At 51.8% G+C, this 276,778-nt stretch overlaps 16 protein-coding genes and 2 long non-coding RNA genes across 43 annotated transcripts; 8 read left to right on the top strand and 10 right to left on the bottom strand.

Annotated features, from left to right (window-relative positions):
* Window positions 1-23,746: 23,746 nt before the first annotated feature.
* camkmt (calmodulin-lysine N-methyltransferase) lies at window positions 23,747-68,670 on the bottom strand. 2 transcript variants are annotated; one of them, XM_086122316.1, is made up of 12 exons: window positions 68,528-68,670; window positions 67,211-67,380; window positions 67,069-67,133; window positions 36,427-36,487; window positions 35,637-35,688; window positions 33,953-34,016; window positions 31,895-31,961; window positions 31,222-31,296; window positions 29,513-29,576; window positions 28,664-28,795; window positions 24,150-24,281; window positions 23,747-23,936 (listed from the first exon to the last, which is right to left on the bottom strand). In XM_086122316.1, exons 1-11 carry the CDS (start codon window positions 68,609-68,611, stop codon window positions 24,198-24,200), a joined length of 918 nt encoding a protein of 305 aa, XP_085978442.1. In that variant the 5' UTR covers window positions 68,612-68,670; the 3' UTR covers window positions 23,747-23,936; window positions 24,150-24,197. The 2 variants fall into 2 exon arrangements, with proteins under 2 accessions (XP_085978442.1, XP_085978441.1); XM_086122315.1 differs by having other exon boundaries at window positions 23,747-24,281.
* Window positions 68,671-68,942: 272 nt separating this feature from the next.
* Window positions 68,943-75,826, top strand: prepl (prolyl endopeptidase like). The gene is made up of 15 exons (XM_086122301.1): window positions 68,943-69,084; window positions 69,190-69,309; window positions 69,404-69,470; window positions 69,725-69,872; window positions 69,956-70,017; window positions 70,103-70,229; window positions 70,713-70,929; window positions 71,445-71,636; window positions 71,720-71,938; window positions 72,305-72,474; window positions 72,546-72,762; window positions 72,995-73,144; window positions 73,800-73,902; window positions 74,484-74,566; window positions 75,001-75,826. The coding sequence occupies exons 1-15, from the start codon at window positions 68,977-68,979 to the stop codon at window positions 75,076-75,078; spliced, it is 2,061 nt and encodes a 686-aa protein (XP_085978427.1). The 5' UTR covers window positions 68,943-68,976; the 3' UTR covers window positions 75,079-75,826.
* Window positions 75,117-81,433, bottom strand: slc3a1 (solute carrier family 3 member 1). The gene is made up of 11 exons (XM_086122302.1): window positions 81,286-81,433; window positions 80,417-80,926; window positions 80,128-80,307; window positions 79,899-80,044; window positions 79,553-79,678; window positions 78,721-78,840; window positions 77,459-77,583; window positions 77,170-77,371; window positions 76,922-77,104; window positions 75,671-75,796; window positions 75,117-75,588 (listed from the first exon to the last, which is right to left on the bottom strand). Exons 2-11 carry the CDS (start codon window positions 80,787-80,789, stop codon window positions 75,157-75,159), a joined length of 2,013 nt encoding a protein of 670 aa, XP_085978428.1. The 5' UTR covers window positions 80,790-80,926; window positions 81,286-81,433; the 3' UTR covers window positions 75,117-75,156.
* ppm1ba (protein phosphatase, Mg2+/Mn2+ dependent, 1Ba) lies at window positions 81,392-91,072 on the bottom strand. 11 transcript variants are annotated; one of them, XM_086122314.1, is made up of 8 exons: window positions 90,721-91,072; window positions 87,668-88,589; window positions 87,465-87,582; window positions 86,891-87,005; window positions 85,932-85,989; window positions 84,397-84,413; window positions 83,400-83,903; window positions 81,817-82,626 (listed from the first exon to the last, which is right to left on the bottom strand). In XM_086122314.1, coding segments are annotated over exons 2-7 (1,197 nt in total). In that variant the 5' UTR covers window positions 88,556-88,589; window positions 90,721-91,072; the 3' UTR covers window positions 81,817-82,626; window positions 83,400-83,902. The 11 variants fall into 11 exon arrangements, with proteins under 11 accessions (XP_085978437.1, XP_085978440.1, XP_085978435.1 ...); XM_086122311.1 differs by lacking the exons at window positions 81,817-82,626; window positions 83,400-83,903; window positions 84,397-84,413 and adding exons at window positions 81,392-81,541; window positions 81,632-81,773; XM_086122309.1 differs by lacking the exon at window positions 84,397-84,413.
* A 12,897-nt stretch (window positions 91,073-103,969) lies between these two features.
* On the top strand, window positions 103,970-105,894 carry znhit2 (zinc finger, HIT-type containing 2). The gene is made up of 2 exons (XM_086122118.1): window positions 103,970-104,027; window positions 104,217-105,894. The coding sequence occupies exon 2, from the start codon at window positions 104,271-104,273 to the stop codon at window positions 105,807-105,809; it is 1,539 nt and encodes a 512-aa protein (XP_085978244.1). The 5' UTR covers window positions 103,970-104,027; window positions 104,217-104,270; the 3' UTR covers window positions 105,810-105,894.
* A 462-nt stretch (window positions 105,895-106,356) lies between these two features.
* Window positions 106,357-153,129, top strand: lrpprc (leucine-rich pentatricopeptide repeat containing). Its single transcript, XM_086122228.1, has 38 exons — window positions 106,357-106,544; window positions 107,656-107,858; window positions 108,002-108,124; window positions 108,754-108,875; window positions 109,031-109,089; window positions 109,571-109,657; window positions 109,930-110,056; window positions 110,133-110,277; window positions 110,374-110,531; window positions 111,109-111,214; window positions 111,294-111,401; window positions 116,640-116,758; window positions 117,219-117,309; window positions 118,332-118,401; window positions 120,310-120,337; window positions 120,812-120,869; window positions 121,518-121,624; window positions 122,873-122,950; window positions 123,415-123,465; window positions 123,558-123,671; window positions 124,441-124,571; window positions 124,837-124,922; window positions 128,912-129,119; window positions 134,014-134,138; window positions 135,089-135,195; window positions 138,301-138,369; window positions 138,448-138,538; window positions 138,885-139,027; window positions 141,944-142,067; window positions 142,690-142,816; window positions 145,178-145,266; window positions 145,351-145,555; window positions 146,667-146,794; window positions 146,868-146,983; window positions 148,634-148,708; window positions 149,344-149,428; window positions 150,693-150,835; window positions 152,263-153,129. Exons 1-38 carry the CDS (start codon window positions 106,366-106,368, stop codon window positions 152,329-152,331), a joined length of 4,254 nt encoding a protein of 1,417 aa, XP_085978354.1. The 5' UTR covers window positions 106,357-106,365; the 3' UTR covers window positions 152,332-153,129.
* Window positions 153,130-153,618: 489 nt separating this feature from the next.
* abcg8 (ATP-binding cassette, sub-family G (WHITE), member 8) lies at window positions 153,619-160,037 on the bottom strand. The gene is made up of 13 exons (XM_086121908.1): window positions 159,898-160,037; window positions 159,246-159,350; window positions 159,009-159,156; window positions 158,231-158,469; window positions 157,058-157,190; window positions 156,711-156,980; window positions 156,486-156,636; window positions 155,588-155,689; window positions 155,247-155,446; window positions 154,855-154,931; window positions 154,071-154,338; window positions 153,864-153,991; window positions 153,619-153,768 (listed from the first exon to the last, which is right to left on the bottom strand). The coding sequence occupies exons 1-13, from the start codon at window positions 159,940-159,942 to the stop codon at window positions 153,631-153,633; spliced, it is 2,004 nt and encodes a 667-aa protein (XP_085978034.1). The 5' UTR covers window positions 159,943-160,037; the 3' UTR covers window positions 153,619-153,630.
* abcg5 (ATP-binding cassette, sub-family G (WHITE), member 5) lies at window positions 154,216-166,480 on the top strand. 3 transcript variants are annotated; one of them, XM_086121906.1, is made up of 14 exons: window positions 154,216-154,362; window positions 160,190-160,378; window positions 160,746-160,867; window positions 161,013-161,149; window positions 162,518-162,616; window positions 162,986-163,118; window positions 163,465-163,604; window positions 164,024-164,153; window positions 164,222-164,435; window positions 164,563-164,768; window positions 165,208-165,346; window positions 165,414-165,487; window positions 165,552-165,663; window positions 165,913-166,480. In XM_086121906.1, the coding sequence occupies exons 2-14, from the start codon at window positions 160,230-160,232 to the stop codon at window positions 166,334-166,336; spliced, it is 2,079 nt and encodes a 692-aa protein (XP_085978032.1). In that variant the 5' UTR covers window positions 154,216-154,362; window positions 160,190-160,229; the 3' UTR covers window positions 166,337-166,480. The 3 variants fall into 3 exon arrangements, with proteins under 3 accessions (XP_085978032.1, XP_085978031.1, XP_085978033.1); XM_086121905.1 differs by lacking the exon at window positions 154,216-154,362 and having other exon boundaries at window positions 160,230-160,378; window positions 165,913-166,025; window positions 166,102-166,480; XM_086121907.1 differs by lacking the exons at window positions 154,216-154,362; window positions 160,190-160,378; window positions 160,746-160,867; window positions 161,013-161,149 and adding an exon at window positions 162,134-162,445.
* Window positions 166,481-166,708: 228 nt separating this feature from the next.
* Window positions 166,709-171,325, bottom strand: dync2li1 (dynein, cytoplasmic 2, light intermediate chain 1). Of its 2 annotated transcripts, none has more exons than XM_086121909.1 (13): window positions 171,216-171,325; window positions 170,983-171,115; window positions 170,843-170,877; window positions 170,695-170,764; window positions 170,408-170,496; window positions 170,139-170,337; window positions 169,988-170,056; window positions 169,804-169,881; window positions 169,635-169,714; window positions 167,644-167,714; window positions 167,447-167,544; window positions 167,288-167,380; window positions 166,709-166,831 (listed from the first exon to the last, which is right to left on the bottom strand). In XM_086121909.1, the coding sequence occupies exons 1-13, from the start codon at window positions 171,230-171,232 to the stop codon at window positions 166,769-166,771; spliced, it is 1,095 nt and encodes a 364-aa protein (XP_085978035.1). In that variant the 5' UTR covers window positions 171,233-171,325; the 3' UTR covers window positions 166,709-166,768. The 2 variants fall into 2 exon arrangements, with proteins under 2 accessions (XP_085978035.1, XP_085978036.1); XM_086121910.1 differs by having other exon boundaries at window positions 170,983-171,112; window positions 171,216-171,324.
* Window positions 171,326-177,133: 5,808 nt separating this feature from the next.
* lyrm7 (LYR motif containing 7) lies at window positions 177,134-178,362 on the bottom strand. Its single transcript, XM_086122171.1, has 5 exons — window positions 178,308-178,362; window positions 178,118-178,190; window positions 177,640-177,710; window positions 177,482-177,563; window positions 177,134-177,379 (listed from the first exon to the last, which is right to left on the bottom strand). The coding sequence occupies exons 1-5, from the start codon at window positions 178,323-178,325 to the stop codon at window positions 177,309-177,311; spliced, it is 315 nt and encodes a 104-aa protein (XP_085978297.1). The 5' UTR covers window positions 178,326-178,362; the 3' UTR covers window positions 177,134-177,308.
* A 4,618-nt stretch (window positions 178,363-182,980) lies between these two features.
* LOC147198743 (uncharacterized) lies at window positions 182,981-185,901 on the bottom strand. Its single transcript, XR_015101954.1, has 4 exons — window positions 185,838-185,901; window positions 184,906-184,988; window positions 183,452-183,593; window positions 182,981-183,282 (listed from the first exon to the last, which is right to left on the bottom strand). It is a non-coding gene; the product is annotated as an uncharacterized LOC147198743 (long non-coding RNA).
* An 852-nt stretch (window positions 185,902-186,753) lies between these two features.
* On the top strand, window positions 186,754-187,997 carry hint1 (histidine triad nucleotide binding protein 1). The gene is made up of 3 exons (XM_086121796.1): window positions 186,754-186,921; window positions 187,553-187,657; window positions 187,749-187,997. The coding sequence occupies exons 1-3, from the start codon at window positions 186,811-186,813 to the stop codon at window positions 187,911-187,913; spliced, it is 381 nt and encodes a 126-aa protein (XP_085977922.1). The 5' UTR covers window positions 186,754-186,810; the 3' UTR covers window positions 187,914-187,997.
* A 563-nt stretch (window positions 187,998-188,560) lies between these two features.
* cep170aa (centrosomal protein 170Aa) lies at window positions 188,561-211,493 on the bottom strand. Of its 4 annotated transcripts, none has more exons than XM_086121792.1 (22): window positions 211,408-211,493; window positions 205,022-205,159; window positions 203,494-203,583; window positions 202,477-202,555; window positions 202,323-202,381; window positions 202,036-202,243; window positions 201,387-201,545; window positions 200,599-200,745; window positions 200,139-200,438; window positions 198,842-199,180; window positions 197,367-197,647; window positions 197,136-197,216; window positions 196,442-196,547; window positions 194,213-195,625; window positions 193,101-193,371; window positions 191,774-191,984; window positions 191,414-191,581; window positions 191,252-191,340; window positions 191,070-191,163; window positions 190,929-190,980; window positions 190,023-190,260; window positions 188,561-189,913 (listed from the first exon to the last, which is right to left on the bottom strand). In XM_086121792.1, the coding sequence occupies exons 2-22, from the start codon at window positions 205,124-205,126 to the stop codon at window positions 189,904-189,906; spliced, it is 4,500 nt and encodes a 1,499-aa protein (XP_085977918.1). In that variant the 5' UTR covers window positions 205,127-205,159; window positions 211,408-211,493; the 3' UTR covers window positions 188,561-189,903. The 4 variants fall into 4 exon arrangements, with proteins under 4 accessions (XP_085977918.1, XP_085977919.1, XP_085977921.1 ...); XM_086121793.1 differs by having other exon boundaries at window positions 201,387-201,509; XM_086121795.1 differs by adding an exon at window positions 194,006-194,096 and having other exon boundaries at window positions 188,561-190,260; window positions 193,101-193,364; window positions 201,387-201,509; window positions 211,408-211,425.
* Window positions 211,494-212,553: 1,060 nt separating this feature from the next.
* LOC147198740 (rhotekin-2-like) lies at window positions 212,554-217,480 on the top strand. 7 transcript variants are annotated; one of them, XM_086121570.1, is made up of 12 exons: window positions 212,554-212,702; window positions 213,262-213,461; window positions 213,674-213,720; window positions 213,804-213,857; window positions 213,956-214,073; window positions 214,483-214,671; window positions 214,915-215,009; window positions 215,311-215,417; window positions 215,625-215,753; window positions 215,981-216,149; window positions 216,225-216,332; window positions 216,397-217,480. In XM_086121570.1, the coding sequence occupies exons 1-12, from the start codon at window positions 212,625-212,627 to the stop codon at window positions 216,966-216,968; spliced, it is 1,866 nt and encodes a 621-aa protein (XP_085977696.1). In that variant the 5' UTR covers window positions 212,554-212,624; the 3' UTR covers window positions 216,969-217,480. The 7 variants fall into 7 exon arrangements, with proteins under 7 accessions (XP_085977696.1, XP_085977695.1, XP_085977693.1 ...); XM_086121569.1 differs by having other exon boundaries at window positions 215,981-216,332; XM_086121567.1 differs by having other exon boundaries at window positions 214,483-215,009.
* Window positions 217,481-221,029: 3,549 nt separating this feature from the next.
* Window positions 221,030-253,931, bottom strand: arid5b (AT-rich interaction domain 5B). 2 transcript variants are annotated; one of them, XM_086121564.1, is made up of 11 exons: window positions 253,687-253,931; window positions 253,317-253,408; window positions 252,762-253,019; window positions 243,645-243,879; window positions 232,688-232,918; window positions 227,770-227,891; window positions 227,366-227,687; window positions 226,485-226,537; window positions 225,802-225,899; window positions 223,560-223,731; window positions 221,030-222,857 (listed from the first exon to the last, which is right to left on the bottom strand). In XM_086121564.1, exons 2-11 carry the CDS (start codon window positions 253,335-253,337, stop codon window positions 221,172-221,174), a joined length of 3,198 nt encoding a protein of 1,065 aa, XP_085977690.1. In that variant the 5' UTR covers window positions 253,338-253,408; window positions 253,687-253,931; the 3' UTR covers window positions 221,030-221,171. The 2 variants fall into 2 exon arrangements, with proteins under 2 accessions (XP_085977690.1, XP_085977691.1); XM_086121565.1 differs by lacking the exons at window positions 252,762-253,019; window positions 253,317-253,408; window positions 253,687-253,931 and adding an exon at window positions 252,430-252,672.
* Window positions 253,932-258,654: 4,723 nt separating this feature from the next.
* LOC147198737 (uncharacterized) lies at window positions 258,655-266,463 on the bottom strand. The gene is made up of 2 exons (XR_015101990.1): window positions 266,269-266,463; window positions 258,655-259,375 (listed from the first exon to the last, which is right to left on the bottom strand). It is a non-coding gene; the product is annotated as an uncharacterized LOC147198737 (long non-coding RNA).
* LOC147198738 (transmembrane protein 26-like) lies at window positions 259,211-264,841 on the top strand. Of its 2 annotated transcripts, XM_086121574.1 has the most exons (7): window positions 259,211-259,407; window positions 260,822-260,918; window positions 261,191-261,283; window positions 263,083-263,282; window positions 263,411-263,490; window positions 263,576-263,613; window positions 263,746-264,841. In XM_086121574.1, exons 1-7 carry the CDS (start codon window positions 259,211-259,213, stop codon window positions 263,875-263,877), a joined length of 837 nt encoding a protein of 278 aa, XP_085977700.1. In that variant the 3' UTR covers window positions 263,878-264,841. The 2 variants fall into 2 exon arrangements, with proteins under 2 accessions (XP_085977700.1, XP_085977699.1); XM_086121573.1 differs by having other exon boundaries at window positions 263,576-264,841.
* Window positions 266,464-266,636: 173 nt separating the features above from the next.
* On the top strand, window positions 266,637-272,701 carry perp (p53 apoptosis effector related to pmp22). Its single transcript, XM_086121576.1, has 3 exons — window positions 266,637-266,969; window positions 269,019-269,159; window positions 270,820-272,701. The coding sequence occupies exons 1-3, from the start codon at window positions 266,765-266,767 to the stop codon at window positions 271,029-271,031; spliced, it is 558 nt and encodes a 185-aa protein (XP_085977702.1). The 5' UTR covers window positions 266,637-266,764; the 3' UTR covers window positions 271,032-272,701.
* The last annotated feature ends 4,077 nt before the right edge of the window (window positions 272,702-276,778 follow it).

The raw sequence follows: 276,778 nt of genomic DNA, 5'->3' as shown, positions 1-276,778 counted from the left end.
TGACGCAGTCAAGTCTCTTTGGCGTGCGATGTGTTCAATGACACTTCGTAAATGAGAGCGAACGTGTTCCTTTTCTCTTTTACAGTATATAGTTGCGAAAATGGATGACCGGGATTCGTCACGATTGTACGCTTTTGGTTTCTCTACTCGTTAGTGGTGAATTCAGAGAGGCGCATTTTGGGGCTTTTGACCCCCCCCCCCCCGTTCGAAAGATGCGTTGCTGTGGCGGCATCGCTCTCTACGCTGAGGCTTCACTCAAGTGGCGTTGCTACAAATGCTGCCGAACTGAATTAGATTGATTATTTACGGATGTTATTTAATTTTTTTTTTCAGAATGAAATGGTGCAATGAGCTGTCCAAAAATGATTACAGTTTAAACACTTCAAATCGTTTCTGGGACAGACCAACGTTAATAAAGTTATTCTTTACTGTCAGGTGAACTAGATTTTGTTAATAAGGATACAATGTAATGCAGATTTGATAGATAAACGATATTTATAGTGGCAGGAGAGAGCGGGGAATTATTTTCTTCTTGTTGGGAGTAGCGGGAAATAATTGGCAAACACTGGCCTCGGTGAATAGATTTCAAAAGAATCTGAAAAAGTACTGTGGCTGATTTCTTGTCATTTATTCAAGACCGGGATGCATCGGACGAGAGGGGGCACACACCCACACCCACATGCCCACTCCCAAGTGGCGCGGGTGAGTGAGACCGCCGCACTCTCAGGGAGGCGGCGGTGGTTAATTTAGTTGGTCATAACTAATGGCGGCTAATCTGTGGCCGGGAGTCTGCTGAGGATATTGGACGGTGTCGAGGTTAATCGCGGCCTGCCCGGTTTAGCCCAGCCAGACAAGAGGAGGAAGAAGAAGAAGAGGAGGGGGAGGAGGAAGAGGAGGGCTTAATTCCACCGAAGGCAAATGGCATGCTGCTTTTTATCTGGACCCCTGATAAGGCGGCGCTAATACACCGAGGAGAATGGATGCTCAAGGGCCGGGTTCTCCTTATCGGAAAACTTTACAACAGGAGCTCCGGACTAACGCCCCCCCCCCCTCCCTCCTGCCCCCCCACCCCTCCATCCTCTAATACCCGGCAGCCCCTCACCACGCGCACACACAATAAGCACCTCATTTCACCTCTCGAGCAGAACTATCACAACACCACCACCTTGCACCCGCCCTCGCCACTTCACTTTTCCTCGCTTGCCATCAAGCCACAAAAACACATTTAGCACGTGAGCGCGCGCACACACACACACACACACACACACACACGGGTGGAGGTGTTGTGAGCGCAGGGCTAATTGGAAGATCACTCCAATGCATTAAGAGATAAAATAGTTTGGCTGCGGGCCTGCGGGCCGGATCAGGACCAATACTGTGGAGCAAGCTATCTGGGCCCGTGACACACACACACACACACACACACACACAGCTCCGCGCAGCTCTGTTGGCACTACAACACACTCCCCGCCAGTACGACAGCCCCAGGAAAGGAGGCGTGTGTTTGTCTCGGGCGGGTGCGAGACCAAGGCCAAGCAAGGGAGGAAATTGGCTTAGTGTTGTTTGATTGCTTATTTGTTTTCTGGGTGGCGGGGGGGGGGGGCGTCGAGAAGAGTAGGGTTCTGCAAGGGTGGCCTTGGGTGCATCACTGAGTGAGAAAGCGGCACACACACACACACACACGCTCGCCCTCTAAGACAAAAGACATCTGCTTGCTTACACTATGTCTGAGTTGCGTTTCACATGCTAATCACTTGTTTACTATCACAGTCAGTGGGAGGTGGAGTGTGTGTGTGTGTGTGTGTGTGTGTGTGGCGCGGTGTCACCATTTCCAGCTTTGTTGACACTTGTCATCATTTGCTGTTGAATTTGGCCCGTTGCGCAAGGCTTAAAATGAAGCCCGACAGTAGTGGCAGCAATTCATAATCCGTCAAATGAACCCCGCCCCCCCACCCAAAAGGGTACAGTATATTCATAAATATATTGCCTCCATTTTTGAAGACTAATACGATTGTTACCACAATTGATTATTTTTCAATTGTTCGGTGATTCCAATTATATTGATTGATTGATTTATTGAAACACCCCCTCCCCCCCCCTCTTCGTTGAAAGACATCACATCATTTGAAACATCCCATCGCAGACGATGCCCAAAACATACAAACGGTGAATATGATTTATTCGCCAGTTTGATCCGCGAAACCTTTGAGTGTTTGCAAATGAAGAAAAATTGCCGTCGGTCCGCTTTAAAGCGTGTGAGGGAAAAGTGGTTAGGATTGCGCGACTGTCCGCGTTTGATGTTACGTGTCGCGTCTATTATCTTACTTGATGTTAGCCGTTTTGTTAAGCGCCGTGTTACAGCTGCGGCTGTTGTGAAATATAAATATACTGTAAATCAGCATGTATTGTATTGTACGGATGGAGGACGACCAAAATCGGAGAAGACTTCCGGTGGAGAGACTGAAAGGCAAAGTCTCGGAAGAAAAAAATCGTCGACAGTTCATTTGCCGGCCCAATCGTTGCCGATTCATTATCGTTCTATTTTATTGACGCCGCCCATCGCCGTATGAACGTCCAAAAATGGCAATTAGAAGTTGTAAATATATTTGGAATCTTGCAATGTGTGTTAATTGGCCATTAAATGGGAAATGGCGCTGCTCACGAGCTGAAACGTGCTTGAAAACACAGCAACCGCTCTGGCAAAGGATGACTTTGGGGCACCTGTAGCAGGCCACCGCAGCGGGCAAACGCAATTCCATCAAAACGACTTTTAATTCTCGACTTAAATGGGGTCCGAGCGAAACCGGCGCCGACGACAAAATGAAAACGTGCCTCCAAAGCCGACCCCGCGCTTTCATTCAAAACAATCAAATCTCGTTGGCATCTGTCGGCGCGCCGCAACAAGTCGTCGCGCCGGCGGCTAAACGCGAGCTTGGCGGCCCTCGTTCCGGATGTCGCTACCCCCCCCGCCCCCTTTGCCCCCCACTAAACGGATAACAAGTCACGGCTGCTAATAGAAGGCGCTTACAGTCACAGCGATTTCATACCTTGCTCGAGATGAGGCGCTTTATAGGCGGCACACTCGCGTCGCCCGTGTGGGTCCTCGCTTGAGGGAGGGCCAGACCTGCGCTATTGTTGTCCACGATTTGCCGTAAAATCCAATTTAGTTGGGCCGCGGCAAGGCGCGTCTTCTGATCCTCCCATCACCCCCACAACCCCCCGCTTCATCGCCCGCGCTTTTCCCACCGGCCCGCTGACACAGCCGGCGAAAGGCCGGCACCGGCTGGAGTTTGGCCGTTTTCAACGTCAAACGGGAAGTCGTCGGATGTCGGATGCATGCCGCATCGGGCCCGTCTCCATTCGGGTTCCGTTGCCTTTGGGTTTCTTGGATTCTAATTCATCCATTCGACAGCTGCATCTTTAGATCGTTCACTTTTTTAGAAAAAAAGTCAACATCCGATATTTGTTCAACAGTTCCGGCAAATGTCGCCGCAATGAAGACTTTTGCACCAGGCCGAAATGATCCAGTGATCAGGTCGACCGATTCAATCAGAACAGAACCAAGGCTACACTCAAAATGACATCATTGCCGTTAGATGAGCGCTCTGCGTCGGTGACACTTTTTGATGTTTTTTATTGTCAATTATTATTATTAGGCGCCCGATAAAAAGCTGCCGAATATCACAACGTCATACATCACACAACACCGTTGAACAAAACTCCCAATCCAACGCACACTCACACACACACACACACATCTTATTAACATGTCAAGCAAAAAATACTGAGGGGCGAGGTCACGTGCGTGCGCGTGTTGCTGACCCCCCCTGCGGCGCTCTCTGCTAATTGCTCGGGCAGATCTGTGGCGACTCATTTCAGCGGGGATAAACAAAAGCCGCGTAGGTGCGGAGGAGACGCTCGGCTGGCGGCTTGCGGGGGCCGCCGGCCCGTAAATATGCAAAGATTGCCATTTGCAAAGGGGGCCCCGCAACGCGGTGGCCGGGCCCGGATCGGGGAGCCTCTCGGACTTGCCGAAGGAAGGACTTTGCCACTCTGCTTCGTTTGATTTCAGGTTTCATTTTGCGGACTTTAGGCTTTTTTTCCCGCCTCTCTCATTGTGGCAAGTTACCGATATGAAAAATTCCCGTTGACGTCACCTGCTCCGAGGGCACTTTGACGTCGATTCCGGCGGACGGCAGATGGCGCTATCGGGCAATTAGGAGGACGACGGATGGATGAAAGCGCTCGGTCCTTCTTCCGCCGGGGCGAGATTTATCGCAGTCGCGTGTCGAGACGAGCGGGCGGCGCAAAGCGACACGTTATCGCGAGGAAACATGTTGGCCACGCGTTCTCCCAAAACGCGCTCGCGACATTTCGAGCCACGCGTGCGGGGCAGACGTCACAAATCAATAGCGACTAGCGCGGCGACACCGAGGCCAAGTGTCTCATTTGTCCGCCTCCTTCTACCTGTCTCCTTCTCATTGTCTCACCTGCACTCGTCTCCTCCTCAGCCGCGGCCGCCGACTCTTCCTCCTCCTCCTCCTCCTCGCCGCAGTGAGACAATTGGCAGATGTAACATTTAATTAGGGCGCTATCTCTCGGGGCGCCGTCGAGGCAGAGCCGCGCCGTGACGCCGCTCGGAGCAAAAAGGAGGAGTTTCATGACAATTGGCAGTCAAGTGATTTATTCGCACAACAGCGAGAGAGCGATGATGGAGGAGGAGGAGGAGGAGGGCCGACACGGGAGCTAATTTCTCGGCGCCCGCCGCAAAAAGGTCAAATGCTTTTTAATGACTGTGTTTTCCGATAATACGGGCTGGAGAGCGGCGGCGGCGGCGGCGGCGAATAATAAAGTTGCGGATTGCTATCACGCGGCGACGTTTTAATGGAGTCTCGCCGCCGCCCCCGACTTCATCTGGCGCTGTCACCGGGTGTCACGCCGCCATCGCTGGCGGTCGGCGATGCTGTACGTGCCGCGATTGTTTGTGCCGACGCTCGAGCTGCGAACGTAGCATTGTACGCGGCGCCAACTTGAATACCGAGCTGCAGTTGTTCGAGGGCTTCCGTTTGCCCTCCCGGCTATGCTCATTTCTGTTGGCCTGTCCGATCGTGTTAGACCAGGGGTGGGCAATTATTTTGCCGGGGGGGGGGGGGCAAAATGAGAAGCAGAAAATATTGTGGAGGGCCGGGCCAAAAGTTAGAAATAGAAATAGAAAATAAAGAAGATAGCACAATGTCTTGTATGCCAGTAACAATGTAACATTCTCCTCCACCATCACACTCAGCACCGGTTCTCCTCAAGGCTGTGTACTGAGCACCCTGTTGTTCACGCTCTACACATTTGACTGCTCTCCAACCCTTATTAGCGGTCCAGTTTGCGGAAAGTTTTTAACATGAGAACAATCAAACCATTCTAGGAAATGTTCATTTACTCGAGCCACAAGCAATTCACTCTGAGCGTGGAAATCGCCAGAATCGGACTGAGTAAGAATCGCTTCCTTGTTTTTCAAAGTCTCGTAGATTTGAGTCTTTCCGACTCCAGGCGTCTCCTGAATGTTTCGTACTTTGTTACCCGCTTCGTTTAATCAAATACATACACGAGGCATCGATCCCCCCCCCCCCCCCGTCCAGTTGACGACTGCTTTTCGAGACTTTTGATTCTTTCCTGCATCGACGCTGTCGAAAAGCGTGAAAGGGAAAAAAACCCCCAAAAAGAGTGAACTCCAAATTTCTCAGTGACAAACATTTTGTTGGGCAACTCAACAAAATGTTTAAAGTGTTGCTCATGTGAAATTTGGCTTTCCTGCCTGATGAAAAAAAGGGCATCTTTTTTATTTGATTTCAGCGTGCATGTTTCACTAAATGGACTCGTATCTATCCGACTCCCCCGGGTGGCTTTTTGAATGTTCCCCTGGCCCATTGCGGGAAAGAGGGGTGGGGGTGGGGGGCAAGTGTGGCTGATCTTTCAACTGTGAGCCCGCGAAAGCCTTTGAGACTCTTTTGCGCGTGATTAAATGCTGGACAAAAAAAACCTCGGCTCCATTTAACGACTCTCCGAGCGTAAACATCAACGACTGAAACGGCCATTTTGGCCATCGGTATTCACCGCGCTGCCGCACGGCCCCTTTTTTTTGTGAAGCGTCGCACACCGGAGCCGTCTTTTTGGAACGAGCGGCGCTCGCGGGGAAAATAACAAGCGCCTGGCTGCCCGGCGCGCTTATTATCACATCACATCACGCCGGCGGCTCTCGGCCATTTGATCACCGCGTTAACTTCTAACCCGCGTTCGATACGCCGCTGTCACCGCCGCCGCCCCCCGAGCAACATTATCGGCGGCGCTCCGTAACCTCGTGTAATGGCGCCCTTCAATCACGGGAGGATTGCACGAGAATTCATAATGGCGGCGGAATCCGCTCTAGTAGGAAGAGGGGGTCAAGGGGGGGCGGGGGGGGGGGGGCAAAACGGAAGCAGCGCATGCATTGTACCTATAAATTGAGTCTATTAATGAGTCGTTTCTGTCGAGGACAAAGAATATATGCCTGCGGGTGTGGTTATATTGTCCGTCTACACTTAAAGTGGACCTGGTCGGGTCCAAATAATCGATGGCGTACCGAGTTTTAACACCGATGCTAATTCCAGACGCTCCATATGGCGTTCTGGATTGTGTGTTAGCAGACAAAATTATGCAGGGTTGGCGCACCTCTAAAAAAAAAAAAATTACCGTCAACCCCCCCCCCCCCACCTTCCCCGCACACACCCACACGCTAGACATGGCTGCCAAATAAAGATAGTTGCGTAATCCGCTGACACAATGACTTTCCCATTATTACGTTGGGCCTCTAATCCTCGCTTCCCACAAGAGGTCAATCTCCCAAATTCTTCGGTTGTGGGCCTTCCCGACCCCCCCCCCTCAGCCCCAATCTCCTTTCCGCCGGCGCCAATGATTGATACCTTATACAGGCGATGGCTTTCATTTGTGTTTCATTCACGGCCGAGGGGAGAGGAAACGCGTCAAGAGAGCGGACTTTGTGGGGAAGCAGCCATGTGGGGAGCCCGCTCATCAGAGTAATTAAAAGACTGTTCAAATATCAATGTCCCCCAGAGGAAAACGGGGCCGCCCGCATTCGGCGTGGATGAGACGCTTTTATAAAAATGATTTTAAAAAAAGAGAGGAGTCACCTGTGTGACTTCAAGTCTTGCATACGCCCCGATTGCTGCGGTCCGCCTGCCTTGTCGTGAGTTGCGGCAAAGTGACTTCCAAAAAAAACGCGAATCAAATATAGCGTTTTACGATGTGGCTTTGCTCTCAGGAGGGTCACGGGGGGGGGGGGGGTGTCTTGGGGCAGGAGGCAGGGGACACCCTGAACTGGTTGCCAGACAATCGCAGGGCACGCACAGACAAACAACCATTCACAATTTGGAGTGTTCAATCAACCTGCCGTGCATGTTTTGGGGAATGTGGGAGGAAAGCGGAGTACCCGGAGAAAAGCCACGCAGGCCCCGGGGAGAACATGCAAACTCCACACGCGGAGGCCGGAGCTGGAATTGAACCCGGTACCTCTGCACTGTGAGGCCGACGCGCTCACCGCTGTGTTTTTTTTTTTTTTTCCCCTTATATGCCAAATCCATTTGAATAGCGTCACGAAGACGTGCCCGTCCGCACCCCCCCGCCCGAGCCGGCACGCTCTCATTAGCTTGTTTAATTTGGTGGCTGCGTGACCGGGGCTGATCCGGTATCGGTAGCCGGCAGCTTTGCGGGGCGGCCAGACACGCCGCCGCATTCCTTTTAATGAGGCTACAGCACTCACACCATTAATGTTGCATTGTTCCTCTCATCAGCTCCTAGGTTACACCCCGCATGCATTTTCCATTGCCATAATCCTTAATTATTTTCATGCACTCTTAATCTTTCATATGGATTTGCCGTTTTCGCTTCAATATTTAACGCTGCGGCGTGCGCGTGCGCACCGGAGCGCCTCCTCTTCTAATACGAGCCTTCTCCGGCTCGACTCGGCCTCCGGTGGAGACGCCGTTTTAATTCGCGGCAACGCTGACCTCATTCGCCATAATCCTCTCCCGCTTAATCGCTCGTGCCGCAAAATATTTCTTGCCGTTCGCCGGCAAGTCAAAGCGGACGAGGCCCCGGAACCGCAAAGAATGAAGAGGACGAAGGAGTTCAATGACGGAAGGGGGAAAAATACGGGGGGGGGGGGCTTTTCGTTGGTTAAGTATGAGGACGCCAGAAATGTTTTTGCCCGCTGTCTGGTTGCCACGCGTTAGCTTTGACGCTCGCGCTCATTTCTCGGGTCAACGTCGGAGCGGCGGACGGGCGCGACCGTCGCCGGCCGGCGGCTTCCGAAAGACGCACCTGTCGATGGCGCTGCGCCGAGCTTCATTTGGCCCTGCGTAATCCCGTCGAGCGATATGATTGGAAGCCAGATGGCATATCGCGGCGCCGGCGCACGCGTGCCTTGACCGCCGTTGCGTAATCCGGTTAGCGCCCGACGATTGACCGGGAAGATGAAACGATTAAGAGACGGCGATAGATGGCATGAAAGGAGTTTTTCCTTCTCAGTGCCTCACTTCTTTATTGTGAAAATAAGCAACGGGATGTCAAATGATTCTGAGGGTATTCGCTGGGGCTTCCCCGCTGAAGCCGTCGCCCTCGCCACCCGCCACCCGCGCCACGATAAGCGGCACAAAATGGCCGAATGCCACATTGACGAAGACAGACAGGAAAAGTCCAAATGTAAAGAGAGCAAGAACACAGCCATCAAAATGGCTGCTGTGGTCGTTCTCTCGCATTTCAGCGCATTTACGACACGCCAATGATCAGGAGAGATTTGTGTTTTGTTTTGTTTTTTGGGGGGGGGGGGTATTTTGGATTTATTTCTTTTTGTGGCTCTTGTCAGGGTCACCCAGAAGTGCGGCAATGTTTGCATCGGGCAAGCGGAGGCCTGCCTTCATCCGTGGATCCCCCGAGACGCATCTGAAGGGCCCTTCTTTTGGGGGTCCCCCTTTTCTGAGCGGACGGGACGTCAAGGCAAAAAATCCTCGAGAAAAACGGGAGTGAAGGACTCATCGGTGCTAATTAGCCACCTAGCACGAGGATTTTTTTTTTTGGGGCTAGCGACTCTTATGTTACGTGTGTTTGTGTGAGTGTAGGTGGTGGTGGTGGTGGGGTGGGAGTGGGGGGGGGGGGCGTGCAACATCCCCCTGGGTAATTGGAGCCTCGTAACTCCGGAGAGAACGGGCAATTTCGTAGGAAGTGCTAACAGGACCTTTGTGTGCCATGTTTCCCTTTTCCAGGGAGCCGGCGGGGCCCGAGTGGGAACAGAGCCGCCATACCTGAGTGGGGCCAGCCGCGGCCGTAATGAACCTCTTCACATGGCCGCTCAGCCAAAAGCAAAAGAGGCGCATAAAGAAGGGGGGGCGGCGGGCGCAGAATAGCAGGCTGGGACAAAAGGTCCGGCTCAAGGAGGCGCGAGGGCTCGGTTCGGGTGGGGTACGCCGGTGGGTTATGTTGAGGGGGGGGGTGCTTTATGAGTCGTATTCTCTTGGCCCATTTGCGGCATCTCTCGGCCAGGCAATGAAGCACTTATCACAAGTGTGCCTGTCCCGTTCGCCGAGAGAAAGAAGCACAACACTATCCCTCAATGTTTACCATGAAGGATGTGGCGTTTGCAGATCTGCCATATGTGGCAGATGAATGGGCACCCCCCGCCCCCCATCACACACACACACTCGGAGCGGAACGCACCTAGCACAAAGTCGCCGTTCTCCTGGGAGAGGGCGAGCATGCCGCAGGGAATGGAAGCAGGCGTTGAAATGAACGCATTCAGCAAACCGCCGCCGCACATCTTCGCCTTTTGTCACCAAACGGGGGCAAAATCGTCTTTTGGGTGCAAAACGGTCCACAAAGCGCAAGCGCGGCTTCTATTCAGGAAACGGATTTACTCAAGTGTCCTCCACCCGAACAACACTTTCTCCAAACATGTCCGCTCGTCTTTTTCGAGCGGCTCGGACGCAGGAACTCAAGAGGCTGTTTGCGCAACGATAACAAAATAAATGAATCAAAATGGCCACTTTGCTTCCACGTCGAGAGCTTGATGGAGTCCATGAACGTAAACATTTCTGCTTCTCCGGTCACAGCCCCGCCTCGACATGGCATACGGTGCGTCAAAGACGTCTGGGATTGAGGCAACAACTTGGGACCGCGACGACTGAGGGACGAACGCGACGCCGCCCAAACAAATCACGCTTGAGTAAAACCGCAGGAAAAAAAACACCAAAAACCGTTCAAGGGTACATAACAGCTGGAATCTTTTCTCGTGAAAGTGCAAAAACAAGAGTTCACCTTGCAGATGAGCGACCACCCGCATTCGCAGTGGCGGGCCGTGCATTTCAACCTTAGGCCTTCAGTGACGTCACATACATGAACACTATAGGCCGGTCAGGCAGCACTTCATTTCAGGAGCATTTAAAACCAAGTCTGCATTCACAATTCAGAGCAGGAAACTAAATTTACAGATATTATCTAAAAGAAAAAGATTTAAAAAATACTAAATAAAATACCACCCAAATGACGCTGTGTGATCATAAACAAGTCTGTCCAATAAATTGCGCAATGTCGTAGTATCATTTAAGACACCAAACACACAATAACAAAACAAACTATTCTTTGAAAATAAAATGAACAGATCATTTGCATTTTGAGAATAGGCTATACAACAGCAAATAACCGAAAATGTTGAGCAGCTGAGATGGAACGAATTGTAGTGCACGAAGCTGACTACAATGCGCCATTATAAATTGCAGGTGAGCTGATTTATTTGCTACATTTTTGTATCTTTGTCTTTTTATTTCGTGACCATTAATACTCACGAAATAAAATAACAAGAAGAAACGTAAAATAAACTTCATTTACTCACCAATGTTGTGCCTGTTCACTGAGCTGCAGATCTACGCGAGTGTCCCCAAACGTTTTTAAACGCACCGTGGCTTGTAAGTGCCCAGCCGTGCTCTGATGTTTCCTTGCTGCCTTGGTAAAACAACTTCAATTGGTAAATCCGGTGGAAGGGACGTCTTGAAAATTGTTTGGAAAGTAGTCCAGCAACCAGATCAACGTCTTCTCCTTCGGCCATTTTGGGTCAAAATGCAGCAACAGCTCCCTCTAGCAGGCGCTCATCCGATCACCGAACGCGCACGTCCAGCGCCGACGTAAGGCCGGGGCAGACTCGGGATCTGATTGGCTATTGCAAGCTGACTGTGGCCGTTCATTGACAGCGCACAGGGGCCTGCTCTGTTTCATCTGAAGGTCCCGAGCAAGTTTAGTTTACCTGGCAACACAAGCTATCTGAAATATGATTGGTTAAAAACTCTACCACAATAAATAGGTTATTTAGCGAGTGGCTTTCGATGTTATTTAAAATAAGCCACTCGACTAAGTGGAAATAATACGACGTAAAGAATACAGAGAATAATTTTGTTGACATATTTATGAAAATAAAATAACATCAATTAAATTTATGTTATTCTCAGAAAAGTAAATTGATTAAATTCTCATGGGTTCTCCCCCATGTCGGAGACAAAAAGGGCGAGCCGGCGATCGGGGAAGGCGGCGGGGAGGTAATGAGCGCGAGAGGCCAGACTTCCCAGAAGTTAGCCCTCATTTCCGTCCTTGCTTTTGTGCCGCGACGGCCTCCCTCGGGTCGGCCATTGTCGCCGCGCGACGAGCCTGGAGGAGGGGAGGCCAGGCGGGAGACGGGAGGGGAGAGAAGGCCGAGCCCCCCCCCCCCAAATATATTTTTGGATTGCATTCAACTGAAAAAAAAAAAAGCATGTTGGATTTTCAGGTGGGTCGGTGTTAGGAATATGAGAAAAAATGCCAAGTGTCAAAAAGTGAACACAATTATTTATTAGTCTTGTTTTTTATATATACACAGCTCTGGCGGTGGACGCCCGCATACGATTTTTTTTCCCCTCTCCCCCACAAATGGCAGGGCTTCACTCTATAGTTTGAAGTGAACTAGATGGAAAACATGTCTTCGTGGCGCTTGCACTTGGCCTTACGTTGTCCTGTACTTCAACATGAGCGGAAAGGATTTGGAATGACATGCAGGACGAACATAGCAGCTAAACAATCTTGAAATGTCCCGATTTTGTGTGAAAAGAAGACACCAAATGACCTCTTGCCCTTCTTGTTTGTTTGCTGTTCAACATCCTTGAATGGTCGTTTTTATTCTTGGCAGCTCTTTGCAACTGGGGGGCGGGGGGGGGGGGGGATCATAGTACGCGTTTAATTTTTGGATTGAATCTTTTATAGATGCACTGAGAAATGCATACCCAAAATGAAACAGATGAAGATACTGCGACGTACATCGTTTCAGACATCTGCATGTCTTGTGCTCATGCTAAAAATGGCCTCGTCATTACGTCTGGTTAGGAAGTACAACGTTTCTCACTAGTGGAGGATGAGGCTGGAGTCTGTGTATGTGTGTGTGTGGGGGGGGGGGAGGCATGTTATTGTTGCATATGTCACTTACGGCAGGTGGGCGGACACAATGGGACATAACGGAGAAATGTCACAACGATTAAGCTCCCGTGAAATGGGTGAGAAAAAAAACCCCCTCATTTGCCAGCACATGAGACTGCACGCAGGAAGATCGGAGAAGAGATTGGCAGGGAGTCGCGGCGCAACAACGACAATGGCAATCGCTGCGGCGGGAAACCTCCACCGAGGCACAACAACCGAACGCCGCGTCCCGCAGACACGGGAATGTTTCTCATTCCGATTCGCGCATTTAAGGGCACGTCTGACCGAGCGGAACACGCAGAGAATGTCTCGAGGAGCGGACGGCGGGCCCGGAAACCCCGGCGCAAATCGGCCATTTTGCTTTGGGGGCCGGTTTCAACGTCGAAACAAAAACTCGCAACAATAGTACCGATCGCCGTTTTGGTTCCGACGCGCCGTTTGCCGCTCACGGCGGCGTCAGGGGGGAGGGCTCGTCTCATGGGGACTAATGCATTCTTTTTTTTTTTTATCGTTCCCACATACGCTAAAGGCACAATTGAAACGGAATCTCTTTTCAGAACGCCGGAGAATTCATTTTTGGGAAGCAACAATGCTTCCTTCCGTCTTCTGCTCGGTGCCAAGGTCCAAACTGCGGCCAAATCGCCAGCGCGATGGCCAAGGAGCAGCTTTGCGAGCGCTCATCTTACGGCAGATTGCCCCGGTCTTGGTCCCGCCTGGGAGAGATGGGCTGCGGTACAGATAATTGCTTGTATTGTAAAAATACAGGTATTGCTTCTGGAGAAGTTACAGCAAATTGTTGTTGTTTTTTTCCCTCCGGCATATATCCCGGGTGAGACTACGGCCTGGGGGACATTTTTCAGCAACCCGTGACATGACCCCCACCTGCAAACAAATAATAATAGATACTTAAAAACTGAGTTGGATCTACGCCGCGAGCTCGAGAGGGCTGTTGGCCACCCACCCCGAAAATGTTTTTCTTCACACCTCCGCCACACAAAAGCGGATGAAATGAACTCGACAATTCAAACAATCTACGACGGCTTTCTTGACCGACTTTAGCATGTTTCCAAAAAGCGGACGCATTTGAAAGCGGTTCTTCCGTTTTTTCAAACGAAAAAGTTTGGACACCCCTGGCAGGTATGGAATTGGAAGCCATTCTTTCTTTTTGCCATCAGCTTTTGCTTGTCTGGGGCCGGTGGCAAAAGAAAAGCACGTCTTTCAAAATAAGATTCTGGATGTAAACATGAACCGCAACTTGCCTGTGTCACGTTACGTGGTGGCGGTGGACCCCAAAAAAGCAGGCAGGAGGGAGGAGCAGTTGGATTGATCAAAACACAGAAAACTAAAACCGAAACAAACAAAGTCCTAAGAACAAAAAGAATCCCGAGGTATCAAACAAAAACCACGGCTGAAGCTAAAAAACTAACAGTGACCGAAACACGGCAGGAGCAAACAGACAACGAGCGGTCGGGCGGGAGTCCTTTTATACGACTAATGACGTAATGAGCAACAGGTGTGCCGCCGCAGGTGGAGCCCTGCGCTGCCACCTGTTGGCAACAAACAGAACCGTGACAGCCTGATCGGCAAAACACGCATTGGACATTGATAGGGCAATCCTCAACGGATCGGGGGCGTCCTCATTTCCAAGATTCGCTGTTGGAAAAAAAAAAAAAAAATCCACATAAGCGGCCGCTTTGGTTTGTTCCGCCTCCCACCGGATCGGGATGCGTTGCGATACTTTTGCTCGTCGTCGGGCGCGTGCCCGCCGACCTCTCGGGATATCACGACCCATCGGCAAAAGCGGCCCCCGGCCAGGAAGGAGAAGCCGGGCCGGCGCGGCGTCCGGTCGCCAGCCGACGGACGGCGCCGGCTCTTGACTGACAGCCGCGCTGGCGCAGGCGTGTTCCCGCGACAGTGGAAGCTGTCAGTCGTCCCGTCGGCGGCGTGACAAGAAGCCTTTCGCCGCAACGGGCTGAGAAGAAAGCTTGTCATCCCTGTCCCTTTTCTTTTTTCCCCGCGCCGCTCTCGGCGACGTCGATAAAAGCGAGCGGCGCTCGGGAACAATGTCAACGACAGAAGAAGAACAAGATGGGGGGGCGGGGGGGGGGGGGGAGAGGACCGAGGAGGAAGAGGAAGAGATGGGCGAGCGAGTGGGGTGGAGGGGGGGGGGGGGTTCTTTGACATGTGAATTGCGTTCCCATCGCCTCGACAACATGGGACAGAAAGGAAGAGAACGAAAGGGGGGGGGTGAGGGGGGGCTTGATGTTTATTTTAACTTCACCGCTATTTGTCTGACGTCAAAAAAAAAAAAAAGCCACCGGGAAGGAGAAAGAAAGTGACAAATTGAGAAGTCAAGTCGTCACAGGCAAGGAGGGGGGGGGGGGGGGCGGCAGCCACACATGAGGCCGCGTGACAAATATGACAGCAGATTAGAAAGGCTGCCACTCACACACGCGGCTGACGCTACCTGCGCAAGGCTCCGCTTCTCCTTCTTTTGCTTGCTCTCAGACCGCCCCCCCCCCCCCCCCCCCCGTCACGGCGGCTGCGTTCTCGACCGCCCCCGTCGCAAGCGAAATCCGGGATGTCGAAATCCCATCTGGAAAGACTCCCCGGATACGTTTTTCGAGCCTTCACGGCACTCTTTAAACCAGGGGTGCCCAGGTCTCCCTCCTCCTCCTCCTCCCCCCCCCCCCCCCCCCAAATTCAAATGATCAGCTCGCTGATCCGACCCGATAAAGATCATTTCAAGACATCTTTTGATACGCTGAAGGAAACCGGCCCCGCTCTTTTTTGGGGACACTTTCTTTTCCGCTTTTGTTCTGCCTCCTTTGAGGTGCAGTTTCACTGTGGGCCAGTGGATGGCGGCACTGTTTGCTTTGACACTGTGACGCTGGAAGAAGAAGAATGAAAACAGAAAGCGTTTCATCTTTTTGGGCATTTTGTATTTCACTTTAAGCTTTTTTTTTTTTCTGGAGATGCCCGTCGGCCTGATTCTTGATGGACAGCGTGTGAGGATACGTTTAGTTTGGAAAACAAAAAAGGAGGAGTACGTTGTTACACGCTTTTGTTGGATATTTTTGATCCATTGTTCTTTCCTATTATTATGTCTTTAAATGTGGTTTTGTGGCCGAGCCCCCTGCGCCCCCCTCCCTCTCGCAGAAAAGATGATTTTTTTTTTAAATGACGCGCTATGCTATGACATGCTAAAGGAGGATGAAACGGGGGGGGGGGGTGCCGTTGAAATTGCGGAGGTGCTCGTGAAGGCTACTTTTGCGATGGAGTGGGCTCGACCGTATTGGAAGCGGGGGTGGGGGGGGGGGGAGGGGGCCAAAGCCGAAGCGCCACATGGCGGGAGAATACGGCGTAGCTATCCCGAACGCCGTCTTTTAACTCGTCGGCGCCCGCATGCGCAGGACGGAACTTGCGTGCGCGCGCATGCCAAAGAGCGTACGTGTGACGGCCGCCCCCCCCGCCCCACCCCGTAACCTCATTAGAGCCTTTCGGGCCCCGCTGTGCGAACGTCCACACAGCCACCCTGCTTTGATTGCGCAAAGTCTAAAGATGTCAGTCACCTGCCACCGCCGCCGAGGCCGACTTGGGAATGGCACCGTGGCGGTCCCCCCCCCCCCCACCCCCACCCCCACCCGCCGCACTATTTGAGAGTCATTTCATGTGCCAGCGTTGCGCATAATACACTTTTAATGGACAACTAATTCTCTGCCATTACTTCGTCAACATGATTACGGGATCTGCCGCTCGCAATCCCGAGGAGTTGGGCCCGGGCTTTTTAAATATACACAAGACATTAATGTGTCTCTATTCAGCTTTACATCAGAGGATGTCAGCCATTTACATAATGCCGCCATTGAGGTCCGTGACAGGCTCGCCGCTCCCTCTCTCCCCGCTCTATTTTTCGACATGATTTCTCTCCACAAAAGGGCCCGGCGGCGCTGCCTTTCCCCTCCCGCGAATGCCGGCACTCCGCGCTAATGTCGGCGGCGGCGGAGAGAGGCGGGACCGGCCGCTGCGGGCGGGGGTGGGGGCCGTGAGCTGAAATGAATGGGCAAACTTTCCATTCCATCACCTGTGCGCAGACAGACAGGATGGATGGGGGGGAAAGGGGGGGGGGGCGATGGAGGATACAAAGGGATGAGTGCATAATTTGACCACTTAAACGACGAGTTCATTAAGCCTGTCAGGAAAGCGGCGCCGCGGATGTCGGGAGGCGGGCCACGTATGCAAATGCGCTTCCGCGCCGATGCCGGGATGGAGCCGCTCGCCCTGTCCTTGTATCAATCCGACGGCAGGAGACGCCCTTTCCCCATGACGGAATGTTAACGTCTGCGCTACGACGCGCGTCGGACCGCTTGCAGCGCCCCGTCTCGTCTTGGGAGTGGCCCGAGCCGGGAAAGGAAGTCGAGCGCCGCAGCGAGTCGTTCCAGACCGTCTGAAGTCTGAACATAAAAAGAGCGGCCCATCCGGATTGGGACGGCCTTTGCGTGCGCTGTTTGCACCGCCGGGGTTGTTATTGTCTGGGGGGGGGGGGGCGCTTCCACATCGGGCCGCCGTTTGATGCGAGACAGCTTTCGTCGGCCATCGGCACGCCGAGGGGGGGCGAAATACAGGAAGTTGTCTTTCATGTCGCCGGACGGCCATTTTGGCAGGTCACGGCTGGTTTACGAGTCTCTCGGGAGTTGGCGCGGAAGCGCCGGCACACTTGAGGCCGCAAATATCGGGAACGGCGCTCAGCGTGACACAGTGCAAGCTACTTTCTACAAGCCCCAAAATAAAGTGGGTCCAAAAAATGTCATCCATCAAAAAAATCCACCGAGCGGCTTGATCGGGTCATTTCATGAAATGCGTAGGCCGTGGTCAAAATGGAGCACGGCGATGGTACTCGTTTCCATTCTTCATTTTTTTTTTGTACACAAACACTTTACATGACAACAGTTGTATAGAGATTTTGGGAGTCATCACGACAAGAAAATGGTCGCTTTCAATCAAAACAGGCGCCTGTCCGCCGCCGCGTGGGCCAAAGGCGCGAAGAAAGAAGGACGCGGCGAACGCAATTCTCCGCCGTGTGTCGTCACGGCTAAAAAAAGATCGGGCGACTTGGTTTCTCGGTATCCGCAAAGTGAGCCGACTCTTTGACCAAAAGTGCTAAAACTGCGCGCGGATGTTGGCGCAGACGCTGGAGACTGAGCGGTAATTGCTCCTAATGGGAAGGCCTATAATAGCGGGCGAGGAGGAAGGCCAGATACCGCTTGAAGAGCGAGAGTCCTTTTCTTTAGAAAATGGATGAAAAGCCTCAACTGGGGGGGGGGGGGGGTGTAACAGGGATGTCCAAAGCAAAGTGTTGCGTGTGTACGATCGCCACGGAAGTCAAAGTCGAATTTGCAAGAGACGGCCCCGTTAAAAGAAGAAAAAGAAAAAAAAAATGGCTTCATTTGATTTCGTCAAAGCAGGATCGTCTGGATTGCAGCTACATTTTTTTCCCAACTTGCTCATTCCAATGAAGTCGGGATGTCATGTTGAACACCACATTAAAAAAAAAAAAAAACAGTCAATCATGTGAAAAGCTCACTTCTAAATGTGTGAGCCTGCGTTAAACAAAAGGGAAAAAAAAGAGAGCCTTTTGTACCATACTTTGGCTAGAAAACAACAAGTTCGCTCTCAACTGTCCTTGAAAAGTTCTTCCGGCCGATTCTTTTTCCGTTCTTTCCATTCCGTGACAATTGCGACTCATGTCGGCGCTGAAAAGGCGGTCGCGCCTCGGCGCGAGGGGCCGCAATATTGTTTTTGGTCCTCGCGCGCGTCGCGTCGCCGGCGACGGCGGCTGTTACGGGTGACAGCCGACATTTCCATGAATAGCTGAGTGGTGCCATTAGCGAGGTGATGCAGATGCAGAGCGGTAATAGGAAGATGATATTGCTATTACCGCCCGGTCCTGGCAGATTGCATTTCCATTTGCGCGCGCCCGAAGGCGCCGCTCTCGGCCACAAGCGCCGCCGACGCAAACGGAAAACCAACGGGAATAATCTGCCGAGATTGCCAAACACGAGGAGCATCTTTAATGCGCGACGCACCTCGGGTGGCAAAAAGTCCTCACGCTCCAGTCGAGGTACTGATACGTGTGTTTGGAAAAAAAAAAAAGGACTGATTTCAAGCTCTTCAGCGGACGCGACGGGAAAAAAACGGGCGTACGTACCGAATGGTTTCCCTCGTCTCCACGGGGGCTCTCTTCTCGCGAGCGGCGGTGATCCTGCGCGCCGAGCGGCGCAGCGGAGCCGACTTTGATCGCGGCCCATCCGAGTGGCCGTTCTCATTCCCTTGAAAGCCGCCGAGCGGACGCTTGCAGCCCGACTTGCAGACAGCCCGACCCGCGATCGCGATCGTTTGACCGATCGGACCGAATGAAGCTGCGCCGGCCAACGTGACCCGGAGGAAGGTTTCCATCCACTTCCTGCCACTGAGTCGTCGCCGCGCCGAGCCCGCTCGGCTCGCTCTGAGAAGAATCGGCGGTCCGCCGCAATCGTTGCCATGACACAAAGTCGCTCTTTGTGAAAAAGAAAGGAAAGCAAATCACGGTACAGGTCCTATGATGTTTTCTTGCTAGCGCTCGCTTCGCTAACATTGAGAAGCGTGTTAAAAACAAACCCCGCCGACAATCACAACTCGAAATGAGCCCAGCGGAACGACTGAAAACTTGAGACTTTTTTTCCCATTAGACTGCAATTTTTTTCAAAGGCCAGAAGCTGAGGAGTTTTCGCCAATTCGACAGGGGGGGCTGCATTCGGAAAATATTTTGCTTCTTCCAATCAGTTCCGATCACGGTCAGTGCTATCCGCTTTGCGCACGTCGCCCCTCCCCTGTTTGATTTTGTTCTTGTAAGACCTCAATCAATCAATCAATCAAGAGCCCAAATGCAGTTGATTTGACCTCTCGCTAGTTTTTTTTTTTTTACCTAGTTTTGTCATCAGATTGAAAAAAAGGAACCGGCCTGTTTTAAAAAACAAAAAGGTCTAAAGTGCGGCTAACATGAAGCCGCGAAAGGCAGCAGCCCATCAGCGGTCGCGCTTTGTTGTTTCCGGCCAAAAGGAGCCTCGTGCCGCTACGATTGTCACGCTTCGCGTCCGCCCGCTTTTCACCCGGCTTGAATGACTCCCCCCCCCCCCCCCCCCCCCCCCCCCCCGCCCCGTGTTTGTGTTCGCGCCTTCGTCAATGGCAACGGCAACGGCGTTATCAATTAGCGCAGCAGCGGGAGCCCAATTAACAGCATCAAACGGCTAATTAATGGAGCCGCGCGAGCCGTGAGAAACGCGCCGCGGCACGCCGCCGCAAGCTAGCTCGACAGCTTGGCGGATAGCAAGAGCGTTCGTATCATCCGCACGCGAGCAAAGCGAGCGTTTGTGGTCAAACCAGCCGCGGTTTGGCAAACTGTTTGCACAAACAGCGCGCCCTCTCGTCCGCCGCGTCGAGAGGCGGCTTTGACGGCGGACATTTTATCCGTCGGGACCCATTAGGACCGCCGAAGGCGGAACCAATCAAGAAGCCGGAACAGACGGCGCCGGGGCGCTTTCACAACAGCAATCGGATTCCTCATGAACAAAAGGGAGTGCGCTCTTACGACACGGCGACGCTACCGACAACTGCCCAGTGGATGGATGGGGAGTAAACAAGTAGTGGGGGGGGTTCCGAGGTTATTAAGTTCACAAGTAGCCAAGGCAAACGATGGCCGTCTCGCTCAGGGCAAACGCACTCAGACGGATTTAAAGGACAACCGGAGACGGGGGGGGGGGAGTAGGCCCTCTCCTTCGCTCAACATTTCACACACACACACAAACACACACACACACACACTCACAAGGCTGCGCTTGTGGCTTAGGGAACACTCGGGCTCTATTCAATCAGGCTACGAGGACTAAATCAGCTAAAGGTTAATTGCACCAGAGTCCTTGTGCACATACGGACGGGAAATGCGCCGGCGTGCGTGTTTGCGGGGGACGAGTGGATCCGCCCACACACTCGCTCATTGAGGCAAAATGCCTTTTTGTCACACAAGGATTAGCGTGGACGGAAGCGATGCACGTTTGCCCCCTCGGAAGACACGCAAGAGGCAAGTGGGGGATCTGACCAGTGACCCCCCCCCCCCCCCCCCCCCCGGTCCCCATCGCACTCGTCCGGAGAGACGGACTCCGTTTTTGGGGAAGGAGGGCCATAGGAATCAATGTGACTCGACAACGTCGTTCTCGCGTGGGCCGGCCGTTTCTGAACGAGTTTTGGTGGGTGGCGATGTCACAGCCTGAGCTCGTAGACTTTCCACCGTTTCTTGACCGAGGGCCACATTTTCCCAGCGGCGCTCGCCGGACTGCGCCGAAGCGCTGGCGCGAGCGTCCGAGCCGAAGGTCGGGCGGAGCTGCCGCGTCGTTGGACGCGCAGATCGGCATTCGCTGAGCGTTCTCGGCCTGGCTGTTGCCGTCAAACGTTTGGAGAATCAATTCATCGCGCGTCAGGATACATTACCCCCCCCCCCCCCCAATTACTGTTCTTCTTGATTTGGCAAAAAACGACAACAACGATTGAGCGATTGAACTGGCGATGATCACGCCGCTTTCATGACGAGCTCCGGAAACCGCAGCAGAATCACCGTCGAGAGGCCGAGCGTTCGCTCAGAGCGTTCAAACCATTTTGACTTCGACGATGGCGCATTTCTGCCCGACGGGACACCGCATACGTCAAAGGTACGAGCGAGGACGTCCGATACATTAGCGACAATCGTCTTCATATCGGAGTGAGCTTAAGACCGCAGCGAATGGCACACCGAGCGGGACGGATTTTTTTTGATGATCGGGTGCGAGGGCCGCGGCAAAAGCAAAAGTCGGCGAGCGAGAGCGGCGGGCGCCGGCCTCGTTGACCTTCGAAGCGCAGACGAGGGCCCTCTCCATCCCGCCGGCGGCAGGAAGAGAGGCTCGTTGAGCGACCCTTAATGGCCCGCGGCAAACGTGGGTCGCCGGGCCTCAGCCGTTGCCCCGGCGACCGCAGCGACAAAGTCAAAATGCCGCACCGCAACTTGGGAAACACATTCGGTAAAGTTGAGTGGGGTGATGGGGGGCTTTTTTTTTGTTTTTTCCAAAGAGCAGACTGAAGGGGGGAAAAAAACCTCCAGACAAACACTTTTGGCCGTCTCAAGAGCCAGGACTTGATCAACAATCAAACGAAAGCTGCTTCGTTAGCGGCCTGTTGCCTCAAGCCCTCGCGGAAAAGCACAAAGCCGAAAGTACGCCTGCACAAGCTCCGCCCTCTGACGGACACGCCTCTCTCCGTGTTTTTCATCCTCCCGCGGCTGTCGCTTCGAGTTCGGCGTTTCCACCACGGACGACAAAGGTCCATATTTCCCCGCGGGTGACATGAGGTGCGGGCGTCGGAGGGGCGGCGTACCGCAGGGCTCAAACACAAGTCCCCAGGCAGAGCTTGCGGGCCTGGCTTCGGTTAAATGAGTGCCTTTGTGAAAAAGTTTCTATTTGACAAAAGAAACTTTTTGCCCTCTCGGTGAGCTCTGCCGACGAAGAAACAGAAGCGTCGGCCAGCTGATTTTTCTTTTATGTCCCGTAAAAGCATCTCGAAGCTGCACGGGCGGGGGGGGGGGGGGCTGTTTGTTTGTTTAAAACAGATCATAATCAACACAATCAAAGTGGCGCTTTTCCCGGCAGTGGACCGCCACCACCCCGTTCCATTACTGCATTAATACCACTGAATTTCACCTCCACTTACTCCGCAAATACGGCCTCTGTAATGGAAAACATTATTGTCATCAAGGCCAATCTTGTAGGCCATGTTACAGTGTGTGTGTGTGTGTGTGTGTGTAGGTGGGGGGTTTGCTGGAGCAACACACAGTGGATGGCCTTTCGCATTAAAAAAAAAGAAAGAAAGAAAAGGAAAAATGCTTTCAGGGACATTTCGGCATTCCACTCCATGAGCACAAACAAACGGAACCAAAAAGCGGGGGGGGGGGGGGGGGGGGGCTGCGGAGGGCAGATAAGAGGAAGTAGGCAAGCAGACCTGACCAAGTGTCAGTTGGAAGCCCGAAAAGGTTGAAACGGTTGAAACGGTGCTTCTTTCATGCTTTGGCTTGATTTCTTTCACCTTTTCCTTTGAGGAAAAGGATTTCTGATGTGTCAACTTTTTGAAAGCAATTCCGGATCGTTATGAATTGTCAAGCAAATAGTTCAGCATTTTTTTTTGGGGGGGGGGGGGGGTCTAAATTTGCCTCGTGAGCAGATGGACCCAATCAAGGTTCCCATCGGCGTCCACGTCACTCGAGGACGCAAAATCTGAAGCTTCTCTTTGACTTTGGTCTTCTCTTCTCTCTCTCTGCCCCCCCCCCCCCGCCCGCACTCCCTCCATCTTGACACGCACTGAGCCTAATCGCGGATAATTGGGTGGGCGTGGCGATGGGCCGGCCGTGCCTTTGTGCGCAAAGGGCAAGTGGTCAAGTTAATGGGGCCCTTGTGTCGAGTCGGGGAGCGCTCTGTCTCCCTTTTCTCCCCCCCCCCCCCCCTCCCGCGTTCGATCACTCACTCGGCCACTCCATCACTGGCTTTTCGCTTGCATTTATTGACTTGCGTTTCTTACTACTCGCACTCGGTCTGGCCATTTCGGGGTTCTCTCCGCTCGTTCGGGTCCGGAGGGAGGAGAGTGCGCGCGGAGCTCTTTCAAATGTTAAAAGACGGATCAGGAGGCCTCGCTGTAGCTCCTCCCCCCCCCCCCCGACAACTCGCCCTCCTCCTCCTCACTGATAAACACAAGAGTGAGGCTGCAGGATTAGCTGCACTCCCTCCCTTCTTGATCCCTCTCTCTTTTATTCCCGCCGAGTGGAAGATGGTTGACTGGGCTGGATACGTGCGTGCGTGCGTGCGTGCGTGTGTGTTAGCTTGTCTGGCACCAGCTTAGCCAGCAGGAGGCCATTGTGTTGGAAAGGCGGGCCGCAGCCAATCGGGGGGCCCGACGAAACTTTATTACATCTGTAAGCATTTAACGCCTTAATTCTTGACAAAAAGAACACACGCGAGGTGCCGACACGGCGCTTTTGCCACTAGAACGGCGCCGCACAATTACCAACGCTCGCTCTTTTACTGGAAGTAAATGTGAGAATTGCGGGGGGGGGGGCGACGAACCAAAAAAGAAAAAAAAAAAGACCACAATGCTCTGAGAATGTGTTGCGAGTTGTTTTTATTAAGTGACAAAATGAGATTGCGCCGATGGTCAAGAGTGAACGCGAGGTCAGAGCGAGCCGCACGGGGGCCAAACTCAAGTCCAGATGCAAAAACTGCACACGGAGACGTGAGAAAAGGCGCATGGACGATGCGGGGTTCCACATGAACGCTCGTTTGAGGTTCAAACGCCTTCAAGAAACGGCATGAAAACAAGGAGCTCTTGCAATGGTGCAAGAAATACAACATGGAACAAATTGGCACATGGCAAGTTTCCACCCGACACGATTCTGCCGCTTTACGTTGCTGCCGGGCTAAAATGGCCGCGCAGGTTCTGGTGCCGGGTGGAATCTTTTCCGCGTGCGAAAAGAAGGAGGACGCGCGACGAGACGGATCTTCACTTGCCTGGCGATAGAGTCGAACCGAGGCTCGGCGGCGGGCGGGCGTCTTTCGCTAAGCTTGAGCTCCTTTGCTCAAGGTGACGAGCAGAGGGTAGTGCAGGTTCTCGTCGTAGGCCTCTTTGCCTTCTTGCAGCATCTGAGCGCCGACACAAGACAGAAGCGGCGGCGTCAGGCCACAAGACGGCCTCTTTTTCACTCGCGGTTCTTTGCTTCGGCTACTTTTGTTTGGGGTCGCCTTCCCCGCCGCCCCCCGTTATTTGGGGGCCTGAAAATTGCGGTCGCCCGTTCGTTATTCCGAGAGGCGTTTTGCAGCTTGTGTGCCTTTACCAGGAGTAATTGCCAATTGTTTTATTTTGGGAGAGGATGACATCAATCTTTTTTTTTTGGGGGGGGGGGGAGGGGGGGGGGGTCGCTACTTGCTGTAAAGTTGTTGAATGTCCTTCTCAGAAGTGCCCTGTGAGTTTGCCGCGCGGCTACTTTTGGGCGCTCGGCTAGCTTGCGGGCGACCTGCTCAACCACTTGCTTGGCTCAATTCTTGCAGGCCACACCCAAGCCTCCCGCCGCCTTGGCGTTATCTCCCCTCCGGGGGTTGAACCAGTGACCCCCCCCCCCCCTACACCCTTATATAGAGAGAAGAAGGGAACAGGGGGGGGGGGGGGAGAGCCTTCAGCCACAAGGGCTAATGGGCGTGGAAGGGCAGCTGCCTGTGTAACCCCCGCCCTCGCCCCGCCGGAAGAGCACTGTGTTGAGCAGCTTTCACATTAAATGCCGGCGGGCGGAAGGAGCCAAGGGGGAGGAAGGGAAGGAAAACAGGTGAGGGAGGGGGGCGAGGACGGCTGAGAGCTGGCAGAGGTGAAAAGTTTAACAAGCAAAGCTGTTCCTCCTGATCGCGGGCTGCCTAATCAGCGTCATGGGTGGCTGCCCAAATCGCCTCCCCGACCCCCCCCCCCCTTTTCTCTCCGTCAACCTCGCTTTTTTGCCCCCCCTCTGCAAGGTGCGAGTCATTTCTTTCAGTGCCACTTCTGTGCCCCCTCCCGCTCTCTTGTACGGCCTCTTCATTTCGACGTCTCCTCTCGGCACAGCGGGGGGGGAAGCGGAAAAGGCGGGACTACGGAAGGGGGTGGGGGGGGGGCGGGGGGTGTCTCTATTCAAGCAAAAGTCATGTTTCGACCCAACGGTACCACTCGGTTCAATGGGGCACGCGGCCGTTACCGCTGCACGTTTGCTACGCCGAGAGAAGGTTGCTCCATTTTTGCCCCCCCCCCTCCCCCCTCCCCACTTCTCTGTAACTTTTCCTTCTTGGATCACTTGCTATTTTGGTCTCTAACCCGCCAGTCCATTTCAGTACCAGGTTACCTTCGTAAGCAGTTATGGTGGTCCCTCAATGCTCAAGTTTCGGGGGGGGGGGGGGGACCTAGCTCCCGGCACACTTTCCGTATCATGGCGCCGAGCTATTTCGGGAGGCAGTTCTTCTGGTGTCCAACTCATGATAGTGCCTGGCTCCTTTGGTACCTGTTTACTTGGATCCCATTTTGGAAAGCGGGTATTCTGGTGCCCGCTTCCTTTTCAAACCCGGATGCGCTGCCGGCGGCTCTTAATGAGCTTCGCATTCTGCTATCCGGTCTCTGTTATTTTTGCGCTGGCGATTTCTGCCCAAGTATTACGGGTCACACCTTTGGTCCATATTTGGGTTCTTCCTCCGTGCCCGGTTCACTCTGGCCGCCGGACCCTTTCACTTCCGGTTCTTTTTGCGCCTTTCGCGTTGTGTCTTTTCCTTATTTCGGAGGCCTAATTGAGTCGTGTGGTCGGTTATTCCGGGACCCAAATGCGGAGTGACACGGAGAGTCCCTTTCCCACCGCAGCCACGCCGGTCGGGAGCAACTCGAGAGTTATCGGCCGGCTCCCGAGGGCGCGCTTCCTTTCGAAACCGAGGCGTGAGCCAAAACGGGGCCTGCGACGGAATGATACGGATGCAAAAACGCGTCGCCGTGAATCAACAAGTGCGCCGGGGGAAACGGCGGCCCGAGTTTGGCGGCGGCGGCAACTACTCCTGCAAAAGATGGGAAGGGGAGGGGAGGGGGGGGGGTGGGGGGGGGGGGGGGAACAGGCGCTCCTGCGCCGCCCGCGAGAGCGAGAAATTAAAATTCATGACTCTCTCTTCACAAGCATTGCAGTAACAAGATTAAGATGGCGGCTCGGAAAATAGCGGCGGCATTATCAGGCCGCTTGCAGTCCCCTGCAGCTGCTTGCCTCTCTGGTCCGCGAGCGCGGGGATAAGAGGATAAGGCGCCGGGCCCGCTCGCCGCCTGTCGCGCACGCACCAGCACACACGCGCTCGCGCTTACAATTCGGAGGCTTACTTTTGCGACGAACAACGCAAGCTCGCGGGCCGCCGCCGTCGTCACAAAACGCGCACGCGCGTTCAAAAATTACAAAAAAAAACACACCAAGATAAGGCCATTAGGAATTTCCCAGGAGGGATGAAAATGTGCGCGTTCAAGAAGAGCCGCGACGTTGGGGAAGGTGAAGCAAAGTGAGCCGACGGCACACGCTTTGGGGCTGCCGCTCTAACTTGTTCGGGCTTTTTGGTTTGACTTCTTCCACAGAATCAAGCTTTTGCGTTTGGTTCTTTCTTCGAAGCCGACGTGACGTGCAAATCCCACAGCGTGCGTGTGTGTGTGTGTATTCCGCTGCAGGTTGTGATATTGTCCCGTTTTGTTTCTTGGCCCTCCCACTGCAAGTAAACACGTCTCGTCAAGGAAAGCTAATCTGAAGCGCAAATGAGGAGCAGCTGCTCATTGGCGCGCGCGCGCGCGCGCGCGCGCGCGTGTGTTTTACCGGCGTATGTTTGGGTGTGATATCATCGCGTGGCACGTTTGCGTGTCATGTCTGGCCAATACGCCTTCGAAGTGATGTCTGGTCTGTGCGAGCTGGTGATATCACTTTTTTTTTTTTTTTTTTCTGTCGCCGTGTGTCCAAGTGTGTAGGGATGGTCAGTCGCACGCACACACACACACGCGCCCGCGCGCGCACGATTGGATGATATATGTGTCCACCGCGCACACATTCTTTCAGTGTGTTTATCACAAGATAGGCAAAGGAGACTTCATCGCCTTCAGATGGGAAGGGGGACACTCCAAGCTGTCCTCATTTTTGTACGCGCCACCTCACCTCCCAGTGTGTGTGTGTGCGTGTGTGCGTGAACACGTGCGCACGCTTTGACGTAATCCCGAGCAATTCATTCCAAAGTATTTCCAAACGCTTGTAGTTGCACGAAAAGGTCCGCTTCAACCATTTTAATCATTAGCGACCATATTGCGAAAAACAAACAAAAACGACTTCGGACCCGCCTGCAATCGAGGGACGAGATCAGGGGTGGGCAAACTTTTTGGCTCGGGGGCCGCATTGACTTTTAAAATTTGACAGAAGGGCCAGGTCAGCACGAGCTATGGTACATTAAAAAAAAACTGCATTTGTTGACAGTCCATATCAAACATCAACAGAACAAAAGCATGAACGTACGTTATTAATATACTTTTTTTAAATGACAAAAGTGTTGTTGATGACCTATTTTAGCCTGTGCATCGCTGCAGATGGGTTGTGATCAGACCAGTAGAAGTAGAGCGATACAGAGGTACTAGGTGGTCGAAAAGATTGCCCCGCCCCCCCCCCGTGTTCTGCAACTTCAAGTCGATGCGCCACCTGGCGGTGAAATGCCTGTCATTACACGTCCAATTGAAATGAATGCAATCATTCACATCGAACCTTAATTGTGGACCGACCTTCGGCGGGCCGGATTAAAAAGACCAACGGGCCGGATTCGGCCCGCGGGCCGTAGTTTGCCCACCCCTGGACTAGATGATTTTTTTTTTTTACATCACCTCAATGAATCGTGTGTAAACAGACTTTTCGCAAGGATAAAATACTATCATTTTTGAAAATACGATGGTAACGTCTGTGCCTTTAAGAGGAGGAGCCCGGCGGGTGTCACGTGACACCCGCACACCCGGAAGGCGCAATTGAGCTGCGGTGTCGGCGCCAATTGCGCCGGCGGACCGCCGGCCGTCCGGCGGTCGCCGCGCCGCGCGGCGCGATGGCGCGTGAATGGAGAGCGCAGCGGGACGCCGCTTCTTTTGAACCGGGGCGCTTTCCGCGGCAGGTTTCGGCGGCGGGCGCGCCATCCGATGCTGGATTGAAAGACTTATTGACAACGGAGATGAATGGCACAAGGCGTCGATTGGCTTCCAAATGCCGCTTGAAAATCAAAGACCCTCGCACGGCTCATCTCGCTCGCTCGGTTGTTTTTTTTTTTGTTTGTTTTTGCAGCCCGACCATTCCATCGGCACCGAGCGGCTGGATCGGTTGCGCTGGTGGCGGTCGCTTGTTTTGATTTGTTGCTCGAGCGCTGTCGATTCCTCCGCCGGCGATCGAACGAATCACCGCGACGCGCCACCGGTGCTTTTTTTTGGTTTGTTTTTCACTCATTGGCGGAAAGCATAAAAAGGACGGCGGTCGTACCTTGAGATGCACGTCCCACACCTGCGCATCGTACTGCCGGCGCTGATCCACCAGGAGGCCCGCCCGCCCGGCCAGCCGACAGAAGCTGGCGAGGGTGTGGCCTCGCCGCGGGGCCAGCACCAAGGCCACGCCCTGGACGGGAAGAAGAGCGTCAACGGCGAGTTCGCCTCAGAAAGCCGCGCGGCCTTTTCATTTCCTCAAGGCGGCAAATGCGAGCTCCCGAAAGCACGTGGCCCGCGGCGGGATGAGAATCCACGTGCTTTTCGGACGAGCGAGCGCTCGCGCGGCGAAACCGTGACAACGATTTGTGGCTAATTGAAGCCTTCCTGTCACCGAAAGGCTTGAAAGGAAACGTCTTTGCGTGTGATCTTTCCTCCGGTCGCTCTTCAACTTTCAAGTGTAATTGGCGCGCCGTTTTCCGGCCGCGGCCTCGCCTTCCTTCCTTCCTTCTCCTTGCGGCGTTTGTATTTGAATATCTCCTTTTCTCCAACTTCCCTGCGCCGTTTCTGTACTTGAAACGTGAGGCGCTCGCCTCAGATGAAGAGAAATCTCAAGCGTATCTCTTGCGACCTTTTGCTTCCATTGCCACCAGAACATGCCGGTGCCCCCCCCCCCGTAGAGCGCGGTCTTATCGCGGGGCGAAACGGGAGAAGTCACTGTTGGGTTGCTAGCATGAAGGGGAGCCGGGAGGCGGAGCCGCGCAGATCAGAGCGCCGCCCGAGCATGAAAGCGCGACACGATATGAAGCCCGTCGCATTATTAATATGCGCCGAGGCCTAATTATGACTGAGGAGAGCGCAGAGCTGATTTAGAGGAATAAGCACAGACAGCAGACGCGGGCGCACTTACGTTGGGGCGCAGTAATCTCCTTATGGCACCCACCAGGCTGCTTCGGTATTGGTCCAGAAACAAACTGGGAGAGAGAGCGAGGTTAGCGCGCATTGTCGTCATGGCGGCTGCTGATAATTCTTTTCATTTCGTAAACAAATCCACTGGCAGGATGACACAGCCCCCCCCCCCCCACAAGAATAATCCAAAAATGGACATATACAACAAGTTGCCCGAGTTGAGCAGCAAGGTGCGCATTACGTGCGCGTACGTTCACCAAAAAAAGCGCGTGTGGAGGTGAAACAGGAAAAGAAACCTGCAAGTCGCCCCGTAGAGGACAAGGAACCCGATTTGCTATTTGGCCGATCAAAGCGGATGCCGCACTGTCAAAAACGTTCAGTTTTGTCATTTACAAAACTCAAATTGAAAGTAAAAAGGTCTCATCATGGAAGGAAACTCGATGAGTGCAGCATAAAAAAAGATATTTGTTGAATTTCTTTCCGAGGTGCACTCTGATCCTCCAAGCATGCTGCCATTTTTTTCCCTCATGCTTCCTGGACACATGGAAAACCCGCGCCAACCATCTGAAAGTCAAATCTCAAGTCCACGGAAATGTTCTGCGGATGAAACGTTGCACTTGAAGCGCACGATTGCAGCGGCCATCGAAAAACACAAAATCAAGTCCGCGTGTGTGTGTCATAACGCGCACTCCATTGAAATCATGTCTACATTTAAAAAAAAAACGCCCCCACCCCCACCCCCACCCCTAAAAAAAAACCTAACCATCATCTAGCCAGATGCAGTCTGATCAATGTGACTAAAGTGCAACAATACAGATTTGGCATAATTCGGCACATCCCACTGCAGGATGCCACTGCAATCTGGACCCCCCCCGCCCACCCGTCCGATACCTTTGGTCGAAACGTTACTCCAAAGTGCATCACGTGTTTGCGGGCGGGACAGCGACGCGGCGCGAATAGCGAAACCAGGATGTGCGCACGCCGAGTTTATTATTGTTGCCGGGGCGGACGGGGGGGGGGGGGGCGCGGCGGCTTGAGCTCGATTCGCCTTGAGAGGGGACAAGTTTGCGTTTGCTTTAGTTTGCCGCGCCGATCCACTCGCAGAGGAAGAGCGGGCGGCGAACAACAACAAGGAAGCGAGCTTGCTCGGGCGGAGGCGCCGCCGCCTCTGATACGCACGCACGCTAAAGTGCAAGGGAAGGACAGCGGGTCACTGGGGGGCCACCGGATAAAATGAGTCACTATCGCCGTTTACAAAAAAAAAAAAAAAAACCACAGTGTTGGGGAGGGAAGAAGCAAAACGAGATTTGTCACATGGCCTCAAGAAGCGGGCGTTGTCAAACGGAGCGGCCCCGCCCCTTGAAGACCACCCTATTGTCTCCCGAGCGGGACACGCGGACACCGGGCGGTCCCGGTCAAAGTGCACGGCCGGCTATCTTTGTCGCCCTCCGGCCGGAGGAAACCGGTGACATCATCGGTTGATCCGAAAGGGAGCTCCGCCTTCGGACCAACCGGAAGAGAAGCGTCGGGAGGGGGGGGGGGGGGGGGGGGGGGGGCGGGACCGGGCCCCCGCAAAAGACAAAACGGACGCTCGCCAAAAGCCGTCGCGTCGACGATTTCGCCCCACTTGGCGACCACCCGAGAGGGCGGCAAGTTCAAAAACTTGCGTGAAAACGTAGCAATTTGGTGTCAAACGGAGGCGGCACCTACCAGTCGGCGCAGATGACCACGTCGAAACGGCCTTGGAACGCCGCCACGTGCGGCTCCCGCTCCCACCTCAGCACCCTGCGACACAACCGGGGCAAAGTTCAACAGCGGTGCGATCCCGTCTGCCTTGCAAACGGACACTTTCGGCCTCCTTTCAATGTCAATTTGTCAAACGCCATTCCATTTCATCAGCCGCGTGCATTTCTATCGAGGGACCCCCGTCGCCGCGCGGGTGTTTTTATTCGATTTGTTTTCAAGTGTAGATTGAAGCTGTTGTCGTTGTTGTTCGCCGACGTCACAAAGAGAGAACGCGCTCGTCTTTGGAGGCTGAGAAGTGCTTTTTGATGAGCCTTTTTTTCTCACTCGCGCTGTCCGATCGCCGGGATTATTAACTCATTCACTCCCAAAGACGTTTTTAAACGTCTTTTCAGACTCGGTCTAGAATTGGCTGCTACTGAATGAGTTAATTGGGCATTCTTAACACTCCGTCAACAAAATCCCGGATCGCAACAGGGGGTCGCCCCCCCACTCCCGCTCCTTCCGTCTTCCACTCGCGGGAAAAGGCGCGGGAGGGCAAAAGTGTCTCGCGATGAGAGCGCCGCAGTCATTTGGGTCGGTACCGGGAAACGCGCGCCACCCCCCGGATGGCTCATCTCTCTCTCCAAACTCGCCTCACCTGGTAGAGACGCGCGTCGAGCCAAACTTGCCCACTCGCTGGTTTCTCTCGACGATCCCTCGCACATCTGACGGGCAGCGGTCAAGGACGCTTTGGAAACAGGGGGGGGCAAACCACGTCGACATCCGATGCTCGCTTCAATGGAGCGCTCTCCTTCCAAACGTTCATTTTCGAGCCTGTGGAATCGCCGCCGTTGTTGAAGTCGCGTACTAGCGGGCGTACTTGTCCATCTCGTTCGGAAGACTCTCCAGCTTGCGACTCAACCAGCGCGACGATGCAAAACAACGCCAGTCGGGCACGTGATGCGCGACATATGTCACGCGAGGAAGAAACGAGAAGACGTTCGCCAGAGTTTTTTCGTGCGGTCGTTGGAATGACACCAAGCGGAACACAATTTCACGTTGTGCGATGCGAAACACGAACCCCCCCCCCCCCCCCCCCGCAGGAACAGGTTTCATGACAGACAAATCGCCGCGGCAAAAAAGCCATCGGTCGCATCTCGCCGGGACACCTCGGAAAGCGGAACCGCTCGCGGCCTAAACTCGTTTCCGCGTGTTCGTTTTGGCTCCGCCCCATCACGCGGCTCCGCGGCCGACGCCGACGGGGAGGCCAAAGCGGCGCCCCGGCCCCCCCATCGCCGGATCAATCGAAAAGCTTTTAACCCGCACGTGCGCGCGGGCGCCGAGGCGGGCCGATGGATGCGGACTTGCCTATAAATCCACCGGCTTGTGGAGCGGCGCCGCCATTCAATTAGGATTTGCTTGTCTTTAAAGCCCGCAAAGGGACAAATCCGATCGACGAAGATGCCGCGCGACGAAATGAGAGCCACACAAAGGTGTCGAGACAGCATCGTAAAGAAAAGGAAAGGAAAAGATGAAAGGAGGCCTTCTCAGAAAGGGAGCCCACAGCTTCCGAATGCCACGCCTTCCCTTGCCTTCAAATCGGGCTTCCTAGCGGACAAGAACGAAGCGCTTTGCTAACGTCTCATCTTCTCATTTTCTCTCGCGCGCGCCAAAATATCTCGGGAATGAAAATACGGGCGTAAAAATTTCAAACCGATCCGGCCGTCTGGAATGAGGGCGGGGCGGTTGCGAGTTACGGCTCGACCGTACGGCCCCGGGGGGGCCGGGCTGGCCTTTGAAAGACTGGCGCCCCACCTGCGCGTCGGCGTGTTGTGCGCCGCCATGACAGCGGCTTACTGTAATCCCATCACCGGCGCACCACTGGGGGGGGGGGGGGGGGGAGGTCGGCGCGCGCGCACCCGCACCCGCACCCGCACACACACACAACCCAAAGTGAAAGAGAAGCTTTTCTTTTGGCGTTTTTGGGGGGGGGGGGGGGGGGGGGGGTAGCGGGTTTGCGACATCACCACAAAGACCTTTCCCGCTCTACGGTGCCACGTTGCGACGCCCTGTTCGCTCACCGATGGCGACCGCTCGCGATCGGGCAACACGTGCGGCCATCTTTTCAGAGCCGCTACGAGTGAGGTCAAAGATAGATGAAGCTCCTCACATCTGCTCCCCTCGCGGCCTCAAACGGCGGCCGTTCGCCTCCTGACGATTTCTGGGTGTGTTTTTGTTCTGCTGAAACAAAGCGGGCGGGTCAATGGTGCATTGTTGCCGCAAGCGCGTGTGCGTGCGTTATTGTTTTGTTCTTATTGTGATTGTTGCCGGCCGAGACACGGAAAGATATTGTAAGCGCGGCTAAATCTGGAAGGGCCGTACGGGTGAAAATGCGCATTTTTTGCACATTTCCTGCTTTTGTGGCGGCAAAAGTGTCTTTGCTTGTTTGTGTAGCTCCGGCGAAACGCGAGGGCCAGAGCGGAAAGGCAACAGGAATGACGACGACGACGGCGGCCGGCCTGCTCGCGGTTGCTGGGAAAGGTCGCCGAGACGGACGGACGGACGGACCTCCGAGTCGGGACGAACCGGCAAGTGCAGAACTTATGCGCGATGTGGCGGCAACTCCCCCCCCCCCCTCCACCCCCCCAAAAATGAGTCCAGATTGGAATCAAAAGAGCAGCGGCAGCAGAAGCTGGCCAGCGGGAGCAAAGGATACTGTCGACGCACTGCTCGTTGCCGTCCGACAGCAGCACTTCCTTGGCGTCGGCACACGCGGCCACCTGAAATAACGAGGGCAACGTCGGAGCACCGCATGGGCGCCAGACACCCTGCGACGCCCCCCCCCCCCCCCCACCGCCCCCTCATCTTTCCCCACTTCTATCTTCAGCCCATTTCTATGTCTGCATTATTTTAATCATTCAATCAAATCAGTCAATACTTTTATCATGGCGGCTAGCGGTGGGGGCCGCTATCTTGCTATCATTCTGTTCCGTAATTGCATTGTGACAGGGGAGGGGAGGAGGGGGGGCTGGGGGGTGGGAGATGATGGCAAGCGCTGAGCCTTTTCATTTGACGGCGGCTGTTTATCGGGCCGAGCCATCGCTCCCGCTCGCCGCTGTCACTCTGCGCTCGGCTCGCCGGGCCTGCCTGATGCCCTTCACGTAACTTTGCGGCGGCGGCGAGAGGCGTCGGAGGAGGGAGATGACAAAAAAAATAAAAAATGGAAGGGAGGCGAGGCGGAGAGTGGATAGTGCGTGCGCACGTGTGTGTGTGTGTGAGACAGATGTAGATAAAGAGGTGTGCGCTTAACTATAAGCCCTTTTGGCGTTCTCTCTCCCGCTTTCTGAATACATCACTCACTTTTTGTGTCAGGCTGTCACTTTGGCCGCGCGCGTTTTGCTTTGCATGCATACAAAGCCGAGGCGGCGTTATCTGTCAGCGCTGGCACGCGGACAAGAAAGAAAAGTCATATGTGAAGCATGCGGGGAGACACACGCGCACACGCGCGCACGCACACACATGTTCACGGCCCGCAAATTTTCCCCTCAATGACTCAAGTCCCGATTTTAAAGGCTGGCCCGGGTCACATTTGTTTGAGGATCTTTAGGAGTCTTCCGATCTGGGGTCGATGCTGCCGATTGCGATAGCGATCACCCGGACTCGGCGCGCATTTGGCAATCTTCCGATTGCTCACTCACGAATAATCGTGGACTCATCCGTCGAGTATTTCCCATCGGTGAACCGACAAATTCAATTCGGAGGAACAAAACGCTCCAAATTTGCCACGGGGTGTTACGGAGACTAGGGGGGCACGCGGGCTGCAAGGAGCAAGCTGCGGGGCGATCGTACATCGCGATCAGCTAGCGAAGGCATCGAGCGACATATGCCGATCGCATCCTTTTCCATGGAAATCGGCTGAAAAGGATCGGCGGACGATCAACCGGCCGGGCGAGCGCGCCCGATAAACAATCGGCGATTGGCGGCGGGCTGTGCGGTTGGCCCTGATCGACCGCCCCCAGGGCAGCGCGGCCCTCCCTCTGTGACCGACGTCGGGGGTTTGAAGAGCCACGCGTTGCGCGGGAGTCATGCCGCCCAACCGGATTGGAGCGAAATGGATCACATGACCCGTGGAAAGAAATCAAACTAACGATTGCCGTGTCGCGCGCACACACACACACACACACACAGGAGGGCCACGGAAAGGGAGACGCCCGAACGACGGATTCCATCTCCGGCCGGCAATGTCAAAAGACGGACGGCCGTATTGACTGGCGAGTGATGAAAAGCTGCTTTTTGCGCACGCGCCCGGTGTCCGTCCCGAGGCCCCTCGTTTTGCGAGGGCCCATTTCATTGGCCACCCCCCCCCCCTGCCGACGGGTGCCCGCCCGCGCGGGTCTTACCATGAGTCCAGCCAGACAGGTCATGCCTCCTCCTAACTCGCAAACGGCGCCCCTGAGAGGACAGAGAGGGGAAGACAGTCACTTTTTGTTGACAAGGCGACTTTGGCAGCTTGATGGACGGCCTTTCATCCGCCCCCCCCCCCCCCTCCACCATCTCAGGCCTTGTCCGCTTTCATCCCGGCCACCTTCATCGCTGCCTCCCTTTTTTTTTTTTCTCACTTTCTGTCTCAATGACCTTCACTTCGCCGCCCGATAATCAATAGCCGTCTTTTCCGTGAGCCCCCCCCCCCCTGCCCTCAGCCCAGCATCTGCAAAAACAGGAGATCAAAGGGTGACGTTCCACCTGCCGTCATCTGTCATAAGTCATATGAAAGTTAGGTGCTCAAGGGCCACTTCGGATTTGATTTATCGGCAAAAATCTTCAGGGAGAAAACCTTTTTTTTTTCTTTTTGCTATTTACCATAAAGCAGCAAAGCAATCAGTTTGTGAGATAGCTGAATTGAAAACAACAAAGGGCATTTTGATGATGTCATTTTAGCAAAGCATATTAGCATATTAGCATTTACACGCCTTCCTTCCTGTCGTACAATGACTTGGCCGGTAAATGGTGGAAATAAAATCCGTGAGATTGGACCAAGGGCTAAAAAAGGAATAACTTGAGATTTAGACGGGGCAAAAAAAAAAAAAGTCGCCGTTTATTTGAGGTGAGGTGATTTCTTTTTTCAGTACACCGGTCCATTCATTCATGCATTCATCCAATCATTGTGCGACATATTGGTGGCAAACTTACGTGAACATGTGGCGGTTGCGCAGGCAGTAATGAGCCATGGCCTCCTCGGATGGCCACACACCTGGGAACACACACACACACACACACACACACACGCACCAAGAGTCAGCCAAAGCAACCGACGACGGATTCCAATAAGACGTAAACCGACAGGATGCATCGTTTGTTTTCCAGCGCGCTTTTCCTGCCGGCTTCCGCTTTGCCTCGTCATCCAAGTCTTATTCTTTTGCACGTCTGTCTGTCTGTCTGTCCTAAATCCATGCGACTCATTGTGCACGTGTGTGTGTGTGTGTGTGTGTGTGTGTGTGTGAGACAGGAGGTCCACTGGGTGATAATCACAGCATGCAGGCCTATCTGGCTTATCACCGAGCTTCAGCCCTTCTCCTTCTGCTGTGCACGTAACACACACTTGGAGGCTCCGCTCAGACCCGCCATGTCAGTTACTCTCACGTGTGCACACACACACACACACACACACACACACACACACACACACACACACACACACACACACACACACACACACACACACACACACACACACTCATACCTTGGCACTAGAAGAAGCAAACATTCATTTGAATAAAAATTTAGCTTTCTGGCTTCGAAGGAGTCGCTTTGGCTTCGGTACATCGGTGCATCGGCGTCTTTGTGTGTGTGTGTGTGTGTGTGTGTGAGAAGTAGCGCGAGAGGAGAACAAGACGGGAACGCTTGCTGCCGCTTGAAAAGTGAGCGAATGAAGAAGAGGAGAGCAAAAAGCAGCAAGGGAGGGCGGAGAGGGGAGCCGCTCAATATAATAAGCGGCTTATGAACGCTTGCATCTTCAAGTCATGGGCCGGACAGCGGTGAGCGCGCGGGGGGGGGGGGGGGGGGGGGGCATCATCCTCGCACGCCTGCTTGCCAAGATGAGCCGGAGCAAGCGGGATTTAATAACGCCTATTGATAAAGTGTCCGAACGTGAGAGCGAAAGCAGACGTGTCAAGATACGTCCGAACAGCTCGAACGCGCTGACATTTGGAAAGGCGCCGGCGCCTTTCTGGCCTTCGGCCGGCGGCGCCGCCGGCCGACGACCGGCGCATCGATCGGCGCGCAAATGTGTCGCCGCTCTCGGCGTTGATATGCAAAGGCCACTCAAATCAAGTCATCGCAAAGCTTTTTCTTTTGGCTTCCCATTTTTCAAAGATGGAGACTTCTTTTTTTTAGCTTGACCCGGTGACCCAGACATCCTCTCGGGTGAGGGAATTAGCCGCTAAGCGAAGGGGATGCGGGGATCCCGCCGCAATTGGAGGGACTCCCGCCGGAAATACTAACTCGGCAGCTAAGCCGCGTGAAGCCGCCGCCGCTTAGGACGCAGGTAACGCGCCCCCCCCCATAAGTGTCGGCGGCTTGTTTCGAGACCTCATATCGGTACTCGCCCATCGCTCCATTAAGTATTAAAATAGTCATGATACGACATTTTACAATTAATCGAATCCAAATCTAATCAGAGCGACTGTCGTCATTTTAAAATCGGTCAAAAAAGGAAACGGTACGGAATGAAATAAGCAAGATATTCAATGACAAAAACTAAATTAAAAATGTGAATCAAAGATACCGTGAATTGAAAAATCAAACGATGACAACAGGAAACGATGAAACGGCTGCATCGTTGTTTCAAGACATTCGACGGGAAAGGGGAACGAGCGGGGCCGTTCCAAAAGGTAGACAAGGGCCCGTCGCGGGCGAGATGGTGTCAAGATGGGGGTTAAGTGTTGCTTAGCGCGCGCGCACTTTCATGTGCTTGGTCTCCGTCTCGGGGCCGTGCGACTCCCCGCCGCTCATCCGACCGCACATTAAGCGAGGCCTCAGATAATTCCTAAGCCTCCTCGGCGGCCGATCCAATAAGGGATAAGGCTCCGGGCTGGACATGATCAACTGACAATCTGTCCTCTCACACGGCTACTTTAGTTGCAGGCCGGGATTACCCCCGGGGGGGGGGGGGGGGGGGGGGCGCTTCACGAGATGGCCAAGTGTGTGCCGAGGCGTCAAAAGAAACACCTTGGTGCTCTCCCCAAGGTTTGAACGAGCCAGGAGCAAAAGGGAATTTCCGATGAGCGGACCGTTGGACTCGGGTGCGTTGGGAGACGTGGAAAAGCAGGGCTGGCTAGGGGGGGGGGGGGCTCTTGACAAGCGGCGCCCCTTGATGTAGCCATTGAAAATGGAGGGGCACCTCGCATCGCGTATCCCATGAACCTTTTTGGCGACGGCGTGCTAAGTGCAGTGTGAAAAGGCCCTTGACATCCACGGGGCAGGGGGGGGGGGGGTGTTCCGCTGCCATGTCAGGTTTGCGGCCCTTTACGTGGTCGCGTTAAGACTCATCCAATTTGACGCCACGGGCTAATACGACTGGCACGAGGGCGGCGGTGTTTTTCTTTGCTGATGTCAGAAGGCCAAAGGAGAGCCGGGGGGGCTCTGGGATCTGCATCTTAAGCCCACCACCGCAAACAATCTTGGCATGCGCGCGCGTGTGTGTGTGTGTGTTGTATTCATAAGTAAGGAGGTGGGGGGAGGCTCTGCCTTCAGGCCGCCCGTTTCCCCGGAGAGGTGCTGATTGGGGGGGGATATGAGGGCAAGCATCCTCGGGTGCTTTGGAGCTTTATCGGAGCCGAAATGACTTTTAGCGCTCCGTTTTGGAGCGCAAAGCTGGCAGCCATGTCTCCCGACGCGCCGTCACCTTCCTGGGCCTTAATCCCTCCTCTTGCTCCCCCCGCCTCCTTCCGTTGTCACTTCGAAAGCCACTTTGGTCTGACCGTTCGCAACTGCTGGCTTGGGATGCGCGGCCGTTTCGCAGACAAACTTGCACGTTTTCTTGTGGTTTGTTTTTCGGGACGGTGAAGCGGCGGAGGGCCAAAGTACCCGCGTGGAATCAAGTCGGAACGGGGCAAGAAGTGCGACTTCCTCGCGCTCCGGCGCCTCGTTTACTCAACTTGGATTCCCCCCTCACTCCTCCAACAAAACGCAACGGCGTTCCCCCACGCGAGTGTGTTGACAATCATCCCGGTTCCGAGTCTGCGGCGCGTCTCTGCGGGCGATCTCGTTCTTGACGAGCAAACAATGGCGCGTCGGAAGTAGGACGTGCCCGGGTAGCCTCGGGACACGCACGTTCTCACGCCGGCGGGATCCCCGCTTTCCACAAAGCCCGCGGGCCGATCGGCCGTTCCCGGGCCGCCGCCGGCCGCCGTCGGCCCGTTCAGCGATTGTGTGAGCGCGGCTAGCGCGCGGCCCCGTTTCCTCATCGCCCCCCCCGCGCCTCTTCTCAATCGGCCGGGCGGGGAGGAGCTTCGCCGGGGAGACGGACGCTCGACTTTTGTTCCCCAAAAACGTCACGGTGGAAAATGGTGACTTAAGGGGGCAAGTGGTGAGGAAAGCATTTTTTTTTTTTGCCACGGCGCGACGCCACATTCCCGCTCCTGCCCAACAGGAAGCGTTCCCTGGCTAAAAGGTGAATTTGCATTTGTTCGATGGGCGAAGGAGATCCAAGAAACATTTGTCAACAAGACATTTGGGCCAATGATGTCACTCCCGAGGCGCTGCGGCGGGCTGGGACAAAAGACGGACAATAGACAGCTGGCGGAGCCTCGAGATGTGTGGGCGGGGGCTACACACACACACGCACACGCAGAGGGTCGGTAATTGAGCGGGAGGAAGAGCGGCTCTCTCTTTCCGTTCGGGCGCTCCTCCCTCGCCATCAGCGGCCGGCCGGCCGCCTTTCCCTCCCGCTTAAGCGCATCGGCCTGCAAAACGAGGCCAATTTGTTGCCACCGGTGACCGGCGGGCGCCCCCGCGCAAAGTCAGCTGTCAATCAGAGCCGGCGGGGGTCTGCGATCGGTGCGGTCGGCGGTCGGCAAGAAGATCACGATTTGTTCGGAGACAATAGGGGTGGGACAAAAGATGGATACGCATCAAATACGGAGATTGCGGCTGCGTGATCGTCGTCGTGCAATCAACGCCAAAACAAAAGGAATCGACATTTCATGACGCCCCCCCCCCCAACGGTGATCGCAAAATGACAAATTACAGTTATGTATCTCCATGTGTGGAGGTTTCGCTTTTTTTGGGTGGTTTTTGATTTGATGATCTTCATGTTGTGTTGTGTTATTTTTGTTATTTTGACTTCAAAATGGCGCCGCGTGAGTGGCCGCCTTTCCAGCAGCTCCTAGATTTTGTTTTTCTACTTCTTCCTTTCATAACTTTGCTGCTGTGAATCTGGAATTTCTCCTTTGCAAGACTAATAAAGGTTTTCTTATCTTATCTTAAATTTGGTCAGAATATCAAACCGCCCTGCGCTTTTTGTTTTTTTTTTTAAATACGGGCAATCTCCAAATTGATGATCGGGGCTTCTTTGCTGTCGTGTGAAAATGTTGAATTGAGATTTGATCTGCTCATTTCAACTTGAGATGTTTTGGGGCGACGGATGCACAATAAGCCCCTGTTTCTAAAATCGAGTGACGCTCCGCGATGGGGTCCGTAAAGCGGGCACGTCCGGCCGCGGGCCCCGCCCCGCCCGTTTTGCTTCAAATCACCCGCACGTCTTCTCATGTCGCTCGGGCGCCGGCCAAAGAGCTGATCATCAGAAGACATGCGACGCAGGCTTCGCATGTCGAAGCGTCCGCGTGGATGTTTGTGCCCCCCCCCCACCACCATTTAAAAAACAGCAAATTCAGTCCTACTGAGTTGTCAAAAGTCATCCAAAATCTCCCTTTTGTCACCCCCCCCCCCCCCCCGTTCTGGCGCGCCGCCTCGAGCCGCGGGGCTTCAGAGAGACACTTTCAGTCCGAAACGGCAGAGAAAGCTGCACAATTTCTAGCCAAAGGCTCCCTTCCTTAAAAAGAGATTGAGAGTGAAAATGTCTTGCAGGTGCGCAGGCCACGCAGTGAGATTAGGCATCGCGGGTGCCGGGGAAGAGAAAGGGCCGCGTGAATAGCCGGCGGCCAGATATCATCCATTCATTTGAAAGAGTGCGCGTGTGTGTTTGCGTTGCGGCCCTCGCCGACACTTGGACGCAAAATAAACACGGCTCCATCTCCCGGCCCGCGATTGCCGAGCCGGTGTCAAGATAAGTCGCGGCGGGCCGGTTGGCGGGCGAGCGCCAGCACAATGAAGGAAGAAATGAAGACGTGGCAGATCGGCGGCAGGCGCACTTTGCGCCGCCTCGCGACTGGATTCTGAGCAGTCGGTGGCAAATTGAACACGGTGTTTATGACTTTTGAAAACAGGACCACTTTTTGCTCTGAATGTGGACATTTGACAGGATTACGATTCAAACTCATCTTGAATTTGATCCATTTCCCTTAGCGCCGAATAGAGATAGATCGATAGATGTGGACCCTCAAGCTTCCTGGCCTCTGGTAGAGGACCCGAGCTGAATGTGGGACGGACGCCACCCGCAGGGGTGAGACCAGGAATTTATAGATACACGCGCGCACACGCACTGCCTGTCCAACCATCCATTGATCCCCCGCATCCACCGCATCGCTCCGTCTCCCGTCTTCACGTACCGTTTGTTTCCACGGCGCACGCTGACAAACGCATTGGAGGAAACCCGCAAAAACGTCACCATACCTGTCAACTTTTCGGAGCGCCAACCTGTATAAACTACCAAAAAAAATCCTTATAAAGAGCAAAAAATCCTTATAAGATACCAAAGCATTTTATATGTCAAAATAACGGCAGAAAAAAACCCCACGAAATTTTCAATGATATTTCTCGTAGATCTCCGTAATACAATGTCTGGTATTCCCGCGTTACTACACCAACTCCAAATCATTTGGAGTTGGTGAAAAAAAAAAAAACGGAAATTTTCAGAATCCGTATGATTTGTGCGATACGGCCAAATACGTAAGATTGACCACAAAATCCGTACGAACGATGGCTAAACCGTATGAGTTGACAGGTATGCATCGGGCGTGACGTCGGCATGTAAGCGGGCCGGGGGGGCTCGATCGGCCGGCGGATCTGTTGGGCTCTTAACCCGCGGCGACGGGTCCTTCGCGCGCCGCGCGGACAGAGCCGTAACAGATGCCCGGCTAAGTGCCTGATTAAAACTTAATGTGCAGAACGAGCCACGCAGAAGCGCGCGCGCGTGTGGCACAAGAGGAGATGGGCGCCAGCCCCTCCAGCGAGCGAGGGGCCGTGCCAGCTGCTTCCCCTCCCCAGAGACGGAGCCCCGGAGCTGGGCAGCGAGGCGGAGCATCGTCGGCGGAGCACTCCGCGAGGGTGCCGCCACGCGCTCGCAACATCCAAGCCTTTTTCCATTTTCTTTGCCTTTTTCTGTTACGCGCCGTCCCCCCATCCAAAAGGTTTCGCGTCTCGAGACTCGCTCGCTAAAGCGCTTCTGCGGGTCAACGAGCCGACCGGGCCGAAAAGGTGGAAGATCTCGTCCGCCGCCTCCTCGCGCCGCACGGGTCGGCGGCGTCCGACATCGGCGGGAGCGTTCCGCCGAGGCCGATTATGCCGTCGGTGCGCGGGCGGACGAGAAGAGCGGACGATCGACCGGGCCGGATCGATATCGGCTAATAAGCATGTCGGCGGAGAGGAGAAAAGAGCAAGCCATCGACCCGGCCGAGGGACGCGGGCGGACGAGGCGAGGGGGGACGGGGAGCTCTGATCCAATTGGGTTGGCGGCGGCGCGCGGGTGTAAGTGGCGTGATTGCCGCGTTATTGCCGGTTTAATGTTGGGCAATCAGAAGCCTAGTGGTGGAGATATCAACAAACATCCATCAAATTGCCCCTTCTTCATCTTGATACCACCTCCTCCGCCCGACCCCGACAAACAATGCGACGCCACAAAGACGGCGCCGTGGGAGCCAGAAAGAGAGAAGAAACAAAAAGAAAGAAATACAAAGAGCCCGGATGAGCGGGCCCGGTTGCATTCGCGGCACGAGCCGACGCAAATCGCGCTCCCTTCGCTCCTTTGGCTTTTGTTTGTGTCGCCGAGAGAACAGAAGGCAGCGTTTCGCGCCACGACCCCCCCCCCCCCCCCCCCGCCAGACGAGCACGCCGTTGTTGATGCTGATATAATAACGGAGGCGGGTGTCGCCGCGCCGATTCGCTGCCATTTGGAATTTTGCGTAAATCACCGTGTATTGTTCTTTTCTTTCCTTTCCTTTCCACGCACCTTTCTCGTCGCCGCCGCTCCACTTTCCTCCTGGAACTCCCGGAGGTGTCATTTTCTCTCGCTCAAATTACCCCCCGCCCCCCCGTGGCCCCCGAAGCGCCACGATTGCCGGTGTCGTACGGATGGCGGCGGCAACTTTTGGAGCGTCAACAACGCGGCGCCAGACGGTCCAAATGACAGAGCGACCGGAAGATGAAGCGGCCGCGACAAGCGCTTTGAGCGTCAATTCCGTTTGTTTCTTTCTCAAACGGGGGCAGCGCCGCGTGCGTTCCTGTGAGCGGGTTTGGAGCCTCTGGCGTTTCGGAGCTCGCGCGGGGACTTACGGGTACGACCCTCCGCCCGCGTTCCGCAAATACGAAGCCAAAGCCATATCGCGGACGAAATTCAATCCCTTCACGATAACGCCGAGAGTAAAAGTGTCAAAGCCTTAACGAGTGGATGGATTCCCATCCAGACTCGCTCAAAAAAGATATTTAGTGGAAAATAAATGAATGACAGGCGGCTTCAATGGCATTTTCGAGCAATGTGAGCAAGGCACTGTCGAGTCAACCTCCAAATATTCACATCGCGGAAATTGCAAATTCACTTACTGATTAATTTGGGCAATCTATTCTCCGTTTTATAGATCTCTACTGTATATATACGCACATATACCCCCACCACCACCACACATGCACACACACAAACTTTGGTGAAAGCAAGCTGTGCTTATCTGGTGGGAGAAACAGGTTGGTGTGTCATGAGCAAAAGGATCGTACGTCATGCAATGTGTGTGTGTGTGTGTGTGTGTGTGTGTGTGTGTGTGTCGGGTCCAAGCCAAAGTGCTTCCAGACAGCGGAGAGAGTTAACTCCCCAAAAGCCACCGTAGCATGCGCCGCCATATGTCCAACACGCACAGCCGAGCATGCCTAACGCGTTCTTTCCATGTTGATGAAATGGCAACCTGTTACCAAGGCAACGGGGATGATGGACAAGCGAGGGGAGAGGTTGGCCGAAAAGGAAAAGGGGGAAACAAGTGCGGCAAATGCATCTGGTGAAACCCAGCGCCCGCACAACAGTAGATGGAGGACAACAATTCTCCTTGCATACGGCCGGGGGGGGGGCGGGGGCTTTGGAAGCTTTGGAAGACTAAAAACAAACACACAAACAGAGAAATGACTTGCGGCGGAAAGGTGGCGATGACATCCGAGCCCTGACCTCTGCTGTCAAGAAGCGGCGGACCGCCACGTGCCCACCTGCGGTCTCCAGCGCGTTGGGGTTGGGCTTTTTTTTTTCACTTTGACAAGCTCGCCAAACATCCGTCCGTCTTTAACCATTTTACGAAAGGTGAAACGAGAGTAACCCGGTGAGAAAACAAATGTTTAATGTTGTGAGTCCTCAAAATTGGATTTATTGGTTTACGCACGCACACAATGCACATGCGTATGAGGAAGAGCGAGGAGCTCATCCGTTGACGTGCCGACGCTGGAAGTGTAAACAGTACCCGGGGAAAAAACAGCCGCGTGATTGGCGCCGACGGGAGATAAGGCCCGCGTCGTCCCGATTGCGTCGTCCCGACTCCCGGACTTTGTTTGCCTTTGATTCCGCGCGCAAATTGGACTAATGTGCTGATGAATCGCTCCGGAGAAGCGGGCGTCGTCGGCGGCGCCCGACGGGGGTTACGAGTACCGCGCGACCAAACAGAATGCTCCGAGCGGGCGGGCCCTAAATCAACACCTCGCAACCGCTCCGTCGTCGGTATGAGACCGAGCGGCGCGTTTCGTCGAGCGTGCGGTTCCGAGAGCAAAATTAACTCTGTTGTCAACAAAACCGTCAGCATTTGAACGCTGACGGCAGTTCGCCGGTGGTGGTGGACGCGCACGCGTGGGCGCTTGGTGTTTGTCTGCTATTTTTGGGGCACTCCAGAGCGCTCCACATCCGAGGTCGCCCGAGTCGAACAAATCGGGTCACGCCGGCGCACGACGTAACCGCCGCCGAAACAACAAGGCTATTCATGCTAATGCGGTTTGCGCGTCGACTCGACGGGAAAACAAAGAGCGGACTTTGAAACCACGGAAGCGCCCGCGCCCGCGCACGTGCGTTCTCACGAGTCGGCCGCGGGCGACCTTTTAATCCGTGTGCAGACAGTAAACGGCTTGATGCAATCGTGAGAGGCTCCGCGGGCAAAGCGGGGGGCCGAAGGGGGCCGGCGTCAATAAGGGACGGACGGCGCGGCCAAAGGCTTGGAAATGCTACTCGAGTGAGATTTCACCTTGGTGTCCGCGCGCAGTTTCCTCAAGCCAAAAAGGAACGAGCGTGATGTAAAAAGTCGCGTTTGGACCCCAAAATGCAGTCTTTTCGCTCCAGATTGTTATCTCGACACGAGCCAACACACACACACACACACATCGACTGGAATCCCTTCTTCTCCTTCGGAGAGGCGAGCTCGACGACTCTGGCCTCATCGGTCAGGCAGCAACAGGAGTCGTTCTTTGCAGATGATAAACAACATCCCAGCGGTATCTGCGCTCACTTTCGATCTGCTGCGTCAACATCGATGCTATCAAGCGTTCGCGCAGCCGCCGTGAGTCGAGTTCACCGCCTTATACGAGTCAAGCAAAAAAAAATAATAATAATAATTCCGAAATCCACTCAGTCGCTGGTGTCACAAGGCGGATTGTCTCATCTGCAATTTCCGCCGTACTTTCTTCTCTCGACTCGACGACGACTTCTCAGTCAAGCGCGTGACTTTCAACTCTTGCTGCAGAGCGAAGCGTTGGCTTCGCCCGTAGCTGGCCGACCGACGGTCGGGAAGGCGCTCGATTAGCCGCGCTTTCACGGTAGCGTCTTTTCGCCATCACAAGACGCGCGCAAAAGGCTTCCGTTGTCTCCAAAATGGACGCCGTCGCGCCGAGTGGCGAAATCTGCCAATGCCGTCGTGCGACTCGGACGGCCGATGACCCCGGCGTCCCGACGCGAATGGCGACAACCTCGGCGAAAGCGAAGCAAAGCCGCGCCGCTCGGGCCTCAATCGCGAGTCACGGAAGACATATTTGGCGACGTTTGCGCAGGACGTGCGGTTCAGCGGCCTCCGGCGCAAACAAACGCGGCGAGGCACCGCGGGGCGCCGGCGCAATGTTTCTCCCCGGCCGCTTGCGCCGGGCCACTTATCTGCCTACCGCGGAGAAAATCGAGACAGATAGCGGCGCGCAGATGAGCCCCGCCGCCCGAGCGCACGGCCGTGTATCCCGACGGTGCACGTGCGCGCTTTCCCGTGTGTGTTTGCCTCTCTTTTTCCACTTATCTTCACACGCAACCCCCCCCCCCCTCCCGCACCCCCGTCCCCGAGTGCGAAGGCGTGAGATGCGAGGAGCGGCGTCCGACGGCGAGGAAGATGTGCGAGCGGCGGCAATATTCCGCCTTTGGCGTGGCGCCCGCTCTCGACCCGGCCCGCCATTGACGACGCGGCGTCGATCCGGATATGGCACGCGTCATCGTCAACGCGCTTCACGCTGCCGGCTCGTGCGAGTTCCGAGCTTTCCGCGCCGTGGCCGCTGGAAGAGAAGACGCCCATCCTCGCAACATTTGTTTCTTGTTCTTAAAAGGGGCCCGAATTTAAGCTAAGCTAGCGTGAGCCGTTCTACAGGATGACACATGACCTCGATCCAGTTTTTTTTGTCTTTTATGAAAGAGGAGCTCACTCAAACCCCGCCCCTCACACGCGACATTGTCCGAAAGTCGGTCGCCGTGCGCGCCGCCCGGCAAACGGCCAAGAAGCTGCGGTTATCGCGAGGCGGATTGGACAAGGGCCCGCCGCCTTCCCATTTGCAGCCGGCACGTACATGATTGCTTATTCCGCCCGAAGCGGAGCAACTCGTCTTTTCGTGGGACAAAAAGCGCAAAGCGCCGTCGTGCCGGACGAGCGCACCTGGGAGAAAAAAAAAAAGCGGGAGCGGCTGCGGGTCAGCCGTCCACCTGTCCGGTCAACGCTCGGTCGGCGGCGTCAGAATAGCCCCATCGAGTCGGGCCAATGGGCGGCGGCCCCGCGCAAAACCGGCGCCGGCGACTCGGCCGGAGCCCATTACGCCGGCTGAATAGGCGCGCGGAGGCGCGAATGGCTGGAGAGGGAGACGGCAAAACGGGAGAGGATAAGCGCGGGTGGAGGTGATCTTGCAATGGAGGGAGAGAAAGAAGCCATTGTGCAATATTATCTGGCCAACGGCGCGCTCGCGCGCGCCTCGCTAAACCACGTCCGATTGAAGGTCTCTCGGGCATCGCGCCGCCGCAAAACAACAACGTCGGCGACGACGAGCTCGGTTCCCGGCAGCCCCGCCCGGATGCGCCAGTCAATCGGAACACAGCGGGGGCCTTTCACGCCCGCATTCAAATTGGGCCTTCCTTGAGGCGTCTCGATTCAAGTCGCCGCCCCATTTGTGTGATGGCACCGCAGCAGAAGCGCACGTGCGACATTTTTGGGAGCGTTGGGGCCAACTCCGCTCAACTCCTCAAACGTGACGCCGTCTATTCTTGTCCGCTTCCGAGCCGACCGTCATCAGAAGACAAGGCGCCATGTAAAGCGGGCTACCGACGTTCATTAGCGTTAGCATTAAGCTAGTGGACGGAAAGCCTTCCTCGGGTCGGTGTTTGAATGGCACAAAGAGTCATTCTCTTTGTCGGATGTCGACCGCGACGGCCGACTTCAACTGGGAGCAGCTTCCAACAGCCTGAAGAAATGTTCACCGTTTGCCAAAGCGTTCCTTCTAGCAAGCATACGCCGCTTGCTTCTCAAGTCTGCTCTCGCATGTAGAAGCAAAACAAGTTTGCACCGGGGGGGGGGGGGGGGGGGGGGGGGGTGACTCGCTACACATCAGTGGCCACGGTGCAAACTTTTCGCCCGCTCACATAAACACGCCGGCGGGCCTGTATAAATACAAACGGACATTCTGGTATAAATGAAGCCCAGAGTTATTAAAGACTCTTCAGTTGACTTCAAAATAAACTTCCCTTCTCTCGCTGTTAACGCTTCACGTCTCCCCTCGTTTGCCTGGCCGCCTCGGGGCTACTAAACTCTTCATCTCTTGTCATTTTTCCTTTTATTTATTTATTTATTTTTGCCTCTCCCGCTACCACCCCGCGCTGCCTCGCCCCACCGCGGGGCCACTCCAGTCTAAATGGAGAGATTAGTCTAAAGTGGGTGCTGTCACGGAGATCATCCCGAGACGGAGTCCGATCCGGAGCGACCCGAGCCGACAGCGGACCGGCTCGGCGCGAGGGATGCTATTAAATGGAATATTTCTGACAGCTGGCTCGCGGCGGCGGCGGACCGCGGCCGCGCCACCGCCGCCGCCTCTTGCGCGCGGCTCCCCCGCGCGGGCCCGGAGTTGAAGCGAGGCGAAGCCGAGTAACAGCCGGCGCTTTAACCCAATAAATCGGCACATATGATCGCGAATAAATACGGCGGCTTAGGCGAGGAGGCTTCGGAGTCCCCCACCTGTCTGCGGCACGCGCGTACAGGAAACGGGACGACGGCAAAAAAGGCCCGCGGAGGGGCAGCGGCGGCCGGCTGACAAAAGCCATTTCATCACACGTTCACCTCATTCGCACGTTAATCGACCACAATAGCTCCCTAATCGCGTAATCCGAAGAAATGATGCACCTTTAAATTGTGATTGCACAGCTGCAACGGGAGGGCGGTCGCATTTGGGCTTTCGGCATTAGCGCCAACGCTGCTAAACGTAAACGCAAGTAAGCCTTTTATCCCACTTTCACAATTCTAATGATGATTAACAGCTAGCAAGTGCGGCATCGTAGCGACGTTTACGTGGAAACGCTTGGGGGAAAATTCACTGTGTGGGAAATGTTTTGGACATATATGAATATGAAAACACGTCGACGTCAATCTTAGCCAAACAGCGGAGCGGCCAAAATGTTTTGGATGACAAACGGACGGATTCATCGTCTTCAGTGTTTCCACAAAGGCAATATCAATCGGAATCTTGTCCTTTGACTACGAGGGCCGCATGAGACATCTGATTTGGAAAGAACTTTTTTTTTTGTTGTTGCCCTTTTACATCTGGGAACCGAAGCTCAGAGAGGAAATGCTAGCCTAGCATACACAAGCCACGTGTTGACGCGCACCGTCGACGCCGAGCGCTCCATCCGTCACGGCCGCGCTGATTTTTGCACGTATTGTTTGTGGAGTGATGGGAGCACTCGACCGGCGTGCCGTGGGATGTTGCATTGTGTGGAAAGCGCAGCAAAACAAAAACCTGGGCTCCTGTTTACACCTCTTTGCAAATGAAAGTGACTCCTCCCCACTCGAGCGGCACTAATAACGCGGCTGAAACGGCTTCACGCGTGCGACGCGCGCCTCAACGCCGCCGCCGCCGCAACATGAATAACTCGAGTGTTTTGTTATACAGAACGCCACCTCGCATTAAGGTCGCGTTACAAACAGCAATTGACCTCGGAGTGCTCGCGCGCACGCGCGCGTTCGCGCCTGCAACCAGACCCTTCAGTTGGACGAGGTGGGATTAAAAGCGCCGAGAGAGACGCTTCAGAGAACCCATCACGTATGCATTGGAAAGAAGAAGGGGGGCGGGGGGGAGAAAAGAAAAAAAAATCCTCCTCACTGCAATTATTCAAGAGCGGCTGTCGGGCAGGAAGCAGCGAAGAGCCGAGCGGGAGGAGGATTAAGGCCGGGTTGGGCCGCCGCCAATGAATAAGAACGGCTCGCCGCGCGTTCGGAAAGGACGGCGTCACGCGCGATAGCGCGCGCAAAAGGCTCCGGCAGAAAAACAAGCCGTCGGGGAATCAAAACGATGCGAGGGCACCGAAGACGCCGAGTGTGCGCTCGCCAAAAAAATTAATAAATAAAAACATCGCACGCTTCTTTCACAACAAGTCCGACAAACATGTTTGCACTTGCTCGGCCTCGGCGGAGGTCTGCGTTTCCCTCGCGCGCCGTTCTCCTCGCCGCTGAGAGGGGCGAAATGGAGCGCAAGTCAACGGAGGATGCGGTTGTCCGCATGCCGACAATGCGGCAAAGACCTTGGATGCACACGAGGCATTCAGACGCGCGCGCCCGGCCTCGGCGGGGGGGGCGTGTCGGAAGTGGGAGAAGAAGTCGAAGAAAGGGACAAAGGTTTCATATCAGAAAATCCACAATGAGACGGCGTTTCGTCGAGATGCGCCACCTTTCACGATCAACCGTTTGCCGGGAGCCAAAAGATTTGATTGGCAGCTTTTCGAGCGCCGTCTTTCAAAGAGCCGATGACTATTATCCGGCGAGGTTCAAGGCGGGCCGACGCCGGCGAGTTCCACGCGGATTCATTGTCGCGAGCGGATTGGCGGCGCATTGTCGTCGACGGTGAGAGGGAATATTGTGCGCGGCGGTCACAGGTCGGCCATACAAAAGCGCGTGCGGCAACGCGCGTCTCCGCCCGCGCAAACATCCTCAGCGCTTTTGATAAAAATGCGCACCGGGTCACGGGTGATTTCCAGACAGTTCCCTTCTTTCAGCGTGGGGACAAATACGAGACGGAAGGCTAAAAAAAAAAAAAACCACGACCGGTGGAGTCTCGCTCGCTCGGCGGCAAATCCGACCGGTTGCGTACGGCGCGCCGGAGCTTTCGGAAGCGTGACGCTCGGATCCGCGCTCCATCTCGCGCCGAATTGAAAAATATTCACCGGATCGGTGATGGGGGAGAAAAGATGACGGAAAACGCGGCTTCACACAAAAATGGCCGGCGCGCGCGATGAGCTAGCTTGCGCGGCGGCGTGAGATTACGCCGTCACGTGGTAAAGAAAGGCCCAAATGGTCCAAATGGGAATCTTTTCCTTCTTTTCTCGTTAACGGGATTGCGCTCGCTGCGGGCCTCGCCTCCGAACGTGTGTGGGGGGGGGGCCCACGGCCGCGCCGAGGCTAAAAGCCTGACTTAGTCCTCGTGAATATTGCATGGCGCTAATGTTTCGCAGCATGGCGCAGATTGGCAACATCTCGTCTCCCGGGCGGGCTGCGGGAGCGGAGACGAGGACGGCGGGGGAAGAAGAGCGACGAGATCGGGTCGTCCGTTTGCCGACGTTCCGCGGAGCCCTTGAAAGCAGACGCAAAGCCGCCGGCACTTCGGATCAAGGACGCGATGGAACGTACGGCGTCGCCCCACGACGTTGCACTTGTCGGTCGGCCGTGTCGAGGCAATCGTGCGGTCAGCGTCGCCTCGCGCGATACGAAGAAAGGCAACGAGTCGAAGTGGTTCGGGGAGTCCCAAAAAAAAAAAAAAAAAGGGATCCACGGCACATATGAAAAAAGGCGCAGTGCGGTATTACAGTACTCCCCCCCCCCCCTTCGCGGGGCCGACCGCCCTCGCCATGACTTGGATCCTGCCTCGACGTGCCGTTGTAGCATCGATGGAGGTCTTCGCACAGACTTAACACCGACACATCAGATAGCCAGTGAGAGAACGCGAGCCACGGATAAGACGAGAAATATTAGGCGGTGTACCCGCCCCCCTCCTCCATGTTTTTCCCGTTTTTTGCCAAACGGACAAATGCCCAAAGATGCGCCTTCGACATCCGGCACTCTTCGGCAAAGGGCGGCATCCCTTCTCTCCGCCGTGTGGAAACGCAAATGACGAAGTGCGCAAAGCCGCCCCCCCCCCCCCCCCCCCCATTTCTTCCAATGCGCCGAGTGACGCGCGCGCGTGCTCCGGCGCGTCAACCAAAACAGTTTGCCGTTGTCGAAATCGGACGGCGGGAACTTGACAACGTTGATTTGCCCGAATCAAGCGCATGCGCGCACGCACAGCAGGGGGCGGGGGGGGGAAGGTCCTCATCAGTGCAAGGTGCGTTTGTTTTACCCACACAAATCACCTCAAGTGATTAGATGGCGGCAAGTCCCCGCGGCGACACCTTTGGGGGGGACGCCAAAACAAGACGATAACGCGGGGAGATTCCGTCGGCGAATCACACAAAAGGCACTCGGGCAAATCACGTATGCACAAATGCAAGCGTGCGGGGGTCTCAATCACACACACACACACGCACACAAAGGCAGAGGGACGCCAGCGGGAAATCAGCAACCAATCAGAATAATTTGACTGGGATGATGACAGGTCTGTCCACAGGACAATCTGAAGCCGCTGTCACCCAGAGAGCAGCTTTATCAGCCCCCCCCCCCTCAAACACACACACACATATGCAATCTCACACACATTACCGCGTCTATGCGTCCTCACTTGTCACCTTCCCGGCGAGCGTGCGCTCGCAGTTGCTCAATTTCCTCGTTTCGATATCGAATCCAACGAGGCGTCAGTCATACGGGCAAACGCGTCGGTCTCCGCGGCCGCTGGAAAGTGACGTTACCGCGAGACGAGAGTGGACTCCGGCGGACGCCGGCACTCGCGCGCCAACGGCTTCGTTGTGCGTTTTTCCACGCGAGCCGTTTCGCAAAAACAAAACATTGATGATGATGATGAAATGATGATCATATTTTGAAAAAGGACGCGTACTCCCGGAAGCAGAAGCAAACAAACCGAAGCGGCGTTTATTTGCGACGAGGGCCGGACGCGTTCTTGTCTCACCGAGCGATTCTCTGGTCTGTGATTTTCGGATGGTTTTTGGAACGTCCTCATATTTTGCTTTGGATGTTTCAATGGGGAGCCTTTGGAATTGACAACGAAACTGGGCCAGGCCTGGAAAGTGAGAAGAGAAGATGTCGGGAAAAGCCAATCGCGGTTGTCCATTTCATCAAGAAATCAATTGGATTGATGTCTTGAAACGCGCGATATCGCGGTTCCATTTGCGCCGACTTCTGATAGCCGCCGCGGTTAAAACATAATCCGAGTGCAGGGGCGAGGGAACGGCCGCCGTTTTGGGCGGCGGCCGAAGGGGCTTAACGCTTCGCTCCCGGAGCACTTTGAAGCGACGCTAAGATGTTGTCGAGCCGGAAAGTTATTGACGTTTCTACGGCAACCCGGCGGCTCGAGCGGAGGATTATGTCGCCGCGCGAGGACGGGAGAGCGGCCGCGGACGACGACGACGATGGTGGCGGAATGGAAGGAAAAGGGTTTTTTCCTCTTGAAATGCTCCTCAATGGAAGGGGGGGGGGGGCACTCCTCAGCCCCAAGGTGAGAGCCACTGGAGCGCAACGGTCTCCAAAATCGGGCTCAAAAGTTTTCCAGGAAAAGAAACACTTTCTTTTCCTTCCCTCCTTTGCCGGAAGATGGCGACAAAGGACAACTTGTGTCCAAATGAAGCACCTCACTTCACTTGAATAGCGCAACACGGAACAAAGACGCCGCGTGATGGAGTCCTTTTGTTGCTTCAGCTTGATCTTGTCCAAAACAAAACAAAAAAAAAGCTGCTTGGTCAATTTTTCGTCGAATAACAGAATATCGTTCCGAAAAAAATCAGTGAATTGCGAGTAGCCAGGTACGGACCCTGGAATTGCTGTGATTTTTTTTTTCTTTCCTCAAATGTGCCCGACTAAAACAGACAGAACCCCAACCCCCCCCCCCCAAACCCCCCGTCCAGGTGCACGAACTGAGTGAGTTTTGGGGCTCGTTGAGGCCTCCCGAAAGACAAGTCGTACGTGAATTTTTCGGCGGCCAAGTGTTCACACAAAGCTCGTCCTTTCAAATGTTTGCTAGCCCGGTGAGTCTCTCTCACCCGCCAGCAAGGGGGGGGGGGGACTAAAAATAGGCACGCGTTCTGGGCTTGCCTCGCTCGCTGTCCCGCATCAATCAAATCTACTCCCCAAATGATCATCTGTTTAAGGCAGATTATCTGAGGGAAAGCAATCTATCGAATTACAATAGCACCACTTTATCCACCTCGCCAGGCATCATCCCCCCCCCCCACCCCCGCGCATGCGCGCGACTTCCACAGAACAATGTCCGGCGCATGTTTTTGGCCGGCGCGCACAAGGACAGAGGAAGCAAAGCCTCGTCTCTCGTCAAAAGCGGGAGCCAAATCGTTTGCAGTTGATTTTTGAGTGGGCCTTTCGATAATTGCATGCTATCAGTGCGGTTGTGCTCTGGTGCAAAGAGGGGGGGGGGGGGGGGGGGGCAACAAACAAGAAATAAAATAGCTCTCAAAGAAGCACCCAGAACATACTTGTGAAATGCAACAACAAGAAAAAAAAAAATCCCTGATGTCATCCATTTGTTGTTAAATACAACAATGACAAAATACATCCTCATTATTTTGGAAAATTCTCATTATCATGTCATTTTTGTGAAACGACTTTCACGATGCTCATCACATTGATATAGCGCGAGCCTCGCAGCGCAATGGTTTGAACTGACCGTTGCAATATCAATATCAAACAGCAATGCCCCCCCCCTCCCTCAAAACAGCACTTTTCTTCTTTTCAGAAAAATACTACACTTGATGTTTCACGCAGCATTGCGCCGTCAGTGTATTATTTTGCGCGTTTGTACACCGTATTAGATGACCTACAGTATATATGCATCAGCTCATTTTTTTTCCAACTTGATTTCTACACTCCGCATCCGGACGCAAAGTTTTCTATATTTATTGATTTGTCACGTTGTTTTTGACGCCGGCACCGTTTGATTGCGAGGTCCCTTTTTCGTTTTCTCTTTCTACGCGTTTGGCCGCGCCGTCCGACGAACGCCGAGCCGAGATGCCGAAAGGCCCTCCCCTGCCCCCTCACCCGGTCACGACCCGGCGCGCGTACGAGAGGCGACCCGTCGGCGTCGGCCGCGCAAACGCGCAACGCGCACCGAAGCGGCGATCGCGGGGGGGTGACGAGCCGCGCGACGCTGACGACCGCTCTCAAAATGGCTTCGTGCGGCGGAGGTCCTTGCGGGAAAACCCCGCGGCTAATCTCGCCTGCGACAACAAGACGTGGAAAGCGAGATTAGCCGCGCCGAGACGTTAAGTCGCGCGGGAGTGCGCCCGCCTGCGTGCGTGCGTGCGCGCGCGCCCGCTCGCCTGGCTCGCGCAGACACCGACTTCTTCTGACGAGTAATTAAAAGAATTTCCGCCGCCGTTGCCAACTCCACTTAATAATACAAATGCAGTGCTGTCCGTGTGTGTGTGTGTACTCCTCAGCCGCGGGGGCCTGCCATGTGCTGCAGGCACTCTCGCTGAACAATCAAAACAGCTCAATTTAGGCTTTATCTGCAGCTCAAGCATGCAAATAACCACACACACACACACACACACACACACAAACAGGAATGAGACAAAAAGGACAAAGTGGCGAGAGGAGGAGGAGAAGAGCGGCATCAGCAGCGTGTGCGCGTGGCTGATGATGCCAGCAGTTTGGAAGGACGGGTAAACTCGGCCACACGGCTGCACATGATCAATATCTTCCGCCTCTTAAATGGCCCCTCTCTCTCTCACACACACACACACATGCGCTTTGCCACCTAGGAATTCGAAGGCTTGGAGGTATCGACTGGGGCGGGGGTGCGGTAGCCGAGCGAGAGGCAATCCATAACGAGGGGTCAATCAATTAAGAGCGCGCATCACAAGGCGAACGCATCGAGGGCGACCATGTGTAATCAAGTGTCCTTTTTTTTTTTGAAGTCACTTCATGGACATTACATTCATTAGAGGAGAAGTGAACGGATCCCAAAATGGAGGACAGGTGACGACGGATAAACACTGCAACGCGCAGATAACGAAGTCGACTGTTCAACGGTATTAACGTGCTGCCGGCGTCGGAAGCCCAAGCGAGCGTTCTTCTTCCTCGACGGACGCGGGGCGGTCAAACGGCAGCCTCCGCCGCCACCCGGAGGCCGCGCGCGGCACCGCGGAGTCAAAAGTGCAGCCGCCTCGGGGCCGCGGCGGGCCCCTCGCCGTTTCTCCACACATTTGTTGATGAATGTGGCGGAAGCGCGGCGGATCCGCCGTGAGCATGTCGTGTCTCGCGGTTCGGAGGTCACGGGTTAGCGCAGGGGTGGGCAATTATTTTTTGCATAGGGCCACATGACAACCAGAAAATATTTTGGAGGGCCGGATCAAAAGGGTGAACTAAATTCGACATAATATTAATTGGATTTCTTTATTTAAAAAGCAGTATTTTGCATTTTTTGGCACGTTTTTCAGACTTTAAGGGTACATTATTCCGTCATATCGAACGGGATTTGCTTGATTTGGCGCTACCGCGGGCTTCCGTATCGTCTCCCCCTTCCTCCCTACAACTTCAAGTAACTGTCCAAATGAAATGAATGCAGTCGTTAACATCGAACCTTAATTGCGTACCGACCTTCGGCGGGCCGAATTAAAAAGACCAACGGGCCGGATTCGGCCCGCGGGCCGTAGTTTGCCCACCTCTGGGTTAGCGTCTCACTTTGGCATGCTTTGCCCCGACGTGCGCGCTTCGCTTTCCCTCCCGCGTTACAAAACGAGCATGTTGGCTTTCATGGCAGAAGACAAACTAGGCAGACGCTTTTGGCTTTAAATTTGCTGAGCACGTCACGGGCTTGCAATCCCCCCCCCCCCCCCCCCGCGAGAGCCACCGCCGTTTCCTCACTCTCAGTTGATGCGGCCTTCCTCTGCCATCTAGTGTCACGACGGCTTCAACCGCTCCTGCACAATCCGCTTTTTGACGGTCCCAAACGAAACGGGGGCGGTACCCCTGCGGGCCGCCAGTTCCATCAAGCGACAGAAAGTTGGAAGTGAGTCAAAGGCCCGCCGAGCGCTCGGCGCCGGGGCGTCCGCGCAAAGGACCGCGCCAACGAGCGACGGACGCAACGGCAAAGACAACCGAGGCCGCAGGCCAGTTTGAAAAAGGGCAGCGCGCGCTCCGATCGACAAAAATAAAGAAAGAAATAACAACGGTAATCATGGTATTCGCCAAGCCGATCGACTATCGAGGCCGGAAAAGACGGCGGCCGCGCGTGCGCCTCTCGTGTAAATTGCAATTTGCGGAGTCGATTCTCTTCCGGAGGCGGCCGCAATCTTTTGTCAAGCCAATGTTCTCCATAGCCCGCCTGGCGGCGCGCGGCGCTCCCAATTTCGTCAGCGCAGCTGGAGTCTTTTCAAGCAGACTGTTGACGGCGAATAGCGTCGCCGACAACTGGGAGAGCGCAGTTAAAACCAAAAAGAAAAAAACCCCGCCACTTTTCACTTCGGCAACGGCAGCTCGCCGCCAAGGCCTTCCCTCCCGCGCTGCTCTCGACGAGCGGCGGCGCCGGCGCGTGTTCGGGCCAGCCGGCGGCGAGCCATCGGCTGTCTTTGACTTCCTCGGAATCTTCAATGGGTCGGCGTTCGATTTGGAGAAAATCGAGTGTCGCCTTGTTTCCGAGAAGCGCCGACAATCGTTGCCATTCACCTCGAGTAAATGGCAACGATTGGCAATGACATAAGATCAGAGGCGCTGTGAGCAAATGTGTTCTTTCAGACGGGTGGAGCAAATCGCTAGCTCTGCACCCTGCGCACTAGCCAAGAAGTCGCTGCCAGTTTTGCAGGGCGGTGCGGGGGGGGGCGACCAAGTGGCAGACTAGCGCCACCAACTTTCCGAGGCCACAAAGAACGGCATCCCGACAGCGTTTGTCCACCAGATGGCGCCCCGACTGCATTCAATCCACACGCTCAGCCGCTTTCCCGAGTCTTTTTCTCACCGCCGGCCAGAGGGAGGACCGCGCATCACGTTTTCCCTTCAACGCATCGTCAAGAACCGAAGAAGGTTTCGTCACGGCAGACAAAGACGGCTGAACAGACAAACAAAGCCCGTCACCCCAACAACAAAAGACGCTGAGGCGTAACCCCCCCAGGCTTTGCTTCCGTCCAAACGCCAACCGCGGCTTTGTTAGCGACACGTTCCTTCCTGTTATTGTCTTCCTATTGTTTGGCTGCACTCTGGGGCCTTTGTTTTTTGTTTTTTTGGAACGCAATAAAGCCGGTCCAACAAAGACGGCCGGCCTTGTGTCTGTAATTCGCCGTCTAATGGGGGAAAAAAAAAAAATCACCGAAAATAAGGGAGGGGGGAGCTTTATTTCACCTTTCGAATAGTTTGTGAAGCTTGAATTGAATGGCTACTCGGGTTTACGTCGGGGTCGGCAAAGCAAGACAACGGAACCGCTGCAGTTTCCTCCCGTCACCTTGACATAACGATCGGCAGTTTGCCAACGAACCGAATCCAGGGGGGGATTGATTGAGTTGAAAGATTGCCATTGCGCACCGTCAATCGGTTTGGTTTTTTTAAACCCCCCCGACCCCCACTCGCGCACCCGCAATGATGTGATCTGCATTTCCGCGACGATGTCAAACCGCATCGTCACCGTATCGACATGAAACATGCACTTTCTGACAAATAAATATGGAGAAGAAATACAACCCCGTTGGATCAAGAAATACGCTTCATACGATAGAAGGCTTGATGCCTTGCTCAGTTTGGAAGACGAAAAAGTTGGAGTCAAGGGAGGCTCTCCAGTCAACACCGGGCACCGAAAACAGCGAGCGAGATTACGAAAGACGACGGTAGCGGCAAAGAGAGCGGCTGTGGACGCAACGCTCGTCGGTCAACTGGAATTATTTGAATCGCAATCGGGGCCGAGCCACACCGCAAAGCTCCTTTTGGCCGACCGGAAGCTTCGGTTCATCAAAAGCGCTTCAACCTATTTGATATCAAACAAAGCGACGCTCGTTTACTTGGACTAATAGTGCGTGCGGCGTGCAAATGCTCGTTTCCGACGCTCTCTGGACATTGCGTCTGCGCGTGTGTGTGTGTGTGTGTGTGTGTGTGCGTGTGCGTGTGCGTGTGCGTGTGCGTGTGCGGCTAATGGTCCCTGGAGGCAGGCCAAGGTCCATCAGCAGACAGCAGGCATTAGTGCCCAGCCCGAGTATTGATGGTGCTCAACGGCGGCCCCTCCCCTACTGCCACCGAGCGGGAGGGGCACATGCGCAATAGCTCTGCATGCGTGTGTGCGCGTGCGCGCGCGTCCTCGTGAGTGGGAAATGTGCACCAAAGTGGCGAGTACAGTCCGACCTGGTGGGACGTCACCGATCTGCGTGTGATAACCGTTGTACCCGTTTCCAATAAAATGGCCGCCAACTACCACGTCCACACTGCCTCCCGTGGACATTTATGGACGGAAAAAACACAAACGCGTCGTAGAATATAAACGTGTCCATTCCAAATACGCGGATACAATCTGCTAATCTTGACGATTCGTCGTTGCGACCGAGCGTCGGACGATTTCGGCCTTCCGGCAAGATTTGCTTGCGTTCACCGGACGTGATTTCAGAGCACGCGCGGCGTGCCTCCGGAAGTGCACCGAAGGTGCGAACCGGCTCAATCGCTAGGGGAAGCCTAGCAAAGTCCTCCTAAGCAAAGTCGCGGCGGCGGTTGACGTCCCGCTGTTCCACGTCACCGAGGACTTTTCATTATTTGCTGGGGAAAAATCTGCTCGTGATCATGAAATTCAAGTTGTCGAGGCGTTCGTTGTCAGCACAACGGGCACACGGAAAATGAAAGACGTGAAATTGGGACCGTGTGAAATGTCGTAAACAGGCTACGCTGCAAAGAGCTCCCCCAAAATGCGGCAGAGTATCGGAGTTCGGTTTGAGAGACGGATGCCTTTCTGTTACCTCTCAACCCGGGGCCATATAGCTGTGCGTGTGTGTGTGTGTGTGTGTGTGTGTGCGCGCGCCTGTGTGAAGGATAGCACATCTGACATTGATCTCACACACACCAGGCTAGCACTTAACACTTGGACTGTAGCAACTAATATACTCACCCCCGCTATTACAGCCCCACTGGAGGCACAGCATGAGCGTGTGTGTGTGTGTGTGTGTGTGTGTGCGCGCCGGCGACTCCCAAAGCCATCCCGCTGCAGCTCAGACAGACAGACAGACAGACAGACAAGCTAACGCAGCTAAAAGTGTCATGATAACTGTCCTCTGCAAGATTTGTGCACTTTTGAATGCGCTAAGCGCTAGTTCGGCGGCAGAATGCGCCAGCGGCTCGCCAACTGCTGGTTTGGCGGCAGATGTCTGTCATTGCGGTGTGCCGGCAACACGCGCTTCGCACGCCGCCTCGATTGACCACCGCGGCTTCATTTGGACTCCTATTTGGGAGTGTCTCACTTTCGAGTTTCAAAGATGGATGTCGACAAATAAATAGCAGCTACTCGGAGTCATTTACACCTGCTTGCTTGCTTGCTCGTGGGGCATTTTGCCTCCAGTTTTGGCGCGTAAATTGCGACTTTTCCGCTGGATTATCGTTTTGGAAAACTTGACTGTTGAAAACTTGAGGGAGCTCTTCATCGGTTGGCGGTTTTCGCCCCGTGTGGCTTCTCCACGACACGCGGGCGCACGCAGATGCGTGTTTACATCGCAGCTCGGAGGATGCCGATACCTTTTATGGTCATCGTCGCGCCGTCACGCCGTGAGATTTGCATCCGAGCACGGGAGGTGCGAAGGCCGGGTGAGGCTCTCGCACGCGCCGCGGCCAAATGTACACCCCCCCCCCCCCCCGTGCCCCCGCCCCCACGCGCACACTCAATGAAAGAGGTGCAATTAGAGCATCCCACTCCAATTAAGCAGCTCTCTAAACAAATCCGCATTAGGCCCTCCATTGTGGCCGCGCTCAAAAACAGCCACTTGGGAAAACAGCATAAAAGCTTCAAAAGTGTTTCTTCTCCGGGAGTTGCGCGCGCGCCTGCGCGTTCGTACACCGGCACAGAATCCGTGATTGTCGCGGCGACGGCAGCCACCGGTGAGCGGTGGAGCGGCCCCGCCGCAAGAGGGCAACGGGAGGCGGCCGGCGGCGGAATGACGCCGCAAATAAAGCCCATGATCATTTGTCGCCGTTTTGCCCCAGCGCGCTTACTTTGGCAATTCGTCAGACGGCGCGCTCATTGTTTGACTGAGACAAAGCGTCCCAGCGTGGCTGTGAACGCAAGCCAGAGAAAAAAGCAAAACGCCGAGTGATATGCTGTCTGCGGTGATACTGTCCCGTATGCCAGTGGCGGCCCACTCTCTGGGGGGGGGGGTTAACTGCCTATGAACAGCAGATGCTAAAATCCTCAAATTAGAGAGTCGGGTGTTCCGTCGCGACTTCTTTTTGGGGATTCGCTCAAATGATGACTTCCATTTGTGAACTACGCGATTTGCAGTTGCAGCTGGCTATTTGGCCACCTTTTCGGACGATTTTCCTCCCTCGGTCGGACCGGTCAAAAAATGCAGAGGCATACTTTTTTGGAACAAAAATGCGGGGTGGAAAACTGGTAGATACGACTTATATGCTTTGGATCTTTGAACCGTATACGTTTTTTGACTTTATCCATTTGCAGACATCATATTCACCCTTGAACAAAAATAATCAACTCCTTCATATGTGTGTGTGTGTGTGTGTGTGTGTGTAAAATGGTGATTCAATAATAATGACAACAACTTCTCTTAATGTCCTCACTGCTACTTCATGAATGTTGCGGTTATTCAACGCTCCCATTGCGTACTACAGCTTGCATAGCCGCCATCCAAATGCGCCCCCCGCAGGCCGAGCGCTAGTTAGCACTTAGCGGGCCCTCTCGGGGGGGGGGGGGGGGGGGGGGCTATTTGAGAAGTCAGTTAGCTTCCCGACGGCGCCTGCTGTGGCACAAGCGGCCACCGCGGCCTCTAACCACCTCGCGACGAGGTACGGTACGTATCGAGAGATATGGAGGCATGAGTGTGAATGTATCCGATACGACTTCCGCTCGCTGCACTTGGGTCCTCCGCGCTCCACGATGCGAACCTCAAACCCCGACATGCCCTTTCCTCAATCTAAAAAAAATATGTATGTATTTGAAATCAGTAAATCTGTTTCTGTTCATCCAAAAACGTGAACAGTTTGTTTTGCATTTGGTTGCCTTCGTGTAGCCGAAGCGAACGGAGCCACCGACTTCAATCCGAGTAAGCCACCGAGCCATTTGGCGCAGCGCTAATACGCCTCGCACCACAAACAAGTTGAATGCTGAAGGATCATGGACACGTCAACTATTTATCGAGGCTTAGTCCGCGTACTGCGCGCATAACAAATATTTGCTCTCGTTCAAAAGCAACAGGAAGGCGATTAAGCGGGGCTAATGTCGGGGTTGGCTGACTTAAACGGAGAAAAATCCAATCGTCGTAGCCGTCCGGAGGGAGGGAGGGGCCGGCTTTGCTTTTAAGGGAGGTGGGAAGGACCTCTTCTTATTACTCTTGCTTTTCCCCGACACCTAATTCCACGCTGAGCGGATTTTCTAAGGGGTCTGAGAAAAGGAAGGAGACATGCTTGCCGTTCAAGTATGTCCTTGTAATTAGCCGAGTATTAGTGGCGCTCACAATACAACGGCACTGAGAAGGGAAGCCCCCCCCCCCCCTTTAACGCTCGACTCATTTCCTGAGCCCGCTCCCCGCTGCTTGCTGGTGGTAGCGCACGCACGCGCGCGCGCACGCACGCACGCACGCACGCGCGCGCGCGCGCACGCACGCACGCACGCCCATAGACAAGCTCAACTTGTGTATCCCATCAACTCTAATGGGGGGAGGTGGGGGGGTAGGGGGGGGCGGCTCCGGGGCAAAGCTACGCCCAAGAGCTCCCCTTCGATCCCTGTTGTGCTTAAAGCTGCATGGTGGTCTACTGCAGGGACTTTTTCAGTGGGGGGGGGGGGGGGGGGGGGGGCATTATCAGGGCGTCAGGTTGCATTCAGCGCTAAAACATCCCAGAGTGCACGAGGACGACACGGCGACGACAGGCGAATCCTTGCCCCTCGTCGCTTTGGCCTCCGGAGAAAAATCAATTACTTTCAATTAAGTCAAGCGGCCCGACTCTTTCTCAACGTGCCCCCGAGCCTTCGACACCGCCGCACTCGAGAGCTTCACTTCAAGCGCGCGATGCCGCGCTCGGCGACGTGCGCGTGCGGCAAAGTCGTTTGATTCTCGGATGACGAATTACCCCCTTTGGACCCTCGCGCGAGGCTCGTCTTGGTCATCGTCGAACGGGCTCGCGCAGGCTCGGACGATGTTCGGTCGATTCCCAGGTGAAGTCAACTGGGGCATTTTGGAAATAGCCTCTTCCTGATGCCAAACTTGGAAAGCTCTCACATTTAAGCGTGAACGAAAGTTTAAACCGCCCTCGTTAGCTCCTTGCCAACGGGAATCAGAATGAACGGCGGCGGCCGTTGAGACCTTCCGCGTGGGAGGACCAGACTGCACGAGCACGACCGCATCCGTGAATTCCAACCCGGTCACGGTCAGGCATGTGATCTTTGACTCGAGTCACCCCAAAGGCCCGCCGCGGTCCTCTTAGCCAAAAGCCTCGCAAAGTCAACATCGGCTCACCGCCTCAAACAGTCGCGCAAAAATTAAAAACAAACACCCACACGGGGTGTATTCTTAGTGGTCCGAACCCTCGGGGGAAGACCGACACGTCGGCCCCCGGTCCGAGTGCGCGGGCAGGGGTGGGGGAAGGCGTGGAATCTCCTACCCTGAGATCAAAAGCACGGGGGCCTCCGTTCACCAAACGTCAAAGTGAGATGAGCGGCTCCAAAACGCACGTCGATGGCGCCGCGGCGGAATCGAGCCGTCGCGCTCTCCGTCGCGCGCCGTTCACGCCAGTCAAACCGTCCATTGCGGCCTATTGTCGGCTAAGACGTCACGTATTGTTCGCGTACGCGCTCGGCGGCGGCGCAAACACAAAAGCGCAGAGGGGAGAGAAAGAGAGCGACGGGGTCGTGTCGGCGGGGGGGGTAGCAATTTAAAAGCCGAGTCGGCGTTTTAGGGCCGGCGGGCCTAATCCGGACGGCCTTTGGAGTCCGCTATTGAACGGGACACCGGGACCCCGAAGGATCCGGGCTCGTCCGCACCTCAGGGGTGACGGATTAGCGGGACGGCGAGGGGAAGGCGGCCGAGGTACGCCAGATGCGTCGGTGCGGGCGGCGGCGCGTCAGTGGCCCCCGTGTGGACGTGGAAGGGCTCCTCTCCCGTTTCCAGCAGGAACGCAAGCGTACCCCGGGGGCTGCGACGGGGTCACCTCTGCTCCTTTCAGAGCCTCCTCTCAACCAGCTCTAATTGATCTCACGCATTGCTAGTCCCAAACATGGGATGGAGAGCGGGGGAGTGTGGGGCGGCTCATTGTCTGAGGAACTTGCTCTCCTCCACGCAAATGCACACTCGGGCGGTGAGGTGTGAGCGGCGTCCTAAGCGCGGTGCGGTTGCGCCCCGGCGGAGACGGACGGCTCCGCACTTCTGTCGATCGGATCTCAAAAGGCGTCATTGTGTTCCAATGGCAAGAAACGGGAGACGGCAACAAAGCTTGGCAATTTGGGCTCAGGTAGACGAATGGGGCCCCGTTTGGGCGACCTGACGAGCCCAAGTGGATGGCGCTACATAGGCTGCGCTTCCCGTCGCCGCCCTCTTCGGGCTGACTCCTCATCAGAAATCGACTCTTTGTGACGGTTTCCGTTCTTATGGCAAACCTTCAAAAGAAACTTTCCTCGGCCCCCGTCGCCACGCGTCCAAGAACGCGGCAGGTTTGATCGAGATGTGATCCTGTGGGGTGGTCTTTTTTTCCACCCATATACGGAAAGGCGAACAAACATACTCGGCCCATACGAGATGGCACAAGCAAAATAAAAGCTCGGCGAGTGTGGTCTCGGGGGGTGCCGGTTCCGATCAGGGCTCGCTTGCGTGAATGCCCTTATCGGAGTTGCGCAAAATACAAGCGCCTGGAAATTGCCGGCGATGGCGCCTAGAAAAGCAAAAGGGCTGACCTCCGGTACAGCGTCGGAGGACAAAAAATTCTTTTGCAGAGGAGCGCCGCCCTTATGTCATTTGTCGGGCCAGATTCTGGCACCAACTACGTCTTGGGAAAAAAAAAAAAAACGTACGTTCACCCAATTTGCTCTCAACCAGATGTTTTCGCCGCCTCTCCAAGGAGCGTTCCTCCCCGAGTTTTAGAGCTGCGCTTTTCGAGACTCTTCCGACCGGTCCGTCGCCTTAAATGCGAAGCGTGCTCTCAAGAAAGTTTGTTTTCCTAAGATGATCTGTAAATGACCTCGCCGTAATGGCGCAACCACGCAGAGTTCAAGAAAGACGGGCCGATGGCCTCCACCGTGGCCCCCGCCCCGCCCGCAGGCCCCCCCCCCCCCCCCCCCGCTCAACAGATACTCTCATCTCCGGCTGCGCTAATCCACCAGTTGAGTCGGGAACTCACTTCCCCATCTGGCCAAGCGTGCCTCCAGCTGGGAGGAAGCCGAAACACGGGGGAAGACTGAAAGCGGACGCGCACTGTAAGAAGCGGCATCATCATCATCATCATCAACTGAGGCACGATGAGGACCTTCGTCTTTTTATTGGACGCCGTCGTCTCCCTGGCCGAGTGTACGCGTGTAAGTGAGGGCGGTCGCCGCGACGGGGGGGAGCGGCCCGGAGCCGCGGCCTTCGCCTTTGACCCGGACCCCCGCGGCGCCATCTGGCCGGTTAACGCGAACCTCTCATCTTTGACACGGCTTGCTTTTCAAGCACGGTTGGGCACAAAAGGAGGCTCTTGATGAACGGATCGCAAGTAAGGCGAGTCCGACCGGCCAACTCGGGCTTCCGCGTCAAGAGCGCACGACTTTGAGTGGAACGTGACCAAAGTGAACCTTGAAAGGACTCTTGACAGACGCGACGGAGCATCAACCCCACTTCCGCGGCAGCCATCTTTTTACTCAGCGCTCATGGGACGCATTGTCTCAAGCGCACACGTACCGCCAACCCTTTCGGCCCAATCGTCGGATGACTCGAAAAGACGATCAAGATTCTGTGGTGTGTCGTGTTTGAAGACTGATTTTTTTTTGCTTCATAAAACGCTCAGGGTCGACCGTCATAACCGTTCAACGTGTTCCAATAATTCAAATGAAGTACAAACCGAAGCGGGGCCCGTTTGAGCTCTCGCTCCCGTTTCAGTCAATAAAGAGCAGATTGTCGGGGTTCCGCTACCAATTATCCGGGAAAACTGAAGGATTACCGTTTTGGGTTTTTCAAATGAATGAACACTGAAAGTTTATAAACGGCTATACTGTCCCTTGGATCTGGTCACACTCTGTAGGCATATACCAAATCCGATTGCATCACTTGATGGGCCCGTTCCGGCCCGCGGGCCCGTATGTCTGACGCCCCCGAGGGCCCGTACGTCACACGATTCGAGAACAATATCCACCGCAAGTATGAACAACACTGTCACACAATAATAATGAACAGAATTCTAATCACTCCAATCAAAAGTGACTTTTTTTAGGAGGGCAAAAACCGAAGTCCCCGACAAAAATAGCGCTTTCTCTCCCGTTTCCTTCAAAATCAATCAACGGTCAACCGATCAGAACCAACTGCTGTGCACTTCCACGCGAAGGGCATTTTAAGGGCGGCGCGCGATACGGCAAACAACGTCAAAGCGTCAATCGTTTGCTCGGCCGAACACGGCGCGAGAGGCTCGTTCAACGTTTTGGACGGCGCGGGTCAGCGCGGACGATGGCAGATCACAACGCAAGACGCACGGGCGAGTGAGGAAGTCAAAGGGTACTCACAGACATTGCCGGTGTTGTCGAAGCTGTTGAGCACTTGGCTAACTCGGAGCGGGCCCGGGTCGTCCCTAAAATGTGGAATCGAATTACAGCGCGCTCACGTTCCAATCGCGACGTCCGCCGACATGGACTCAAGAGCGCCTACCTGAGAAAGGCGCCGTAATCGGGAAAGAAAACACTTCTGTATTCCGCCCATTGCTCCTCCGAGGAATCGTGCGACGCGGGCCTCGTCCTGCTGAAGAGCTCAAAGGTGGCGAACCTGCGGACGGATGCCTGTTTGACCTCCGGGTTGTCCGCCTGCTTCCCGCGCAAAACCTGAGGAGGAGGAGGAAAAAGTGAATCGCGCGAGCATTTTCGGCTGAGCCGAGTAGCGAAGGAAAGCCGCTATTGATATTGAAGCAGCGATAACTTTGAGAAAACATTGAAAGCAAACAAAGCGACAATAGTATCCAACATAGGGCTCGGTGTCTGCACGACATACATACGTACAATTGTTTTCCCCCTCAAAAATCCAACTTGAATCGATTTGTTCGCCCGTCACTGAAGGAAAATGCAAAAGTTTTGCTTTTTCCTGTTCTGAGATTTGCTTTATGTCATACAAAAACACAATCCGGAGTCTTCTCTTGCATCAACCTTCACAGAAATGACTGCAATAAAAACATTTGTCATTGCCAAAAAATAAGCGCATCCTCTTGGAAAATAATGTGCAAGCGCAACTCATTTCTAATCTGGAAATCTGGACCTGGAGGGTGAAAATCAAAGGGTAAGCAGAGCTGCATTGAGCCGGTTAAACGGGTCTGCGTACTAATTGGAAAGCGTGATTTGTCGGCTTGGTGATGAAATGCTGCCTCCACGAGGGCAAACGGAAACCAAGTTGGATTAAAGGGGCTCGCGTGTGCATCTCAGGTCTCAGCCCCCATTAGGGGCTCTCGGTGCAGCCATGGCGCCCGCAGTTGATTTGGCCCGTCGTCATGTGGAGTCTTGTCTTCATCGGACAGGGCCGCCCTATCCAAACGGGCTCGTTTCATCAACGAGTCAATTGAACAATTGAAACCATTCTTTATCCCTGGGGTATAATGGACGAACCGGGAAATTGTTTTCGATTCTACAAAAGGTAATCATCGAAGAATGTCACGCTGTTGTGTTATTTTTGTGATTTGGACTTCAAAATGGCGCCGCGAGAGTGGCCGCCTTTCCAGCAGCTCCTATATTTTGTTGTTCTACTTCTTCCTTTCATAACTTTGCTGCTGTGAATTGGGAATTTCTCCATTGCGAGACTAATAAAGGTTTTCTTTTCTTATCTTATCTTAAGCAGGACAACCAACACGGCGGCTCAAAAGAATCACGGACCTATCATGCAAATACCCCTTCTCTTCCACTCAGCTCCAATAACACACCTAGTCTTAAAAGCCCTTGTTTATGGTTTTGGCAGCGTTGATACATTTTGAAAGGGTGCCGTTACCTGTCTGAGGAGGCTCCACCTGGCTCGGGCGACACCACCGTGAGACGTTTGGGAATTAGCAGCACAAGACGCGTCCTCGTTCATGTTTCTCCTCTCAAAGCGCCGTTGGAACGTGTCCAGATCACTAAAGCAGTGATTTTCTGTCGGGTTTTTTTTTTTGAACAATACAAAGTACACCGACGCGAATACGACGGGCTGCACTGGCGTGACCTGTTCAAGATTCCCAACCTCACATCACTTCCGTACACTTTGGACACTTGAGACATATGAGTAGCGTTCAGAGCGGTCGAGCTCGATTTCAAGAAGGAAACAAGCCACCCATCAACTCTGGTATCGATTAACTACGTCTGAGATTTTTGTTCACGTCATTCGCCGCAGCCTTTGTTTAGGGAAGCACGGCCGCCGATAAACCTCCTTCGAGACGGCGCGTGAAATGTAAAAGCAATGTAATGGCTGTCGTCGCCGCACTCCGTTTAGCCGCACGTTCTGTGACATTTCGCTCCCGATTGCAGGATGTTTTTGTCACGAAGCGTGTCCGTTGTCGTTACTACACGAAAGTAAGTGTGGCCAAAAATTGGACGCTTCGTTTCTGCCCGCTCTGAAACCGGGAAAAGTCCGCGATGGTTCTCTTTGGAAGTGTTGATCCAGTTGTCACTTTTCAGGAAATACCCTCGGACCGTTTCAGTCGCGACCTTGAGCGGTACAAGGACTTGAAGGCGTGTTTCAAGAGACACCTGAAGGCAACGTACGGCAGGTTCTCAGACCTACCTGACCACTCAGCGGTAATTAATCATTGCGGCAGTGTATCGCTACCCCACTTGAATGTCTCCAAGTGTCTAAGATGTTGCACGATGGATTCGATCTTTCTTGACACAGGTGTACGGTCGTCACCATGTTTACTTTGTGGGAAGAAACGGCATCTACAGAATGGACAAGACGAAAAGTAAGCAACGTTTAGTAACATTTTGATGCACAATTCCGCAATTTCAGAGGATCCAAAGTATCCGGAGAAACTTGGTCAAAGATGGATTCAGTTCATCATGTCAACATTTACATATCGTTTCTGTCTAATGCGTTGCTATTTTTGTTGAATGCGGTATTTTGTATTGACTTCTCTCATTTAAATTTTGCTCACTGATCTGAAATGGCCGTCGCGTTCCGTGTCCATTGCGGATAAAACCAGCATTTTGCTCGCAGGCGAGTCAGAACCAGAGCCGGTTCTCGACCTGGGATGCGTCGCGACGGGCGAGGAGACGCAAGCGTGGACCGTGCAGAGAATACGCCTTTCCCCTCAGGAGAAGCATCTCGCCGCCACTCTGAAGAGGTGGAGCACAGAAACAACAAGGTCAGTACCGGAGAAGAGAATCCCGACACATTTGTCTGTTTCCTTCCGATGAATGCATGAGGTCACGTGACATCCAAACGCAGGTGCGTGGTGGTGAAGCTGGGCCAAAGACGAGGACTCACGCTGGACAACGTCGTTAGCTTCGGTACATTTTGAAAACGCTCTTAAAGCGGCTTGGATAAGTCCAACGATGGCAGCGAACGTCTGACCTGATGTTTGTGTCTCGAAAGAGTGGGCCACTGACGAGGTGTTGTTTTACACCACCCGGGAAGGTCTGAAATGCCGCAAGGTCTACCGTCTGGACCTCGAGCAAAACGGAAGCACGATACGCTCCGTGTATGAGGAATCGCAGCCGGAGTGAGTATCGAGAAGCATTATCGGGTGACGTTTATGGCCACTCTTAAAAATTCATCCCGGTGTTAGTCGTACATTCACCTATTTGCACTTTTCTTTTTTCTAACCGATCGTCCGTTCTTGTTTTTTGAGCTCAGGCCGAAGCCCCGTCAATGAAAATGAGTTCTTTGGCGCCAAGGAACTATGTTGAAGGGAGGGGAGCGGCTTGATTTTTGTCAGGCCATTGCGCAAATGGAAAAGTAGTGCTTTGACACTATCTTGTGGCATTTAGGCTCATTTTCAGAGAAGCGTCAATTACCCGCAAAGTTTGGACAATTTCATTCAGAGGTGTACTCACCTTTGTTGCCAGCGATTTAGCCATGAAGGCCGTTGTAGGTCGCTTTACGTCGTTCGACGCTGCGGCACACTTACAAAAAATGTTGATCCGAAGGTCACGATACGGGATGCTAAATGTGCCCGAGCCCCCTTTTAATTTCCCCACCTCAGTATTTTCGTGGAGGTGTCTCGCTCAAGAGACGGCCGTGTGCTGAGCATCGCCTGCAGCGGCAGGAGCAGCTCCCAGGTGTTGCTCGTTGACGTCTCCGACCCCCGTCTGGAACCCGTCCTGGTTCAGGCGCGCCAGCCGCAGCTGTTGTACTACGTGGAACACTGGAGGCGCAACGCGATCATCCTCGCCAACACGGGGCCCGGACGAGAATATCAGGTAGAGAGAGAGACTCAACACAAGCATCCGTCCGTCCATTTCCGGAGCCGCTTCTACTCACGAGGGTCGCGGGGCGCCCCCGACCGAGCCTGTCTCGGGGGCAGTAGGCGGGGGACGCCCTCACCCGGTTGCCAGCCAATCGCGGGGCACACGGAGACAAAACAGCCGTCCGCACCCAGACTCATACCTTTGAAAGCAGAGTACCCGGAGAAAAGCCACGCAGGCACTGTGAAAATGATCCGTTTTTTTCCTTTTGAAACATTTCCAAGATAAAAATGGGGGGCGGGAGGGAGCATGAGTCCAAGAAAAGTGCAAATGAAGGACGAACCCGAGGTATATCCGCAGGGACGAGCTCCTCAACAATATGAGGTCATCTTTTTGGATGCCCCCTTGACCTTATCCGGCTGTTCGGTCAAAGTACTTTTCCTGTGTCGTCAATATGCGGGCGGTTGCCTGTCGAGGCGAAGTCCGGGCATCAACGGGTGTCTGAAGACAAAAAGCAAACCCCCATTCAGGTGGTGAAGGCCCCCATCTCCGAGCCCTCCATGATGTCATGGGATCCCATCTTCACCCCGCGTCCCGGCACCGTGCTCAAAGACATGGACGTGGTGGGGGACCACTGCGTATTGGTTGCCGCGACGACCAGCAACGAGCTGGAGCTGATTGTCGTTCCGCTCTCCCGACCGAGGGCAGCCTATACTCTGCAGGTAAATAAAAATAAAAAAATCAAACAAAATGTTGGGTACCGTAGTCCACTCACTCCCTGACTGACCGACTGTTCCGCTTGAAGCTGCCCTCCTGGGCATGCGCGGTTGAAAGCCAGCATCCGGGCTTTGCAGAGCGATGCGGCACAATGGACTTCCTGATCTCCTCTCCGGTTCGTCCCCCGGTATCCTACCGGCTTGGCCTCCGGGAAGGCCTCCTTTCATCGGGCGCGGGAGACAGGCCCGTTCCCTTTCCAACCAACCGGGGGAATGCCATCACCGCGCGCTTGAAGGCCCGCAGCCAGGTGCCAACACTCAAACGTTCATCAGCTCACACCGGCATGTGGCAGCACGGCACGTTTCATCCAAGTTGGAATCGTCACAAACGGTCCAGAAAAGCCACAAGCACATGGAGGACACCTGCATCCTAGTCACCTTGCTCCAAATATTTTGGTTAGCTCACTATGATGCAGTGTGACGTTTTATTCAGCAGTTTCATATTAGCGGTATTTTTTTGGGGTGGGAGATTGCCTAATACATTATTGATATGGCACTTTGTAATTTCCTTTCTCAATATCTATATTTGTTAATCGGAGTCCAAAACACGTTGACGTGACTGAGGTCAGGTGGCATTGAGAATACGCCGAGAATGGCATCCATCCCCGCTGCAGGACGGAACCTTGGTGCCGGTGACGCTGCTTCGCGGCGGGCCGTGTACAAAAGACACTCCTCTGCTGGTACACGTCTACGGAGCTTACGGCCGGGACGTCGACATGCGTTTCCGCCCGGAGAAAAGCTTTCTGCTGGAGCAGGGCTGGGCTCTGGCCTACTGCCACATAAGGTAGCGTCCGCCGCCACAGCCAAGCGCCCGATTGAAGCGTTTATTTTTGTTTGGCGCTCGATGTCGCGTAGAGGCGGAGGAGAGCGCGGGCTGGCGTGGCAGAGACAAGCTCGGGTGGAGGGGAAGCGCAGGAGCGTGGAAGACCTTCAAGCCTGCCTCGCTCACCTCTTCGCCTCGGGGGTCTCCGGCCCTCGGAGGACCGTCCTGACCGCCCGCAGCGCCGGAGCCGTGCCGGTGGGGGCGCTGTGCAACAGACGCTCGGACATGATGCGGGCGGTCACGCTACAGGTACGCGTTGCGCGCGGACTCGAGAGAGTGTCGCCCGACGGCGGCGGAGGATTCGAGTTGACACGCAAGTCGACAATAAGCGGCAGTTTGTCGGATATCGAACGAGTCCTCGGAAAAACAGGCCGCGGGCTGCTCCGTCACGCCAAACGTAAAACAAATCTGCTGTGGGACGGGGCCGCAAATGCAAAGGAGTCCTTTTCACATGCTGGTGTCCCCCCCCCCCCTTTGACAGAGTCCTTTCCTGGATGTACTGGCAACAATGGAGGACCCCAAACTGCCCCTGACGCTGGAGGACAGGGAGGAGTGGGGGGACCCCCTGGGAAACCCGCAACACAGGCTCACCATCGCCTCCTATTGCCCAGTTTGCAACATTACTTCTCAGGTAAAGAAGCGCACAGCTTAGCGCTTTGAAGTTGACTTTTTTTTGGGGGCGGGGGGTTCCTTGGAAAGGGAAAACGAAAGAGGTCAAAACGAGTCTAGTTGCAAATTTGACATGGAGGTGGCTTTTCTGCCACGAGTCGGATCGTTGGGCACGTCTCCTGCATCCCAGTGCTTGTGACCTTTCAGCGACGGTGTTTTTCTTCATTTAAAAAAAAAAAACAAAACACCGCTTTAGGTGTACAAGATGGGGCCAGAGAGAGCTGATCTTCCTTTTTTTTTCTCCTCGGTCATTGAACTCATGCACGACTGTCTTTTTTTGTTTGTCGTTTGCTTCTCTTGGCACTTGCGTGTACCCAGATCGGCGTTGTCGTGGGTTTTTTCACTTTTCTTTTTGAAATTCGCATCATTTTGGTTCGTTTTTGTCGCAGCTTTTTCGTTTTTGTTTTTGGGCGCAGACGCGACACTACTTGCTGTTTTGGTAAGACCTTTGCGTTCACATCTGCGATGCGTTTTAAAAAGCGGTTTCATTAGCTGCGCGTTTTAAGCGTGTGGCGGGGATAAAACAAGACGGTTAAAAAAACACACACACGCACACATTCTGGAGACTGTTCACTCGATTTTGAAGGCGAGGCGTTTTAATGCTTCTCCTCCTTTAGCGTTACCCGTCGATGCTGCTCACGGCCTACGCCGACGACCAAAGGACGCCCCTGGCGGGCGTCCTGAAATACGCCGAGAAGCTGAAGGAAGCGGCCAAAGCAGGTACATTCCGCTAACGTGTCGGGTCGCCGCAAACGGTCCCGCTTGCATTCGCCGCGCGTCGGCCGTCCGTCACGCGAGTCATTTTGGTTCACGACCGACGTGAAGCGGGGGTCACCTTGCGCTCCGGCGCGTATGCGCGTGCTCGCTAATTGCACTCGTTCATTCCCCCACCGACGCCCCCCCCCCCTCGCTTCTAATCGGACCTCATCGCATCACTCGGCCCCAGTTGTTCACCCGCCCGCAGCGGCACGAGGGAGGGCGGCGGCGTCTGCGTCTGCGCGCATAATCTCGGCTCTCCGGAGTCTATTTGATAAAGTGCTGATGGCGCGGAGGCCGGGGCGGCGGGGGCCCATTAGCATGCTTAAGAGATAGCGTATCGGAGCCGGAGATTAGACGCCGCGGACCGGGGAGCTGTCAAGGTCAAGACCGCGCTTGTGAAACAGCCGCGACCGCAGAGATGGGGAGGCGAAGGGTCAGGGCGCTCGGATGGTCCAAATTCAAAGAGGACGGACGACGAGTCGAGCGAGCGACGGAGAAATTCCTTCACCTTGGCTTTTGTCTCGCCCTGCGCTTTCTTCCAGACCCGGAAGCTAATATTGTGGTGAATGTCCAACCCGGAGCCGACCACGGGGGACCCGATGACTGGGAGTCCGTGCTGGAGGAGGTAAACGCCAAATCCGAGGCTGCAATGCGGGGACGGGCCGGGTCAGGCGCGCGGCCCCATTCGAAGGTAGCGGCCGATACTGAAGGCGAAACCAAAAATCTGACGGCGAGTTAGCCCTTCTCCGCATTAGTTGGCGGGCGCCGTACTGCCGTATCCTTGAGCAACGCTCCAAGTTGCCGTGCCAAATTGATAACAACCCCCCCCCCCCCCCCCACACGCACACTGTATATAAAAGGTTGGCCGGTCTGCCACTAAAAGCAGAGCAGCCGGCAACCCGCCGGCCCAAAGCTGGCGTGCCCGAACTTCGCCCACTTTGACTCAATTCATGCGGGCGGGGTGAACGAGCGACGGTCCGCTTCGACCTTCAGTCTCACCTTCGCGCCGATGTCCACCAAGGACGAAACGTGACCCGCTGTCTTTCCCGCCTGACACAGGAAGCCCTCCAGCTGGCGTTTCTCTACAAGGAGCTGGATGTGGAAGCGCCCGGCGCTCGCCGCAGGAGGAAGAAATAAAGCTGCCAGCACGACAGAAAAGGGAACAACAAGCCACGTGACCGCAGTGTCGGTTTCTTATTGAGCGGCGCGCAGCCGTTAGCAGGTATAGAGAATGTCCAAGGCGCCGAAATAGCAGGCCTTCTCGGAGATGTAGCACAGGCCCGGGTGGTTGGCGTGAAAGCGAGCGTTTGAGGAAAACTCCAGCATCAAACCCTCTCCCGCCTCGGTGGCGATCCGAGACTTGCTGACCGCTTCGCCGTCGACGGCCCGCTCGGTGCTCATCGCGACGCGCAAGCGCTCGGGCAGCTCGGCGAGCGCCGAGAGGTCGGTGACGGCCGCCCGGCTGCCCAAGTTCAGCACCAGGAGGAAGGCGCGCTCCAGCCCGTCCAGCTCGCGCAAGTAAGCGAAGACGCCGCGGTCGGCGCCGACGTGGCAGAACCAGCCCCGCCGCAGGGCCGGCTCCCGCTGCCGCAGCCCGCTCAGGCGGCGGTACTGAGACAGCGCCGAGCCTTCGTCTCCCTTCTGGACCTGGACAAGGAGAAGACGCGTGGGAAGCGGTCGGCGCGCATGCCGCGGAAAAGGGAAGGCGGTCGGGAGGGCCGCCGCGTACCTCCACGTTGACGCTGCGGTAGTCGGGATGCACGGGCAACCACGTCACGTTGGTGCGGTCGTTGAAGCCCACGTTGGCGTCGGCGCTCCACTGCATGGGAGAGCGCTGAGGGGCTCCGCTCACGCTCTGCGGCAAATAAAAGTGGCAAAGCGGGAATCCGCGTGTTGTTGCTCAGTGCCGTCATCGACATTGAAGCTTTGCTCGCAACTTTGCGCTTTACCACAACCGTCCGGAATACACTCATGGCCTGGAATATCGGGAACAATTCCCAAAGTCTCCCCGAACATACGACACTGTTGCAGCGAAGGCTTTTCAATCACGACAAGAAGGCGTTTTTGGCCGGAGCGAGCTCTGGCTCCTAATCTTCGTTCATCCGACGGTCATTAAACCCGACGCGCAATTCATTTCTCGGATCGCTCAAAACAAGCTGTTTTTTGTTGACTCCCATCTTGTCGCTGTTCTGTAAAAACACGGATGTAGGAAAGCCAGAGTACTGTATCTTATTAGGGATGCGCCGAAAACACTTTTGTTTTTCCAGACTAAGTGTTGGTTAGGCAAAAAAGTGTTTGTTTGTTTTGTTCCCCAAAATATTGACCGTTTCACGCAAAGCATCCTTTTTTAGACACCAAATCAACTATTCCACATGGTATACATTTCATTCGAATAAAAGATTCTTTTCCACAGAAGATTTGTTTTTCTCGAAGGTATATTCTGTGCACGCGTTGCCCTACAAGCGGAGCTCAGGGAAGACGGCATCAAAGATGACGTGTACAGACGGCCAACGCGGGCACGGGCGTCGCCGCATCTCTATTCGAGTCCCAATATTCGGAACAAGCCTCACTGATGGGATTTTAATCTCGTTCTCTGCTCCTCCTTTCCCACCGGTCAGTTTTCCTTGTTTCATCCCGGTTCACGTTGCCATGGCGATTGGAGAAAAAAGAAATACGATTGGGATCGCATAGCGCGTTTGAATCCGAGTGAGGAACCTCTTAGCGGCACAAAAGGAGCGACCGAGTTGAAAATCTGTTCTCCGTTTCAACAGATGCGGCGCCCCAAGTGGCACTGGAGGGTTTTGCGCGGGCATGAGCAGAGTGCAGTATCGAGACGACAAGCGCAAATGGCAACGCGGCTGCCGCATTGCAACTTTCCTTCCGCCCATCCATACTTTGGCTTCTTTGCTTTTCCTCACGCTTCATCCCTCTCAAAGCGCTCGTATGGCATCGCAAACGCATGAAGCGAAGCGCGTCTCACCTCGTCGTATCCGCCCGCCGAGTCCTCCGGCCGACCGTCGGTCACGTTGATGTTCTCCATGCCGATCTCCTCGCCGTAGTAGGTGATGGGCGTACCGGGAAGCGTCAGCAAGAGCATGTTGATGACCCGCGCGTAGCGCCGACCCAGCGCCGAGGCCGCGCGAGGCGCGTGGCGGCTCCCGACCTGATCCCGGGGGCGCGACGGGCCACGTCAGCGAGGCGACATAATAAGGCGGCCGTGCGACTCACCAGCCAATTGGGCCAGCGTCCCGCCGGCATGTTGGCCATCCAAAGATGCACCAGATGTTTGACCCGCGAGCTGCTGCTGTTGTGAGGCAAGTCCAGAAGGTACAAGTTCAAGGGGAAGTCGCTCTCTTTCGCCAGGGGGGTCCCGTAGTACATCATGGTCTTTTCCACCTCGCTGCCGTCATATGACTCGGTCACCATTAACCTAAAGGGCGCACGCGGCACCGCTCATGTGGGGGTCGCTGGCATTTCCTGGACTGCGGTTCGAACTGGGGGGGGGGGGGCACCGTACCTGTGTCTGCCCGGCTCTCGGCTGAAGACGTCCATGCGAGCCCTCCACTCCCTCAGCAGATCATGCAGGCCAAGCTGCGTGGTGGTGAAGTCGTGGTGGAGGTCTCGCTCGGAAGTCGCCCACTCCTGCAAGAGGGCGGAGCATCCTGCTCAGTCGTCTACCGTAGCGAACCCCCGGACGACCATACAAGAGCCGTCTTTTCGTTTCGGCAGCGCCTGTCCTTTTTCTGTCGCGTTCATCTTCGGGGCCGTTATGGCGATTGCTCCTCGGTGCGCGCGTGTGCGGTAAGGCAGGGCTAGGGAACCTGTTTTAGATCCATCCCGACTTCAACGCAGCCGATTCAAATGATCAGCCCATCGGCGAGCCCTGCAGAAGCCTGAAACGATGCCCAATCAATTGAATCAGGTGTGTTGAAGTCGGGAGGGATGGAAAACAGGCAGGAGACGGCTCTCGTGGAACCCGAGCTCCCTGCCCCTGCGGTAAGGGGTCGATGGCGGGAGGTCGGTTGATCAAAAAGTAGATCTTTGGTCAAAAAAGGTTCGACACCCCTGTCCTAGAAAGTCCAGTATTACATTGAGGTTCACGTATTATGTGTTATTATGTTGCCATAAATCCAGCAGGATAAAATCCAGGCCCGGGCAGCACCACAAAGGCGGGCAGGACATATTGGTGGAGGACGATGGCCGAGACTGGAGTTCTATTCCTAACTGCTTTTTTTTTTTTAAATACGGATATTGTATCGGATCTCATGAAATGTTCAAGTATATCCGTGACACGTGTACAGTATGTGTGCGGTGTGTACGTGTCTTCTTTTAAAACACACACAAAGAAAATCAATCATTAAGGAAACTCGTTGAGGTTCTGCTGAAACAGCAGTTGGAACTGTGGCTCACTTCTGAAGGTGGCGTCTTCGGTGACTGAGAATAAAGCGGCCGGCTATAATGTGTAAGATCTTAGAGCGGCCCGCCTCCGATTGGCCAAATCGTTTGATTTGACAATAAATACACGTGAGCGCAGGAGTGCCTGTTGCGTTTGGAAATAGCATCAACTCCTCATTGCGTGCGACAAGGGAGCCATTACACTCCAGTGACGTGCAGCTCCCCCCCCCCCGAGGAGCGATTTGAGCGGAATCCTGCCTGCAGTCTAATGGTGCCGCCTCACGAGTTCATCTGCTGAAATCGGCATCTCCCGTTCCCACGTTTGACGGCAACGCAAAAAAGGCCTCTGTACTTTTGCGCACAACGGCTGGCGGTCCGACTCACAGGGGGCATATTGGGGTCCACCTGGGGCTCGTCCCGCAGGTGCGCGGCCTCCAGCAGGTGCTTGACCGCACCCAGCCGGAAGCCGTCCACTCCCTTGTCCAGCCAGAATTGGATGATATCCTGTGAAAAAAGAAAAAAAAAAAGGACACTTGCACTTTGAGCCGCACCACAGTAGTAAAAAGCGCGCAAGCTCGAGTTAATGTGCAATATCGTGCGGATGTCTCAGCAGTTGACAACGGCGGCGGCGAAAGAGGTTTCGCTGGGAGCGATCGTTTCTCTTTTTGACAATTAGCCGTGCTAAAATGTTTGGCGAAATTGCCCGCGGCGACCTCCAAAGGGCAAGTCAAGTCAAAACGTTTCTTGACAATACGTTGCACAACGCCTCCTCAGCAGGGGGTGCCCATTAACGTTGCCTTTGTGGAAATTTGAATCGAGCCGAAAAAGCCACCTCGTGTTTGGCGGTCTACGGGGACGGCCATTTTGCCTCGTGGCGCCGCCCGCCGTCGACTGCAAATGACACCGCGGAGTCGAAGGGCCCGGCGAAGGAGCGCGTGCTGCGGCTCGCTTGCTTTTTGGCTTTGCAATTCATTTTTCCGCTCGCTATTCACTGCTTTGGCGCCCGGGCCAAAGCCACGTCCAACGTGACAGTTTTGCTCGGGCGCCATCTTGTGAGGTGGGGGAAGAAGCTTCACGTCATCTGGCCAAGGCCCAAACGGAGACGCTGCGGCACCTCTAGGGCAATTGGTCACAGCGGTTCGCCATAGGAGGCAAGGCTTCCCCAAACGCGACGCGACGGCACCCCCGACGCGTGCGTGCGCAGCGGCGGTCTTACGAGCATCTCCTGACGGACGCGAGGGTTTCGAAAGTTCAGGTCGGGTTGCTCCTTGAGGAACTGGTGCAGGTAACACTGCCCTCGCACCGCATCGTACGTCCACGACGAGTTCCCAAACACGCTCACCTGGAGGAAGGGAAGCAGAGATTCAAAGGTGAACGCGATGCCGACCTTTTCTTCTACGTGGCCCCACGAGTCCCCCGACTTCGATTGCGTCGGCGTCAGAAGAATCAAGCAAATGAATTCAAGCGTTTCCATCTCGTCTCGGGGCGCCGCCGTTTTTCTCTCATCCACGCGACGGCCAAACCGGATATTTCCACTTCTCGGTTGCGCGACGGGACCCCACCCAGTTATTGGGCTTGGGCTCTGCGGCACCGCAGTCAGCCCAGACGTAGTAGTCGCCGTAGTGCGGATCTCTGGCGCGACTCAGGTTAAACCAGCGGTGCTTATCGCTGGTGTGATTGGGAACCAAGTCCACGATGAGCTTCAAACCTGGCGGGAGCAGAGACGGTCAGATGGCGCGAAGCGGGCCGGCGACCGCCGTCGACTTTGCGGCAAGCGGGCGGGGGCGTCACCTAATTTGTGCATCTCGGCCAAAAGGTCGTCAAAGTCCTGCATGGTGCCAAAAAGCGGGTCGACGGCCCGGAAATCTTCCGCGCCGTAGCCCGCGTCCTTCGTGGGAGAGCGGTAGAAAGTACTGAGCCAAACCGACTTGATGTTCAGGTACTGGAAATGGCCGAGCTTCTCCCGCACGCCTGCCGGGGGGCACGCGCGCAAACGATCAAAGGAAATGTGGATTCCAACGAAAACCCGACGGTCCTTCCCGTCAAAGCGGGCGAGCTCGGGTCGGAGCGGCCGACTCACCTCTCAGGTCTCCCAGCCCATCTCCGTCCGAGTCCCTGAAGGAAGGGAGGTAGACCTGGTAGACGGGGGACACCTGCCACCAGCCGAGGCAGCGGGGCGACAGCGCCACCAGGCTGATGGTGACGGCCACCAGCGACAGCGCGCACGCCACTATCAGCCAGAACAGGATCTCCCGCGGGACTCGGTAGCAGGGCCGCGACGAGTAAAGCAGCAGCACCTCCTTGGGCATGCCGGCGTACGGCTTGATCTGCGCGTACTCCTCGGCGGGGGGGTCCGCCGCCTTGGCTTCCGGCTCGGCGGGGCCGACGGCGTCCTCCGCTTTCTTGCCAACTTCCTCGTCCTGAAAGGCCGGATTCACGCTGGCCACCTCCATGTCGTCGGGTGACTTTTAGCGTTCGAACGCGCCGGCAGTGTTGCGTCTCTCTTGATGTGTGTGCGTGTGTGTGGAGGTCAGGGTTCTTTCCTTTGTTTTTATCTGTGCCGCACGCATGCGCGCACCGATATCCCTACCTGTGGAATGTAGAGATTAGTTTGGTCAGTGATTGCAGGAGGCTTCTGAGCAAAGGACCCGCATTTCTGCATCAACTGCTCACAAAATGTCTTCTGATCTTCATCGAAGTCACACACAAACAATGATATGAATGTCAACATTCACACTGCGGGGTCGAAAAAGATGTGTGTGTCGGGGATAAGGGGGGGGGGGGGCAGGCAAAGCACACCAACACCAAAACTTGATCCCAATTGTCAAGTATGGCGGAGGAGGCATCATGGTTTGGGGCTGCCTGCTGCCTCAGGGCCTGGACAGATTGCTTTCACCCGAGGAAAAATGAATTTCCGAGTTTAGCGAGACATTTTGCAGAAGAACTTACGTGTTGACCAATTGAAGCTCAACAGAAGATGGGCGATGCGACAGGACGACGGCCCAAAGCGCAGAAGTCATTCAACAGCGGCGTGGCTTCAACAGAAGAAGCTACTACGACTTGTGGAGCGGCCCGGTCAGAGTCCCGCCCGCAAGCCAATAAGAGACAGCCGGTCACACCAACGGCACAAGAGCACCGCTCAAGTGAAACGGCTTTGGAAAGAGCGATGGTCCAAAATTCCTCCTGACCTTTGTGCAGCTCTGATCTGCAACGACAGGAAACGTTCGGTTGAGGTTAGCGCCGCCAAAGGAGGGTCGACCGGTTATGAATTCAACCCCGTACGAGGAATGCTTACGTGGTGCGTTCAATAAAAATACCGCAGAGCCTTTTGGTTGGGTGGTAGGAGTTCAAGCAGACCGTGTTTGTCTCTTGCCGTGTCACAAAACGCTCGCTTTCTCCACTTTTGGTCAGAAGCCGGCTGTTTTGGCCACAGCGCCCTCGGAAAAGGAAAAAAAAAAGGCAAAGGCTGCTCTCTCTACCTGGTTTCAAACAAATCTTTTTATTGACGTTTCCGATCAAAATGACAGATAATACAGAAGGACCCCTGGGATCGAAAAATGAAAAATGCACTGGAAACTGGAAAATGTCAACTTACTTTTGTCCGTCAACAAAAGTACCGGTAAACAACGGGGAAATCGTGTCCAGATGCCAAAAGGTGACAACGAGGGGCGATTGGGTTCATTGCGACGGCTGCGCTCCCGGGTTTGAAATCCTCTTTTTCCTGAGGTTTACGATCGCAATGCCCGAGGGCGCGCAATGATTGGTCGCGTGTCGGGGTTCCGCACCCGCGCCCAATGCGACTCGTCAACTTTGCCGTGGTCATATCGGCCGGCTGCGGGAGGTGGCGACGAGGGGAGCTCGTGCTCGTTTATCTCCCTGCCTGAAACCTGGAAATCGACACGCGGGCGTCTTTGGAGCCATTTCTGACCAGCGCGGCCAGATGGAGCGACATACTTTGAAAGTGATCACGCATTCATCCCAAGATTCACGTCAACACAAATAATGCGCAGAAACAGAAAAACAACAACATTGCAACATCATCCCATGTTGGAATCGTGACCGGGAACAAAAATTCCTCCGAGGATGATGCCAGTGAAAATTCGCTTTCACATCTGCAAAACAAAAACGTTCTCAATCATTCAGTTGAATACTATGCAAATAGTGCCTTGTTACGGGGGCAGGGGGGTGCGTTTTTAGTACGACCTAAAATTTTGAAAAATGCTTCTTTTTCAGTCACTCTCCGATGAAAAGCACGTATGCCTTCTCCAAACTCTCAGTGTCGTTTTCTAGCTGGGAAAAACAAGGAGGGGGGGGGGGGGGGGGGCAAAACATAAGTTAGAAATAGGTTTCTCTTTGGATGACAGCATTTGGAATGTGTCAAGTACTGCAAATGGTGAAAAAATAAATACATTAAAAAAAGATTAGCAGTCATATGATTTGTAAGCAATTTCTCTACAGTGTAGTATTACAAAGCAATGTTGGTTTCCTCCAAATCTCCTCAGTGTCGAGCATGGTACGCAGCTTAACTTTGAAACACACCTGATAATCCCCCCCCCCCCCCGCCCGCCAAAAAAAAAAAAAAAACCTCTATAAAGCATCAATTCAAAGTGGCTTTGGGGAGGTCAACTAAGTGTCGCCATTTATTAACATGACAACTCACATTAAAAAAAAGGCAAGTGGCAGCACAAGCAGGATCGAGCACGTGTCAAAAAAGGCGCGTGCGGATCTCTCTTGGCCTCGCACGTGCCCCCTTTGGAACGTTGTGGCGACGGAACGCGGTGCGCGACCTTGTGCGTGTGTGTCCAAAACCAAGTGGCGCAGCGCGACTTTTGCAACTAAGGCAAATCGCATATCAGGCCACAAGGCTGAGTTTGAAGAAGAAAAAAAAAAAACCCTCCAAATCTAAATAGATCATTCGAAACGTTGGATGTCAAAACTCTTCTTGACAACAGTAATCCGATGTAAGACAACAAAGCGTGTCGGGTCCATCAACATCAGCCAAGTGGCGAGCTGAGGAAGCACGTGAAAAAAGGATTGACCACAAATACAAATGGAAAGCACACCTGACTGTCGGTTTGGACTGCAGGGGAAAATTTGGACCACGCTCCCCCCCACAACCCGCGTGTTCAGGTGTGGCAGTCTTTGGACTTAGTGGCGGAAACAAAAAAATAATAATCAAGGGATTTCAAAGTCCAGGAAGTGGTTTTCAGGCAAACCAAAGCATAGCGTTTCAACCATCAGTCCGCTCAGGAGTAGCCGAGAGCTTCGGAAGTCGTTGACCGACACGCTGGGCTTCTCACTTCTTTGACGGTTCGTAAGAGTGGCGGAAGGCAGAGGGAGTGGGCCTTAACTGGCACAAATCCAAAGGTGCTTTCTTGATGCCGCCATCATCAGCTTCCTATTTTCAACCGCAGGTTTTCTTCCTGTGGATTCGTAGTGGTAGAAAATGTGAAGAAACTGAAGATGGGCGGAGGGGGGGGGGGGGCCTCAATCGTGGAGCTTTTTTTTTTTTTGTCTTCCACGCAGATCAGGAACTTCTACCAGTGACACTCCAGGTTGGCGCCACTCTGGCGGAGGACGGCCACAAAGAGAGAGGGGAGGAGAAAAAAATTTTAAAAAAAAGAAGGAGAGAAAGAATTCACATTAGGGGCAGAAGGAGGAAAAGAGAGACTTTTGGTTATCAGGTACAGACGCTCAGCAACCTGGACGCTAAATTAAAAGGAAAGCCAGCGGGTCACACTTGCAACAGAAGAGCTCGAAGGACGCCGCTCTCGGTGACAGCAAGTGAGGGACAGGGACTGCCTCTGCTGTTGTATGCGTGCGTGCAGTAGAAGAGCCCGCCAGGAGGGCTGGGGGGGGGGGGGGGGGGGAGTGTCATGCATGCGCACAAAACGTAAGGGCAAAAGGGGACAGTCCATTGTTGGCACACAAGACGCGCCTCCGCATGCTAGCGTTAAGTGGACACGGAGGGAAGACGTGGCCGGTGGGCATGCCCGCAAGAAGTCGCACGCGTGGAGGGGTGAGGGCCAGTCGGAGGGAAAAGGGCCAAGCGTCACTTACCAAATGAAACAGGACGGCTGCGTTAAGCAGAGGGTGAATACAATTAGACGCTTGACATCCCGCCGCGGCTCCATGCGCACTGCACGCTTACAGTGACCGTCGGGATTCTTTTCCTGCTCTCAACGCCACGCAATTTAATTGACCGCCAATCAATGACCTCATTCGCAAACGAGCTCTTGTGTTCATCGCGGCGTGATTTGGCCGCCAAAACACCGCATTGAATCAAGGTCAATCCATTTTCGAGGCCAAAACGGTTTCTTCCACTTTGTGCTCGAAGGCTGATGGATGAAGACGTCACGTGAATGATTGTCAAGTCACCTTAGGACACTTTTGGGGTTGCGAATGTGGAGTTTGGGCCGCTGTTCTACGCCGCGAGATCCAGAGGGCTGTCGGCCACCCCCCCCAAATAGAAATCCTCAACTCTTTTCCTTAACACCTTTAACAGAGAGCGGCTGAAACGAGCTGGACATACAGAATTGCTTTCTTGACTGACTTGAGCGCGGATGAATGTGAAGAGCGGCCCTTTCATCCTTAGATTTTTTTCTGGATGCGGCCCCGAAACGAAAAAATTTGGACGCCCCCGGTCGAAACAGAAGAGACGTGTCCATTATTAAATAAGCTCAGCCGCAGGTGGAGTCATGTGGAGGGAGGTTACACCCTTTTTTGGATGAGTCAGACCCCCCCCCCCCCCGCAAAAAAAAAAAAAAAAACTATGCAACTTCCAATATTTGTATCCTTTATTTCCCTTTTGTGCGGGTGTTGCCAGTGCACACTGTTGACACGCGTGAAGTTATTTTCATACAACTTGGACATGTCCGCACGCGGGTGGTTTCATTGCGTTCCGTCAATATCAACTCGGGCATGTCAGACGCGGCTCATTTGGAACGTACAGAGAGATTGATTGAAGAGAGGAATGAATTGAATTGGAACTGGACACTTGGGACTTGCAGTGTAAAACCGCCTCTGTGCGTGTGCGCGCGCGCTGAACACAGTTTCTCCTCCAAAGTAGATAACCGAGGAAGCCCGAAATTTCGGCGCTCGGCATGTCTGAATTGACGAATGGAGCAGGTGTACCTAGCGCGGTGGCGACCAAGTACAAAATTGACACCATCTGGTCAGACGACGCACTGGGATTCATGTCAACCGTTTAGAACCGGGAAGAAAAACGGACTCGCTTGTCCAGCCGTTTGTGATTGCGCAGAACCAAAAAGGGAGAACTTTGCACAGGGGCAAAAAAATGTGGACCCAAACATTTGGAAGCATTTGAGTGGAATGTTGCGGCAAAGGGGGGGGGGGGTCAATTCAGTAGACCTGAGCCGGGTAGCGCTCCGGCTTACGATGATGTGACAACGATGGCGGCTCCGAACAAAGTGTTTCAGGGGACAACAACTCACTTGAAAACGACACACACTAACGGGGCGCGACCCTTCCGAGTGGAAACCGCCGACGGTCCGCACGCACCTGCGGCGCTCTCATTTTGACTTGTCAAATGATGATGACGCTACAAAGTCTCGGATAGCGCGGCGGATACTGACCCCTTCTTCTTCTCTGTAGGGACATAGACTGTTGTAGACCGCTTCGACAACGCTTTGCCTGCAAGAAGAACAGTGGAATGAAACCAAAACGTGAGGCCGCTCGCAAACGTGATGAAGACCGCCGAGGTGGCCACAATTCCATTTACGATACTTGAGTCGCAGGAGTCAAATGCCGTTATGGAAAACGTCAATTAGTAACCGATGGCATGTGCCGACATTTAAAGGGGATATGTTAGGACGTAAAAAATAAGAATAATAATAAAATCCCCAGATCTCTGAAATTCAAAAACAAGTCGAGAATCCAACGTCAACCTGCTTCAAAGCAGTCGATTCACTTTTATCCATACGTACTCCAGAGCCAATACAAAGTACGGCTTTGTCTCCGCGGCGGCTGTGGCGAACTTCGGCTGTTGCGACGAGACGATTTACGAGTTTAAAGAGAAAATGATGCGGCCACGGCATCGTTTCCATTTTCACTGGCGGCGCGCCATCAACTTGTCTATTCGTGCTCAGCGCACAGCACGTGCCGCATATGACGCGCCAAGCCGACGCGCGGCCCGACCCGATGACGCCCACGTGCGCAACTCTGGCGAACAATCGCATACGTAACAGACACATGGGCTAAGATATACAAACGCCGCGGGGCCTCGGTAGCTTTTGGCTTTGGCGGGAAGACGTTTCAGAGAGTCGGGCGGACCGACTTTGGCGGTTACACGTCAGATATCGAGCCGGCGCGGCGGCCAAACTAGCGGCTAATTGGCTCAATTGGCCGCGTTATACGACACGCCGGCAACGCTCGAAAGGTAGAAAACACAAAAAGTACTTTGTCGTGTCACTTCCCTCCAAGACTTAACCATCGGAGCGATTTCAAAAGTCCATTTCCCCATCCATAATATGTGCCCTTAAAGCGGTGGCGGCGTTGAAGATAAAAGACATTGCGGTGGCGGAGGGGCTCTTACTTGCTGGCGAGGCCTCCCCCAGGCGGCAGCGCCGGCATGCTGCCGTCAGCGGACAGGCTCCTCATCACCGTCGCCAGGTCGGGAAAGCCCTCGTCGGCCGGCCGCGACAGCATGGCTGAAAACCACGGCGGAGAAGAAGCCAAACACTTCGATTAGCACGATGCCGAGTGACTCGATTCCACTCCGAGGTGCCGATAGATCCATTCGGTGAAGCTCTATTTGTATGAATTGATCAGAACGTCAAAGAGCCCTCGTTGCCGGGGAGAAGAGCTTCCAAGCAAACGAGCAAAATAAAAAGGCATTACGGCTCTTGCGGGGGCCCAAATGAGGAGGAGGCCAACGCGGGAGGGGAGGGAAGACACGGCGCGTCTGAGCGAAGGAGAGGAGAAAACCATGTCGGAGTGGACGCGAGGGGGAACAAGCTCGATGAAATGGAAAAGGAGGTCACGACGGTGTCAATCTTCGGCGGTCGGCGCGCTCCGACCGCGTTTGACAATAGAAAGCGGCCGAGTCGGGGCAAGGGCGACAAGCCGGTAAGATCCGAGGGGAATACGACGCGGCCGTTCAAGCCCACCTTCCACGCGAGACTCCAGGTAGCGGTTGAGCTCGCCGTCCCTCCTCACGGCTTCCTCGGACACCTTGGGGGTGTTGGGCAAACATACGAGGACGACGCTCATGTTATCCCGGCTGCCCTAAGGTGGAGGGGAGGAAAGAGGAAGCGGATCAAAGTCGGCCGGCCGGCAAACGCGCGCGCGCGCACTCGCACTCGGACCGAACCTTGTGCAGGCAGGTGTCCACCACCTCGTTGCAGATTCTCTCCAGGTCGTCCGACACCTCCAGCCTGGATTTGACAAACTCGCACAGCTCCTCGTTGGACATGACGTCCCAGATGCCGTCGCAGGCCAGGATGACAAACTGGTCCTGCTCGGGGGTCCGGAGCATCTCGCAAACCTCCGGCTCGGGGCTCACCAGCTGCTCGGTGGGGCCCCTGCCCACCACGCACTTGTAGTCGTAGTCCCCCAGGGCCCGGGAGACGGCCAGCGAGCCGTTGACCCTCTGGATCATGACGGATCCGCCGGCGTTCTGGATGCGCTCCCTCTCGCGCGGGTTGCAAGGCTTGTGGTCGTGCGTGGAGAAGAACACTTGGGAGTTCCGGTAGAAGACGGCGCGCGAGTCGCCGCAGTTCATGAAGAAGAAATGCTCGGGCGACAGGAGGACGCCCACGGCCGTGGAGCCGCTTCGGTCCATGCCGTTGCGCAGGTCCGAGAAGCCGCGCATGTGCTCGTCGATCCCCAGGAAGCCCGCCCGGATGCCGGCTTTCACCGCCTCCACCGTGGGGGCGCCATCCGCCGGAGGGGCGTCGGCGGCGCTCTCCGAACCGGCCGGCGAGATCCGCTGCCCCGCGGCCCCGAAACTGGCGCACATGATGTGCTCCAGAAGGTGCTTGGCGCAGTAGTTGGCGACCCTGGAGCCCGCGTGGCCGTCGTAGACGGCGAAAAAGGACCAGTCCGTCAGGCCGGGCGCCGGCAGGCCCAGCGCGGCCGTGTGGGCGTCCTCCATCTCCACTCGCCAGCCCTGCATGGAGCTCAGCCCGTAGCGGATGCCGTTGCCTTCGCCGTGGGCGTTGTGCTTCTCCATTTTGGGCTTGTCCAGGAAGGCGCCCATGGCTCCGCTCGGCTCGGCGGAGACCCGCGCCTGCCTCCGGAAAAAGGACGCACCAGACAGAGGGAATTTGGAATCGGATCGCGTAGCAAAATTACATTTGCGCAGGAGCCCCTTTTCGCGACATGAACGGCTTCATTCGGGGGCCGACTCAAAGAAATCGAGATAGGAAAAAGGAAAGGCGGTCAAGTCTGGTCTGGGACACACTGGAAACTTTTCAAAGTTGCAACCGTGTACACGACGGTCATCCTCGCTCCAGACCACCGAGACCGAGAAGGGCCGGCGGACTCAGACAAGCGGGGCCGTTTTAACGAGCTAAGTCGATTTAGCGGTTAGTTAGCTGCTGGAGGATGCGCGCAGGCCGGGATCAGCCCGTCAAACGCAGACAAACACACAGGAGCCGACTTGCTCCGGACTGTCCGACAAGCTCGGACCTCGCTGATGCTTACTGCCATTAAAAGTACATTATGTGAAAAGTCCTGCAAATTGGACTTTAGCCAGCTTGAGATAGCGAGAGAGAATGCTTTTACAAGCAAGGAGGACCTCGCCGGGGACATCTTAAATCGCCCCTGGTTGATGACTCATCACAAGTACGAGCTGCATCAGAAGCGGTCAACTTCCTGGAAGAGCAGCGCTTGGAATGAAATAAAATAGTGTCGCATTGAAATAAGTGATGGAGGTGGAGCTATCCTGGTCGCTCAGCGTAATATGGCTCAAGAGAGAATATATCCCAACAACGCCGGGAACCCCCATCAAATTGCCATTGGCCAACTCACAATTTCTTCCGTAGAACTGATTACATTTGTACCGAACAACCAGCGCCTTCCCATTCACATACAGCGGCCTATTTTGCCGCGTTTTCTTTCGGCTCTCTAAGATGTTCTCTGAATGCCGAAGGTGGCAAGTTCGCGTCGGAGAGGTCTAGGTTAGCCACAAGCTAATCTGTGGCCAGAATCGTCGAGAAGAGCAGCGTGACGGAGGATTGCGGTCAAGGTCCGACCGGCAGGGGAGACACTTTTGTGGGCTGGACGCCGGTGTTGTTTGTCAACGTCTCTAAATGATGCAGAGGATGGTTCAGCTACCGGTAGTGGCTTCTTGGCATACTTGGCCAATAGAGATGATTCTAATTCTGTCATCCCGTGATCGGGTGCTCAAAGCTTGCTGCTCAACGCAAGGCCCAAGTATGCCCAACTAAGCAGTCGTTTGCCTCAATAAATGCATTTGAAAAGGTTGTACGTCTCACTTGTAAAATACAAATGAAAAGAGTCATGTTAGGCAGCTTTACAAGGTGGGGGGAAGGGGCATCCTTTATGTTCATCGCTAACCTCACGCCAAAATAACTCTACGGTAGACAATATAGATTTAGCTCGATTTCAACGTCCCCCCCTTCCATCCTTCGCTATTTGGTACACCACTGGCAGGTGGGAAAAAAACAAGGTTGGATGCCAGCCACACTGCTCGATAAATGTGCAACCAATTTTCAAAGAATCCACTTGAATGTTCATGATTTTGAAGACTCCATTTCTATATACTTGCCTTTTTTTTGTCGTCATTCAAATTTGGCAGGGACTGAAACCACTCTCCTGTGTGGTGTGTCAAATTCTCAAGCCCTTCATTTTCACTTTACATGTACTTTATATCGATGCTTTCAATTGGCATCGTTTCCCAGTGGGAGCATTTGTGGAGGGTTGGCCGGTGTTCCTGCATAAGACAGCGTGTGCGCGCGTGTTCTCGTACTAAACTAACGTGGAACCCGAGCTATCAAGGCAGCCAATCAAACAAGCCCCTGCCAACTATATTGCCTTTGCCACTAATAACGTGAGGTTATAGAGACCACAGACGAAACCGAATGCAAACACATTAAAGGCCCCTTCAACGCGGCCGCAGACTTTGCAGCGGTAGGCTCCAAACTGCATCGAATTCATATCAAGGTGCCAACACGAACACGGATGAGAGCTAGGGATTTAACGACCCGAGTCCACAAAGTGAACAATTTCACTTGACCACCGCTAGCAGTGAGCAGGGCGGTAATATTGAAAGGCTAATTAAACCCAAGCTGGAACGGACACCAATTAAGACGACGCTCACATGACAGTCGTCAAATTGCACACACGACACTAGCCGATGTTACGTTTGTATCAGGAAGGGCGCCCCGTCCGTGGACTTACTGTTAAAAGACGTTGAGCCTCTTCGAGTCCTTGTTTGTGTGGCTCCAGAGGCGGGTTGCGTTTAAGGAGCTGGGCTTGTTGTGATAGGCTTAGCGGCTCTTGAAACGTTAGCCCCTGTTGTCCATCGGCCGCTAGCACGGGATTGAAAGCTAGCCAGTCAGGTGCCCTCTCCGCCCGTCTCCGCGTGGGCGTTTCGCTTTCAAAGTCATGTTTGGAACGAGTGTCAACTAAGTGAGTGCAGGCGGATTATCGGTTAGCGAGGGACGCACTTGTTTAGAGAGGACGTAAGCGCGAATCTAATGGTGGCTAAAGCTAAGTTCTATGTATGAAGCTCATGACGTTCTTTTCGACGTCCACGGGAGGGCGGGGCCACACGCTCACCTCACGTCTCTGATTGCTCAAGCACTCATTTGAGATTGCGTTTCGATTGGTCGGAAGAGGTGTCGCTCACGTGTCCGCTCGCGTACTGTAAACACTCGACCCTTGGCTTGGTTGGACGAGTGGGTGTGTGGACACATAATTAGGTACACGTGTACAATTCGAAACATTTGTCGATGTGCGCGCTCTGTGTCACATATAACATAAACTGCCTACGTATCTATTATATATGCAGTAAACTGTGTCTTAATATAAACATTTGGAAAGTCGTTTACGTCGCACTTTCCCACAGAGTACATAAAACGTGTTTCACTACTTTTAGAATAGAGCCATACATTCTGTAAAATACACAAACACCTTTATTTTTCATTCATTCATCTTCCGAACCGCTTGATCCTCACTAGGGTCGCGGGGGGTGCTGGAGCCTATCCCAGCTGTCTCCGGGCAGTAGGCGGGGGACACCCTGAATCGGTTGCCATCCAATCGCAGGGTACAGTTAATAGAAGACAAAGCACAACTCGAAAGGAAATACAAAATAAATAATATAGCAAATATAAAACGTTGAAAACGGGCATATTTATGTCTGTGTACTCTATGTACTGTACTCCTGTATACGTGTGGAGATAGATAGATAGATAGATAGATCATCAAGTACTCAACCCACAGGACCACGAGGCTGCTTTCCCGAAGCCGTTCAACTCAGCTAGAGTTCAGTAGTCCGACATCAGAGACCATACTTTGCCCAACTTTGTTCTCAGATTGCCGTTTAATTGTTGGAACACACTGCACTAACCTTCGTTTTCTGGACCTCATTGTAGATGTACATCACGTTGTGGGTAGTTCCCTAAATGTACATGTCTAAAAGTTTCTGCTGTTACATTATTTAGATGACGTTATATTCCATGTTCTATTTCAGTTGGCCTGCAATACTTAGGAGATAAGTGAGATCCCTCATCAGAAGGCTTTCGAGCTATTCTTAGCTGACCGGGAAGGAAGGTATAAGGTGATCTCTCTGTATGAGCCAGATGACTGACAGATAACAAGCACGCATAAAATAATGTCCGCTGCAGCAATACAGTTACGCTCCCCGTTCGGGGTCATAAACACTCACTTATGTGATGCTCAGATCATTGACTGACATCACCGTGTGGTGATCATTGAAGAGGTTTTTCATGTTGGCGCCTGTGTGTCTTGTTTGCAACGCTAAGTAGGTCATCAATAATAGAGGATGGTCCTTGGGTATATGACGTAAAGTCAAGAATGTGCCAGACATTGATTTCACACACCATAACTCAAGAATTTCGAAATAAACCTTTCGCAACCGCAAACAAGTGTGATTGCTTGCAATCTAAGTTTGCTTTGCGCAAATGAAGAGTTCCGTATTTTCATCCGCCTCGGGGCCACCAATAGCAAAAATTGCTCTTTGCATTGGAGTCGTGTGCCGGCCGTGAAGCTTCTCAAACTGCCGCTCGTTTTGCCGAGTGGTAATTTTGCAACACTGCTCTATTGGCAATTTGCAATGCTAGGCTAACAAAACTGCTGAAAGAACGCCAAAGCTATCGAATGCTCACGTCTGTCCAGATGAGACCTGAAATGAAAAGTTTCTGGAATTTGGAACTTTCAACTGTTCACTTGGACACGCAACATAGCAGGATGGTTAACAACAACAAAAGAAATAATACATAGGAACTTGAAAACGTGTATTTGCCTTGTTGTATCTTGGGAATCACAGTTAGTCATACGCATGAAATGTGATGGGTCAAACTGACACATTTCAACTTTAAAACTGATGGCAAAACGTTTGCCACCCTCAGCGACATTTTATAATCAATCAAATAATATATGTTGTCAGAAGTCGATCGAGTAACTGAAAATGTTTACTTTGTAGATATCAGCATTTTCTGGGCGCTGAAAACGGCGTGCAGATCATCCACGTGTCATGATTCGGTTTGGGACCAACAGGTGACACTGTAGGGCCCCCCCTGCAGCTGCACACCTGTTGGTCATTAGGTAATTAGTGTACAAAAGGACTCCTGCCCGAACACTCGGTGTCGGGTCATTGTTTGCTCTTGGCTACTGTCATGTTTGTTTGTTTGCTGTTTGCTAATGTCATGTTCGTTTGTTTGCTGTTCCTTTACTGCTGTCAGGTTTGTTTCGGTCATGTTTTGGTCACGGTTCTGTTTTAGCTTCACTTGTTATTTTTGTTTGCTACTTTGGACTGTTTGTTTTTGGATTTAGTTTTCTCTGTGTTTTATCAATACACTTCTTCAAATACACCCTGCTCCTCCCTCCTGCCTGCTTTTTGGGGTCCACCACCACCTTGCTACGTGACGGAATACAACTAATAATTACATAATGACCAACAGGTGTGCAACTGCAGGGGGAGCCCTACAGTGCCACCTGTTGGTCCCAAACCAAATCATGACACCACGAACCAAACGTGTATCATTTTTGTGCACATTTTGAGCATGACGTCTCTGATCCACTGGTTAGAGGACCATTTGATTCTCTCCTCTTTCATCTCAAACTGCTTCAAACAACAAAGCGTATGACGGAAAAGTGGTTAGCACTGCACGACTGTCCGTGTTTTATGTTATGTGTTGTGTTTATTTATTTTACTTTATGTTAACTGTTTTGTGAAGCGCTTTGTTACAGCTGCCGCTGTTGTGAAAGCACAATATAAATCAGCATGTATTGTATTTGTGTTTTGGTGGTAAACGGTCTGCTTGGATTTGTCCAATCTCCGCTACTGCGTTATTACGATACAACATATACAAATCCTGTATGCTGTACTCGCCGTGCTGCTTTAATTAACCACCGTGTGCGGAAGCAGGCGGCGAGATCAATTTTCTTGATGATGTTTCCCTAAAACAATCGAGTGGCTCAACAGAGAATCAAGTGCTCTTTCTTTGTTTATTGCGCAGTCTGTTTGTGTGTGTGTGTGTGTGAGAGAGAGAAACCCGCAGGCGGTCGTGAGGCTTCCCTTCCACTCGGGCCTAATCACTGAGCAATCACGCCGCCTCACCTTGCCCTTTCGCTCTTCAAGCACAAGAGCTCTTGAAAAGCTGATTTCCTGCCTCCTCGGAGGGCGCGCCTTGCTTTTGTCTGCCGAGGAGACGGGTTGAAATGATAATTGTTGGCAAATTGTGGCCGCAAATGTACAACGCTCATTTGATTTGCATGACATTTTTCCTGTTTTTTTGTTTTTTTGTACTTGCTCTCTTGAGGACTCTTTTGATGAGTAGCGTGTGTGTGTATGTGTGTGTGTGTGTGGGGGGGGGGGGTCTGCTTCTTGGTTAAATGGTTGAAAAATGAGGTAGCATACATTTGAATGCATGTTATGGGACGGGGGCAAGATGCTCCACCTTCTTCATGGAATTAGAGTCATTAACTAACTGTTTACTGAATATCAAGGATATCTCTCCCTCTCTCACTCGGTCGCTCTAATTTCAGGCATGTCCAGCTCTGGGCTGTTTTTCTGAAGCAGCAATAGAACGATCCAGATTATGTTCTATTGCTGGAAAACAGGCAGGACAGCGGCCCTTAAGGACTGACTTTGGACACCCCTGCTCTAATTTTCTGTGCATCTCAGCTTTCACACGAACTCCCTTTGCATCGTTTGAAGCACAGTGAACAACATCAGACATGCACACGGAGCCCAAAACCAGTTTCACGCCTGTCTAAAACATGGGATCGTAACACGTTACATGATGATAGGTTCCAAAATTCAAGCCCCCTATATGTCAAAAGAAATATTGAATAGAGACTTATGACACAAATAAAATCAGCCCAAGTTTATAATGCGAGCACACAGTTTATTTGAAGCATTATTAAGTCTCACTTCAAGCTGTAGCAAGATGGTCCTACATTGTCCTCACAGAAATCATGCAAAACGTGTCATTTAATGAAACACATTGAACAATTTCCAATCACCTGACCTGCGAAACACGCGAGAGAGCCTCATGTAAGGGGTTCGTAACCTCCGCCCTAGTTTGGACTTCCTGAATGGAGTGGTCCGAGTGTTGCCTCGAGCGTCAGTGGTGGTGAGTAACCCATTCGAGTGGATTGGCAAGGCGATCGTTTCTGCCAACACCAATCACCAATGGGTGCCAGACCTAGCGACCCACCACTACATCCCTCCAGTGGGCATCTGATGTCCGTTCAGTGTCAATATGACATGAAAATCCGAACGTCAGGGAACATTGATGTCACGTGACAGCTGCGTACCCCAGGACCGGCCGGGTCTAGACAGGGGCAAATCAACGATGTGATCTCCCCCCCCCCCCCCCCCACAATACATGATATTTCACATATTTTTATGATCTCCCGCCTCTCTCCTCCGCTCCACTTCTTCCTGTCTTAATTTCTCGCTTGCCCCCGCAAATGTAGAACGTATCAAGCTGTTTCTCGACTCGGCTCCATGTCCCCTTTTTCGCTCTGCTCAGCGTTATCGGCCTGCTGCCGGCTCGCTGAGTGGGACGGCTGTTTTCCAATCAGCCTTCAGTATGCAAATGAGCCAGTGTCAGCGTTCTCCCAGCAGTCAGCTGCAAATGCGAGGCAAATGAACGTGGTTTAAACTTTTGTGGAGTGGCCTACATCATTGCGAACAGCATAATGAAAGCAAGAGTTCGTATTTGTCTTGAAAATCTTTATTTGTTCAGTCAAGCACAACAAGCAAAACCATATACAGCGTAAGCTTATGTTAAATTATTAATTATTTTCATTTTATATTTGAGCATTATATTCCTGTATGTTATACAGTAGTTACCTAAATTATATTCTGTTTAATAATTCTTATGTTGCTTGCGCCTGATTGGCTGAAGAGAAGCAGGAAGTGTTTTCGTTACCGGAAAAGGGTGTGTTCGTTCGGGAATTGCGGAGCAGACGCTGAGAAAAATAAAAGCTGCGTTTAAAGGATATTCCATCTCTCCTTTTGCCCATTCTTAAAGTAGAGCTATCAACTAAAAACAATGAACCCTTCAACTTACATACAGTAACCAAATTCTTCTCCTAGCCAAGCTGGAGCCTATTTTAGAAGAGGGTGTGTGGGCGCATTCAAGCGAGTGAATTTGGCAGTTAAACATGGTCAAAGGTGCTGGAGATCATCCATGCTTGTCAACACCGGGCCTTGGTGTAGCCACCAATTTATGACCTCAACCTACCTACATACTTAGTCACCCATCCTATTCGAGCCACCTAATGACATACATTTCAACCTACCTACCTACCTACCTGTTTATCCAAACCAGACAGTATATCCTAACACAGTGGCTTAAAATAAGCACTTTGTACTCTTTGCAGCGGAGTGTAACTAAACGCCCTCAGCTCCTACCGAAGGAAGCACGGTCATAGCACCGTCCCCAGCAGTGTCACTTCGCGGGTTCACCGGCATCGTCTTGTGTCGTCATCGCGGTCACGGGATGGCCGGTTGCTCGAACAGTGGGGCCACACTACCACCTAGAGCCAGAGGGCGGTACTGCAACTCGGCTTAAGCGAAAGAAGGAGTCCGAAGGTGCTACTTCTTCGTGACTGGGCAAAGAAGTTGGAAGCAGGAGTAGGCCAGCCTCTGTGCTCCAGGGCCACATTTGATTTTTGAAACGGACAGATGGGCCGGTCCATTCGTAGATTTTAAAAAAAGGAAAGAAAAACGTGGACGTAAAATCTGAAATAAAATAACACATTTTGATTGGGAACAATTGAATCCAAATGAAGATTTTATTTAAAATTAACCGCTTATATTTTTTAATGATTCAGCTTTGTTGAATTGAGTATTTTACAACGTTGCAGTCACAATGTCTGATCCGATCATTTTATGAGATCGTAGAATTTTTAACTGAAGGCAACAAATAGTACGAGACTCTTGATCGTGCGAACTTCAGTAAAGATCCTTTACCTCTAGAGTTCGTTCCAACTCTCTCGCTGTACCAAGTGGCTTCGACCATGTTTGCGTCCAAAGTTGAAGAGGGACCAGAGCCGCGCTCTGCACAACCTCTCGTGACAAGAACAACCTGAATGGCAAGTCAGATGGCAATAAAGGGCATCGATCGGCCGACTGCCTGAGCCCCGTCGGCCAAGGTGACCCGGGGAATGCCGGCACTCTACAAGCAATCGGTCCCCGAACGATATCGGGAGGAACGCTTCAGCCGGAAGAAATCATTCACCAAAGCAAGGACGATCTTCTCCCTGAGCAGGCGAGAGGAGAAGGCCAGCCAGCGTTTCTTCCTCTTGCTCCTCATCCTCACGCTTGTGGTCTTGCTCTGTTTGGTCCGTCGTACTCGAGGGAAGGAATGTTCATTTTGCTCAGTAATGACATGTTCAAGAGCGACACTGTTTTGCCTTTTGAGTCCTTCAAAGTTCATGGTAAATAAAGACTTACTGACAAAGATGGCCACCAACCTAACATCACATGCGGTGACTCACCCGCTCACCTACTGATCGACTGACCTAGCTTGCTACCTACCTACCACACCTTAGTACCAACCTCTGTATCCAATCCACCTATCTATGTACCTACCTCACCTACTTAGCAAGCCAACCGACCAACCCACCGAACTACCAAGTCACGTCTCTGCCTCCCTATCCACTTACCTAGCGACATAACTGTCCACCACCTGCTGACCTAACAACCCACTCACCTGCATATCTCCATACCAACTAACCTACCATGCTTGCAATATGCCAAAGCACCTCCTACCAACCAACTTACATGCCTCCCTACCTAACTACCGGTAACCCGCCTACTCTCTAGCTCCCGGCCGACTGACCCACCGGCCCGCCCGCCGACCTCCTCACCAATGCACAAATGTGTTTGCGGATGAATTACATGAAGTTCTCCATGTTGATGTGTGATGATTGGGCAGTTCAGTCAGTTTATTGAAAATAAATTATTCATGTGAAGCATAAGTTCCCTCTGAAGCGTGTGTGTGTGTGTGTGTGTGTGTGTGTGCGCGTGCGTGTGTGTGTGTGTGTTGTGAACTCAGTACACTGTGATCTAACTGCAGCTGACAGGCAGGTTTGAGGCCTCTCTCCAGGGTCCACTGTGAGTGTGTGCGCACGTGTGTGTGCGTCTAATTAGAAGCTCAGTACGAAAGGCAGCAGGTCTCTTGCAAGTGCTTGTGTGCATATGTCAAGTCGGGCTCTCTGTCATATAAAGAGCTAAACAAGCACCCGCTTGTGGTTGTTTTGCCTCCCTACATATAAAATGAGTCCAATATGAGGCCTCGTCACTTATTCATCTCTCGGCCACCTCCGGGGCCCGCGCTAAGCCGAAACGACAGCTCCGGCGGGCCTGAGGGAGACCCGCCGACCTGAAGGAAGTTAGCCGGACAGAATGGTCCAAAACAGATCGATGATACGCGCATTGGTTTTACATTTGGACCGGCGATGAGAAAACACAACAAAGGAGTCCTACCTACCTATCGACCTACCCCAGCGGTGACCCACCTAGCGGCCTTTCGGTGACCAACCAAACTCGACTCGGCTATATTTCTCGAGCACTATAAAGCAACCGCCGCTGTGGACAAAGTGCTGTACATGGAGCAAAACTCATTTCGACGACAACAAACAATCAAATAAGAAAGTAATAACAAAGACGGCGGAAAGCACAAAAACACTCAAACGAAAAATCAAGTCTTCCGCCGAGTCAAAAGCCAAAGAATAAAAATGAGTTTTCAGAGGAGTTTGAGGGATGGGCGGCGAGGGGGCTTGCCCAGCGTTCATTCCAAAGAGAGGGAAAAGGCTCCATGCCCTCAGAACCCTCATTTAGTTCTCGGTACCACTAATGGTGATTGGTCCCATGCAGACCTGAGCCAAGTGCGGGGGAGCTCCGAGAGCTCAGGTGGGGCCGGGTCATTTGAAGATTTGAACACAAATCTTCAAAAGAACTCTCAAATGTAGAGGGAGCCAGTGAAGGGATGCCAGAGTTGGAGTTAGTGGTTGTGCTCCCTCCTACGAGTGCCAGTCGAGAGGCAATTTATTAGATGGATCTTGTTTAATGACTTAAATTATTATTATTGTAAATTTCCCCAGTGTGGGACAAATAAAGGATATCTTGAATAGGAGTCGGACAACACCACTTGGTACCCTTCAAAAATGTCATCTTTTCAATCATTTCGGACAATACATGAAGATTGGTCACCCAATTACTTCAAACGCATGTGGCACAATAGTTTTGTTTACACGACAACATCCTTTCCATCTTTTCATTTTAAAAAAGGATCGAAAAAGCAAAAGTGATGTGCGTGGTACGCGCTACTGGAAAAGGAAAAGGGGCGGGGGAGGGAGGGGGGGGTTGGATGCCAGTTACTTTACAGCATGTCTGACAGCCATCATATGATCCTGAGACAGCGTGACAGCTGTCTTCACACCCCTTCTGCTTACACACACCCACACACACACAATTTTTGTAGCTACACGCATCGACAGCAGGCCAGAGGATGAAGACAAGAGCGATGGACAGATTGGAGAAGCAGACATAGGTTAGGGACGGAGGGGCTGGAGGCCAGACAGGAGACAGATACGCAGATGGACAAGACACCGAGGGGCTGGTGGACGTCAGAAAGTCAGCTGACAATCAGGAGGATGGGCTCCGAAAGGAAGAGCACGGGAGGTTGTTGAGCATGAACTGAGGAGAGACGAATTGGCGCTCGCCCGCAAGTGGCTTAAGGTCGCCGGTCGGCGCCCCCTATGCAAACATGGTGCCGACGTAATCTACCCACAGATGTCAAATAAAAACCCAGTTGCACCTTGGTCCTGACCAGATCCAGTGTGACCCCTGAAGATGGTCGAAAGCAAGTTTTGGGGAGTGAGGCTGACCAAAATGTTGCAAGACTCTTGCCCCCCCCCCCCCAAGGAATCAAGCCCACTGCTCCACCCAAACATTAAACTTCATTTTCGATCTGGAAAGTAACCTTTATTCTTCGTCGCGTTAGCTTGGCAGCACCTGCAACTCTTTCTCAAGAGCAAAAGCAATTTCCCGAAGGTTTGCAAACCGCTGCCCGAAAAACAATGCCCCCTTGACCAATCGAGGCAGAGGGTCCGACAAAACTTTGAGGCCCAAAACTTTGATGGCAGGCGGTTTCCTCTGATGCCGGGCGACGTTCCGCGCCCTGGCGCACAGCAGCTGGCATATGCTAACTAACGATACGAAGTCTCGAGCTATTTGCCGCTCGGTCTGTGAGGTCACGCGTTACCGTGACGGCCGTGCGTCTGTACTCTCGTTTGTTTGGGCTCGGCCGAGCACATCCGTTCGTTCCGTGGCGGCAGATGCGTTGAACGCACAACTCCATTGGATCAGATTATTTGGGAAGCTTAGGATGCCCTTCCCCCCCCGAGCTCTCGCTGTGCTTTGGGCGATGTGTCCCCATGCACTAGCGTCAACATCACAGCCAGGACTGGAGCGCTGTCAAATACGCTAACGCACAACCTTTTTGAGGCGACGCTAACACAGCAAGAGTGTGTGATTACTGCGACCAAAAAACGCCGCCCGCCTGCACCTCTTCTCCCGAAATGCCAAAAGCTTCCCCGTTCCCCCTGCAAATGTGACGCGGTTACCCTATTGTGAGGCCGCACCGTGTGATCTTTTCGCGTAGGATATGAGAAGCACTTGCCAAAGATGTTCTGCCATATTTTACCTCGCAGTCATTTTCTATTTTCCACCAGGTAGCCTCCATCATCATGTGCTTGAGGGCCATAGTATTTATTTTTTGTTTTGTTTTTTCAAAGAGGCATACGGGCCAGGTTATTTGTAAATGAAGTTTAAAAAAAAGTTGAAATGTGTACAGTATACTCTGACAGTAAAGTTCTATTCTATTCTTTTCTCTTTTTTCAACGTGTGTATAAAAAGCTGAGTTTGAAATTTGTCAAAGGCTAAAAGGCAGGAAGCTCAATGACTTGACGGGACATGAAAATGTTGGGTTTTCGCAGCAAATTGGAAAAGGACATGCTGTGCGAACCCAGCCTGGGTAGCTTTTAAAGTCCCGGCAGACACGGGACAGATCAGCGCACGCTTCTCTGCGCCATTTCAGCCACTTGGAGCATCCGGCCCACTCGCCGGTAGCGCGAAGCTGCGATCTTCACACGTACGACACCTCCGTCCGCCGAGGCCCAGTCGGCCGCTACGCGTAACAGCCTTCCTGCTGTTGGGCCGCCGTCACGTTCTCACTTCCTGATGCGTCAAGACAGACGCCCGATCTCTGGGACACGGATCCACTTCTCTCCTTTGCTTCCTCTTTGCGTGTATGCGGGGAGAGGGAGGGCCCGAGGTTCGGCGGTCGGAGGTACACTGATACGCCGGTGCTCTCGGGTCGTCTCCTGCGGGAATGCTCTGATGGGGGAGCGACGGAGGGAAGGCACGCATGAGAAGATGTAGAGGAAACACTTGTATTGAAACAGATATTTTAAAAACAAAACAGGTTTTTCAATGCAAAATGGACAACTTTTTTTTTTATTTAGCCCCTCACTGGGGTTTTTTTTTTTTTTTTGTGTGTGGGTTAGGGGGTCATCTTTGTTACCCCTCGAATATGTACATTTGAACCAGAAGACACACATTTGCAACAATTGTTGAATTCTTGGCCATGTTGCCAAAATGCAAACCATTCTTTAAAAGAATCGTAACCGATACGATGCTTCGAGGCCACAAATGACTGCCAATTAAGTCATTTGCATCTTGCGGCCGCACCCATGAGGCTGTTTAAATTGACTAGTGGACGTGCAGTCACGTGAAGTTAAATCATTTGAAGGGAAAAAAAACAAAGAAAAGAAAACAAAAAGGAGACAGATTTATTCCGTTGAAAATTCAGCCATGAAGCAGTGAAACTACCACCAATGTACTGGGGAAACACTGCACAGTTCCTGTGTATTTTTATGTGTTTCAGCTGAATTCAATTTCGTGTCTTTCCCTTTGCCTTCCTCTTTGGTAAATTCAAGGTTAAGCCCCTTCCACTATGAAGAAGACCTCCCTGCACCCCCCACACTTTCCAAACAACATTTTACCAAGTGTGCCGCTTGGGTCGGACGTGTTATTCCCAAAGCTTTCACAGGCTGCACCTGTGAAAAGTACAGCTCGACACCCAACGCGTGATCATTTGCGTTGCCTTTCCATTGTGTCGAATGGAAAGAGGCGCCTGTTGCTGAAGGGCCATCGTACAGTGTACACCTATCGGAACGCGCCCGGCAAACGCTGACGCCATGCTCTGCCCACATCCCTTCGGAGGTCCACAGCGCCCGTCCGCGCACGCCGCCCCCAAGTGGGGCTCATTTCAGTCGGAGTTGGTCATTTTGGAGGGCCTAAAATACATGTATTTTGAGTTTGAGGCCACGTTGAAAGTCAACTAGATCTTCAGAAGGATAAGCATCAATCCAAATTGGGCGTCCCTCATCTTCTGGCTGATCATCAGTTTTCCATGTGCTTTTTCCATTTTCTGCCAGTTTGGGTCACTGAGAGGCCAGCGCTCTTTCCACCTGTGTTTCAGCACATCTCACGCTACTATGCACTGCGCGCACTCGCACGGGCGCATGAGGGAGGCGCTTCGCAGGTGGCAAGCGCGGCCAATGTGTTTACATGTGCTGAGCTTGTCAATGGAGGGAAGGAGCACGAGGAGGTTGCGCATGGGTGAAGGCGTCCTGTGAGCAGGAAGGACAAAATATTAAGTGAATAATGGATCCGGGTGTTTGAATTATTGACGGTGTGCATTGATGCTTTCATGACAGGGGGTTGGGGGTGGGGTTGAGCTAACATTCCAGGCTTCATTCATGAAAAAGAGCGGCAAATGGGAGTGACCATAACACACTACTGTCCTCCATCCATCCGTTTTCTAATCCGCTTCTCCTCATTAGGGTCGCAGGTGTGCCGGAGCCTCTCCCAGCCGTCTTCGGGGCACGCCCTCAACCTCATGCTAGCCAACCGCCGGGCGCACACGTAGACAAACAACCATTCGCGCTGACACTCACACTTTGGGACACTCTTAGAGTGTTCCATTCACCTGCTACGTATATTTTTGGGATGTACAACCTTAAACCAAAAGGATAATGCTCAAGATCATCTCTTCGGGACATCTGATAATCAGACCTTTGATGACTCTGATGGCACCAATTAGGCTTGATTATTGGCATGTGTGTACGCCGCTTAATCAACACAGTCCTGGCCTTTGACTTTTGTTGGAAAAGGGCAATTGGGTTAGAATTAGGCCCCAGTAAATGCAATGTCACGGGACATTTCAAAGAGGGACAAATGGGACACAAGAAGGCAGCAGTGTGCCCAGGGATGTTGGCACAGCTGCCAGGGGCAGGGCAAGCGGGGGCAAAGACAGCATGGCACACGTCAACCTTTGCCCCCTTTGTCGTATTCTGTCTTCCGCCCGCAGGGGGTGTTAGGCATCACGAGGACCCGTTTGCCCAGTGAGGGGTGGACAACCATGTGACATCCCCCCACCTGCGTGACCTTTACTGCGGTTGACTCCCCCGGCAGGAGTCCATCGCCTCCAAGCAAAGAGCCCTGTGCGAGATGTGGACACAAAGAGGATAAACATGGACAGAGATAGAACTGTGTGAGACAGACTGAATATGTTTCAAAGTGTGCTTATTACTCTAAAACTAGAGGCCACGTTTTAACTAGATCCCGATATGCATGGTGCAGTCATTCTGAATAGACCAAACCCATTGCGGATTGTGAAAATCTGTGCGTAATCAACGCCCATTCCCCCAATATGTTTGTAGTTGCTTATAACATTACTTTAAACCCGAGATGAACGGTTTTCTTTTTCTTTTTTTGTAGAACTATACACTGTACTACATACTTCGTGCTACAGTACACGTTCGCGGGGCAACGGAAGTGTGACTGGTGCTTTAAGAAAACGTCATCAAAATCCGACATGGCGGCTCACTGATTCACTGCGACAGTACAGCACAGACGTGTTTGCTAATACGACTTGGTAAGTGAAAGATCCACTTTAAGTGCCCCGAGTGGGTGTAGAAATGTCATAAACGGCACGAAACGTGTTTATGCTTTGATTTGTAGCACTCGCCGAGTTTGCAACTGGCGTTAATGATTTTTAAATGCTTCTTTTTGACTTGGTTATGCGGCACCTGATCTAGTATGTCTCCTTTGTTTTATATCTCAGGTTTTCGGTTCGAGCGGTTCAGACGCCGCTTTCTCCTTCTCTGTTTTGACTGCAATGAATCCAATAATTAGACGGACACTTCCTCGGTCAGTGAGGACTCTTCTGACGGACATCGGTCCAAAGGACGAGTGGCCGGAGGAAGCAGAGGATGCCTCGGCGGCCAGCAGAGATGGCATCCTGCTCCCCGGAAGAGGGGCATCTTCTGGACAGGAGGAATTTATCACTCAGGCTTCGGCTGATGGAAAGATCTCCAAAGTGTGCATGCTGTGCAACCGCAAGCCTGCGTGTTACACTTGCCCTAGGTGCAACTTGCATTACTGCGGCGTGGCTTGCTACCGCAGCCCAGATCACTCGGTGTGCTCAGAGGAGTTCTACAAGGAGGCTGTCTTTGAGGAGTTGAAAAACATGAAGGCAACAGGCCAAGAGGGAAAGAAGAAAATGCATGAGATTCTTCTCGGACTGAGACAAAAGGCTCAAGTGACAAATGGAGGAATAGAAAGCGTGTTAAGAGAAGCCGAGATGGGGCAAGACGGCGGCGTTGAGGCTGTGGAGCTGCTGTCCAAATTAGCTGAGCTTCAGGAATCGGGAGAAGATAGTATGGGGGAGATCGAGAACTTCACGAGAACCTTGGAAGACCAGGAAGCAGATGAGGAGCCGTCGGAAAGCGTGGCCCAAAATCTGTCAGAGCTTGACCTTGACAAGCTCTCGGAAGAGGAGCTGTGGGCGCTCCTTGACAACGGGGAAAAGGAGAAGTTCACCGGTTTGCTTAGGCAGGGCGCTCTGAGCCGGTTGATCCCCGTGTGGAGGCCGTGGTGGGAGGAACACGACGAGGCGGGGAGAACACTGGTGGAGTTGCTGGAGGAGGGAGTTCAGAATCCAGACCAACAAGTGAATAAGAGCAAGGATAAAACGGCAAGCTCTGCGGTCTCTGGTGTTCCTGCAATTCTGGCCAAAATCCCCAAGCTGAGTTCCTTGTGTCCAAATCCATCTCCATTGGTCTGCTACAGTGTGATCAACGCTCTCTATTGCTATACTTTCACATTGCAGCTCCTCAATGGTGACGCTGACTCGCTCCTGTTTGAGTTCTGTGACACCATGCTCACGTTGTCTGAGGCCCTGAGCTCCAGCAAGGTTTTCAACTCCGTTAAAGAGGCCATACACAGCGGAGAGACACTCATCTTACGAGGAGGGTATCTCAACAAGCAAGAATCGCACGCCACGGACTTGGCGGTAGAAGCCACCGCTCACGTCCTGACGGGTAGAGACAAAGAGGACGCCACAGGATACATCCTGGCGGCCTTGAGTCAAATACGTTCGGCGCTCTCTCAAGCCAGAGCCTCTCTCTCAAAGAAGGGAGAAGACGGAGCAAAGAGACAGAAATACTTCCTGGCTTCCAAGAAGTGTGAATTCCTTCAGGCTTGGACTCTGGATCATTCGTGTCGTACTCGTGGGTTGGCTTTGGAGCTGTGGAACGAGCGCAGTCGGCGAGCGAGGCGAAGGAAAAGTGTGGAGGAAACAAGGATGCTAGTTGCGGAGAACTTTAAAAAAGAAAAGAGGAAAGTTCATGGTACGTTGATACAGGAATTAAATTAACAGCTTTTCTAAAGGTTTGTGATATAATAAACAAAAACAAAAGTGTGAATAATTGTATGGATGAATAAAGTGCATAACTGGTGAACCCTTATTTGTTTTGTGGCATCCCTTGTTCTAATTTTATAACGAATTAAGTTTAATTTCAGTTTGTATAATTTTATTTTATTTTTTTTAAGAATGGCTTGAAAGTACATATTACTGACATAAGTGAAACATGGCATACGGATCCAGTAACCACAGGAAAATACTAATCATTTGGCAAAGTTCATTTCGCTTGTGTATGTGATACAGTACTGTATTCCAATTTTTTGAGATGGTGAATTTGGGTTGTTTTTTCCAACGTTTTTAAACGATACAATAATGAATGATTTCATTCTGTACTTAGTGAATATTTAAAATATTTCAGTTGTTCAGCTGTAAAAATCATCTCCTGAAATAAATCTGCGTTTTCCATACTGCTTCAATGGCAAGTTCAACTTGCGTGCCAAATTTCGTGATGGTTTGGTGACGTAAAACGGAAGTCTCGCTTGTCTTTGGCTCCCGCGACACAGCAAACATGGCCGCGCTCTTGAGATCTGCCCGGTTCCTCAGGTTTTCGCCTTCGGGCTTGCTACAAATCGCTGGTACCAGAAGAACCGGACCGCCGCTCAGTCGGCTTTATAGCGGAAGAATTGGTGTCGGCAGGACGGGACTTGTGACCCGACAGACGCACCCGAGTGTGGAGAACGCGTCCAGGTAAACCGCTAGCTTGGGTACCCGTCAACCACGCGCGTTAGCCGGATGCGCGTATGTCATTGAGGTTCAATGACAACCACAAAACAAGCATGATTCGTACTTTTCCCGAGAAATCTGTTATTGTAATACTGTTACGATAAAAGCGTTTCTTGTTGCTGTTGCTCATGTGGCTTCGTATCAAATAAATCTAAAGGCACCCTGTTGGGAAATCGGGTTAACATACGTAACAAGAATTTTGGTCCCTCGGAATCAATTTTTTTTTGTGGACGTTTACACTTGCATTGTAGTTATTACCATCGTTTTTAGATTGTGTATGAACCGATGTAATATAGGGTTTAATTTCCACAGAGTAATTATCATTGATGTTGTTGCTTATGTCACGCAGCATCTTACCATGAAGCCAAAAAAAAAACCTCAGTGGAAAGTCACTGATGTGCCGATCACAATTACGTTCATATTGTCTCCACGAGGAGGAGAGTTTTTCACCCAGTGACGGAGGATAGGCTAAAAAAAGGCTAGATTTGAAGGCCTCTGTCCTAGTGGTTACCATGTCTGCCTCACAGTTTTGAGAAGTGGGCCTTAATTGAATGCTTTAAAGTGGAGTTTCACCAAGGCACACATCTGACATTAGCTCAATCAAATGACACACCACCAAATGAAAATGTCACAAATTTACGTCATGTCAGGAGATACAGTTTGTCTTGTCTGAATCTGCTAAAAAATGTACTTATGGTGCACAGAGTGAAGTCTGCCTGTCTAGTTCACCATTCTGTTACATGAACTTCACTATGATGTGAATGCTATTGTACCTTCTGCCAACTAGAGGAAAAGTATGTAATTGTTTTTCTGGTCACTCTATGTCCCTGGCATAGATAGATGAACAAAGATGCGTTGTTTTGTAGGAATCCAAGTTTTTGGACCAGGTAAGTGAACTGTCATAATTTCCCACTGCACAACTGACAAGCTCTCACGGTACACAAATGTGCCGCAGCTGATCGGTATCGCTGCTTTAAATTGTCCGTTGGTGGGAATGTAAGTGTGACTGATTGTTGTGTGTCATAATCTTGACCGCTGATTGTAATTGTTGCTTTCCTCCACTCACCCCCTCCAGTCATGCGCGGCCACATGCAGCGGGATGCGTCCGCAGCTACGTAGTGGCCGCGGAGAAGAAGGAGGAACTTAGCACGGCCGTGCGCACCAAACAGGCCCAGCAGTTCGACTGGGCCTTGGCCAAGCTGGACAGTTCGGTGAGGAGGACCGGTCGCATCACCAGGACTTTGCTGCTGCGCATCTTCCACGACATCTCCAGGGCGGGTAGCTACGGCAGACATACACGCCTGCAATTTAAGAGTTGGATCAAATACAAAGAAGTGCAAGTAGAAAGTTGGACCGTTTTGCTTCTTTATATTCACTCCAAAGGCGCATGTTGCCTTTTCCATGGCTCCGTGTTGTTGCAGGTTATCCGAGTGGTAACCAGGCCCTGCTACTGCTGCGGAGCTGCGGCTCTCTGCTGCCAGAAATGGGCCTGGACGAGCGCACCGAGTTGGCTCACCGCGTCTGGGAGAAGCTGCAGGAGCTGGGTGAGTGAGAGGAATCGCACAATGGACTTTTTTGCTGAAATCTCAATACATTGGAACGACGACCCGACCGTTCGATTTAATCGGCTGATAATCATCCAGGTTTTCTTTTTTGCTTCTTTTAAATTTTGTTTTTTTTGTTTTACTTATTTATCTACACATGACATTCTGAATAACCTTCCTCCCCCTGCCCGCTCCCAAATTATCGGAATCGGTATCAGCCTCAATACAAATGCACATTATTATTGTACCTTATTATAATGTATAGACTAACACAGAATGTTTGTAACACTAGGTGCTAAGATCCTTCCAGGTGGCAGGAAAATGGGTGGCAAGTGCTGATGTGATGGCAAAACCTGTTGCGATACCATTTTGGGGGGATTTATTTCAAAAAAGGCGAAATGAAATCCAGTGCAACATGCAAATAAGGAAGATCAATTGAGTGAAGCTGGAAAATATTTTTACAGAGAAAATCCCAAGATGTACGGCACTGGAAACCAAAGCCCTCCATCGACAAGTTTTCAAATGCATTTTCCCACACCTGGAAGTACATATGGCGTCCGTCATGGCGAAACGTCTTATTGTAGACTCGAGCAATTGCAGCAGTGGGCTTTGTCTTATCATTCCCCAAGGTGCGCAATATGACGTGAGTCACTACAACGCCTTGCTGAAGGTGTACCTGCAGAATGAGTTCAAGTTCTCGCCTACCGACTTCCTGGCCAAGATGGAGGCCGCCAACGTCCTGCCGAACCGAGTAAGACGAAAGCACGGAAACAACCACTGACATGATGGATGTTGTTTTCGCCGCTAGCATAATAAGGACTTTTTTTTTTTTTTAATTCCTCCACATTTTCCAGCATATTTTTAATGCACGCGGCTGTTCTTAAGTTTGGTCCTTTGTGTTTATAGGTTACGTACCAGAGACTCATCGCAGCCTACTGCCAAAATGGAGACATTGAAGGTGCCAGGTGAGCTTGTGGATGTGCAAGGGGCTCTCTCAAGGGGCCATTTTTTGGAAAATTCATTGCTGGGCATCAGCAGTGGCTGTCTGCAACAGCCAAGTCAATCTTCTGTTCAATGTGCTCGAGCGAGCCCTTCTGATGTTTTTTATTTTCCCAGATTGTGACATCAGAGTGGGTTAGTTAATATATGAACAGCCCCCTACATCAAGCATCTTTGCCCATGATTTGGCACAGCTAGGCTGTGTGACGATGCGCTCTTTTCAAAGTGTCTAAAACACCAAAGCCAAAAATGAAGCGGAGCTGTCGCCGTACTGGGCCTTGGCCTCGCGGCGGAGGGCTGTAGGATGATGATCGCTCCTCTCTTAAATGGTCAAAAACAGGCTCCTCGCACCTGTTATCAACTCAAGCCTTTGGAATTGTTGAGGATATTTTGTCGACGTATTTCAGAATCGCCAACCATGAATTGTTTTGCTCGCTTCATTGCCAGCACCATTCTGGGTTTCATGAAGAGCAAAGACCTCCCCATCACCGAAGCTGTTTTCGACGCGCTGATAACGGGCCACGCGCGGGCGGGGTGAGTGCTGCTGCTTTTGTCTTTGTAATTATCCACTATTGTCAGAAACAAAACAAAAAAACCAAAATGAAATAATTGCTTGTATGTCATTGTTACCACAACTTGCAAATGAAGTGAAACAAACCCTTGTACGTGTTGATGTGTGGAACAACGACATTTCTGTTGACTTGAAATGAAACGGTTTGACTGGCAGCATCACAAAACGCTTTGTGCGCATGGGAAAATGGGCTCCAAATGTGGTGTGTGTGTGTGTGTGTGTGTGTGTGTAACAGCGACATCGAGAGCGCAAAGAACATCCCATCAGTCATGCGGGGAGCTGGAATGGAGCCGGGTCCCGACACGTTTGTGTCACTGCTGAACGCCTACGCCGAGAAGGGAGACATGGACAGTCTGAAGAAGGTGCGTCCGTCTGTCTCGAAATTGAACACCCTACCCTTCAGTATTTGAATCAATAAGGATGCCCGGTCCGCATCAGACGCTGGAGGAGGCGGAGAGCGCCGACTGCAGTCTGATGGACCGAGATGTCATGGATGTGATCTTCACGCTGGCCAAGGCCGGGCATCAGCAGCACATCCCCGAAATGGTGGCGCTCCTGAGGCACGAGAGGGGCTACGTCCCAGGTGCGCCTGCGATATGCCACGCCGCGCCGCCTCTTTCAATGAGTATCTCGGACAAGTGCTGTGAGTGACTGTCATCAAATGATTCTCACCTTGCAGATGCGATGAACTTGTGTCTGAGCCTCATCACGCGGGGCCACCACGATACGGCCTTCCTCATCCTGAGGACGTTTCCCAGCCTGCAGGCGGACGACGTCAACGCCGACTCGGCCAACCTGGGAAACTTCTTCCTGAGACACTGCATCAACATGGACACGGTGCTTGACATCCCTCGCTCACTGAGCCGGCTCATAGGATGTCGGCACCGGTCACCCTTTTGAAACTAAGCTCCCTTCTTCTTCTTCTTCTTCGTCTTACCTCCCACAAAAGTAGTTAATTTGTACCAGGACACATAAAAAACGTTTGTGTCCGTTTCCTTCAAGATGTTGTCATGAAACTGTCGCCATCTTTAATAAAAGGAAAACAACGGTCAAACTTTAGAATAGATTAGTGTATAGCAAACACGCTCAGAAGCTGTCGTATAGCCTAGATCTGATGCAAATTGGACCATTTTTTGCAAAGTACCCTGTCCAGACACTCTTGTCACATCTCAGATCCTATTAGTGTGGCGCAGTAAAATGACTAATACATTTGACCTGGTGACCAAGCAGTGGCAGAAATGAGCAACTTATGACATTAACTTTTTGCATCCTTTTCGCTCTCCAAATGTTTTTGGAAAGTCGCTCATTCGCTGGTGTCCGAGGGAAACGCTTTGAAAGCCTTGTCGGGCGCCTGCGCTCTGAATGCCCCTGTCGCGTGTCGTGACCCGTTTTGTTGTTCGCGTTTGCGTTACAGCCACTGGAGGAGATCAGCCGCTACTGCAAAGAGATGCAGGACGCCCAGCTGCACGCCTCGCCGCTCCCCTTCACGCTGTCGTGCGCCCTGGAAGCCAAGAAGACCCGTACGACGCCGAAAACACAATAGCTTGTGAAACGCCAGACCGCGGTCACGTCATTAAGGGCTGCTTTCTTTTCTTGCAGATGTGTCTCTGGAGCTGATGAAGACGATGAAAGAACACAACTTGCCCATCAGACCTCATTACTTCTGGCCCCTGCTGGCACAGCACATGAAGGACAACAACGCAGCCGGTAACACGCACACGCATGCACACGCACTCAAGTAGGAAAGACGTGAACATTGTAAATGCTCTCTTTTTAATGATCGTTTAAGTATTAACAGTCACACACAACACACACACATTAATAATGCTCACAGTGACTTCTGTACGCACATGCACACTCGAATGAGTAGAAATGTGACGATATTCCTCCCGCCCCCAAATGACCACCTGTCAGAATTCTGCATCTGGTTGGAAGGGCCACTTAAACCTGAAATGGGATCCCTTCCGAAATGTTATTTATTTTTTTCACCCGTCTGTGGTATCTTTCCATATAGATGTCCCCTTTCCTCTTGGTTGTTTCATGTACATTGAATCTCGACATTTTGGGGAAAAAGCTATTGCTTGGGTTGCGTTTTATTGTCTGCTAGTTGTAGCATTCAAGGAAGGGCTGCAATGACAAAAATAGACGGCAAGCTGCCAACCGTCTGTCTGTACGTCCCATCTGAAAAGCAACCATTTGTGTTGTTTTTTGCAATGTGGAGGGGGGATTATGAGAGGTATTTTCTAGCAGAAATAGCTTTTAAAAGGAGCGCTTCACCTCAAATATTAATGGCACCACCCCCCCAAACTGGGACAGATTTCAAGGGACCGGGGCAGCCGAGGGCAAAGAGGTCTGATCCCCCTCCCGCGTGAGAGCGTTTGAGCGAGAGGAGATGAAGCAAACACGCGCGCTCTCTGGAGGGCTCGGCCAAGAGATGGCAAAGTTTTTTTTCCCCCCCAGAGGCTCCCAACTTCCCAATCACAAAAAACAACAACACTCTTGACTTTGAGGAAATGTCATCGGTGTGAAACTGTTGGTGGCTTTGTTCAAGCCCTCTGATCTTTGTGGCAACCTGGATCGTGGACTTGACCGCCACCTACAGGGCATCAGATGTTTGCGGCATTTCTGAGACCTCGCTCGGTCACTGAAGGATGGGCATTTCGTTTTATTTATTTTTTTCGAGTTTGACTATTTTTGTTTTTTTAATGGTAGAACGCACTCCGACAATCTGCTATTTTATGGATTCAAAAGAGTGGAACAACTCCATACAAGCCTCGGCTTTGAAATCCCCGTTCAGTCCGTTCCTGGAGTCTTGACCTGGGCTTTGTAACTGACCTCCAGAGCTCACTCGGGGAGGGATGGCCTAAAAGCAAAATTTCTAGGGCTCCTGTCAGGGAATTTGCCCCAGTCTGAAACGGGTACACTAGACGGATGGACAACGCCAACTTGGGAAGGTTTCTTGCCTGCGACGTTTACCTGACGGAGAAAGGCATCAGAGTTTGCTTCTCGTTTTTGACGATTCGCCATGTGAAAAGTGGGCGCAAAGTCCGTTCGTTGATGGACGATTTTTCTTTTCAGGCTGCTTCACTTCACCTCTTTGTACATTTTCATTTGATACATGACGGTATGATATTTTTGCCGGCGACGGTGAGCTTTAGATGAAAATTTTTCACACTCCTTGATTGTGAGAAACATTGTCACGGCGTGGTCAAAGTTTCTCGCCTTTTATTCCCGGTGACAGTTTTAATGGCTCGCTCCTTTTGGAGACGATTCCTGCTGCCACTTGACGGTTATTCCCCGGCCGAGCCTCGTGTTTTTGTCCAGCAGGAGCTCGGAGGACGAAGAGGGAGGAAAAGGAGTCGGGGTGGAATCGTCTCTGTGACAGATAGCCGACATTGTCAGAATCCGACGCTCGTTAGCGGACTTGCTGTCAAACGCGCGTCGGCGGCTTGGCTTTTAAGTGCTTGATGCTTGCCAAGCGCCGTCCTCCTCCCTCTCTCTTTGGGGTTTTTTAGAGCGATTAATAAATGATGCATTTTGCCACTGTCAGCTAATTGACAGGGACGAGGAAGCGTTCGGTCCCGCGCAGCATCAACTCCTCTTGTGCGGTCGAGACGGCTCGTCGATGTGAGTCTTTGGGGCCTGACTTGGTGGCGTAGAAAAGAAGGAGGCATGATTTGAAACCACACACAAGTATACGCGCGCACAGGCCTAACCGCAGTTTCTGAGGAGACGCGCAAACGCCAGGGCGGCGTCCATTTAGTTGTCACGGTGTAAAACGGAAGGAGGGAAAGTGGAGAAACTGCTCTTTCGTTCACTCGCTGGTCTGCCTTAACCCTCATGAATGATGCAGCCGCTTCCCCTACGCTCGCTCTCACACACTCCCTAGTTGCAGGAGGTGTGTGTGTGTGCGCGTGTGTGTGTATGTGTGGACAGAGAGGGTCTTACAGAGGGAGGAAGCGGAGGGCGGGGGGGGGGGGGGGTCTTTGCAGGTGATGTGACTGATGCAGAGTGACTTGATTTCATGTAAATGCGAGCGCTCTGAGGGAATTCACTTTGGATTACGCGCCCCACTGTGCACGCTCCATGAAATATTAAGCGCCGTGTCACTTTTTGTCCACAGGTGTCACTAGCGGGCAGAGCGGTCCGAAGCTGCGGAATTGGGAGGGGAGCGCAAAAGGACAGCGCGCGGGGGGGGGGGGGGGGGGGGTGCATTTTGATCAAGTGTGGATTTAGCGGAAGCATATGCCGACCCGCACTGCCCACCTGCCACCAGCTAGTCATGGCTTGTCAGCACTCGCCACTTTTGATCACTTCTGACGCGGTAGAACAAGGGTGGGGGTGCGGATTCTGCTGAGGAAAAAAAAGGGGGGGGGGTAATATTTTGCACTAGTGTTGTCCGGTCTGCACCTGCCTGCTGATGCGACCTCACCTTGAACTCTCTGATGCTGTCCATCCAAATTTCTCACGCTCACATTTCCGCTCAGGTCGTGGTTGGAAGAAAGCATTGTCGCTGTACTTGATCAGAGTTTTCCGATATCTGCACCTGAGTATTTATTCTTCAGCCGACTTTTTCCTTTTTACTCTCTTCATCTGAAAACAGATCATGCTATTTTCTATTCCTTAGAGTAGGCTTGATACTATTTTTTATCCCCCAACCGCCAAAACAAAAGGTGAAATCATCTGTGGTTGAGATTTTGATTGATTGAGATCTTAGGGCCCGAAAAATAGGGACACGTGACAAATAATCCCCACCCACATTACCCTTCTTATCAGGATTCCTGAAAGTAAGTTAAAAGTGGAAAGTGCAGATGTTTTGTTTTCTTGTTGTTATCAAACGGGTCTTGTATTTAATTGACAGTGAAAACTCTTGTATTTTTGTACATTTTCAGACTCGGTACTTTTTGGACTCTTGTGTAGGTACAGGAGGTGGACATGTGAAGGTCGCGGCAGGGATTCAAACCCGGAACCTCACTGTGTTGCCTTAATAGTAGTCTGCGATCCCCAAGCTCCTGTCAAGAATGTGCCATTTGCTTGCGCTTGTTGTTTTCTGCAGTCTTGACCTCGCTGAAAGATCAAGCGCCCCCTTTGTAGAATGGCAGCCATAGAGAAGGGGGCGCAGGGGTTCGAAGAGGAGAAGTGACAGGTACTCGTGTCCAAGGTCGGGGGCAGAGATGACAGCGAGCGGTTGGCTCCGCCGCTCCTCTCAGGGCTCGGCGCGCACTTCTCATCTTTTGACAGTTAACCTGCAGACATGAAGCTGACGCTGATATCTTGTGACCGCTGCCATCCTTAACTCACTACTTTGATACTTCTCGCCCGGATTTGTGTCAGCCTTCACGCTAACAGACCTGGAGAGGACCCCCTCACCGCACTTCCCCTCCCTCCGCCTCTTCTGGACTCACGTCTAAGCCCTGTGCAAAAACCAAAGTTGTTCGGACAAGGCCCGAAGCTGAGCGCGTGTGTCACTTGCATGAGATCTCGATGCCACGTGAGCTCGCGCTATATTTCGCATGTCGTCATAATCTGCCCCCACTCCCGTGTAACTCCGGGTCTTGTTACCCATACTTTTACAGCAATTTGCTCGTGGAACTGTTTTCATCCAATGGAATGGAAGCTTTATGTTTGCCTCCATTTTTTTTTTCATTTGAAAGGAGTTTGCAATTTTCAAATTGCTCGCAGGATTTGAATGTAGCCTCACCTCGGTTGGTCTTCAGTGGATACGAATATCTCCTGTTCAATTTTCCACAGTGGCTCGTGTGTGGACTTGGCGCCCCCACCCCCGCCCCAGGTCTCCATTCACTTGTTTGCTGTTTGTCTGCTGCGGCGGAATTGATGATGGATTATTCAGCAGCTACTGCTCCTCTTTCATAAAAATAAATAAATAAATAAGCAGGGGTGGGGGGGGGAAGCGATGAGAGGTGGGATAAGAACGGACGAGCCGATGGCTGAATGGAGCGATAGTCCATTGAGAAGGAGGAAGATTGCTTGTTTTTCTTGGAAAAGGGGGAGTGAGTGAGAGAGAAGAAGAAGATGGATAGCGAGAGGACCCCATGAATGAGCGATATGGACCGGAGGGCCATAAATGGACGGCGCTGGTTCAGGTAGCCGTACCTGCTATCAGGCGGACACAGGTTTTAATGGCGTGTAAAAGCCTGGGACTCCTCTATTATTTAGCTAAAGAGCGAGACCGCCAGGTGAGCACATACATCCCGGGAGGATACGGAAACGGAGCTCCAGATACCAGTGTGTGTGTGTGTGTGTGTGTGTGTTTTGTCAAATCTGAGTGGCGAGCAGAAATACACACGGCATGTTGAGGTGTGCCAACTCTAGCACTTTTAGGTAGTTTGCAGAAGGCCGCATGGGAGGTTGGTATGTGCTGGACGCGGCCGTATAGCTGCGGGGATATTTCCGTCGCAAAACTGCACTTAAAAGTGAATGTATGTGTACACCCGGAATGTGTTTGAGCACTCGTTTTAGCTCACGCGGGCACCCTCGCTGACATGTGCAAAGCGCTGCTGCTGTTGCTGCCTCCTTCATACTTCTGTGGGGGGGGGGGGGCGCTGTTCCATATGCATGTGGCTGTTTAGGCCTGACTTCCCTTGGGCAGGACCTCAGGGCTCTGCTGGAGAGCAGGGCAACACTCGCAAGAGTCCACTTCAGGCCAAGTGCGTGTCTTATGCATCCCACTCTAGTCCAAGGTGGAGCGGTTGGCATCCATGAGCGTTTTGTTGAGGGGGGACGGACGGACATGTTTTTCACTGTAGTGCTAAGAGTATTGTGCGTATGAGTCTGCTGATTGCATAGCTGCACTTTTCTGCAGCTTCCACAGCTCCAGGCTTGCGCTTAAGTGTGCGCAACACAGGGTGGGAAACTGCCAAGTGAAAGTGTTCCTCATTTGTTTGTCGATAAAGTTGATGTAGGATTTTTCTGTGTGTTTTGAAGGTGTGGTGGAGGTGATGAAGGGCATGCAGGCGCTCGGTGTCACCCTGGACCTCGACACCGTATCCACCTACATCCATCCGGTTTTCTCCAGCGTTGAGGCTGCTCGACAGGCTCTCGAGGTACTGTGCGTGTGTGTGCGCGCGTGTGCAAATAGTGTCCCCCCCACCACTATACCACCGTTCCTTGTTTGCACTCCTGCTACATTACAATTTTTTTAGAGGAGGCGGGGATTTTACAGTACAGGTACTGGCCAGATGGAATTTACAGTTGTGCGCCTTCGGTGTAGTACCACGCTGAGCCGCGACATGCTAAGCGCCACGTAGCTGTAGTGCTACCGCAATTGACAGCGAGAGGACGACACACCATAGTTTGCCATTTGAATATTTGTTGTTCCCACAGAGCAGAGGGAAAAAGAGGATGCGCTGAACTGCCGCTAACTGGAAAGGCTCAATTTGTCCGTAGTTTTCCATCGAACCCATTGTAGCATGCTTTATACGTGACCCAGTGTGTCTTGTGCGGCAGTTGAACAGTAAGAACTTTTGTACTATCTTGAATGATTTGAATATTTGCATCTTTCAGAATGCAGGCATTTCACTGCAATCAGAGGGTTTCTTAACTTCGGAGATTCGATTGGTGGCTACAAGCAACTTGGCTCAACTCTATACCTTGTGTATGTACACACACACACACATTCTGCCATGTTTATTCCTCCCATTACGAACAAGCGTGGCCTGCATCTTGATCACCCGTCATTATAAAAATTGCTGCTATGCCTGCGGGCTAATTGGCCCAGTGCGCGCACGCGCACACACACACTCGCATGCTCTTTGGCGCTCATCGGGCTTTTAAAGAGATTAGTGTGTGTGAATATGTAAAGAGCAAAGGACAAGAGGCGCCTCCACTGGGCAGAGGAGTGTGGCATAAAGGGGGCCCGCTTAAATAATAGATGACGCTTCCCGTGTTTCTCGTTTTAGCTGGTTTTCGTCTCCTTTCCTCATTTTCGCATTTGCTGTCAGCTCTGTGTCCCGTTTTACGCATTTACTGCTGACTGTCAAGTGACGTGTATGGGTAGACTTCAGATTTGTTTAGTTTGAATTAAAAAAAAAAACAAAGAAAAATGGAAAGAAAGGAGCTAGACCAGGTCGGCAAACTTTTACACTCAGTGCCATTTCGAGCGGCTATCCACGGAAAAACCAGCACTGAGCCACAAACACTTTTTGCCATCTGAAATGACATATACTCTGTGTGTTGTGCGCGCAAGCATGTCTGACTGCCTATCAATGCGTGGATTTGAAGTGGTGAAGATCAGGAGTGAAGCAGGGAGCTGAGCGTGTCAAAGAGACACTTTGGAGTTTGAAGGGGGCTAAAGACTTTCTGCTATAACAAAAAAAAAAAAAAACAGACCTACGGTTCACTTACAAGCTGACCACCTTCAACTTGACGAATCCAACCTGATCTATGCCAGCTCTCCCTATTTCTGAATAAATAAATAAATAATCAACATAATCAAAAAAACGTCCGCAAACTCATCAACCCATGCGCAATTCCCTCATCCTGTTCTTCTGTTGGAAAAGTAAGGACTCCATTTTTCATCCAAGTAGAGTTAAACGTCTATTTGCCGACAAATCAACATCGCGGATTAAACAAACAGCCTTCTACATGTATTCATCTCCCCTTTCCTGTCTTTTCCAGTGTCGGACCCTTCCCACCCCCCACTGGAGCTTGGGATTTTCCGCGGCAGCCTCATCCAGGGCTTCAGAAAGTCAGTCAATTAACCTGTTGTGCGCTCTGGCTGTTTCTCCGCCGCACGCGTGCACGCGCGCTGCTACATTTCCATATTTTGCCACGCGACTCTGGACTCATGTTTTAGGGAGGCCCGTAGCACTCTTGGAGGTCACAGCGGCATATGTTTTGCATACGACATGTGCTGCCTATCACACCATCGACAGAGCCTGGGTGTGTATGCGTGCGTGCAGCTGCGGGGAGAAACGCAGCATACAGCACCCGGCTGCCTCATGCATATGGAGGCTTCATCCGCTGGCCCTCGCCCCAAAGCACCGTGGGAGATATGCAAATGGGCAGATGCCCACAGCTGCCCTTACCCACAGCTACCCCCCCCCCACCAAATAGCCTGAACCAGCCCTGCGGTCTCCCTCCATTTCATCCTAGCACGCAAAGAAGCCTCGACCCCAGTCACACTGGCGGGCTCCGCTTGAAACGGGGTCTTTATGAATATTTAGCGTTTTAACGCGACGTTGTTGCACACCAATAGTGCTCCCCTACCCTCTTTCCTAATTCATGCAGAGCCAGGCTGGAGGTGAGTCGCAGCAAAGTGCCGACTTGTCCGCTGGGACCCAAACAAACCAAAAGCAAACTTCACCAAGTTCAGCTAAATTTCATTTTCAGCCAGTTTAACCGAGAGGCCCTTGAGAACTGTGTTCAAAATCACAAAATTTCATTTATGACTCCATTCAATAATACAGGTCAGATCCATACGCGCACAAATATTTATTTTAAAAAAATTATAAAATAATATTCATAATACAATTCACATGAAAACTTTTTCTAGCCGGGGAATTGATGGAAACTTATTTATTTAAATTGTGAAGTCACATTTGTGTCAATATTTACTTGACAGGAGTGTATTTTTTATTTTTGGTCATATTCCATATTCGTGGCGGCCCGTTAGTCAACTTTTTCGCACGTCCGCCTCAGGGTGCAGACCTCCGGAGCCCGGAATCAAACTCCGGCCTCCTGTGTGGCGTTTGCACGTTCTCCCCGTGCCTGCGTGGGTTTCCTCCCACATTACAAAAATGTGCGCGGCAGGTTGATGGAACACTCGAAATTGTCCTTAGGTATGAGCGCAGATGGTCGTTGGTCTATGTACGCCCTGCGATTGCGTGGCAGCCAGTTGAGGGTGCCAGGATATTTTCATCCATTTTGGAGTTTGATTCTATTCCTCACCTCTTCTTCTGTTAAGACACACACACACACACTTGTGCACTCCATAAGCCTCCCTGACAGGGTAGTAATTGGGACGTGCATGTGTGTGTTTTTGTGTGTGCGCTCGCCCCATTGTGTTGCGGGGACCTGTCAAAGACAAGGTCAAGGGATAATTTAATCATTAAAGACCTCTCCTCTCTCCTCCTCTCCGGCTCGCTGACAGCACCAGAGATGTCGCGCGTCATCATTTAGCGTGTGTGTTTCTTTTGTGGTTTGACGTGCTTTTGTCCCGCTGTCTCGTCTTTCTTATCCTGTGGGCCGGAGGGCGTCGAGCCTCATCTGCGCCTCGCGCGTGGCCTTTAGTGTCATACTTGTCACTTTTGTCGCCATAGTGATGTGACTGCAATCTTGCCTGATTTGCTAGCCGCGCAGTCAACAAACGGAGTCGATTAAAACAACTGCTTATCAGTACGTTGCAATTGAAATGTTATTTGGCGGTGAGAAAGGCACGACCAAGCTGATTTTTCTCAGGATGACGTTTATGTGGTGCTGAAAAAATGAAGAAAGACACCAGTGACTTGAATGAAGCTATTTCCTCAGTAGACTCGCGTCATCTTTTTTCTTCTGCTCCAAGAGATAAGAGTATCTAAACTTGCTGGTGTGTGTTTGAAATGACAGCGTGTGGAATGAGAGCTAATGCCTTGTCCTCCACTGCCCCCTACTGCAGGTCTGATGACATGGAGAGTATGGTGAAGGTAATGAGCTCCATGTCCCCGTTTGTTGTCCTAATGTGAAGGAAATACACACCCACAGACATGCACACACTAGAGAATTCAAAAGATAAAGCGTTCTAGACACAACATTCCTCCTCATGGAAGCGCTACAAAGAAAGATTACGCTAGCCGACGGTCACTTGACAGAGACCGCCTTCATTAACCGAAACATTGAGTAAGAATATGTGACATGACAAAGACAACATTAGTTTTCAGGCTGTGCATATAGTGCAGGAATAAAACCCCTTGTCGGTCGGCAACGCTGATAATTGGAGACTCGCTTGTTATGAAACAAAACGGTGCACGAAACAAGGCAGGTTAAAATCTGAACGTCACATCATATGGGGGGGGGGGGTCTGGAATAAATCAATGTTGAACTTTGCGTTAGCTCCAGTGCAAACTAGCCGAGCCTTTAGTTCCGATGGAGATCTAACGGCTCTTTGTTTCTTCAAACAGATAACCAAGCTCTTGTATGAAGACGAACGCTTCAGCAAAGCACACACCAAACCGGCAGGTAAACTCTTAGCGCATGTCGGCGTTCACCTTTACGGCGTCGGCGGTTTGCAACTGACATAAAAATAGTGTGTGCGTGCGTGTGTGTGTGTGTGTGTGTGTGTGTGTGTGTGTGTGTGTGCATGCTTGCATGTGTGTGTTAGAGTGAAAGAAATGCCCTTGTTCGCCATAGGCGGAAACACAGCCTGACCGCTGACACAGCACTGAGTTGTGACCGTGTGTGTGGCCAGCATGTAAAAAGTGTGAAATGTCTGCGGGAAAACGTGCGTTTGTGAGGCGTTAATGTCATTGTGCGCGTGCACACGTGAGAGCGAGGCCGCCAGTGCCGGAACTGGTGTGTGTGCGTGTGCTGGTGCAAGCGATGGAGATTGCTATCCATGTCACATCCCGTTAGGCAACATCTGCGAGCCTTGCTTTGTATGTGAGAGGGGGCGAGTGGGCCGGTGTTCGCATACGCATGTGTTGAAGTGAGCCACTGCTGTCAGCGCCAGCCAGCCATGGCGCGCACCGCGACCCCAAAGCAGCCTCTGTCAGCAGGACCGCCACGAAAATATAAACACACAAATGGATGCACTGACTGATGTGGTGGCAAATGAAATGTATTCCCTGGGCTGCTACTCAATGCGCGCGTGTGTGTTTTCTCATCCAGACACAGTCGCCTACTTCCTGTACAATCTGATGGACAGCATGTCAGAGAGCAATATGCAAGCGCAGGAAGACAAACTGAGGAATTATTTCAACCAGCTGAAGGCGCAGGTACACAGCTGCACCCACGTGTGAGACATAAAATGTGAACCTTTTTAGAAAAAAAATATATTGGGGGAAAAAATACTTGGATATGAGGTACTGAAAATCATAATTTAAAAAAAAAACAAAATTATTACGCAAAAAATGTATTGACACATACAAAAAAATAATTCTGATAAAAATATTATAACCAATACTATACATTTGAGACAAAAAAAATACAAACCTTGGAAAATAATAGAGGAAAAAAAATATGAGTCATCCACAATCACCACTCTTTTCAGAGAAAATACATTTGAGCACTCATAGAAACTGAGCAAGGATACTTGGTCAGTGAATTGAATTGAATACAACTTTGTCAGATGTGCTGGATACAGCACAGATAAAATTTCTTCCCTCTCATGCCATTACATCTTGGAATTGTTGATTTTTAAATGTTATTTTATGTTTTCTTGAACACGGCATACATTTCACCAAAATGTAACAACGTGGCTGATGTCTTAAATGCATTTATTTTTGTCTTAATGAAAAATAAAAGAGGTCTGAGATTTTAAAAAAACAAACAAAAAAAAACAATAACAACAATATGACGTCTAATTCCCCAACATTTGACCAAAATGCAGCCAACAGGTTTCACTATCACCTGGGCTGCCTTCCACCATCTTTCTTTGAAACGAAAAGCCAGATCCACTTTTCAGCGTATCCTTATGGTGCAGAGAATCATCACCTCCCTGTCTTTAAACTCGCTTTGACTTTATTTCCAGTGCGTCATCAGGCAGCCAGATTACCCGCTGCGTGCAAACTCTGAGCTGAGACTTCCAGACGTGTTCCGACAGATTAGTTCATGTTTCACAAGCTGCCTCTTAGCAATTCAGCTCCGTCTGCAATCCCGATATAAGTCGTACAGTAATCCACACCGTAAACATCTTGCCGTTAACATCTGCAGATTTAAAAAAGCGTCTCGAGATACTTAGTCTGCTTCTAATGTCATTTCTTTGCCACCTTCATTTTTTTCCCCCCTTCTCATCTGCCCCAAGATCATTTAAATTCACCTTTTAATTTCCATCCTCATTCATCCTTTAATTTAAATGCAAACTCTGTGGCAGCCCCGAATTGGCCCTCTGCGGCTGAAGTCAATTAAAGCTGGACCAAATTTAACCACTTCTTACTTATGGCTTCATTAATCTTCACCTCTTTTGCCCCTTGAACACGCGTGCTTTTAGCTTGATGCGTTGGTCGTTTGTTTTTATTTGACAGAACATCGTCATCTCTGCAAATATCTGCAGAGGCGTCAGAAACCTGCTGGAGGCCTGCCACGCTCCAGAGCTCATCAAGGTACAAACGCACAGCACTTGATCACCGAGCCGCTGAATGGCACCGCCGTTCGCGAGTGTGCTGATCCACGTCGGCGCATTCGGCACACAAACATTTACTGAGCAGTCGGGTATGTGCCGCTACTCGGAAGCGAGCTAGCGCTCTTTGTTGACGCTAATTTGCTCAACCCAATGCGGCTCTGCTCACCGTTTGTCACGGGGGGAGGGGGGCAGAATTTGGTGCGGGGGTGTTATTTTGTCACGACCTCACTGTTACATCACAGTGGGGCAAAATTCTGAAGGGCTTACTCATGGTCATATTTTGGGGAGCCAGGGGGGAGCAATTGACAAAAGATTGACTTCCTAGTGTTTTTCCACACTTGGTGGGCGTGCGGGCGCTCGAGTGAGCAATCTGTTTGTATGCAAAGAATTAAAAAAAGGAAGTCCGACCTGACTGCATATTGACCTCGTGCGTCTTTGTGTCAGGATGTGATCGCGCTGGCGGACCCAAACGAGCAAACGGCACCCCGCCTGAATGTAAGTGGGACAACAGTGTTTGGCTTTTAATTGATGGATTTGTTTCCATCTCTTTCTGAGTAGAGTTAACCTTTGTGTTTTCTTACCGTCAGGAACTTGAGGGGAAAGTGCCATTTCTGGAGGCGAAACTGGCCGAGCTCAAAGCGGAAAACAAACCTCTGGCTTTGACGCTGAAGCAGGTCATCCAGGCTCTCTCGGCTGAGGAGGTACACTGCTTTAGGGTTCTTTTTTGACATCACTTTTTGATGCCGGCAACATGACACCTCTGCCTCTCCAATGGTGGACGTCTGACCGGCAGTTGGCCGGAAACATTTTGATGGAAAATGTGTTGCAAAATGTGAACACGAAGGAGACGGCATATACCACACCATGTACAAACGAAAAAAGGAGGCAAATGTTGTACACTTTTCGGAAAAAACACAAGAATATTCTGAATACAAATATGATGAAAGAAAAACAACACTTCATCAAAAGTATCGCAAAGTACACAAGAATATAAAAAATAGAGAACAGCCTTTCGATGAAAAATGTCCCGTGGAAGTCATTCTCAAGATGATCAAGAAGACATTCATATCTTCACGGCAGAACTTGATTGCGGTACTAGTCATTTTTATTCAATGAACTTTTTCGCCGTTTTAATCACGACTAATAAAGTGCACCCCTCTTCAAGATTGTCGTCATCCTTCTCACTGCTTTTTGCGTTGATTAGCTGGATGAAATCACACAGTTGGAAGCCGTTCCGATGAGCTGTGTGGTCCATTTCGTCTTAAAGTTACCCACTTTGCCTCCTCAGCCTTTGAAGGGCCTCCACTTAGTGTTTGAATCGATTTTTAAAAAAATGTATTTATTTTTTTGGGGGGTGGGGGGGGCTTTACAAGGTAATTAATGATGCAAAATGCATTGCATTGTGCTGTGAAGGTCTGCTGTATTTTTAATGGTTGGGCTCTCCTCTTAAAAGCCTCCGCCTCTTTGCAGAACCTGCAGCGCGCCCTCGAGCTGAAGCGGCAACACCAGGACGAGATGAGCCTCGGGGCCTACGCCGTCCTCATCAACCTGTGCTGCCGCCACAACGATGCGGAGGAGGCGCTCAACCTGAAGAGGGAAATGTGCGTCAAGCAGGATACGCGCACACCACGCACACACATGACGCCGCAACCATTAAAGTTGAACTTGATCGCTATCGGGAGAGACATTAATGCAAGGTCCGGCCGGCCCGCTCTGTTGACTGCGTCAAACGCAGGAAAGCCCCCACCCCTCATCCCCAGCTTCCCGTTTCTTCCATCCGTCACCCGCTCCCCACATCTGACTACAATACGATGAGCGGAATACATGAATCCCCAATGTCTGTCTCTCTCCGTTCTCCTTCCTCAGGAGCCGTCAGGATTCATCCGTGGCGCTTGATAGCAGTAAATACATCGCACTTGTCAAGGTGCTCGCCAAGAATGGCCGAGTGGAAGGTAAGCTTGTCGCCAGTGAGTTCTCTCTCCCAGTCATTTGGTTACTCACGACTTCCGCATCCTTGCACTGACACGCCGGCCGTTGAACAGTCGCCCTTCATTTTCAAACCGTCACAGCTCTTTTCTCACCAGACTGATAAACGTAGTGATTTTGAGTTGCATCGCAGGTGCAAAACCGGTCAAAGCAACAATCGGATCGTGTTGGATTGTATCCAACACCAGATCTTGGATTTAAGATTGAAGTGTTGTCACAACCCCCCCCCCCCCCGGGTAGAGTTGTCAACCAGAGTTAGCGGGAATGTCATTCATGTCAGAAGAAGATGAAATAGCATACGTAGCCGCCGTCACTGCATGAGCAAGAAAAATAATTCAAAAAGTTTCAAAGATTGCAGTTGTCCTGCACTGCAGGAAATGTACAGGTTTTGAAAGCTATCTTGAGTTGAGGTTTTTTTTGGAGGGGGGGATAGTCTAAAAATGCCAAAACAACAAAAAGTATACAAAATATTTGGCCCCAAAAATTGGATGGATCATTTCAGTTTGACAACCGATATGTATTTGACAAGAATGCGTCAATCATGAATGAAAAATGCAAATTTATTAGGAAAAAATACAAACGTATTCCACGTATAAAACCTGGAGCAATACATAAAAAAAATTAACATCCTAAGATATTAGACAACACAACATACACAAATATTAAAATAAATGTACATAAATAATTTAGTCAAATACAAAGATACAAGTATTGCATATTGGACAAGAAAACTCATTTTCTCCTTGAATTGATTCAGCCTAACTTCAGTGACGATTGTTTGATGTCAGTTAGATTTTTTTTTTTTCCTTTATTTTATTTTTTTTTAAATCTGGCGCAATGTATGGCGTGTCCCCCGTCAAGTTATGGTCATTTCTTGTCACTACAGTATAGGATTTTTAACATTTAAACACCAAAAGAGACCCTTGCTGTTGTCAGGTCAGTCTTGCTAGTCACTCATGCTCTATGGAAAAATGTTAAAAGTGTGTGAGTGCCTGTGCGTGCGCCCGTGTGTGTGTGTGTGTGTCTCTCATCGGTTCGCCTGCCTCCCTCAAAGCATACAAATCAGCCAAGCATTTTCACAATGCTACGGTGAATTTCCTTCTGCTCATCGAGGAGCCAATTACCATCAGTGCTGCCGCTTTGCTTTTTTTTTCTCTCTCTCTCTTTTTATTCACACAATGACAGCCAAATGTTTCCCGTGTCTGTCCTCTGTCCTCCCTCCTCGCACGGCCGTTTGACATCTCTAGATACACACGCGCACGCACGCACACAATTGTGCACGCACCCCTGCATCAGAGAGAAATGAGAGGGGGAAAATTACAGGACTCTGTGCATTTTTGTGGAATTATTGAAATCCGCCTTGATGCTCATGGCAGATCATGTCCACCAAAGTGCCTGAGTGGTGTGTATACACACACACACACACACATTTGCATGTGAATTCAAGCAAAAGGTATTTGTTGGGCGCGACAGTTGGAGTGTTCGTCTGCGCGTGGCGGCTTGTGCATAGGCCGCGCTAAAGCGTTGGCCATTAGCCTGAGTGCGCGCAACGGGTGAGACGCTTGTCGCCCACATTAGCACACTTGGCTAACCTCGATGTTAGCAGCCCCCCTCACCCCCGCTCAGGCACCGGCGGGCTTCCCGGCTCGCGGCGCACACACCGGGCCCCAGATGACGCTCATGTCGACCGGCGTGGTTTTTATCACGGCACCTGTTTTGCTGTCGTTCGACTCATGCCTGTTAACGTCTTCACTTTTGACTTTCCTCCTCATCTAATCAATGAATTTACGTCTGCTGCGTCTTGGACCTTTGTTCAAAACATCTGTCTTCGCATCTGCTTCAAGCCTCTTTGTCTGACGATTGTATTTTACATCTGGTTGCCTCGTTCATCTAAGGGGTCGTTATGGCCGTCGCTCATTAAGGCATGCGTGTGTAAGTGTGTGCGCGTATGCGCGCGTGTGGTCACGGGTCGATCGCGGGAAGCTGGTGGATCGAAAAATAGCGCGTTGGGCAAAAAAAAGCATTTCATCATGAAGGCTTTTGATGGTAGGCCGAGAGAGCTAACACAGATACATACGGAATGGCTTGCCTTCATGATAAGGCTTTTCATTTTTTGCGGCTCCAGACATATGTTGCCGACCTCGCCATAGATGAAAGTAAATAAGACGGGACGAGCATGTTTTGTGACTCCTTTTTTGCCGAACCTAACTGCCATCGAGCCTTGAATTTCGCATTTAATAAACAACCGTCGGTGGGTCGTAGGTTAGAAAACGATTCATGTCTTTCCGACGTTTTAGTCAATCTTTGGCCTTCAACTCTGTCAAGCATGCAGTCTACTGCCAATAGGGGAGACGGGGGGTAGTCCCCCCTCCCAAACAAACAACAACTCCAAGAGGTTATGGTGAAAAGCTCACAAAATAGGAGACACTGCCTCAGTCTTCCGCTTGTCTTGCCTTTCTCGATTTAACTACACCTCTCCATCACCACTTGTCTCTTTGACCTGCCCTTGGCCTTCACTTCGTCTGTCGTTCTTTTCCGCCACGCGCTGCGAGTCGGCCGTCTTTGTCTCTTTTCGCCCGCTCCCGCGTCAGGGAGCATTAGATGAACCACCGGACTGTGTGATGTCAGTTTGCCCGTCCTCCTCCCTGTCTCCCGATGCTCGCTCGCGTGCACGTGTGAGTGGTCTGTCTCACTTTGCCCAGATGCTCGGCCGAGCTGATGGTTATGCATACTGGCGAGACGGGCGGGTAAAAGCAACGGCGGATGCCCGCCGGGAAGCGCGGGGTGGCTTGAACGGTGGATGGACCGCTCCATTTGGCCCGATCAGCTCCGAGCCATTGGCCTGGGTGATTAGCGGCTGTGTCACAGGGTGATGGAGAGCGCGGATCGGAGACCGCGGACTTTAGTTGGGGGTGAGAACTGAGGGAGTTGATCCACCAGCAACGTGCGCGTGACCGTGGAAATGAAAGGTGAAATCCAAGGGGGCGACAGGACATCCAAGGGAAGGGCGAGAGTTTTCGTCTCGCTTATCCCCAATGCATTATAATTGCCATTTTCTACACACATATGTATATGTATGTATGTGTGTGTGTATCCCCCCCACCCCCCCCCCCCCCCAAAACTGAGAAACCACATGATAAGACAAACAGCCAGCAGGTGATTATTTTGCCAGTTTCATCGTCAATGTTAAATCTGGTCCTGTTCCCATATGTCGACCAAACTGAGAATTTTGCTGTATCTTGACATGCTAAACAACGGCGTATTCCTAGTTCAGATGCCCGGCATTGCGTTTTCGTGTTCAGCCACACCTGCGTACTGGAATCCTCACAGATATTCCGCGCACGTTGGCGTCATGCCCCTCGGTCACGGTGTATAGATGAGTATCTGGTTTGGAAAGCGGCTGTATCGCTATCAACCCATTAGCAGCTGTCTAAATAGATGGTAAATGCATCTTAATGACTTTATCCTCGTAATACGCACGCATGTGTGCGCACTCCCCTGTTCAGCCCCCCCTCCTGTGTTGGCCAGATGGGTGCGTGGCGAGGAAAATAGCCCTGCATTTCCATGCAAAATGGACGGGCCCCTCATCCCGTTTCCAGAGGTCTCGTCGAGGCCGCGGCTGGCCCTCGGCGCCGCGTGCCTATAATTTAGCCCGCCCCCACCCCTTCTCCGCCTGGCCACGGCGAAAAGATGGCCTTCGTCGTAGGGGTCCCCTAATTGTGGTCTCGTTTCGAAATCCGCACGTAGCAATTAGAGCGGAGTTGGCATTATCCCGGGTTGCATTCGCATCCCCTGCTGCGAGCAAAATGCTGTTTTGATATGGATTTGTTTTCCCTGCGTGGAATTAGCTAAGAGGGCCTCTTATGAAAGCATTTGCGCACCCCACGTTTCCTTTGTTTCGAATCGCATGTGTTCATTTGTTGCTCTTTGTGTCGTCCGGCGGCTTCCTCTCCAGAGGCCGTGGACATCCTGAAGGAGATGAGAGAGAAGGACGCGGTGCTGAACGACAACCACGTCACCATGTTCTTCCACACCCTCAGCGCCGCAGTGGCCAATGGCGGCGCCCCCGTGGTCCAGCGCCTTCAAGACGCCATCTTCACGCTGGGACTGGCCAAGCCCAGCGCCAATCTCTGCGCGCCGCTGGTCAGCGCCTACTTGAACGGGTAACGCCAACTCGCCCTTTGCTCGCGGCCCACGGCGGTGTGTTGGATGCGTGCGAGTGCGTACCCGGGCCCGCCGCTCATCCCTCCCTGTGATCATAGCCGAGGTTACGTTCCGGTTCGGCGCCTCAGACGGATGAGAGGATGTGGAAATTGCTCATTTGCGTACGTTTTTGTGTTCCCGAGTCCATGTGGCTTTGTTGTTTTGGACTCGGCAGCTGCAACCTCTCCCGTGAGTCCCCGCCCCTGCTTCCCCACCCTCTGCTATATTCCCAAGGTTTGAATGTGTGCGTGTGTGTTTGCGCGCACGCCCTTCTCTCTCGATGTCAAATGCAGATCAGTGTTATCAAACATTGGCCGCGGGGTCACTCGTATCGGCCCGCCTCTTCGGCGCCTCTGTGCCATTCGCCTCCTGCGCACGTGTGTGCGCGCGCGTCCGTGTGCTCTATTTGTCAGAGGAGCTTCTAAGTAGAGCAACTCATTAGCATGTTAATGATGCACAGAGCGCTAATTGCCAGATTTACCCCAGCCATGCCGTTCGGGGACTCGCAAACACACAGACGCCGTACACGTACTTACATCGCGTGTTTGCCTTGGAAGTAGTACTTTGCAGGTGCTCCCCCGCCACTGTTAATCTTTGAAGTAATTTCGGCACAAGCGGTTGCCCGGTTCACTTGTTAATGGCTGCCTTGGCGAGATTAGTGGGCTAATTTACTCCCGGGTCATCAGCAGTAACCCAAAACAAACACACGCCGACGGGTCTCATTCAAAAATCACATTGCGCACCAACAGAACGCAGGTAGCGTTTCCCTTGAAAGGCTTTTTTCCTGTTGTTGGTTTTTGCAGGTGGTCCTCTGGATATGACAGAGTTCCGTTCCCACGGCTTTTGGTACCTCCCGTTCTAACGTATTTCTTGGTTTAGGTTGTCGGAGCAGGTTGCGCCCTGTGTGTCGCATGCAATGTGTCCCCTCCGGCAAATGTTTTATTTCACCACACTATCGTTGGGATCTGTAAATCCTGAACTTGTTTGAATTTTCCACTGGCAGGCTTCAACCAAACAATTGGGCTCCAGACCGGCAGATCGGCTACTTGGAATTCTTCAGACATATTTCCACTAAGCGCTTTTCAGTTCACCAGCTTACAAATTGGCTCGGGCAGAACATGCAAACGAATCGAAGCCTGCGCCTCTTCCCGGGGGGGGCCGACGTGCTAACCGGTCGCCCGCCATGCCGCCCGCTTCCCCCCGTGTGATTTCTTGGCCCAATGGCTGTCTTCAAATGGACACTTCTACCCTTGGCTTGGGTTTATTCCCATCCAATGTTCCATTCAAAAGTTGTGAAAAATATCATATCATCCCCCACGCCCCCTTGCGTCGGTGGTTGGCAATGCAAGGTAGGCTCATCATCTTTTCGCGGTCCGATCCAGCGCCAAACATTTGACTCAAACTTCCCCGATGGGGGGGGGGGGGTCCACTTCCTCTCTTCTTCTGTTGTTTTCATTCCGTCACTCGGCGGACAAGCCGATTGTTGGGAGGAGGCGAAGGGAGCGCGTCGATACAAAAAAGACAAAGCCGGCATCGGTCCCGCCCGCGCCAGTCTCGTCCGCCGCGTCGCCGCTTAATGACTTAATGAACACTTGTGCGGCAGATTAGCCCTTGACAAGCCCATCATACGCGCCGCCCCGTTAACCTTCCCGCCCGTCTGCTGCGTATTGTCTGAGCTAACCCGCTTCCACTCTGTTTGGCAGCCGGCGCTGGGCGCCACTTGTTCTGGAAGTGATGAGCGACAGAAAATGCCAATGAGCGGGGAGAGGGCAGGACGCGGACAGAAATGATAATCATGGGAGTTGGAGACGCTCTCGCTGCGACAAATGTATACTTTTTAGGTTGGCAAGCACGCGAGCATCTCTCCTTGAGCGATACCGTGACAACATTTTCGTAGTCATTCGAAGCAAATGTAGGATTTGGAATCATTTGTTGCACATTCCAAACACCGTCATCAAAATTTGCCCCAGCAATAGTTTGGAGTTCATGTTTTAACTTGACAGGGGATTGTCAGGTTGTGGCAGCGTAGCCCGAATTTGGACGTTTCTTTTATTTGATTGATTTATCGTCCGAAGCTGGATTTATGTCAGAATCGCACGTGTCTATCATTGTCAGGAAAAGCCTGCTGGAACAGCTGATCTTCATTTGGAGCTGATCAGACTCACTTGAAAACGGTGGCAGGTGTGGGCGCTTCCTCCCAATGAACATGACTTTGAATGGGATTTGTTTGCATTGAACACTGCCACTGTCCCGAGTTGATCGAGGGTGTGCACATCTGTGCAACCGCATCATCTCCAACGTGTTTCATTTCCCCTCGGGAATTTTTTTTTTTTCTCTCAAGGAAGTTGTCACGTTATTGGTGGAAAATGTTTTGAAAGGAGCTCTCTTGGTCTGCCTTCCTGTTGGGGGAATTTGCTCTGCAATTATGTAGCACGGGCTTTGGAAGAGCCTTCTTTCCTGAGGCGCCAACTGTCATTTTTTGACAACAATCTCTTTGATGGCATGTCTCTCTGCAAATGTCTCGAACAGCAGGCTAGTGGTGTCATGATCAACAGCTCATTTGTCTTCCCTAGACAAGCAGCAGTCGTCTCTGGTGCGAGGACAGCGGCTTGATCACGGGCCTGCCCGTCGTCTTTGTCGCGCAAAAGAGGGCAGCAGAGCAAGGATGAGGCACAATTAGCTTTCTTGTCTAATCCTTCAGGTTTCCACCAGCAACTTCGTGTGTGTGTGTGTGTGTGTGTGTGTGTGTGTGTGTGTGTGTGTGTGTGTACACACACACACACACACACACCCCGGGTCTTAAGTGGCTGGCAAGTAGCTGACATGCAAAGCTAAGGACAATAACAGGGCTGTGCTATGGTAAATTGTAATGCAAAATGACATTTAAATTGTAAGGGAGGGAGGGGGGTGGTGGACGATCCATCATTTAGCTCTTTTTTTTTTTTTTTTTTTTTTTTTTTTTTTTTTTTTTTTTGGTGCGGGAAGGGGGAGGGAGTAATTGGAATGCCAGGCCAAGCGATGGCTCTTTTTTGGAAGTTTCCTATCGAATGATGGCGGCGAGGAGAAAGAAAAGGAGCGCGTGGCCAAAATGTCGGCGCCATATTGTTCGATCGCTCTTGAGTGACATTGCTGAAAAGAGTCGTCCTCCTACATCTCCCTCATCAGACATGCACTCGCCGTTGCCTCTCCAGTGGTGGCACAGAAGGTGAATTCAAGGCCATACCTGCTTGCTCTCTGGTTTATTTACGAAATCGCGCACGCACAAATCAACCTACATCACTGTATCGTTTGAACGTTTCTCCTCACTCGCCATCCAGGCGCTTTCCACGTTGACCTCTGTGTGATTGACATGGTAATTACCCAATCAACAGAGTGACAGCATCGCTGTCACGGCAGTGCCGATCGAAGTGAAGCGGTCCCCCGCGCCCCCCCCCCGTTCCGTCCCTCCCTCCCTCAGCTTGTCTTCGGCTCTGCCGCCGCGCCGTTTCTTGATCAATCCATCCATCGGGCAAACTTGTCCCGTCTGCTGGTTGTGAGTCCGCATGCCAGGCCGTGAGTTGTGTCGGGAAACGAAGGCATTTTTGAAACACCAGCCACATTTTTGATGAGGGAAAACAAGCCTCCGATACACAAGATTGATTGAACTCGACTGATGTGTCATGTCAATTGAGATTTCTGCTCATTGAGAATCGAAAGCGGAGTTGGTTAAACATTTGATTTTTAAAATGTAGAGTTGAGCTCGTAGATTCGGAAAAAAGAAAAAAGGATGTGGATGTTAAATGTGTCTGGTTTATTTGAATTACGTAATATTTTTTATAATGAATGATTTAACTGTGTTGCTTTGTTTTACTAATGTGAATTACAGTGCATGTGGGCTCCTCCTGAAATTTCCCCTGAAAGCCGAATATTCCCAAACTTTTCGAGATGAGCGTATTGAGCCGTTAACCTTTGCCGTCTGTGACGGAGCTGTAACGACTGCCAAATCAAAGTGGAAGTAAAACGGAGCGACAGACTTATTTTTGCTCGCGCAGCCTTGACATCCACCGCCGCCTGCCGTCTTCACCGTTCACCTGTCGGACGATCGCCGCCCTCCGTCGCCGTCTTTTATGTTCCGTCGTCCTCATCGTATGTGAGAAAAAGCCAAGTTTGCTTTACACCTTTGTCTATGAGTCAAACGCAGCAAGAATAGAAGAGAATGGCATCTATAAACGGATACAGGACGATACGCGTTACGGGGGTTTGAACAGGCAGGCGCAAATGGTTCTTCTGCCGAGGCCGTGACATCACGCGCGAAAGGTGAATATTTTCGCTTTCCTCTGTGATGAGAGCTTTAATGCTGGTTTTGAAATGAAGCGGTTTAAATTCAATTTCCATTGCTATCCTGTTGGAAATCAAGTTTTTGAATTCCAACAAATCAAAGGTTGTGCCGGCGGGAGCAGACGTTAGAGCGAAGGTAAAAAAAAGAAAAAGTAAAGCGATGGTGGCGATGACAAGAGAAGCAAAAGCTACGTCAAGAGAAGTTGGAGAAGAGCCGGGAAGCTCAAGAGCGGCCCTTTGTCTGCTTTCAAGCATCAAGCGCCGCTGAAAGCCAGTCCGGAGAGACATTAGCCCCCTGCTCACCGGTGCACGATTGTGTGAGAATGATGTATTGAGGCCAAAAGGCCTCATCACCTGTAGTTGTGCTGTCACGCATTAAACGGCCCCGTATTGTTGCGGTGGGTCATTGTGCTTGAATGCCGGGGCGCGGGGTTAATGCTCTGTATTTTCTCCCCATACATCCTCAACCGATTGCGCGGCTAACACCCTCGTTCTCTCTCTTTTCCTTTGTGTGTGTTTTGGACGGCGTGCCGACAGTAATGACCTGTCGGGCGCTCTCGACGCAGCGCTGGACTGTCAGAAGCGCTACGGCCACCTGCCACGCATCCACGACATCATCGTCAGCCTGGTGGAAAAGGGAGATACGGAGCTCCTGCAAAAAGGTGTCAAAGCAACATTTTCTAGGCCCCCGACCGTCATTCAGGACATTGAAGAACTTTGAACGCGACCTTTGTTCAAGTCGCTCGTCCCATCGTTAGTCATTCTTTTTCAATTCGAACGCGCCCACCTGGCAGTAACAAAAACAAAGTGACGTCTCTCAGAGTTCGGTGTCACGTACAGGGACAATCGGTGTCTAACGTGAATGGGCGGGAGTGGTGGCTGTTCAAAATGAAATCTCCAAACGCTAGTGTGAGCGAGATACTTCAGCCGGGACTTCCGGAAGTCGCTCAATCATTCCGCCCCGTACTTTGACATAAATCGACGAGACACCCAACTCCCGTGAGTTGTGAGAAAGCGGGAACGACGACGGCTAATCCGGTGGTCTAATATTTGGATCTTTTATGGGAAGTCGGTCCTTCTTTCCGCGAGCAAATCCTAACCCCCCCAAGAAAACTCATGTGACTAAAAAAAGGAAAGATGGCATTCCTTCCACATCTGTGTTAGACGGGCCTGCAGCAGTACAAGGATATTATATTTTCCCCAAAAGTTCAGTGATGTTGCACCATTTCTTTCTTTCTTCATTTATCTCTGCTTATTTCTCCTTTGTCATCGCGTCTCGCTGTGTATGAAAGGGTCAACTTGAATGTGCCAGTGGGGCAAGTGGCGCAGACTCCCTGCACTCAAAGGCCCTCTCACCCGTCGCTCCTGTGTCCACCATTAACCCACCCACCCCCTCCTCCGTCCCCCCAAGCACCCCCACCCCCTAAATTGTTTCCATTTAGTGTTTATTTGAGCAGCTCAAAATATGCTCCAGAGTTTCTGTCTCTGCGGAATACACTGTCAGCCACGGGACAGCGAGAGTGTGGCAAAAAAAAAAAAAACGAGCAAGAGAGCACCATTGTTTTGTTTGGTTTTTGAAATAACCTTCAGCACTCTTGTCATCTTCCCTCAGCCATGGACGTGGTGAGCCAAGAGCGCGGAGAGATGACCATGCTTTACGACCTGTTCTTCGCCTTCTTGCAGACGGCTCGCTACCGGGAGGCGCGCAAGATCATCGAGGTAGGAAAGTAGAAAATACAGCATCTGAACAAAAGAGAATTTTTAGAATCAGTTTTTAATTCCCAATGGGATCATCAAAGTATTTTGCTCGCTCTCGCTCTCTACCTAGCTCTGTTCATGCCTCTCTAAATCACATTTAAGAGTGTGAGAATTCCAAACGCATTCCAGTGACAAGAAAGTGTACACACTTGTGCCACCACATGATCTCAGTTGTTTATTTTTGTTTCCCCTCTGGAAAAGATTCCATTTTTCATCTCCGTTGAGTTGTGCAATTTAGAGGTAATGTTCATGGTAGAAAACATTTTGAAATTACTTTTGATGCTCTCATTTATTTAAAAAGAGCCAGCATTTGAACAAGGGTATGTGGACCTTTGACATCCACCAAGTCCAGCAATAACTTGATGGATGAAAACTTCCCAGTTTTTGTTTTTTTTCCCTTCCCAAATTGGTTGTGTATCCTAGGCCTCATGTCTTTCCTGTTTGAGGGATTGTCTTTTTTTTTTTTTTTTGTAGGCCCCATTATGACCTAGATATACATGTTGCATACACATTTATGCAACCGTGTCCTGTCAGAAAGCCCCGAGATTAGTGTAAAAGAGAGGAAAGGCGGGCCGATGAGAAGCGAGTGACACACGGATGAACTGCGTGCTTACAAACTGGGTATCGGCACAGGGAGATTGACGAATAAACAGATCAGGACATGAGACATCAGAGGGAACAAGGCCATTATGTTGTCTCAACGGATTGAAGAACGTCCCGTTCGTGTGCACTAAAAGAGGGATTTGGGCCTCTTGAGGATTTCCCAACCCTCTGAAGCGCTATTGACATGCTATTGTGTCTATACAGCCCTTATCCTACTTACAACAGCGTGAGCTCAATGCCAACGGGGTGAGTGTGTGAGAGAGCGAGAGTGGCAAAGCCTTATTACAGAGTGCAGATGAACATACAAACTGTCAAGGATGTTGGTGACAGACATCGGTTTGAACCCTCAGAGGTGGCTCCCCCAACGCAAATGCGCGTGCGCGTGCACACACACCCTCCATATGTCAGGCTCAAGGTTCATCACATTCCCTCAGAGGGTATTGAAATATGCTGCACCATAAATAATAAAGTGATTAGGTGGCCGCTCATTGAAGAAGGGAGTAAAAGCAGCTTGACAATATATATTAAAACATTCATTGTTTGAGTTGTGCCGGATGTTCTTCTTAGTGTTAAATAAGTCATTGGTAACAAGTGGCCAAGTAACTGAAAATATGTATAGTCATTTTAACGTAGCTCATGAAGTAATCGGCACACGACAATACGTAACTGTCTGCTACCATAACCGCTCACAAAAAGGTTTCGAAATCTCTGGTCAAGCAAACGCAGCTCTCGGCTGTCATCTATCATATCTTTAATACTCGAGGCGATAATGGATAGTTGGGTTGCACTCATTAAAACGGAAAAAGCACAAAACGTGCGGCGAAGCACAGATAAACGTCAACGGAGAGCATGTCAAGTGGCGGTCCCGGTGAGTGGTGGCTCTCTTCGAGCTGTGTTTGGTATAATTGCCAGCTGATTAATCACAGCTAATTAAATGTAATGATAGAGAGAGGTGGCCAATTTTGTGCTAAATGCTCACGGTTAGGTAGCGGATCGTCATGAGGCCTATTATTGTGGCGTGTGCATGGGTGCGCGCGCGCGTGCGGTCGGGGTTAGGTAGCATCGCCAAAGAGCGGCGAGTCATTATGTGTTTTTATGCGAGCTCGTGTGTTGCTGCGGGTGCTTAAAATGGTCACGGTGACAAACGGAAATTCAAACATTACAACAGGAAGCAAAGATGGAGAGCTACTGTGAGGCGTAGGTGAGCTGAGAGTTCTTTCCTTAGACGGAGACACATTTTGCACAATTTGAACTCAACATGTGGATGCGAACAGATCAAAAAAAAAAATGTTGCCTTTTCAAAATTAATTACAGATTAGACCCCGGGGCCTGAGGGATTCCAAACGAGGTGCGTGCGTGCCTGTGTGTGTGTGTGTTTGCACGTGGAGACTGACAAACAAAATAAAAAGGAATTGAAAAGATGGGAACACTTGCACTGGGCTTTGGTCTCTAAGAAGATTAGACGGTCTGAGGGAGAGAGTGAGTGCGACACATTTTAATTTGTCCCTTTGGCTGCTCGGGTAAGCGCATAATGCTTCTGCCTGGGATGGATGGACGGATGGATGGGGGGGAGGCGCAGAAGGAGGAGAAGGAGCAAGGGAGATTTGCAGGAAGAGGCTGGGATTGAGAGAGATTGGGAGAGGAAGCAGCAGTAAGGGATGAAGCCTGCCAATCTTTTCTTGATGGTGCTCCCATCAAAAAGGGCCAGCAGGAATTGAGCGGCGTTGATCCCCTTCCTCCCTCCCTCATTCAGATTAATTTCCTGCCTTTTTTTTTTTTAACCCCCCTGCTCTCAGATTACCACTGAGAGACGAGAGGGCGGTCTCTCAATCCTAGTCTTATTCGGATTTTATTCAGGCCCCAGGGGACCGATGAAATCCTGATCGCTGTTCTGTCGTAATAATCACCTTGTCCCTCCACATATCAAAGTAAATCTGTGCTACACCGACACCGAGATCCGTTGGACCGTGTCGTCCTGCTCCCAAAACAGAACGCTTTGTTTCAAATATGATTTCGCCTCCACATTTGAAACCTGCCTCAAAAAGGTTGGGGACCACTGATATAAAGCACGTCTAAATCCTATTAATAACTCCATGGCGTTTCAGGTCGTGAGTATTCTATGTTGAAGAAAACAAAATGCAATTATATACTTCTTTAACCTTGCCTGAATGAAACACCTTGAAATTGGACCGTTATTTCATTCCCTTACATTTGTTTTCTAATCATTTTAAGGAGATTGGAATACATAAAATAATACGGCAGTTGTATAATGATTTTCTCAAACTTGTTTTTGTTGGAGGCGCTCCGTCTGCTAAAAATAGATCACTGCTCTGTGGTCAGCATAAAAGTGCATCACTAAGGTTTTTTTTTCCTTTCCTGCTTCTTTCATGAGACGAGCCATGTTTTAGAAAGTGGCATTAAAAATCCTTAGCCTTAAACCCCCTCCCCTCCCTCCGTTTATAGACTCCTGGATTGAGGGCAAGGCCAGGGCGTCTGCAGTGGTATGCTGAGAAATGCATTACCAACCAACAGGTAACACAAACACCAACACACCGGGGCACAGATTCAATGCAAAATGATGATGAAACTCGAAATCTTTTTGCCCCTGAGATGGAGGTCTTGGAGCAGATGGTGGATATGACCTCCAAGTTATTTGAGTGCGACCGTGATGAGATGTACAGTTACCTCCTCCGTCTCTGCAGTAAGTCCCTCTTCTATTTGTTGTGATTGGGGACCGAAGCAGAATAGCGCGGCGTGACTGCAGCGGTGCTGATTGGGCCATCACAGCCGATTGTCAACAAACGACAAATTCTTGTCCTGCCTCCACGACAGCATAGACAAGGATGAGTCTGTTGATCAGATTCGTGTCTTGATTACCCTCTTGTTAAGATTAAGATATCCGCGACGCGGCCGAAATGACCAGCTGCACGGTCACCGTTGCGCTCCGCATTATCGAACCACGTCACGGGGTTAACATGACCCTCTGCCACCAAGGCCAGCACTCCCCTCTTGTAAATTGAATTCTTTCATTCCCGCCCCTCCACTAGAGGAGACTAACAACTGGCAAAAGGCGGAGGCCGTGTGGACCAAGATCCAGGAGGAGAACGTCATTCCCCGGGAGAGGACGTTGCGCATGCTGGCCGACGTCCTCAAGAATAACGGCCAGGAGGTTCCCTTCGAGGTGCCCCAGGTAAAATCTACACTGTTTCCTGACTTCTGTGTTCTTTGCATATGTGTCACTTGCAAAGGTTTCGGTTCATCAATCCAATTTTAATATCACCCAGAGACTACCCAAGAAAATATAAAATGCACACAAAAAAAAAATCCCAAACTACCTGTTCCTATGGTAGTTTTAGATTTTTCAATCACAAATTAACAGTTTTGGTAAAGCCGAGTTCAATTTCACGGGCAACACCCTAGCACCACATTTGTTGAATCACGAAATCATGTCAATAGAATCTGTCAGACAAAGTGAAATAGGCTGCAAGATCTCAAGAAACAAACACATCATGCCACCTTCTAAAGAAATAAAACAAAAAAAAGTGAGTAAGTCTGGAAAAGGTTCCAAAGCCGCTTCCAAGACTGCAGGGCTCCCGTGAACCACTGTCGGAGCCAAGATCCACAAATGGAGAAAACTGGGAACAATGGCAAACATTCCCAGGAGCTAAAATGACTCCAAGAGTCATCCACGAGGTTGCAAAAGAGCCTAGAAAAACATGCAAAGAACTCCAGACCTCGCTGGCCTCGCTTCAGGTCACTGTTCACGGCTCTACCAGAAGAAAGACACTGGCCAAAATGGTATTCGTGGGGAGAGTTCCCAGGCAGAAACCACAGTTGTCCAAAAAGAACACAAAGGCTTGTCACAAAGGGGTCTCGCATGATCCTCAACACTTTTGGGGGGGGGGGGATTCTGTCAACTGATGAGTCAATAATTGAACTTTTTGGAAAATATGCAGCTCGTTATGTCCGGGGTAAAAAATGGCACCGCATTAGATCAAAAGAACATCATGCCAGCAATGAAGCATGGTGGTGGCAGTGTGATGCTCTCGGGCTGCTTTGCTGACTCAGGACCAAGACAACTTGCTGTGATTGATGGGATAATGAATTCTGCTGTCTCGCAGAAAATCTTGAAGGAGAACGTCCAACCATCAGTTTGCACCCCAATTTGATTTATTAAGGCACACACCAAAAAAATAATAGAATCTAATCAAATCCAAAACTACCTTCGTACGTTCGTACCTACGTGAAAAAGTACCGGTAATTGCCCCCCGAACCTAGCAATGGGTTGTGACACCCCTGGCAGCAATAACTGAAACTGTGTGCGATAATTGGTGATGCGATGATTCACGGCATTTCGAGACTGCATTTTGTGTTTCCTTGGGTTGTCTCTGTGTGATTTCCAAATTGGTTTGAACAAATGAAATCTTTGTGTGTGAAAAATATGCAAAGAGCACCGAAATGAGGAAGGGGGCAAATACTGTTTCACGACACGTTATGCTATAGCCTGCGCATCGCGCTAACTGTATTAAGGAAATTATTCAGAAGAATAATAGCCAGAAGGCTCCTGGTGGGGAAAGGAGGCGACGGAGTAGAGAAATCTTGAGATTCCCAGGAGCATTGGAGGAATTGAAACACGCCTGCGGTCTAATGTGACACATAAACACCAAGTTGAACACACATTGTACTGTAAATGGAAAAAGACAACTACTTTGACGAAGTTCAGATAGAGTCTCTCACATGGAGCCTCTGCTGCATTTTCTTGTTGTTTTGAACATTTTCTGTGCTCGAGATTTAGAACAAAATATGTGGCCAGGGATTTTGGTTAGATTTTGGATTTTTGAACACAATGGGTGAGAAGTGTCTATGGAATCCTCAAGATGGCAGGAAAGCACGACTGTTTTCTGATCGATGCTCCTCAGCTAACCTCAAGAGTCCATGGCACCAAGATGCCAGAAAATGGCAGCCTTTAGACTGACCACAAAAACGCCGACTAGGTGAGTTTCCCAGGAGATAACCCGGCGTAGGGCTGCAAACTTTTGTCAATTTGTGAATGGCCAATTGCGACTACGTGCGCATTCATGAGATTGGGGGGGGGGGGGCAAGTTTGGTCACCGCCCTGTCTTTTGTCCCCCGATGCAAGTGGACTGTAACATTGAAAAGTGTCCATTGATTTGTTTCAGACCGCAGGCGTATTGCAAGTACTTATCCAGCAAAACGTGTCCTCATACCGATGCGCGTCACAATCACTCATTTCAATATCCAACCGTCAAGTTGAATAATTAGCGGCCAGCTAACTGAATCACTGAAAGAGCATGTTGACCTCACCCCCTCTTGTCTGTATCAAGAGAGCCCCTTAAAATGTGAGGGGATGTGCATAAACCCTCTTAGGAATTGCTCCGCATGCCCTCGCCATCCCCCACCCCCCCCCCCCCCGTTTTTTTTTTTTTTTCTTTTTAAACCTCTGTTCATTACATGAAGCAGAGCAAACAGGATTGCAGTGCGGTCAATCAGAGCGGCCGGCTGGCGAAAGGAATTACAACTGCATGTGTGGGTGCAAATCTGTAATGCCCAACTAATTAAGCCAGCAGCTAAATGCCACCATATGGCTCGCTCACTTGCTCTTACGTGTGCAGGAAAGCTGTCAAAGACCAAATTAAGACGCTTTAGGACCACAAACCACGAGAGGGCTGGGTTTTCCATTTGCTGAATGTTTTTCCCCTCTCTCCACCTTGCACTCCAATCTTTGACGAGACAGGAAGCGATCGCCGTTGCCCCGAGCGATGAACTAGATGACCCCAGGGGCACTCCAGTTGACGTCCCCGCTCCCCACACTATTAACATGAACGCATCTCTTTGCCTATCCCCACCCCCGCCGGGTGTCAGCCCGAATTTGCCCCCAGCCAATACAGCTTAACCCCCTCCCCTCGCTGCTACACGGGTGATCGAGCATCAGGGGACCCTAGCGTGGCCGCTCCACATCTCTCTATCTCCTCTCTCTCTCACACACGCGCACAGAATATGTGCAGCAACTTGTGAGAGCCAGGGCAGTGTTTTGATGGAGACATCAGTCTGAGTTTGATCTCGTGTGCGTGTGTGTCTTTTACAGACTTGGTACGAAGAAGCTGCCAACACGCAGCAGGCCAAACCAGAAACACCCCGCAGAGGTGCGGGAGGTGACCCCCAGTATCAAATCCGACTTCTGGCCCTCTGCAAGAAGGGAAAAGCCAACGGTAAGATGCCGGAGGTCGAGGTCCTCCAGTTGCCGACCAATTTGTTGAGTTTGGCCGAATGTTAATAGCAGAATGCCGGGTCAGCAAAAATGGCTCTCTGCAAAAAGTCGTGATAGGTCCAGGCACCATTGTTGCTCTGATAGCTGGGGAAGTAGATGCACGACAGCCATGCAATTCCCAAAAAGAAATTTGAATTCAGAGGAAATCCTCTGGAAGGCTTTCACAACTTGGAACCGACTCGTTTCAACCGAACATGGCAGAAAAGTTCATTGCAGTAGTTGAATTCAAAAAGGGAACCTTTCATCAAGATTGATTAAAAAGCATGTGAAATGCTTTTCAGATGGCAAATTCCTGCATAATTTCCACATGAAAACCACTTTAAGTGGTTTGTTTTTGACTATTCAATCAACAAAATGATGCAAAGTGAAAATCGGGAAATATTTTAGGCCGTGGTGACTAATTGAAATTTCCCATGATATTCAAATTTACTGAGATGCGGCTACGTTTTCCTCAACGCGTCTATGTTCTCCTCTGCGAACTCCCTCCAAACTGAAATAGTCAGAGTTGGCTCCAACTTCACCTCTGCAGCCCATGATAAGTCTGCTCTTGCGCTCGCTTTCAGAGGCTTACAAGATGCTGAGGGAAGCGGACAAACGGGGCGTGGCTTTGGGCGCCGCCTCGTACGACCACGTGATCCGCTCCCTGCTGGCCGGAGGAGCTTTGGAGGACGCCGTGGCGCTCAAGGATGTGTAAGTCGCCTCACCCGTCACATGTGCCAAAAGCGTCCGCGGGCAATTCCATGCGTCTGCCAGTCAGTCGGAAACTGCCCACTGAGCGTTTCCAGTGATGGGAAATGTTGCGCTTTCCTCTTGTTGTCGTTGCCCTGATGTTTGTTCCAAAGCTACCATAGGAACAGGTCGTTTTGGAAGTTTTATTTTTTATTTTTTGGTGCATTTACTATTTCCTTGGGTAGTCTTTATGTGATGTTAAAATGTGTTTGATGAATTGAAACCTTGTGACAAATATGCAAAGAACACAGAAACCAGGAAGGCAGCAAATATTCTTTCACAGCACTTTACCTCCCGGAGGTGTTTGATGGGTGGAAATAAAACATCAAAAGTCTTTTAGGTTTTCCGGTAGTTTGTACTGTAAATAGCTTATATCATCATATGTCGTGTGGTCGCGTTGCACCAGTGAGAGCTTGTAGAGCGGTATAGGGAATCGGAGTTGAGTGCTGCCAATCTGCTTTTTTTGTTCTTTGTCCTTCAGAGGAAAACAAGCGAGCACTTACTGTGCAATGCTATAACTAATTTGTACAGGAACAGAAAAAAAAAGACATCTCCGTCTGTGTTTTTATCAGCCTACATGATTCTGCCTCCCGTGTTATGAGAAATAATCGCCACGCTTTAAGACCTGCGCAATACGAGCGATAACCCATCTCTGCTCTTGTTTGAACTAGTTTACCGCCCCCCCTGCGCTGCGTGAAAGCGCGCTTGTGTTTTTTCACATTTTATCTGCGCTCGCGCCCAGGAGTGAAATGAGCTGAGAGGCGAGTCGGGCTGGGGAAGATGATAATGGCGAGAAAGAAGGAGATTAAAAAAAAAAGCTAAGTGGGGGGTGGGAGGGAAAAAGGCGAGGACGTCTAGATTTAATCACGCAGGAGGTTAATGAAGACGCTATAGGCATTAATTCTTCGTGCGTTTGTTTGGAGGTAATCTGGACAGAATTGAGTAGTGAAGGGGTGGGATGGGGGTGGGGGGGGGGCGTTTGTGGCCAGATTAAGGGATTGAGGGTGTGGTGATGATGGATTCATTGGCTGAAGTGCAAATATGCCTGGAAGGAGAAGGTCTCAGGGAAAGTGTGCGTGCGCCAGAGAGCCTCTTGAGCTTCTCTCCCACCTGATAAGAGTAATGCAGACCCCGCCGCAGCGACCCCGTTCCCGCTGTGACCCTGTCGCAAGCGGCTCCCGCATGCCGCTCGCCCCCCCCCCCCCCGGTGTCGCCGTGGTGATAAGGACCGCCTCGCCGGATGCTCAATTGAGCGTGCGGATTAATCTGCTTGCGGGGCTCTAAAAAGAAGTCAAAAGAAGAAGAGTCTGATTGAGGTTTCGGTGGCAAAGAAATGAGGACAACATGCCTGTCTGCCTATGGGATGAGAGCAGATGATGTGGGGGGGGGCATTGATCTGCAGAATCACCCTCCGGCCACATGCGGTCCACGTGCACCGTGGCGCACGCGGAGCAAAACGTCCCCGGCATCCATTCACGTCTGCACTGTATTATTGCCGGGGTGACGTAAGAGGCTCACACATGGCATCCATCGTGGAACTTGCATTGTCTCTACTTTGTCCGCAGGATCCCCCCCCATGCCCCAAATGTGATGCCTCCTTATTAACCGTCTCGCCTCGGCTTAGGGGGAAAAAAATAGATTTGCTTTCATTGCTGACAAATCCCTGTCCCTCGGTCATGTTGAAAGCTAACAGGCCTCTCGCTTCAGCTCACCAGGGTACGCTTTCGACCGATAAAGCTCCATCTGGAGTGTAGTTGCCACTATCTTCGACAAGAATGTTATTTCTTCCCTGTCCCACATGTAGATGATGATTTTTCTTTTCCATTGGCCTGTGTAACAGTGTGTTTAGGACCAACCCTTTATTTACTGTAGTACTGCAGAGACTAAAAGTGAAGGATTAATTTCCCCCCTGCTCGAGCCTCGAGGATCCACTTTTTTTCTTTTTTTTAAATCGATGTACTGTTTACCTCATGGTCAAAATTGGAGATGAAATCGTTTACCAACAAAGCATGACAACATTTCAGAGAGTAATTATTGCCTTTGTGCATTCGATTTAGCGATTTTGGTCACTATAATTGTGACGGTACATTTTCGTACCGTTTTATTACAAGTGCGCTTGTATAACCCTAAAGTTGTGGCAAAACCACATTTTAGTCGACAATGATTTGCAAATCATGTTCGACCGATATTTAAGTGAATAGATGAGAAAGACTGGCGATAGTTTAAGTCCAAACTGATCAACTTTATTGTGGTTTATTGTTGGGTGACTTGCGTTTGAGTCTTTGGAAATGGTCAAATACAGCAACCTATCAACTATTTCAGTGCCCAGTCTCGATTTCCAAGCTTCCAGCTGAGTGACATTGCCACCAATTTGCTGGTGGTCACACAGAGCAAGCGAGGCCAGACCGAAGGTAATGACGATGCACATGCACACACACACACACACAAAGTCTTGCCAAACACGACACGGGATCCGGTTTTCCCCGTCCCCTCAGATGCCGTGGAGACATTCAAGTCGATGCTGCGTCAGGACCACGTGCCCTCGCAGCTCGCCGTCACCCGGCTGGTGCAGGCCCTCGGCAGCCAAGGCGACGTGGCGGCAATTACCCAAGTGCAGTCGCTCATGGAGGGTCTCGGCACCAGTCTCAACCTGTCCACCATGTTGTTCACCAACAACAAGGCCCTGGCTCACATCAAGCGGTAAGTCCTTACTGGGTTCTTTTGAATTTGACGACTACTCCGCGGGATTCCGAATTGAGAGACTCAAGATCCAGGCCCGGGCCAGAAATAGGATCCCTTTCCTTAATTTTGACAGACTTTTCGGGGTTCATAGCCCAGGGAACCCCTGGCATCGTCACGGTGGTGGGGGAAAATCTCCCCGCTAAGAATATTGCTCATCAGTTGCGCAGGCTGTCACACCCGTCGGTCTGTTGAAAAACGAACATTTTCCTGCCAATGAGTTTGTAAAGTACAAGGCACAAGTTGGTTGACACAAAGAGCAACAGTTTTAACACATGAGCGCGGTGACAAGACCTGTTAGGACACACTCGTAGCATAAAAGCTTAGCAAGCAGGCAGGGCGTCCGGAGCAAATGGGAGACACGGGCATCGTCGGATTATCCGTGGCTTCTTTTTAATGTCTTGAAAAGAGCCATCCTCCACCGTCGTTGCGAGAGCGGACGAAATATAAGATGGCGTTGCGCATCGAGCTTTCATGGCGCCACTCGCCGCATTAGCGCGACAGGCGTCCCCGCGCCAACTCGGCAACGCCGCCGAGAGCGCAAGAAACGGCAAGACGGCCTCACGCCCGGTTGGCCATCGTTGCTCGGCCCCGTCAGCTTGAACCTTGACCTCCGGGAGCGGCGCCCTGAGCCGCTCTGACACGTGGCGTCCCCGCTCTGCCGGAGTCGAGCTGACTGGTTAAGAGCCCGGGTGGGGAAGCGAGCGGGGCCGGAAAGCAGAGAGAACCGCATTTAGCGCCCCCCTTCCCCCGCTGAATTATTCAGACGGTCCCGGTTGCAACAATCAGGGTGGATATGTTCACCCACCTCTGGACACTTGCGCATCGGCGCGTGCGCACGCCGCCGCAGTTAAATATTCATCGCAAAGGCAAGCGTGGAACGGGGAGGCACAGTTAAGTGTACTCGCCGAGTCCAGGTTGCCAGATTGAGTTGGCTGATATTTGTCCGGCTTTCACTTTGCGTGCGCCAAACATTTCACCGAGCGAACAAAGCAGAGGAAAGTTTACACGGTCAAGAAAAAAAGGCCGAATGTCTCTCTGACCTGCACTCTGACCCTAATTTTGTCCTCAGGGGCGATTTGGAGTCGGCGGTTGAGATGCTCGAGGAAGTTTACACCAGTGCGGACGGCAAAAGCCCCAGTATGGCCTTCGTGTTCCGGAAGATTTTGGAGGAAAAGGACGACAAAGCCATCGACAAGTGTAAGCCGAGACGGAGCGCGATGACCGATTGGGCAAAAACGCCATTGACCAAAAGGTTCCTGTTGCCTTGCAGTGAGCGCGATGGCCGAGCGGCTCGCCAACCACTTTGCCTGTTACAGACCGGCTTCCGATCTCTTCCTAAACCTTCTGGATTTGGACAAAGTAGAGGAAGCCAAGTTCATGCTGGCCGTAAGTGTTTGTGAACGCGCGTGCCTGCCGCGCGTCGGGCGGCCTTTGAAATGTTCCAGTGTGTACCGGCCGTCAATGAGGCGTCTCCCCTCGGCCCTCTTTTGTGGCTCATGTTATGCTGTGACCTTTTTCCCCTTTCTGGACTCTCGCCCTTTTGCGCCGTGGCCCAATCAGAGGCAGAACCTCGGGCTCACGGTCTTCTTTTACTCCTTGACGTTTTTGCCGAGGCCTTGCACTCTTGCTGACCTGTCCGTCAGGGCATAGTCCCGTAGCTCACGCCGTTTTTCAAGCTCTTGACGGTGTCAAGACACCGCACGCTTTGGAACCGGCGTGTCCCAGGGCCATAATGCCGGAGCTCACATCCTCGGTCAATTGCTTTACTGTCCGGGGCCTCGCTCTTTCTCTCTGGAGATCCACAAGGAGCTGTCCTGTGTCTCCTGTCACTGTTTGGACCCCTTCGGCGTGTCTAATCACTCCCCTGTTCACCCTGGAGCCCCTCAAGACACAATCTGGAATATGACGGTCTTTGTTGACGCCTGTCTAGAGACTGAAGTCTGTTCCTCAGTTTCTTTCACTTCTTGACTCTCTCCAGGGCTGTGTTATTCTTTGCATCCCAGATCACTTTCGACACTCGATTTCTCATGTTCCTTGTTGCATCTCGTTCCTTCTGCCGATCATCTGCTACGCCGGTGACTCCCTCGCCGGCCTTCCTTGACACTCCCCAGCTTAAGGCCTTTGTGCTTTCTGCGTAAAGGCAATAAGAATCATTCACCGCAGAAACAAAATGGCAAGTGGTGATGATTTCTTTTTTCTTTAAGTCTATCCCAACTCCTTCATGCTTCCGGCCAGTCGTCAAACCCTCGTGACGGCCGGATGCATTCGCCACCACGGGTTTTGACTAATTTATCCGACCTTTTTCATTTGCGTCCCGCATCCCACGGAGTCCGGCGGTCTGCGGTCGACTGACTCGGGCTTCTACTTCACTTATTTACACGCAGTTCCTGAGTTACAGCTCGATGGCTTTGCTGCGAGCTCTGGGAAATGAAAATGCAGACGCTAGATGAGACGGTGAGAGAATGGCCAAGAAAGAGCCGATACGCGGGCGGTAAATGGGAGAGGCTTGCTGCCGCTTCACGGCCATTACTTCTCGCTCGCCGGCTGGGTGATCACCCCTCTCAGTCGTTTGCTTGCATGTGTCACTTAAGTGCACACTAATGAAAACGCATGTTACCGCTGCACGTCATCACTATTTAAGCAGGAATAGAGCAGCCTTTTTTTTTTTTTAGTTTAAGTCAACAACGCTGTTTTTTGCGACTAAATTATCATTATCATCATGATCACAATTTTCACCTCCTCAATATAGTCAGGCAATAGAACTTGTAAAATGAAATCAATCTCGCCATGTCTGCAGCCCCCCCTTTTTTCTGACATTTGGGGTGATTATCCTTTTCAGTAATTAAACAGCCATGTCTGGCATGGTGGTCTTGAATGAATGAATGAGATACATTCCTGCTCGCTGCACTCCTCCCTCATCACTATTTAACAAACTATGGATTACATTACAGCATGAAATACTGTAATGCCGTTCTTCCCCATTTAAAATGCCACATTTGTCTCCTCTGAAGCCATATTTTCTGTCTCTTCTTGCAGAGGGTCAACGCCTTGGCTGAGCAGAAGGAAGCGCTGGTGTCCTACTTGGCACGAGCGTCTCAGCGGCCAGGACAGGTCCAGTCACGTTTTTTTGGTTTTGTTTGTTGTTGTTTTTTTTAAAGCAGCTTTTACCCCTAGTGTTGTCTTGCGGGTCAAAAGCGTTTAGCTGAAGAAAAAAAATATATGCCTGTACCTTCAACTGTCTTTTTCCATCTCGAAATGTTCTGACTTTTCCAAAATGGACCCATTGGCATTTTTTGTTTTTGTTTGTTTCCTTATGGGCGGTACAGCAAAAGGCCTTACGGCTCACCGCTAATCCTTTCAAAATCTGATAACTTTAGTGTCATAAAAGACTGACTCGTGCATTTGTAAATATTGAAACATTTTGCTTTTGATGAAAGAGAATGCCGACAGCCATTCGGCTGGATTCATTTAGCATGTGTGGCTCATCCCACCTCAAGTCAAGTCAAGCTTTATTGTCAAATATGCTCGATGTGCACCGTACGGCAACAGATGAAATGACTTTCCTCTCAACTCGTCCGGTGCAAACACGCAGTGCATTGAAACACACACAGCTAAAAATAAGGGCAGCAAAACTGAACTGCATTAAAAAAAACAGACATCAATCTCAACAAATAAAAACAAATAAATAACAATGTATTAATAAAAAGCACCTGATGTGACAATTGTTCTTGTGTGCGATTTGGTAGGTGGGCAAAATCAAGACCTTGCAGAGCCTGATCCCGGACTTCGCCGAGAAGGAAGTGCTCTACCCTTACTTGATGAAGTGTCACGGTAAGAGCCGCGCCACGACACCGGCCGGGCCCGCGTGCTTAGCCTACCGTAGTTGGTGTGGCTGAATTAACAATACATACAGGTTTTGGGCATCATTTGTACACCGTTTCAATGTCAAGAACTTTATTGACATTGTTTTTTAGTCTGTAACACAAAAGATTTGACGTGCATGAATTTTTGCCTCCAATTCAAAAATAGACACATGAGAGCGCCACTGCCACCTACTGTCGTGGATGTGCAATTAGACTTTATTCTAGTTTTGGGGGCCAGGGGATAGATAGCACTGCAGGGGGCTGGCCCTCGCCGCAATGGGAGAAGGACTGATTTAAGCTCTTCAAATTGGTCATGATAAACACTTGATTTGCATTTCTTGGTCCCCGACCCCCTGCGAATGGTGAGCGCTCATTTCAACGTATGCGCGCGCGGGGGCCCGGTGTCAGAAAACATGCTGGCCTTTTTGAAGAGGACATGCCCGCTAATGAGTTAGCTGTCCTGCCTAGCCTAGCGTGCTAATCGCGACACGACCTGCCACTCAGCACTTCTCTTGTCTTCCGTCGGCCTTTGAACTATAATCCCGAACACCCCCCAAGCCGCCCCGTTATCACAGCAAAGACGAGCGCACATGACTATTTCATTCGCATTAGCCAGCTGCTCAAACGCTGGGTGCTCCGAGGGGACTTGCTTTCGCGCACTTGGGCTGGCTTTCTCTCTTGCTCAATAGACGTAACCTGGTTATTTTCCCTTTTGGAAGGAAAGAAGTGGCGGAACACAAGCGCAGCACATTATTGGATGTAGCGCTAAATTTTACGCCGCGTGACAAAAGGAGCCGTTCGCGCATCCGAGTGATTTTTAATGTCCGTAAAAAAGGGCACGTCGACTCGCGCGGGGTTTACAGGGTTCTTCGATGCTTCCGATTGTTTCTCATACTTTGTTCAAGGTTCATGAAGTGCCGCAAATGTGGCTAAAGTGCTTTTAAAGTGCTTGAACTTGGAGCAAGCAAGGTCTGCTAATGGGTTTTCCTTCCAAGTTTTGTCTCCCCCGTTAAGTAGATTTTGAATTCATTTTGATAAGACTACTTGAATTGCGATCAAGTCCTTCTTCATATCGCCGGGGCGCAGCTGTAAGTTGCTCTAAAAGCTGGCAAATTCGTCTTGGAAGTTGAATTGGACTCGAGCGCACGTTTCCAGTGTTCTGTCAAGTCACGAAAGGCGCACCGTTTCCTTCTCAAATGTGTTTCTTTGCCGCTCATCGAATCCTGCGGCAGTCGCGGACAAAGACCTGGCGTCGGCCAAGGCGCTGTACGAGCGCGCGCTGGAGGAGGGGCTGGTCATGGACGAGCTGTCACTCAAGCGGCTGGCCGTCTTGCACCGCGACGCAGGAGAAACGCCGCCTTTCCCCGAGCCCCCCGTGAGTGCCGCCGCCGGTTATTTGATGAAAAAGTCAAAGATGTTCTTTTAAGGAATCATTCTCAGAATACGTTGAAATAAATGAATGAATATATGGTGGAAATGATTCACTTTGCAAATGAAACATGCTCTCGAGCTTCTTCAATTGGTCATTTTAACTGCAGGCAGGCCACACGTTTCAAAACCCCCTGAGCCCAAAAAACCCCGAGACGTACGTAAATGTTGTGCACCTCTACCGAATGACGTCTATTTTCAAGTCGGATTTCGTATTCGATCAGACGAGCATGTTTTCAAACTCCACACTCATCAAACATTTGAGCGGATCAGCGAAGCGGACAATTCGCTTTGTGTTGAAAAGCACCCGACATAATTCACAAAAATAAATATGTACCGATTCAAAAGTGGAGGTATGTATGAAAGGAAATGTTTCAAACGTCACATTTCCACGCAGAAGCGATTGAGCTTTGAGTGCCGTTTGGCTTTTTTCTGCTACTCGGGAGCCTTTGAGCACTTGTCAAATGACGTCAGTGGGTGCGGGCCTATTTTAGGCAAACGGGCAGACATTTTGTATCGGCACACGCTTTAGAGGGCTCTCGTGTTGCCGCCGAGACCCCCGGAGGCGGGCGCACCGGCGGCCTGACTCACCTGCGGGACCAAGTTAAGAGAGGCTCTTGTATAATTCAACATCTGCCAGGAGAGTGAAGTGATGCTCGGCCTTCGGGACGCGGGCAGACCCGAGCGCCGTCGTAAAAACTCCACAGCAGCGCTCGAGCGGCACTTTCCGACCCCCGCCGGCTTGACGCCGTGATCGAAAGCCTCCCTGACCTTCGCCCGTTTTTAAGGGGGTGGTCCCGTCTTGTCTTCCCCACTTTTTAACCGTGACGATCGTGGGCGGAGCTTGAAGCGTCGCCGCGAACGAGAATAAAAAGCATTTTCCTTCCTGACGGCAGCGCTTCACTCGCGACAATTCACAATACTCCTCCTGGGCCTCAGAGGTGCAACTGTGCAAAATCTTGAAAAAACAGGGTGGTGGATTCGTGTAGTTTCTGTGCGGTACGTTGCTTTGGCCTTTGTTCACGGAACAAATTAAGTTCTTCAGTCAAGGTACTGCTGTACTTTCCATAAAAGCCTTGTGCACACACACGCACACACAAAACACCTGGCGTGGATCAAAACAGCGATTAATTAACCGAGAGGAGGCTTTCTCTGTGTGCAGACATTACGTGTGTGTGTGTGTGTGCGCGCGCCTGCGTGCGTCAAATCCCTTCTTTGTGTATTAATGGGGATTTAAAGATGAAACGAGACAAGCTGTTTGGAGAGTGCAAGCTATTTAAGCGCACCCAGGAGGGCGCACTCTTTCACAAAGGCCAAAACGGCACCCGAGTGTCATTTTGGGTTTCATGCCGACCTCTCTTTCTTCTTCTGCAGGAGTCGTTCAAGTTCTACGCCAACAAACTGAAGGAGAGGACAGTCAACACTCAACCCGTCAACGAATAAAGACCCAACTTCCCCCCGACCCCCAGTAAATTTTTTTTTTTCCTTTTTCCATACATGATGTGAGTGGTGTTCCACTGTTCTCTGCTATCAATAGGACTGTGGTAACCGTGTACAGAAGTATTTATGCTAATAAATGTTCGGAATCCATGTGTTGCATTATCAGTGCTGTGCAACACAAAACTATATACTGTATATGTGTGTGTGTGTGTGTGTATATATATATATATATATATATATACACACACACATATATATATATATAAACCTAATCACGACAGGTTTGTAAAATATGAGGGCTACTGTGCCTCACGACTCAGCATTTCAAATAACTCAATTGTATTTCCCTGTCTACCACAATTGGATGGTCGAGTCTCTAAAACGTGACGCTTTGAAAATCAAGTCAGATGAGTAAATGCAGTCATTCCGCTAGTCAGCAGCCCATTTTCATCAGAGATGGCTTCATGTGACCCTCACCGTCTGTTTGAGGCCGATTAACTTTTTTCTTGCACATTGGTTTTGAGAGATATTTGCATTGACCTATTAAAGCTTGCGTAATGTGGATTTTTTTCCACAAACAGTAAAAAAAAATGTATCGCTGTAATGCATATTACGATTTTTAAATGTGCTTGAGGAAGTACAAGGGCAGATTTGGTATCGGTGTAAAACCATCAGAAAAGTTGACTTGCATCTCTTATTAAAAAAAAAAAGAGAGCGAAAATGTGGACCAGTGTAATTCTACTTACAACTATCGCAAAAGAATTCCATTGTTAAGAGAAATAAAATTCGGTGGGAATTTTAGCATTTGTACTTTCTTCTGTCTTTGTTACTAATTTATTGTTGTACTGTATGAATTCTTTGTAATCAGCGGCGGTTGTTTTAAAGTGCTCGAGAAATACAGTACACATATAAAACATCCAGTCTACAAGTACAATATTTTTATTTTGGGATGAATTATCTTCAAGGCCTTTTCCTTCAGTGACTTGATACTGATACGCACACACACACACAGAGTTCATACAGTGTTTACATCCACACAAAATGAAACATGCAAAAATCGAACGTGACTCCTTTACTTCAACGTTACTGCGGTGCTCTGCTGCCATCGAGCGGCAGACTGCGGTAGGCCAACATGTGGTTCGACTGGCAAGAAAGAAAAGGGGTAATCGCGTCACTTTTTCCACCATAGTTTCTTGTTTTTGTGAAAAGCATAATATGTGATTATTTCCCACAGCTGGCTTGCGTGGCGTCGAAATTTGCCAAATGTAAAAACCTTCTCGAGCTGTGATGAATCAATCACATTCACCAGTCAAGACTGGACTTCTGCTTGATGAATTTGAGGCAGATGTAGTAGAGCGCCATGAAGACCAAGCACACGGCCAGCAGCACCAGGTAGCACGAGTACAGAGGGTACTGGTTCATGTTCATCACCTCCACCACCTGACCACACAAACGCACAGGTGCGCACAAAAATATACTATTAATTTGAATGAATGATTTATTCTCTTGTACATTTGTAAATCTGTCGCACTTACGTGTATACCGTCCACGTCCAGGGTGAAGTTGCCGATGGTGACGGGGTATTTGTTTCCTCTGAACTGCACCAGCAGAAGCCCCTGGAAGCCCCAACGCATGAAGGAGGTGTGAGAGAGCCACGACGCCACTGCAAGACGTAGGAAGCCGATTTTACAATACAATGCAAACGTCCACCGGGACAGTCCCGACTCGGCGCCTCAGCTCACCCAGCCACATGTTCTCCAGGCTGATGACGAAGCCCCCGGTCAGGTAGAAGACGGTGAAGAGCGAGTTGCCCATGAAGGCCGAGGTCTGCAGAGTGGGCAGCGCGGCGGCCACGAAGAGCGCCATGGCGCGGCTGCAGTACACCATCAGCCACACCAGCAGGAAGTTGAGCAGGAAGCGGTCCGGCGCCTCGTTCAGGCCCGCCAGCCAGTAGATTGGCAGAGCGTAGACCAGGGTGAACACGCAGTGCTCGGGTAACTCCCCCAGAACCTGCGGACACAGCCGAAGCCAAACGTGAGCAAAACAATTGGATTCCTTTTCAGTTCTGCAGGGCGCAATGCACAAAATGCTTAGCTCGGTCGGCTGTCAAAGGCAAGGCGCGGGGGCCAAGTTAAGGGGGCCATAAAATGATCTGGCCCGCCATATCATTTTATGTGGCTCGCGAAATCACATTTAACATGCCAACTTCCATGATGCTTTCTAAAATGTCTAAATTCTCACATTTAATAAATAAGAGACATATTCCAAGCATGTACTTGTTACCAAAGCCCTCATGATAGTAACTTGAACAAGAATTGAATCTACAGTCATTCTTGACTCCTTTAGATGGTTTCAGTCATAACGGCCCTCCAAGGTAAACGGTAACTAAAATGTGGCTCGCGACAAAAATAAGTTTGACAGCCCTGCCCTAGGGATTGGGATTACGCAATGCTTCAAACAGGTTAACCCGCTGTGGGTCCGACGTGGAGCAAGGCTGCACCCCGGTGCTGATTTTGTGTGTTGTACCTTAGCAAAGAAGTAGGAGGTCACCGAGTACATGCCATCTTCCAGCTCGTGGTAGAGCATGGCTCTCTCCGCGTGACCTACAAATAACATTTGCTCAGATCTCGAGGCATGTTAGACTTCAGTTAGCGCCACCGATCTAATAGCTGAGCCGTATTATTCTCGGTGTGAAGTCTTGGCCGGCGTTCCAAATGAATCCTCCACAGAGTGGATCGTGGACCTTGGTCTCGAGACTTGCTGGCTGCTCAATCAAGTGATTATCTGCACTTTACCATCTCGTGATTGGGTGTCATGTAAAGTCCATCATCTTTGATAACCGATATGACTCGCCGGAGGACGAGGAATGACCTTGACCTATCAACTCGATTGGGCGTTTGATACGAACGGACTCTCACATTTTGCTATGACGTCCAGCACCACGGCGAAGGGCGTGAGCGCTCCGATCATGTAGAGCAGGGCCACGGTGTCCTGAATGGACAGAGGCTGCTCTCCGGCGCCGTAGTACAGGAAGCCCACCAGCAGGGACATCAGCAGAGCCTCCAGGCCGTGGACCAGCAGGGTGACCAGGTCTCGGTAGTCATTGTACATGTGGCGCCTGGCAGATGAGGAGATGGTTGTCCCCATGAGGCGTCTCTATTGTGCATGTTAAATTGCTCCATGTACAGCACTTTGTATGCAGCGATGGCTGTTTGAAAGTGCTCTATAAATACTGTTGACTTGACTTTCCTGCTCTCACCTGATGAGGATGGAAAACTGCTGGAGCCGTCCCGGCGGTCGGTCCCTTCCCTTGGAGATGACCACGACCTGGTCCTCTTGCGCCTCGTCAGGCGGCGGGGAGCTGCCGCAAACGCCGTCTCTTATTGGTTGTCGATGAGATGCCGGCATGTCAGCCGCTGCCACGCTAACGTGCGGCCAGACGGCAACCTCATTGCAAGATAACGCTACTCAGTCGAGCGGTGGCCCGGACTCTCAAGGATTTGACGTCTCACCCTGTAGATGGCCACTATTTCTCACGGTTGTTGATCGAGCGCTAACATTTGCAATCTTAGCGTTTGGGATGCTAACCGGGTGTAAGATAGCACCGAAATCAGTAAGGCAGATCGATATTTGACTTTTGCCCGGCACTTGGGTACATTTCAGCAAATACTAACATTCTAACCGTTAGCGTGCTGATATACAAAGACCTGCATACGAAAATCGGATGAATCTGGATTCTTCGGTCGGGGGACTATTTTTGAAGAAATGCTGACACATAACTGTCGAGCAAGATAGCAACCTGGGTCGAGGGTGCAAAGGCAGATCCATTCGGATATTACTTTGTGGCCTTTAGTCGTGTTCTATTTCTAATGAGAGTTGATCAGGTGCAAGCGGGCAGAATGCTGACGAAAAAAGTAACTTCAGTCTGGAAAGCACCGAGGCCGATCTTTTGGGCTCCTGACGCGTTTTAGGATCTTTACTCTCGTCCTGTCGTTAGGTAATATAAAATGGGAACATTTGTTATGTCGACGTATGACAAGATAAGCAGGGTACAACATGCTACGGCCGTAAGATAAGGAGGTTTCATCTTGCCCTGCCATCGGCTGCTCTTTTTAATGACGGTTGTTAAAATGCTAACACGCTAAGTACAAAGCAACCTCTCAGGGTGCGCCACGCCCGTCCCGCCGTTCCACATGTGGTCATCGGTGTCCCGGACCTTTTCCGAAAATTGCTCCGCCAACACCCGGGCCCGCTCCAGACACTGGGCCTCTTGCTCCGGACTACGGCGGTCTATGCTGATCAGGTCCACTGGCGTGCAAAGGCAAGGAGCTTGTCAGAGATGTTGTATGCGGTTACGGGGCAGAGAAGCCTCAAGGTCCTACCGTAGAAGTCAGACGGGTTGCAGTAGCGCGGGCAGGGGTGGCCCAGCGCCGTGAAGTACGGTACCATGTCCCGGGCGGCACCGCAGTACACGGCCGAGCCCGAGGAGAGTAAGACCACCAGGTCAAAGAGCCGGAAGATGTCCGAGCGAGGCTGGTGGACCGACAGCAGAACCAGACGGTTCCCCTTGGCCAGGCGGGACAGCGTGATGACCAGATTGTGGGCCGTGAAGCTGTCCAGACCTGACGTGGGCTCGTCCAGAATCAAGATACCTGGAAACGTAAATGCTTGCTTTGGGGATCGGTCTAATAGCTGAGCCAGGTCCGGGAAGGGAGGAGGGGGTTCTTACCCGGGTTCCAGAGGAGTTGGACTGCAATGCTGACCCGCCTCCGCTCCCCTCCGGACACCCCCCTTACGTAGTCATTTCCCACCCTGGTGTGAGCGCACTGTCTCAGTCGCAGCTCAGCGATGACATCGTCCACCTGAGAGGAAACATGACCACGACCTGGTCAGACCGGAATGGACCTTTTGTGGAGGACACTGCACTCTGAAACTTTTGAGATCCCTTGACATCCACCTGACCCGGTCAGATTTGGGCTTGGATCCACCATTGTCAGAAGTCAAGGCTATCAGAGCAGTCACTCGCAAAGGATTTTTGGAACCCCACCAACTACTCCCAGGATGGACGATTGTCACAAGTTGTCAAGACTACCAGACAAACTACTCTGAGGCCGCTTGTAGGAACTTCACCCTCTACTCGACTAAGTCGGACTTCAATGGACCATTGTCCCAGGTTTGCCAGGGGTATCAGACTCACAGCTCCGGAATCGGTTTCAGAAACTACACGCTCCTCCTTACCTGGTCTGACTTGGATGGACCATAGCCCACGGGTGTCAAGGGTACCGGACCGAGAACTCTGGAGCCTGTTTTACAGACCGCACACACTGCTTGACCGAGTCGGACTTGGATGGACCGTTGTCCAAAGTTGTCGAGGCTACCATATTGACCCATTCCGGGATCGGTTTCTGACACCGAACCCTCTTTCTGGTCTGTCAAACGGTATCGAGTTTCCAAGACAAACTACACAGGAACAACTTTTTGGAATCCGACCCCACTGGCGGAGCCGTGGGGTCAGGTTTCGCAGTTCATCTGTTTTACCTCGGATTGTTCACCGGTCAGTCCCAGAGGGTGAGGGACCGTCCAGTCCATTTGAAAAAGCGCGTACGCCGTTCGGGGTCCAAATTGACTATCCAAGCTGACTCGAGGGCAAAAGCGCACCGCAGTAAACCCAAGCAACCAATCCGGGGTGAAAATGCCAAAGCTGGTTGTGTCGTGGAGCAGAAGGCGCACTCTATCCTGGATTCGATGTGGGATTGAGTGAGGACGGTTCCCCCTTTGTGCTCTGCGGTTGACTGGCGACCAATCCCGAATCACGCCGTTTAGGCGAGGCGAGGCAGTTTTATTTGTGTGCTTCATTCACACAAACAAAAACACAGGGGCCAGTCGGTCGACTCTGCGTTACCCTCTGGTCGCGCTGGGCCTGCGTGAAGTGCGTGGGCAGCCTGAGTTTGGCCACAAAGGCGAGGGTCTCGCGCACGGTGAGGTGAGGAAGGAGGCGGTCGTCCTGGCGCACGTGCGCGATGCTCTTCTTTACCAGCTGAGCCGTGTTGGGCCGACCGTTGATCAGAATCTGGCCGGATGTCACGCTGCCGCCCTCGTCGCGACACGTGATGATGTCCAGCAGCGAGGTTTTGCCGCAGCCTGCACAAGGATTTCTGTCAGGAGCAGTGGCAATGGTCGTACTCGCGTACAACGCTGCACACCAAAATGATCGGAACGTTTTGTCCCGGTCCTCGAGGCTTTACGTTGGCTCCCGGTCAGCCGCGGAAGAGATTTTCTTCCAAAGAAATTGGGATCCCGATCTATCAATCACTGTATGTTTGGGTCCCGAATCCATGAAAGAAATGCCGATTGAGGATAAACCCTTGAGAGCTCTCCAGACTCGGGTCAGTAAGTGGAGCCCAGAGTTCAAAGCAAACATGGTGAAGCCGCATTTAGCTGCTCTGCTGCGCACAAATGGAATACGCTGCCAACAGAAGTGAAGCAAGCCCCGCGTGGAAATGCCTTTTTTTCCCCATATCTTTGTTTCAATCAGGTCCTGGGATCATCATCATCATCATCATCTTTCTTCTTGTCATTTTAGAAACCTAATTTGATTTATTGTCAAAGTTTCGAATGTTTTTGGAAGCTCGTTGCCCCATTTTGCCAGCGCAGCGTTTGGTGTCTATTTTGAGTTTTACCCGAGCTCCCAATGACGGCCAGCATCTGCCCGCTGCGGACGCGCAGGCTCAGTTTGTCGATGGCCGTCCGCTTGTGGCCTTTCACCCCCCAGGGCAGCTTGAACTCCGACAGCCTCTCATACCAGGGAATCTGCGCCGCCGTGTCCACCTGGGATCAACGCACGCTCACTGGCTCGGAGGCCCGGGCGGAAGCCGCACGCGTGCGCTCGTGCGATGAGGCCACGTTGAAGTCGTCACCTCGTAGCGCAGGTTGTTGACTTCCAGCCGGTTGCGGTCACCGCCGTACGTGAAGTAGAGGCCGCCGTCCTCCTCCGACGAGAACAGCCCGGCGTCGGCGTGCGGCTGCAAAGCAATCCCAGCATACGCGTTGACGTTTGGTCCTCGGCGACGTCGGGACTTTCCTGCGCTCCGATCGGACGCCCGCGGCGAAACATCTCCGAATGTCGTCTCGACTCGGATTCCTTTCTTGTTACGAGCTCACTATTCCATTTGCAAATGCAAATGCGCGCTCGCAAAATGTTACGACAGCTGGTGCCTCGTGCCGTGGCCGAAGACGCTCGTCGCGACGGTGTGGAACACGCGCAAAGGCGGCGCGCGCTTTGAGGAGCGGATGTCTTTCTTCGCCTTTTTCAGACGGACTCCATCCAGAATCCACATTTTGATTTGAACATTTGTGCAGCCTTTGCCAAGAAATGAGGAAAAGGATTTCGCTAAAAAAAGATCACATGAGCGATTGAATCCGATTTTTTTCGAGCAACCGTTTGCTCCCGAACGACATTGGCGTTAGCGAACCCAAACGACCGTGACCGAGTCAACCGCGCGCAGCGGTGAACCGACCTGAAATGGCCACAAAACAAACATGAAAGGAGGATGTCCGTGACTGACTGACCTGCGAGGGTCCGTTGGCGCGAGTCAGGCTACTGTTTGGGTCCATGATGACGCAACTTGATGTTTGTCCGGTCCGACGTTCGGGGCGCCCCCTGCGCGCCCCTCTTCTTGCCGATGTCCTTCCCCCGCTCCTCCCCTCTGCCCTGCCAGAAACTTCTCCTCCAAAATAGATGTCCCGTCGCCTCAGCGGCTTCCGGGACGCGCCGCTCGCTTCTGCCCGTCCGCTTTATACGAGCCTGGAGCAAAGTTCCTCGCGATAAGCCCGCGGCGTGTTTATGGCTTTGCGCCGTTAGCGTGCGGGGGAGCTGCAGCTCGGGCGGACGCGGCTTGAAGATGAGCGGACGGCACTCGGCGCCGCAGGAGCGGGACGGCGGGGCCGAGCGGTCCTTCCGCTTTGTGCCGGAGGCCGGGAGGGACGGCGCGGACGAGGCGGCCGGGCCCGCGTGCTGCCTCAGTGCCAGCAACATCAGCTACGCGGTCAGGTGAGCGCAGGCGGAACCGCGTTCTAATTTCGTCGACGCCGCACACGCGCTTGTGCGTATCTTGATTTCCGCGCAGTTTCAGGGAGCGAGAGGAGCCGTCTCCCTAGGCCGGGAATCCGGTCGGCCGTGTGCACGCCCACAACGGCGCACGCAAACGCCTGTTTAGGAAATACCAAGCCTATTTTTTTACATTAACATCAATTTTTTTTTTTTGGGCCAAATTGGAGTTGGCATCAGGCTAAAAAAAAGTCCCTATCAGAGGTCTTGAGTCGTAACTCCACTTCTCTGACCGTTAAGTGGCAACCATTTTGTTGTTCAGCCTCGGCGGGGGATTTGAGGTGTGAGGAGCACTTTTGTTTCCTTGCAGCGAGCGCGTCGGCCCCTGGTGGGACTTGCCCTCCTACACGAAGCGACGGACTCGGCAGATCCTCAACGATGTCTCCTTCCACGTGGACAGCGGGGAGATTATGGGCATCCTGGGAAACTCAGGTGGGCTGCCGGCTCGGGCCCTGGCGCAATTTGTTGCTGGGCGGAATTCGCAAATAAATTCGCAATGTTCAGTGAAAGGCGCAACATCAATTCCAAGAAGCAAAATCGTGTCACCTTTTGACTCGTGCGTTTGCGTGTGGCGCAGGTTCCGGAAAGACCACCTTGTTGGACGCCATCTCGGGAAGGATCGGCAACTCCGGAAGCCTGTCGGGACAAGTCTTTGTCAACGGCACCAAACTGGCGAGAGAAGAGTTCCAGGACTGCTTCTCATACGTGCTGCAGGTGCGCACACGCAACGTGACGGGCTGTTGCTATTTGGGTTCGCAAACTCCAGGAAGAAAGTTTATCAGTATGTGGGTGAACTTTTTTTTTTTTGCGCCTCCTCATGCTCCTAATCCATCAGCCAGAGGTGCTCAAGTGTATCCAAGACCCGAATTAAAAACAGCCCCTTTCAAATTATCTCCCGGCTGGCTGATAACGTGCGCGCGCACGCTTGTTCGTCCACTTTAAAGCTTGTCATTAACTTTGGCTGCTAAGCCGCAGATGAGGAGTCGATATGAGCACCTGATATCAAAGTCATTCACATGAGAGACTCTGCCGAGGATTGCGATTGGACCGCGTGTTAATTGAGGCGGGCGTGCGGTTCAAGCGGCGCCCGCGTGCATGCGTAATTGTCAAGTGCGCTTGGGCGCGCTCTTCTTCATGCATTTCTGCACATGCATCACTCCAGTCGTCCCCATGTTGCAACGTTGTTATTTACCTTGCGGCGGCACACGGTTTTCACCATGACGTCGTCGGCTTGAAGACACAAAAGTAAAACAAAATACATTTCAACAGCCAAGTTGAGTTTTAGTTAACATTTTATACTTCAATCAAACTGTGCGTAGCAGCACGCTATTTTTCCTCTCGACAAACAACAATTGAGATCAATCTGTTCCGTAGATTTGGATGTATGTTTACGGAGGGACGTCAGAAGCGGCTTGGCTGGCGCCGACAACATTTGCTCGATCATAAAGCCATCGGTGGGAAGGTGTCATTTCGCTCCGCTAACTTGAGCGTTGTTAGCGTCGCTCTCGCTAAACGCCATCGAACGCAAAATGTCTTTTTAGTCTTTTTTGCGGCCTTCGTGAGCGACTGACTCAGTCAGCCGCGATGCCGCGACACGCTGCCGAGAACAACTTCAAAATAAAAGCGAATCGCGGCATTGATACCATAGGTGAGCTCAGATAAGTTTTACTTTGAAGTTGGCCTAATTTCCACGTTGTCCAGAGCGCGAACAATTGTCGCTTGACTACTACATGTCAGCGAGCGGCCACCCGAGGCCCAAAAACAAACGCCTCGAGCGCTTTTTGAACCGAGGTCCTCGAATGAGTCGACGACCCATTCCGGGCCTCGGTTTCCGCCCGCGCCTGGTCGACGGAGTCTTCGGCGTGTGTCTTCACCATGAGTTAACGTAGCTGTCAGCGCGTCTCGACGCTTTTCATGCATCCGCATGTCGTCGTCGTGACGTCAACGTCTTCATCGGCGGGTTTTCCCCCTGCCACCAACAGTGACATTGATCGCCACGGGAGATTGACCGTGCGTCCACAGAGGGAAAAAAAAAAAATCTCTCTCTGAGAAATACTCTCTTGGTTTCTTTTCTTATACCAGAGCGACAACCTGCTGAGTTTTCTGACCGTGGAGGAGACTTTGACCTACACGGCGCAGCTGGCGCTCAGGAAGCACTCGGCCGAAGGCATCCAAAACAAGGTGGGAGCAAACGCGGGCGCACTTTCCAAAGGAGGGACGCAATGTGCTCGTTCGAAGAAATGCTCATCAACTAACCGACACCAAGTGCTTCCTTTTGAAAAGGACAATCTCCTGTAGCTTTCTAAACGGAACGTTTCAAAGAGTGAAGGAAAATTCAAAGGTCATCCTAAAATATGAGGCTCCACAAAAACGGACTCTTTTGTCCTTTTAACAGAAGAAAAGCATGAAAACAACGCAAATTTACATTGGCCAACTTCATAATGCACGATTTTTTTCCCACAATGAAAATAACCACGACGTCGCGACCTTTGACGGACTGTGAGACCGAACGATCCTCGATAAGATAGATAAGATGTGATTGGATTCAAGGTGTCGGCAGCGATGGCCGAGCTGGGCCTGAGTCACGTGGCCCGCAGCGTGATCGGCGGCCGCGTGTTCCCGGGAATCTCCGCGGGCGAGAGGAGGAGGGTCTCCATCGCTAGCCAGCTCCTTCAGGACCCCCGTAAGTCCGCGCCACCGACGCCAACAAGCGAGATGAAGCGCAACGTCACATTTGCTGTCATCGAAGCACAATGAGCGCGTCGGCTTTGCTTTTTCGCGTCTGCGTAACTCCGCTGAGGATGAGAATGAGCGCGCGCGCGCGCGCGCGAGCGAGAGGTTCCTGTTGGCTTCCCCCCGCAATCAAGCAGAAAATGAATTAATCTCCCTTTAATTGCAGCTTGAGAGCCAATCTTTTAATTGTCTTCATGAGACTAACGAAGTCCCACATAAGTGGTGGGCGCTTATCCGCACCCCCGGGCGGGCAACTTTTCAAGTTTCAAGCCGGCGCCTTGTGTCATCACGGGCAGGGGTCATCCTGCTGGACGAGCCCACCACGGGCCTGGACAGCGCGACGGCCAATCGGATCGTCACGCTGCTGGCCCGGCTGGCCCGCAGGAACCGCGTCGTCATCGTCACCATCCACCAGCCTCGCTCCGAACTCTTCACGGTAACAAACAACGGACGCCGCGCCCCCCCCCCCCCCCCTATGCTCCTACCGGCTCATGGCAGTCGAATTCCGGAATTGCTGCTGGACTTTCGTGGCTCACAGACAAAAGAATAGGAATCCAAACAAAACGCGTACGTAGTCGAATGTGTGTGGGATACGCGGGGACGCGGTGGCCGTCGGGAATTTCCCGAACGGCCCGTCCAGATCCGGATCGGTCGCTGTAATCGATGAATATTCCCGGGCGTCGTGGTGATTGCATCACACTATGGTACGGTACTTTTCAAAAATCAAAACAAAAATGTATGTAACTATGATTTCATCTCATTTGAAAATGAAGAAAATGACCTTGGACAAGGTCATTTAGTCCAAGGTCAAGGTCATTTTCTTGGTTGTTTTCTTCTATGTGTGTGCGTTTGCAGGTGTTCAGCAGCATCGCCTTGATGAGCCGCGGTGAGTTAGTTTTCTGCGGCCAACCCGACGAGATGGTGGACTTCTTCGGCCGATGCGGGTACGAGTGTCCGGAATACTGCAACCCCTTCGACATCTACGGTACTGGTCCCGACCTCAACGGGCGAGACAAGCGCACGCCGGCTCACGCGCCGTCCCTCGCGCAACAGTGGACTTGACGTCGGTGGACACGCGCAGCGGCGAGCGCGAGGCGGCCACCTTCGGCCGCATGCGCGACGTCGCCCGCTCCTACCGCAAGTCGGCCATCTTTGAGCGCACGCTGGCCAGGACGCGGCGGGGCCTGCGCGCCCGCCCCAAGGCCGCCGTCCCCTTCAAGAGCAAAGAGTCGCCCGCGGGCGCCGCCAAGCTGGCCGTTCTCCTCAGGTCTCGCGCTCACTCGGACTGTTTTGTCAGCCGAACGCTCTCACGCAATTTTCAATGTGACCGAGAAAAAATCGGTACTTGAAAGTGCACGATGTCTTGACGATTTGTCGACTTCGATTTTCCCCAGGCGGACCATGCGCAACCTGTCCAGAGACCGAATGGGGGTCCTGATGCGCCTGTCTCAGAACTTGATCTACGGCCTCTTCGTGGCCTTCTTCGTCATGCGTTTGGACGCCGACGTGGCGAAAGGCGCCGTGCAGGACCGCATCGGCATCATCTACCAATGCGTGGGCGCCTCGCCCTACACCGGAATGCTCAACGCCGTGGCCCTCTGTGAGTCGCGCCGGCGTCCCATCGCGCGACCGACCGCATTCTGAGTTGCTCGTCAATCGTTCCTGCCCCAGGAAGTGGCACGAAAAGGAAGGCAGATGACAATGACCTTGAACGTATTCGTAGACGCTCGTTTCAACTTGACTCGCTGCTCTGTATTTGTCATGAACAACCCCCCCCCCCCCCCCCCCAAAAAAAAAGCCAATATATACAGTAGTCGTAGGTTCGGTGGGGCTACGACCAATTTCGAAATGGTCAGAAATCAAAACGGCTGCTCTGTATGGAAACAACACGGCGCCGTCTTTGTGCGAGTATCGCCGAATCATTTTGCACGGCGTGTTTGCGGTCGCGCGTTGGTCAGCGGCAGCGTTGGCGGCGCTCGGTAACGCGAATGTCGTCGCCGCGCCGTATTGAGACGGGCGCTTTTTTTTTGCCGCCGCAGTTCCCGCCTTGCGAGCCATCGGCGACCAGGAGAGCCAAGACGGCTTGTACAGCAAGTGGCAGATGTTCCTGGCCTACGTCTTCCACATCCTGCCCTTCAGCGCCGTCAGCGTGCTGCTCTTCGCCTCCTTCCTCTACTGGTAGGCCGCCGCGATCGCGCGGACGGACGCGAGGTCGTGACATGCCGATCCCTTTTCGCCCTTTCAGGACGGTGGGGATGCACGCCGAGACGTGGCGCTTCGCCTGCTTCACCGCGGCCGTGATGGTCCCTCACATCACAGGTGGGCGCGCGGCCGCCCGCCCCTCGCCCCCGAGCGCCTCGTCACCTCGTTGTGCGTCTTGCAGGCGAGCTGCTGACGGTGGTCCTGCTGGGGGTGGTCCAGGACCCCAACATGGTCAACACCGGAGTGGCCCTGCTCAACATCGCCGGGATCCTGCTGGGCTCCGGATTCCTACGGTTGATCCGTTCGAGACGTTTTTTAAGCTCGCTTGTGGGGGGGGGGGGGGGGGGGGCGTGCATGCTGGGTTTTTTTTTTAGTTTGCGTGACAGGATTTTCTAGTGGCGTACGCGGCATCTTTGGCACGTTTCCCAGTCGTCGTCTGTTGCGGCCCGTGCTATTTTCCGTCACCAGGGGGCGCATTTTGACGGCGCGCGCAAGGGCCTCCCGCAAGAAACGCTTTCCTCTCTGTGTCGCCCGGCAAACAGTAGCACGGCGCAGATGCCCACGGTGTTCCAGTGGCTGAGCTACCTGACGTTCCAGAAGTACAGCTGCGAGCTGCTCATCGTCACCGAGTTCCACGGGCTTCGCTTCACGTGCAGTAAGCTCCCTTTTGACATTTGGGCCGGCGCGGGAGCTTTGCCGGCGCGCGCGCGTCACCGCCCCGTTGTCCGCAGACCAGTCGGGTCCTGCGGCGGAAGGCTGCCTGATCACGGAGGGCGACCAAATCGTGGACCGAGGCTACCCGGGCGCCGTGTCGCGCTACACGCTGGACTTCGTGCTGCTCTACTCCTTCCTGCCCGCCCTCCTGCTGCTGGGCATCGTCAGCTTCAGGATCCGAGACAGACTGGCGCTCCACTGACGCCGCGCACCATCTCGAGTCGGTGGCCGGATGTGCTCGGAGCAACGTGAGCTGCGCGGACCGCTTTCGTGCCTCCGCGTCCACGTACGATGCCGCCGCCTGTCCGACTGTCATCGCCGGATTGAGCCCAAACGACGGGGCGCCTCACGTGTGGATGTTGCCACTCCACCATTAAATCCATTGGCTCCTCCGCAGCGCCCGTCACCTTCTTTTCTGGCCACGTTGTAGCAAGAAGTCCGCGAGAAGCGCTCCGTGCACATTTGGTCGCTCACCGTGCCATTTTTCATTCGGGATGGGCTTTAAATTTGGGGTTCTAAAACTACAGTTAGGGTTTCGAACTCGGGTTAAGGTTTCATCGGCCGACAAACCGCCCCGCGTTCGTCTTTTCAAGATACGGCATGATCAAGTAGCGACAATTTCCTTTTTTTTTTTTCTTTAGTTTTATTTTCTCTCGGGGAAATGCGATGACACGGTCCGTCTGGCTACGTGTCCAGTTGGAGGCCTTTCCAGGACTTTGCTGCCTCCTTCTTGTAATCCTCCAACTCCTGCAGACAGAAAATGCGTTTTTAACCTCGTAAAGTCCACCGGCGGGGATCCTACTCGGAATAGATTTGCTTCATTTTCTATTTTACTGTGCAAATGATTTCAAGAGTTGTATTTCATATGAATTCTCATTTCAGGGTGTAGAAAAACGGATGGATGATTTATTTTTTATTTCGGGTTTTCGGGATGATTTTACTTTTACCACTATTGCGCAACTAAAGCCGGGTTGAATTTTGCCGGTGCCGCTATTGGTCACGGACTTCAACCAACGACACGATCGGGTGAGCGGAAGTCAAAAGGTCAGCGTCACGTGACTCCCGAGAGGAAACCACAAGGTCAAGCCTCACCGTGATCACGCTCGTTCGTACAGTTCGGCAATCGTAGGGGTGCTTTCTTTACTTTATGATTGATTTTCATAACAACGCGGTAGGGCAAACTGTCGCCATGTGCGTCGTGACCTGGTCTTTCTGCGCCCGCATGGCGTCGATCTGCAGCTCGGCGTACTGCGGGTCCTTGGCCGGATCCTTGACTTCTTTCTTCTCGCCGGTGTTCTGCGCACGTCAAAATGAAACGAGATCAAAATACGGCCGGCGATAGGACGCCGATTGAAAGCTGACCTCTGGAGGGAAGATGCGCTCAAAGACTTTCTTCCAGAGGTCTTTGGGATTCTTGGCGTGCAGGGAAGTCATGTCCACGTCCGTCGCGGGAGGAGAGCCTACCAGATTTCCCACGTCAAACCATAGAAATGTCGCCAGCGCATTGCCGCGGGGTACCGATGTTGAGGTGCATGGCCGCCAGAGGGCGCCGGGCTCACCGATTTGGCTGAGAGAGTCGGAACCTGCTGGAATGACGAGGGGCTTGCTGGAGTCACACCACAGCGTTCTCCTACGAAGGGACGGCACAAAAAACTCCATCAGAATAAGAAGAATAATAGAGATGACACCTCAGCAAAAATGTTTTGGGCGCTTACCAAATTCACTATTTATCTCGAGTAATCTTTTTTGCTCTATCATTCATCTGACTCGTCTGCGTACTAGGGCCAGCTAGAAGGCCGTGCGCGTTCGGTGATTGGATTAGCGCCTTTTCTCTTTACCGACAATTGTATCCTGATTTGTTCAATAAAGATTCTTTTAAAAAAAAAGATTGGATGAGCGCCTGCGAGGGCGATCACGGCGTTTTAACCCAAAATGGCCGAAGGAGAAGACGTCGATGTGGTTGCTGAACTACTTTCCACACAATTTTCAAGGAGGGCCTTCCACGAAAAGCTGGCTATTGCGCCAAGAGGTCGCCCAACTCCTGCGCTAGCTAGCCTGTCCTAGCAAGGAAAAGGCTTTTCAGACGAGCAATTATGAACGGTACCCGTGGCTCCACGGCCTCTGAGAAACGCTGCAAATTGGACCGCTGGGAATGCCGATTGCTTGCGACGGACCGATTTGGTGTTTGGAGCCACACTGGATTGTTTTACCAAGGCGGCAAGGAAACATCAGAGCACGGCTGGCCACTTACAAGCGACGGTGCGTTTGGGGACACTCGCGTAGATGTGCAGCTCAGTGAACAGGCACTACATCGGTGAGTCAATGAATTTTATTTGACATTTCTTCTTGTCATTTTATTTCGTGAGTATTAAATTCATGGTAACGAAATAAAATGACAACGATACAAAAATGTAGCAAATCTGCTCACCTGCAATTTCTAATGGCGCATTGTAGTCACCTTCGTGCACTAAAGTTCGTTCAATCTCAGCTGCTCAACATCGTCCGTTATTTGCTTCCGTGTAGCCGATTTTCAAAATGCAAATGATCCGTTTACTTTATTTTCAAATAGTTTGTTTTGCTATTGTTTGGTTGGTGTCTTATATGAAACTGCGACATTGCGCAATTTATTGGACAGACTTGTTTAAGATCACACAGCGTCATTTGGGTGGCATTTTATTTAGTATTTTTAAATCATCTTTTTATTTTTGACAATATCTATATATTTAATTTCCTGCTCTTAATTGTGAATGCATACTTGATGGTTTTAAATGCTCCTGAAATTAAGTGCTGCTTTACGAGCCTGTATTGTGTTCATGTATGTGACGTCACTGAAGGCCTACGGTTGAAATGCACGGCCCGCCACTGAATATGTAAAAATTTTTTGTATGTGTGTGTATAGAATTACAAACCATTTCGAAGTTGTATTCACTCTCTGCGCTCAAGGTCTGTCAACTCAAAAAATGGACTTCAATAACACAGATTGACCAAATAAATGAAATAATAGTAATAGTCATTGTCAATACAATTTTGTTATCATTTTTAAAATATAATTTTCTATCACAATACATTATATTGGGTATGTATTTATAATATTATAATATTCCTTTTTTATTTTTTAACCAGTTGAGGCTTTTAAATGAAGATACTCAAAATAAAAAGAACTGAAAAAATAATCAGATATCCATAGAATGTATTAAAAGAAATCAAAGCAGCAAAAAAAATCATTCGACATAATAAATTACATTTAAAGTGAATAATAATATCAAATCATGATGTTAAAAATGACAATTTTGTTCGATATTAGTCGAGTGATAAGAAATTACAGAGAAAGTAAAAAGTACTTTCGCGACACTGTCACAGTTTTGAATTTTGAAAACAGGCTACAGCATGTACCGGCAAAATGAATCCACGTTCAAATTGCATTTTTGCGGCTTTATTTTAGTTGCAACTTGTCTTGCGATCCCTTATTTTGCGCCAACCTAACTGGACGGTCGAGTGTTGTAGTGCAATATTAGCATCGGGGCAAGATGGTTCCGCGTGCCACGTTCACCCTGTGTCCACGTTGAAGGCCAGATGGGAGAAGAAGCTTTTGGTCTTGGACATGAGGCTCTCCGACTTGATGCTGCTGAACTGACGACCAATAAAAACCAGCAAAGAAGAAGAAATGAAGCACGACGGCGGTGTGAACGTGAAGTCGCGGATGTGACAGGTCATCTTACAATAAGCGAGGCGGCGTGGTAGTGGGCAACAAAACGCAACGTCTTGCAAACCACTTTCCTCTTGTCTGATGCCAATTCCTGCAAAGGCACATGCTTTTTTTAAAGAAATTTTATGTGACTTGTTTCCAAAGAACATTTTTTTAATACAATTTTGAGTGTATGTGTGCGTGTGTGTCTGCTTTACCTGAAAAAGGTCGTATTTGCTGCCGATGATGAGCAGGGGAACTGGAAAGGGGCTAATCAGCTCTCGGTCCTGTTCACTCATCAATCATCATGACGGGTGTGTGTGTGATGGGTGCGATGCATAACAAATATTGCAAGATGTGTGAGCCTACGGGGAAGTCTTTGGGCAGGACGCGTGCGGCGAAGGCCATGGACGCCGAGTGCTTGGAGCCCGCTCGGCTCTTGTTGACAAGTCGTGCCTGAGAAGCGGCTTGTTCCACGTGGGCCTGCGCCACCTGTAGCAAGGTCTCCATGGTGGCCCACAGGGCGGCCGGAGCAGACAGATCCAACACCAAGACCACGGACAGGGACCTGCAGGGCATAGACCAATGAACAAATCAACGCAGGTAGATTTTAGCTGTCCATTGTACACCTGAATTACCCAATGCTGGCAGCAGTGATGGGGATCCGCGCCAGATCTGACAAGGAAGTCCCGCCTCCCAGCTCCCACAGGTGGGCGATGTCTTTGGGCTGGACACATTAAGTGTCATTGGACACAGTCACAGTAGAATAATGGGGAGAAATGCAATGTCAGGTTTCCATGCGATAGCTAATTCGGATTTGACAGTCATATTAGCACTGTAATTAATCTGTTGTGAAAGCGCCCTATGAATAAAGATGTATTGTACTGTATTATTTGGGTTTTGGTTTTTTTTTTTTTGTACACACCGTGTTGTGGCCTGTGGCTCTCCTGCCAAATGTGTACTCCAGAGCCAGAGTGGGCTTTGCTGGTTCATCCCTGGTGTGTACGCAACACTTCAGCTTTAGCAGCATCTCGAATCAAATGTGTTCACAACAACTGTATTGAATTACTCGCCTGTCCAGGCATCGGAGCAGAATAGACGTTTTGCCCTGTCGTGACGAAAGATAAACATGTCGCATTTAGCCGAAGAGAAAACAAACTCGGTTCTAATAAATGTAAAGTAAGACCACCGGCCCCTCCTCCCCCAGACATACCCCAGCCTTGCTTCCCATGAGAAAGACGGTCCTCTCCCCGCCCGCTTCTGCTCCAGCACATGCGTCCTCTCCTGCGCTTCTCTCCCGACTCTGGACCTCGGCGGTGGCCAAGTCCCACAACTTGTCCGTGCTGCTAAGCGTGACACAAACAAACGTCGCGTCACTTTATGTCCAATCTGTTGTATCGTAATAACCACAAAACGAGCTAATATAAATAAACTACCATTCCATACCATGCTTTTGCCATCATTGGTCGAAAGCTAACATGTCACGGCTAAACAGCAACATGACGCCGCGCAGAAGGGTTGTCACAGCAACGCGCGCATATTGATGACGTATTCTGTGCGAACCTCCCACGGGTAATAAGGAATTGTAAAAAAAAAAAAAGAATTGTATCGGACATTTTATGAAAGAAAATGTACAACTCTGGTTTCTTCTAGACTGATAAACACATTTGCCTTTTTACAGCCGTCAACACGGAAGTAGTTCTAGTGAGTCATTCCGTACAAATATATGCTCCATGTTACTGTGGGTACCACGGACATATATAATTGTCTAGCAACAGGTCCCTTGTGGGTGAAGCCAGAGGGCAGCCATCTTACGTTGCTGCCGCGACTGTTTGGTTTTCGCTGGGAAACACTTATCAATGCGTGATTTACGCCAGGATCTATGAGATGAGTAATAAAGTCTCTATAAAAGACCCAAAGAAACGTCACTTTCTGCATCAACAAATCAGCACTTGTTTGTTTGTTTGTTTGTTTGTTTGTTTATTGAACATAAAACATATATACAGTAATAATTTGACAGAAAATAAGGTAGATAAAAAAAGAAAGAAATCAATCTTCATACAACACAGTTATTATGTTCAAGGGAGTAGGAAGAAGTAAAAAACTTATCTAGTCCTACCCCGTTATGTGATTGTATCTAATAAATCATTTTTATATCAATCAGAAAAGAAAAAAGTAAGAAGAAAGAAGTCTCCATTAAGGCTCATACTTTACCCTTAACCGTGATATTTTTACAACTTTTGGTTTGTATCGGGATTATATACTTCCACACCCTGACACTCTTGTGTCAATTTTCTCTTGTATTCATAATGGATATTTATATACCTTTCTCTATTTATCAACTTAGTTCTGATTTATCATTATATTTAATGTTTTGAATTTATCATTTTAACTCTGATTGATGTAGGTTGTTTGTACTATTTTTTTGAATTTGTTTTTGAACTCAGCAAGCGATTTACTCATTTTCAGGTCCGTTTCGAGATTATTCCACAGATTAACACCTTTGATAGATACACTTCTTTGCTTGATGTTTGTTCTTGTTTTGAGTTTTTTGAATAAGTTGGTACCTCTTAAATCATAGCTGCTTTCTCGAATTTCGAAAAACTTCTGAATGTTTTGGCAGAGCAGGTTATTGTGTGCTTTGTACATTAATTGGGCGATTTTAAAGTCAACCAGGTCATAAAATTTCATCGTATTTAATTTGATAAATAGTGGATTTGTGGGTTCCGTATATTTTGATCTATTAATAATTCGAATTGCTTTTTTTTGTAGGTTGAGAATAGGGAGTGTGTTTGTTTTGCAGGCATTTCCCCATATTTCCACACAGTAGGTCATATATGGTAATAATAATGAAGTGTATAATGTGTACAAAGATCTCTTATTTAGCACTTCCTTGGTTTTGTAGAGGATCCCTACGGTTTTGGCTATTTTTCTTTTTACGTTATCGATATGTGGCTTCCAACATAGTTTTGAGTCTATTACTAATCCGAGAAACTTGGTTTCATACGCTCTTTCTATCTCAATTGAGTTTACCATAATTTTAGCTTGGTGTTTGATTGGTCTTGTGCCAAAAACAATTAACTTCGATTTTTTCAGGTTAAGTGACAATTTATTTCTGTCGAACCAGTTTTTTAATTTGTTGAATTCGTTTTCTACGGTTGTCAGGAGCTGTTTCAGATTTATTCCAGAACAGTAGAAAGTTGTATCATCAGCAAATAGGACACATTTAAATTGTTTTGAGACCTTGCAGATATCATTTATATATAAGATGAATAGTTTTGGACCAAGCACTGACCCCTGAGGAACTCCGTGAGTGATTTTTAGTTGATTCGTTTTTTTATTGTTGAGTTGCACGTACTGATATCTGTTTTCTAAATAACTTTTTATCCATTTATAAGCTACACCTCTAATGCCATATCTTTCTAGTTTTTTCAATAATATACTGTAATCTATTGTGTCAAAAGCTTTTTTTAGATCTAGGAAAACCCCAACAGTAAATTCTTTGTTGTCTATATTAGTGGCTATTGCTTCCACAAACTCCATAACTGCCATTGAGGTGGTCCGTTTTTCCCTGAAGCCATATTGATTCTCACTTAACAGCGCATGCTTTTGTATAAAGCTATCAAGTCTGCGAGAAAATAGTTTTTCTAATATTTTTGAAAATTGTGGTAGTAGTGATATTGGTCTATAATTTGTAAACCGATGTCTTTCTCCACTTTTATAGATTGGAATAACTTTAGCAATTTTCATTTTTGATGGAAAGATACCAGCTTTGAATGACAGGTTGCATATGTGCGTGAAAGGTCGCACTACATATTCTATAATCTGCTTTATTATTGTCATGTCAATATTAAAGCAATCAGTTGACTTTTTATTTTTAAAAGTTTTTATAATATTTGATACTTCTTCTTGTTTTACAGCAGTAAGGAACATCGTGGAGGAGTTTTTTTCTACATATCTATCTATTTCAAACAAGTTTGTTGGATCAGGAATTTGTTTTGCTAGGTTACTGCCGATGTTGACAAAATACTCATTAAATTCAGTTGCTATTTCTGCAGTTTTTTCCAAAATAGTATTTTTGCCTTTGATAAAATACTCTGGATAATACATTTTTTTAGGACTATTTCTGATTACTTGGTTAAGTATCTTCCATATTTCTTGTGTGTTACTTTTATTCTGCTCTAATAGTGCATGATAATGATCTCTTTTACTGGTTCTTATAATATTTACTAGTTTATTTTTATAGGTCTTATATTTTTTTTCTGCTTCTTCAGTTCTCAATTTTAAAAACAATTTATATAAATTGTTTTTCTTTTTACATGCGTTTTCTATGCCTTTCGTTATCCATGGCTTACTTGGGTCTTTATACTTTTTGGAGACTTTAGTTAATGGAAAATGTTTATCATATAAAGAGATTATGGTAGACTGAAATACTTCAAACGCTGTATTTGGGTCTTCGTTTGAGTAGACCTCGGTCCAGTTTTGTTTTTCTAGGTCTTGCTTAAAGGCGTCGGTGGAGCGTTGGGTTCTTAGTCTTATTTCTGTTATGTGAGTTGTTGACTTAGCTTTTCTATCAAAATAATTATGAAAAACTGCAAAAACAGGTAGGTGGTCACTTATGTCATTAATGAGAAGTCCACTTTCCATTTTATGGTCAATCTTATTTATAAATATGTTATCTATTAATGTGGCCGTGTCAACTGTTATTCTGCTAGGTTTCAGGATTACTGGGAAAAAGCTGTTGCTGTACATAGTATTTATGAAGTCGGTTGTTTTTTTGTGTCCATTTGGGTTTAATAAGTCAATGTTAAAGTCACCACATATTATTCGTGTTTTCTTATCGTTGTTGTAACTGAGCATATCTGTTAGTTTTTTATTGAATGTGTCAATACATGATCCTGGTGTCCTATAGATGCAACTTATGATGATATTTGATGCCTTTTTATTATGTATTTCAATGGTTAGACATTCCATTAGGTTTTCTATTGTGTTTGTCAATCTCTCGATTTTACTGCATTTAAGTGCTTTGTCTACATATATTGCAACCCCCCCTCCTTTTTTGTTTTCCCTATTAGTTGCAAACATTTCATAACCTTCTATTTCCATTTCAGTTGTTTTATCTTCATCAAGCCAAGTTTCTGATATGGCAATTATTTTAAATTTATTGAATTTAGTCAGGTATTCTTTGATTTTTGTGAAGTTTTTATAGAGACTTCTACTGTTTAAGTGTATTACTGAAAGTGCATTTTCCAATTTTATATTAGTGTTGAATTGTTCATCCAGGTAATAGTCAGAGTTTGTTACCCTTTGTTTGTTCTGGAAGAAGTTGTTGTCTGGGTCCAAATTGTTCTCGGGATCGAATGGCTTATAGTCAATATCTTCAAAGGGTTGGAAGTCCATGTTTTTGGGATGTGAATTTCCCGCTCCCACGCGGTCGTCGCTGGCTCCCTCGCGGTCGTCGTTGGTTCCCTCGCTGTCGTCGCTCGCTCTCTCGCCGTCATCACTGGCTCCCTCGCGGTTGCTGGCTGGACGTCTTCTGGGTCCCTCGTGGTCGCTGGCTCCCTTGCGGTCGTCGCCGACTCCCTCACGCTCGCTGGCTGGCTGCCTCCCGGCTCTCTCACGCGCGCTGGCTGGTTGTCTCCCGGCTCCCTCAGGCTCGCTGTCTCCCGGCTCCCTCGCGGTCACTGGCTCCCCTGCAGTCGTTGCTGGTTTCCTCTCGGTCGTCTCTGGCTCCCTTGCGGTCGTCGCTGGCTCCCTTGCGGTGGTCGCTGGCTGGTTGTCTCCCGGCTTCCTCGCGGTCGCTTGCTTCCCTGCAGTCGTCGCTGGCTTCCTCGCGGTCATCACTGGCTCCCTCACGGTCGGTCGTCGCTGGCTCCCTCGCGGTCGGTCGGTCTTGAAAAAGTTATTGTCCGGGTCCAAGTTGTTCTCAGGGTCAAATATCTTGTGGTCAGTAGGGTTGGAAGTCATCAAAGGGTTGGAAGGGTCATCAAAGGGTTCGAAGTCCATGTTTTTGGTATGTGAATTTCCTGCTTCAGTAGGGTCAGAGTTTATATCTTCGGGTGGTGAATAATTCTCAGTATGCTGCTTGATGGTGTTGAACTCGAGCCTGTTGTGTTGGAGTACTGGTGCGGGGGTGGACGATAAGTTTGTCATGTCTTAAGTAGGCAGTTTCCCCTCTGTCACGTGCAGCTTTTAATTTTGGGAGGAGCTCTTTTCTTTTTTGTCGTACGGCATCTGTAAAGTCTTCGTTGATGTAGATGTTGGAGCCTTTTAAGTATTTTGCTTTTTGTAGGATCCTTGATCTGTCCTTGTATTTGAGAAATTTCACCACAACTGGCCTCGGACGAGGTCTTCCAGGTTCTTGTCTTCCTGTGCGGTGGGCTCTCTCCACCTCAATTTGCCCCTGTATCAGCAGCTTCTCCTTGAGGATTTTTTGAACTTTTTCCTCTGTTTCAGTCCACGTTTCTCCCGGTTTTTCCTCAATTCCATCAATTACCAAGTTGTTTCTTCTTGACTGTCCTTCCAAGTAGTCCATCTTGTCTGTTAATACAAGCATGCCGTCACATATTTTGTAGAATTCTGTTTGCATGTCTTTGGAATGGCCAGTTTGACAGATTAGATTTTTTTTAATGTCGTCTACCTCTTTTTGGGTAAAGTTGATGCTGGTTTTTATTTCTTGGACTTCCCTGGTAAAAGTGTCAAGTCGTGAGTTTGTTGAGTCTATTATCATCTTGACAAATCCTTTGAAATTTTCCTGTTGTTGTTGCAAGAGCGCCGTAAAAAGCTCTTTTTGTTGCTGGAGTAATTCGTTTACTTGAGTTAGGGTCAGGAAATCCTCATCCTGCTTTGTGTCTTGCTTCTGTTTGGGTGGCATTTTGTCGGGTCTCGTTGCTAGCCAGTTGTATGCTAGTTTGTGACGTGTCCAGTGGGCTTGCTGCTGGGTGTTTCTAACGTGGCAAGTGGGGTTGCCGGCTCCCTCACGCTCGCTGGCGTTCGGCTGGTTGGTCTCTGGTGGTGGGTTCCAGCTGCGTAGCGACTTTTCGCAATTAGCTTCCGTGCTAACGATATTACCAATGTCATACAGGGCTTATGTTTACATATTAGCAGATATATTACAAAAAGAACACAGGGGGAATGAGAAATAATATTTTGGCTCAAACTATTGCAATAATATATATTTTTGTATTTTTCTAGATTTGGAGGCTAATATTTAATATGTTTTTAAAATGAATGGGTTTTTGCCCTTTTGTTCATTAAAAAAAAAAAAAATTCTCCAACCACTGTTTTAGTCCAATGCTTTATTGTGCCAACTGTTCCGCAAGTTGAATGCTAAGGCAGAGAAAAAAAAATCAAGATTGAAAAACTAACATTTGAATATCATTTAATTGCACATGACACATGAAATTTCAACTTTCCATGTAGTAGCCATATCCTTGTTTGTCAGATCTTAATCCAAATGAAATGTGACAGATGGATGGATGATCAGAAGTCTCTCAACACGAGTCTCTTTCCTTGTTGGGTCATCCACCAGATGCTCTGTCATGATTTTTTCCTGGGCTGATCACAATAGGGAACGTTTTCTAATAGAAGATCCTCCCTGGGTCGAAGCACTGTGAGAAAAATTCAAATAAAAATAATCAGGAACATCTTTGGCAATGCAAAGACTCTGTTAACGTTTGTCAAGTGACAATTGTGTGTGAAAACGGACTCACAGAGTCTCTCGGTGCCACGATGCTCCATTTGAAGTACACCTTCTCGTAGGACTGTTTCCACATCTGAGCCCATTTTGATCATCTGCAACATCAGAACACATTTTCAATGGTCTCAAAACTCCTGCAACAGAGTGGAAATTTGACTTTAGGCACTTCACCTTCTCAATGTTTTCTTGTGACGATTCATGTTTGTTTTTACGGAACTCCTCGTTGATTTTTAATTTTGCAGCTGCCCGAAAAAACAAAAGTTAGGAATTGGATAGCGCAGAGCTTTACATTGGCTCCGCGTTATTCAAAGCATGATGTGAAACATCGGTGGTAAGTAAACAAACTATGAAACAATCCTCAATTACTGTACTTAAGTCGTTTTTTTTTCAGGTATCTGTACTTTTTTACAGACGACATTGCCTACATTTGGAAACAGGTATCGGTACTTTCCACACCTTCCGTGTGTCAAAACAGGCAGGCTACTTTGCTCAACCCCCACGGATGATGATGCGATTCGAAAAAGTCTGAACGAGCGCGAGATAATAATTTGGATTGATAGAGATCTTGGGAACTCAAAGGTGGAATGTGAACCGGGGAGCATTAACAACTACTGTACTGTATAGCCTAAGAGATTCGGAGCAGCAAGACCTGCCAGTGCTCTCTCGTCATCTTTGAATACAGCCATCCTCGTTCTGTGCAGCGACTTGAAGACGCGTAACACCTGCACAAACATCAAACACGCCTGTTAGCTGAACTAAAAATGACAATTTCATTTCGGTCTCGAGTAAAGTCGAAAACAATCACGTTTTATTCAACTGTGATAATGTTTGCTGCTCACCTTCACGCGAGTGCCCATCTTGTAGTGATGTGTCGGTCGCGAACGAGCCGGTACAAAGAGCCGGCTCTTTGAAGTGAACGATGAGAGCCGGGACCCTCCCGCGAGAGCTGGCTCTGTCATTTTCCTTCTCTCTCTCTCGCTCTCTCTTTTTCACGTGTCTGAAGCGAGGTTTGGCTGCCGTGCTCAGAGAGGTAGACCAGAGGAGAAAGGTGAGGGGCGAGGGGCTTGGTAGGTACAGCACGGAGTGCACGCTGAGCACATACTCCGTCGCGTCTGCGCAGACACATACCTGTCAAGTTGTACGTTTTGCCCGTATTTTTTAAGATTTTTTATCATTTCAAATCATGTACGGCGTATTCCAACTTTTATACGGAAAAAAAAAAAAAAACAATTGTGAACCGATCTCAGAAAGACCAGTTTGGCTCAAATCCAGATCGTCTCACCTGCTGGTAGCCAACGACAATGCCGTCGTCGATTGCGACTATTGTCACGGCAAACCAGCAAAAGTAATCCTCAATCGTATATTGCGAGTTTGCGGTCGAATTTTACAATGATTCTTACTGCTGTTAGCTGGCATTGGAAAGCGAAATCTGGTTTATTGTTTCCCCTTGCCAATGGCGGGCCCTCTGCTGGAGTTTGAGACCGAAATGTTTCTGACATGTTGATCGCTATACAGTGAATACTTTGAGGGGGAAAAGTCATCGGGGTCCTCAGAAAGTCATCCGATGTTTCCTCCCCAATCTGAAACGAAGTTTGATTTCACCGCGATCCTTTGGGTTTTGCAGGTTCTGCAGCCCCCAGCCCCGTTGGAACCAACAGAGAGCACCCCGCAAGCATCCAGACAAGACTTGCGTCTCAACTATTCCAGTGACCAATGACCAAGTATAGTAAGGCGTTTTTAGCTGAAAAAAAATGACTATGTATAGTAAGGCGATTTTAGCCGAAAAAAACAACCATGTATAGTAAGCCGTTTTTAGACGAAAAAAACGACCAAGTATAGTAAGGTGTTTTTAGACGAAAAAAACGACCATGTATAGTAAGGTGTTTTTAGACGAAAAAAACGACCATGTATATTAAGGCGTTTTTAGACGAAAAAAATGACCAAGTATAGTAAGGCGTTTTTAGATGAAAAAAACGACCATGTATAGTAAGGCGTTTTTAGACAAAAAAATGACCATGTTTAATAAGGTGTTTTTAGACGAAAAAAACGACCATGTATAGTAAGGCGTTTTTAGACGAAAAAAATGACCATGTTTAATAAGGTGTTTTTAGACGAAAAAAAACGACCATGTATAGTAAGGCATTTTTAGACGAAAAAAATGACCATGTTTAATAAGGTGTTTTTAGACGAAAAAAAACGACCATTTATAGTAAGGCGTTTTTAGCTCGAAAAAACGACATAGTATAGTAAGGTGTTTTTAGACTAAAAAAAACGACCATGTATATTAAGGCGTTTTTAGACGAAAAAAATGACCAAGTATAGTAAGGCGTTTTTAGCCGAAAAAAACGACCATGTATAGTAAGGCGTTTTTAGATGAAAAAAATGACCATGTATAGAAAGGCGTTTTTAGCCGAAAAAAAACGACCACGTATAGTAAGGCGTTTTTAGCCGAAAAATCTACCATGTATGGAAAGGTGTTTTTGGACGATATTTTTAGCCGAAAAAAACGACCATGTATAGTAAGGCGTTATTAGCCGAAAAAAACGACCATGTATAGTAAGGCGTTTTTAGCCGAAAGAAACGACCATGTATAGTAAGGCATTTTTAGCTGAAAAAAAATGACCATGTATAGTAAGGCGTTTTTAGCCGAAAAAAATGACCATGTATAGTAAGGCGTTTTTAGCCGAAAAAAACGACCATGTATATAGTAAGGCGTTTTTAGACGAAAAAAATGACCATGTATAATAAGGTGTTTTTAGACGAAAAAAAAACGACCATTTATAGTAAGGCGTTTTTAGCTCGAAAAAACGACATAGTATAGTAAGGTGTTTTTAGACTAAAAAAAACGACCATGTATATTAAGGCGTTTTTAGACGAAAAAAATGACCAAGTATAGTAAGGCGTTTTTAGCCGAAAAAAAAGACCATTTATAGTAAAGCTTTTTTAGATGAAAAAAATGACCATGCATAGTAAGGCGTTTTTAGCCCAAAATAAACGACCATGTATAGTAAGGCGTTTTTAGCCGAAAAAAACGACATAGTATAGTAAGGCGTTTTTTTCAGGCTAAAAACGCCTTACAATACTATGTCGTTTTTTTCGGCTAAAAACGCCTTACTGTACATGGTCGTTTTTTTTCGGGCTAAAAACGCCTTACTATACTATGTTGTTTTTTTCAGGCTAAAAACGCCTTACTGTACATGGTCGTTTTTTTTCGGGCTAAAAACGCCTTACTATACATGGTCGTTCTTTTCGGGCTAAAAACGCCTTACTATACATGGTCGTTTTTTTCGGCTAAAAACGCCTTACTATACATGGTCGTTTTTTTCGGCTAAAAACGCCTTACTATACTGTCGTTCTTTTCGGGCTAAAAACGCCTTACTATACTATGTCGTTTTTTTTCGGCTCAACGCCTTACTATACATGGTTGTTTTTTTCGGGCTAAAAACGCCTTACTATACTATGTCGTTTTTTTCGGGCTAAAAACACCTTACTATACTATGTCGTTTTTTCGGCTAATAACGCCTTACTATACTGTCGTTTTTTTCGGGCTAAAAACGCCTTACTATACATGGTCGTTTTTTTCGGGCTAAAAACGCCTTACTATATGATGTCGTTTTTTTCGGCTAATAACGCCTTACTATACTATGTCGTTTTTTTCGGGCTAAAATCGCCTTACTATACATGGTCGTTTTTTTCGGGCTAAAAACACCTTACTATACGATGTCGTTTTTTTCGGCTAAAAACGCCTTACTATATATATACATGGTCGTTTTTTTCGGGCTAAAAACGCCTTACTATACGATGTCGTTTTTTTTCGGCTAAAAACGCCTTACTATACTATGTTGTTTTTTTCAGGCTAAAAACGCCTTACTATACTATGTCGTTTTTTCGAGCTCAAAACGCCTTACTATACTGTCGTTTTTTCAAGCTAAAAACGCCTTACTATACTATGTCGTTTTTTCCGGCTAAAAACGCCTTACTATACTATGTCGTTTTTTTCGGCTAAAAACGCCTTACTATACGATGTCGTTTTTTTCAGCTAAAAACGCCTTACTATACATGGTCGTTTTTTTCAGCTAAAAACGCCTTACTATACTGTCGTTTTTTTCGTCTAAAAACGCCTTACTATTCTATGTCGTTTTTTTTCGGACTAAAAACGCCTCACTATACTATGTCGTTTTTTTCGGCTAAAAACGCCTTACTATACTATGTCGTTTTTTCGAGCTAAAAATGCCTTACTATACATGGTCGTTTTTTTCGAGCTAAAAACGCCTTACTATACTATGTCGTTTTTTTCGGCTAAAAACGCCTTACTATTCTATGTCATTTTTTCGGCTAAAAACGCCTTACTATACTATGTCGTTTTTTTCGGGCTAAAAACGCCTTACTATACTATGTTGGTTTTTTTCGGCTAAAAACGCCTTACTATACTATGTCGTTTTTTCGAGCTAAAAACGCCTTACTATACTATGTCATTTTTTCCGGCTAAAAACGCCTTACTATACTATGTCGGTTTTTTCGGCTAAAAACGCCTTAGTATACTATGTTGCTTTTTTTCGAGCTAAAAACGCCTTACTATACTATGTCTTTTTTTTTCGGCTAAAACGCCTTACTATACTATGTCGTTTTTTTTCGGGCTAAAAACGCCTTACTATACTATGTCGTTTTTTTTTCGGGCTAAAAACGCCTTACTATACTATGTCGTTTTTTCGAGCTAGAAACGCCTTACTATACTATGTCGTTTTTTTCGGCTAAAAACGCCTTACTATACATGGTCGTTTTTTTCAGCTAAAAACGCCTTACTATACTGTCGTTTTTTTCAGCTAAAAACGCCTTACTATACATGGTCGTTTTTTTCAGCTAAAAACGCCTTACTATACTATGTCGTTTTTTTTCGGGCTAAAAACGCCTTACTATACTATGTCGTTTTTTTCAGCTAAAAACGCCTTACTATACTGTCGTTTTTTTCGTCTAAAAACGCCTTACTATACATGGTCGTTTTTTTCGGGCTAAAAACGCCTTACTATACTATGTCGTTTTTTTCGGGCTAAAAACGCCTTACTATACTATGTCGTTTTTTTTCGGGCTAAAAACGCCTTACTATACTATGTCGTTTTTTTCGTCTAAAAACGCCTTACTATACATGGTCGTTTTTTTCGGCTAAAAAGGCCTTACTATACTATGTCGTTTTTTTTCGGGCTAAAAACGCCTTACTATACTATGTCGTTTTTTTCGTCTAAAAACGCCTTACTATACATGGTCGTTTTTTTTCGGCTAAAAACGCCTTACTATACTATGTCGTTTTTTTCGGCTAAAAAGGCCTTACTATTCTATGTCGTTTTTTTCGGGCTAAAAATTTCGTCCAAAAACGCCTTACTATACATGGCCGTTTTTTTCGGCTAAAAACGCCTTACTATTCATCAGGGGTGTATAACATACGGCCGGAACCGGTCCGCAAGGAGGTTTGATCAGGCCCGCAGGATAATTTAAAAGTGAAAAAATGCACAAAAGACACGGAATGAATAATTTTAATAGGGTGCAATTTGTGGAATGTCCGCCGACAAGACAACGTTGTTTTGATCACAGAAGACAGACAGCAGCAGCAGCCTCAGTCTGTCACTGAGACAGACCCAACACAACAAGCCTCATTTCATTTTTCAGAGTTGAAGGAAGATTGTTCTTGGGTCCTCCGTGCCACAAGAGGGAGTCACCTGCTCACCGCCAGAGTCCACCTACGAGCACAGACCTGCAGGCAACACTTTTTTCTCTTCTTCCTGTTATTCGCAAGGTGCTGAAGTCAAACTTTGGGCGAGCCTGAAAAGTAGGAGACATTTACACTCGTTCAATGCACCATCATGACTACTTTTTTTTCTACCCCAGGCAGCAGTAGACATGATCGGCTTCCTGCTCTCGAAAGACCCAACAGTCGATCTCCTTGGTAAGTTGCCCAACACATCTTTTCCTGCACAAGAAATTGACTTACGTGTAACTCACGGTGGCCTTTCCTCTCAGGCCAACACACCTGTCCCACGTTCTTCCCAAGAGCTGACCACTTCGCCGCCCAGCAACATGCAGACTGCCATCCAACGTGCAACTTTTTTCCTCTGCTTTTGTGATTGTCTATTCTGCAAAAGAAATAAAGCTTGATTACAAAGAATACTTCAACTCAACTTCCTTTTTAAACACATCACAACAATCCAACTTATAAAAAATTAAACAGAATTATTTTGTTTTATTCTGAACTTTTTTCTTAATTTTTTTTTCCCAAAAAAAGTTTCCTGTATTTTTTTTTTCCAGGCAGAAAAATCCAGGAAAGTGGGTGTGGCCTGGCTGGAATTATGCTGATGATTCGCTGATCGATGCGAAAGTGGGTGGAGCATGACGACTACATGCTGTGATTGGTGGAAAGGTGGAGTGGTTCGGCAAATTAGGTGCTCTCTGATTGGTGGGATCTAAGGGTTATGGTTATGCACATTTGGAGCAATCTGATTGGTCAGAACTTGGAAAGTGGGCAGGGTTATGCAAGTTAGGGTTAGGGTTACGCAAATAAGGGCCTCACCGCGATTGGTGGATGTCAAATTGGAGTGGTTTGGGGCGGGCATTGCAGCGGGTTTTCAAAGTCCCACTTGAGTCTTGAGCTCAGACCTGCACTTGGGTCACATCAGACAGTCTTTTCACTGTTCCCGTCGGTTTCACATGACCCAAAAGCTCGATTCCTGGAGTTTCGAGTCATGTGGAGACTAACGGGAACAGTGAAAAGACTGTCTGATGTGACTGAAGCGCAAGTCTGAGCTCAAGACGTCAGTCTTTGAAAAGGCTTCGAGTGAGTTGAGGATGGATTGAGTCATGAAAGGCAAAGACTCAGATTCAAGTTGAACAATTTATTGGACAGAAAAGCGAACATGACATTGTGAAAGCATTTTGCGTGGGCCAGTTCAAGTTGCACGCGCGCAAACACTGACGACAGGCCTGAGATGGGAGCATGTGTAGACCAGCTCATGCGTGATGTCACTGACATCTCATGACACGCCGAGGGGGACATGAGCACGTCCGACTTCTCTCACCGAGACAAAAAAGAACTGCCGTGTACTCCACAACAACATGAACACACTTTTCTGGTCAAGTTTTGAAATGACATTGAAGTGGGCCAAGTTAGTCATATGGATGTAGATATTATATATATATATACACAGTATGCATACATAGACACATTTTTAAACTAACTTGGTCCACTTCAAGGTTTAAAAACATATTCCAGAAGTGCTTGATGATGCTCGGGTTGTCTATGTGGAGTTGGGACTGTTGTGCGGTACACGAAGCAGAAGTTTAAGTTGAGTGTGAGACAGAGTGGCGGGCGGGCGCACTCACCTCCACGCTGTGGCGCAACGTGACATCAGACATCAACTCTTCAAGCACACCACACAGCTCAGTACTCACGCGTGTCCAAATGCAGGTTGGCGTCCCTTCCGCGTGTCCTCCGAGTCTGGCAGCTGCGCCTTTGGCCCAGTAATCTGACTCATCTGGTCAGGCAGAAAAACAAAACAAAAGTGGAAAGTCACACGCTGTAGTCCATAAAAAAGTTGTTTCTTTTTAATTTGAGCCATTATTCGAAAAGTGGCAGACTTTAACAATACAATACATGCAGATTTATATAGCGCTTTCACAACAGCGGCAGCTGTAACAAAGCGCTTCACAAAACAGTTAACATAAAGTAAAATAATAAACACAACACTTATATAACATAAAACACGAACAGTCGTGCAGTCCTAACCACTTTTCCATTACACGCTTTGCTGTTTGAAGCCGTTTGAGATGAAAGAGGACAGAATCAAAGTGTCCTTTCACCAGTGGATCAGAGACGTCATGCTCAAAATGTGCACACGTCGGCTACAAGCAAAGTTTCAACTTTGACTTTCAAGCCGTCCATTTCAAACGTGCCGGCACTCGCTATGCATCTGTCTGATGCGGCCCTCTCCCCACACCTAAAGTGCAATGAGCAACCTCCTTTCGAAAAACAAATGAACAAAGTCACGGGTGCATTTGTGGGAATAGTTTTGAAACAAATCTGCCCCCCCCCTCCCCCGCGATGTGAAGCCATCACACTTCCACTGCTGATAGCAGCTTTGGTGTGGAAAACACACAGAATACTCTTCAAGTCAAACGCTGTTCGCGATTGTTTTTTGATTGACAGCTGAAGTCTACTTGGCGGCGTGCTCGCTCACTGCCCCCTTGGCTGACGTTGTTTTTTACGTGGAGTCACAACAACAAAATTCAAGGAGCAACGTGTCGTAATAACTCTCCTCAACTGTCGACATCTATACACTCAGAGATAAACTGCGAAATCTGTTTAAAATGTGATAATTACTCACTGAGAACGGGGCTTGTGGACAGCGGAAAAACTTACTCATTAAACCGGATGTGGTACCGTTCTTGTGCTTGTACTTCTTCTTCTTCTTGGTGAATTGGATGTCTTTAGTTCATATCGCCCCCTACTGTCCGGGAAACCACAATGGCTGAATTTAATTTACAGTCTTGATGTCAGCAAAACACTTGGAACCAGTCTTAGCCAAGAGTGCAAAAACACAAAACACTAAATTCCGGCATATCTTGAAGAAGCACAGATTTCAAGAGCAGCTGATCCACTGAGCTGGTGGAAATACCGAGCTTCCGTCTACCCCCGTTTGATCAAAGAAATGGAGAGTAGATTGTGCATTGTAGCAACATCTGTCCCGTCAGAGAGGGTGTTCTCAAAGACTGGACAAATTGAAGTGTTTAAAGTTGAAGTATTTATTCTTGTTGACTGCAAATTCAAAATAAAGCAAGGATGTTTGTATCTTTTGTTCACTGCTGCTGTTGCAGTTAATACTCACTATTTTTCTTATGATGCAGCATGTTTGATTGTTGTTGGTTGAAGTTTAATTTTGTTGCTTGTTTATTGTTTGGAGCCTTTTTAATGTTCAATAAAATAAGTAAAAAGCCATTTCTTTGCTTGATAATTGTTGCTATTTGCAGTCAGTAGGGTGCAATATTGTTCACCAAGTCATTTATCAAAATGTATGCTAAATTTGTCCAAAATATTTAAAAGAAACGCTAAAGTTAAAAGAGCCGTTCGAGAGCCAAAAAGAACCGGCTCTTTTCACTGAGTTGGTCCAAATGAACCGGATCACCAAAAAGAGCCGAAAATCCCATCACGACCGTCATGACTCTTTCGCGCTTATTTCCGCCTTCTGGGTGTTACGGACCAATCAGAGCAGACCTTCCGGTGACGTTCCGCAGCTGTCAGCGGGCTCCCTGACGCCCCAATCGGCACGCCAGTGCGCGTCAGTTTGCGACAGCGCCAACATGGCTGATGAAACGGCGAAAGCACAGGTGGCCCGACCTGGCGGAGACACAATATTTGGAAAAATCATACGCAAGGAAATCCCTGCAAAACTCATCTACGAGGACGATCAGGTAGACTTTTTTGAGTCGGCCCAAGGCGCACCCGGGGCACTTTTATACTGCAGCGAGGCACAAACTCAGAGAATGCTAATGCTAACTTCCTGCAGCCTCTGCGCACACACACAACCAATATTGGGTCAGAACGCTGGCTAAAATGTGGCTTGCCAAGCAGAACACACGCCTTGTGTGCGTTTATTGAATGTTTTCATAAACACGAAGATCAAAGCCAGCCAAGTTCATATTTTATCTTACTTGTTCGGGGTCTAATTTTTAACTACAATACAATACATCCTGATCTATACTGTAGACATGGTGCTTTCACAACAGCTGCAGCTTACTGTTTTTCAAATATTTTTATCAGTTCATATGTTACCCCCCCACACCCCCACGTTTGTTTTGGTCAATATGTAGATTTTGAAAAAATCATACCAATTCTGTTTTACCATAATTTTTAAACATTAACTTTTTTGTTAAACGTTTTCAGATAATGCTGTTTTTGTCATATCGTACCCCCCTCCCCCATTTGACAGGAAAATTCTAATTGTATTTCCTTGGTCTATTATTTTGGCATGTTTCGATTTGTTTTGTTAGTGGTTTGTAAACACTCCATATTTATTCCTAATGTATATTTCTTCTGTTACAGTGCGTGGCCTTCCCCGATATCTCCCCCCAAGCGCCCACTCACCTCCTGGTGGTCCCCAAGAAGCCAATCATCCAGCTGTCCAAAGCGGAGGACGCCGATGCCGCGGTAAGGATTAGCTTTAGCGCATGTATGGCAAGATGGAATGCTTGTGTTGTTGTTTGACCATGCGGACCCCGTCCCCCGCCTCCCCTGGCAGCTCCTGGGCCACTTGCTGATCGTGGCCAAGAAATGCGCTGCGGAGGCGGGCCTGGCCAAAGGCTACAGGATCGTCATCAACGACGGTCCCGACGGCGGCCAGTCGGTCTACCACATCCACGTTCACGTCCTGGGCGGCCGCGGCATGAAGTGGCCCCCTGGCTGACCGCTTCCACGTCTTATGTCCTGTGGATGAAGTCAAAGTAAATGTGGTCGTTCAACAGCGGTAATAAAATGTGATCCACTCGCAGTGAATGTTTTCTCGATTTAGAAGACATCTGCTTCTCACCGCTAGGGTCAACTCAGTTTAGTTATAATACTTTGGATTGATTTTGTCGTTTTCCCACTCAATGAGGCTTAATCTCATTGTAACTTGTCTTTTTTTTATTTTCGCTGCCTGTACTGTAGTTTTGGCACACTTCTACAAAACTTCGTAACATCCAGATTGCTGCTGCGCGGCCACGGGGGCGGGTGGGGGCATGTTTGCGTGACACTGCTGTGATCGTTGTCATTAGACAATTTCAAGCTTGCGGTACAACGGTTTCAAATTTGAATTGTCGTTCTGAAAGTATTTGGCGTCTCAAAAAAGTAATGTGGTTGCCTCTTAGGGTTCGCGTGTTCACATCTGGTGCATAGTAAAAAATATTTTCATCTTTTTTAGAATAGTCATTGACTATACTAGTATTTTTCCTTCATCTTAATAGTGTATTTAATCTTACAAAAACATCCCAAATGATTGACGTACAAGTCCCTTGAAAAGAAAAAAAAAGTAAGACCCACAATTCAAAAGAAGGCAAGCCTAACACCGAAAAGTGGATGGCTCTTGTTTTATTGGGACTACAATTGCCGGTTGAACAAATATAAAATACATAAAACATCCACAAAATATTAAAAAATAAATAAAATTGCTTTGTTTTCTCTTTACAAACAAAATAACAAACCAGACAACAAGGAGAATTAGAAACAAATGTACTAGTACCCTTCGCTTCAAATGTTTTACTGAGAAAAAAGAAAAAAAAAGGCTGCGGAATTTAAAGTGAAACCTTGAGACCAAAAAACAAGCATCCTTTTTTTCCCTTCAATTTCTGCGTGACATCTCATCACAGTGTAGCATTTCTGGGTCGCAAAGCTTCTCCGTGCAACGACTGATTTTATAAGATGAGAAGCAATTCGGAAAGTGGTTTAAGACCTTAAAGTGGATCCGTGTGGATAAAACTGCTACAAAATCTTCGTCGACCCCTTGAACACAACAACGTCCGTTTGGACACAACGTGAAGCCACGCCATACAACCAGAAAAGAGGGACGGAGCAGGCGGGCATGAACAGAAATGCCCAGCGGCTTCTTTGACACAAATTACCATTAAAATGGCTACAAAACAACATCGGTATCCAAATATTATAAAACAGGAAGTTAAAAGCCCCCCCCCCCCCAAAAAAAAATTTGAAATGGAAGTACAAAAAGTCCAATTGCATACCAAACTCTTTCAGTGGCGCTACAAGCTTCAGGGCACCGCATCACACAGGCCAAATCAAGATAAGGCAGCAAGAAGAAAAGTTAACAATTAGCCGAGCTGCGCCTTAGCTCATTCACTTTGGTCGGCGGTGATTTAATTAGGATTATTATTCATTTTTTGGGGACCGAAAATAGGCTCCGCACTCGCGATATGCAACTAGCAGGGAGACCAGGCTCGGTTCTTCGCACGCTACTCCAAGTCCGATGACTGGGCTAGTTTAGAGAGGAAAAAAAAATCTTCGATGGGATTCCTGTCAAGCGTCGCGTTGTGTACACTTGTGAAAGAAGGGGACCATTTCCTGTACTGTAAGTGTCTGCATTTCAATGTCTCGTTAAGGCTGCAGCTGTTTTCAATACTCAAGTGCAAAAGCAAAGTTGTGAAATACGCATTCCGTTTGCCTGAAAAGTTTCTGGGGGAGGGAGGCCCGTTGGAGGGACGACGTTTTTCGAGGCAGCACCCGAGCGACCAACGGTTCACAAACCAGGAGGACGAGAGCAAATGCTGGCGTTCATGTGTTGGCTGCATTCCATCATTCCTTCTTGCCGTTTTCAGTCGACGACCCAAAAACTCTTCTTGTTTCTCACATTTTAGCTCCTACATTTGCATTCAGTCCCGTGGCCATTTTTTTCCAGTTCATATTTTTCATCTGAGCCTGAAATGTAGGATGGATTAAAAAAAAAAAAAAAGAAAATCCTCATCATTTTTCGCCAGCCAATTTAAAGCGATGAGAAGGAATATCGCGGCGCTTATTTTTGGCTCACTTCTGCACAAGGGCCTCCTTGCCGCTGGGCCGCACGCGGCCGAAAGGCAGCGCGCCGACGGAGGCTACCCCGAGACCCGCGGAGCCGTCGGACGGCGGAAGGATCTCGGGCGGGAGCTGCCGGGGTCCCGTGTCGGAGGAGGGCGGGGGTGCGGGTTCGACGCCTTCGGCCCCGGCGGGCGAGACGGCGCCGGCTGCCGCATCCAACGCCCCGGCCGGGTCTAACATCAGATTGATCACTGGGACACACGGGCACAGACACGCGCAGGATGAGGATGAGGATGAGGGGGGGGGCCGGTTGGCGAGCAAGCGCGCGACACAATATGAGGTAGGAGCAACAAAGTTCCTTCCCGAGGACGCTTTCAACTTGGGTGAGCGCGACGCGACGGGCTTTCTCATTTTCATTTCTTTGGTGGAAACCTGGATAATTTCAAACATTGATGTCCTTTTCCATGATTTCATTGACCTATTTGGCAAACTGTTGTCTTTTGACATTTTTCTTGCATCGTATTTGTATCCTTCATCCGGTGGCGTATTTTGCGGACTACAAGGCGCACCCGAAAGCCTTTCGTTTTCTCAAAAACCGACGGTGCGCCTCACGATCAGAAGTGTGGATGTCGAAATGAAGTCAAATCAAGTTCGACGCATTTGCCGGACCGGCTCGTTTTCCCTTCATGCGCAGTAATGCGTCTTAATTCCCGGCGCGAGAACCAAAACGATATCAAAGCGTCTGAAAGCACTCGACGCCGATGACGTTGACATTCGTCAAGCCGCGTACGTCCGGTGACATTGCACTCGTCTTGTCGGACACGCCCTCGCAGCGGCTTGCGTTGGATCCCGTTCGGGCCGGCGAGCGCGTGGAATGGAGGCGCGCTAGCAGGAGGGGACGCGCGTCGTGCGTCTTTACCTTCAAGCTGCTTCTCGACTCTTCTGAGCTCAAGCAGCACGGCGGAGATCTCCTGCACAAAGCGACAGCAACGACACCCATCACTCCCCTTCCCCAGAGACCCGCCGCATTGCTTGCGAAATGTCCGAGACGCTCGAGTACATTGCCGGAGGACTTCAAGAGTGGCGCGTCGCTTTCGGATTTCAGTTTCCTTTCGATGTCCTCCCAGTTCCTGTCCTGGTCCTTGAGCAAGAGCCTAGGACAGCAACGACAGCATCAGGACCAAATCCGACCGACTTCTATCTCCGTCGAGTGGAAAACAACAATCATGAGAGTGTAATGACCGGATTTTTCCCGCCGTTTTATCAGTCGACCGCCTGATCTTGGTGGACAGCTGAAAGACCGAGTGGATCAGGAGGCTGTCCAAAACGGCCTACGAGGACACACCAATACAAAGCGTCAACAGGCCGCGCGTGGGTGCGTGCGTATGCGGGTTTCTCACTCACCTCCTCTCGGTTCCACGTGCGTCTCCTGAGCGCCCGGGGCTCGTGGCTCTCGGGGGCGCGGGGGCGGAGCTCCGCCGGCTTGCCGTTGATCTCCGGCGTCTGGGCGCCGTCGATGACGGGAGGGATCTTGCGGTATTTCAGGCTCTCGTCAAACACGCGATCCACCAGCTGACCGTGTCAAGAAGAAGCAGACAGTCAGGGGGAGGGGGTTCAAAAAATTCTAAACAGCCGATGAAAAAATGGGAAATTCAACAAAATGGCACAATTTCAATTTGGGAGACATGTTTTTTTTTTTTAAACCTAACGCATCGTGAGATGGTGCGGATGGAGCACAGCGCAGCGCGATCAAATCGGGGGTACCTGTCTCACGCTGTCCTGCAAGCGGGGCGGCGCCGGGCGCAGCTCCTCGCGGGCGTCGACGGCCGAGCCCGGCGTGGTGGCGGCCGTGCTGGGCGGCGTGTCGGACGAGCTGACCGAGTCGATCTTGCCGGCCACGTCGTGGATCTCGCGCGCCAAGGTGGCCAGGTCCTTAGCCAGGTCCTGGCTGATCCTGCGCACACATGGGAACAACCTGTTAACCATCAGACAAGGTGGTTTAGAACAGCGTCAACGACAAGCGGCGGTCACTTCTGAGTAGGGCTGAACAATTCATCCGACCCCCCCCCCCCCCCCCCACCGCCTCACTTCAGTCCACTGGTAGCCTTCCCCCCCCCCCCCCCAAGAGATATAAGTTGCGTTCGTGTCGAGATAAGCCGAGCGCTGAAGAAGTAGAGTTCTTCTTGTTTCAAGAACGGGATCGCGCCACGCATTCGCCCGCACGATTGTCCGGTGCTGCCATCACACGAGCTGCATCGAGTTTTGTCGCGGTGGAACGACTAAAGCACCGCGAGTCAGGCTGCGGGTAAGGGAACTAACGGAAGAAGATAAAGCGTCGAGGTTCATTTGGCTTTTTGTGTTCGCGGAACTTAGAATAGATGATCCCAAAACATTTCTGGATCATAAATCAGACGTGGCTTATTTTGACACCGTGTAATTTATTGCTTGTTTAGTTAAAATAAAACGCACATGAGATGCGGACTTGGAAAAGGGTTATTGCAGAGGTGGGCAAACTACGGCCCGCGGGCCGAATCCGGCCCATTGGTCCTTTTAATCCGGCCCGCCGAAGGTCGGTCCACAATTAAGGTTCGATGTGAATGATTGCATTAATTTCAATTGGACTTGTAATGACAGGCATTTCACCGCCAGGTGGCGCATTGGCTTGAAGTTGCAGAACACGGGGGGGTGGGGCAATCTTTTCGACCACCTAGTACCTCTGTATCGCTCTACTTTTACTGGTCTGATCACAACCCATCTGCAGAAATGCACAGGCTAAAATAGGTCATCAACAACACTGTCGTCATTTTAAAAAAGTATATTAATACCGTACGTTCATGCTTTTGTTCTGTTGATGTTTGATATGGACTGTCAACAAATGCAGTTTTTTTTTAATGTACCATAGCTCGTGCTGACCTGGCCCTTCTGTCAAATTTTAAAAGTCAATGCGGCCCCCGAGCCAAAAAGTTTGCCCACCCCTGGGTTATTGTTATTCAATTGCAATAACGAGCGAAATCGGGGGGGGGGGGGGGGGGGGCAGTTTCTGAAAAATGGTTCAGCCCTACTTTTGAGCATTTGATGTGCGGATCAATACCTGGCGATTTCCTCGCTGTGCGCCGTCCAGTCTCTGATATACTCGTCTTGTTCCTTCATGCGGTGTTTCAGCACCACCGCGCCCACCCCCGGCGGCGCACCGGAGCCGGCGGCGGGGCCGGGCCGGGCGGCGCGGGCCGGCACGGCGTGATGCGGCCGCGTGTGGGGGCGCCCTCCCCCGTGCTTCCAAGAGTTGCGGCCCGAGCCCGCCTCTTCCTCCGAGGTGGACGCGTACTCGGGAGGCAGGCGTCTCCACCGGTTGCTGCTGGACACTGGCAAGGCGGAAACGTCACGCTTTAGTCTCAGCTCAGTTATCGTCCAAAGACACCTTTTCCCTGAACTCGAGAAATAAGTCAGCATGGTACGACTCGCATCCTACAAATACATTCTACTTCTCAGTCTGTGCAGTTCTCATTCCTCTTGGAAAATTAAGAATGGAGAGCAGCTGCGTGAAGCAAAGTGTTGTTAAATACACCCCCCCGCCCCAAAAACCCATACACACACAATTGAAACAAAGCCAAAAAAAAACCCCTGCATTCACAAAGCTGCCTGCACCCTAGAGTGCAAAAGTCCACCAGGGGGAGCCATATTCCAAAAGCGGTGACTCGTTTCATGACTTCAATGTCGAAGTGGCAAAAGTGCAAGGGGGGCAATTTGCGCCTTCATCGCAGTTGCACACAACGCAAGAACGGGCCGGGTCGGCATCACATTTGAGTGCCGACTTTGCGTGCATCAAAAGAAAGTGACGTCTCAGCAGGAACGAGACTGTCAATGGCGCCAAGTGGCGCATGTGCAGCGAGTGAAGTTGCATCGCTTCTCACAGCTGCTAAGCTATTCCTCACCGGTGTCTTTTACAATCCGATTCAAAGTCTCGTTCCTGCGGACGCCACCCAGATCTTCACGCACGACACTCTCCTAACAAGATTCGACAGTGCCAGTACGGTAGCAGCGAGTTCTTCATCGGCGGCAGGTCGGCCGGGCCCCGGACGGGAGCTCTCTGGACCACGAAAAGCGGAAAGGAGTCGACGTGCTTCACGACACGGCGAGCGCGACGACAGACAAAAGGCCTCGGCGCCAACGATGCGTTTCGGTCGTTTGGTGGCGCTTCCTCACCTGTGGGAGAGCAGTACCCGCTCGCGGCCGTCCTGGTTCTGGCCTCGTTCAGCTTGGACACGCTGTTGGCCCTCATCCTGGGAGCCAGCTTGCTCTCGGCGGGCGCGGACGAGCGCAAGCCCAGACGCAGCGCCGTCTCGGCCGAAAGGCGCGGCGAGGCGGCGGAGACGCGCGGCGCGCCGCACTCCGAGTCGCTGCGCGCCGAGACGGAGCCCGCCCGGTTGCGGCGCGGCTGCGCCAGCATGTCCAGACGCGACGGTCCCCCGCGGCCCGACGGAGGCTTGGAGGTGGAGCTGGTGGTGGACACCTCGGACGCCACCGACGCTCGGTCCGCGTCGGCCAGATCCGTGTCCGAGGTGTCCCCCAGTCGCGCTCGGCGGAGGAGGGAGGCCCGGGTGGGCCGCGGCTTCGGCGCCGCCGCCGCCTGCTTGCTCATGGAGGACGACGCGGCGGCCTGCGGACTCCGGCCCGTCTTGGAGGAACCGCCGGCGTTCTTGGCGGATCTCCCCTCGTATCCGGAGTACGTCTCCTGGTCCGAGGAGAGGATGTCGGAGATGGGAAAGGAAGAAGTGTGCTCGTCGTCGGTCAGATCCAGGGACGCTTGGCGTCCCGCGGAAGAAGAAGGCTGAAGCGAGCGGCGCGGCGCTTCGGCGCTTCTGCTTTTGGCCTTCCTCTCCAAGCGGTCTCGCGCGCCGGCGGGGACGGCGGACTTGGAGGCCGCGCCGACGTTGCTCTTCTCCCGGTGCGCGCCGCCGAGCGAGCGCCGCTTCTTCCCCTCGTCCACGTCCGACTCCGGCGAGACGGAGCCCGTCCGAGGGCGGGGGCCGTAGCCGGAGACCCGGCCGCCGCCGCCGCCGGCTTGAGGGCTTTTGGGCTCCAGCTTGTTTTCATCCCTCAGTTTGGCCTCCAGGAAGGCCATGACGGCTTCGGTGTCCTTGAGGAGCGTGGCCGTGTCCACGCTCCCCACCGAGTCGCTGCGCCCGCGGCCCCCGCCGATGCGCGGGATGAGCTCGGCGGGGACGCTGCCGCTGGGCTTCTCGACGGTGAAGCTGCCTTGACGCACCAGGGCCTTGCCGTACGCGTCTTCTCCCTCCTCCTCCTTCCTCATCTCGGCGCCCTTCCCGCGCGCGGCGGCCCGGCGACAAGAGGAGGCGGCTCTCGGTTTGCCGTCGCCGGTCATGCCGCCGTTCTCGCCGGGAGGCGGCGGAGACTCCCCGTCGCCCTTGTTCTCCTTCTCCTGGGCTTCCGTGTCCTGCTTTTCTCCGATCTCGGACCTCTGCGTCTGAGATTTGACGCCGCCGCCGCGGGGGTCGTCCGCCGGGAGAGGGGGGAGGGTCCTGCGCTTGCGGTCGGTCAGACGAGTCGAGGATTCGTCTCGGTTGAGGGGCGTGTCGGACTTGGAGGACTCGCATCCTGAAAGGGTCGAACGCAGTTGCCATTCAGTCGTTTCATTCGAGACGCGGGTGATATCAAGGGGGGGGAGGGCAGAGGTGGGAGCGCCTAAGTTTCCACCATCAGCAATCTTCAAATTTCAGCCCCCAAAATGTTGTCATTGCGGTGGGAAGATCCCGTGTGCACCCCCCCCCCCCATGCGTACTATGCAAGAGATTCTACAGTGATCCCTCGCTATTTCGCGGTTCGTTTATCGCGGATTTTTTCAAACATATTCATTAAAAAATAATAATAATTCAAATAGATGGAGTACGGTACTGTATATGTTGCTCTTTGTGACTCGCTGTTGTTTTGCAGCTTCTCACGGACCTGAATATGTTAATTGGTCGCTATTTGGGTGGTTTTGGTCCCCATTAAGCGCGATAAACAAGGGATGACTTTACATTTCAAGCGAGTCGAGTCAATTGATGACTTGTGACGGACGGACAAGTCACGAGTCGAGTCCTACAATCCTACTCGGTCACAAGGCATGTTCGCATCTGACGCTTTGCACTCCGTGTCCGCTCTCACGTCGGCGGCGTGACCGATTCGCAATCGCCCTACTCGCCGTCGACACTTTTGTCTTCGCAAGTGAACGGATGAGCGACACCGAGCTTGCTTCGTGCTCCACAATTCACATCAACTGTTCCGGTCCCGCCGGGAACTGTAGTCACGGTTGACGTCTCAGTTGTTGAAAAGTGCGCACGGGTGAAGTCGGAGTCGAGCCGAGTTGCAGACGGGCCACTGAAAGCAGACCCGAGTCAAGCCATCAACTCCAGCGTGTCGGCGCGTACGTACCTCTTTGTTTGTCCAAGAAAGTCGCGGTCTCTGCACCGGAACCTTCCGGGTCGGTCCGAGTGTGGTTGGCGGCCAAATTGGCCCACTGAGAGACCCGGTTGGAGTCCTTCAAGAGAGAAGAGGGACAGTCAAGTGAAAATGCAGATGGTGAACGGCGGTGGCGTTCGCGCGTCGGCCAGCGCGCGAGCGTCAGGAAGCAACTCGTGCGAGATCCGACGCCTGCCTAAAGCGCAACGCTCGCTTGCCGACGAGATTCACTCTTGTCGGATTTTCATCCGGCTCCCCTCTGGGCTGCGAGAAAGGCGACGACGATCGACGGCCCTTTCGACGCGGAAGGACTGGCCCTTTTCTTCTTCTGGCTTCTTTCTCCTCAATGCAAGCGGCTGCCGGGCAGAACATCTTTGCTCGCGCTGGCGGGATCGAGGGCACGTCCACTCCCACGGACCGGCGAGAAGAGTCGTCCGCGGTCGTCCCGCCGCGGGGGTGAGCGCGACGCGCATTTCAAGACTCCGAGCCTTTAAACTGTTCCTAAAGAGCGCGCCTAATACGACAGCTGCGTCGAAACAAAGCCCGTGACAAAAAGGCTTGTTTGCATGGCGGTGAGGAAGCGCTCCCCGGTTGAGGCGGGCCAGTTGAAAGAGTGTCGCAAACAAATTGGCCGTCAAGCCCATAAAAGCATCTCTTCTCTCATTACCTCCTTCCCAGGCTCGGTTTTCGTTGCCTCCCCTTGGAGCTCTGCTACGGAGGAGTCTTGCTTCTGCTGCAGCCCAAATACCTGCAAACATAAGCGCCGGGGTCACGCGTGAAGCGATCCCATCCAGTCTATCGGGGAGCAAAATCAACGTCGGGAGGCAGTTGACATCAAAGCAAGCCGCGCCCCCTCGCCAAGAAGGACGCGAGCCCGCCGTGTCGGCGGCTTCCCTGCCTCGTCTATCATGCGCCGGGCCTCCTCCTCCTCCCGCTCCTCCAGGTTGCCGTTTTCCAGCTCGATGGTGTAGGTGCCGTTATCGCTGTGGTCGTCGCCGGCCTCCCCGGCGGCCGCTCGCCCCGCGACCGAGGCGTCCTCGCCGGGGCTTCCGGTGGCCAGGCCCGAGCCGATGGAGCTCCGCCCCACGCTGGGGTCTTCCGACCTTTGCTTGAGGAGCACGCGGGCCGCCGTGGGCGCGCCCGCGGCCACCGTGGCGGAGATCGGCGCCGGGACTTTCCCTGCGGGAAATCCAAACCGCGGATGAGAAAGCATCGGGGCAACGCGTCTCAGAGGAGATCCGAGACCAGATCTCGCACGGAAAAGCGTCACGTGGCCACGAAGCGGAATCACTTGCAATGTAGTCTTGATCAAATGATCTCAAATTTAAGTGAGGTGTAAAAATTGAAACGGCAGATGTTCGTTCGGTGTCTCGCTTTCTTTTTTTTTTTTTTTACCCCCGAGGTGAAGAATGACGTTTATGAGCAAGCAATGAATTTCTTTGTGTTCGAATGTGTTCAAACACTGCCAAAGGAGAGTGCGCAGTGTGCATTTCCAATCAAGACGCACCAAACAAACAAACAATCGTGACTGTTCTGCCCACAGTAAAAGTTTCGGGCCATTTCATTAATGGCAATTCTGTTTAGAATATTCATTTAGTTATCGCGGTGCATTGTGGGTAGCAGACGCCATGTTTCATCAGACGAGTCATTACAGAAAGCCTGACCGTGGTCGTTGCTACTGGTCCTCCTGAGTTATATTCCTTTCGTTTCACCTTCGAAAGCAAAGGCTGTAAGTCTGCTCATGTTTAGCATTATTTAGAAATATGTTTCGGAGATCTTTTTCCCTCAATTGTCGTCATTGGAAACTCGCTAGCTCAGAGTACTGCTAACGACGTAGCGACGATGCTAAATCGGTGCTAACAAGCTAATTAGCATGCGAAGGTGCTGCGAAAACGCATCGTTTATCGTTGTTTGTCACATTTTGAGCTGCATTCATGTCCTTTGTTAAACACCTGACGATTTGTGTTGTATTTGTGTACACAATATTAATGCATGTTTTAAATCTGTTCATTTCAGTTTTCACTCTACAATTCATTGAGCTGATGTCACAGTTGTTCACTGTGCGCCGTCAAGAAGACCGTATTAAAGGAGCAAGACGCTCAGTTTCCTGGCTCATGAATAAATGAGTTTGGCTTGCCGTTGACCTGCGTTAACATACTCATAGTATCTAACATGTAGCGATAACAGTACAGTGACCATTCTGAACATTTGTGACACGTCAACTCTATCCAGTTCAAACGATTGCAATTTTGACACGTAAATCACGTCAAGACTGAATTTGGTGTGGCTGGCTCTCAGACACGTCATTCGCATTTGAAATCCAAGTCCAATTTTGGGAAGGCCCCGCCGGGCGCGGCTGCAGAAATCAATTACCTGAGTCGGAGGCCGCGCCGGCGGAGGTGGAAATGCTGAACACCTTGGGCTGGGAGGGGGGCTGCGGACACAGCCCCTCGCCGCCGGCTCCGCCCGGCGGCGGCGCGGTCTGGGAAAAGGAATACGAGCGCCGCTTGCGGGGGTTCTCCTCGTCGTAGAGCTCGATCATGAAGGCCGTGCGGCCGCCTCCCCGGGAGCCGCTCGCCGCGTTCTCGCCGGCCGCTCCCGCGTGGGCGTGCGCGGCTTTCAGACGTTCCTCGAGGGCGTGACGCCGGCTGGCGAAGCGCAGGCCCAGCCCGTTCTCGGAGTCGCTCTGAGTGCCATCTTCATGTTTGCTGCCTGCAAGGATGAGAAGTGACACTTCGACATCAGCAGACGCTCGCTTCACTGCGGCGGTCCGACATTCAAGTTGACCAGTCAGCGTCTCCCTTCTAAAAATGTTGGATAAAAACCAAGCGTGTCATTCATTGAAAGGGCAAGAATGTATGAAAGGTAAAGCAGATGAGCCGAGAAACAAACGCCTTGATTGTTTTGTCCCCCGACGCAGACAAAGAAGCTGTGAGTGGAGAACAAAGATGTCACTTGGGAGACGCGGGCGCTCTGCGCCGCTTGTCACCATTTCAGTCGCGGTGGCCTCTGCCCACGCACGCACGCATGCAACTCCGATGCAAATCCACTCGCGCATCCCACGGCGACCGCGCTTTTTCCTGCGCCGTCGGAAAACGCACCATCGGGACGCTCTCCCTGCGCCGACAACCGTCCGCGCTGGACATATCGGCCGTCAAGCGCGGACCTAACCCAGAAAGACAAGCCGGGAAGGTTTTCCGGGGACGTTGGGTCTCCGTGTATCATACATGAATCCACAAAAGGGATGAATGCAGCAGCGGCGGCGCTCCAGAGTCAAGCGGCAGTGGCCCAAATGGCCATTTTCTCTCTTGGTCATCTGCTCTTGTTGGTCTCCCGTTATTTTGGGGGTTCCGTCAGCCCCATTTGCCACCGGGCAACTCTGACATTCATCAGAGGATCACGATCGCTTGATATTCGGACTCATGACATCACCAAGGCACCGATGTTAAGACAAAGGACGCATTTCCGCTGGGTTTGTGCGCACACGGCAACCGCGTGACAAATGATTGACAGGCGGCCTAAGTGACTTACTTACTCAGCCCCCCCCCCCCCCCATACACGCTCGTCCTCAATCGGCCTCCATTTAATTAACCGAGCGCTCTGCGGTCAGACTCGGGCCGGAAGCAGAAGCGTTGGCTTGGGTGCGATGGGCGCCATTGGAGTCGCTCACCTTTCAGCCTTTTGAGATGCACGGGCACGTCGCTCTTGTTGCTCTTGCCGTCCTCCTCCGTGGACTCGCCGCGGATCAGCGCCGGGTCGTTCTGCGCCAGCCAATCGGCCACCTTGCTCTCCGACGCCATCATGGCCGCCTGCAACGTGCTCAGGTCCCCGCCGCCCGCCCCCGCGCCGCCGCTCCTCTTGGCGCGGGGGCGGTGCTGGCCGGGCATGAACTTGGAGACGTGGTCTTTGATGGTGACCCTCCCGGGGGAAGCGCTGTCAAACTCGATGGTGAAGGAGGCGTGGCCTTGAGCTGTCGAGCACACGCGGTTTTTGCGTTTGCGGACAGACATTGGCCACGGCTCATTTTCCGTTCCCGCGTCCGATATCAAGTGAAGCACGGGCTTCCTTTCGGTGCCGATATTTTTGATTTTTTTGGGGACGAGTCGGAAGCAAAGCATCCACGGCTTCACCTGCGCCGCCGCGAGAGCCGGTCCCCTCCGTGTCCTTGGTGGGTATCTCGTGGATGCCGTTGGTGGCGACGTGATGATTTTCCTTGGTGGGGATTTCCATGTAACCCGGGTGGTGGCCATCCTCGCCGCGACGAGCCTCTTTGCCCTCTGTGGATTTGCAAAAAAAAGGCGCCAGCGAGTTGAATTGTTGGCACGACGAGAAACCGGTCCCATGTCGAGCGTCAAATCGCTGCGCGCCCTTTCAGATACATCATCGCTCTGTGTGCACTGCGCACGGGCAGATCATTATCTTCAGAACATCCAAACAAAGTGCGACTCCGCACAATAAGCAAAATAAGCCTTCGGGGTCCCTCGAACCTCGATGGGATGGCAAGACGATCCGCGACGCGCACGCTAAATGACGGGGCCCGCCCGCTTCTTGCCGAGGAGCAGTTATGGCATGTCAATCAAATGAAACGGACGAGTATAAATAACGAGGCAGGTCGTTCGGGCGAAGGCGACGCGTGTTGATGGTGCGCTGCGGGTTTTGGCTCCCCCGGCTACGCGGCCTCAGCGAACGTGAGCCGGCGCTCGGACGGCCAGCCGCCCATCTCGAGCGAGTTCTGTGAAACGACAACGGCTTTATGCGCACTTGAGCGCACATCACCACTGCGCGCGCAAACACGTCGTCCGTTCGGACGCAAACGAGAGGCGAGGTCCGAGACTGCAAATGTGCCACTTTGCCGGCCGCGAGGTCACGTCAGCCGCGAGATTTCAAATGGAAGGCTTCGCTTGCGGGCACGTCCTACCTGTCGGCGGGTGCTTTTTTTGGTTTCGCCGCTTGAAGGAGTTCTCGTCGTCGGCGTCCCCGTAGCCCCACCACGCCGGCTGGCCGTACAGGGGGGTCCCGCGAGGCAGCGTTGCGACATCTCCTGGAGACGGCACGGCCACGCGCTTTAATAGACAGACTGCGGAATGTGCAAACACATTTGGGGGGGGTCTCGTTTACAGACGATCGGCAGGGGTTTTGACATTTTTCTGGTCCACGGGTCCCTTTAGGGCAGTGAAACCAAATCAATGTTGAATGGCGAGTTTGACAACTGCCTTCGGGCTCGACATTTTTCCAAAGAGCCCGACGGGCAATTCAAACTTGCGCCGAGCATATCTACCCTTAAATGCCATCGGAATTAAGAAAAACAAGTTGACAATATGAGGGCGAAAAAAGTCCCCGTTATGCAGATTTTTGGGTTTTTTTAAAAAAGGAAAACAAAGTAGTGATGTTTAAGAATAAAGTCTGTAAAAATGTAAGCGAAGAAGGTCCCATTTTAACAAGTGACTTTCCAAAATACAACTTGATTCTTCACTTTATTGTGAATGAACCCCCCCCAGCGCCACGGAGGCGCGCGTGCCATTTGTTTTCTTCAAGGAGAGCGTCCCGAGGTTCTCTCTCGTGCTCACCTCCAACTTTTTCTTCCGCTTTGTGAGCGTCCGCGGTTTTGGGTGGAGGGGGGAGCCCGTCTGCGGTCGTTTGGCCAGGCCTGGGGCCGCCGCCGCCGCCGGGAGACTTTTGCGTCTTTGATGGCGTCTTACTGGGGGGCTTGCATGCAGCGGTTTCACCTTTGGACGGCTTCTTGCTCAGCTGGAGGCCACTGGTGAATTTTTCATGCTGCAAAGGGGAGACGACGGGTCACCGCCAAGGCCGCGGACGGCTCTTTTGCGCGGGCGGAGCGGCCCCGGGGGCTCACCTTGAGAGCCTCCTCGGGCACGGTGAGCTGACCCCTCTCCACCGTGAACCAGTTGGTATGTGAGAGAGCCCGGTTAAGGAAACGAGCGCGCGCGCCTAGCATTTCCCCAAGGGCTGACGAAATGACGAACCGCGCGCGGGTGGCTGAAGGATATCATATCCGAACCTCAGTTTGTCCTCCAGCTTGAGGGTGACGTACATCTGCTCTTGAATGCGGACGTCGTTGACAAAGGTCTGCGGGGAGAAGAAGGCGGACATCAGAGCCGGACCGTCCCGAAAGTTTTGGTCCCGTTTCCGCCCACTCGGCCCACTGACCTATTTCGACCATTCTAGAATCAAGCGCAAAGCAAACCCTCGCGTCGGACGGGCTCGAACGGCCGTAGACCAAAGTCAAGGTGCTCAACGCGACAGTGAGAAAATGGCCCCGAGCGACTCCGCAAATCTCCCGAGTCAGCAGCCGCAAAGTTGCCTTCATCCAAACAAACGAGAACGGTCGGCGACACGGCGGGAAGCGCCCGTGACTCGGACTTCCTGTCCAACATCTGCAAAGGATGTGAGCGACTTGCTGTGTTTGCATCCGACCCGGGTGGCACGGTGGGGGCGCGCGTGACTCGACGGCATATGGCGACCGCAGACTCGAATCCTCTTTTCATCCAGGTCCCGTATGTCGGACGTCCTGTACGGGCAACTCGCCAGGCTCGCGCTTACACTATCAGACAATTGTCAGTCTTCGGTGAGCGGAATATAGAGGGGCTAGTAAAAAGTCGACACACCGCTGTTCAAACGCCAGCTCCATATGATGGGGCAAAAAAGCCCCAAAAAGACCAAAGACCAAAACTGTTCCCACCATTCGCTTGATGTGGGAGCAAATAGCAAAATACACTGGCCCCGGCCCCCTCTCCTTGAAAAGTAGTGCTTTGTCGCCATCTTGTGGCATCTATAGGCAAACCTGAATGGGGGAGGGGGTCACTATTGGCAAGATGGCTCAGCCCCGATCCCCCCCCCCCCCCCTGCAAAGCGTGCGTGAACCACATCAGACACCGTCAATCGATAGCAGAGAGGCTCCCAATCTCCGTAAACCGAGACGTCTTCCCGCACCGCGGCCGCCGATCCGTCGCGATTCTTTCATTTGTATTCTTCGGGCCTCGGCACGTTTGGTTGGAAACACTCACCCCGTTCAGGCTGCCCAGGTCCTTGACCTTGTGTTCGTCTGAGCCGGACTCGTAGTTGATGACGGCGTGCTGCTTGTCCACACTGCGCGACTGGAAAGCACAAAGAAGCTCACGGGTGAGGGCTGGGGGGGGGTTCCCGATCACGCGGTGACATGACCGGAGAAAGGAAATCATATGGGACAAACCGTTTGACGCACGTCATCTGGGGAAGGCTGCGAAGAATGCCGGCATTCTCATCATTCCTCCGAGCACGTCGGGGTCAAATGGAGAAATGCATTCTGGTGGCATTTTGAGAGGGGCTTTGCCTCACTCCCCAAAATGAAGGAAGTCCCGGCGGCCTCTAACACCCACCCGCGCCTTTCTTGGCCGTATCTGTTCTCCTCGTGCGATGGAAAAGGTTTCGATCGGCGCCGAGATGCCCAAGAAAGAAAGAAAGGCTTCGGAGAAGCGCCTCTCGCCAGCCGACCGCAACGCAGTTGACTTTAGCGGGATCAGGCCGGCTCAAAGGGGATCCGGACGGATCCGGCGGGCTCGTTTGACCTCGGCGCCAACTTTTGCTGCCGTCGCCACACACGGCGGTTTGCTCAGAAGCGCTTCCGGATCCGACCGCACGCGACCTCGGTGCAAACCGAGGCTCATCGAGGCCAACGTGCTTCATGCCGCTTGTCGCGGCGGAATGTCACGCGTGCGACGGGAAGGATGCCCCGTCGGAGCGCTCACGTGGACGACGACAAGAAACGCGTCCGCGATTACGGGCCAAATGAAGGTCCGGGAGAGAGAAGAAAAGAACAAGAAAAAGAAATCCTAGCCCATCTAAGCTAGCGCAGAGCAGTGCGGAAATCGGGTCAAGAGAGACGTGGAGAGCAACTTGTTGCGTGCCATCGCATCAGAGAAAGAGGGACGCGATGGCAGGAACGCACCGTGACAGCCTTCAGGCCAGCCGGGGAAAGAAACGCGGCGGGCTATTTTCTTACATCTGCCGACAAGGTTCTGTTTTTGTTGGCTTCCGCGGGATTGCGCAAACGACTCGAGCCATTTTTGTGACACTGGGCGCAGGGTCGGTCGGGGCAAGGAAGAAGCCTTCCTCTTTTTTTTTTGTCTGGTGTCAGATTATCCTGCAATCCTTTTGTTTGCATTTCCCTTGAATGCTCTAGCGTGTGTGTATTTTTTCCATCTCCACTTCCAACGACGTTGCGTTAAAATCTAAAAGGCGCAAGTCTAAAATCAGGATGGCAGAGAGCGCCGCGGCCAGTAAATCAATCGAATCCAAATATCCGCCCCACTTTCTATGAATAGCGCCAATGACCGCAAGTATTCCCAAGCCCGGCGGGCAAGAGAGTCTCTCTTGCGGCTCCACGGACGCCGACCGCGTGTGCCCGCCTACACGTTTTGCAGTTGCGGTCGGAGCGAGCCCGCCACTTGGCTGGAGCGTCCAAAATCCTTGCGCCTGCGCCTGCGCGCGTGAAAACGGAGCGAGCTAAAGCCTACGTACGCCCTTGCACTTCAGAGAAGGCGGCGTCGTCCTCACCTGGAGCATGAGCTCGCAGTCGTCCCGCCCGACGAAGATCATCTCGCGGGGCAGTCGGTGGCGAGTCCCCCCGCTGCTCACCAGGAACCAGGAGGTGACGCTCATGTCTGCGCCGCTGCGACCGCTCGTGCTACACACCTACGGGGAGGGCGACAACATGTGGGCAAGATAAGCCACTGCCCACTTTACTGCACCGTCATGTTATCCGGAAACAAAATGTGATTACAAACAAACCCAAAAAATAAAAGCTCATGATCGTCATCATCGGCCTACGCAGAGTGTGACTGCTTTCGCTGTAGCTGAACGCAGCAGACTCATCGCCACCTGAGCAAGGATTCATCATTTGTTACTTGCGTTATTAAATGCGTACAAGCAAGCTTAGCCGTGGCAAGGTATCTTGTCACCCCCCCCCCCCCCCCCCCCCACACACACACACCCGGCGCGAGCGTAGCATCTTGTCCCAGGGTCTCGGCCAGCGACAAAAAAAACGGTACGGGTCCGGAGTTTTCTCAGCTTTTCAATCAGCTGCGGTGTGAGCGGATACGGCATTGAAAAGCTCATGAGAAGAGTCGCGCGCTGTGAATTGCGGCAAAGTGATCCAAAGGGTGACCGCGGCGGGCGGCAGTCCATGTCAGGGCTCCGCGGGCAAAAGCAAGTGGCTCCATCACTCCGTTATTCCCCCCCACTTCCATTGGGCGGTCCTTAACTTTTGCCCTCCGTCGTGGCGCGCTCGCGTGACGCGGCTGCAACGGATAGTCGGAGGGTCCAAGCCGCTCTCCAAAGACGAAAACAAACACGTGGCACGAGGAATGCCTGCGCGTAGACAGCCACCGGGCATCCTACGAGGCGTAGACTCCAGGGCCACCATTCGGCATATTTGATTGGGCAGGAAAGGGGGGGGGGGGGCTGAGATTTCAGGTATGTGAAGGGCAGGTGCGGGAAGGCCAAATCGGCGGCGGTGCGGCTCTCGGGCATCGGCTCAAATCCAAAGCCGCGCTCGTTCGCATCGCGCTCGGCGGAAAGAGAAGGAGCGGCGCCGCAATCCGACGCCTGGCTGAGCGGCCCGCCGACTCCGAGTCGGCCCGGGTGACGCATCCTGCCGTTCTCTCTCTCTCTCTCTCTCCTCCTGTCACCCTGATCACTGCCAGATGCGGGCGGAGGAAGCCGTGGCGGAATGTTGGCCGGCCTTCCCGGCGGGACAGTTATTCCCCCTCGCCGGCGCAACACCCCCTTTCACGTGAGCTGGAAAGGAGGTCAAACAAAAACGCGCCGACGGGCCGCGCGATAAGCCGCCGAAAGTAACGCGCTGGAGGTCAAGAGAAAACACGTTTGTCGACGTCATCCGACCGGCCGTCGTTGAGAGGACGTTTCCGCCGGTGAATTTTCCGCCGCGTCGTCGCGAGCCGACGGCCAAACGACGTCGACTCGCGACTGGAAGAAGACCAGCGCACGAGCTGCGCCTTGGCTTCGGTGCGGGCTCCCGATCGTTCATTTCCTCTTCAAGGAGCCACTGAAAAAACGGGCGCGCCTGCCCAAAAGGTGCCGAGGAAGGAGGCTCGTCAAAGAGGGAATTAACGATTCTTGACCTCCCAAGTACGCCGACTCAATCATCCCTCGGCTCGAAACGTTCATCGGCGGCAGCCCGGCGACAAGCAATACGTTCCAAGATGTCCATTTCGGCTTTTTCTGTTTGACTTGTTTAAATGTTCAAAAAACATTGTTCATCTGTGCAGAACTTTGATGGGAAGGGTGTGTTTAGGTGGATTTTCTTTTCTCGTGGGCGAGTCCGGAAGAGAAGGTAGTCTTGGTGATAAGAGGGATTGGACGGGAGGCGTCCCACGCGTCACTCGCCGTAATGAAAATGACAAGGAGAAAAGATTGGAGCTCACGCTCAGCCCGAGAGAGCGTCCCATACGACCGCAGCGAGAACACGCCGGCGTTGGGTCTCGCCTTTTAACAGCAGTTTCAGGGACACGCATAGCAAATCAGTCCACGCACCCGACTTTAGCTTCTGCAGGTGCACCTCATAAAAGCGGTTTTGGTACAGTCGTGCTCCGCCTCCATTTTCTGCAGCCGTGTCAGCAAAGTCATGCTGGCGCAAATGAAGAAGAACGGCCATCTCGTGCTTTCGGCAGGAATCCCCCAACCCGGAGAGAGAGACACACACGCACACATGCACGGCGGGGAGTGAAAAGGGCGGGATTATTCCAAGATGACTGAATTCTTTGTGCGTAGGAGCTGAAGAGTCAAGAAGTAAGAAGAGCGCCTCCCGTCGAGGGGGACGCTCATCTGCGTGGAGCTTTCCGGTTTGGATCTGAATGGCAAACCGCTCAAGTCAATCTTGTGACAAATGGCAAAAGGCGCGTTGAATAAAAGGCTTCTCGGCTCCTACACTTTCCGGACCGAGCGCCCTCACGCGCGCGGTTACATTTGCCTCGTTCGCAGCCCCCCCCCCCCCCCCCCCGAAACGACCAGTCGCAGGCACACAAACGGGGCGGAGGAAACCATGTCACACGGGAGTTTTTTCCACGACGATATCCGACGAGGTTTCCAGCCCGACGCCCGACTTGTGCCGCGCACGCTCAGTCCACGCCACATCTGGCTCTTTGGCGCAGCACCGCGATCGAACAAGAACGCAAAGTCACTCAACAAAGTAGAAGGGAGCAGTTTGAGGAAGAAAGAAAGGACAACTCAGCGTTACGGGCGCACGCGCCAAAGCGAGTATCGTATTTTCACAATCGCAGGGCGCCCTGAAAACTCTCCCGATCGTCTCCGAAAAAGGCCGCCTCATCACGCGGGTCGCCTCGCGTGCGCACCGAGTTCGGAAATCGGCGAATCCTCTTGTGGAACTCATTTAGAATCCTCGCTATCAGCGCTGGAGAAAAACTCAACTCAACAATGTCGGTGGCTGAAGCGAGAAGCGCAAAACGCTTTGAAAAAGCGCTTTCTTTTGTTCGATGTCCACCTCAAGGCATCGCTTCAAAGCAATCGAAAGGTGAAGCCAATCGAAGGGCACCTACCAGGGAAAATACTGCCCCGGGATCAGTTTGATGGACTCCAAGATGAGAAAGAATGGACAAAGGGATTGTCTTTGTGAGCGCAAAAAAAAAGAAAGAAAGAGACCATCCCAGACCCTGAGGGGCTGCGTGCGCCGCATCAAAAGACTGAGCAGTCTGTGGCCAGGGGGGGGGGGGGGGGGGGGGGGGGGTCAAAACTTGGGCACAAAGAAAGCATCGGTACAATCAAGAGCCTCGAAATGATGGCTGACCTGCTAGCTCGCGATTATATTCGCAAACCTTTTTCAGAGGCGCCCGATATTTGATGGAGAGTTTCGTGACATTCAAAGGAGCAAACAAGCAACCTTGGATTTCCACTCTCTTTAGCCAGCACCCGTTTGCGCCGCTGCCGCGCTGTTATCGGCGCGCATACACACGCAAACGCGCGGCTGGCTGTAAAAGCCAAAGCGCCGCGTGCTCAGTGACCTCGGTGCACCTCGTGACCCGCAGATGGAAATATGCCCCTTCGCCCACTCTTTACTGGCGGCGGAATAGAGGTTCAGGCGCAAAATGTACTTTTGGACACCCTGTCGGAGTCGCCTATGTCCCTTTAGAATTTGACATACGCAGCAGCAGTCGCGCCAAAGGTCCTCGAACTGAGCAGCCAAAGCGACACCGTTTTGACCCACTTTCGCTTCAAAGTAACACGACACGCATACGCGCGGCCTCCTTTGAGGCGTGGCCAAATGTTTGGGCTGACAACAAATAAGAGCTGCAAAATATTACCCGGCAATGAGATAAGATAAGAGAAGAGAAGAAAAGCTTTATTACCGGGGCCGCGTGACATTTCTTGACCAAGAACAGCGGAAATATCTCAATGCTGATCTCGCGGCGTTCGGCCCCGAGGCGGCCGCTTTCCTTTCAGAGCGTGCGATCACTTGGTCCGAGTTCACGCCGTACTGGCGTGAAACTCGGCAGCAGACCCAAAAAAGAAAAAGAAAAAGGGCAGGTGGGGGGGAATCTGCACTCACACACTGCGGGGCAACGTCAACATGAGCACACACAACACTCCTCACAATACAACGAGAACCGCTGCATGAATGAGAGATCAATATCCGGAACGTAAAAAAAAAAAAAAAAAGGAGTAGCACTGGCGTGTGTCACACCCAGAAACAGATGTGAGGGTCACTTTTGTTTTTCGGCTTTTTTTTTTTTTTTCATGGAGTTAAATGCAGGAAAAAGAAGCGGAGGAACGCCCATGACGTTCCATAACGAGGGAGCTCAAAATATTGAACATGGCCGACTTTGCAGTTCATCACCGTTGTGGAACAAAAACGCGACATGACCTTCTTGAGCATTTCGACTCGGGCAGAAGTGAGAGTCGCCGTTGCTATTTTTTAGTCGAGGAGAAGCTTATCAACGACATCGGTTCTACCTCGGGCCAAAAGACATTTTAGCATACGGAGCGGAAACCCCCAAAGCCGAGTCCGTATTTTGGGGAAAGATGTGCCTCCCAAACAAAAACCTTCAAACAAGACATGCGACTCTAAACCGTAACCGTGTGTGAGACTTCAGCTCCGTAAGCATCTCCTGCTTTGGGGCTTCCACTGTAACGCGACGCTCAAAAACAGACATCAGCGTCATCATCAGAAGAAAACAAAAGTCACTTCCTAAACATCCTTCCACGCACAATGGCCGCGGGCAGGCCACACAACAACAAAGTCCTCCACTCGGTGCCGAAAACAGTTTCCTAAGGAGCTCGCAAATTGCGATAAACCGACGCAGCCACGTGAACTTCAGCTACGAGTGGTCTTTGGAGCCATCGCCTCCACTCTTCTGCGATCAGATTTCCACGGGAAAGATGCAAGAACTGTGACAGCGCGATAGTTTTTGTCGGCGCCACCCGGCCTACCACAGGCCACATTTGCAGAGGAAAGGAAGAGGAGGGGGAAAAAAAACGGGAAAGGGAGGGAGAAATGGAGAGGAAAGCTGGACCGGACGGTATTATCTTAACATTCGATGATAGATGTGCTAAGATCTTGCGGCTGAGGAGGAGTCAGTGGCGTGCAACGTAAAGCTGTGCAAAAATATTTCGGCCCGGTGTAAGAGAAAAAACATGCACTCCATTTGTTCTTTGGCATTTTGCTAGTGGGTGCAGAACGTGGTTTCGTCACACTACGGCAAAAGTCCTCACACTTGATCCGTTTTCAGGGTGATCTGGCTGCATCTCGATCCTTTTTCATCCACTGGAACTCTGCACTTTCATCACTTATGTGACTTTTTTTTTTTTTTTAAAGGCACTTTTGGACCCAAGATTGCTTTTGGCAGGAAGACTCTCATCTTTCTGTATAACGGCGCAGAGAATGGCCAAAAGAGCAAGTGCTACATTCACAAAACTTTATAAAACTTCAGTTTGACGATGGCCCAGTCAGAGCCCAGAAGACCACGACGTCATCTGACCGATTTGGAGAGCTACGGGGAGAATATTGCAGATTCTAGATCAAAACACTTAGCCTAAATGACATGGCGGGGGGTATATATTGAATGTGTTCACTCCCCATCTGCGTCGTATTTACCACGCGCGGCTCTACACGATGACAAGCATCACAAATGAGACGCCGTGCGACTCTTGGGTGCATATCGTGACAACAAATATGAACACGAAGAGGAGCGGGTGCGTGCAGGCCAGTTACAGCTGCTCCACAAAAACAAAACCACCCCGCCAATATAAACGGATTGGGGACGGGGGGTGGGGGTAAATCACCAGACAACATCTTCCTGTTAAAATAGATGACATGTAAGAGGAAATGGGGACGCTATCGTGTGTCACATCGCACAAATCATGAGCGATACGCCCCGACCGTTCTTGAAAGTCCATCCATCCACAGACAAATCGGGAAAGTGTAAATGATAGCCGTTGTTTTGTGTGAAGCGTTGTGAGACACGATGCTTTCTTTTGGCCTGGCCATCGACACCACAGTGCGGATGGGGTCAGCCATCGCACGGGGCTCCATGTTTAGCTAACCCATTGTTTGCTTGCTTGTTTGCTTGCTTGCTTGCTTGTTTACTCCCCCCCCCAGCAAGACAAAAGTCGGCATCTGTCGTGATTTATCTATTTTAAGGAGGGTAGAATTGATTCAAGACGCGTAACTTGTTGGAGGCGCCGTTAATGAAATCGACGTCCATGGGTGAGCATCTGCGAGGCGACTTTCCTTGTCGTCCTCCACTGATTTTCGCTGTGGTCAACTTCACGTGCGCCTCGGTACTAGACTCACAATAGGACGCCTTTTTGTTTCCATCTAATGACTAAAAGTGAGACGTTCTGGTTCGCGATATGGCTTCGCTGTCCCGCTATGTGTGTTTGGTTGCGAGAGTGGAGCCCAGCCCTACCGTTGCTGTCGCAGTCACGCCCGGCTCCGGCCTCTTCTCCCGCGGTTGCTACTCGCTAGTGAGCCGGCGGCGACCGGAGAGGGCCGTCCTGCAGATTTCACCAAATTTCAACACATTCCGGGTGTGGCTTTTCAAAATAAAAGCACACTGAACGAAACGGCACAAAGGATCCGGTCGCCGTGTCCGATTGTATTCGCGACGCTTTTGTTTTATTGTGAAAACATCAACTTAATCGTTTCTTGTTTGTTACGTTGAACTTGACACAGCTTTTCCGTCGTCTTCAGCGAGCGCCCGCGTCGACACTTCTCGCCGTGGCAAGGACGCTTCCAACTCAAACCACAAGTTCCGCCAGACGGAACCGCGTGGGCGGGTTTCCTGCTCGCATTGGCCACGTTTAAAACCCCCTCACTACAGTATTGCATCTCCGACTGGGAAGCCCCGCCGCTTTCTAATTTGATCAAAATAACCAGTACACGTGTAGTTTTCGTATGGATGGCTCTACGTTAAGAATGTGCAAAAGGAGAGATGGACTTCGTTTGAACGCATAACAAAACGAATCAGTAGTGATCCACTAGTCACCACCCAATAACATATTACGATAATAATATGGCATTGTGACTTTTCACAACTCTGTACAATTGCGTATTACATTTATATTTTAAAAGGTGAAACTCAAATCACGTCCGTTTTGTTTGACGGTGACGGAATCACGTTAGCCAATTGTCGGCGTCAAGGCACTCGGCGTATAACGGACGTTCACGTGCCGGCCGGAAGGCGGAGTGCTTAGTTTGCATTCAACGTGTCACGTTAAAACTCCAGTTTTGGGGCAAATTTGTCTTGCGGTGTTCAAAAGAGCTATCCAACTACTTGCACGTTCACGTCTTCATTTCCTTATGATGCCCGTCAGCTCGACTGTACCGACATTACAATCAACAAATTCAATACGTGAACATAAAAACTCGAAAATACTTACATTTATCTATGGCTACAATACATCAACATAGTCATCGCGTGTCTGTAACGAATAAACACGCTTTCGTTTGAGTATAACCGGTGATCCGGTTGACCGCGCGCGGAAATCGAACACACCCGTCGAATTTGAAGCCGGAGGGGGAGGGGCGTGTTCGCGCTCTCCGAGCAGCGAATGAAAAAACAACAACACGGACAACCTGCGGGACGTTCAAAATTCTAAACGAAACTCAAATTCCACCCGCGTCATGTCGGGTAGCTCCGCGGTGGCCATGGAGATTAAAAGGAAGAAAATACGACAGAGCGCATTATTCCAGGAAGCGGAGGTAAGAAAGAACGCAGTAGTGTCCAATTCCTTCTGTTTGATTGGACGGACACAGGTTGACCGGACCGAAGTCAAACGAAACAAAACGAGCGCCTGCCATTTGAATCGCGAACCACATCGCCCCGACATAAAATGGTGGTTGAGCTCCAGTCACTCCCAAGGATGAATTTGGTTCGTTCGTTAAACTTCAAAGGGGGCCTAGCTCACAAATCCAACACCGTTGGAAGACGCCCGTGTGAACTCAGAGCGAGCCGAGTGTATTCATCGCCGTCTTGGACATGCTGTACTGTAATAACACGGTAACGAAGCTCTTGACATGACACCGAAGGATTACACCATGTCCAGCGAGGCTTGTGTTGGCGGACACTCTTTAGCGAATGCTTGAATAAACTCGCGCTCTGTCTCTCTCGCTATTACGCATATACGAATGCGATTGGTATTTTGTGTCGAACGTTCTATGAAGCGCCTTTTTCCCCCCCGTTGTGAATGCGCTAGATAAATAAAAGTGTCTCGTTGGTGAACTTTGGCCCTTTTCATGCCGTAAACCGTTCTCCCGCCAGAACAGCGACGTTCAAGCGAAGCTGGACTTTGAGGTGCGGATGCGAGAGGGCGCCTACAAGCTGCTGCTGGCCTGCAGTAAGACAGAAGCGATGCTCGGCGCCTCCAAGAACCTGCTGACCTGCAACGCCAGGATCAAGGCGTACATGGGCCACATGCAGGAGACCAAGGACAAGCGCAATCTGACGGGAGAGCTCAGCGGGTACCGGGTGCAGCTTGCAATGCCATCGAGTTCCATCTCCATTTGGTCATTATTGGGGTTGGCGATTTGCTCCGACCACTCTGGACGTGGATTCCTTTCCTGTTTTCTCCCTCCCTAACCTCGATTCAATCCAACACCCTCTGCAATCGCTGAAGCGTTTTGTTGCGTTTATTGTCATATTCATTTTAAAACGTCTTTTTCTTTTTCTTCAGCGATTCAGACGCGCGTGTGCCATGTAGAGCAACACTCGCTCTGTCTGGTGAGTTGACTTTCTGTTTTTTTTGCCCAAAGAACGCTCGATTTCAGGCCGATTCCTAAAATCGAGGCTCGCCTCTGTCGCAGGACTTCGTATTCCGCTCATGTGGAAGGATCAGGATCACTTCAACAAGAGGGGAAGTGAGTCGCGTCTGCTTCTTTGATTGCCTTTCCTACTTGAAATGGGTTTGGGTTCCCCCCCCCCCCCCCTAACTTTCTGCGCCCCCGCTGCGGTGCAGGCTCGCGGCGGGTGGCCGTCTTCTGCGTCATGCAGATGGGCTGCCAGGTGCTGGACACCAAGATGGCGCTGGTGGACAGATCGGTGACGGACGTCTGCTTTGAAGAAGTCGCCGTCTTGTAAGCGCGCCGTTGCCGCCGCCTGCAAATGGACGTTTGGTGGTGGTGGGGGGGGGGGGTGTTCCCATCACAATTGCGACACCAAGCCTTCCTCTCGCCTTCGCTCATTGTGAAACGGTTGCCACAGGCAACCGGAGCGATTCCCAGACGGTGCGCCGTCAGAGATGGGGCGGACTGCCGCAAATTGCCCAATTTCACTGACATGGCTCTGAAAATGTCTTTCGAGGAAGATATCTTTGTTCCTCGGTCAATGCCAGCCATCTTTCGCAATGAAACGCTCTTCCGCGAGATAGCAGCGGAGCTGGGACCATCGCTTTTTGTTCAGCCGTGAGAGATTTGTCCCGAAAGTCTTATTTCCGGCCTGCAAAGTTTCCAACGCCAAGGTCCGTTGCGCCTCATGTCGCGGCAGTGAAGACGCGCCTCCCGGGTTTACGCTGCGGGTGGAGCTGTGGAGCTGCGCCGCGGAGGACGAGCTCACCCCACTCAACGCGCCGCGGAAGCTGGCAAAGAAGCTGCGGAATTCCTTGGGCAAGAAGCGGCGCCCTCTGCCGGATACTCCCGACCCCGACGCCTTCCTCCGGTCCAACCCGCTGCCGGCGTACGTATGGCCTTCGCGCACGCACCCTCTCGGCTTCGCTCTCGGGCGCCCGCCCGCCGAGCGACGGAAAGCCGCCGCGGCTTCCGCGCTCGTTGGGTCTGACCGATCGCAAGCACGGCGCTTGTCCAAAGCCAACCGGGGGGAGGGAGGAGGTTGCGACGGACCTTGGGAAGTCCGCGGCACACGTTTCGGAAGCGGCGGCCGCCCGGAAGCTCGACGCCGTGCGTTTGTTGTCTGTTGCAGAGGTGCCGAGTACCATCTGCTGGCCTACTCCACCATGACGCTGCCCGCCGCGGAATGCGCCTTTCAGTCCCACTCGCTGGTCGTCCTCCAAAACTGTAAGAAATGGATTTCTATGATCGACGTTTGTCCCACGAGCGACCTGCTTCGGGCTCGAGTTTTAGTTGCGGTTGAATGGCCGACCCCGTTCGGGCAAATCCGTCGGCCTTCCCAGCGGGGCCACGGGGTGTTGACGAATGCTCGTGGATTTGCTTCCCCCCCCCGGCCGGCCCCCCCTTCCGAGAGCTCGCGTCCGCATGAAAAAAGGCGAAGGGCAAAACATTGCGCGCGGCCGCAAATGAACTCGGTTTGCAACCGACCGTCCGCTCAGAGACTTTTGCCGGCTTTGCTCCCCTTCAGCCGATCGGTCGTCGTGGCTTCCCCTCTACGGCAACCTGTGCTGCCGCTTGGCGGCCCAGCCGGCGTGCGTGACGCGACGCGCCATGGCCGGATACCTCCACCGCAAGGTAACCGCCGCCGCTTTTGGCTCGTGCGCGCCGTTCCTTTCCGGTGGGCGCGCCGGCGTACAACGTGACGTGCTACAAGTAAAAAAAAAAAAGGGGGACTATTTCAACGCATGACGCCGTTTGCCGAGTAAGATATGAATGTTGTTGATTTGGAAAACTGGCCAGAGCGGCAGCTGCGCGCATGCAAATAGTTTTTTGTCTCGCCAGCCGAGCGCGGAGGGCCCCGAGCCCCGCCGCCTCTTCTGCGTGCTGAGCGCCGCCACCTTGTGGTGCTACTCGGGCCCGGAGGAGCCGGACGCCCAAGCGCGGCCGGCGCTGCGCCTGCCCGTCAATAAGGTGGGCCGCTCACCTTCGCCGTGGACACGCTTCTTGACTGAAAATGACAACGCCGCGTAAGCGGCAGGCTCAAAATTGGTTCGGGGGGGGGTCTGGATGCCATAAAACTTCCCAAAACCCAGATGGAAGAAATTGTCACGAGCGGGCCGGAAAAGCCAAGTTTGCGGTTCCTTCCTTCCGCCCCCCCCCCCCCCTTTTCATGCCGGTCTTTTGAACGGCTCCTGCAGGACACCCGCATCCAAGTGATGGAAAAGCGGTCGGGGGGGGAGAAGTTTCGGAGCCTGTCCATCATCAACCCTTCGCCGGAGGGAACCCGCAGCCAGGTCTTCACGGCCGACACCCCGGAGCAGCTGGAGCGCTGGCAGGAAGCGCTGCACCGGCACCTCTACGATCAAAGTCAGCCCCGTTCGCTCCCTTCCAAAATGGCGCCTCCGCGCGCTCCGACGGCCGTCTCGTCCTCGTCCTCCGCAGGTCGGTGGCCGCACCGCTGCGAGCGGCCCGCCGCCATCGAGGCGGCGTCGCCGCGGAAACCGTCGCTCTTCCTCACCAAGCCGGCCGACCGCGTTTACGACGACCTCAGTGAGTGCCGTCCGCGTCCGTTCTTTCGACAGACGCGAGTCTTGAGCGGGTGCGGTCCTCGCAGGCATCGATTCTCCGGGCGAGTGCGAGAGCGTCACCGACGTCATCCGCAGCGAGATCCGGGAGTCCCACGGCCGCTTCCCGACGGGTGAGCCTCCAAATTGGGCCGCTCTCTTTGACGGCTCCCCCTCGTTTGAATGGCGGCGGAAGACGGCTGCCGCCGTTCCGTCCCGGAGTCAAACTCGCAGCCCGCCTTCAAGCCCCGAAGCGCGCTGCGGCGCCACGCCCGACGGCGGCAAGAAACGCCGTGCGCCGCTTCCTCCCACCGGCCCCGCCGTGCCTCCTCCCGCTCATGTCCCTCGGCCCGAGAGACCTCCTCGTCCTCCGCCTCCTCTCTCGCGCCCGCGGAAGGAAAACACTTTGCGGGCCAAGTCCAAAAGCGGAAGGCGGTCCCTGGATGCCAAATTCTCCGCCATCGTCCAGCAGTTGCAGCGCACCGCCAAACAAGGAGGCGGCCTTCCGGCGGCGGGCCGCAAGAACGCGCCGCTCGCCGTCGGCGGTGTCGCCGTGCTGAGGAGCCGCCTGAGGGAGTCGTCCCGAGAGAGGAGCCGCCTCAAAGCCGGCCCGGAAAGCTGAATTGCAATTCGTCCGGCGGGATGCCATTTGAGTTTTGTCCCGTTCACGAAAGGAGAGGCGGGACGGGACGCGCTTCACACAAAGATGCCACGAGCAGGAGAAGTCTGAGCAGGGCTGTGCTCGACACCGGACAGCATTTCACTTTTAAAAGGGGGGGGGGAACAGAAATGCAACAGCATAAATTCTGGAACAAACAGGGAGAAGCTGCCCATCAGTGTTTTGCACAGAAAACTCGCTTGACTGCCCCCCCCACAAACTACAGAAAAAGGAATGAAAAATCAGCGAATCCACGTGTGCCATCGTATGCGGGGGTCCACTTTCAAACGGATGTTGCTTTTATTAACACTGTCAAGTCATTGATTTTTATTTGTAGTGTGCATTATTTGTAATTATAATTCATTTGGCAGCGATCATAGAAGAAAAAGTCCAATCGTTGAGCGTGCTCTTCCGTTGACAGGCCGTAACCAAGTTCTGTTCAATGAGATGAATGAATAAATACTCGACTACTATAATACTTGAGGACAAGTCTTAATTGAGCAGCAGAAAACATCTTTAAGGCGCAGCACAAATACAAAAGAAAAATTGTGGACATGAAGAAGAAAATCCGTTGACTTACATTTGATTATTTACGACAGGCTCATTCATCTGCTATTTTTTATTTTTTTTTGTCAGTGAATCAGATCAACAAAGAACCAAAAAAGGACATTGTTTCAAATTGACAGTGGCGAAAATGCACCACGGTGATTGGACCGCGATTCAATGACCGCTTTGGTTCAGTAAATAATCAATAAATAAGAAGGCGAGCACCCATGACTGCAATGAAATATTTGCAAAAGTCAAATTTATCACAAGAGCGCCACTCCGCGTATCCAACAAAAGTCGGCTGCGGCTCCGCTTACCTGTTGGCTGAGGGGCCGAGGCTCGGTCTTGGGCGGGGTTTTCCGTGGCTCCGGATCTTCATCTGAACCTGGGATGCTTTGACGTTGGTTGTGTCCCTTTCAGTCCGCCCTTTCTAAAGCGCGTCTTGGGAGCATGATGATTGATACAGCGCTGCATATATTGGGAGAGTACATTTGGTCGTTTGAACAAAAATGGGATGTCATCATTGTAAACAGAAGGAAAGCTCCACGGTTAAACGGTACCATATTTTTGCATGATGCAAGGGGGGTGGGTCAAGAAGAAAAAAGAAGACATTCACAGCCGGTTGTGTGCACTGGAAGGAATTGCTTCATGTGCCACTTACCATGTTAGAATGGGATACTTGGGGATTTTTTTCCCCCTCCTCCTGAGGAAGCAATACACTTCCAAAGGATCAGTCGAAATGCTCGTTTCAGCCACAGGGCGGCAACAAAAGTCCTTTTTCATCTGTCACTCACAAAGATCCACAATCACAAAGATCCACTCGTCCCGAAGAGCGGCAAGAGAGGAATCGCACAGGCCGCAAAAGACAATTAAGAATCATGGACGCAGCCCATTCACACACACACACACACACACAGAAGCCTTTTAGATAGTAAAATATTTTAATTAAATATACAGGAGGTCATAGCATTAAAAAAGTTTCATTTTTTTGTCTCTGCCAGCTGGCTGATTGGTAAACATATGGCTACTGTATCAAAAACACTTTTTTGAGGATGCACGAAAAAAAAAAGAAAAGAAAAAGTGAAAAAAGAACAACTAATGCTTAATTGCAAAACGTAGTGTTTGTTAGAGGCTAGATTGTGTGTAACCGACTTTTTTTTTCCCACGCGTACGCACAGATAGATACCGCCTTTGATGCTATTTACAGATTATACCAGTTGGGATAGGATCACCGCCACTCTCGCCTGAGTGCGGCGCGCTATCTACAGTGCTATTTATTTACACACGCACACACACACACAGGAAGACAAGATGGCGACAAAGACAAAAGAGAAGGAAAAGGTCAAATTGATTGATCCCAAGTGTACGGATTTGCCCCCCCCCCCCCCTCTTCAGCCAGTGCTGCTTGATAGGGACAAACAACACAAAGATATTCAACATCCTGATGAAGCGCCATGTCCTCGCACGCATTTTCTACTCGCTGGCAACGCAGCTCTGGTGCCGCCAGTAAAGTACTACTTGTCAAGTGCTCGACGTCAACTTGCGCCACACGATTTTGTCGAGCGGCGCGCGGCTCTGCCTCCATGTCGGTTGAAGAATACTCAATCTCCATCTTTACAACCGCGCGCCGAGTACGCTCTGTGCGCGCGCCGGCCGGACAAATGAGCGCACCGCTAGCGCAAGCGTTTAATGTTAGTGGCAATCGCAAGACTCGCACACAAGCAAACCTTACTCGGACGCGACTAGTCCCAAGTAGAGGTCACGGGTCACACACGTTAGTAGCCCGCTTTTTCTGACGAGTAAAGACAATTGGGCTCCCTCGACCGCAGGGCCCGCGCAGAGCCCAAGCCAGCCGGTGACGAATGTCCGAAGGTCCCCCGCAAAGACAAAGTGAGAGCACAGAATGGATCGTCACCCGTCGAGGCTCCAATTCAACGTGCCAATTTCGGGCAGCGTAGCCACGAACGTGGCGCGCCAATTTCAGAAGGGCTCCTTCGCACACACATTTAAGGGAATATGAACTCATGTAAAGGGGTCTCTTTTGCGCAAGGGTGTTGCGGCTAGAAGGCGAAGACCCCGCAAAGTGGAAGTCAGAGCATCATTTGCATTCTCACGGGTGGGCGCGGCACTTGATCACCAAGCTGCCTAATCAACGCCTCCGTGCATGCGGCGCACGGGGCCCACTTCTCACATCACCAACACGACTTTGGCGATCACGACGGCCGGGGCGGGGCCGACGACGGGCCCGGAGTACGCCGAGAGAAAATAGAAGGCGGCGTATTTTCACTTGTGAAGGCAGCACTTCACGATCACGTGGCCGAGAGCCAAGTTGGATTTTTTTGGGTGGGTCGTTTTGTTTTTTTCGTTTAACGCGCCTTTGTAAGTGTAAACGATCACAAGCGTCACAGTCAATCGTTGGATCTCGGCACACGTAAACGCGAGCATCCAGCATTTCCAACCTCCCGCCATTTAGTGCTTCGAACATTAATGCCAGAGATGGGCAAAAGGCACAAGTATATCATCTGAAGTGAGCACATTCTCATTAAAAAAACAAACAAAAAAAAAACAGAGTGGATCTTTTTCCTCTTCAGCATGTTTGGACTTCTAAAGTAAAAGTCATTTTCAAGTCATGAATACAAGAGGCGATGAAATAAGCCGAGTGTTCCGCAGCAGGCGGCTGCTTCACTACGCTCGTGCGACGCCCCCCCCCCCCCCAAAATAATACTACTAATAATCCAAACAGTTTGCCACACTCATTCATGCGAAATGAATTTGGACATGTCCTGCCCCACAGCACCTCAAGTGGCTCCTTGTGTCAATGCGCTCTACCGAACGGCGGCAATGGAATCGCTACGGACGCTTTTCCCTGCGACTAAAAACCCGCCCCAAACGAGACGAAGCGGTTCGTCGCTGGCTCAGTAGACCCGGTGGTAAAAACGCCAATGGCGGCGACGCGTTCTCAGCGCGGCTGCGTTTACTTTCGGGGTACTTTTTGTCAGTTTCAAGTCGCCGATACTTGTCGCTTTGTCTGTCTTTCACTCAAGCGTCCTCGTCCATTTTTGCCACTTGATGGCGGTTCTCGTTTCCCAACGGCGCTCGATCCGTTTCCTGCGGCGCCGCGGACGAAAACCGCCGAACCGCAAACCGCGACCGTACGGCGCAGCGGAAGGGCGTGGACAAAAGCGGAGCCGCCCAACGCCGGCGACGACCTATTTCGGCGACTCCCGGTTCGGCAAGTTCCCGTCGTGGTGTTTCGAGCGACGCGGTTTTAGCCCCCGGACGCAGGAAACCAAAACTCCCGCCGACGGAGAGCCCGAAGCCAAAGTGAGCACGTCCGCGACAGAATTGTGCAAATAAGGACACAAACAAAAAGATACAGTCAGTGGTGATAAAAATACGGAACAGTGCAAAGGATATGAACCGACGTATCAACTAATACCAAAAAAACCAACAAAAAAGATCGATCTGTATGGAGATGGATCTGGATCTGGATCTGGATACAGATCGATACAAATGGAATTTGTCCGTCTGTCTCGCAGAAGAGTTTGACAATCAGTTCGGGCCCATCCGGCGACGGAGCCGCCGCCTTTGCTTGGCGAGGGGGGGGGGGGGTCGCGCCCCTCACAGTCTCGTGCTGGGGTGTACCGAAGACAGCTGCGGCGGAGGGAGGGTGGAAAGCGGGTACAAGTGGTGCAGCAGGTCCCCGTAGAGGGCCGCCCCGCCCGGGTGCCTGAAGAAGTGGTGCGGGCCCGCGGCCGAGGCCAGAAGCTGCCTGTGGAGCAGCATGGAGTGGAAGGCCAGGGGGGGCACCAGGGGCGAGGCGGCCGACTGGCTCTTCAGGTACTGCAGGCCCGGGTGGCGCCGGAGTCCGTCCTGCGACAGCAGGCCGCCGGGCGGGTACATGCCGGCGTAGAGCGGGGCGGCCCGGGGCGGCGGGTAGGCGCCGGCCGGGTGGCCCTCGGGGAGGCGCTCGTCCGTCAGGTGCGCGGCGCGGGCCGGCTCGGCCGCCTTCAGCTCCTCGGGGTCGCCGCGGCGGACGGCGGGCGCCGGGTGGATGGGCGTGACCGCGCGGACCTTCCTCTCGGCCGGCTCCCCCCCGCCCCCCGCCTCGCCGAGGCTTCGTTTGCTGGGCCGGACGAGCACGGGCAGGGACGGGTCGGATGAGGATTTGCCGGCGGGAAAGGGCGGCGACGGGTCCCGCTCGGGAGGCGAGATGGTCATGGGGGGGACCCTGCACGCCTTGGGGTGAGAGCCCGCGAGCGGGTAGGGGAGGCCGCAGGCCGAGGCCCGCCGGCAGAGCCGTTTGGACACCGTCAAATCCCGGGGCTCGTCCTCGCGCTCGGCCCCGCCGCTCTCGCCTCCGGTGCGCGCCCGCTCGCCGTAAGGCGGGCCCGGGCGAACAAAGCCCCGCCCCGCCTCGTCGGCGTAGGCGCTCAGCTCGTCCTGGCCCGGGCAGTTCTCCGTTTGCCCGTACAGGCTGCGCAGGTGCGGCGACGAGTAGCGGTCGCGGTCGCCGGCGAAGCCCCGCGCCCGGAGGAGCTTTTCCGAGGCGCTCTCCTGCGTCACGGGGAGATACGGCTGCCAGGGGGCGCCGACGTGAGGTTGCGGGATGCGGCCGCCGCTCCTCTCCGCCGCCGCCGCCGCCGGCCTGCTGCTCTGCGCGTGCCGGATGACCGACGGCCGCGACATCACGGGCGCCGCCTCGGGGACGCCCTCCGACTCGCGCCGCCTCCGAGCTTCCCGCTCGCCTCCGCCCGCGTCTCGCTCGGGCGCTCGGGCGAGGGCCGGCGACGCCGAGGAGAAGGACGCCGACTCGCACGCTTGGGAGAGGAGCTTCTTTTTGGCCAGCGGAGACATGACGCGGTAGGCGGCCATCTGCGCGGGATCCTCCGTCCGAATGGCCCCGTAGGCGTCCTTCCCCGCCGAGGGATCGGCGCTCGAGTCCGGCGACCGCCTGTCCCGTTTGCACATGGGGAACACCTTCCCCACTCTCCCGCCGCGGCTCTCCGAGGAGGAGTCCTCGCCCCGGGGCGAGGACTCCGGCAGCGCCACGTAGGAGCTTTGGGCCGCCTCGGTCTCGCCGCCGATCTGTCTCCAGTCGGGCCAAGGTGCCACGCGAAGGGGCCGCGGGGCCAGCGGGGCCGGCGACGCTTCTCCGGGGCCGCCCTCTTTGCGGCGCGGCGTCCGCCCGCCGTACGACTCTTCTTTCTTCAGCGTCAAGCGAAGCTCCTCCTCTCGGATGACGACGGCTTCCTCGGCGGCCGGCGCTTGCGGCTCGGTGGCCGCCTCCCCTTTCATGGCGAGGTCCTGCGGGCGCAAACCACCATCGCCGTCAATTGATCATCGTCACGGTCAAGTGCAGCGGGTGACCCTGTGCAGTCCGCCCCGTGCTCTGTCCACAATCTTTTCGTACCAACGCAAGACAACATCGCCGGGCCCAAAGTTTGGTTTTTGCTGATGTTTAGGCCCTCAAAAATGCAAATCGTGAAGCAGAATAAAATCGATTGGGGCCTTAGAGCACGCACACACACACGTGTGCTCTGCAACGATGATTTTAGTCATCAATTCGTCTGTTGATTATTTTGCAAATCATTTGATGAATTGGATTGAAAAAACATTTTTTTTTGAATTTGCATCCCGTCACAGCGCAGTAAATGAGCAACCATCGATTCGTTACGATTCGGGTTGCCCACTGTTTTCCAAAGTCCAAATTTCGATTCCCTCCAAAGACAATCGAGACGACCCGCGGAGAATAGTTAGCAGTGAAAAACTCGAAATCCCGAGGAGGCGGACCTACTTGGAATGAAAACATGGTAACCACGCGATGGAAAATAACGATCCGTTCATCGGAGAAGGAAGGCGCCGCGGACGACCCGCCGCGCCTCCCCACAACCAATGGCGGCACCTCGCAATCACCGAGAACCTCGACCGGGGAGGACCTCGGAGCCACGGACGGCTCGAGCGGCGGACAAAGCGCCAGGAGATGGCGGGCGGACGTCCGCAACCAACCTGTGACGGGGGCCGGCCCTCGGCCGCCTCGCCGCGCTCCTTCCGGGCCGCCCGCTTGCCCTTGGCTTTCTTGGCCTTGGCCGACGGCGCCTTCTCCTGGCTGCGGGGCTTGGCCGGCGGGAGGGGCTTGTCCTGCTCGCCTCTCAGGTGCCTCTCGTACGGGAGCAGAAGCCTGGGGGGGGGGGGGGGGGGCGGACAGAAGGAAGGTCGCGGTTGGCCCGGCAAACGCGACGGCGACTCGTTCGTTCGCAGACGCTCTCTCTCTCGCCGGCCGCCATTTCAACCGAACGGAGGCCGTCGCGGCAAACGGTGACGAGCGAGTCTGAAGAGAAGCCTCGCGCGCGTCGAAAGCGCCCGACGCTCATCCGCGGCGGATTAAACAACAAATACGAAAGCGGACCCGCCGCACGTAGACGAGTCCCGTCGGCCGACACGCGCCGATCGAACACTCGACGTAAACGGACGTCGGAAAAGCGCCCGTGAATGACAACAAAGGCAGTCAACCCGGCGCTGGAGTCCAAAGTGGCTCTGCTGCACGTTCATGTGGAAGGGTGGGGGCGGGGGGGGGGGGGGCACTGCGTGGAATAAGAAGAAGAATTTAGGGACAAGCAGGACCATTCTTTGGTCCGCGCGCGTACGCCGGTGAGTCGACGCGGCGGCGCCGTCGCGGTCGGGAAAGGCTGCTCGGGGACACCGCGCCGCATCGTGTCCTCCGTCGGGAAGGAAGTCATCCTTTTCAAGAAGCCGCAAAACAAGGCTGAGATGTTTTGCTTGCCCCCCCCCCCCCCCCGCCCAAAAAAGAAAGACTTCGAGTGACTATGTGGGAATTTTCGTGTGCCGGTTCGCTCTTTGAACAACAACAACAAAAAAAAAAAGGCAGGCAAAGGACATTGGATCCAGCTGCTGCGGCGGCCTGCCAACAGAGGAAATGTGACCCTGACGTCAAAGCCGCAGCCGGCAAAGGCAGCGGAATGGCACATTCGGCCTGAGAAGCGACCGCTGAAAAGAAAAAAAAAACCAAATAACAGCAGTTCCTGCTCCAAATCCAAAAGACATTTTTGTCGTGCCCCCCCCCCCCACCCCCGAAAAGACTCCAAAAGTGGGACTTTGCACCGAAGCCGGTTGGACAGTGTGTGGGAATGACAGCGACTGCTTTGAAGGAATGTCAAAATGGGATGAAGGGGGGGGGGGGGGGCGGACTGAGTGAGAAATGTGTCTAAATCCTCGCAAATGGAAAAGTCCAACATGCTATTCTGGTCAGAGAAAAAAAGCCCCCGAAAAGTTAACGTCAGGAAGTTCCCAACATTGTGGGAAGGATTTTTTTCTTAGAGCTCAACTACAAAACGGCCCCCATAAACGTCAGTCAACTTTTTAATACCATGTGACCCCCCCCCCCCCCCAAAAAAAAAATGTGCTTGGCATCTGGGCTGGCTGCTCGCGATGGGTTCAACAGGGGAAACTCCTTTGTTGCGCCGCAATTTGCTCCATTTTGGGCTTGGGGAGGAATTTAATTTAGTTGCTCAAGTGGGGAGATTTTTTTGTTGTTGCAGTTTTGCTTTGAGTTTGTGGTCGTTTTTATTTGATCTTCTGACACTCATTTTGGATTTTGGATTCTGCATTTGCCTTTTTTTGCCTTCTCTTTTGTTGTCCTTTGACTTGACTGCGCTCTCAAAAGCTTGAAAGAAAGAGGATATGTTTCCAAAAAAGCATAGGGGGGGGTGGGGGGGGGGGCTCCTTCCGTTTGAACTTGTGGAACAGCTCGGGAGAGGTTCAAGTCAACTCAGGTCAAGCAACGAAGGCCCCGTTTGTTTTCGTACGCGGTGTAACATGAAGCTTCCTTTTCACATTTCCCCCAAGGGGGGCCAAAGTCTTCTGGAAACGTGTCTGACGGTTGCGGAGGCGTCAAATCCAAGTCGCAGTTCAAGGTGAGGACGCCATTTTGCTTTGCGCACGCGCTAATGTGCCGCTTTGCTTCCTTGTCGGGCCCCGACGTCGAAGAAACAAGATCAGCGCCCACCAAAAAGCCGAGCGGGCCCGTCGGGCCGAGCTTCAGAAATGAGCAAAATCCACCCGGGGGGGGGCTCACTTTGAAGGAATGTTGCATTTTCCGCGCAGCCCGTTTGAGCCTTTTTCCGAGCCGAGGCCCATTTTTTGCGCTTCCCCGACAGCAAGAAGGTTTCCCCGGAGCGGGCGGCCGGCCAGTGGGGGGGAGGGGGGGGGGGGGCAACTCAGTGCGACTCACCTCTCGTAGTGGCGGCGCGTGCAGGTGGCGGCGCTGGTGCTGCTCGGGTTGCCGCCCAGTTCGTCGTACACGTGCTTCCACTGCCGGCGCGCCGTGATCTGCGGGGAGGAGGCGTGAGGTCATGTCACCGGGGGGGGGAGGAAAATCAGACAAGAGGGACGGGTGGGTGGGGGGGGGTGCTCGGCTAAACCGCGGACTCGCTCTTCAGCTCGTCGTGTCTCCGAGTCACTTTTTCCCCCCCGACGGCCTTCGATTCCGGTGGCATCATTCGGACGCTTCGGGAGGCGGAGTTTGGGGACCCATCAAATCGTTTGCCCCGACGGCGCTCTATCGCTCGGCAAAATGCCGAGCCGCATTTCGTGTCAAGGTCACACTCGGAATCACGGGTGGCTTGACGCTCGAGGAGGTCAAGGGAGAGGAAAGGGTCCCGGGAGCCAAAATGTCGGCTTGATGGCCGTCGGACGTTCGGGACGACGGCGGCGCCGAGGGCTGAAGACGCTCGGATGAGCGAGAAGGAGCGAGGGCGGCACACTTTGGCCTTTTCTCACTTCCCGCAACCGCAACGCATCCCAATACTTTTGCCCGAACGCCAGCAGGTGAACCCCCCCCCACAAGCGGGCCAACCGGCAGGAGGAGGAGGAGGAGGAAGGGACGAGTAGACGGGCACATATGCCAGCACTTACCAGTTCATATCCTCCCAGCTTTTGGGCGGCTTGGAACATGGTCCACAGGTTGACTGCGGGGGGGCAGACAAACAAGGACAAGTCAGCAACTCTGTCTCCTGACAATAACAACAAAACTTGGTGGGCATTTTTTAAAAATAAAAAAAGAACAACATTTGCTCTTTTTTTTTTTTTTTCCTAAGCACAAAACGGCAAATGACTTGATGACGCCGAACGCCGCTTGGCCGCGACTTTCTGACCCGGGAGCCCGCGAGCGCTCTCGCGCATCGGGCCATCATCATCAAATCCCAGCGGAAAGGAAAAACAAGGTGGCAAGCAAACGCCAGCGCTCACGATTTCACGCTGCCCGAGTTGAAGCGCTCGCCGTCACGAAAACCTCATTCGGTGCGCAATTTTCCACTCGTGTCCCTTTTTTATTCTTTCCAAAGCTAAGTGGCGCATTTTCAGCTGCCCATCGGATGAAAGTGCGACTCGCGGAGTCCGGTCCGCTTTCAACACTTCAACAAGTCGATTGATTTGCGAGCACAAAGGAGCGAGCGAGCGCACGTGACGGCGTTACGAGTGTTGTGTAACGCGCTTCTAAAAATAGCCTCCTCGGTGGCCGCCCGCCTGGGTCGGAAAAAGCTCAAGCGCAATTACTCCGCTCGACATTTGGATTTGCTTGCCGCAACATCATGGCCTCGCATTTTTAGTGCTCGCTCCAATAAATCGCGCAGGAAAAAAGGAGAGCGCGAGAGAGAGAAAAGAAATGGGGGGGGGGGGCTTTTTGGGGTGAAAAAGTCAACGAGCGACGATGACGACGGCGGATTCGGCGGCAGGTGGAGCCGCAAACGAGGCCGGCGCGAGGAGGTTGAAAAGCGAGCATTGGGGGGGGGGCTCACTCTGCTTGAAGCCCAGGAAGGGGATCCTCTCGATGGGCGTGTCCCTCTTCTTCATGAACTTGTAGAGCTCCACCAGGAAGGCCTGCTCGTCCTCTCGGCTCTCCTCGCACGAGGCCGCCGCCGCCTCGGCCGCCGCCTCCTCCGTCTCCTCGTCGTCCTCCTCGTCGTCCTCTTCTTCCTCCTCCTCGTCCTCCAGGGAGGCCAGCGAGGAGAAGGAATCCCCCAGCTCGTCTTTCTCGCTCCGCTCCTCCGCCGCGTCCTTCTCCTTCCCGCCGGCTTTGTTTTTGGAGGCGGAGCTCAACGTTCGGCAGCTGGCCTTGACCTGGGAGGACGAGAGGGACGGCGGTCGAGCGAGACGCGGACCCAAAAACGATGGACGACGGCTCGGCGGCGGCTTGGTCTACCTTGGAGCTTTTGGTCTCCGGGCCGTCGCCGTCGCGGGCGGCGAGCGGCGCGCGGCCCGCCGAGTCCCTCCGGCGCGAGCCGGACAACTTCTTCTTGCGGGGTCGCCCCTTCAGGTTGGGAGCTGAGGAGGGCGGCGGGACATCAAAGATGAAAGCGGCGACCTTTGCGCGCGGCCTTTGCACGACCGTCGGTGTCCGGCGTGAAAGCGCAGCGGACGCCGCCCGTGGCGTCGAGTCGCTCCGTCGGCCGCGCGCCGCAACGACGACGATGCCGTCGTGTTCTTGGAAAGCTCCCGATCGGAGTTCCCGCGAGCGCCGCGCGACGGCAACGGGCGAGCGCCATCCCAATTTGCAACGGTCGGCAATCGAGCGCGTTCCTTTCGACGAGAAGAGCGGGGGGGGGAGATGCTACCTGCTTGTCCGCTTTTGCCGCCGGCTAGACTTTGCAACAAGTGGAAGACGTGAGCATTATCCCAATTTTATTTTTGAGAGAGAGATATACTCCATCCATTCCATCCATTTTCCGAAGCGCTTGATCCTCACTAGGGTGGCGGGGGGTGCCGGAGCCTATCCCAGCCGTCTCCGGGCAGTAGGCGGGGACGCCCTGAATCGGTTGCCAGCCAATCGCAGGGCACACAGAGACCAACGACCATCCACGCCCACACTCACACCTAGGGACAATTTAGAGCGTCCAATCAGCCCGCCATGCATGTTTTTGGAACGTGGGAGGAAACCGGAGCACCCCGAGAAAAGCCACGCAGGCCCGGGGAGAACATGCAAACTCCACACAGGGAGGCCGGAGCCGGAATCGAACCCGGTACCTCTGCATGTGAAGCCGACGCGCTAACCACCGGACGACCGGGCCGCCCACGAGAAATATACTATATATTAAAAAAAAATGATTTATTAGATATAAACACATAACGGGGTAGGACTAGATACGTTTTTTACTTCTTCCTACTCCCTTGAACATAATAACTGTGTTGAATGAAGACTGATTTCTTTCTTTTTACTATTTTATCTACCTTATTTTCTGTCACATTATTACCGTATATGTTTTATGTTCAATAAACAACAACAACAACTATATAGCAAAGCAAAAGCCTCGCAAGCTGGCAATGAATAGAAATGAAAATAAATGGGTCCAACGCAGGCGTATTTCTGGCAGCAGCAGCAGCAGCACCGTATGACTTTGCCAAAATGCCGCAGCCTCCTCGGGAGAGGAAGTCCAATTAGAGATGACAAATCCTAATTTGGCACCTCCCGCAGAAACACGACTTCCGTATTTGGTCAAATGTAGACATGCATCGTGCTCAGCATACAAAGCGGCCGCTTCCTGCCTCCGCTGTCAAAAGGAGACGGAAATGTGCAGTGGAGAATCGCAGCACACTTGCGATCGTGAGCCCCCCCCCCCCCCCGCCCCCCCATTGACCCTTGTTGCATAAGCGGCACATCCATTTGTCTTTTGCGTACGGGCTGCGTGAGTGGCGGCAAATGTGATTAGAAAAGGGCGGTGGGCGGTGCCCCCCCCCCCACCAGTTAGCTCGTTAGTACGCGCGCCGGCATCAAAAAGCCGTGATCGCAAACATTCCGTCGGTGCCACCGCGCCGACAATTCTCAATCATTGTCAGAAGCTGAAGGTTGCCGTGGCGACCGCCCCCCCCCCCCATCCCAGCCTCGCTTGGCGCCCCCCGGAGGGTTGCCGGCACCCGGTTTGGGCCTCGCACGTCTGGCCGACCTTGCGTTCGGAAGAGATGTTTTTGCGAAAGCCGAGCTTGCCCGCCCGTTCCATTTCCCGCACGACCTCGCTCTGCCGCCTTTCAAGTTTTAGTCGGCAATCTTCTTCGATGCTAACACGCGCGCGCGCGCGCACGCAGTTCAAATGAAGGCGATTGAGCAGACCGCGCGCTTCGCTGTGAATTTCTCACCCTCATTATGAAAGTCATTTGGGAGGGCGAGCCACAGAAAAATCTCAAGAATACTTTGGGGAGGGGGGGGCGCTACAGCGCAGCTTCAAGGCTTATCCGACTCATGACTGGCGGAGAACAAGAGAGAGCGAGAGACATCTCAGCATTGCCCCGGAAGGAAATGATCAACGCATGAATAGAAGGCCACGTATTGGACTAGAGCGCGCTCCAGTGACACTGGAAGGGATTCAGGCGACCCCATGAGCCAGATGGGGGGGGGGGGGGGGGGCGGGGGGCGCCACTGTCAAATAGGCCACGGCGTCTCCCGTCTTTGGCTGAGCGCACCCGTTCGCTCTCATTTCAAACGGCCACTAAATTCGGTCCTTTCCGGGCACGCCCATCGTGACGCCCGGCGTCGGCACGGGTGCTTTCTTGACGTCGGGCCGAGCTGGAAGAAATTCCATCCCCGCAGGGGTGAGCAAACCGGGGCCCCGGGGCCCATTTGCGGCGTCTCATCAAAAATGCCGTTTGACACGGCCCGCGAGGCGAGCTGGAAAATAGGAAGAAGAATGGAGGTGGGGCGACTGCTCGCCGTCGGACATTTTGACCACCGTTTTCTTTTTTGCTGCGGGAAGGCGTTCTGCGGTCGCGTTCAAAGACTTGCAGTGGAAAAAAACGCAACCGCAAAGTAAAAGAGCGATGAAGGTTTGCGATTTTCGCCTCGTATTCCATTGCTGACCGCACAAAAGACTCGCCAGGGACGGCTCAACCGCGTCCGGTCAATTCACGCGGGCAGAAACGAGGAAACCGCCCCGCCCGGCCGGCCGGCTTCTTCCGTTTCTACGGCGCGAGGCTCACCGGCCCCGCGAAGCGGCAAAGTGAGCGACGACACAAATCGTGAGTCACCGCCAAAGAATTTCGGCCGCCGCCGCACTGGTAATGGTTTGCCGAAGAGGAAAAACAATGAGACTTTTGTCGCGGTCGCCCCATCGGCGGCTCGCAAAAAGAGCGCAAACGCTCCGCCCGATTGCGCGACGTCGTCGGTCGCGAGCGGCCCGTCCGTCCTTGACAAGTGCGCGCCGTTCATTTCACCGTTTCAAAGGCTCAATTTGTGGGGTGACATCACACTCCAAGTTCAGATTGCGCCTCAGTCGATTTTTTTGGAGGAGGGGGGGTGGCCCATTTTTCTGTATTTCCAGGCCAGGATGATTTATGAAGCCAAAGCGTCCACGGGTTGTTTTTCATCCAGCAAATGGCGACAATATTCATCTTGAAGGCGATAAAAGGCCCTTCCTCCGTCTCCCTCCGCGCAAAGATTGGAGTGGAGATCCCCCCCCCTTTAATAAAATGACCCAGAGTCCATCCAACAAACAAACGCGCCGCCGCCGCAACTACAGACAGACGACGACTACATCAGAGCCGAGGTAAGCGATTGCCTGGCTCGCGTGCGCCGACTTAAGCCCGCACGAGTGTTGGGTTTCTGACATAAGAGGGGAAGCGGGGGTCAGCACAACTCCGGCCATTCGATTCAAGGAGCTGGGACAATGGGGGGGGGGGGGAGCTCATAATACCCCCCAAGAGTCACGCGCAAGCGCAAGTCCGCGCAGCAGGTGCGTGCGCGCTTGCAATGCTTTCCATTTGTACCCGCCTGAGCGCAGAGTCCCCTTTGCAAAAGTGAGTGAGCCAGTCCAAAAACCTGGTCGCCGTTTCAGGGATCGAAGCTCGCTTTGACTTTTTCTGTTGCGGCAGCGTGGCCTTTGGCCACGACGCTTTCCCTCCGCACCTCCGCCGACAGTCGGGCTGTCGCTCGGGCCCGCGCGGGAGGGAGGAGCAAACGCGATTCCAAAGCCGCTCCGGCCTATCGCAAGACGCAACAAAGTCAATTGTTGTGATTGGGCAAAGCCAAAAGAGGTTGCCGCCGCTACTTCTTCATGTCGTCCTACAATGAGAGCATTCGGCGATGGGCAGTACGACTTTTTTTGGGCCTCACGGTCTGATTTTGGGACTCGGTCGAGCGCCGAGGAGAGCGTTCCACCGTAACGGTACGGCAGGATCGGGCGCTCCTAATTGGCCTCGACAAATGGGACGAAATCACGGCGTCTAAATATAAATGGAGAGTGAGCCGCGGCGCGCCCCAACCGCCTCCTACCGCGCCGCCGTGATGAATCCATGACCGGGCTGGCCGGGAATAGACTCAATCACAGCATTTTTCTCTCCCCTGTTGCTTTTTTTTTCTTTTTGCTTTCATCCGGCCGCCCAGCTGACGCGCACAAGCCTCGTTCCGTCGCCTCGCGGCAGAAAAGAGGAAAGTTGATGATGTCACAGCTGGGCGCCATTACTCCAGCGCCGCCATTTATCCGAATCAAAGCGGACGCGCAGCCAGGAAATGGCGGCTTGCCCCTGTGTAAAGCTCATATAAGAAGAAGCCAGATGCCCTCGAAGGGGGGGGGGCATGGCAGCGTGAGGGAAATGGCGCCGCTCATCAAGCACAAACAGGTGAGTGGAGAGAAAGCTATGATTGGGGCTTGCTCATCAAGCTCCAAACGCGGCTGACCAAAACAAACCTTTGGCGAGGCCACGCCCACGCCACGCCCACGCCACGCCCACGCCACGGCGGCACGGAGCCAAAGGCAATTGCAAAGGTCTTTTCCAATAGCCCGCCCGCAAAGCGGCTTTCCCTTTGCGCCTCTTACACAGCAGTCACTTAAGCTGACGTCCTGCTGCGCTGCAGCCCGACATCACTCGCTCACGTCACTCCTGTTGCGAGCACACAAAACGGGGTCGCATCCTCAATTTTGGAACAATTAAAGCCAAAGTTGTTTTTATGCGCCCAAATTCTCACTTTTCAGATGATTCCGGCGGCTTTTTTTTTTTCTGGCCTTTCCAATCCAACGGGATCCTGGAAAAGGCTATTCCCACTTCCCGCTTTGTTTTTCGTTTCCCGAGAAGTCTCGGCGAAAGGCAAAGAACGGTCGGGAACGTTTGTCGGCGACGCTCGGGCCGCAACTCACCAAAGTGGTCGCAGATGCTCTCGTTGCGCAGCAGCGCGGGATGCTCGAAGGTGTCGCGGCAGTAGAGGATGCGCGCGTCGGCGCCCGGCGCCGCGATGCCGCCCAGCGCCAGCACCGTGCGGTCCAGCAGCAGCGAGCCGGGCTGCTCCCGCAGCCGCAGCAGCACCGAGCGGTAGCGGCAGTACCGCGGGTAGCTGAGGACCAGCACCTTCCCGCCGTCCTCTTCCTGACCTGCGCGGACCCACAAAATTCAACGCCGGCAAGATTAGCGTCATCCTTTGCCCAAAATAATCGGCATCAAATGAAAAATACCCAATAGTCACTCCGCTCCAACTGACGAGCGGTTTCGAGGTCCGCCGGAGTCACGGGTCGATGGTACGCGAGCGTGCCGACGCGACGGCCATGTCGGCGGGGGCGACCCATCCGGGAAAGGTCACGGAAAGCGCGCCCGTTAGCTTAGCGCCCGTTCTTTCTCGGCCCCCGAGCACACTTTGGCTCCGGCGTCCGGTCGGCTTTTTTTGCCTTTCGTAATGGCATCCGAGAAAAGGAAGCGCGCTAACCTCGTGGCCATGAGATCGACCGGCAGGACGGCATTAAAACCGCACGAGCGGCTGCCGAGGTAAGTCGGTAAGCAAGTGTCAAGCCTTCTTTTTTTTTTTTTTTTTAAACATTCATTTACAATAACTGAAAGTGAGAAAAAGAGTTACGCAATAATCCTTTTGTACCGTCTCATATGCAACATAGCATATGCAAGCAATGTTTGATATTTCGTGCAGCTCGAGTGGAAAGCCTGATGTCATTCTTGGTCCTTGAGGTATTTCGACAAAAGCCAGAAAGACATCTGCAAAGTTTTGAAAATTATCGAGGGCTGAATTTTAGGGAGGGGAGGGGGTACACCAACAAATCCCCCCCCCCCCCCCCCCCGTCTTAATGATTTATACACGTCCATTCAAATGCACAGAAAAAGCCATCCGGTACGAAGAAAAAGGATTCATTTTGAAACGCGTCATTGACATTTGAGCCAAATTTACACGACACGATTCAAGAAATTGTGATTTACTACAATGAGGGCTGGGGAAAAAAAAGTCACACGCGTGTCAGCTGAAGGCAAGAGCACAATGAAGAGTGCTGATTGACAGGCTTCATTAACGAGGGCGCCGCCATTTTGGATGAGTTAAAGAGCGCCCAACATCTCACCGGATTCAAAATGACCAGAGTTAACACACTTTGACCAACACAGGATATATATATATATATATATATATATATTTACACAGTATACGTACACACACACACACACGCACGCACATAATGAATTAGATGCTCAGCTGTATGCGCATCACCCCTGCAAACGCGCATATCATTCTGACTCCTGCAGAACAGTCACAAAATTTCTTATTTATAATTGTTGAAAATAATTGAAACAGGCTCGGTGTTGACGTTTCTTCAAGGTGTGTATCAAATTATGCGCAAATCGCCATGCATTCGTCTGGCGGTTTAAAGGCTTGATCTGCTCATAAGTTGCCAGCGTGCAAAAGCGTCAAGGCGGGCAGTTGGGAAGACAAATAGGAATAATTCGCTTTCATCGTGTGTGTGCGTGTATAAATAATATCCGTTTGTTTTTTCTTTTTAAATGTGAACCGTTTTGTTAAGAGCTTTGTTTTCCAGCTGCGACTGTTGTGAAAGCGCCATATAAATCAGGATGCGTTGTATTGTAAAACACGGCGGCCTCCCGAGAGGGAGTCGAGCAGATCCGTTCATCCGTTTGGGTCCTATTCCGCAAACGCCAGCGACATTCTCGCAAAAAAACAACAACGTTCCGCTTGAACCGTTCCGATTTGCGAGCAACGTCACGCCCGCCGTCTCCAACCGCCAATGCAAATGACGTAGCGCCGCGAGAAAGCGTGAAGGGGGTACGATGGCCGAGCCGCACTGCGCCGACACCCCGCCCGCGTGAAATATCGCGACGGTTTCCACGAGCAGGTAGACATTTTTTTCCTCCCCCAAAATGTCACGGCTTCGATTGTCTCTCTCTCTCTCTGGCCCGCGTTGCACTTGATTATATTCAATTTGCACAGAGCGCCGCGGGGCTTTAATGAGCGCACAAAGGCATTTGCCCAGGTCCGCGCATTTGTGCGCACTTTGGAAATTTCCCCCCTTTGTCCTTGCGACGCGACATTTCCCGATTAAAGGCCGGGGCGTGCGTTTGTCTCGGCGTCCTAATTGGGCGCGGGGGGGCCTCATAAACGGCGGCGCTGTTGGGATCCCGGCAGCTCCGTAGCGCACTCGAGCGCCAAACGTCGTCACGCAACCGCATGGCGGGACGTTCCGGAGCTTTGACGCCTCGTAAAGGGAACGCGCCACGGGAAACGGCCTTTTTCATCGCTCCGATGCCAAACGGCGGCCCCGCCCGCCGCCCGTCCGTCCGTCGAGTTTGAAAAGAAACGGCCGCGACTATCTTGCGTGGGGCGACGCGAGCCGGTGGAATTTGCCCGCCGGACCGCGCCGTCTGAAGCGCGGACATGTTGGAGCCGCAAGGTAAGCGGAGCTGCGGCGAGATGAGCGAGAGGTGCGCCCGCGGTCTGCGCGTGACAAATGGACTATTGTGAAACTTAAAATCAGCTCACGTCACAATTTATCGCAGTTCCTATTTTTGCGGAAATCTCCATTGGCTGTTTTTTGTGCCGTTGTGTTTGATGTAAAGCGTTGGAAATGGCTTGCTCTCGCAAACGATGCACGTTCATGATTGAATGTGAAGGCCTTTTTCTTTTCCCCCCCCTCATGAGAAGCGACGACCTTGGGGGCCCGGCGCCAGCTCTGACGAGTTTGGCCCCAAACGATCCATCCGCGGGCACAATGTTGGGGACCCGCCGGCTTCCCTCCCTCCACATTTTCCAGCCTCGGAATCCTTCCCAACAATGGAAACGGCAAAAACGTCGCACGAATACCTCGACGCGCCGTGTGGCGCTTTCTGCGGCAAGTTTGGGCAATAAAAGCTCCCTTTGGCGAGCTTCGGAATCATTTGGAGACTTCGGTGTACGCGCGGAGGATCCCGGCGCCATTCACGAGAGAAATTGCGCCTTCTACTTCGGGCTCTTTGGGCGACGCACACGCACGTCCGTATCGTTGTTTATCGACGGCCCGCTCTGCGCGACGGGTGCCGCTTCGTTTACAGCGGCGCGGCGCTCCCAATTAGCGGAACGTTCCGGTACATTTTGTCTCGTGGCAGATTGGACCAGCGTTGACTCATGCAAATTTCATGAATCCATGTCACTGTTTATGTAACGACGCCTTTGCGGGAGCAGTTGCCGTTAACGGCCCCCGGGCCTCCCTCTTTCCACTTGCGTGTGCCGTCGCCGACAGATGCCGTGCCCCCCCCCCCCCGCGGTCGCCTTTCAAGAACAGCAAAGCCAAAAGCCAGAAATCATGTCGCGTACGTGCGAGCGCCAGGATGACGCGGGTGTTACATCGGATGGGAGGAGGCCTGACGCAAAGCGATCGGGCCGCTCTGACCGATGTGCCGAGACGGGCCGCGGGGACGACGGCGGAATAGCAAACCACAAGTTTTCTTTTCTTGCTTTTTTTTGGAAAAACATGTTGGCGCAGGAACACCCCAGGAATTCCCAGGAAAATGCCACAGAAAGATTTTTTTCAAACCTAAAATAAATAAATAAATACGAGTGGGAAAACACACACACACACACACGTCAATGAAGAGAACAGTTTAAGTCTACAAAAGTCTGCCTCGTTCATCCACTTTTTGGGGTTCCGATCGTCGGAAAAGCGTCCGTGGTGGGTCACGTGACCCGAGAGCATTTGTGGTGTACCAAAGAAGCAAAGCTACCAACTTGCGAGAAGAACCAACTTGTGACCACTGGAAGAAGATTTGGAAGACGGCGTGAATGCAAATGGCAGCAGCCCGTCACATTTGTTGCTTTCACTCATTCTATTGCTGGCACTTTGGCTTTACGCTGCGCGTTTCAAGCCACATTCTTCTCGTCCAATTCAAATGTGCATCTTTGAGAGAGGGAGAGAGGGGGGGGGGGGTGTAAAATGGGATGTCCGCGTTTCAATTGCACGCAGACTCGCGATCAGATTCCAGCTTCCCATTGAACTGCTTTCACATCAAGTTTCCTTGAGAAGTGAAAAGCTTGCCAACGCTGCATGTTTCTTCAATCCCGAAATAGAAATATCCTCGACTAAAATAACCATTTCCAATTGAAAGACGGGACCTTTTTTTTTTTTTGGAATCATCATTCAAACAAATGGTAAATCTCTCGGGTAGACGTGGGGCCTCACTCATAAAATGACTGCGGGTCAAAATATTTTCATCTTGAATATCTCAAATATATGCAATGCTAATAATATCATGCGCTACTAAACTAAACTAAACTAACTCAATGTTTTTTTTCCAATTGGGCGGCGAACAACCGGTTAGCACGTCCGGCTGACGGTGCGGCGGTCGTGGGTTCGAATCCGGAGCCGCACAGATGCAGCTTAAGCATCTGCAAAATTTCTGTTCGGGCGCCTTGAGCCGGGTCGCCGCCGTTATGCCGACGTGAATAAATCAAGAAGGCGGCGTCTCGCTCTCGTTTGTCGTTTTTCCATAGATGGCCGCGCTTCCATGAAATGGTGCATTTCTCTCCCGACAACACACCGACATCGGTGGCTAATGACTTTCGGGAGCTTTGGATGATGAGGAATAATTGGAGGGCGCGCGCTGCGTGCTTGGAAGAGGCGCGGAAACGTTTGCCGCGTCTTTCCACGTGTGCGTATATCGGGCCATTTCCACGCGCTATTACGGGCTGGTTTGGTTGTCTTGATGTCACGGCAGCGCGCGCAGCCGCCGATTACAGAAGCAAACGCGGCTCACGTGCGCTCCGCTCTTCCGCTATTTGGTGATCAAGTGAGAGAACAAACATGCTCATGTTGAGCGTTCCGTCAAAAGGAAACTGGCGTTAGCGTCAAACGGCATTTGGGCATGAGCAACGACAGCTCGTCTCAGCTACCCGAGCGAGTTGACCGACACCCCGCGGGAGTTACTGCCAAATTTAGTAGCTACTAGAAGCCATACGTCCAACGCCCGGCGCGTTTTGGACATGGGGCTGTCGTTTTGCGGCATGCGTTCCGGGACGCAAACGCACGGGCGAGCCAGCAAAGCGGCGGGCGGCCGTGTTCGCAAATGAAGAGCGCCGCGGTGGAGGGAGAGCGCGCGGCTCTTCTCCTACCTGCCGACGGCCCCCCTTTTGCATTCCACACCCGGCTTTTTGTTTGTACAACTCGCTTTTCTGATTACATGACATCATTGCGTGTACTACACGCCGCGAGCATTCTCGACTCCCTTGAAAAATGTCCGCTTTCTGGAGGCGTGCGGGTAAACAAAGACGCGGACCGCCGCGCGCGGTCAGAGCGTCGAGGTTTACCGACGCCGGCTATTGACGATTCCAAAGGCGAGGCCTTTGTCTCAGGACGCGCAACGACACGGCGGCGTCTACGGTACGCCACGTCAACACGCCGAGCGCTTTCGCGTCCGAACCGTGCGGCCAATTGACCATTTTTGCGGCCGGGGCACCCGGGGTGCGGGCGCTTGCTTATATTGAAGGCGACGTGTCCAAATGCGCTCGTCCCGACGGCAATGGCGTGCGTCCGACAAGAGCCCTCCATGCACGCGGGCTCCCGTTCGTAATTACGACAAAGCGCAAAAGCGCTCTCCTTTGTTTTGGCGCGGGCGGGAGGAGGAGGAGTAGAAAAAAAAAAAAGGGAAACATTTCGAGAATTTTTTTTTTTTCGCAACCGCAGTTTACACGGCAAAGGAGCGGCGATTCAGCTCGACTCGGTCGGCCGTGTAAAACGCCGGCATGAAACGCGACATGTCGGCCGGGGAGAGAAGAAGAGAGGCGCTTTTCCTCCAGTTGATTTATGCCATTCCATTACATGAAACATCCCCCCCCCCCCCCCCCCCGAGCGGGCCGGGCTCCCTCTCAACCGGCGCTGGCGGCGGCTCTAATGCGCCTGGCGCCGGGCCAGCCCAATGCCGCCTCGCCTTATTGATTGCCAGATTGAAAAGTTTGCATTTAATAGGCCCTGTAATACATGGAGGAGTTATTCAGCAGGGCTTTGCTTGTCAGAAACTAAAAAAAAGAAAAAACAAAACCACACTCCGGTGCTAGTTTTCTTTTCTGGGGTTGTTTGACAGGAGGAAAAAGGAAAACCCGTGTACGGCTAAGTCAGCCTAACGGAAGTTGCTTTTGACAAGCTCGGGAGGGACGAAAACGTGCCTTTGGAGTCGCTTTGCGTGGACCTTTTCTGGTCTTCTTTTGTTTTTTGTCCCCCCCGCCACGACGACTGCCGAGTTTGAATCCTCTTCTAGCACGGCCACTTGTACCGACCGGAGTAAAAAGGAGCCGTGAGCTAGCACAAGGAGCAAAGCGAATGACTGACCGCGACGTACGCTACGGACAAAAACACGCAATTGCCGCTCCGATTTTCAGATGAACCTAAAACGCGGTGGAAGAAACTGTGGACTTTTCCTCCACGTTCAAATTTTTTTTCTTCATCTTCCAGTACTTTTTTTCAGCGCTCGGCTCTTCTCCAAAAACACGCTTGCATATCTGCGGGATTCTGCAGAATAAAAAGTCACAGCGCATTGCTCGCAGACACATTTACAAAATGTTTGGTTTTTTTTGCTCAAAAACGAGAGGCGTCCCACAAAGCAGACGGACTCGGCAAACTCCCGAAAGATGCGGCGTTATTCACCGTTCGATCCGCGTCCCCGTTAGCCGGCAAAATCGGAATGCGAAATGTCGCGCGCGCCAAAAGCCGCGGTCACCCGTTGAAATATTCATGGGGCCTTTCTATATGGAAGGAGGATCGTTTTAAGAGAGTTGAAAAGATTTGCCTGCGCATGTGAGTCAGAGCCCCCCCCCGCCCCCCAAAAAAAACACCGCGTTCGAAAGAACAACACGTGTCATGAATGCGTCGTGGATTTACGCAGGCAGCAGATAAGTGTACGGCGGAGGCGGCTTTCCGGCTGCGTGTCTATTTGAGGAGGCTTGTCAGAGGTGGCGTCAGTAGCATCTCTTTTTCTCTTCTCTCCATCCGCGCGCGATTCCAGACCCGACTAATGGAGAGACGAGAGATGCGCAACCGCCGCTTGAGGCCCGGCCTCGCTTAATGGGCGGACGGACGGACGGACGGACGGAGCTTTTCCTTTCCCGGGAGGCCACCCGCGCTCATTGTTTAAACGCCACCCCCCCCCGGCCCTCCCCCCCTTCCCTCCTCCTCTTCCGTGGAAAAAAAGCACATGACGGCACATTCCAGAAATCAAAATAAATTATTAACTGACATCGCAGTGCACCGACGCTGAATTTGATTAGGATGCGAGGAAACATCTCTTTCGCTCCGTCGTCCCTGCGCCCCCCCCCCCCCCCACCCGCCCACCCTTTTTCCTCGATTCTAATTCAAAGCATGCTCGTACATCTAATAGATTTTTCCACCCCGGCACACAATTTACTGCTTACGGATTTAGAATTCGCTGGCTTCCGGCCAGCAGTCAGAAGGGAATTAATGATATGAGAGGGGGGGCGGGGGGGGGGGACTGCTCGTAATGAAGATTAGAATGAAGATGCTGCCATGCGATAATGGCAGCGATATCAAAGACGACAAGGTGTATGATCAAGAAAGATTTGGGGATAGCAGCAGTCGCATCCACGTACGCTGCTGAAAAAGGTCCGGAGGAAAAAAAGCTCGGGCTTGCTCGCATATGAATTCAAGCAAAATGATCCGGCAAATCAGAACGCTTGTTTGAAAGTCATAAATATAGCCGGCCTCGCTCACGCGTGGCGAACCACCCGTCATCTCCACAAAGCTTCAAAGCCATCGCAACGCGCGCGCACTTGTGGAAACACATTTGAAGCCGCGGAAAAAGTCCGAGCGCAAAAGGCATTGGCAACATTGGACGTTTTGTAGCCTCTGCGCACGCGCGCGCGCCGACCAAAAAGCCAGGGGTGGGCGGCGGCACTCCGGCGCGTTCATCGATTGTGCCGCTGGCAAAATTTGCTCCATTTGAGACGATGCCGTCCGCTCCGTTCCAATGTAGGCGTGTTATTTGGCCAAATGAATGACCAAATTGTTCATCGCATCAATAAAAAATGAAAAAAAAAAAGACTCCCTCTCTTTGAGCATGGCACGCTAAAGGTTATCTTATCTTATCTTAATCACTCACCAAACATGGCGGAGTTTCTTGAGGGCAAATTCTGCGCAACACCAGCTCGGATGGAAAAATGATTTGGTCAACGGCCGAGCAAAGTGCAATCGCTCTTCTTACGAGCACTTCAACACTTGGAGGGGGGAGGGATGTTTGGAATTGGGAAAAAAAAAACAACAACAGCAAGAGGCACCGTTTGAGCACGGAGCTCATTAAGCGTGGCCGTAACCTTGGCCGACGCAGTTTGCCCATCGCTTTCAAAGCCAAATTGGCCTCCCGTTTCTATTTTGGGGAGCCGCGCGTGCATTTTGTGACGCCCGCAGCGAATCAAAGGCGCCGCTCCGTGTCTTCGTGATGACAAAGCTGAATTTAAAAAAAAATTAGAAATCAACAAACAAACGGAGCGAGCGAGATGGAGTCACAGTGCGTGCTGGAAATAATGCAGCAATCTGCTATGATGTCATGCCCGCAGCAGATGGGGGAGACGCCCGCGGCAAGAAAAATGCTAATACGAATCTGCAAATGGCGGCTCGGGTTGTTTTCCCCACTCGCTCTCTCTCTCTCTCTTTTTCACATCATCAATGGCGTTGAAAAGACAATGGCTTTTTTTGTCAATGTCATTTTGGCATATGAATCGACTCTGTTTGAAATGAAGGGAAAAAAAAAACCTCTTTCACGGGTACCATCATCAGATGAAGATACCGCTCCTGCATCCGGGCCATCTTTTCATCCTGCGTCCAATGCGTAGGTCAGCCATTTTTAAGCGGTATGAGCTCGGCGCACGTCCTCGGGCGCGATTCACCCGAAATGACACCGCGAGTCCCCGCGCACAATAGTGGCGCGGCGCTCCGTTAACGTCACGCGGCAAAAGGATCAACTGTGCGTGGCGGGCGGGCGCACGTATGCCGATGGAGCGCCGCCGTCCTTGAATAAGAAGAGCTCGACGTCGTCGGGAGAGGCGCCGGTCGAAATTCCAAAGCGTCGCGACAAAGTCAAGAGTGCGGCCAATACCAGTTCATGGAAAACCGCCGAGAATCGACGTTGTAAACGCGGGCCGGCAGAGGAAGCCTCGCCTCCCCCGTCAAGCCGTCTGTGGGCCGATCCTTTGTGTTGACACGGGTAAAACATGGAGTGCACAAAGTGAAGGCTAGAGCATGTTTGGAGTTGACTGTACAGCGTGCGTCTTCACGCCCACATGTCGACACAATTTCCTGTTTGCTTGTGTTAGCCTGCCCGCGATGGTGCAACACTCAAGGCGAAACCGGGCCCCGGGACAGAGATGACCTCATATCTTCGAACCAAGATAGCAACAACAACAAACAAAAAAAATGGGTTGCTCTGTGGGTCACAGCTATTTGGGGAGTTTTTTTGTTTTTTTTTTTGCTATTGCGCACCTCGCCCGACCCGCTGTCTCAGCAGGTACAACTTCGCTGACGTTCCACCTCGTACGCTATACGAGCAGAAAGCAATTTCGGCAGCCGGCAATAAAAAGGAAAAAAAACAAGAGCGGGGGAGAGAGAGAGAGAGAGCGAGAGAGTGAATCGGGCCGGTTCTCTGGGGAGGGATAAAGGGGCAGAATGTAAAGTTGGCCGGTAAGCCGTCCCCGCTGGATTGGACTGTAAAAAGAAACCTTCCGACGACACCAAAAACACGTTGCGTGACTTGATTCAACGAAGGGCATCGGACATGATGTCAGCGCTGCAGCGTTTGGATGAGTGGACGTTTCAAACGTCTTATTCAAGCAGCCCGAATCAAATCCGCTCGGGAAACGACGCCGCGCTGTTGGATACACAAAGGCGCGGTGGCGCTTTTATTTTTTCATGGCCCGTTGATGTATCGTGACGCCGCCTCTTAGCGCGGTCGCCCTTGCAAAACAGATTGGAAATCAAAGGCGGTTCTTTCACCTGACGAAATGTCCACCTCCAAAAAGAAAGATCGCGGCACCTTCACTTACAAATGACAAGCCGTCCCTCTTTTTTTTTTTTTTGCAAGCCCAAACCTAAGGCGACTAAAGTGCATCTGAAATACAGCGCGGCCATTTGCACATCACGCCGCCAATTTGAAATGGGAGAGCCGGCTCGTGAACTCTGCGCGTTCAAAGCTGCAACGCGGGGAATCACGTCGCCGATCAATTCTGCGCTATCGCAGGTCGCAAAGTCGGCGGCATTGGTTTCTGCTCCGAGCGAGAGAGGAGACGGAGGAGGCCTTTTGCCGACGACGCCTAACGCACGTGTTCGTCGAACCGCGCGGGTTTCTTTTTCTTGTACGCCGCGTTGCTACATGACTACGGAACAAGGCCGCTTAAGTCCCAGTTGGCGGCTTGCCGGGAAAAGTGAGGCCACGCCGTCGGGGCGAGAAAAGAAAACGCAGTCCCCCCCCCCCCCCCCCCCCCCCTCCCAACGACAAGGGCAGGCACGATCGCTGCCGGATCGAGAACGCGCCCGTTCCTCACGCGCAGAATGACAAACAGCGAATGCATCATTAGCCTACTTTAGCATCACTTAGCCCAGAGAACTGATTGGAGTCCAATTATACAGGAAGAGGCAAATAACGCTTCTCGCTACTCGCTAGCATGAGCGGGCAGTTTGCCACATAGCCTTCCTAAACCACAACCCCCCCCCCCCCCCCCCTCCACTCGTGCACAGAGAGCGGTCATCGGACATGTGGCTTAAAGCAGGGAGATGCTACCAAATAAGAGAGGAAGGCGCGGTAAACCCGAGACAGCGGGCCCGGTGAGATGCGGCCACTCACCGAGGTTGGCCCGCTCCCGCTGGACGTCCTTGAAGTTGAGCCCGCTGGTGAGCGCGCTCCGGCGGTAGCGATGGAGGGCCTCGCGGCGCCCGTCGGTAGCCGGCTCGCGTAGCGCCGAGGCCTTGAGGGGCTCCGCCTTCAGACCGTGGGCCCATCCCGAGAAGTCCGGCAGCGTCCACTCGACCAGGTCCTGGAGGCGCACGATCACCTTTTCGGACACGGCGATCACCTCGTGCTGGGGGGGCCACAAAAACAACGTTTGAAAAACAAGTCGGCCATTTCGGGAAGGCAAATGGCGCAATGGCGCGCGAGACGAGCGAGCGCAATCTCGGCCTTACGTTCTCGCAGTGATTTCCAACCTTAACTGAGCCAAGGCGCGCATGCTCACCGCAAAAGGCAATCGTCTCATTCCACCTAACGCAGATTTGCCAATCACGTCAAATGTCGAGGAAATCGTCTCAATGGACTCGCCAATCAGTTGAACGCGAAGGTCAAACGAGGAGCACTTAGGCATCCTTTGTTCAGAGTACGTGACGCATTCCGCCATCTATGGCGCCATTGGCCTGGTTGCTTTCACAATGAACGTACATTTCATGCCGCCGTCTTCAAATAACGTTCAACGTCTTTTCGGGAGTAAAACCTCGGCTTTGTTGATTTTTGGGCTTCTGCTTGGAGAGCTCGGATTCTTTTGAGGCGGCGCTTGGTTTTGAGAGCCGCCGCTAAGGAGAACATCAAAATGCGGAGGTGGGCCCGGTGGGCTCCGCCGCATACGCGACGTGGGGACTCAAATGTGTTTGGCTTTATTTCATTACGCAAAGAAGCGCGGGTTCGTTTGAAGGCCTAATAATGGCGGGCACGCTCGGGACTGACAAAAGAGCGCAGCGGAAGACGGCTATTACCCCAAGTCTGGAAGACAGATGTGCTGGGAGGGGGGGGGGGGCAGAGAAATGCAGCACGCATCGCAGCGCAGCCCGATTCCTCCATTCGGGCTGCGAGGCAAAAGCAATAACAAATAAATACATGTGTCGGGGGGAGGGGGGGGGGTGTACCCATGTATGTGCAAGCTGCATTTTAATGTGCCTCAATTGACTTTTGTGGCGACGGCAGCAAATTTCTTTTTTTTTTTTTCCTTCTTGAGCCAACAAATCTCTCAATCTCTCAACGCAAGTATTGCCCTTTTGTCATACCACGGATAGCGCGATAAAAGCGTACCGATCGTATGGTTTTACGTATAAAACACTGATCTGGTACTGGTGAGAGAGAGACCAGAGGTCACCGCAGCTCCATAAAGCGCGGCTTAATTGACCCATTTATGGCCACTGAGAAGCCGGCGCCCAAAACATTTTGGCGTTGCGACGTTTAGCGCTTCCTTAGACAAAGTGAAAAGAGCCGGAGGCGCGCTAGGAAGTGGGCCGGTCGACACGTGCTTTCCGTAAGTAGGCGGACTTTCATTGGCTACATGTAGCTCGGTGGCGGTTGGCTCCATTGGCATGTCGATAGGTTAGGGAGGTGGTTCGGGTCGGTCCAGGGCTTGGATCTATCTCTTGGTAGAGACAATAGCTAGCTCGCTAAGTAGGTTCCTAGTTCAAGTCGTTTGCTCAATAGGTCTGGAAGAAACATCTCACTTCCCCAAAATCCACATTTTCTGGCTATCCTTTGCTGGGTCAGGTCTTACAGGGATCCCGTATTTCAGTGGCTCGAGGTAGTTTGACGTTGAGTTCGGAGCCCCGAAACCTTTTCGCTTTCTGACATCCTCCCTCATATTTCCGTCAAAGCAAAAAGAGCCCGCTGTCAAAACAAACTCGGCGGCGCTCTCCCCGAGCGCTCCGTCCAAACAATTCCCCGTATTCAGTTCTCACATTAAGCCGCGCGGCGCGGCCGGATCAAATCCCGGCCCGTTTTCCAGCCACTATTGCCTTATAAAGGAAAGGGGGGGGGGGGGGGGGGGGAGCGGCTGCGAGGGATGGCTTGAACCAGCTGCTGTGCCTCCATCGCTCGCCAAGTCCAAACATCAAACCGGGCTCTTTTTTTTCTTCTCCTTTCGCTGGTCTTCTCATGAGCTGTCCGGCGGTGGCGTTTGGCCGCGAGCAACGTTGCCGTGATTCCGAGTCGCAATGAGTTTGACGGCCTGGCAAATGCCTCGTCGGCTGGGCTCGTCAAACACGCTCAAGACTTCTTTCCGCTAGGAGAGTCCCATTTTCACGAGGGCCAGACCGACACGGATTTGAGTTGAGGCCGAAAATGACCCAGAAGCGATGACCGAAAGGAAATACAAATGTCCGTCGTCTTCCCGGCATCTTGAGAAATGACCGCGCCTCCCCCGGACAAAACGGCTTCCTTGTAATCTCGACACTTTGGTCTCCCACTCTTAGGACTTGATTCTCATAAAGGTGCGCTTCCTTGAGAAAATTGCGCAAGGAGCGGGCATCGCTCCACTGAATCCATCTGGAAAAGCAGGTCGGGCCAGTCGGCCTCGCCGACCTATTTTTCGTCGGCCGGCGCGAGGTGCCGTCAGGAAGTCGGACCGGGAAACGTTTCGCAAAGCGAGAGTATTCGGCGACCAAAGGCCACCGGCGAGTCGCTTCCTCGGAGAAAACCGAGGCCATTTCGGATTTCCGCCATTTCGGATTTCCGCCATCTGGTCGTAAATCAGCGCAAAGACAAAAAGACACCCCGTTTACTGTCGCGCATAAAAACTATCAGAAGGGGATTTATTTGGAAAAGAAACGTTTGGCCGCCAAAATGGAGGACGAGGCGCGTCTTGGAAACAGAACAAGAAGATCAACAAGAACAAGAACAACAACACAACGCTCGGTGTTCCCCCCCCGAAAGAGCTTCCCCGAGTCCAAATGGACATGTGGCGAGAACGCAAAAGCTTCGCGCTCGCCGCGGGCTTCTTCGCCGGCCTCCTGAAACGTCTCCGATCTTTGGACCGCCTCGTCACATTTAGTTGACGTCGAAAAGACTTTGCATACAAATGCGACTTCGGCCGTCCGATGAACACTCGGAACAATTTTGCAAAGTGGAGATTTCAAATCGAATCCAGACGGTAGGCAACATGTGTTCCCAGAGGCAGCCTCTCACTCGGAGGCCGTCCTTTTCTCTCGTCGACGTACGCACGCGCGCGAGGTGCCGTCGCGCCGCGGAGGTTCGAGCCCGCTGAACTTTGCAGAGGTCGCTGCAGGAATTCAGCGGGCCGCGGGCCATTAGCAATTGAGTCACGGACACGGTGACGCTGACGATGAGACGGACAGACGCGGATCGAGAGAGAGTGTGTGAAACACAATCCGAGTTCATTATCTCCTCGTCCGCATGACTGCCCTTGGCTCATCTGGACCAAAACAAACTTTTCTTGGGAATTAACAAAGAAAAAAAAGGGGGGAGGTGGAGGTTCTTCTCATCGACTTCACTCCCATCAAAGGGTGAACTTTTGTCAGTCAAGCGACTTTCTTGCCAAATGCCGCTTGAATTCTCATCAAATCGGATCTTCAGACTCATCCAAGTGTCACCCAAATGCCACTGGATTCTCTTCAAGTTCAACTAGGACACTTTTTGGTGTGTCACTTGCGCCAAGGACCACTTGGTAGCCGCCTGAGCCTGCCTGGCATCTTTCCGTCCGATGTCTTTGTGACAAACCGGGGGGGGGGAATGAAACAACAATCAGAGCTTCCCAAGGACACCTTTGCCCCTCAAGATGGAATATACTCAAATGCGGTTCAATGGGCCGCCTCTTGCAGAGAGAGTCATTCCATGCCAAACGCGGTGAGGAGGTGAGCCGTGGATCCACACACACAAACGCACGTCTTGGGGGGGGCAGATAAAGATAATAAAAGGAGCAGCAAATGAATACAATCTCACATCCCTACAAGCACAGTGCGGAACATGTGCGCGGAGGGGGGGTAGGACGTTTGCCACGGCAATCAATACAAAACTCCGTGTGTGTCAGCTTCGAGAGAGGGAGGGGGAGGTCAGAAGAACGACTCCATTGAAAATGCACAGATGGAGACGACCGTACTACCATTGCTTCGCCTACTGTGGACAAAAGTAAAACAATTCATTTTAAAATAATAGTCAGCATTTAAAAAAAAAAAAAAAAAAAGCTAATTAAGCCCCAAAAATGTCAGTGACATTGATGAGCTATAATTGTTTATGGACAGTGTATGAAGGCCCAAAACTCATATTAAAAAAATATTTTAAAAAAAGACGAAATGTTCCATACGATTCTTACATGATTGTGAGTATTTATGATTCATTATTGTTGGTATTGATGTATTTTATGATCAAATCCTCCATTTTCAACGGCACTTATCCAGAGGGGTGTCGCGGGGGCTCTGGCATTGTTGAGAGGAGGGAGGCGGACTCCAAAGTGAAAGGGCACGCAGCCGCTGTGGCGGGTTTGCAAGGGAACGGAGCCACCGACGACTCCATTTTCAAATGAAGAGAAGAAGGCAACCAAAACAAACAAACAAACAATCATCAGAATCAAAGGTTCCAGAGAGGGCAGTCCATTCCATTGTTACCTTCCCCCCCCCTGCAACTTATTGACAGATGCGTCAGCTGTCTGGAGACTTTGGACCTGGACCGCTGTTGCATCAATCCTTGAGACCAGAAGGACAGCAGAAAGCAGCTTTAGAGCAGGCGCCGTCAGAAAATCCTGCTACCATTTGGCAGATGCTAGCATGTGGAGCGCTCTTGCGCAAACCATCTTCCCAATGCCAGTTGCTTTGTTTGCTTTCTTGCTTTGGGGAAGCCACGACGATGCCCGAGTCGCGGGCCAAAGCGCGAGCCCCCCCGATCCGAGCAAAATGTCAGGAAACCCAGCGTCATCTTTTTCCCAAAGAAGTGATCTTTGCCATCTGAACCCACTTTTTCAACTTGAAATGTCTCTCTCGTGCGAGGCGCAGGACGGCGCTCAGTAAAGTCCAGTCTAACGCCACCCCCCCCCCCCCAAAAAAACCCCATGTGCTTCCTGCGAGACACCATGCTGTCAAGCTGATGCCCGCGTGGGGGGTCAGCGTGCAAATCTCAGACGGCCTCGGGTTACACATTTACACGAGCCGGCGACTCGCGCCAGCGGGCTAAAAATGTCATTCCTCCCACGGCCGTGGTCACATTTTCCCCGCGCGGATAGGCCGAGAAAAAAAAAGCAGAGCATTTGTTTTTGTTCTCCTAACTCATGACGTTATTTTTGTCACGTAACTCATTTCCCAGCAACTGGAAAGTGAGCGCTCGATACTTGTATTCCAACTTCATGAGCGACTTTGTTTTGTTTTTCCCACCCGGGATTTTTCCTGAGAGATGACTTCACCCGCATCGCACATCAGACACGATTTTTCAGCGTCGTGCCCTGACGGCAACTATCGCGGCAAAGGTGCGATTGCGGACGCCCCCCCCAGACGGACGAACGGAAGGGCGGTCCGGTCGGTGACGGATCGGCAACGTGACGTCACCGCAGCCATGTGAAAAGGGCACGAATGTGTCCCCGAGATGCGGGGTGGGCAGAGAGTCAAGCTCCGCAACTCATTGCAATATTACATCTGCTTTCGACTGCTTTTCTCTGACATCCTCCTTAAAATTGCCACCCCCCCCCCCCCCGGACAATTGCAGGCCATTAACACGCCCTCGTGAAGATCAAACCCGAGTAATGTGAGCTTGCGAGGAGCTGAAAATGTAATTTCCGCCCCCCCCCCTCACCCCCCGAGCCGTGTTGACATTTTCCCACGGTGCCAAAATTCAACAGCCCCCCCCCCCTTCCCCGCTCATGTTGGTTTTTGGGATTACACGTCGCATCTGCAAACACTCGCCGCTGACTCCGATTAGCGTCACGGCGCGAAGCCGGCGCTTTGCCGAGGTCGCCAAGGTCCCCGCGCTTTTTCCAGATTGATCCTTGCGTTGTAATCCGGCCGACAGTAAAGTGGCATCCCTTCCCGTGGACGCACTTCAACGCCCCCCCACCCCCAACCCACACAGACACACAAGCACATATGCGCACGCATAAATGCTCCTGAAAGCAAGAAGGCCACGTGATGCGAGCCGCCGCATAATTCAGGCAAAGGCAGAGGAGGGAGGAAATTGCTTTTTGGCATGGCATGGCATCGTCTGTTTGTTTGCCCCGTCATCGTTTTTCCCTTAAAGAGGAGGATTGTTTTTCTCTTTTGTTGCGTTCCCGTCGAATGCACGGGCTTGACAGACTCGGGGCCCGATCAGATAGTTGACAAACACGCGCACGCGGCGAGGAATGTCGACCGGGCTGACTTGTAGTCGCGAGCCACGCGAAGCAGGCAAAAGACAGAATTGCTACTTGTGCGCGATGACGACGGCGAAGCGGGAAATGGAATTTATGCAATCCGGCGCCTCGCGCTTGCCAGAAAACGCCCTCTCCGCTTTCGTCATCCGTGTCCTTCGGGTCACATTTCCCACGATTGGCCAATTAGAATCCCTCGGCGTCGGCAGTTATCCTTTGCCCACTTCATCGAATCAAAGAAAACTATATTTCAATACAAGTTCTCTCTTCCGGGGGATGATGAAGTATACACGTTAATCAACTATTTCTAGCCTCATCCGCCAGCGCCAACGTCAAAACGGCTGTCGCCGACGAGGGCGGCGAGAGACGGCCGCGGGATTTTCCATCCGACCGACTGTAAGCGGGAGTTTGTTGTTTTTTGGGGTTCTGACGGCGGTCCGAGCACGGCAAAGATTCTTCCCGTAATTCCCCATCGGGCGGGACGAAACGGTCTCGGCCGGACCTCCGAGCTTTCCCCCGTGGCGGGCGGCGGCCATATTGCGCAAGTGTGCCCTCGAAGCGATTCCTAAACGACGGCGGCGTGCTCAAAAGGCCGATCGGACGTTTGGAGGGGAGGAATGCGAGCCGCTTCTTGGGGAGATGCTACCCGGAGTGACAAAGACGATGGCTCGCGTAAGCTGCGGCGTGGGGGGGGGGCATAAATAGCCATGTTTCTCATGAAAGGGAAATGCGATAGGCGCGCTTATTACTCAAGAGGAAAGAATGCAAGTAAACCTTGAGCGGAAGACTTCCAGTACAAACACGGCTTTCTTTGTGCAACGCGCACGCGTAAGCGAGACGAGAGGAGGAGGAGGAGCAGGAATGCGCATGCAGAGGAGCTCCATTAAAGTGCCGTTGCAATATGAGAGCCAAAACAAAAACATCAGTACAGTAGAGCGGGGGGAGGGGGCCGGCGCTTACATCAACCTTTGGAGATTTGCGCCCACGCCGCAAGAAGACGCTCCGCTTGGGCCAAACTCGTGCGGCCCGCTACAGAATTGGGGGCGAATCCAGGGTGCGAATTCTATTTTGGCAAAACGGCCGCGGCTTTCCTTCCCCTTTCGTCGGGGACGGACGAGGGCCGATCGGGATCTCGGCAGCCGGCCCGTTTCGACGCGCCGCCCGCCCCGGCCTTGCGCGGCCCGCGGGAGCCTCGCTCCGTGCCGGTCGCCTCCTCGGCCGAGCGGCAAAACGCGAGGTCCGGAAGTACGACGGGAGGGGTTTTTTCTTCAGGCTTGCGCCGCACGGCGGCCGGGCCGCTACCCGAACGCCGATGACATAAGTCTCAACTTTCGCGACTTTTCAGGCGCTGGAGGTGAAGGCGCTTTGGATCCCCTGCCCAACCTGAAACTGGCCAAATGCTCATGGGCCTCTGGGGGCTGCTTCTTTTCTGATTTCTGTCATCTTTGCTGAAAGCGGACCGATTATCTTTCGCCGAATCCAAACGTCTGCTTTGACCATGCCCGAAACCGTCACCGAGCCGCTTTCAAAGAGGTCGGCGACGACAACGTTGCGTCATCCTGCCCATTTGTTGTTGACCGCCTCACAACAACGACTGCGTGGTCGGCAGTCAATGGGAAAAACGCCGGTCTTGAACATACAAGCGCGTGGCCGGAATAATCCCGAGAAGAATCGAGTGCAAAACTATTCCAAACTTTCCACATTGCCTCGCATTCATGAACGGAATAAAAGTCGCTGCCTGTTTTTCCAGCCATGACTCAGGCCCATCTTTCCCGTCGAACGCTAGTTCGCGAACCTGCGCGCGTTCCAATATTTTCACCCCCCGCCGACTTTTTGGTGCCCGCGCACGAGCACCGACGGCACATACGGCGCGCCGCCGAGACGAGATTCTTTTCGGTCTCCGCGGCCGAGTCAGCTCGGTGCTTTATCGATTGCATTACTGGTGGCTCTCCGGCGGCGTGGGGAAGATGATGTAACCGCAGTCGTTTTCTGTTGGGAAATAGTGACGTCTCCGTCCGGTCGCGGGGTCGGGGCGAGAGCGGACTTTGACGTCCGCGGGTGGCGGCTACAACGGCTCCGTACTATTTTCCGAGTGGGCGTCTCGACGGATGCGTTTGTGAAAGTCGATGCCGATTGGTGGTGGCTTTCTGACAGCAATCCGCGTTATGCTTCCTTTTTTATTTTTATTTTTTTTTTTAAGACTGTCCCCCCCAAAGATCCCGCTCGCTATTGAAGAATCCGCAACGTGGATTTCATCTGTCAGGCGGTGAGAACGCCATATATGACGACGGACGACTGTACCGTACAAGTGTCGTCGGTATTTGACGTCGACGCTCCTACATACGACCGAAGGCACTCATTGTTACGAACGGTGCCAAATCAAAACAACAGAGCCGTTACGACGGCCCCGACGTACGCCACAAAGTTGGACGTGAAACAGACGGACAGCACCGAAGACGTCACGGGGCAGCGATCGCTTCGACGTCTCCTTGTACGGGCGCGCGCAGGTTAGTGACGGGACAACTCCGCGTTCCGACTTACGTCCAACTGTACGTCGGTCGCGAGCTCGCATCCGCGCCATCTGCAAAACCATGGAGCGCGTTCACATCTATTGTGCAATTTCCGCCCGACCAACGTCCACAGAACGGCCCGACGCGGGATGTATTCCCACGCCGAACACTCGGCAAACGCACGCGCGGGGCAATGGCGAGGAAAAACGCCAAGGCGCACACCGCCAAGGCGACTCATTAATGCACTCGATATGCCAGGGATCGGAATGGAGAAGGGGAGGAGGAAGAAGGGGAGGAGAGTGGGGGGGGGGGGGTCGGAGACAATTAAAGCCGCCGCTGATGAATAAACATTGGCCCCCTTACCTCTCCGTGGGAGACGCCGCGTCCCTGGGGAGTGTCCTCGGGTAGGAAATAAAGTTTGGAGCTGGACAAAAGTTGTCTGCTCGTCCTCTCCTCCCAGAGAAGCTGCAGCTCGGCGACGCACACGGGCTCGTCCGGCTTGCAGCGCACCAAGAAAAAGTCCCCCAGCGACAGGATCCGAGCCTCCGCGTCCCGGCTCGTGAATTTAAAGGCTTTGTAAAAAATATAGGGTCCGTGTAAGCCGCAAGACGAGCCCACCCACTGCGGAGAGAACACAAAAGCAACGAGGGGACAGCGGAATCAACGAGTGGCTCGACAAACATGTCATTCGCGCTCGCTCGCCGCCGTCGTCGTCTGTTTATTTTGCCCGCATCATGCTAAGCTATTAATAGCCCTTGAACGGACGGCGACGTTGGACGCCGATGCGAGCGACGCCGAATAGAGGAGAAATGGCCAAGTTTGGCGGCGGGCGAGTGCGGTGGACGGGGGGGGGGGGGGGGCGACCGCGCGGCGAAGGCGAAAAGCCGAAGGGCTTCGAGGCGGCGGCGGTTTTATTACCTTGAGTGAGTTCGGCTCCATCGCGACGTTCTGAATTGATTCAAGTCAACACGCTCCCCAAACTTGCTGGCTTGAATGGATCGCCGCAGGTCCTGCAAGGTGCCCACAGCGAGACACTTCAAAATAGCACCCGTTGGACTTTCGACAACCGTTTGGAACGTGTTCTTTCCACTTCGCGTGAAGCGTTTCGACCGATTTGCCATGTCTCCTTCATTTCCTGCTGTGTTGTTGCAAATTACGCTGAATTTCCAATCTTGCTAGTCACTCGTACGTCAAGCCAGACGCCATATCACGCCCAAATCGAGACGATTCGCAATGCATCCTACCAATTCGACTACGATTCTGCTTGTTATCACGAAATGTGACTCACCGCAACCCACCCGCCTCGAAAACCGGAGTTGACGTCGGTTCTGCGCTGTCTTCGCAGCGCCGACCGTGTATGTGCCTTCCAGGACTTGTGTAAAAGACACCGAGTATGAAAGCCCATTTCTCACATAATGACGCGCGCGCGCGCGCTCGGGCACGCGTACACGCGCGCGCACATAGGCTGTAGATGCCGACAAGAAACACTGTTACATGAAAGTTAATAGGCCCATCAAATGGTTCCTCAAAAGGCAATGAGAGACTCGTGATGTTCCGCCTTTCCTTTGCTTTTTTCCCCCCACCAATTGGATTGGATTGTACTGGCAGGAAATAAACAGCTTCATATTTCCGGCAATTGGTGTGAGTCAGAAAACCTTCACCTCCCGGTTGGTTAACCGGGCTGCGATAACTAATGTATCGTTCTTTCAAAATCGCATTATCTGTCTTTTGACATTTATATAACCCAGTGTGAGGCGTGTCACGTTTGTTTTATCAGAACGGGATGATGTATTGGTTGTTTACACGGCAATACTCACTGTGTCCACAGGGCGGCGATGTTTGCACACGCATCCGGGCAAACACATGAACGCACACCGGCCCTCGGCAATGTGGATTATGCAATATGGGGTTTTTTTTTTTCATCCCAGTCAATTGACCTAACATGCAGGATTGTGATGGGTGGGTGGATAGATAGAGAGTCACATATCATCGGAGCATCGCTGATACGATATGGAATTGGTGCATCACTCCTTTGAAGCCAGTGTTAGGATTTCTAATCAAGCACAAGCTAGCGCCGGCTCGACTTGCGTGCTTTGAAAACATGTTCCCGCAGCTTTGCCAACGTTGTGAACTGAGTCACAAATAATGCATATTTAGCCAGAGATGCTTTTTTTTTTAATGATTATTTCAAACGCCTTACAAGACCTCGGGGTACCAGTCACGGGTGAGTTCCACACCCCATCTTCCGGTATGTACTTTTGATGTTATGTCATCTGCAAAGGCTGGAAAAAGTAACAAGCCTATTTTGATAAGTAGTAGAAAGATATCTTTTCAAATACATTTTCAAGGACAGATAACCTGAAAGGTGGACTTCAGTACCGTCACAAAGTCGTGAGCATGATGGCTTGTTGAAGGTTTTCGTGAAACAAACAAAACGCAAACGGATTTCACATTTGAAAGTGAAAAACAAGTTGGGCAATTCGGTCGTTAGGCTAACGACGTGTTACTTGGCCCCACTGGCAAATGAGTGTCGCTTCTGCTGCCGAGCGTGTGTCAATCAACGGGCCTTCCTCTATGTGGATGGCGGCCCCCATCACGAAGTCCCCCCCCGTCGTTCCGATCGACGGCCCCGCTCCAGCGCTTATCGCCAGCGCATTGAGCACGTCGCGTCGGAAATCCCGATGCGGATATTGATGAGAACGTGCGCCTGAGGGGGCGGCTGTGTTATTGGGAGGGGGGGGGGGGGGGGGTTCTCTGGGAATTTTGGAAGAGGAAAGGGGAGCCTCAATCCCAGCCAAGTGAATGAGAAAGTAGCGGCCTTTCAATGCAACCGCACATGGGACTCTTACCTCAGGCTCATACATTGCTAACAAGCCGGCTTTATTCGTGCGGTTCTATTTTGATTTGTTTGGAGGGTTGCACTTTGGGAAAGGAGCAGGATCTCACGCCAGAGTTAAGGACTCCAATGAGCCTTTCGCTTTCCATTTAGCAGCACGGCGGTCCACTGGTCAGCGCGTCGACCTCGCGGCGCAGAGGTCGTGGGTTCCATTCCAGCTCCGGCCTCCCTGTGTGGAGTTTGCATGTTCTCCCCGTGCCTGCGTGGGTTCAAGAACCGCAACAAGGAGACCTCGTCGCCTAACCTGCAATGAATTGCCGGAACCCGTGTGTGGAAAGCAAGCCGAGAGGAAAGAGAGCGAAAAGCAATCACCCAAAAAAGAGAAAGGGGAGCCAAAACACCTGTTTGCAGCTGCTTTGAGAACACGGTGAGGAGCAAGGAGGGGGGGCGGGGGGGAAACGCCAAAAGACCGACCGCTTGGGGAATGTGCACATCAAACAAGGAGACGAGACGGAAAAGCCCAAAACATATTTGCCATCTCAAGACACCGTTGCGACGATGGCGGAATAACAAACGGGGGGGGCCGCAATCCAACGATCCCTTTTCAAAGCATATTTTCAAAGATGACTCAGTGGCTGCGTCGCACACGTAATCTCCTCTGCGCATTAACCATTGATCTCCTTTTATGAGGCAATTTAGTCATCGCTCGGGGTTGCTATGGCGACGCCCGCCGTACTCGGAGGCAACCAAATGACCTTATGCAAAAAGCCGCTCGCCGTTCGGGACCGCGCTGCCGCGGCGAGGTTAATACCGCGCCGCTTCTGCTGGGGACAAATGAAGAATGTGTTCACATCCATGTAAAACATCTGTGGGCTGTTTAACGCACATGAGCCAAGAAGGGGTGGGGGGGGGGGCAGCTGAGCACCGCATAACAGCCTCTTGTTTTGAATGCAGAATCCGCAGCACTTTTCCAGCTTCCAGTGGGGGGAAGACAGAAAGGAAAATGAAGGCAAGATTGTTTGATGGCAAATCTCCTCATTGTCTGAGATTCCACCCTGGAAAAGCTCCTCGGCGGAGCTCGGCTGCCCGGCCGCTCTGAATCATATTTGTCTCATAAGCGCTCGGCCGCTCGCAGCTGTCGACGCGGAGACGGAGAACGAAGGAGAGAGGATGAGTCACCTCGTAGCCGTTTCAAGTGTAATTTCTTGCATTGCGAATGCCTGACACGTGTGAGCGCGCGCGGGCCAGCCGGCGTTTTGGGAACAAGCGCTTATTTGAGACACCTGCTTCACTTTTCACCCCGGCAACGTGAGCTTTTATCGGAGAGAACAAAATAAGAAAAGACGACGGCCAGAACATCAACTGCGGATTGATTAGGGAACCTGGGCATGAAAGTCTTCGAGGGGGTGGGGGCAAAAAAAAAAAGCAATCCCAAAAGACCGCGGCTTTCGGACGTCGTTTGAGAACAGGACGGAATGCCGTCAAAAGCAACGGTTCGACATTCATCCAATGACTTCTGGCTTGGCTCGAAGATCTTCAAGGAGCCAATTTCTCCACTTTGCCACATCCAATATGGCTGCGGCACAGAGGCATTCTACTCTCGTCTGTGTTTGTAAACGTTATCAAGAGCATCGAAAATATGAACCAAAGGAAGCGGTGTCTGTAGGGTATTCATAATCGGGACCGCTGATTGCTGTGTTCCTTTTTCGAAGCGAAGAAGCTTTTTTATTTACCTTTACAGGTTTCGACCTGAACTGGCCCCTTTTCCAGAAGTTTTCAGCTGGGCGCTCTGATGTTCCTAAAAAGAACAACAACGACAAAATCATTGTGTATACAAGGCAGACCGCATGGAGATCGTGAACCAAATATTTGGGTTCCCGCCCGCCCCAAAGCATTTCAAGAGCTGCCCTCAAGTCTGGGCAGCTCGGCATTGGATCAACGCTGTTGGCTCGCTGGTGTTGACGTCACTCATATTCAAATCCAGCCAGCGAATAAACGGCTCCGGCAGCTTTTCTTTGCCCGAATACGGAAATAATGGAAAGGGATCCTTTTGAGAACGACGTGACTTATGCTCGCCCTCAATAAACGCCGATTCACTTGGAACCTGAGCCTTTTTGGTTTTGGTTTTGGGGTTTTTTGTCTGGAAAATCCGTGGGAGGTTACGCCACTTCATTACGTGGTGTTGAGCGCCACCTGTTGGGACAACAAGAAGGCCTCATCATCATCATCATGATGATGACACAGGAAGTGACCTTTTTTTTGCTACTGTTTTCCCTACTGCCGCCAAATATCTTTGTACCGTGCCGGTGGAGATCAGAGAGAGAAAAAGCAAAGATGATGATGATGATGATGATGGACATGTCGGAACAAAGACAGGAAAAGCCCGTCTCCCTTGCAAGGTCACGGGCCAGCCTGTCGTTTCCCCTCGCCACCGTTGGCAGGCTGGCTGGGCCCACTTATTTCAGAACAGGTCTCCCTGAGCGCAGCGTGTGTGTGTGTGTGCGTGTGTGTGCAGCGCTCGGGTGGACTTTGCATAGTGAGAGACTTCCTGCACAGGCGAGATAATGAGATATGTGATTAGAATGCCTGATAAGGTTTTTATGTGACTGCGGAGACAATGTGCAAGCTGATTGGTTTATGCAAGCTTATACAAGTAGTGAAAGTGAAGGCACACACACACAATCAATTTCACGTGTTGTGTTCAACAGGAAATGACATAACGTCCAGCACAATCGGGTCATTTGTCGAACACTAAAGAAGGACAGCGCTGAGGGACTTGCTTTTTTTATGACTGCTGTTCTTGATAAAAAATGTTTCTTTTCCGAGTCCACAAGAGTTGTGTTACCCGTGGTCGATCAAAAAGTTTGTCGCGATAGTGTGACATGCTCTGAACAATCAGTTGGTTTTCTGACAGTTTGCCATTAAATTGAGAGTGGTTAACTTTTTTCTTTTTTTAAAAAAAAGGTCATTCTTTTGACTGAAAATCGGTATATCACATAACGTTGGACTTTTTATTTTTTGAATAGTGTGATATCGTGGGGTATTCTTTTTTTATTGAAAAAAATGTCACGTCTTTCATCTTATTCTACCTTTCGGACTGAAAACTCTGACTTGGTAACAGTCAACGTTTGTTCAAGTGTATTATAAGACATTTTTATTTCCAAAACCGTGCGCTATTTTATGACGTTTAACTTCTCCCAAATTCCTGAAGGACAAAATGCACTTTGAAGAGTGATTGCGTTTCCCTTCGACACTGCGTCGGAGTGCCGGATGGGAACCGCTGGTGGGAAGCGGTCTCCCTCTAGTGGCAGAAAACAGAATCACTCCCTAAGAGCACTTGAGTTGGATGTGGAACTCCTTCGAACAGTGGATTCGTGTTGACTCTTGAAGAAATGCTTATTAAACAACAACAACAAAAGCTTTTGTTGGAGTACATTTTTATTTCACATTGTCGCGGCGTGTACATTTTAATGCGAACGTTATTTCAATGTTCTTTTCCTTCTATTCAGTACACGTACCAATGAAAACGTTTTAAAACATTCTCTCGAGCCGTTGAAGCGTCTCCAAAGTTTTGTCTGGTCCCGTAGTCTCGGAATTCAGCTTTTGTCTTGCTATTTATTTCTTTAATTTATCGATTGTTCATCATAAGCCTCCGGCGAGGATGTAATTAATTTCACGTCGGTCATGAATGCGCATCGTGCGGAGGTCTGGCGCCCTCTGGCGGGCGCGTCTGTTTGCAATTGGCGTCGCAAGAATCCGCGTCGCGTTCTTCTAAAGCGAATGGCTTCACGCGGCGGCCCCCTCTCCACTCCCACTCCCACTCGAGGGTGGAGCTGCAACTTTGAGACCACTTTTTTTTTTTTTTTTTTTGGGGTGTCGATGTTGGTGCGAGCGCCGCAAATTTCATCGCGCATATGTCGAGTTGATCGGTGGGGAGTGCGGAGCGTACCGGCCGGAGGAGGCGGGGAGGCAAAAGATGATGCTGAGCGTGTTGAAGTTGACGTGCGCCATCGCGACCAGGGCGCTCTTTGTCTTGGTGTCGCTGGCGGGCGTGTGGCGGGTGACCTGGGTGAAGGGCGACCACATCTTCTGGCTGCTCACGCTGCTCTTCGCGCCGCTTCTGCTGGAGATGGTCGTCACGCTGAAGAGGAGGAAAGGGCAAGATTACAAATGGTAAAAGAAGCGCGCGGCAGCTCCCACCTCAGTTTGCCCCGCGAGCGAGGCTCCGGTCGACTGCTGCTATTGTTAATCGGGACAATGTGGACTGGGTGGCCCCCGCCCCCCGCCACCCTAAATAGAAGTCCCGCAATCGAAAAAGAACATCTTTGTCGTTCCTTAGTCGCGTGGAAGCATGGTGTTGACAAACAGACCAGCTCCAAATGCAAGTACTGGATAGTATAGCCGGGACGGGGACGGGGGGGGATTACGATCGGAGCCGGCCGGCCGGCCGAGATGACCGTCGCCGTTTTGGACTTCGGATTGAGGCGCAGTTGTTCCCACGTGAGAGACTCGCGATGACACTCATCCATCATTGAAATGTTAAGCTGCGCGCAGCAAAAGAGGAAAGGGAGAGCAACTCGTTTTGCTACGTTAACAATAGGCCTTTTTTTTAACCGCGAGGACTAAAAATACCCCCAAATTGACTTCGGACTCTGACACGCAATGCACAACGCGTAGAACCCAGCAATGCCTTCAAAATGCCCTCTTTGCTCTCGCCGACTGCCCGAATCGGCGTTCGAATGTGAACGGGCTTCAATCGGTGAGCTCGTCGGTCGCACACGCGCGTGACATCGCGGCCAACAGAGGACAGTTGAAGTTTCCGAGCAAGAAAAAAAAAAAAAGTCAGCTCAGAACATAAGATTCATTTCGTCCAATCGTTTTTTTTTTTTTTTTGCGATAAGGAACGCACGGGTCCGATCGGCTGGATCGGATCGGCAGATAGATGGCAAATCGGCGATCAGTTCATTGTCACGATGTCATCACTAAAAGTCGGAGAAACGCGGAAGGGATCGAGTGCAACGAAGCACTTTTGAGGCAAGGCGGCTGCGCCGTACTTTCCTCCTCTCCTTTCAATCAAACGCGGTCCGCTTTGCTCCAAGGGGCCATCCGGAACCCAAAATTCAAAAGAATCGGTTTTGGTTTCTCCCCAAATGTTAGGGATGCCGCCGTTTCAATTTCGAGGTTCTTGAGCACCACCCGAAATGGTCTGGCAACAAAGCTGCCGATTGTAACTCAGCGGCTTGGAAAGGTTTGGGCTTTTTCCAAGATGTTGTATAGAAGGGTCAAGCCCTCCGCCGAGTGTATTTGTACGGTCAACTTTTAGCCTTTAGAGATGTTCCCTCTCTCGCCATTTCGCATGAAAACGGGGGAAAGGGGAGGGCGCCTTTTCCGCTCAGCGTTTCCCCTGAGCTCGTCCAAGACAGGATGTCCAAAAGTGGACCGAAGTCGACCTCCGACGCGCTTCGCCGCCATGTCGTGCCGCCAAGCGGCGAAATGTACAAAAGGGTCTCGGAGACTTGCGGGCCCGACCCGGTTCCTTCCCGGCGTGCGCGCGTTCTCATGGAGACTCTCGCATGTTCCCTTTCAGGTTTTCCCCTCCCATCTTCCTCTTTCTCATCAGTATCATTCCCTCCATTTGGATCCTGGAGCTGCACTACCAGCAGGACAAAGCCGGCGACCCTCAGGTACAAGCGTCGCCTCATCAGAGAGCCCGTCGACTTATTTTGGGAAGCCGCCGTCGTTGAAAATGCAAACATTTTGGAAAAGAGCCCGTCCGCACCCGGTTCGCGTCGTTTGACGACCGCTCTCGTCGGGTTTTTGACGCCGCGATCGGGTGTTTTCTGAAACCGCGGCCCAATGCGGGACCGGACTTTGGGACGCGGCCGCGATGCCGCGTGGCTCCCGGATGAACGTGTCCTCCGACGTAGCTCTCAGCGGAGGCTCTCCTTGCTTGCAGTGCAAGAAGCTCGACTCGTGGGAAAACGTGAAGCGAGTCATCACCCTGAACGAGACCACGGGGGACAACCTCACGTACCGCAACTACCTGGAGGTAAAGCCGACTTCACCCCGGTGGATTATTAGCCCGCCGCGTCGGCGCGCGACCACTGACGTGCGGCGGGTTATTTTCCGATCGATGGGAAAACAGGGTCCGTCACGTTTGCGAGGTGGCGGAGGACCCCAAAAAGCAGGCGGGGGGGAGGAGCGGGGTGAACTTGACGAATTGCATTCAAACAGAGAAAACTAAATCCTAAACAAACAAAGTCCAAAGTAGTAAACAAAAATCATGACTAAAGAGAAAACATAACAATGAACTAAACATGACAGAAGCCAAGTGCAAACAATGAGCCGACACCGAGCGTTCGGGCCGGGAGTCCTTTGAAAGCACCGATTACATAATGAGCAACAGGTGTGCGGCTGCAGGGGGAGCCCTACAGTGCCACCTGTTGGTCACAAACCCAATCGTGACAGGGTCAGTGTGCAGAGGCGTGACGAGAGCCCCAGATAAAGCCGTTTGCCGTCACCCGTCTGGATAGTCTCCAAAAAAAAAAAAAAAACTCTGACTACAGGCTGCACACGTGATTTATGTCAGCAGTTGACTCGCTCGGTAGATTTAGTCTCGAATCATCATCTATTTCTGAAAATTTGAGGTTTGGTTGACAAGCGCTACTCCCATTTCCAAATCGGTCAGACGATCGGATCATCCGAAGCTCCCGTTTGGTGTTTGCTCACCCAAAGTGTTTGTTCGGCATTTCGTCAGCAAACCGCCAACGTTCTCCCCAGACTGCGGATCGAAGCGTGTCCTAAATTTAGGGCCGCAAAACGGGTGGGCTCAGCGGCCACCGCGCTGGCGACGCCTTTTCCCCGAGATCAAAAGATGCGTGGGCTGTAAAAGGCAACTTTCTAAGAAGCACGAAACCACAACGACGGACTCATTGGGAGAGCGCAAGCAGCCGCCTTTTGGCCCCCGAGCCGAGTTCTTCAAGCCGAGACCTTCCTGACTGAGCTGCTGCCACCCCCGACTTTGCGTCAGACAAATACAGACAGCCACCGACACGCTGACACATCATCGGTCCTGAGCGGTGGGGGCCGTGTGTGTGTGGGGGGGGGGGGGGGCGCTAAATCACATTGCTAATGACACCAACACTGAGTTGACGTGAGCTCTTGGCGCATTCAAGTTTTGAAATCTCAGACAAATTGGGTTCGCAGTATGGGGAGAATAAACACGGCAGGAACATGGCACAAAGACGCGAGTGTTGACGTCACGCAGGCGGTCTCCGAGACTGACCGTTGGGGCGGCCGAGACAAAGAGCCTTCTCAGCAGTACTGGCCGGAATCCGTTGGCAAAAGTTGAATGGCGCCATCAAGGCACGAGTGGACGCAAGCGCAGCTTCAATGGCGCAAAAACGCAAGGTGCCGTTCGAAACGGGACACGCCGCGTCCAAACGAGGTTTTCCGTCCCGCGACCGACGGCACGGCGATCGCCAAGAGAAAATTTGCACGCGCGCATCTGTGTAAGGAGAAAAGAAGCGGTTTGATAAGCGGCCCCCGGGGAACTCCACAAAGCAAACTATCCGCTCCCATAATGGTTTTATGACCGCAGATGAAACGCCACTACGGCATTCGAAATGCGCATGCGCGAGATCGCCGCCTGCTCCCTTTGGCTTTTCAGGGTGGGGGTCGGCTTCAATAACATCCGGCGGAGTCTCGTCACAGCGCACTAACCCGGTTAGCCGCGTGCTACAAGAGTCCAAGCCGAGTGTAAACGCATCCAGATGTCCACTTGGGGAGAAGCAAGCTTTTGCGTGAGTGGGCGGGGGTGTTTTTCTTCATCGTTTCCGCCTTTTCCAGAACATCAACCAGGCGCTGTGCTCCAACGAGTGGATCCTCGCTCTTCATCAGATCCTGCTGGTTCTCCTCATCGTGGGGAAGTGGCTCCTCCCCTTGGGGGGCGGCGTCACCAGAGACGAACTCTCTCAGCTCCTCCTGATCTTCGTCGGCACGGCGGCGGACATCCTCGAATTCACCAGTGAGACGCTGTCAGATGTCAAGTGCGTGGCACCTTCTCGCGTTTGCTCAGCGGGCCGACGCCGAGCCGCGGCCTTTTCGACCCTCGTCAATATGAGAGCAATCGTCGGGAACGAATGACCCATCGCGACCTGTGTGTCGTCCTTTCCAGAGAGAACAGTCCTCAGTTGGTCTATATCATCTTGGCCGTATGGACGTGGAGCATGTTGCAGTTCCCGCTCCATTTGGCTGGTGAGTAACTAAATCCAAAATCAAGAAGAATATCGTTTTCAAAGTGAAAGGAGACCGTTTACATCTTCCCGCTTGTTTCCGACAGTGGTGAATTCCAAGTCGGACTCGTCGGACGAGCGGGAGGTACGCGAGGTGTCCCTCCTGACCAAGCACAGCACGGACATTTGGGGCATCGTGGAGGCCTTGTTTATCCAGGACGGCCCCTTCCTGACGGTGCGGCTCACGGTCATGACCTACTTCGACGTCTTCCACCAGATGCTGGTCTTCTTCGCCATCAAGAACTTCCTGGTGGTCATTTTGAACGTCTACAGGCTAGCCGTCATCTGCCAGGACTTCAGACTTTCTCGGAGCGGCGGCGGCGGCGGCCCGGGCGGCGCCGCCCCGTAATGAGGTGGAATCGAAATATGGGGGCTGACGGGGAAACCCTGAGTGATTCTCAAATATTTTGATTTTGGACAAGGATACCTTTTGCCTCGTGTCCCTCAAAGTCAGTTCATCGGGAATAGTTGCCTTTTCAACCGTGTTCTTCCACTTCGGTGTACACGCTCCTAAACTCACAGGACGGTTGATCAGTTCTCATGGAGGACTGGACTGGAGTAACCGGAGCGGTGCTAAAGCCGAACAGGAAAAGAGGAAGCGGGACGGGGAAATTAAAAAAAAAAAAAAAAAAGAGAGGGTGTCGGTAGGTTTCTGGATCCGTTTGAAAAGTGCGTTAGCAGAATACTCAACTCAACTCAACTGTATTTATAGAGCAACTCAAGTGAAGTACATGGAGCAACTATCATATATACAGCAATAAATCAGTAACAAAGGTGGTAGAAAGCACCAAACAGTCAAAGTAAGATCAAGTCCGAAACAAAAAAGCCAAATAAGAATATAGTCCTCAACCCCTAAAACAACTTTTGACTTGCCATCCCAATTCTTGCAGTCTGAGCGTGAGGTCGGATGACGTGGGAAAACGCCTGGTCTGTGCTGAAGTGCTGACGGGATGGCGAGATTGGAGGAACTTAGTCAGGAAAGTGAAAGAGAGCGCGCTCGCGTGTAAACACTGGCTAATGATGGGACGGGATTTGATTTAATGCTGACTCAGACTGTTTGTTCCTGTGTTTTGCTCGACAGTAACACACTTTTCAAGCATTGATGTTGTTTTTTGAACTGCTATAAAAGAGGCCATAAAAATCTCCTGGGAGTAGCCCATAGTGAATACAGTCATGCACTGTGAACTGCGTGTCTTGGGGGACAAGCGCATACGTCCGTAAGGGATTTCTTTTCATTCCATTTGTGTTGTGATTGTTTAAAAACACTACTTTTAATTTTTTTTATGCTGCTTTAAATGAGCCTCAAAAATGAATCTGTGCCTTTGTCCAGATTTTTCTATGAATTTTTACATCAAAATGAAAATATTCCTGTTACCAGTAATCGTTCAAATGATACGGTGTCAGCAGACATATGTCGCCTCACTGTGGACACTCGAGTAGGAACACGCTACTCATGAGGCAATCTGTTCATGAGTTCGTGAATCATTACCTGACAGTTTTGTGGAGAAAAGTAAGAGAAATTGTTTATTAGCCCATAAATACGTCACACGTACTACACGGGACACCAAAAGTCACCAAAATACCTTGACAAGTTTGTATCTTTACGTGGCGAAAGAAATGAAAAATACATGGGGAAGAAAACGAGAAAAACGCTGAAGCATACTGCGGAGTTGACAGGCTCATGCTTCGGGCGACCATCACAAGTGACAGAAGACAAGCCTTGACGTTATACTGTACTCTGACCTCAAATGCCAGTCAAGATTCCACCACAGGGCGAGACTTGCTTTCCCCTCAGCCACCCCCGCGCCGCCCCCATTACAACGGACAACCCGTAATATTGCTAGTTAATTCATTTTATTTTGCGTTTCTTAAAAATGAAGAAGACGACATACGGCATATTTATATTAGGCCCCGAAGATTCAACGATAGATAGTTGCAGAATGCGGAAAAATACAGCTCCCAGAATGCACCGCGATAGATGCAACGTCATGACGTGTTTACTATCGCCTTCCCCTTTACTCGGAGTGAAATTTTATTTCTGTTCCTCCACATTAGTTTTTTTGAATCGAGATAGTTTCAAGACACACAGAAGGGGCAAATGGTGTTCAAACACACGGTCATGTGTTTAATGGTTCACTTAGCAGTCCTCGTCGACTTTATTTGGCCCGAAGCGACTCGATAATGGTTACTCTCTGATCGTTTAGCCTGCTAGCTTGTGAAAGGAAATGTCTTCCCCGTTAAAAGTTGTTGCCTAGGCAACCGCAGACGGACATGCACCGTAAATACTACACGTCCCAGAATGCACCGCGATAGCTCGCCACGACGTCCTTTTCGAGTCCAATGTCTGCTTCACGAGATTACGTTCATCTTTAATTCGAAGTAACTGTGTTACTTCGCTTGTCCTCACGAGGGTTGCGAGCGTCCAAAGTAAAATCCGTTCACATTATAGTTTGTATTTTAGCCCCGCTCACCGTGTATGCCGGTTTAGGCAATGGACAAATGTTTTATACCTGTCATTGTAAATGGAATTATTAATTCCCTAAATCATATTTGGCGTTTTTGAAAACCAAGAAAAAAAATCCAACAAGAAGCCAGTTGCCTTGGGTCAACCATTAGTAACAAGCACATTGTTATTATTATTGTTATTGTTGTTGTTGTGACAATAAGTGAAAAATGACCGGTGAAGATATTGGGGGAAACAACCGAGTGGCCTGAATGTTGTTGTTCCGCATTTACTCACCTCAACTCAAGTGTATTTCTCGAGCACTTTAAAACAACCATTGCTGTATACAAATATCATACATACAACAATAAAACAACAAAGCCAGTGGAAAGCACCAAACCGTAAGACTATGGTCGCCACTTGGCACGACCATGACCGCCATCACCGTGGGATCGAACGGCGGGGCTGACATCCGTGCGTGACGACGTAACATGACCCAATCCCTTCCGAAGAACTCAACTGGGTTGGGCTTTCTTTGCGAGGCAGACAAGTCCAGCCCTGTACGTCCCAAACCGGGTTGACGGCTGCATTGCAAACTCGGGTGGGGCGTTTCCCCCCCCCCCCCCCCCCCCCCCCCCACCCTCTCCCTCCCCTCCTCTCCCACATAGACGGGAAGAAAAAAAAAGCCAGCCAGACAGCCAGCCAGCGCCGCACACCACCACAAGCAGGCAACCGCGCAAGACCGCTCGAGCCTCCCGTTTTGCTCGCTTCCTCGACTCGACCGAAGCTCGCCATGTTCCGCTGCGGGATCGCCTACCCGCGCTGCAGGTGGATCGTGCCCCTGCTGCTGCTCTTCGCCATCATCTTCGACATCATCGCCATCGCCGCCACGTCGGGCTGGGTGACGGACGAGGAGGGCAAGACGCACTACGCCAGCATGTGGGAGCAGTACCACGGACGCAACGACCAGTGGGAGAGCAAGTCCCTTATGGAGTTCTGTAAGTTGGCGGCGGCGACGCGGGCGTACTTAGGCGGAAAATGCAACACCTCGCGCGGAGAATCCACTTCAGACTGAGGGGGAGGGCTAGGGAGGCCTAAACTTTGGAATCCTCTGACTGACACCCCCCCCCCCCCCCGCGATCCTATCCGGCTTGGGAAGACAAACGGACAAAAACCACGATGCCCGCCACGATCGTGGGCTTTCAAAGCGAAAACGGAGTCCAACTTTTCCTCCCGAACAACACCAATTACGACGACGTGCGATGTCTGATCGCGTTACATCGCAGCTTATGTTACGGTGTTGCAGCGCGTTATCATTTTGGGCTGGCGAGTGCATTTTACAGGTGCAACGGTATTTTCAGGGCGGACAATATCCGATTTTAACATGTGTAAAAGTGGGCGGCGAAGGGAAATACTGGGCTCAAAGTGACCCGCGGCCTTCAAGTGTCTCCAAACCGGAAGCAGTGTTCGACCTAAGTTTGACTACAGGCGCCCCCGTACAGTATCGGTCCCGATGCTTTACCGATTTGACATCAATTCAATTTGAGTGTAAGCACTTACTGAACTGACAACATTTGCACGGCCGTGTTGATGTTTTTTTTTCCGTTGGCCGTTCAGCAAGTCCTCCGCGGTCTCCCTCAAGAAGGCTTCCTCCTAAACGTCCCCTTTCGTTGTTCCGCCGCTTCGCACCCGGCACCGCGACGACACTGACCCACAACGGAGGACGCTTTGGGCCCGTACTTGGCCTCGGCGGCGTCCATGCGGTGGTTCGGCCGTGAATTCTTGTTGGCTTTGCAGACAGAACCAACACCGCCGGACCAACGGGGCTCATCGCAACATTTGGTCTGACCCAAATGGGTAAATGGAAGCTAAAAAAAAAAGGGATATTCCCAAGCGGCGGTAAATTTCGGGTTGGTAGTTGATGACGTCACGCCAACGCGACTACAATTCGGAGAATCGGGGAGAAGTTCAACAGAGCCGCCGGTCGCTGTTGGACGCCAAACGGGATCGTTGCTGTTTGTGAGAAGAGCCAACCTGTCCAACACGTCTCGTGCGCGTGCGCGTGCGCGTGCGAGACGTGCCTCGGGCTCGGTAGCCAGGCATGAGCACAAACTCACACGTCGACGCCAATGAATAATTGAAGGTGTTGGCTGATCCGTGCGCGAACGACAAAGTCGACGGAACGCAAGGCTTGGCCTGAATGTCTGCCGCAGTTACAGTGAAGCGGCTTGATTCCACACCGAAAGGCGCACATTTTCTTTCACCGTTCATGTGAAGAACAAGGCACCTATTCAACTTGCATGTTCTTCGTTTTTTTAACTGACCGCAAAGAGTTGCGTTTCCCACATGGCAATGCAATGACCGGATTGCAAAGCGCGTCTGTTCGATAGCAAAATAGGGGCCTGAAATCCGACACAAAACATTTTTGGGGTGAATCTGTTCTCAGGAAGCAGTCTGTCACAAGCAAACAGAATATCATTTTCCTGAAACTTGTTTCTGAGCTTACTTGGTCAGTATTTGGAATAGCTTTTAAGAGTAGTCATTTTTCAAAAAGGTTTTTATAACGTGTACATTTTGTCTTTGTTAATACCATATATGTCAACAAATACTCATCTGTGTACGTATTGTAGTTGATAGTTCACATTAAAAAAAGGTTAAAAATGTGCACACAGCATGAGGATATCATAACAATCAATAAATACAGTCTTTTAGGTGTACATCCTATTTTCCCCCCAAAAAAGTGTACCGTACTGTACTTTCACACTAGCTTCCGCAAAGCACGTGAGGAGAGTTTTGTCCTTCTCTTCCATTCGCGTTCCATCTGGAGTGCGTCACGCGGTGCCGCAGAAGGCGAGCGTGCTGTCGCGGGGTGTGGCGGACCTTGCTTGGTATCGGCCAGGGCCATAAATCATCATCGCAACCATCGGAGCTCCACAAACTCGCAATGTCGCAGGCGTAACTAACGTTACGGCCGCGTGACTTTAGAAGATGTCGTCGTTGTTTTTTCGGTCCTCACGAGTCCGTGTGTTTGTGTGTTGCACGTGCAGCGTGGGCGCAGGCGGTGGCCGCCCTGATGATCCTCGGCCTCCTCATCCTCATCGGCGCCTTCATCCTGTCCTGCGTGGCGCTGTGCTGCACGCTCAACGTCACGCTGCTGCCCGTCATCGGAGTCATGCTTATTGTCGTCGGTAAGAAACGCCCGGCCGCCTTTGAAAGAGGCCGCCAAAAACAAATAAGGTACTGCGGGTACCAAAATGTCCACGCTTATTTGGAGTCCAAATTCGGAGAAGTGTGAACCGATGAAAGATCGGGCCGAGTCAACCCGAACCGCGTGAAAGTGAATCGAGTCGGTCTTTTGTCAGGCCGCGTGTTTTGGGGGGTTTTGAGTGAAGTCGCGGTGAGCGTTTGGGGCCGCGTTACCACGGAAAAGGGCTCCCGACTGTCAAAAAGCCCCCCTCTCCGCACCATTCTACGCTGCGTGGCGTTACCCGGGGGACCGAGGCATCACGCGCGGCGGGCGGCAAAGGCTTCGGCCCGCCGACCGCCGCCGTCTCACGCGCGGACGTGACCGACATTCCCGTTTTTGTTTCTGTCCTTTGTCGGAAGCCTTTGCAAAAGACTTCCCCGGGCGTCGGGCTCATGTCGGGCTTTGCTGTGGGAGTGCTGAGGAACAAAAGGTCACGCAGAGGAGTGACAGCGGGGAGCGGTAAATGTTGCCGCTTCCCGTAAGCCGGTGGGAGGGAGCCAGTCCCAAAGAAAGGGACTGGCTTGTGCACAGGCTGAGGGAGGCCAAGAAGGAGGGCCGCGGCCAGTGCCGGCCGGGCGGGGAGAAGAGTCGGTCGGGTGCGTTGTCGCCATGGGCGCGATGTCGGGACAAACTTTCACCTGCCGCGGCCACGTCTACTCAATTGCGTGTGCAGTCGGGGTGCAAGAGCAAGACAAAAATCTTTGAGGCGTCGGGAACAAATGATGATAGGCAGGATGACGTGGGGGGCAGGGGGGGGGGGGATAGCCTTCAGTCTTTTCTCCGTGGGGAAGCTCAATCTTTTCTTTTTAATGCAGCACCAGTGGTTTGTCTTCTTCGGAGGACGACGCTGACGAGTGCGGCTTCCACCTTTGGAGTCAAAGTCAAAAGAAGCATGCGTTCGAACTTTAAAGTTCACATTGCCAAGCATCAAAGTTTTGGAAGAGGAGCCAGAATGGCACCCGGCGGTGACGTGACCTTCTTCCGAAGGACGCAAAAATGGCCGACTTTTCTTGAAGTGACGGGACTTTGCGCATCCATCGAGTGGAGCCCGTCGCCCATTTTGCGTTGGCGATCGTTTGCGACGGGAAGCGGCGGCTTGTTATTCCCGCTCCCGATGACGCCGCAGCTCTGCTTATCGTCCGCCTCGTCAAATCAGAAGTGACTCAGGCGTCAGTCGTGGAAAGGAACGCCCTGAGAAACAATCCCGTACAGTTCCCTCCTGCCACTTTTGAACTCCTGACTTCCTCAAATGCTAATTAGGTGCTTTTTTTTTTTCCTCTCCTCGCGTCAAAACTCATCCCCGATGGGCGTCGACGCCTTTTTCTCAAGAAGGCGCAACAGGCAGCCCACGAGTCCAAATATGATTGCGTCGTCGTGACTCGGCGCCGAGTTGCCGATGAGGAATATTCCGCCGCAAGAGTGTCTCGCTTTGGCGTGAAAGTATTTTCCTCACGGTCTCGTCAGCCCCCGGGCCGACGCTCGGCCAAAACGCCGGAACGAATCGTCGTCGCGACGGGCCGCGCTTTCGGTCACTCGCGTGACAGAGTCGAGGCCCGGAAAAGCCGCGGGCGTTTGAATAAATGTTGAATTTGGCTGTGCAGTGGTGCTGCAGGTGATCGCCCTGATCATCTACCCGGTCAAGTTCAACGAGCAGATCTTCGAGGGCCACTACTACTACACGTGGGCGTACGGCTTCGGCTGGGGCGCCACCCTGCTGTGCATCGGCTGCGCCGTGCTCTTCTGCTGCCTGCCGCGCTACGAGGACGAGCTCACCGGCCTGGCGAAGACCAAGTACATCTACACGTCCGCCTAAAGCCCTCCCACCCCCGCCCCCCCTTCCCCACGACCCCCGGGGCCCCGCCCTCCCCAACCACCAGAAGCGCGTCTTCCTCCGTCTTGGAACATTTGTACGCTTACGCCCCAATTCAAGATGCGGGTGGCATCGGCGTCGGCCGTAGCGAGCGTTTTGTCCTTCTCCGTACGAAACATCACCCAAGTGCCTGCGCATCGATCGCAATGGAGCGGGAGCAATTGTTGCGGCATTTTTGATCTGGACTCGACGATTTGGACTCTTTGATCCCCGGCGACCGCTCCGGCCCACTCTGCGACCGGGATCCAAAATGCTTCGCCGGTTGTTCTGAAGCGTTTGTTCCCGGCTCATCGATCCGCAACTCTCCAACAATCCGGAGCGTTGCTTCGGGAGCCACAGAAATTCTTCCGGAGCAGATGATCCCAAGCCATCGTTCTGGCTGTTTTGCTTGGGAGCGAGTGATCCGGAACCATACCATCCGGGACGTTAGTTGTGACGATTGTATTCTGGAGCATTTGATTCAATCGGTCCAGGCCACGCTGGAAGCCCAACAACAGATAAAAACTTTATTGTCAAATGTACTGCATGTGTAACATACAGCGCGGATGAAATTTCTTCCCTCTCAAAATGAAACAAGAGGAGCCGCTACGGGTGTCCGCGCCGCTATCAAAAGAAAAGTAAAAAAAAAAAAAAAAAAAGACAAAATAATACAATTTTATTACAATTTAAATACAAATGGGATAGATTCAAAAAGAAAAAGAAAAAAAATGCTCATGGCTTCAATTTGCCGATCGGTTAAGATGATTTGATCTGGAGCGATTGTTCCTAGCACTCGATCCTGGGCAAATTGATCCGCAAATCATCCTTGCACCTTTCTTCTTGGCATTTCTAATGCTCAGTTCAAATTTTTTTTTTTTTTTATCATTAATTTTTTGCCTGCACGCTCTTCATTTTGTATTAATTATTTCTCGTCAAGAGGCTCGAGGGGGGATTAACTTTGCTTCGCATTAGAGGCCAAGTGATTTAATTGTGCTAAAATGAAACGTATTTTGTGATATTTCATCCTTTAGAGAAATTAGGATTTGAAAACGATATCGGAGTGTGTGTAAGCTGCCATTATTGTGACATTAACTTTAAGGGAGGGTTGTTGTTGTTGGTTTAAAGGGAGCAGTATGTACTCCAAATATTCTGAGTTTGTTTTTTCAAAACTGGTGTGTTTGGGTTTTAGCAAAGGAGGGAACAAGCATTATTCAGCGTGAAAAACACCCAAACTCTCGGTCTGATGTGCCTTACCTACTCAAATGTCTGATTTTTGCATCAAAATACTGTACAAGACCTCCTCGTTTGATGTATTGTGTGAATTAACAACAAAAAGTGCATATTCTAGTCAGAAAGTCGTGTCAAAGCAACAACAACGGCCGACATGGCATTACTGACGGGCTAAAGCAAAAGTCTGATCAATATTGGAAAATGAGAATTGATCATGGCAGGTTGCGTGTGTGTGTGTTGTCCTACTACTGTTTGAACACTTTTTCAGTCTTTCCTGTGGGTGTGTCACGGGTGCTGTCATTAACGAGTTGCCCCTCATTGTTCTTCTGCTGTAGTTAGTGTGAAGCGAGTCTCTTTTTTTGTAGTTTGTATTTTTATGCAATAAACTCTTTGTTTTGACTAAATCAACTTGTTTCTCGGGTGGTTGAAACGCCACACCTCAAATAGATGGCTACGGGTGGTGCGTGCCACTTGAGACGCCACGTCGCACGTCGCCGACACAGCAGGCGTGGCATCTGTAAAACTGCCGCATGGAGTATTCGCGGTAAAGAAAGCAACCTCGATCCATTCGCTCGATAACAGAAGCCAAAACACAATGTGGACTATCGGAGCAATTATAGTCTTTATTCGTAATACTTGGATTGTATTTAAAATCATGCTCCTTTATTTGTGTATACTGTCAATGCTGTTACAAAAACGCTTTGTACTCTGCAGCCAATTAAAAACAAAAGCAGGATTCAGAACAATTTTGAGTTCAAATAAATTTGAAGGGGGAAGACATCAAAGTAAGCAGATTGAGATCGTGAGAATTATAAAGAAACAGGAGGATTTTTTTTAAATCACAGATGAGCTGAATACAGTATATATATATATATATATATATTTATGCAACAGTTGATGCCATAAAACTGTCTGTAAAAATAATGATTCCAAAATGTTTGAGATGAGAAAAACGTCTAAGCTCCAGAGGGGATTTTGTTGAACGATCTGATGAAATCCCAGACCTTTGTTATGTTGACGTTTTTTGTGGAGATAAGGAGCCTCTGAGAGGGCCGCCAGACCAAGTGCGAATCGGCTGAACTGACAGAAATGATAAACAACAGGCAGGAACATGAACCTTCAAGCTAAACAACTGCCGGAAATGCCGAGCTCAATGCGCTGAACCGAGAACGGGGCCGCTAACCTTAAAGCTAAAGGGGGGGAAAAAAAAGGCAGGAATGTGAAGCTTAATCCTAAACGACTGGCAATCGATGCTAACCAAAATGGTAAAGAACTGACAGTCGTGCCACGCTTGATGCTAAACAAGTGACAGGAATGGTATTTCAGTGCGACACGATGGATGGACACAAACGGTAAGCTTGAGGAAAACAACTGACAGGAATGCTCAGCTAAACGCTAAAGCCCACACGCCGACCGGCAGTCGAAGTGGGCTGCGTGCAAACAGGTCGCTGAACTTTGTCCTCGCTTTCTCAACGCACACAACCGCAGTGATAAGCAGCCAGTGACTCACACCCACCGGGCCCCACCCTGGGAAGGGCCTCTGTGAGGAATCTGACTTGCCCCAAGCCCAGCGTTTGCGTGAGTGTCTGTTGTGTACCGAGTGACAGCTTTGTGGCGGTATGACTCTGGTGTGAAATAATGGCAGGCGGGCGAAGGTGTTTTTAGGTAGAGTGGATGTTGAAGTGAAACCAAAGACACAAAACCGGAAGTTGCGGAGGGTGGCAACTTTTCCTGATGGCCTCCTTTGCTCAACCCCCCTCACTCCCAAGCCTTAAATCGACTTCCTGCGACTGCAACAACTTTACATCGACGTTGAAAAGCGAATCAGCTCTCACTTCACTTAGGTTTCCAATGTGTTTGTAAGTTGAGGGGTTCGTTGTTTTTCAGTGGATGGCTCTTCTTTACGAATGACAGATGGAATCCTTTAATGCAGTTTATAAGGAGAAAGAAAAGGAAAAAAAAACGTCTGCACCTCCGAACGGATGAACGAGAACACCTTTTCCGGTCACGAAAACACTTTCTGCTTCTCTTTAGCCAATTAGACGCAAGCAACATAAGAATGTTTCAGAAAGTATTCAACAGAATATAATTTAAGTAACTAACATAAAATAATATAATGCTCAAATATAAAATGAAAATAATTGATAATTTAACATAAGCTTACATGTTGATGAAATTCATGCCTTATTATATAGGTTCCCTTGCATCGCGGATTTTCATCGATTGAGGGTAGGTTCACTTCCACAACCTTTACGTTGAGATCATCGTGGAAGCGACAATGGTTGAATTCCGCACAGCAAAACAGGAATGACGAGTCCTGTTTGAAGGAAGTCACACTACGTCATCTACTGGCAAAGGCCATGTGCTGCACTCAACTGCCGTTCTGAATCTGAAGCTCATTTTTAATGGACCTTGTCAGCCATCTAATGAATCATTGTTTATCAAAACAAAACAATACATAATATATATATATATATATCCATCCATTATCCGAACCGCTTGATCCTCACTAGGGTTGCGGGGGGTGCTGGAGCCTATCCCAGCCGTCTTCGGGCAGTAGGCGGGGGACACCCTGAATCAGTTGCCAGCCAATCGCAGGGCACACAGAAACGAACAACCATCCACGCCCACACACACACCTAGGGACAATTTAGAGCGTTCAATCAGCCTGCCATGCATGTTTTTGGAATGTGGGAGGAAACCGGAGCACCCGGAGAAAACCCACGCAGGCCCGGGGAGAACATGCAAACTCCACACAGGGAGGCCGGAGCTGGAATCGAACCCGGTACCTCTGCACTGTGAAGTCGACGTGCTAACCACTGGACTACCGGGCCGCCCTATATATATATATATATATGGGTGGTGTCCGTCCCTCATTCAGCTCGGGTCCTCTACCAGAGGCCAGGAAGCTTGAGGGTTCTGCGCAGTATCCTTGCTGTTCCCAGCACTGCACATTTCTGGACCGAGATGTCCGATGTTGTTCCCGGGATCTGTTGCAACCACTCATCTAGTTTGGGGGTCACTGCCCCGAGTGCTCCGACCACCACAGGCACGACTGTCACCTTTACCTTCCAGGCTCTCTCCAGCTCCTCTCTGAGCCCTTGGTATTTCTCCAGTTTCTCGTATTCCTTCTTTCTGATGTTTCCATCACTTGGGACCGCTACATCCACTACAACGGCTTCCCTCTGCCCTTTATCTATGATCACGATATCCGGTTGGTTCGCCATTACCATCTTGTCAGTCTGGATCTGGAAGTACCACAGGATCTTCGCTCTGTCATTCTCCACCACCTTCGGAGGTGTTTCCCATTTTGACCTTGGGGTTTCCAGTCCATACTCCGCACAGATGTTTCGGTAGACTATGCCAGCCACCTGGTTATGGCGTTCCATGTAGGCTTTCCCTGCCAGCATCTTACACCCTGCACTTATGTGTTGGATCGTCTCAGGTGCTTCTTTGCACAACCTACACCGTGGGTCTTGTCTGGTGTGGTATATCTGGGCCTCAATGGCCCTGGTGCTCAGGGCCTGCTCCTGAGCAGCCAGGATGAGTGCCTCTGTGCTGTCCTTCAGGCCAGCCCTCTCTAGCCACTGATAGGACTTCTTGAGATCGGCCACTTCAGTTATGGTCCGGTGGTACATCCCGTGTAGGGGCTTGTCCTCCCATGATGGTCCCTCTTCCAGCGCCTTATCTTCTGTTCCCCATTGTCTGAGACATTCTCTGAGTACGTCATCCGTTGGAGCCTTCTCCTTGATGTATTCATGGAGCTTGGATGTTTTATATATATATATATACTGTATATAAAACAACAACAACACGTTCTTCTGGCAGCATTTTGTACTTGTGCTACTCGAGGTGCCAGATGTCAGGTATAGAAGATGATGATGATGAAATTGCATCAAGTGACGTTTTGCATGGTGTGTTTAATTCTAATAGGGGTTGGTTTCGATGCACCTTGGAGGTGCTTTCCAGTTAAGTGTTGTCCCGAAGGTCCCCAGCCCCCCCCCCCCCCCACACTGTTTGTCCCTGACACCTCATAGCAGGACTTCTCAACTTTTTACACCAATTTCAGTGCTGTTATTCCTTTATTTTGTGTTGTTATTTGTATCTTATTTTACAAGTCTTGGTTGCCTTCCGTTTGATTTTGTTTCTGTTTATTGTTACTACTATTTAGCTTTCATATTTTTAGTCATTTCGGTTTTTTGCAAAATACATGTATTTTTCCTTCTTTGTACAGTTGACGTGAATCCCAATATTCTATCTAAATACACGCACACACACACACGCACACACTTCTATGCTGTTTGAAAAAAATGAAAGTGAAAAAAGAAACTAGAATATTCAAAAAGTGTGGAAACAATAAGAAACGATAAAGTGGATGACATAAAACTCTTAAAAACTGAAAAATAGGATCATAAAATTCCACAAATGATTGTTTGCATTATTATCATTATTGTTGTCGTTATTTTAGTGTTCGTTATTGT

This window comes from Hippocampus guttulatus, chromosome 10 (genome assembly GCF_054856545.1).
Source record: "Hippocampus guttulatus isolate MCC_2025c chromosome 10, RoL_Hgut_1.0, whole genome shotgun sequence".
Lineage (NCBI taxonomy): Eukaryota > Metazoa > Chordata > Actinopteri > Syngnathiformes > Syngnathidae > Hippocampus > Hippocampus guttulatus.
The sequence above is the reverse complement of the archived record's forward strand: the minus strand, read 5'-3'. Positions and strand labels throughout refer to the sequence as shown.

Excerpts from the sequence above, each read along its gene's own strand:
- camkmt (XM_086122315.1), bottom strand. The coding sequence starts at position 68,611 with ATGAACGAGGACGCGTCTTGTGCTGCTAATTCCCAAACGTCTCACGGT. Across the intron at positions 36,488-67,068 it reads CGACAACACCGGCAATGTCT|GTGTGTGGCCATCCGAGGAG; the intron begins GTGAGTACCCTT and ends GTGTGTTCCCAG. Across the intron at positions 31,297-31,894 it reads TCGACGCGCGTCTCTACCAG|GGTGCTGAGGTGGGAGCGGG; the intron begins GTGAGGCGAGTT and ends GTTGTGTCGCAG.
- prepl (XM_086122301.1), top strand. The coding sequence starts at position 68,977 with ATGGCTGTCGTCGCCGCACTCCGTTTAGCCGCACGTTCTGTGACATTT. Across the intron at positions 71,637-71,719 it reads GGGCAGCCTATACTCTGCAG|CTGCCCTCCTGGGCATGCGC; the intron begins GTAAATAAAAAT and ends TTCCGCTTGAAG. Across the intron at positions 73,145-73,799 it reads TTTGCAACATTACTTCTCAG|CGTTACCCGTCGATGCTGCT; the intron begins GTAAAGAAGCGC and ends CTCCTCCTTTAG.
- slc3a1 (XM_086122302.1), bottom strand. The coding sequence starts at position 80,789 with ATGGAGGTGGCCAGCGTGAATCCGGCCTTTCAGGACGAGGAAGTTGGC. Across the intron at positions 80,308-80,416 it reads TGGGCTGGGAGACCTGAGAG|GCGTGCGGGAGAAGCTCGGC; the intron begins GTGAGTCGGCCG and ends GCCCCCCGGCAG. Across the intron at positions 75,797-76,921 it reads CGGCGGGCGGATACGACGAG|AGCGTGAGCGGAGCCCCTCA; the intron begins GTGAGACGCGCT and ends TATTTGCCGCAG.
- ppm1ba (XM_086122303.1), bottom strand. The coding sequence starts at position 88,555 with ATGGGCGCCTTCCTGGACAAGCCCAAAATGGAGAAGCACAACGCCCAC. Across the intron at positions 87,583-87,667 it reads TGGACACCTGCCTGCACAAG|GGCAGCCGGGATAACATGAG; the intron begins GTTCGGTCCGAG and ends CCTCCACCTTAG. Across the intron at positions 85,990-86,890 it reads GGGGGAGGCCTCGCCAGCAA|GCAAAGCGTTGTCGAAGCGG; the intron begins GTAAGAGCCCCT and ends TTCTTCTTGCAG.
- znhit2 (XM_086122118.1), top strand. The coding sequence starts at position 104,271 with ATGAATCCAATAATTAGACGGACACTTCCTCGGTCAGTGAGGACTCTT.
- lrpprc (XM_086122228.1), top strand. The coding sequence starts at position 106,366 with ATGGCCGCGCTCTTGAGATCTGCCCGGTTCCTCAGGTTTTCGCCTTCG. Across the intron at positions 108,125-108,753 it reads GGAGAAGCTGCAGGAGCTGG|GTGCGCAATATGACGTGAGT; the intron begins GTGAGTGAGAGG and ends TCATTCCCCAAG. Across the intron at positions 111,215-111,293 it reads CCTGGAAGCCAAGAAGACCC|ATGTGTCTCTGGAGCTGATG; the intron begins GTACGACGCCGA and ends CTTTTCTTGCAG.
- abcg8 (XM_086121908.1), bottom strand. The coding sequence starts at position 159,942 with ATGGACCCAAACAGTAGCCTGACTCGCGCCAACGGACCCTCGCAG. Across the intron at positions 159,351-159,897 it reads GCGCCAACGGACCCTCGCAG|CCGCACGCCGACGCCGGGCT; the intron begins GTCAGTCAGTCA and ends ATTGCTTTGCAG. Across the intron at positions 156,981-157,057 it reads CCAACTCCTCTGGAACCCGG|GTATCTTGATTCTGGACGAG; the intron begins GTAAGAACCCCC and ends TTACGTTTCCAG.
- abcg5 (XM_086121906.1), top strand. The coding sequence starts at position 160,230 with ATGAGCGGACGGCACTCGGCGCCGCAGGAGCGGGACGGCGGGGCCGAG. Across the intron at positions 164,436-164,562 it reads AAGCTGGCCGTTCTCCTCAG|GCGGACCATGCGCAACCTGT; the intron begins GTCTCGCGCTCA and ends GATTTTCCCCAG. Across the intron at positions 165,488-165,551 it reads GATGGTCCCTCACATCACAG|GCGAGCTGCTGACGGTGGTC; the intron begins GTGGGCGCGCGG and ends TGCGTCTTGCAG.
- dync2li1 (XM_086121909.1), bottom strand. Across the intron at positions 169,715-169,803 it reads ACCACGCCGCCTCGCTTATT|TTCAGCAGCATCAAGTCGGA; the intron begins GTAAGATGACCT and ends ATTGGTCGTCAG. Across the intron at positions 167,715-169,634 it reads GCCTTCAACGTGGACACAGG|GAGAACGCTGTGGTGTGACT; the intron begins GTGAACGTGGCA and ends GTCCCTTCGTAG.
- lyrm7 (XM_086122171.1), bottom strand. Across the intron at positions 177,711-178,117 it reads TGACGAGAGAGCACTGGCAG|CTGCAAAATTAAAAATCAAC; the intron begins GTCTTGCTGCTC and ends TTTTTCGGGCAG. Across the intron at positions 177,564-177,639 it reads CACAAGAAAACATTGAGAAG|ATGATCAAAATGGGCTCAGA; the intron begins GTGAAGTGCCTA and ends CTGATGTTGCAG.
- hint1 (XM_086121796.1), top strand. The coding sequence starts at position 186,811 with ATGGCTGATGAAACGGCGAAAGCACAGGTGGCCCGACCTGGCGGAGAC. Across the intron at positions 186,922-187,552 it reads TCATCTACGAGGACGATCAG|TGCGTGGCCTTCCCCGATAT; the intron begins GTAGACTTTTTT and ends CTTCTGTTACAG. Across the intron at positions 187,658-187,748 it reads CGGAGGACGCCGATGCCGCG|CTCCTGGGCCACTTGCTGAT; the intron begins GTAAGGATTAGC and ends CTCCCCTGGCAG.
- cep170aa (XM_086121795.1), bottom strand. The coding sequence starts at position 205,126 with ATGAGCGTCACCTCCTGGTTCCTGGTGAGCAGCGGGGGGACTCGCCAC. Across the intron at positions 191,985-193,100 it reads CACAGCGAGGAAATCGCCAG|GTTGTTCCCATGTGTGCGCA; the intron begins GTATTGATCCGC and ends GATGGTTAACAG. Across the intron at positions 190,981-191,069 it reads TCTTGAAGTCCTCCGGCAAT|GAGATCTCCGCCGTGCTGCT; the intron begins GTACTCGAGCGT and ends CGCTTTGTGCAG.
- LOC147198740 (XM_086121566.1), top strand. The coding sequence starts at position 212,625 with ATGTCGGGTAGCTCCGCGGTGGCCATGGAGATTAAAAGGAAGAAAATA. Across the intron at positions 215,010-215,310 it reads GCTGGTCGTCCTCCAAAACT|CCGATCGGTCGTCGTGGCTT; the intron begins GTAAGAAATGGA and ends GCTCCCCTTCAG. Across the intron at positions 215,418-215,624 it reads CCGGATACCTCCACCGCAAG|CCGAGCGCGGAGGGCCCCGA; the intron begins GTAACCGCCGCC and ends TTGTCTCGCCAG.
- arid5b (XM_086121564.1), bottom strand. The coding sequence starts at position 253,337 with ATGGAGCCGAACTCACTCAAG. Across the intron at positions 227,892-232,687 it reads GAGCATCTGCGACCACTTTG|CTCCCAACCTGAAGGGGCGA; the intron begins GTGAGTTGCGGC and ends CGCCCTCCTCAG. Across the intron at positions 223,732-225,801 it reads ACGCGCCGCCACTACGAGAG|GCTTCTGCTCCCGTACGAGA; the intron begins GTGAGTCGCACT and ends CCCCCCCCCCAG.
- LOC147198738 (XM_086121573.1), top strand. The coding sequence starts at position 259,211 with ATGATGCTGAGCGTGTTGAAGTTGACGTGCGCCATCGCGACCAGGGCG. Across the intron at positions 261,284-263,082 it reads CGTACCGCAACTACCTGGAG|AACATCAACCAGGCGCTGTG; the intron begins GTAAAGCCGACT and ends CGCCTTTTCCAG. Across the intron at positions 263,283-263,410 it reads GAGACGCTGTCAGATGTCAA|AGAGAACAGTCCTCAGTTGG; the intron begins GTGCGTGGCACC and ends CGTCCTTTCCAG.
- perp (XM_086121576.1), top strand. The coding sequence starts at position 266,765 with ATGTTCCGCTGCGGGATCGCCTACCCGCGCTGCAGGTGGATCGTGCCC. Across the intron at positions 266,970-269,018 it reads CAAGTCCCTTATGGAGTTCT|CGTGGGCGCAGGCGGTGGCC; the intron begins GTAAGTTGGCGG and ends TTGCACGTGCAG. Across the intron at positions 269,160-270,819 it reads AGTCATGCTTATTGTCGTCG|TGGTGCTGCAGGTGATCGCC; the intron begins GTAAGAAACGCC and ends TTGGCTGTGCAG.